The sequence below is a fragment of the Halichoerus grypus genome, chromosome 2 (assembly GCF_964656455.1).
Source record: "Halichoerus grypus chromosome 2, mHalGry1.hap1.1, whole genome shotgun sequence".
Classification (NCBI taxonomy): Eukaryota; Metazoa; Chordata; class Mammalia; order Carnivora; family Phocidae; genus Halichoerus; species Halichoerus grypus.
In genome coordinates this window covers 74948570-75236927 of record NC_135713.1, presented here as the reverse complement: position 1 = coordinate 75236927, position 288358 = coordinate 74948570, and the positions used below count along the sequence as shown (strand labels likewise).

Here is a 288358-nt window from a genome sequence, read left to right as displayed (position 1 = left end):
AGAGAATTATTATTTTTTATTATTATTAGACTTATAGGAAGAGAATTTGAGAATTCTATTCAAAATTTACCTTGACAAATTAATCTTTGACAAAAGAGGCAAGAATATGCAATGGAAAAAGACAGTCTCTTTAACAAATGATATTGGGAAAACTGGACAACAACACACAGAAGAATGAAACTGTACCGCTTTCTTACACCATACACAAAATAAACCCAAAATGGATTAGGGACCTAAATGTGAGACCTGAGATCATAAAAATTTTAGAAGAAAGAGCAGGCAGTAATTTCTCTGACATCAGCTGTAGTAACATTTTTCTAGACATGTCTCCTGAGGCAAGGGAAATAAAAGCAACAATAAACTATTGGGACTACATCAAAATAAAAAGCTTCTGCACAGCAAAGGAAAACAATAAAACAAAAGATAAACTACTGAATGGGAGAAGATATTTGCAAATGACATATCCAATAAAGGGTTAGTATGCAAAATATATAAAAAACTTATAAAACTCAATACTCAAAAAATAAATAACCCATTTTAAAAATGGGCAGAAGACATGAACTGACATTTCTGCAAAGAAGACATACAGTTGGCCAATGTGTACGTGAAAAGATGCTCAAATCACTGATCATCAGGGAAATGCAAATCAAAAGCCCAATGAGATATCACCTCACACCTGTCAGAATGGCTAAAATCAAAAACACGAGAGACAAGTGTTGGCGAGGATGTGGAGAAAGAAGAACCCTCTTGCCCTGTTGGTAGGAGTGCAAACTGGTGCAGCCACTCTGGAAAACAGTATGGAGGTTCCTCAAAACATTAAAAATAGAACTACTCTGTGACTTAGTAATTGCACTACTGGATATTTACCCAAAGAATATGAAAACACCAATTCAAAAGGATATATGCACCCCTATATTTATTGCTACATTATTTACAATAGCCAAATTATGGAAGCAGCCCATGTGTCCATTGATAGATGAATGGATAAACAAGATGTGGTATAGACACACACACACACACACACACACGTACATACATACATACATACAATGGGATATTAGTCAGCCATAAAAAAGAATGAAATCTTGCCATTTACAGTGATACGGATGGAGCTAGAAAGTATAATGCTAAGGGAAATAAGTCAGTGACAGAAAGATAAATGCCATATGATTTCACTCATATGTGGAATTTAAGAAACAAAATAAATGAACAAAGGAAAAACAGAGAAAACCCAAGAAATGGAGTCTTAACTATATAGAACAAACTGATGTTACCAGATGGGAGATGAGTGGGGAATGGGTGAAATGGTGATGGGGAATAAGAGTACACTTATTATGATGAGCACTGAGTAACGTATAGAATTGTTGAATCACTTTATTGTACACCTGAAAGTAATGTAACACTTTAGTTTGATTATATTGGAACTAAAATAAAAAACTTAATTAAAAAATTGACTTTGAGAGGTTTCCAGTATAAAATTGGTTTTCCCTCCTCCTTTCTTCCCTCCTTCCTCCTTCTCCTCTGTTTCCTTTCTTTGTTCTCTTTCTTCTCTTTCCTTCCCTCCCTCTTTCTTTTTTTATGTATTCAACCAGTCTGTATTCAACATATACAATGTGCCGAACGCTGTGTTAGATACAAGAGATATAACTGTGAGCAAGATAGCTTTGTATCTGTCTTCCCAAAGCTTAGAATCAAGTTGAAATACTTCAAACAAGCATTTACAATAAATTATGGTAAGTGATACAATGAAGAAAGAACACAGGTTTAGGGAAATGCCCAGCAGCAGCCCCTAACACAGTTGTGGGCAGGAGTACTGCTCAGGGAAGAGTTTCTAGATGAAGTGGCAATTCATCTGAGACCCAATCATTAAATATTAGACAGGTAGTATTTCCAACTCTATAAGAATGGAGGCAGTTATTTATCTACTTCAGTAGACTGTTGGATCCTCTTTGTATGTCTGTTACCCACCAAACTGCCTGGCATACAGATGGTGTTTAATAAATGTTTTATTAACTAATGCAGAGATATATCAATAAATTAATAGTATATTGGTGAAATACAATTTGATACCTGAATTTATAAATTAAACAATTTTTAAAAAGCATGGATTTCAAGAAATATTAATACTCCCATATCTCCACTGCTGATCTTAGATTCTCTATTTTCTTTTTTTATACCTTGTTATGTTTCTCCTCTTTTTATTCATTTTTAATGTTTTGGCCCTATTTGTCAACTCAAATCAGTATACATTTGATTTAACCTTCTGCCAATATAATTTATCAAAGCTCCAATACTTATTCAAAGTTTAATAACTTATTTTTGGTTATAATCTTATAAAACAATATGAATTTATAAATCTTCTAAGTAATATTTGCCCCTAACTTTTGTTCGTAAGGAAATTAGTCCAATAAAGGTCAGCAAAAAGATACAAAGAAACTGCCAAAACGTTTGGAGTATTAAATAATTACCTTGGGTATTGTTTTTAAAAACCTGAATATTAAGTTCTGCATGCATATGGAACATACACAAATTTATGCTGCTTTCAGTAGAGACCATTTAATTAAAGAAGAATGAATATAATTTAAAAGCTTATTCAAAATTCATTTGGTAATGTGAGGATATAATACACATGAAGTCACTAGACTCATAAATTCATAAATAAAGGAAGTAAATTAGAAAATAGCAGTGCTAATTTGATATAAAACACCAAGTCAATGGGGCATCTAAAAATGTCATTCAAAGTTGGAATATAGTTAAGAAAATGAGCTTTAAGATCTCATTAGGAACTGAGCCCCATAAAATCTCGTAAGTTTTTCAGTGCTTAGGGTGAGTATTGGAAATTTGTTTATATTAGTTCAAATTGGTCTTGAGTATCTCATTTTCTTATTATTACATTTTCTCAAGTATCTGAGAATTTAAATGCAGGAAAAGCAACAGTAAAGAATGCTAAAGGTGGAAGTGGGTCATAATTTCATAAATACTATCATATATTGTTTTTGAAAACCAAATAATTTTTGAGCACCTCAGAGGCAAAAATCTACATTTTATATCAAAATTTGAAGAAGAAGAAACTTAGTTTGCTCCAAAAATCAAGCCTGATTTTTCAAGAGAAACAAATTTATTTTTCAAAATACCAACTATAACACACACACACACACACACACACACACACACACCCTACACAGAAAATATGGGACATCATATTTTAGAAAATCAAAATATGTCCTAAATTATATTCTTTTTTAACTGATAAACATTTTTTAAAAGATTTTATTTGTATTTTGACAGAGAGACAGAGAAAATGAGAGAGGGAACCCAAGCAAGGGGAGTGGGAGAGGGAGAAGCAGGCTTTCCGCTGAGCAGGGAGCCCGATGCAGGGCTCGATCCCAAGACCCTGGGATCATGACCTGAGCCTAAGGCAGACGCTTAATGACTGAGCCACCCAGGCACCCCAAACTTATAAAATTTTATATATATTCTTTTAACAAATTGTTTGATCATAGTAGGACTTTTCAGGAAGGGATTCATCTTGGATTTATAAAGTTTACCAGTTCTAATTTTTGTGCTATTATAATTTAAATGGGATACTGAACTGTAATAGCTCAATTTAGAGAACATGAGTTAATACCTTACCTAGAAATAGTCTATTAAATACAAGGTAGAAATAGTCAAATAAATCCGTGTTCCTAATACTCTTATCTCATTTGTATCATTTGGTAAAATTCACAGAACCTGGTAATTTGAGTAAAAATGCAAAAGGGATGGAAAAATACATAAAGGCATATTACAATCTATATTTTTTTACCCAAAAAATGCACAACTTTAATAATCTTTTCCACATGTGGAAAAGAGTGTATAGTGTAGAGGAAACAAATCAGAAAAGAAGGTAAAGAAAACAGGCACTGGGAGGCTATATTGGGATAATATCCCATATTATTTGCTATCAAATATATTTTCAGAGCTTCTCTCTAAAGGGAGGCAGAAATGGGGTTCTATGCTCTAAGTGAATGGATATTTCCAATATGGTAATTTGGAGTCCTAACACAGCCATCATAGAACAAGCGATAGTTAAGTAATCCCATGGTTTAGAATCTACACTGATGGGAGAAGGAAGGGACAAGAGGAAGAAAGATTAGAAACTTGAATTGATCTGATGCCATGTGGTCCAATTACCCCTACATGGGAAGCACAAGGGAAATAGAGCTTTTGGGTTTTACTTGGATGGAGGAGTAGCAAACTAAGGCAATTTCAGTTTACAATTTTGCTCAATTTTTAAAAAAATTACAGTGTGTTATTTTGCTAATTTGTTATTTAAATGATGGTGTATTCATTTCATTTAATAATATTAAAAAGCTACTTTCTCTACATATATTATAACCTTAAACTTGAAGATTGAGGAAGTTTGAACTATCTCCATCAGAGCTGGCACAGCCATGGCCAAACACTGGTTAAACGTTAAAGACTGAATGAAAAATAGAAAGTGAAGTTTCATTTTCTAATCTCTTTCCAAACTCCAATTTCTACACAATAAGATATATCCCTAAGGCATGATAGGAAAAGCAGCAACTTAGTCTTTAGATGTAAAGAGAACACTTGCTATTTGGAGATTTCAGTGTATCTCCTTTCATAATAATTTAATGCACTTACAACAAATTGAAGTAATTAGATTTTAAGACTTTAATTTGTCAGCCATAGCAATTTATAATTCTTAGTAGCAAGGTTCTAGTCATTGATATATATCAAAAGTATCCTCTTGGTATCAGGGGAAGGGGCTGATGTTCTTGGTAAGAGTAATTTTGCCATAATGGAGAGATCAAATTACAAAGATAACCTTGAGTTAAAGGTGATTCAGCAAGGCAGTGGAATTGATGTCCCTATAAAAGGACATGGTAGACAGTTGCACTGGTTATACTTTTGTTGAACAATTGATTAGCTTTATAGTTTGGAAAAAGAGATAGTTATCAATTTTATTTTGGTGAACAAGATTTGGTCCTGAATTCACTACTTCACTTTGTAGTTGTAGACTTGACCCAAAGTTGAGTAAGTGTTTTATCTAATAAATATAAAATTTTGGGTGTATCTTGAATGTGGCGAATGAACTAATTTTCTCACAAATTGTTGAAGATAAAATTTCACTGTAATTTAGCTTTTGATAGTTTTGAGCGATCCCATTTTTCTGACACACAGTATATCCATCAGTGAAATATGGCCATTGTCTTATATTGAACTATGACAATACAATGTATCTTCCAACCTAGAACAAGTTTGAAAGTAAACAAGGTACTATTAATAATTATACTAGGATATCAGACATAAGCCCAAACCATGTTAGACCCATAATTAAGTCATCATAATTATGACAGACCTGTTTTCCATAGAAATATTTCATGGCGGGGTAGGGATAATCAAAATTTTGATGTGATTGTGAGTTTAGCTTTACTTTGTTTTCAAATGAAACTCAATTTATGAAACAAATAGCATCTTGAAAAATGTTCCTAGCTTTTAATTTATGAGCATATTTGTTTTCTGTGAATTTCAATTCTTCAAATTCATTCCAGTTTTTTATTTAAAAACCTTACACATTTAATTAACTGTATATTGAAATTTTAGGTGATACTAATATATACTTTATATTTAATATCCAAAAAAGAATAGAAAAATTGCCAACAAATAAATCATTTGGAATATCAGTTGGTGATTTTGAGGGCATTAAGATTGAGTAGATATTGAATGTTATCATTTAGCTATATTGATTAAATTGTGTAGAATTTTTTTTAGGGGGAGACTCATAGGTTTATAATAAACCAAGTTATAAATTCTGCTTTTATATAACAATTTATGTCAAATCACTCAAAAATTTTAATGGCTTTAAAACAAACAGTATCTTGCTGTCTAGTAAGTTTTTCTCCAGAAAGAATAATAAAGTTACTAGATTACAGAAATAGAACTACAACATTTAAGGCACCTGGGTGGCTCAGTCGTTAAGCGTCTGCCTTCGGCTCAGGTCATGATCCCAGGGCCCTGGGATCGAGCCCCGCATCGGGCTCCCTGCTCGGTGGGAAGCCTGCCTCTCCCTCTCCCACTCCCCCTGCTTGTGTTCCCTCTCTCGCTGTGTCTCTCTCTGTCAAATAAATAAATAAAATCTTTAAAAAAAAAAAAAAAAAGAACTACAACATTTAGACTAATTAGACAATGTTAGGGAGTTAACTTGACTTTGCAGACCTACCTAAACAAAGTTCTCTGTTGGAGGTTCTGTGTTATTATTCTCCTAAACAAGATGGAGTTTTGACTTACATTTCTATTCCTTATAGTGCCTTGTGCATACAAAACCCTTTTAAATATCTGTGGACTGGAAAGTGATTATTTTTTTAAGTCTTACCTCTTGAACCAAATTCCAAATTCTGAGAGAAATCACTTGACTAAAACTGAGAGGGAATTCTTCAGTAACTGCTGGCCATTTTATAGTTATTTTTCTCATTCCTCATTTTAGATTCAAGCTCTTCAATGTAATTATCCAATCAATTTTAATGCAGAGAGATTTCTAGATAGACATTCATAGGTGAAATCCAGAGCTCCAAAATCACACTTTATCAAAATGTACTGATTAAAAGTTCTCCCTTGTCTTTTTTTATCTCCAGAAGGAGATGCCAATCAACTGGAAAGATCAAAGAGTGGGAACAGGAATAATTTTTTTTAAGAAAGAGGAGATTCTGATAATCATGAAATATTGGATAGTTTATGATTTAACATTATATTTTAAAATCTAAAAGAATAATATATCTGAAACTCATATTACATTGTCTGTTTTTTTTTTGTTTTGTTTTGTTTTTAGGATTTCATTTATTTATTTGAGAGAGAGAGAGTGAGTGAGAGAGAGCACAAGCAGGGGAAGCGGCAGGCAGAGGGAGAGGGAGAAGCAGACACCCCCCACCCTGCTCAGCAGGGAGCCCGATGAGGGGCTCGATTGCAGGACCCTGGGATCATGACCTGAGTGGAAGGCAGACACTTAACTGACTGAGCCACCCAGGCACCCTACACTGTCTGGTAACTAACTGGAACTTAAATAAAAACTTTAAAAAAATAAATTTATAATGTGAAAAATTCTTAAAGAAGGCAAAAGTCAAATTCTCGAAAATAATACTTAAGATCTAATGAATATCAGAACCAAGAATGTTATATATAAAGAGAATGTACAGAAATGGCCTGGATCACAGTTGAAAATGCAATAGTTCACATTTATTAAATGTGTACCATGTGTATTATCGTTAAAGCTTATTTTGTTTTAATAGGAATGCTTCAGGATATTTTTGTCCCTATTTTACCCACGTAGAAGCAGAGGTTCAAAAAGTCAAAGGATTTGCCCAGTAACTCAACTATTAGGTGAGAGAGAAGAGGTTCTAGCCAAGACCATGCAGATTTCTGTCCAACTCAGCAGCTTTGGAGACCTAGGAACTAGTGTGGAAAAATAACTTCCTCCTCTATTGACTCTACTGCCCCATTTTAGAGATGAAGAAATTGAGGAACACAAAAGATGAGGCCAGGATTCTCATTTCTGTAGAACACCAAACTCTGTTTCCCACCATGTCATATTACATGATAAAAGCACTCATGTTTTGTTTTTTTTTTTATTAAAAATATTCAAAAGTAAATAATAATGTTTCAGTTTGGGCAGTGGAAAGAAAACACATATTTGGAAATTTGAAGGGTATAAATTATCCAATGAAGTTAGTGGTTTCTATAGATACTTGAAATTCTAATGGGAACAGTGACATATGCAACATTAGTTTAAAACTTAGTAAGGAATACAAAAGGTGAACATGCAATTTTGTACATCCCTCTGCCTATGGCTTTTTTTGTTGCTATATCAAAGGACCATCGTCAAGTGTTCTGACACAAATCACTGATTTGTGGTTCCTAACAGTTCTTTATATTAAAAAAAAAAAAAAAAGGTGGGGCATCTGGGTGGCTCAGTCAGTTAAGTGTCCGACTTTTGATTTCGGCTCAGGTCATGATCTCAGGGTTGTGAGATCAAGCCCCGCTGTGGGCTCTGCACTCATTGTGGACTCTGCTTGAGATTTTGTCTCCCCCTCTACCCCTCCCCCTGCTTGTGCGTGTGTGCGCTCTCTCTCTCTTTCTCTCTCTCCCAATAAATAAATAAATAAAATCTTAAAAAAAAGATTTAAAGTGAGCAAACTATTAAACTGAAGAAAATTGTAATGTTGAAAAAAATTTCAAAGGGGATGATGATGGTAAAATTTAACATCAGCTATTCTATGTGAAATCTAGAGATCAGACTTCAGGTCCTCAAAATTTCCAGGCCATATTTTTTTGGAGAAGACTATTTTAGCCTACAAGATATATAAGATATAAGAACAGGCCACAGTCTGCAGATTCCTGGTCTAGACTGTAGATAATTTGTTGAATTGGAGGAGACTGAGCAGAGTGGCATTCCTAACTAGTCCAGATATACCCATGTCTATAGTCTCCTTTGTCCTACTTGAATCTTTCCAACTTTGGATCATCAGTGTCCATGGGCCTTTTGGCCCTCAAAAGACACCAGCTCCAAGACGCCTGCTTCCTCAGGTGCTTTCTTCTTCCTCTTCATCTCCATGGACATTTCTTGTGCTGAGCTCTGTGGCTGTCAGCATGAAGCTTACTGCATACATTGGTTTTAAAAATTTTAGGAACCAGAAGAAATACACTTTAAATACTAAATATAAACACATAAAGACACACATGAAATAACTGAAACAGGCATTTCATGAATCAGATTTTACCCATATCATTTGCAATTACTGTTATCGTTTCTATTCTATTCATTTCTACGCCATTCCATTCTATTTTTAAAACTTGTTCCTGGAGACTCATCAGCGGGTCAATATCTACAATTTGTAAAACACTGATTTAATTAAAATGATTAACACCAAGTTGTGAATATTCTATAAACTAGCTTACCCCTACGGTCCCCTCCACACACACACACACACACACACACACACACACGCACGCACACACTCTGGGCTATTTGCAGTTGCTAAGAGGAGCCATTAGCCAAATGAATCATAAATTGTGGAAAGTGTGAAAGGTTTTTCTGAGCAGGGATTTCTAAGATTCTGTTGCTACTCAAGGAATTGTTTGTTGGGTCACTTCTTTCTCTTGTCAGTGACCCAGCACTCCCTCTCTACAAACAAATATGCATCCTATGGACTTATATTATAATGACACTTCTTTTCGGCAATGCAGCTATGATATGCAAAACTCTATCCTGATTTGTAGAGGAATCCAGCATAATATTTCTAAATTTGCATATGTTTAATATTCATTACTTAGGTTTTTGTGATTTTTTTCCCCCTATTTCTATACTCTTGTCCAATAGAATTATATACTTAGTTATAAACAAGGCAGTATATGGATTAATCAGTCTACCACCATTGTGTTATTATTTTGTTTTATTGAAAATACACATTTTTATCCTTCTACTGATTACTGAGCATGCCCATGAAACAAAACCAAATCAACATAAATCCAGCTTGAAAATGTTATGTCAGACCATACATTGTACCAAAACATTCTGTGACTCCATCAGACACCCCCTTTCCGGTATGTTCTATCTTTCCCTGATGGCAGGCATTAGGGAAATGTAACTTCTGACTCAACCTGGGAAATAACTTGAGGAAGCAGTTTATAGTCTGGTGAAAGTTTTAAATCACCTTAGAGAAAATGATTCTGACTTGGAACTAGGAAGTTCCTGTTCAAATCGCACCTTAGCGTTAAGAACTATGTGGCCATTAGCATATTTATGAAAATAGGTCCAGTTTCTTACTCTGTAAAGTCAAAATAATACTACTCATAAACAGTCCCTTGTGAGGCAGTGATTAGCTAATACATGTAAGTTTCTTTGTAAACTTGAAAGCATCCTAAAACAGAGTAAATCCTCTATACATGAAGAACTGTGAAGTCATTTTTGTCTCTTCTAATTTCACTTTGATGGGGAAGCCACATCTAAGCTCTCCTCCTCCCTCCGCAGTTCTGTGATATGACGTAGCCTCTGTGCACTTCTCCCTCAGGAGCGCATTTAGTTGCAGTGGGCAGCGTTCACACGTGTCTGTATTCTGAATGCCTCGCTTACTACTTTGGGTGGCTCAAATGCACAGGACTTTGACAGTTGGTGGAGACAGAAATTTCAGCAATAGTAATAACTCGAATATATAGGCAAAATTTTTAACATTATCATGACTTATTGCTAGAAGACGCCAAATAAATGCATTAGACACACATCAGCTCGTTTAATTACCATTTTAAAGCTTCACTAGTTCTTTTATCCTTTATGTTTAATAAGCTATTATAACTGTTTCATATTATCTTCAAATTAAACTTTTCTTCCATTAAAAAATGAAACCTTTAAAAATTATTGAAATATTTTAGTGCATAGTTGAAAACTGTTTCAAAGTGAAAAAGTCACAAATAATTCTCCTTTGCTTTTCTTTCATATATGTATGTCATAGTAATGGAAGAAACTGTACAACAAAACTTGTATTTTATAAGGCAAAAACTTGAGACCTGCCATGGGGAGGGGAAAATGAACTCCTGTACCTTCCTAGGAGATGTGGGTAAAGGATATGAGTTAATAACAGCTGTAATGTATAACACACACAGTGGTATCAGTCACTAGGTCCCTTGAATACAAAATACGATTTTATTGTTCTTTTTATTATTTTATTTTCTGATACTCAGATGACTGTGTTAAGTGAATTACGCTAACTCAATTTATGGCATATTATCATCAATGATTCATGCAATACCTCTCTTGTTTTCCTCATTTATTTATTTATTCCCTTTTTTTCCCCATGCTCCACTTCTATTCCCATTTATCCAATACTCGTTGTACTAATACCACTAATATGTTTAATGTGTATTTGACATGTGTATATTTTGGCAAATGTGTATCACTTTGTGTGTATGTATTTTTAATGTACTTAAGTGGTATTGTACTCTATATGATAATCTCTATCTATCATCTTTCTTCACTTTTATCTTTAAATACTATGCTTTAAGAACATTCATGTTTCTTTGTGTACTTCTAATCCATTACTTCAACACTCAGTATTTCATACACAATATCCTGTAGTGTTTTCTTTTCTATCCTTCTAGTAGAATGCCACAAACTCTCTATTACTATGAATATTTTTTAAAAGATTTTATTTATTTATTCATGAGAGACAGAGAGAGAGAGGCAGAGGGAGAAGCAGGATCCCAAGGAGCAGGGATCCTGATGCGGGACTTGATCCCAGGACTCTGGGATTATGACCTGAGCCGAAGGCAGACGCTTAACCGTCTGAGCCACCCAGGCGCCCTATTACTATGAATATTGCTGCAATGAACATCAATGTACACATCTCTCTGATGACTTCTGTGAGAATTTCTTAGAATTATACACCAAGCAGTGGAATTCCTGGACTCTATCTAACTCATACATTATTTATTTTATTAGGAAGTGACAGAATCTCTCTAGAATGAGTGTAACAATCTACATTCTCAGCAGCAGCAGAAGGAAACTCATATAGCTCTTACCTATGCCAGTGCTTTGTATTATCTAGCTTTTTAGTTTTTTGGCCATTTAATAGGTATCATATGATATCTCATTGCTTTACATACATAATTCTCTGGTCACTAATTTTAAACTCTTCCTTATGTTTCTTAGCTTTTTTTGATTTCCTCTTCTGTTTTTACTTATTCTTACTTGTTTTTATTTATTTGTTAATTTCAATTCCTTTGTCAATTTTTCAATGAGAGATGACTTGTTGGTTTGGGGGGGAATTCTAGTTTTTGTTTCTCTGTCACAGTAGACTTCAAATATCTTTTTCTATTCTATTTGATATGTACTCATTTTGTTCAGAATCCATTTTGAACACACATTCTTAATTTTATGTAATTGAAACAAATGCAGTTTTTTGCCTTAAGGTTTGTGTCTTTGAAATTTTAAGAAATCCTTCTTTTTCATGAAGACACTTTCCAACATTTCCTACTGCTTTTATAGTGTTACATTTAACACTTAGTATTTAATTCTTTTGGAATCCTCTTTCGATGTAGTAAGCTCTCTCTTCTGTTCCACTGGACTATTGTCTGTTTCAGTCTGAGACCATACCATATTTATTATTGCGGCTTTGTAATCCATCTAATTATCTGGTTGGTCAATTTTATGGATGTTAGGGGATCATAAGGTCATGTGGTCCAAATTTCCATCTGATGCCCAAATCTTTTACAACATCCTTGTTGTATCATCCTCAGCCTGTGTTTAAGCAACTCTGTGGATACTTCTCCAAGTAATCCATCCTGTTGTTGATTAGGTGCCTTTACACATGATCGTTGCACTTTGAAATGAAATCTATTCTACTGTAACTCCTACGCTTTCACCATAGCTAGTTCCTCTGGGACAAAACAAAAGATTTACTTTATCTAATATCTGACAATTTTTTAGCTATCATTGTGATCTTCAAGACTTTTTTTTTCCTCTAGGTTTACTATCCTCAACTACTTTATCTGTCCTCATATGCTTTGATATTTAGAAACATCTCAATTCTAACTATCCTCCTCAGTGCACAATCCATTTGATCTTTGATCCTTTTAAAACACTGTATATGTAACTGGAAAATAATTCAGATGTAGTCTGAGAAGCATACAGTATAGTGAACTTATTGTCTCTCTTCATGTGGACTCTTCCTGGGCGCTCCTTCCATGGCTAAATTAATATATCTCTTAAAAATTGTAGAACATCTTAAGGAACAAATAAAAAGAATAATCAAGTCTACTGACTACTACCACTGGTATGAATCTTAATCTCTTTAAATAGAGAAAAAAATAAAGCAGTATTTTTAGTGCAATTAAATTTATGATTTTCAAAATCTCCCTCCTACAAGCAAATTCTCAGAAACCTTTGACTTGCTATCTGTCAAGATATGCACCAAGACTGGTCATTTCTATGGTCACACTTCACAAAACTGCCATTAAGTACAGTACATCTGCTATTTTAGCTTATTTCACAGGAGATCTAGTTTCCTTGGACCACTCCAAGTTAAATTGGCCATAATAATGCCCTGACATGTCTCTTTCCTATCTTTAGGCAATATTTCCTCACACATCATTCGGCTCTCAGCATGGAAGTAGCTAGGAAAATATTAGAAGGATGATTTGCCCCCTCTAGGCAAGAAGGGAGAAAAACATAAGAACCAGTGACAAGTTCCATGTGAGGAGAACCCAAAATGTGACAAATCCTGTCAACTATATGACACAGTACTGCAGGCCTGTCAGCTCACTTTCAGTGTGCTATTAAAGGATTAGTTTCATCGCATCCTCATGCAAATTCCAGCTGTGTGTCCTGAAATCCAGGGAAAAGGCCCAGCGACATCATGGTGGGTGGTGTTCATTGAAGTTCATTGCAATGAATTCTCTTAGTTCTTTTTCCCATACATTCTTGCCTACGCTCTTTGAAAAATAAATACTTTTGCTGCTTTAAGCTTTAACATATTTCCCTAACCATTTCTAGCCTATTTTGACAGGCTGTCTTTAGGTTATGTTGGACAATCTAAGCAATTTGGCTGAATGCATTTAGAATCAGCTTAGAAATCTGTGGAGCTTTGTCTGATTATATACTAGCATAATTTATCTCATCCTTCAAAAATCTAAGTCGAAGGTTATTTCTTCAGTGACGTCTTCCTCTGCTAGAATTAATGCTTTGCCTTTTTATGCTTTCTTCAAAGACAATTCACAACATGGTTATAGTATTTATTCATTTATTGAGAAAATATCTGAGTGCCTATTACAAATCAAACTCTGTGTTGGGTGCTAAAGGTATATAGTTGAACAAAAGTTAACCCCTTGCTTTAAAGAAACTTACAACCCAGTTATGGAGATAGACATGTAAACATATGCTTGCATAGCAGGAAAATGTATGACCATACCAATTAATTTAACAAAAACTTTGTTTACAAATTATAATAATAATAAAATAAAAATAAAAGGTAAACATGATTTCAACACAGTGTGGTAACTATAAGTGTAAAGATATGTGCAAGAGACGGAGTTTTTATAGGGAAGTGATCAAATTGCCTTGGATTTGAGTCAGTTAAGTTTAGCTAAATGAGACATTTGACTTGGGTCTTAAAGAAAAAGGAATTCACTTGCAGTCCAGTTTGTTTGGTATGTATTGGCTTCCTCTACCAAAATGTTGTGCTCCTTGGACTAGAAAACATGAGTTCTTTATTTCTGAATTACCACTGCCTGGCAATGGAAATGGATATATAGCAAGTGGTCAAATATTGGATATAGGTGTGTGTGTTCTCGAGCCAGGGACTATGTCTATTCTAACCATAAATGCTGAATAGCTTACATTCAATAAAACATCCCTCCTAGTTAACTACATAAATAAATTAAAACAGCTGGAAAAAAAATCCACTAAACTATAAAAAGGAGAAAGTAAGGGAAATGCTGGGGGCACTTATTAATTAGGATCAAGACCTATAGTGAGGCCCTTTTCCTACTAGTCTGTCCCTGTCCTGCCTGATCATTGTTCCTCAGGAGGACCGTGAATTCATGCAAGCTTCCCATGAAGGCTTTGCTTTCCTGGGCAGCAAGAATTAAACATGCAAACTTGCTTTTTCCTTCATCACATCCCGTCCTTTTTTCCCCACAGAAGCTTTGCCTTATGTTCTGTAATAGCTAATCCATCTGAGAGACTAACACCATTAATTTATTACGCACACAACATATCTGGGTTTAAAGTAGGCATCTACCACATGTACTCAAAATAGTGGTCTCACTATTTTCAGATGTCATGGCAGTTCAGTGGGGACAAAATCGTGGAACAGAAAGACTTCTTGATGCAACTGAAATGTCTTTAAAGCTTAATGTGACATTTATTCATTCAAAGAAACATTATTTCTAGTGTTCAAGGAAAAAGGAGGGAGAAATATAGTGGCAAATGTGTTTCTAATCTGAAAACAACCAGTTTTGTCCTCTCTACTTCATCTTCAAATACGCTCCCACATAACCAGGCATTCTTGTAAGAGTTTGGTCTTTTTCATTATTAGTTTTCAAAAACAGTTACTTTCATACTAACTCACATATCACTCTAATAATTATTAACTTCAAAAATAATGGCCATATTCTAGATGCTATGCTAGTCATTTCAGTCATCTCCTTTACTAAATATGAAACTCCTAAGGTGTGTTTGTATTCTCCCTGTATTACAGATAAGTAAACTGAAGTTCATTAAGTTGATCACATCACACAAGAAGAAGAAGTCTGAAACTAAGCCTACCTATGTCTGAACTCTTGTCTTATTTTAATAAATCACTCTACCTCCCTAATATATATTTATAAGGATGTGGCATAAAGTAAAGAGATTCTGTACAATCATGAACTAGACATAGGAAAAGTGTAATTTTCATGCTATTTGGAGGGAGGAGAAAGAAAGCCAATAATTAAGGAGAACTTTAGACTCTTGCCAGTCTTACTGTGTGGGGAGGAAGTTTGTGAAGATAAAGGCACTGTTCATAAAGACAAGTTGTTGTAGCAATCAGGAGCAATTTTAGATACAGATTGCAGATGGACCTGGATAGAAGAGAGCAGTCCCTGGGATTGGAGAGGAGGTTAGGGAGATATAGGTACAGAAATAAGTTAGGAGGGGTCAGTTGGTAAGATATCCAACTAAAGCCTGGTTCTTTTGACCATATTAGGCATGTTAGATTAGCCAAGCTGTTTTACTTTTTGAGCAGTGATGGGTGACCAGTTGAGAGCAATGAATAAAACATATTACAGTGATGATTTGAGTTAGATCTTCTTCTCTGGAGACCAATATAACTCTTAGACCAAAACAAACAGGGGCCTTCCTATGGATTTGGATTATATTTCTGGAACTTTCTAAATCCGCCAGTGCTGGAACATGGTAGGAGAGGGGGAAGAGGTTGGAGGATAAAAGTAGGCAGCAGTGCTATTCTGTTATTTGGGCAGATACCCGGAGCCTGGGATCTGAAATATATGCGAACTCTGAATCTATTTCTTCCCTTTAAGGTGCTTTCCAACCCTCCACAACCATATCATGTCAGTAGGGTTCAACACATGCCTCAGGAGTTTCAAGATTTGTGCATATGAGGTCGTATACTTCCTTAACCAGGCTGGGGTTCCACGAGGGCCTCTGGAAAGTGGATCACTCTTCTCTAGTATATTTTTTTTTTACCAAATTACTTGAGATAAGAGATCAGGATGGTGCTAACACACTGACTTAGGGTGAGTCCCATTTACCTTACACCAAGGATAAAGATACTTTACATGACTGATTGAACAGAAGACAAATGTCTAAGTACCACTTCTCTGCCCATCATTCTAAATCTTCATCATTAAATCATTATATTTCCCATGGGCTATTAATTTTGTAATATATTTTAAAGTCAAATTGTTGGAAAATTCCTAGATTCTGGAAAAAAAAAAAAGATCTACATAGCTAAGAGTCTGTTGAGCACTAAAATGAAATGTGGGTGTGGTGCGTGCAGCTGCAGAACTGGTTCGTGCAGCTGCAGAACACAGAAGGTGGGAGCTGGGGACCATCTTTCTGGGCAGCAACTCTTCATAAACACATTGTAACCAGGCAGGAGTAGAACTTGGTGGAACCACAATAAGAAAAGCACTACTACAGCGTCTCAAAGGACTTTTTCCCTTAAAGAGATGGTTATAACTGAAATTTGAGCTGAGCAAAAACACTTTTGATGTTGCTCTGAAATATATTTCAACCCATGACTACTTGTTTTTATGTATGTATATATTATGTTATTTGTATAATTTATTATAAGTGTCTAGAATGTGTGCTAACAAGATTTAGAGTGCTTCGATTTTTTTTTTCTCCTGGGGGTGGGGGAGGTCGGGGGTGGGGAAGGCTTGAATAGAAGATCAAAGCAGAAAAAATAAATCTGCGAAGGCAAGGGTGATGTGGTGTGCAATAACCAGCATCAGAAATCTCAAAGGTGCTCCAACAAGGCTGCTTCCAGCCAAAGTGGTGATGTGCATCTTGGGAACTTTCCACGAGTTCTGTACTTTAAGCAGCTTATTCATGTGTCCCTAATATAAAGGTCACAGTGTGTTCTATAAGACTATCTCAAGGACATGGAGTCTGAATCATTAATACAGATCCACCCAAATCACAGACTCTTTCAGCCTGAAAAGTACATAGAGCCCATTTCTGCTAAGTAACATTGTTATATTTATTATTAGTCACTTCTGTTAATCTCTTACTATGCCTAAATTATAAACTTTATCATAGTATGTATGTATAGGGAAAAAGCATAGTATATTTGGCTTCATACTATCCAGTTTCAGGTATCCAGTGGGGGTCTTGGAATGCACCCCCTGTGGCTAATGGTGGGGGAAGCTACTGTACGTTAAAAGGATTACACACCATGGCCAAGAGGGATTTGTTCCATGGATTCAAGAATGGTTTGATATTGCAATTGTGGTGCAGCACATTAACAAAATGAAGGATAAAATCATATGATCATCTCAATATATGCAAAAAAGAATTTGACAAAATTCCACATGCATTTATGATAAAAAAACCATCAACAAAGTGAGTACAGAGGAAATATAACTCAGTATAATAAAGGCCACATATGCCAGCCACACAGCTGCCATCATACTCAGTGGGGAAAGGCTCAAAGTCTTTGAGGAACAAGATAAGGATGCCCACTCTCACCACTTTTATTCAACATAGTATTGAAAATCCCCACCAGAGAAATTAGGCAAGAAAAAGAAGTAAAAGGCATCTGAATTGGAAAGGAAGAAGTAAAACTGTTACTACTTGCAGATGACATGGTATTATATATAGAAAACCCTATAGACTTCATCAAAAACCTGTTAGAACTAATGAATGAATGCAAAGTTACAGGATACAAAATCAATACACAAAAATCTGTTGCATTTCTATATACTAATAATGAACTATCAGAAAGAGAAATAGAGTATTCTCATTTACAGTTGAATCAAAAAGAAAAAAAAAATACCTAGATAAATTTAGGTAAGGAAGTGAAAGACCTTGAATACTGCAAGACATTAATGAAAGAAATTGAAGAAGACACAAATAAATAGATAACAAATAAATAGATATTTCTTCTCATAAATTGGAAGAACTGATATTGTCAAAATATCCAAACTACCCAAAGCAACCTGCAGATTCAATGCAATTCCTATCAAAATTGCTATGGCGGTACATCTGTGTGGCTCAGTTGGTTAAGCGTCTGCCTTCTGTTCAGGTCATGTTCCCAGGGTCCTGGGACTGGGATAGAGTCCGCATTGGGCTCCTTGCTCAGCAGGGAGCCTGCTTCTCCCTCTGTCTGCCACTCCCCCTACTTGTGCATGCTCTCTCTCTCTCTCTGACAAATAAATAAAATCTTTTAAAAAATTGCTACGGCATTTTTCACATAAATAGAACAAACAATCCTAAAATTTGTATGGAACCACAAAACACCCTGCATAGCCAAAGCCATCTTGAGAAAGAAGAACAAAACTGGAGGCATCACACTACCTGATTTAAATCTATATAGCAAAACTCATATTTCATATTTTACATCATGCAGGTCTCACGTTTCTGACCAAACCCCAAAGGAGTGAATGTTAGTCACAGAGTTCGACATTAGGAAAATAATTGAATTTGCCTGGCTCTACAGTATAAAATGATTTGAGGGACAAAGAGGACTAATAGTCTGATAGGCCAAGTCAGAAAGAGGAGGAGTGTTTTGAGAATATTTGTTATTTCCCCCCCGCAGAAAGCCATACTTCTATAGATGGTTATGTGAAATACTTAGGCAAAAGATCTAAGCCAAACAAAGGACAATCTTCACAGTTTTCTCTTAATTTTCTGGGTATTTTAGGAAAATTCATTTCAACAGGGGTGGGAAAGAACAAGGAAAAATGGAGTGACTGGAATGGACTGAACGTACCATTTCTTCATTTTTATTTTGCAAGTAGTGCAACATTACTTCAGGATAAAGTCAAGTTGGGACTGTGTGGTTTTATGGAAAAATAGTTGTGGTTGTAAACTTACCAGGTTAAAATCAAAGAATCATTTAATATTTCAGAATATCACAAACTTGAGCCATTTTTACCAGCTTCTAAAATGTTTTGAGCATGTACTATGCTCCAAGCACTATTCTAAGCACCTTAGATGTGCTCTCTTAATCTGTTCAATGACCCAGTGATGGAGGGACAGTTATATCCCTCTTTTTTTTTTTTAAAGGGATGTTCTCTTTATTTTATTTTATTTTTTTTTAAATATTTTATTTATTAGACAGAGAGAGACACAACGAGAGAGGAAACGCAAGCAGGGGGAGTGGGAGAGGGAGAAGCAGGCTTCCCGCCGAGCAGGGAGCCCGATGCGGGGCTCGATCCCAGGACCCTCTTTTATGGAGAAGAACCTGAGGTCCAGAGTCTAAATAGTTTGCCCAATAGCATAGAGCTAGTGGTAGGCATAGGATTTGAACCCAGGATTTGAATCTCAGTCCAGGTGCCTTTCTCACTGGGTTTCTGACCGCTCAGCCTGGAACTTAACATTTTGCCTTTGCCACATCTAGAATGCCCGAGAAACACTTCCCTTCTCAAAAGTCTATAATTAATATTGCAAGAGTCTTAAAAATACCTCTAAAGTGAGGAATGAAGTCTGCTCCTCGCTTTTTATTTTACCAGTGGAGAAACAGGGTGCACGCACAGTCTCACGCTGAGGTAAGTGTCCCAGAAGGAGCAAGGGCTCAGGACCTAGGCCATGTTTCAGGATTCCCAGTGGTCTCTACACTAGATCAACTGATATTTCTTGACTGTTTACTGTTTTCTGGGCACCATACCCAGTTTATTTGCTTCATCTCATTGCATTTCCTCTCAAAATATTATGCATCTCCTCAAACTTTCTGCACTTTAATGCTTCATTGGAAATCTTCCCTTCATCAAAAAATAAGCGCCACATTTTTAGACCTATCTTTTTCAGAGCAGCCATCAGAGTGGGCGCAAACGTAGGTGGATCGAGTGAGAAGTCACTGGAAGGAAACAGACGAGGCAGGCAGCTTGACATAACACATCTTTTCTTTTCCCTTGCTCTGAGGAGCTGACAGTAATTTACCTGAGATTCAACTAGATCCTCCCTGTTTCAATCCAATTTCTTGCCTTTTCCCACTATACCCTCATTTTCCCCCAAATGATAAAATTTGTCCAGGGTAACTCTTCCATGCTTTAAACATGTCTCAAGATACCTTTAATAAAAGAGTCAGCATGGGGCCCTAATTGTCTCAATCTGTCTGTGCTGTTTCTATTCTTACAACATTATAAGTGTTCTACCTCCCTGTATAGAATAGAAACTCTCTAAAAAATTATGATAGCTTTATATGTTTTATAAATAGGTTATAAAATTGAAAAGCCTAGACAGACTCATAGGTATTCTTTGATAACAAAATATCTATTTGTACTATTGACTTTTCCTTGACTTGTCTGTACCTTGAGGAGTAATAGTCTGAAGGCTAGGGCTGAAATGCCTTTATTATTATTAACTGAAAAGCAGAATGAATGCCCTTTGACCTTAAAATATAAAGTAATAACAGCAACGTGAAGAAAACGTATTGTCATTGTTAGTGGAAAATTATATTGATGAAGGTATTAAAAGGTAATATACATTTTTTTTCACAAGATTTTATTAAAGATCAATCTTTTTGAAAACAATCCTAAAAGCACCCTTCGGACTTTCTTTGTTACTCTCTTTGTTACCTTTACATGGTTCTTTAAGCAAGTACCAATTTTATTTTAAAGTTTTAATCAATATTTCACACAGTGAAATTTTTTTCTTTGACACAATGAGTTATCAAAGCAGTTTTTCTTCCCGAGGCAGCTGCTTTGAGCTGTAACTGACAATAGATCTCGTAGATACTGTGTGTCAAGATTAGATCAGACGCCATCGGGATTCCTTTTCATGTTTGTGACTCTTAAATCAGCATAAGCAATACACAAATTCCTCCATTCTAAAGGTGAGTTTTCCTCAGTGGAATGACTATTGCTGATCGTATTTGATTTTCATTACTTCAAAAACAAAATAGAACTGTATAGCTGGAAATCATACCTGAATATATACTTACCTGACACTTTCGTTTTCTCCAAAAACTACAGTAAAATTTTCTCCTTAATATATTGTCTACAGTTTCAATGGCCTATGCAATTAAATCTTTCAAGTAAAATATTAGTCCTCTTTCAATACAAACTCCTTTCTTATATTGAAAAAATAGAAAAAGAAAATGAATTGCCATCTATTCCTGAATATATATCTGTTTGATTTTTATGTTTAATTATAGTTCAAGTTTCTGATTATATTTGTGCCAAGAGAAGGGTCATTCTCCATTAAGACTCTGAGAAAGGTTATGGTATACTGGATGAGTGCAGCCTGACATTAGACTTTTGTGGGCTTGAATCCTGCCTTTGCCCCTTACTAGCTGTGTGACCTTGGACAAGTTCCTTAAATTCTCTGAGTCTCATTTTCCTTACTTATAACTGTGCCTGACTCACTAGCCAGGAAGAAGGATTTAAATATAATCTACCTGAGAACTTAACCCTGTTCTTGATACATAATGGATGTTTCATACGTATTAGTATCATTATTATTTATGTAGTAAGTGAAAGGAAGAATTTATTTTCACTACATCCCCCCCAATTTTTATGCCTTTGAGTATTTTATTAGCCTTTTTTTTTTTGCAATGAAGTCTAAGAGGTAAAATAATGTCATTTCCTGAGAGTAGAAAGCAATTGGGGTGTAACTAATTTGACCTTCTAGGGGTAACATTTTACACATGGATTTTCTTAAGCAGTCAATATTCTTTTAATATTATATAGCTTCAGATTTTTATGATTTCAATGTTCTGTGACCAGCCAACCAAAAGTATTCTTAAAGAAAAATGCCAAAGCTGGTAGGTTCCAAGAAAAACGTACAGTTGGGCTATGAGGGAAATTTGCTTCCGATTCAGCTAATACAGCATTAGGCTCTGTTAGGGGAGGTAATGGCTGTCTTTATTATTGATGACCATCTGGATGCTTCCCTGCTTCAGAAGAATTGGATAAGTAGAAGATGAAGTCATTTTCTAAAGCTTGGCCCACTGCCTTGCACTCTCTTCTTCACTCTGACCATTCAGACAGTGGGCGTATAATAGCAAGAAAGGAAGTGTGATGCTGACATGAAAAATGGGGTTAATGAACCACAAAGATGAATAATACAAACAGAACCATTTTAGCAAAGTAGAGTTTGCATCTTTTGCTCCATAAACAATAAGCGTACACTCCAGAAATTAGCCAGCTTTTAAAATTTTAATTAATTTGAAATGTTAAGTGGATCGTAGATATCTACTTCCTTGTTGAAGGCTGCAGGGAAGTTAATCATCAACAGAACTTCTGGGAAAGGGAATTTTACTGCATCCAGGAAATCTCACAGATGGGAAAATTTCATATATGATGTTAGTACTTTTAAGCAGGGTCTAAAACATTCCTTTACATAATCCTGTAATTAAGGCATTCTATGCCATAATTTTCTGCACAACTATTCAGAAAATATTCAAGAGAACTACTGATATCCTAACTACATGAATGATAAAAATATATTTTTCAGAAGTATATGATATAATTATTTGGAGAATTAAGTGTTTATGGAGAAGGACTGAAAGGGTGTTTCAAGTAAGGCCTCCTTCTTCGCCTTGGCTAGACTTATTCCCAGAATTTCTGTTCTATAGGAATTGTTATATCCAAATCACACTTTTGTTTTCTGAATAAATGTATTTCTTTGAGGATGTACAAGTGTATTAGAATAAGCCTCTTTGCCGAGCAAAGGTCCTTAAAACAATGGCTTATTCCTCGTATGCATTACCTCCCCCAGGTGAAAACAGTCAGGTAGGTTATTCCAGATCAGCTCCTATCCCAGAGAAATTTCCCGTTTGATCCTAAAGAAATTATCTAAAAACAAGCTTCCAAGCCAGTGGTAATCAGGAATTAATTAAAACAAAAAGAAAATGTTTAGAAATGCCATTAAAAGCCTGAAAGTGGGCAAAACAAAACAAAAAAAAAAGGTGGACAAAAACAAAAAAACAGCTCCCTTACCGTTTTGCTCTCATTTCGATCTGGAGAGTATGTTGGTGTGTTTCTAGTTTATACAGCCTTAGGTGAGCGAGGTGATATCCTTTCATGGAGGCCACATGTTAGTTTATGCCACAGGGGCAGTGCCCACACGGGTGAACAATGCCCTCACTCTGTGATGCTAAAATGTGACTGCCATTCTCCATCTGCAAATCCTCGGTCTCCCCGTGGTACCTGTTCTCAGAGAAATGTTACTAAAGCTTGGAAGTAACCTCTTATAATAGAGCTGTCCCGGAGAAACTTTTTATCCACCTCACTGACAAGCATATCACATTCTCTTAGTCTAGGAATAACTATCTTTCAACCACAGTCCATCAGCTCCTAAAAATGAAAAAAAACAAACAACAAAAAACCTGCCTATGGATCTAGCTCACGTTATGACTCATGTTGGTAAAAGTGAAGAATGAGAATCTCTATCTTCAGTCCGAAAGGCTAGTTTATAAATATTTAGAATAAATTAGTAAGAGAGACCGTAAATGTATAAAATAATCGGATATTCTTTATTGAGAGAGTATTATAATTTTATCTTTAAAAGAAGGGAAACTTCCAGTAATAAGACAGTATCTGATAAAGAGAAATTCTCTCTGGATGGTTTTTAGGGTTTTCCATCCCAGAACACATGTACTGAAGCACACGAGCAACTTCTCTGTATACATGCAGCGATATTTCTGTTGGTGTCGGCTATGATGGATTGCTATAGTTTTGCAAAGTCATGCTTTGTGTCTTTATAAAATAAATCATATTTTAAAAAGCCAGTGACTCTTTTTTTTACATATGCTGACATTATGTGGAGACATGTTACATTAAAGGAATTTTGTATATTAAATTCTATTTAGTAATCATATTAGAAGATTCAAGGGTATAATATGTGTTTCTTGGTATCTTCCCTTTCTCAATATTTTTTAAGATTTTATTTATTCATTTGAAACACAGAGATACAGAGAGAGAGAGAGCATAAGCAGGGGGAGCTGCAGAGGGAGAGGGAGAAGCAGGCTCCCCGCCCAGCCAGGAGCCCGATGTGGGGCTCAATCCCAAGACCCCAGGACCACGACCCGAGCCAAAGACAGATGCCCAACCATCTGAGCCACCAAGGCACCCCCCTTTCTCAATATTTTGAAAATATGTGCACCCCTGGGTGTTTATGCTAATTCTCTGATGATAAAATATGTGAGGCTATAAAAAATGCTAATGTCTATGTAAACGGTGACTTTCAATCGGTTTGGAGATTTGGAATTTTAATTCCTCTATATGAAAACTGTGGTTGCAGTACATTGCTCCTTCTCTGGGTTCCTGCTTCACTGGACAGCTGTCCTAATAATAGTCTAATAGGGAACAGACTGCTTCATGTTTGTCCACTTTCAGGCTTTTAATGGCATTTATAAACATATGCTATTTTGCCATTCTGTTCTCTCTGAGGGCACCAGACTATGAGTTTCTTGTTCATCAGTTTATACCCTAGAGACTCACATGGTTCCAGGCACATGGTGGCTGCTCAAAGCCTAATTTTTTTTTTGAAGATTTTATTTATTTATTTGACAGAGAGATAGAAAGAGAGCACAAGTAGGCAGGGTGGCAGGCAGATGCGGAGGGAGAAGCAGGCTCCCCGGAGCAGGGAGCCTGACGCGGGGCTTGATCCCAGGACCCTGAGATCATGACCTGAGCTAAAGGCAAACGCCTAACCAACTGAGCCACCCAGGCGCCCCTCAAAGTCTAATTTTAAATGAATGAGAGAAAGAATGAGTTCCTCCCATCGGCTGATCCCTGAGAGGCTTATGTGTCCACCAGCGTGTGAAGAGGTCACTAAAGTGAATTTCTTACTGGCTTTGCAGGAGCTACATCTCCCCGGCCTCAATTCCTTGACTGACATCCAAGATGGAATCTTCCTGATCATCTGTCTCCTCTCATCTCAGCAGACACAATTTTGTACTCCCTTTAGCATGGCACATCATTTTTCAGCCTTCTGGGTTCCAAATACTCTGTGATTTCTGAAATCTACATTCTATGATTAACACTCATATAATCACAATCACCGTCTAATCAAAGAAAGTTATCTTCACTTGTTTCCTTTAACTGACAATGGGTCTACCCTTAAATCATCATTTTCCCTTCCAGATGGAGGACTGCAACATCCCACACCCCACCTTCCTCAGTGTTGGTACAAGGATTTGACATTCTCCTCATTTTCTACTTTCAGGTAAGAATTCCTGCATTCTCATGGAAATACCTTGCTTCTGTGGTTGTAGACATACTGGAAAAGATTATGTAAGCATATTAGTGGTGCAAATCTCAGCACAATTAAGTTTCTTTCTTTTCCTCTGTAATTTTCTTCATTGTTTGAATTTTTACTAACATGCACGTATTGTTTTACCCCCCAAAGCTGTTTTTTCCTCTTATTTTTACCAGCTTATTGAGATGGAATTACACATGACATTATATAAGTTTAAGGTGCACATGCTGAATCAATCAACCCTTACATTGCAAGATGATTATACCACAGTGTTAACTAACACCTTCATCATGCCATAAAGTTACCATTTCTTTGTGGTGGTGAGAACAGTTAAGATATACTCTTTTACTGACTTTCCAGGATATAATATAGTATTAGTAACTATAATCACTGTATTGTGCTTTAGGTCTTCAGACCTTATTCATCTTATAACTGGAACTTTGCACTCTTTGACCAATACTTCATTTCCCTAACCACCAGCCACTAGTAACCACCACTCTACTCTGTTTCCATGAGTTCAACTTTTTTAGATTCTACATAGAAGTGAAATCAGACAATATTTACTTATTTTTGTCTGACTTATGTCACTCAGCATAATGCCCTCAAGTTTCATCCATGTTGTCACAAATGGCAGGATTTCCTTCTTTCTCATGGCTGAATAATATTCCACTGTATATATACATACCACATCTTTTGTATCCATTTGTTTCTTGGTGGACACTTAAGTTGTTTCCATGTCTTGGCTGTTGTGAATAATGCTTCAGTGAACATGAGAATGCAGATATCACTTTGAGATCCTGTAGTCGTTTTTTTTTCAGATATATACCCAGAAGTGGGATTGCTGGATCATATGGTAGTTCTATTTTTAATTTCTTGAGGAACTTCCATTCTGTTTTCTATAGTGGCTGCATCAGTTTACATTCCCACCACCACCAGTGCACAAGTGTTGCCTTTTCTCTAAATCCTCACCAACGCTTACATCTTGTCTTTTTTTTATGGTAGCCATTTTACCAGGTGTGAGGTGATAATCCCATTGTGGTTTTGACTTGCATTTCCCTGATTAGTGATATGGAGCACCTTTTCATGTATCTGTTGACCATTTGTATCTTTCCTTTGGAATGAGGTCTGCTCTGTTCCTCTCTTCATTATTTAATTGGATGGTTTGGTCTCTCTCTCTCTTTTTCGGTTGAGTTATATGAGTTCTTTATACATGTTAGATATTAACCCCTTATCAGATATATGACTTGCAAACATTTTTTCCCATTCCTTAGGTTGCCTTTTAATTTTATTGATGGTTTCTTTTGCTGTGCAGAAAAATTTTAGTTTGATGTAGTCCCACATATTAATTTTTGCTTTTGTTGCTTGTGCTTTTAGTATCATATCCCCAAAAATTGCTGCCAAGACCAATATCAGGGAGCTTTTCCCCTATGTTTTCTTCCAGAAGTATTACGATTTCAGATTTTATGTTTAAGTCTTTAATCTCTTCTGAGTTAATTCTTGTGAGTGTTGTAAGATAGGGGTCCAGTTTCATTCTTTTTTATGTTGTTATCCAGTTTTCCCACCACCATTTATTGAAGAGACTGTTCTTTCCCTATTGAGTATATTTGGCTCCTGGTCAAATATTAGTTGGCCATATATGAGCAGGCTTACTTCTGGGCCCTCTGTTCCACTGGCCTGTGTGTCTATTTTTATGGCAGTATTATATTGTTTTGATCACTATAGTTCTGTAGTATAGTTGGAAGTCAGGAAGTATGATGCCTTCAGCTTAGTTGTTTTCTCTTGGGGTTGCTTTGCTGTGGCTTTGTCATGGCTGGATAATCCCCCTGCCCTTCAGGTGTGGACACTTCAGTGGAGGCCAGTGACAGGGTAGGGCTGGGGGCGTGGAGATGAACAGCTGGGGCTGGGTAGCTACAGGGTACTGTGGTGGTATAGGCCAGTGACAGAAGACAGGCAGGGCCTGATCTGAGCCCGCAAGCAGCTGAGAACTGCCTGTTCTCCTGTGGCTGCATGTAAGTGCACAGCTGGAGTGCACTTTGGCAAGTGGGGGGAAAACCACAGGGTTCTAGGTTGGCTTCTTGCATTCTTGCCGTCACAGGGTCTGAGCTAGCTTCCGGTGTGGTTCCTGGGCTCCAGTGGGAACAAATAAGAGGAAGTAAGGGACTGGTGTCAGCAAATGTGAATATCTGCGGAGCAAAAGCTGACGAAATCTTCAGGGCGTCTTCAGCAGCTCTTCTGGCCTTTGGTTCTTTTTTCAGTGACAAAAGTTTCTGGGTTTATCTATAGAACAGGTCACTGTGAACCTCACCCACTCCCACTACAGAGCTGCTATTGGTAGCCCCTCCTTTTCTTTCTTATTTTTAGATGTTTTTATAGGTCTTAGCTTAGCTGATCTGGGTGGAGTGAAACCAAGTGGGACCTTTGTATGATGTCCCAAAAGGCTGGAGAAGATGGTAGCTCACCTGTTCTTTCTTTCTTCACAAGGAGAACTCATTCTATCTAGGAAGTGCCCTCTTGGCACTGAGCAATGCCAGCTTGGAGAATAAGACGATGCTGCAAGATGAAGCTGTCTTTCTTCTCTTCTTGTGCAGCTATTCTCAGATTTTTGTTCCACTGCATTTCTGAAATTTCTTAAGTGGACTTCAGAGCTCTCCCAAAGCTGATTTTATTCATAGATAGCTGTTTAATTGTTGATCTTTCTTGGAAGATGGAGGCTAGGGTCTCCTACATCTGTCAGTTTGGTAACGTGACTCTCAAAAGAGCTATTTTTAAATAATGTCTAGCTTATGCTATTACACTATACAATCTTCTACATATTCACTACCTTGCCTTGCCACCAGCAACCACAATTCTTGAAGGCTCTAGAAGATTCTTGAAGACTCTCCATCTTCCTTGCTACTTCTTTTTCTAACATTATAGTAGGTAACTTCAGTAGCCACATGGCAGATCCAATCAGTATTCTAGCTTTACAAACCCTTAATCTCATCCTCAGTGATATTCATCTCCCTTCCACTCCAGTTGCACATTTTCTAAGGCCAAAGATCTTCTCACCTCAACTTCATCTCTGAAATTGTAAATTCAACTATTGCATGACTTTATACAGTTTTCTCTCTTTCTATCTTTCTTGCTCAGTAGTCATTGGTTAGACCTGATATTTGATACCAACAAAACATCCTGATCTTTTATCTTTCTCCTCTGTCTGACTAGCTCTTTCTACTGCACAAAATCTGGAGCCAGGTTATCTGAGTTAGGGTCCAAGATCTTCAGGTGGTCTTCTATCGTCATAATTATTAGTAGAATTATATTTCTATTGTTATATTCAACCTGTATTTTCCCAAAATTTTCAATTATTTTACCGTATTTTCTCCATCATAGTACCTGGGAAAGCTTAATCCTGCATCAGTCCCAACTAACCTATCTAAAGCTGTTAAAGGAATTGCACTAGATTAGTGGTAGATGATTGTAGTATAAAGTATCATCTCTACATTACCTAGGTCCCAGTAATGCCCAGAAACCTTACTCTACTTTCTCTGACATTGCTGTCAGCAATTGTTTCAAAACTCTTCTCTACAATATCTGAACATCAGTAGTATCTCCATGTTTTGACTTTATATGTGTTTAAGTGTTAGTGTTTATAAGTTCAAATATGTTTTGTATATGCTTATGCACCTATTTGTGTGTGGATTTCTATGTAGGTAGTGCAGTTTGTTATTGTCATCAAGCTTATAAACCTGGCAGTATCCACAGTTTTTCTTCTTTCATTCTGTCACACTAGGAGAGTTTATCCCACTGCTAAGATGAATCCCTCCATTTGAACACAGAATCTTATTACTTTCCTTCCCTTAGGAACCCTATGTTAACACAAAGTTCCTAAGGAATTCTATTTCTTTAGGCAATTAACAAGTATTGTATAAGAAAACATGCTCCTTGATCAAATTGGTTTGGGGAAATACCAAAAATCATAAAATCAAACAGATTTGACACAAAATTAGGAAAGGCTGTATTAAAGGCCATCATATATATATATAATGAATGTCCCAAAGGGCAGGTAACATAGCATTACCCAGACTTAGAATGTGAATCAAGGAACATTATCACAAGAATATTACCACCCCACCCTTGCTCTTTAGCTTTTCCATTTCTACTGCCAGGTGAGATGTCCTAATTTTCTAATGCAAAAGAACAAATGGTGTGCCAACTTTTCTGCTCTCTTGGCAATTTTCTCTCTCTCTGCACTTACAGTCAAATTCCACAAAAGAGGTGGGACTTTCACTGTTCCCAAACCTTCCATAATTCACTTTTATCTCCACTGTTCAGGTCCCCACAGGTGCTGGCATACCTTGTAGGAGCTTCTGATGTTTCTTTCCCAACTTTTTAAAATATTCCTTCCTCTAGAATGTTTTGCCTGCCTTTTGCTCCTCAATAACCTTTGGCAATTCTTCTTTCTGTTTTTACACTTGTATGAGAATGTTCCTTGAGTTTTTATTGCAAGTGATCCTCTCTCCTCCAATTAGATGCTTTCTATTTATTTGGATCTTTCATTATTTCCCAAGGCTTCATGTAACACCATATGTATTGATTTCCTAATTTGTATCTTTAACACAGATCCTTCTCCTGAGCTCTAGATCCTTATATATAGCTACCTACTAAATACTCCCACTTGAATGACTCTTAGACACCCTAGTGTTCAATAACTTCAAAATTTAAATCATTGTTTCTTGCTCCAAATCAGTTTTCTTCTAGTTTTTCTATGAAAAACTTACTACGGCTCAACACTGAGGGTATTGATTCCTCCACCTGCCTTCTCTCTTTACTCCGCTTAATCAGTTTCAAATTCCCATTGAATCTATCTCTAATTTATTTTTCAGATCCATTATGCCTCTCAATTCCTACTACCAATCCCCTAGTTCAAGCCACTGTCACTATCAGGTGGATTTCTAGATGCTCTAAACTTGGCTCATGCTCCCTGGGTTTGGCTCTCTTTGATTTATTCTTAACTTCACTATCCTGATTAAAATCCTTAAATGACTTCCCACTGTTATTGCAAAATAGTGGCCACAAGATCCTGGAAATTAATCTTCTATTCCTTATTATTAAAATGAATATGGTCTATTAGACACCAATAATTGTCTGAATAGAGAGAATTTCAGAGAGACTAGTTATTTTCACCATAAAGAACAAAGAAATCTAAGACGTACTTTTGTTCTTTTAAATGTTTTTAAATTAAATATGTGTTGTTTAGCCAAGATGCAGTACTAGAGCAAAGATGGTGCTAAAATAATATTCTTCTGTAAGATAATGGGAGTTAAATGAGTTCTGGTTGTTGTGGAGAATCATTTTATAAAGGAGAGGACTGCTTTCCTCTTTCCCTTGCACAAGTGAATAGTATTCATAGGTATTATTGTTTTTCTAAGGATACATAGTAGACAAATGGAAAAAATAGAATCTCTGAAGTGTCTGGCTTCCCATTTGCCTGTAATGACAGCCATGGTCACAGTCTGGACCAAATACAGAAAGATATATAGGATTTAACTGGCTGAAAACCTAACCAGTTTTTTATTGAGTAGATGGCAGCTTGAACCTTTGGTCATTATATATTAGCAATAATTCTATTGATTAACGTAATTTGTTTCAGCTGATCACAATTTTTAAAACTTTCAATGACTAAGTGGTAGTCATATAGAAATTAATACTTAATATTGCAGTATTTATCAGGATTACAATGTTTCTCTATGGATAGACTCATTAGTTTTAAGGGAAGGTTTTAAATCTCTGGATGAACTCTTAGTGGAGGCAAGACTCACTTCCAGCTTCCTTGGTTTCATTCATTAACTTGCAAAATTGTTATCCTTTTGTTCAGTGTATTTTTTTTTTTTCTCTCATCAGAAAGAGATCTGGAAGTAGAAAGGGAAACTATAAGTTCTAGGTCCACCTCACCTACTCTGTTATGGTTCCCTGATGACTTGCTCAAAACGGGCAGTCACACGTCCTGCTCTACCACCGTACCTTGTAGTTCTCTTGTTTTTGTTTTACTTTTCTTTAATCATGGGGCTGAAATTATTTACTGATCTTATTTCTTCATTAGAATATGATTGTAGCAAGGAGATATTTTCTTCACATTTGTATCTCCAGAATCTAGCACAGAAGATGACCAGAACAGACACCAAGTAATGCTTTTGAATTAAATAATTATGCAGAAGTGTTACCATCTCCGGGGCCCCTGGGTGGCTCAGTCGTTAAGCATCTGCCTTCAGCTCAGGTCATGATCTCAGGGTCCTGGGATCAAGCCCTGCATCGGGCTCCCCGCTCGGCGGGAAGCCTGCTTCTCCCTCTCCCACTGCCCCTGCTTGTGTTCCCTCTCTCGCTGTGTCTCTCTCTGTCAAATAAATAAAATCTTTAAAAAAAAAAAAAAAGTGTTACCATCTCCAATATTAAAATGTCACTTATTTGTTAATGTTTTCTTGGACTACTGCCATCTTCTTTTTGGAGGTTGAAACTTTATAGATTTACCAAGTTAGGTAAACTCGTGGTTATTTTTTTCTAGTGTTAAAAATAATCCATAGCGTTCATTCATCCAGATCCCCACATATACTCAACCTATGCTGTAGCCAGCTCTGTGCCAGGTACAAGGGATCTGGTGGTGAACATGACTCATAAAAGTCCTCCTCCCATGTAACTTACCTCTTGGGGGAGAATAAATAATAAACAAATAAATTTAAAAACATATAGTATCAGCTAATGATAAGGTCGGAAGAAAAATAAAGCCAGGCAATATAATAGAGAAAGAGTGCTGTTTTATATTAGGATGATCATGAAAAGAGTTCTTTGATGGAATAGAGAGGCTATTAATGAAGTTGTTCAGAAATAGGTGAATACATAAGGAAAACAGATATGTGAGCCAACTCTGAACAGATTGGGAGAAATGCCCTTGATACAACTTCTATTTTGTAGTTTCTTAGCACGTTATTGGACAAGCATGCAACAAATAACTCCTTACCACCAAAAAAAAAAAAAAAAAAATACAGGCACAAATGATGGATGTTACATTATTTTCTTTAATATAAAAATGTAGACTTTTACAAGAATAGCTCTATGGGCAAGTGTAATTATTTATACAGCCTTTCAATAGTCTCTGCTTTGCATCATTTAGCTACAGAAAAAATAATGCCCTCCCCGGCAAAACATTATTACATTTCAAGAATCCTCTCTGCTACCACCAATAGCAAAAACCCTGTATGATTTGCTATGGTCAGTTATAATTCTCATTAAAAAACATATCTCCGTTCTAAAATGGCAGGGTATGTTTGAATGTTTGACTCACCATAAAAGGTACATACTAATTCACAGGTAGTAACTCTAAGCTACTTTTTAGTTATTGTATTCAAACAGCATGATTGTCCTTGGAAGAAATAACAGAGAAACCAGAAAACCAAATAAGAAACTCTAACACACAGAGAAAAATAATAGACATTGTTTGATTTTTTTCCTTAATATAGGTTATAATTTGGCTTTAGAGAGCCTCATTAATAAGGTACTTTTGCAGACAAGTTAGAAAGGTGGTTTCCTGTAAATCATTGGAAAAATAAAAAATGAATTCTGTAACTATAGCTTCCATCCTGCATTATATCACCTATATGCCTAGAGAAGCAAGAACTGATTAGGGTTCCTCTAAACGGGTCATTAGTTAAGCAGAAGGTGTGTGTCTAGGAAAGTCATTTACTATTTTTTTCTGGTAGAATGTTTTCTTAATGCATGGGACAACCTAGGCAACACAATGAGAGTAATTTTGACTTTCATTTTATAAAAAGGGGGGAAAAAAAGACTTTAAGAGCTGTCATTTAAAAAAAAAATTAAGCCCACAGTTATTCAGAAGTAGTCCCTACCTTAATTATTAAATACAAAGAGAAATCCATTAGCTAACAAAGAGATGGGATAAATCCAAACTGATTACTTCACAAACACAATTTACCTTAAATCCTGAAAGAACAAAGGCAATTTTGTTAGATGAACTACCCTTTCTCTCAGGATTATTTTTTAATTGCTTCTGGTTTGACAGATAAATAGGGTCAAATAAAAAAAAAAAAACCTGATGGATTTGTATATTAGACCTTCTCAAAACCATTAAAACAATAATAAATATTTAAAATAGAAACTGAATCATCTTAGTTATGTTAAAGTTCATTGCAGCTTCTTGTGGGAATGTGTTTACTAGGTTCCCAGGACATACTTATTTAGTTTTTTTAAATTTTTACGTAAAAATACTTTTAGCATAGTTCCAGTCAACTCAGTTCAAGCCAGAGCCATAAGCCTATATTAAGTACTTACTCGTTATAAAGCACGGTGCTAGATGAAATGTGGGTTATGAAGATGCTAAGGCTTGACAGCTGGCCTCGGAGGGATCACAATGTAGTGTGGGAGAAAGAAGTTGAAAGCAATTAACCATAAAGTAAGACATAATGTATTAAGTGCTGAATATAGATACTGCGTGACAGGAGAGAAGAGCGAAAGGAAGAATTAATTCTGGCTCGGGAAGGAAAAAATATTCCTGAAAGTGGTTTTGTGCTAATGCTTTTTGAAAAATTCAGATTTTGGTGGGTGAAGGAAGCATGAAGACATAACGAAGTTAGCTCATGGGTATGGGGAAGGCTGAGCACAGACTATTCTGGAGGTTAGAACACTGGGAGGGAGCGAGGATACACAGGGGTGGAGGCTGCAGAGGGAGGGTGAAGTTAGTTCATGTAGGACTTCGGATGCAAGCCTAAGGAGTTTGGACTCTACCTTCTAAGCAATAGAAATCCATAAAGGTTTCTTGGCTAGGGAGTGCCACAATCCGATGTGTGTTTGAGAAGGTAAGTCTGGTGGCAAAGAAAGTAATAAATGGCAGAGACAAGAAATTCAATTTAAAGAGATCATATAACAAAGTAACGCCGTAGCAAGAGAAAGCGTAGAGGCGAACCACAGCTGTGGCATAGAAAATGTAAAGGAAAGGATAAATTGTGGGAAAGAATCAGTGGGATGTGATCTGGTGGGATGCAGGGGGTGAGGGGGAAGTGAGGGTCAGAAATGACTTTGGGTACTGGAAGGATAATGATGCATTGAAGCAAGCGGCAGACTGAGAAGGTCTGGGAAAAATCAAAGCAAAAATAGGTATTTTTAAAATATAGCAAGCACTTATAATTTTTCTGTAAGTTGGAATGTTCGTGATTTAAGAGATCATGCAGATCATCTAATCCAGTGATTCTTGATTATGGCTGAACCTTAGACTCAGACAGGGAGCAGCATTTTTAAAATTGTACCCCACTGCAAGAGATTTGGATTTAAGTGGTCTGACCAGCCATTCTTTTATTATCTTTTTAAATCCCCCCCCCCAAGTGATATGAATATAGAGCCAGGTTTAAAACCTCTAAAATAATCTGTATCCTTCAATTTAAAGATTATCCTGATATTCAAGGAGATTTCAATCCTTTCAGTTTTTTGGCAGGTTAGGCTCCTGGTTTTTCTCCCCTCTTACCTGGCTTCTTTTCCTCTTTATCTATTATTTTTATACATTTGTGCAAAGACACCTAACCCAGCAGGATTTTTCTCTCGTCTGGAGGGTAAGTTATCCTCCTCTTCCGTAATTTGATATATCTCCTTCAAAGGTACAGTTTCTAACATGCTTTTTTCCTCAAACACTAACAATACTAAACTTAAGTTTGGGGGTACACAAAAGCCAGAGACTGGCAATTTCTCTCTCTCTCAAATCACATCCTATGATGAACACACTGCTTTGTATGGGCCATGAAGGTGGAAATAATAGCAAGGAAAATATCCTGCCAATAATACTGTACTCTTCCCAGCTGCATTTTAACTTCTTGTGCTTTACTTTCTCGTTAATAAAACAAGGGTAGTTGTACCTATCTGTCATAGTTATTATAAAGATTAAAGAAGAAAAATGAATAAACAGCACTTACTATTATCATTGTTACTCTTTCTAATGGTCTAACGGTCACCTTTAATATCTAGTTAACGGATGGCTGTTTGTCACAAAAAGAATCAGGCACAGAATATGAATGTTGAGGAAGAAACAACAGTTGATGAGTGGAGTCACCGCAAGGATCATCATCATAACGCATCTCTTGCAGTATTAGCACCCCAATGGTGCTCCCTTTGGGGTGGCAGAGGCACAGGTGGTTCTGGGCAACTAGATGTCATAAAGCAATCCTGGAGCACTTGTCAGATGTCTTGATTAATTGCCGTTTTTGAAGCAGAAGTAAGAGCATCACAAAACCGTGAACAAACACCAGACTTCCAAATAAGCTCGCATCCAGCACAGCTCCATGCCAGCCAAGGTACTCAGCTGTGAACTGGCAGTACTTAACTTGCCTTCTAAAGTCATCGAAGAGCTTAGCGGACCAGCAAATGATAACAATAAACAGCTACCCATGCATGAAACAAGAAATCAGAATTTTCTACTTGTATGCATGCTTAAGCTAGGAGAGATGCCAGTCAGTGAGCTTAAGAAAAGGTGGGAGGGCGGTGTTGTTGAAGCAACTTCAAGATGGCATTTAGAATCTCCACCAAGACCTAGGGAAATATGCCCAGTGCTTTACATAGTGGAGAGAAGCTATGGCTCTTAGAGACTCTGGGGAATGAGCTTCCTGCAATAAGCAGGGCAATTAACCTAAAGCAGATTCTGGCTGCTAAGTGGGGTAGAAATGCCTTTGTTTGGTCAGGCAGAGACTTCCCTGGTGTGCTCCTACTGGGATATTTCACACAAATTTGAGTTGCGTCGTTCAATAGCTCCCCTTGGCAGAAAGGATTCTAAAGGCCTCCCTGATGTTCTGAGTGCAGAGCTAGGTTGAGAGAACCTAGAGGATTTGTAAGGAGTGGCTTTGGAAGAGAGGCACCTGTCTCACCTGGGGAGACTAGGGTGTGGCTCTTAGCTTCTCCAGACACCGCGTGTAGCTCATGGTGCAATTATTTACTGAACGCGAAAAATGAAATCATGTGCCTTAGCCCTTGATTCAAGAGAAGATAGTGTTTTGTTAGAAAAGTCAGCTGCAGAGACTCGGTCTGAACGCGGCTGTGCCTGCTGCTGAAAGGTTTCAGCTTGGCGAATCCCAGAGGTCGTTCCTGAATGCTAACTAAGGATTCCAAGCAGAGCAAATTCCTTCCTGATGAAGTCTTGCAGCTGACAACGTGGAACAATTTGAATCACAGACCTGTAAAATTTGATCAGGATGGAATTAAATGACTCTCCTGCAGTGATTTGGCAAGTCTGTTTTCACCAAGGCATTGCAGTGAGAGTGGGTAGCCAACGAAGGGCCATTTTCACCCGGCATCTCACTCGGTGTCTTGCTGCCAAAAGGGATTCTGAGGGTCAAACCATGGAGAATATGCTTGCTTGCCTTAGTCAAACTTAAAAATAAGGTCTGCCACTCGCACCTTCTCTCTACTGCTAGATATGGCTTCATCATTTACAAGTATCTACACGTTTTTAGGATCCATTTATGCTAAGACCACCTCTTAGGGGAGATGATACTTTTACATTTATTGCCGTTTGTGTGAAATATAATTTCTCCTTATTTCTCTTACACTTTATATCTCATGCAGTTTAAAGAGTACAAAGTACATGGAGACAAAATTGGAAGCTAGTATAAAAACATCAGCCCCAACCTTGAACTGCAATGACCCTAACATAGAAATTTTTTTTTAATGGCCTTGACAAAATATGCACTTCTGTTCTCATAGCTTACGAGACAAGCAATAATATCAGCTTGGCCTTCTGAGATAAGGCGGAGGTGAGGGGATGAAGCCAGACAGGGAACAGTTCCACAAGTTCCAGTCTAGTAGCTGTGAATTTTACCATAGAAAAGAAGTAATTTGTACGATGGTGATAAAAGAGTTTCTTTTGTGTTTGCAAGAATATGTTAGAAATCAATAGTAGAACATTTTACCACAAAAAGGTGGAACAGCTGAAAAGTTTTTTTCTAATGTTATGGCCTGTCCCTTAGGCAAAAGACATGATGAGGGAAGTTTCTGAGAATTATATACAGGGCACAGCTAATCAGAGTTTAGGGAATGTGTATGGTGGTAAGGTGAGGGATTAGGATGGCAGTTGTTTGCAAAGGAAAGGAAGATGGGGGGAAGAAAAAGGAGTATCCAAGAGGGATAGTATAACAAAAAATTACAGAGTTTCAGAGAAATTGGGTGAATAGAAGATGTAACAGGGCTGTAACATGAAAGTGATCCAAGAAAATTCAACATAAAAATTACCTGTCAGGGGCACCTGGGTGGTCCAGTCAGTTAAGCCCCCCTTCATGGTTTTCTGCTCAGGTCATGATCTCATGGGTCATGAGATCAAGCCCCACCTCAGGCTCCATGCTCAGCAGGGAGTCTGAAGATTCTCTCCTGCTGCCCCTCCCTTCACGCACGCATGCTGTCTCTCTCTCTCTCTCTGAAATAAATAAATAAATCTTTTAAAAAATTACCAGTCAGAATGGCTAAAATTAACAACACAGGAAACAACAGATATTGGCGAGGAGGTGGGGAAAAGGGAACACTCTTACACCGTTGGTGGGAATGCAAACTGGTGTAGCCACTATGGAAAATAGGGTGGAGGTTCCTCAAAAAGTTAAAAATAGAGCTACCCTACAACCCAGCAATTGCACTACTAGGTATTTACCCATAGCATACAAAATACAGATTCGAAGGGGCACATACACCCTGCTATTTATAGCAGCATTATCAAAAATAGCCAAATTATGGAAAGAGCCCAAATGTCCATCAACTGATGAATGGATAAAGAAGATGTGGTATAGATATAAAATACAATATTACTCAGCCACCAAAAGAATGAAATCTTGCCATTTGCAATGACATGGATGGAGCTAGTGTGCATTACGCTAAGCAAAATAAGTCAGTCAGAAAAAGACAAATACCATATGATTTCACTCATATGTGGAATTTAAGAAACAAAACAGATGAACATAGGGGAAGGGGAAAAAAAAAAGAGAGGGAAGCAAACCATAAGAGACTCTTAACCATAGAGAACAAACGAAGGGTTGCTGGAGGGGAGGGGGATGCGGGATGAGCTAAATGGGTGATGGGTATGAAGGAGGGCACTTGTGTTGAGCACTGAATGTTACATGTAAGTGATGAATCACTAAATTCTACACCTGAAATCAATATTACACTATATGTTAACTAACTAGGATTTAAATAAAAATTTTAAAAAAAGAAAAAAATACTGCTTTTTTTACAACAACTGTATTTTTTTGATTAATTTCAAAATTGGCAAAGTGCTTTTTAACAAAGGAAATATTATTGCAAAAGCCAGGAGTCAAATGCTTGGCTTCTCATAGCAATGAACAGGCTGTCACTTCAAGTAACTCCTCTGGTAGGATTACTTCCATATGTTCCCTGAGGCACAGAGTGACAGTGTGGGTGAAGGTAGATGCCAAAGGGTGATAATGCCCGAAGATTTGATAGAGTAGTCCCCCTGTATTTGTGGGGTTTACATTCCAAGCCCCTCAGTGGATGCCTGATAGTACTGAACCTTCTTTATACTGGGTTTCTTTTCTACATATACACACCTATGATAAAGTTTAATTTATAAATTAGGCACAGTAAGAGATTAACAGCAATTACTAGTAATAAAACAATTATAACAACATACTGTAATAAAAGTTATATGAATGTGTTCTCTCACACAAAATATTGTACTGTACTCACCCTTCTTCTTGTGATGATGTGAGACTATATGCGATGAGGTGAGGTGAGGTGAATGACGTAGTTCCTGTGACATAGTGTGAGGCAACTGTTGACCTTCTGATGATCTGCTTTCCCACTGTGGTTGACCCGGGGTCAGAGAAACTGCAGAAAGAGAAACCACAGATAAAGGGGGAGTGCTGTAGTTCCTTACAAATGCATCTGAGGATGGACACGCTCAATGGTTCAAACATTCTCTAAATGCAAAGATAATTCTTTTAAAGCTGAGCTTTGCTCCCCTAAAATACTGCAAAAATTCCCAGGGTGGAAGGAAATTCACTTTTTTTTTTTTTTAATTAGGCAACTATTCATTCAGAGATAAGCATGGGAATGAGGAAATTAGGTCAACTCATATGACATATTTTGTTTTTGCATTCTTACTTTTGTTACTTTTTTTTTTTTTTAAGATGTAGTAGCCTGGGTAATAAAGTACAGGTTTTTCCCTACCACAGCTCTAACCTATGGCTTAAATTATTTTTTGAAAAAATTCTGCTTGCAAAAAAAAAAAAATATTCTGCTTGCATATAATTTTATATATATAAATATAACATATATATATACACATATATAAACATACATATATATAAACATGTATACATATTTATACATATATGCATGTATATATAAATAAACCATGCATATATATACATCTTTATATATATATATGTATATATATGTTTATATATATATATGTACATGGTTGTAAATATAATACTCATATAGGAGAACTGAATGAGAAAGTGTTTTTTCTGAGTTACACAGTACCAGAATACAAAAAGGGAATTTTATCTCTGAATCTTATGTCAGCATTGATTTAAGAGAGAGAAGAATGCTTTTAATAATTTTGGAAGCAACTTTTTACATGTGGTTATACTTAACAAACCACAGTTTTTCTTTGCTGTAATTTATTTAAAAATAAATTGTGGAAAAATGTTCTGATAATGCAACTCTTCTTTTAGGCAAATTGGAAAACATTCCAATTGCTATTCATGTAAAATGATAGACCCGTTTTGTTTCTGATTTACTGGAACGAATATGACAAGTCACATGATGTGCCTTTAGCCTTAGACTATTCAGCTGGAAATGGAGATACTAATCTTGATGTAATTCAGAGAACTGTTAACATCTATTACTAACATCATATAGATTTAGAACATATTTACATGTATGCATTATAGTGGCAAAAATAAAAAGAAAATATTTTGTTTTTCTGATATTCTGTTGAATCCAGAAACAAAGAAATAATGATTTTTAGAAAGATTTTGGATTCTTCAGAAAACAATCAATGAATATTTTGAGAAATATCTACAGATTTTACCAACTCCTGGCAAATTGACTGTAGCCTCCATCACTACCTTCATTCATTGTAAAATTGCCAATCTCATGGGGCATGTCTCTTTTTGGTGTCTCTTATAACTGTTCACAGGCTCTTTCTTCAAACTTTTGTCCTTCAATTCCTGTGAAGTTATACTTAGTGTTTTCTCCCACTGACTCATGCCTTCTTCATTTCCTGTTTCAGCTCCTCTTTTCCCTTCTACTATGTAAATGAGGCCCTCTGCCAAGTTTCCATTCTCTTTCTATGTCTGCTTTCTCCCTCATACTTTTCATATACTCCTAGGGCTTCAAATACTACAACCAAGTTGAAAAAATTTTAACCCACTTCTTCAGCAGCAGACCTCTCTTATGGTTCTAGTTCCAAGGTCATCTCCCCATCCACAAACTCCATATATACATCCTATGTAATATTTTTGGCATCCAGAACTTTCTGATCATGCAAGGCTTGTGGAATATCCCTTTCTTGGTGTGTTTGCTTCTATAGTCTCCTCCTGAATACCAATCACCTCTCTAATTAAAACCTTTAGCTCCAGATCAATACATTCAATATACTCAACAGATTCCTTAAGAACTCCATGTTAATGTCAAAAAGCTATAGCAATTCAACTTATCATGCACAGAACTCTTGATTTACCACTCTCCCAATCTGATGTTTTTCTCATTTTCTTTGCTTCGATGAATTGGATTACTCTCCATCTTGATTCACAAACTAGAAACAGGGCACTTATCCTTGATTCACCCCCATATGCAATACAGTCAAATCCTCACTGTTGATTTATTCAAGGGCATAGTTGTCTTTCCCCATACTACACAGAGCACCTACTTCCTACACATAAGCGCTTTTCTTCTCTACTGTTTTCTTCACTACAGCTAGAATCAAGATTCATTTCCTTTTTCTTCATTTATCTGAAATTGTACCTGTTCTTAAAATCTCACCTTACAGTCCAGTTTTCCTTCAAACTCTTTCATGATTCCCCCTAGCCCTCAAATCTTATTTTAGTTGTTAAAGTAGCAATATGATGGCAAGTCATGGACTTTGATTATACCCATCTCAATACGTGAAATCTAAGGCTCAAGAGAGAAATGCCCAAAGTCATCTAATTAGTCGGTAACAGAGCAGGGCTTTGAAATCAGATTATGTGACTTAAAATTCATTCTTATCTGCAATACCACTTCCTTCAGTGTTGTCTTTTCTTTAACATATTAGTGTCACTACTGTGGCACTTATCTTGTATTTCCATTCTCTCATATTCCTACCTGCTGTAGAAACTCCTTGAGATTAGAACTGTTGCTTGATTCATTCACTTAACAAATGTTTTTGTCTATTTTATACCTGGCAAAACCTGAAGACATAGGCATACAGTGCTGACATGCCAGATTTAGCAAATAAATACCTGTTTCCAGCATAAAATATACTGTTTCAGCAGATTTTAATAATTATTAACAAACTATGAATATACTCTATTTTAATTTTAACACTATTAATAATCTTCACTAGGTATAAGACTTTATGAGTCTGGTTATTGAAAACATAACATAGCTGTTCACGATCTTTGGGTTTTAGAAGATACAAACATTTGCTTTCAAAGGAATATTCTTGTAATATCCTGCACCAGAGGTGCAGGCCAATTTTTATACACCCTTTAAATATTAGATAAAGTTCAAAATAGATGATGTGTTTAACAGTATAGAAATTCACAGATTGAGTTCAGAAGTGATTATGTAAATAAAGGTTTATATTTGTGAGATAATAGGCATAGCTTTCCTGAGATTAATAAAAGGTAGTGAAGTCAGTGACTCAAATGTTCAATAAAAAACACAACTGTTTCGCTTGGGGAAAATATGAAGGTGTGCTATTGCCTCCTAGATATTCTAAATGACCTAAGTTCCTCCTTCTGAACTCATTGCCCATGGACAACTGGGACAGAGCAGATGGTGTCCATCTAGGCACCAGGCTCAAGTAGGCGGTATATATTAGTCCCAAGTAGTTGGTATATCTGAAACTGTGAATCTGTCTAGGAAGCTCAGCATATCCTTGATGGCCAAACAATCCATGCCTCAAGAACAGATAACTGTGAGAAAAAAAAAAAGTCAGTATGTCCAAAGCAGTTGGTATGCTTATGTTGTCAGTCTGTCATGAGTGGTCAATCTGTCCAGAGTGAGCTACATGTCTGGGCCATATATATGCATCATTAATATGTCTAAATTGGTCAGTGCATTTGGGAGATATGTTTGCCTGGAGTCGTCAGTAGTTCTGGCTTGGCCAGGTGTTATTGGTGCCTTTATATTTCTTTTATACTTTATTTTGTTGTTTTGGGGAAGAGGTGGCTCAAAGAAGGCCATTTCCTGATTGAAAGTGAGTATCAAGATGGAGGTTAGGGTGAATGGACTCACTGGTGTCTGTGGGGAATCTGGCTCTAGCCACACAAGCAATGTCCCTCAGACGTGGACCGTCCTGCTAAGAAATTGCTCAACTCCCATGGCAAAAGGAATCTGTACCATTATAGCCAGTCTCAGACCCAGGACATCTAAAGGTTGGGATGGGAAGCCAGGGCCACCTCAGGGATCGGGACCCAGTCTGAGTTTCTGGTAACCTAGTTAGCAGGGTTCCCTCTTCATCATTATCTCCGATTTTTTGCTGACTCTCAACCTCCTATAATCCTTTGTCTCTCTGGGTGACATCTGGCTTTTGCAGCCCCAGCTACTGTCCTTTCCTTTGGCCTATTTTGTCATAATGCCTGTCTAAGTAAGCACAGCTAACTTGTGAGCTAGTGTAAGCTCAGAAATCAGATTTCCTGTCTTTGAGTTCCAGCTTCACTCATCATTAATGTAGCCTATGAGTCCTCGTCAGTAAAATGAGATGCTATTAACACTAAAGACAACTAATGGCTAAATAAAGTAGCTTATGTAAAGCGCTTGGCAATATACATAGTACACAGTAAGCTTTCCATAATGGAAGAATTTATGTTTTTCCTATTATCTTCAAAAAAACTTAGGCATGATTTAAAAGTTTTATTTGGGTATGGTTTTCACAGAAAAAAAGGAGGGGTTGTGTTAATTGCCTATCACTAGCTAAAAAAAAAAAAAAAAAAAAAAAAAACCGCCCCAAACCCCTACAGGTTTATAATGTATTATAGAAGATGAAAAGTGAGGTGTGCCCGGGTGGCTCAGTCAGTTAAGCATCTGCCTTTGGCTCAGGTCATGATCCCAGGGTCCTGGGATCGAGCCCCAAGTCTGGCTCCCTGCTCAGCGGGGAGTCTGCTTCTCCCTCTGCCTGCCGCTCCCCGGCTTGTGCTTTCTGTCTCTCTGACAAATAAATAAAATCTTAAAAAAAAAGATGGAAAGTGAGAATGATATTTATACTGAGTTTTAAGTGATCAACAAGAGTATGTCAAATTAAAGGGATGGGGTTTGACGTGTAGAAAGAGAATAAACAATATGAGGAAATGAGAGTCAATTTGGTTTTGTTTAGGAATAAACCTTAGAGATTGAGGTATGCATTTCTGAGGGAGATGGGAAGGTTACTTGGGGTTAGATAATGGAGGGCTTTGCAAAGGAGGTTAAGGAGTCTTGAATTTGTCAGAAGATTGCATGGCATTACAAACAAGGGGTGGATATAATTGGCTCTGTCTTTGAATCATGTTCTGTGGGCAAATGGAGTAGTAGCGGCAGGGGGACCAGCACAGGGGGACCAGCACCTAAAATACCACTAAAAGGTGCTTACCTTTTAGTGGTATTGTAGTATCTTAGACTATTACAGTGGCAAAGGAATTGGAGAGAAATCTCCATATTCAAGAGGTATTCAGCATTATAAATAATGACATTTGATTATTTGTAGGGACTGAAGAAAATAGATGACTACATTTTGGCCTTAGTAGCTGGGTGGATGATGATACCATTTGTTAACCTAGAAAACATTAGAAGAGGAAAATGGGTAGAAATGGGGGGAGGGAATGTTTAGCTTTAAGTATGTTAAACTCACCAATAAGCAGCTGTCTATCTGAATCTGGAGGCAGGCGACAAGTCTGGGCTAAATCTCAGCTGGAAGATGCTAGTATAAAGAGGCCACTGCAGCGGTGGGGGTAGAGGAGGTGCCTGCGGAGGGGAGAGTAATGGAGGGAGGAGAGCTGAGGACTGTAGCTTGCCTGCATTTAGTGCCTTTGCATCCTCCCTGTGGCTGATATTCAGCAAGTCTAAAATTGATTAAGATTTAGAAAAAAATGAATAACATCCTCTCATCTCAAGGGTCTTCTCCATGCAGAGGTAGACTTCTGCAAATTAATTTTTTAAAATTTTATTTAAATTCCAGTTATTTAACATACAGTGTAATATTAGTTTCAGGTGTACAATATAGTTTCAGGTGACTCAACAGTTCCATACAACACCTGGTGCTCATAACAAGTGCACTCCTTAATTTCCATCACCTATTTTACTCCTGCTCCCACCCACCTCCCCTCTAGAAACCATCAGTTTGTTCTCCATAGTTAGGAGTCTGTTTCTCAGTTTGCCTCTCTCTCTTTTTTTCCCCTTTGCTTGTTTATTTTGTTTCTTAAATCCCACATATGAGTGAAATCATATGTTATTTGTCTTTCTCTGACTGACTTACTTCACTTAACATAACCCATCTTTGTTGTTGCATCTATGTTTTTGCAACATAGCTCCATCTATGTTGTTGCAAATGACAAGATGCCATTCTTTTTTATGGCTGTATAATATTCCATTGTGTGTATATACCACAACTTCTGTATCCATTCATCAGTCAATGGACATTTGGGCTGGTTCCATAATTTGGCTATTGTAGACAATACTACTATGTCTGTCGGGGTGCATGTATCCCTTTGAATTAGTGTTTTTGTATTCTTTGGGTAGATACCTAGTAGTGCAATTGCTAGATCATAGGGTAGTTCTATTTTTAACTTTTTGAGGAACCTCCATACTGTTTTCCATGGTGGCTACACCAGTTTGCATTCCCACCCACAGTGCAAGAGGGTTCCCCTTTCTCCATAGCTTCACCAACTCCTTTTGTTTCTCATGTTGTTGGTTTAAGCCATTCTGAAAGGTGCAAGGTGATATCTCATTGTAGTTTGGATTTATATTCCCCTGATGATGAGTGATGTTGAGCCTCTTTTCATGGATCTGTTGGCTATCTGTATGTCTTCTTTGGAAAAATGTCTATTCATGTCTTCTGTTCAATTTTAATTGGATTATTCATTTTTGGGGCGTTGAGTTTTTATAAGTTCTTTATATATGTTGGATACTAACCCTTTATCCAATATGTCATTTGCAAATGTCCTCTCCCATTCTGCAGGTTACCTTTTAGTTTTATTGATTGTTCCCTTCACTAAACAAAAGCTTTTTATTTTGGTGAAGTCCCAATAGTTTATTTTTGCCTTAGGAGACATATCTAGAAAGGAGTTGCTACAGCCAATGTCAAAAAGGTTACTGGCCGTGTTCATGTATAGGATTATTATAGTTTCAGGTCTCACATTTAGGTCTGAAATCCATTTTGAATTTATTTTTGTGTATGTTTTAAGAAAGTGGTCTAGTTTCATCTTTTCCATGTTGCTGTCCAATTTTCCCAACACCATTTGTTGAAGAGACTGTCTTTTTCCCATTGAATATTCTTTCCTGCTTTGTCAAAGATTAGTTGACCTTATAGTTGTGGGTCCGTTTCTGGGGTTTCTATTCTGTTCTATTGATCTATGCATCCATTTTTGTGCCAGTACCATACTGTCTCGATCCCTACAGCTTTGTAATATAACTTGAAGTCTGGAATTGTGATGTCTCTAGCTTTGCTTTTCTTTTTCCAGGTTGCTTTGGCTATTCTAGGTCTTTTGTGGTTTCCATACAAATTTTAGGAGTGTTTGTTCTAGCTCTATGAAAAATGCTGGTGGTATTTTGATACGGATTGCATTAAATGAGTAGATTACTTTAGGTAGTATAGATATTTTCACCAATATTTGTTCCTCTAATGCATGGGCATAAAATGTCTTTCCATTTCTTTGTGTCATCCTCAATTTCTTTTTTCAGTATTTTATAGTTCAGAGTACAACTCTTTCACCTCTGTGGTTAGGTTTATTCATGGGTATCTTATTATTTCTGGTGCAATTATAAATGAAATTGATTCCTTAATTTCTCTTTCTGCTGCTTATTATTGGCATATAGAAATGCAACAGATTTCTGTACATTGATTTAGTATCCTGTAACTTTACTGAATTCATTTATCAGTTCTAGCAGTTTTTTGGTGGAGTCTTTAGGGTTTTCTATATAGAGTTATTATGTCATCTGCAAATAGTGAAAGTTTGAGTTCTTCTTTGCTGATTTGGATGTTTTCTATTTCCTTATGGTGTTTGATTGCTATGGCTAGGACTTCCAGTACTATGTTGAATAGCAGTGGTGAGAGCGGACATTGCTGTCTTCTTCCTGACCACAGAGGAAAAGCTCTGTTTTTCCCCATTGAAGATGATATTAGCTGTGAGTTTTCCAAATATGGCCTTTATTATATTGAGGTATGTTCCCTCTAAACCTACTTTGCTGACAGTTTTTATCATAAGTGGATGTTGTACTTTTTGAAATGATTTTTCTGCATCTATTGAAATGATCATATAGTTCTGTTCTTTTATTAATGTGGTGTATCACGTTGATTGATTTGCAAATATTGAACAACACTTGTAACCCAGGAATAAATCCCACTTGATTGTGGTGAATGATTCTTTTAATGTATTGCTGGATTCAGTTTGCTAGTATTTTATTGAGAATTTTTGCATCCATATTCATTAGGGATATTGGCCTATAGTTCTTTATTTAAGTGGTGTCATCTGGTTTTGGTATCAGGGTAATGCTGGCCTCATAGAATGAATATGACATTTTCCTTCCTTTTCTATTTTTTGGAATAATTTGAGAAGAATAGGTATTAACTCCTCTTTAAATGTTTAGTAGAATTCGCCTGCGAAGGCATCCCACCCTGGACTTTGTTGGGAGATTTTTGATTACTGATTCAATTTCTTTGTTGGTTATCAGTCTGTTCAAGTTTTCTATTTTCCCTTGTTTCAGTTTTGGTAGTTTATATGTTTGTAAGAATATATCCATTTCTTCCAGATTGTCCAATTTGTTGGCATATAGTTTTTCATAATATTCTTTTATCTATGTGCCCCATTGATTATCCCATCAGAATCACACCCTTCCCATGTGATTATATCCTTTCTGACCTGACTCAATGCAGCAGAAAGATCTCCTTCCAAAACTCATCTATCCCTAGAGAATCACTGAACAGTGTGCTCAGAGACACTCTGCCTCTGGAAGGCCGGTTCTCCTTACTGAATCACCTACTCAGGATCTCTCAGCTTCTTAGGTACACTGAAGTATAGCTGTGAAATGGTAGGTGACATTCTGCTGCTTATTGCGTTTCCACACAATGCTGCTCTTGATCACGTTGTCACTTCACATGAAGAGACTCAGATGGAGAATAAGTTGACTTTAGCTGTCTTCTCAGAAGTGAACAAAGCCACTCTCTGGGAGAGTCTGATCTTGAATTTTCTAACTTGACTGAGCAATATTTCACCTGGCTGCAAAGCTACCACATGCTACACACTTCCAGTTGCCTTTAGACTTGCTAAATGCATTTATAGGCTGAGAACGAGCAGTAGGAAAAAATGTGGTAGATGAAATAAAGTCTTTTTTCACACTGCCCCTTTTATTATTGTGTTATAAAAACCCAAGCTCAAAATAGATTGAGGTCGATTTATCTTTTAATGAAAATCGCCGGGAGGTTGGAAGTCAAATATTCTTATCTTTTTCTCTTGTCTCCAGAGCAGGACTCGTTTGCGGGGCTGACCTTGCAGTACTGTCCTAGAGGGAGCTACAATGGTCTTGTGGACTGACTTCCTTCAGAAGGGACTTTTAAAAGAGACAATGGAGCTAGCATGCCTCCTTTTAGGCTCCGTGGTCCGGGGTTGTGCATGTCAGCTCTTCTGGAGAGCCAAGGGCAGAAAAGTTCAGGAGCCATTGTGTCCAGCAGAAAGCAGCAAGTTCTTAGGACATAGGGAGCTGGCCTCAGCCGCTCTAGAGACCTTCTGCGGCAGTTAGAGGCTCCCCTGCGCACCTGAACTGCAGGTCGGAGGCTGGGGGGGTTCCATCCCACTGGGTGCCTTTCACACATTCCGGCTGCGGGGGCGCCTGGAGCAGAGCAGCTGTGGGGAGCTGCCCAGATGCCTCCCCATGTCCCACCGCCCGGAGGGTCTCCTGACTGTGGAGCCGGGCTTTCAGCAACCCGGGTAGCCTGAGAATGATTTTACCAACGGTTTTTTTTTTTTTTTTTTGGTCTTAGTTTTTCATCTTCCGTAAACCGGTGGGGAAATAATGTTGTGCTTCTTTTTGTTTTCACTTCCTTCTTGCATGAATTTCAAAGTTCACCACAGAGAAGAGGTTGCGTGTTGGTGTTGGGAGAAATGAAAGCAGAGGCAATAAGAAAAAGTAGGCAAAAGAATGGCATTTAAAGGAAGAGTGGTATCAGTCAGCATTTCAACAAATACCTGTTAAAAAAAATCACTCTGGGGAAATACGGTAATGAGAATTTAATGTCAAAATGATTGTAATTTTATGCCTAAATACGCTCAACGTGACAAAGAATTCTCTTAATCTTAATTAGGAATAGGTGGGGGCATTTTAATTTTTTTTTTCCTTAAACTGCATAGCTCCTGGAACTAATTGCCTTCCAAGAGCAATAGATAATAGAAAAACACAATTGTATTATGTTCTGGAGAACATAAATAGCATCCCACTGATTTCTCAACTCCCTGAACTGGAGCAGCATCTCAATCTAGCTGGTAGTAATTAAAATTCCATATATCTATCTATCTAAATGGAAGGTTTTACATTTTATGTAATTACTGTACAATCGCCTTACTATGAATGAATTCCATGTGCAAATGGCAAAGCAAGCTTCAAGAACAGATTTGGTTCAGCACCCTTAAACCTATTACTCCTGAATACAAGTCTCAACGAAATTGTATGCTGCTTAACATTTTAAGGAGTTTTGTAAATTGGTGAAACAAATATATCTTCTATATAGATATGCTTGTCTGAGATTTATCTAGTGTAATAAAATCTACTCCTACCCTACTCCTGCCTTCTTTTTTAATGAGTCACAGGACTACCTGGCATCCAGCCAAGGATGGCTAAACAAGTTTGATTAAATTTATTTTTATTTTTCACTTTTTAAAAATATTTATTTACTTATTTATTTGAGAGAGAGGGGGAGAGAGCACATACAGGGGTAGGGGTAGAGGGAGAGGGAATCTCCAGGGAACCTCCCTGAAACTAACCATTGTGTTAAGAAAGGAGGTTTCTGGGGGGGGGGGGGGGAGTTTTCATTTCTTTCTCTTACTTTAATTTTCCCTGAGATATACTCCAACCTAAGTTCTCTTGGGCCATGAAAATTATGTTCATAACTGGATCTGATATTAGTTGAAAACATATGAAGATCTTTTGCTAGTGAAACTTAAAATCCAGAATAACAAAATTCAAATTAGAAAAGAAACATAACCAAAACCATCAGTGTGGGCACAGGTTTTTATACATCTCTAAGTTGGTGTGAAATGCCCACTATTCCTCAATCTGAGAAGCATACTTATGTTCTTCCCTGTAGTAGAAGGCCTATTTATTTATTTATTTTTATTCTTTTTTAATTTTTTTAAAGATTTTATTTATTTGAGAGAGAGAGTGTGAGATAGAGAGAGAATGCACGAGAGACCAGCAGAGGGAGAGAGAGTAGCAGACTCCCTGCTGATCCCTGGGGCTCCATCCCAGGACCCTGAGATCATGACCTGAGCCGAAGACAGACACTTAACCAACTGAGCAACCCAGGTGCCCTAGGAGGCCTATTTTAAAAAGTTAGAAGACTCCTATGTCTTAGATACACTTAGAAGTACGTATCTGATATTATGAATGAAGAAAAATAGGTACTGCTGAGGTAAGCAAACTGTATTTTGTCTTATTTGCATAGGGAAGTTTTGTAACTGAGAAAGTTTCTACTCTTTGTTGTTTTGTTTGATAAAGTGTCCTATGATGAGCCAAATTTACTAGTGTACCATGAGGTTGTTGAAAATGTTTGAACTGAGAGGAGGCACTTTACAAGCCTATATTAACAGAGTGAACAAGTGAATGAATGATAATTTGGATTAATTTATCATTATGGTATGAGAAATTTAGGAAAGTGTGAAGGGTGAGCTCAACATTTTAAAATTTGCAGCTTTAGATGCTTTTTAAAAATTAATATCCAATGTTACACTGAATTCCTATAAATAAAGTTACGAATTTTAGTCACAAATAATGGGTTTGTTGAATTAGACATAGGATATTTCCCCACTTTAATCTCTTGTTCAGCAATCAAAATTATGGACCTGAATATCATGGTAACTCTAAATCTTCAAATATTTTAAAAATGTTTCTTCCCCTCAAAAACTATGTTTTGAACACCTGCTATGTGTCAGACCATTTTAAACGCTGAGAATAGAGAAGTGAATAATAGAAGCAAGACTTTCTGCCTTCCCAAAGCTAATATTCTACTAAAGGGAAGTAGACAGTTAGTAAATAGTAAGTAACGTAATAGGTATCACATAGTGATGAGTGTGGGGATAAAAAATAAAGCAGGAAAGGGAGATAGGAATACATTTAATACAACGTAGTTAAGAAAAGGCCCACTGAGAATGTGACTTTTGGGAAGAGAACAGAAGACGAAGAGGAAGTGAGCCATGAAGCTATCCAGGGGTAGAGGGAACACTAGGGAGAGGGTTCAGTAGCACAAAGGCTCTGAGGCAGAAACATAAATATGTCAGAAAAATAGCAAGGAAGCCACTATGGCCGGAGTGGTGTGAAGGAGGACAATAGTAGTATGTGAGGGGTTCAGTGTTGCAGATCATGTAGGGGCCGCTGTTAGGACCTGCTTTATGTCTGAATGAGATGGGAAGGGGTAGGAATTTCCACTACATGGATACATAAATTTTATTTTAGCACCAAAATTCATGTGAATGTTAATCCTTTGGAGCAGGAGTTCCAAACAGGGCTAATCCCCATGACTTCCACTTTCTCCCTGAGTCAGAAATGAGGATTTTATTGTTTCTTGTCACATTACTGCTCCTACTGTCAAACCTCTAGGAGTATGAACATTTGATACAGGGCACTGGGATTAAAGCAGCATAGATCAGGGCTAAACTGGACCTAGAAGGCCAAGATATATTCTTCATACTGATGATCATCCTGAAAAATCCCAAGACAGGCTCCTCAGTGAGGTGTCCTAATTGCAGGGGCAGAGAAGAGCAGAGAGTGGGAATCACTGCCCCTGAGTTCAGACTCTCTTCTCAGAGCCAGAGTTAGGGCTCAACACCTGGGTCTGAATGTTCAGGAAGGCCTGGAGACCAACAGAAGGGAGCCCTTGCTTGGCAGCGATAGTTCAGAACAGGAAGATCAGCACTTCCTGCCCACTGAGCCCTGGAGGTCTGGATTTGAGAACAAGGCATTGCCAGGAGCACCTGTGTCCTGGCACACCTCCAAAGTCAATGTGGACACATGGTTTTGTGCCTCAAAAGGAGTCCACAACACCTTCCCTTCAGATGAAAAGATAGACCTTCTGTGTCACTTGCAGATGGTTTCTAAGTTTTTTTTTTTGTTTTTTGTTTTTTTTACTCATAATTGCAAATAAAGGGCTTTAGATTTAAATACATGGTGAAGCATCTTCTGTCCTTTCAGATGCAAAGGACAGATGTTTGTGGCCTGAGGGTTTTGGCCAATGCTAGATTACTCAGTAGGAAGATAGCCAGCTTGATGGGGACACAGTTTTTGTTGTTGTTTTTTTTAGAATTTGATAATTGACTTAAAAAAAAAGTATAAATCCATCTTAGAGACTTATTTTACTTTCTTACAATTATTTTACTACATAGTAGTGTTTCTATTTTTGATTATATATGGAAGGACACTTTACATTTTTAGGGTTAAGTTCTCTAAAGAATGTACTTCTTGGCTGGCTAGAGCTAACTTATGTTTCTTTCTCAAGCTGGAAAGATGTTCTTTGTGGACAACCTGGTGATATTAATACATTATGTTCTCACCAAGATAGTTTGAGATCCCGCTGATGAAAATTTGGGACTATCGAAATTTGTGGAATAAGAACAAGCTAATGCAGCATGAAGGAAATAGTTAAGCAACTTCTCTTGAGAATACAAATGAGTCAGAAAGGATCTGGTCAACGCTAATTGATGGCTAATAATTAACTCATTTGGACATCACTAGTACACTTATCATTTATTAAATGTCAAACACTACATTGAGAAGATAACTTCAAACTCCAAGAATTTTCGTCATTAAGTACCATCTTTTTGTAGAATCAAATACCTCCTCACTTGTAAGACTCTTCATTATTTTAGGTGAAATTAAAACAAAACAAAACAGACATGTATCATATGACCTCTCTGATATGAGGAATTCTTAATCTCAGGAAACAAACTGAGGGTTGCTGGAGTGGGGGGTGGGGTGGGAGGGATGGGGTGACTGGGTGATGGACACTGGGGAGGGTATGTGTTCTGGTAAGCGCTGTGAATTGTGCAAGACTGTTGAATCTCAGATCTGTACCTCTGAAACAAATAATGCAATATATGTTAAGAAAGAAAAAAAGAAGAAGAAGAATGTAGCAGGAGGGGAAGAATGAAGGGGGGGAAATCGGAGGGGGAGAAGAACCATGAGAGACGATGGACTCTGAAAAACAAACTGAGGGTTCTAGAGGGGAGGGGGTTGGGAGGATGGGTTAGCCTGGTGATGGGTATTGAGGAGGGCACGTTCTGCATGGAGCACGGGGTGTTATGCACAAACAATGAATCATGGAACACTAAATCTAAAACTAATGATGTAATGTATGGGGATTAACATAACAATAAAAAAATTAAAAAAAAAAAAAAAAAAAACAAATCTTCCAATTAATCTATAAACATGACGAATTCTAAGCAGCACTCTGACTTTAGACGTGTTAGAATTTAAAATATGTGTGCCTTGGAATCAACTAAATATAGTAGTTAAATAATTCATCCAACTAAAGGTATCACAAACCTACTAGGTATTGGGTACTATGAGAGGCACTCTAGTCCTAACAGAACTGATACAATACAATCTCTGTCCCCAAGCTGTCAACAGTTTTGCAAAGTAGAGAGAATATTAAATAAGTAATAATAATAAAGTTTGGACAGTGCTTTGAAATGGGAAATATGAATTGATGTTTGAGCCTGGACCCAAATGATCAGTAGACGCTAGCCAGCTAATATGTAGTGGGTGTCTGAAAGGGTGTTCTAGCTAAAAGGGGTTGGCCAGAGGAAACAGGAAAAGGATGGTGCTTAAAAAAATTTTAGTATGGCTAGAACATACGGTTTGGTTCATAAAATTTAAGTCAAGAAATGCAATTCAAGAAACAAAAAGATACAAGTTCCTGAAGGGTTGATAAGCCAAGAGTAGTAGAAAACTGCACTGAGATCTATAATAGCTATCATTTAATACAGTCAGGGTCCTAGTCACCCTGAGTGCAACTTCTCTTTGAAATACCCTGTTTCCTCTGGAGTGAAATGGAATTAAATGTTTGCTGTAAGGAAAATGTTTACCTGGAGGATCAACCTGTAATTAACAGAACTTTTTGAGTTGAGACATACAGGTGTGCACACAGAGTACATCTTGACACATGCAGAGAAGCTTCAGCTTTGCATCTGGAAGGCTAGAGGCAGGATGTTGTCTGAAAATCATTCTTTCATCTGAATATTCCAACAGACAGAATTTTAAAATTTACATTCACACAACAGAATACTAAATAGTAGTGAAAATGAATCAGAGTGCTATATGCATCAACATCAGTACAGGCCATACATATACTAAGAGAAAAATCCAGTAGTAAGATGATACATAAAGTATGATTCTACTTTAATTAAATTTAAGCCATGCATAATAAACTGTATATTATTTAATGTTATAAACACGTGGTAAAATTATCTTGGAAAATCAAGGTTTCTGTATTCTATTTTGTCATGAACATACATTAATATATATGTTAAGATTTGTATAATTTATTTGTTATAAGACAATAGTTTTTTACAATATTTCTAATATCAAGTACCTTCAGTGTATAGTATATCATAAATCCTCACCATAAAATTATTTCCTATCAATTATTACATTTTAGCATATCTAAGTGTTAATCTCCTTGAAGATATTATTACTCTCTGCAGTTAACAGATAATTTGAAAATTAGAGATTTCAGAGCAAATAAATGAGAGAGCCAGGGTTAAGCCAGGCCTTTTTGTCTGTAGTCCTGAGCTCCTTCCTCTGTAGACATAACCTGATTGTTGACTGTGAAAATTCCCCCACAAACTATTAAAGTAGGATGTTCTTGAACCATGCAGTCCAAGTCAATAGTCATTAGCCTTATGTTGCTATTGAACACTTTAAAAGCTACAAATTCAATATTTGGGGAGGTGTCAATCTATGTGTCCCTGATTTTTTTCCCCAAACATGGCCCTGATTTTGATAAAACAAACTTCCTTGGTTGAGGATTTTACCTTCTTTGGAGCTGAGTTATTCAGATGATTAAGTTTTGGACCTAGTCCTCAGCTTTTTCTTTGTTCCCTCCTCAATGGAACAATATATCTGTGTGAACTCCCAGGGAGTCCCTTTCTCTATCTTTTCAATTGCTGTTAATTAGCAATAGCTATTTATTATATTTTTCTAGAGCATCAGTTATGGTGCTTACCAATAGTCACTCAATCCTATTGTCCTTAATATTGCTATTTCTGCTCTACCTGTTATATGACACCAGTACACTATCTGAATTCCCTGAATGATCCAGGATAGGGCTTAAGTCAGTCTAGGATACACACATAAGTTATACAAATTGGTGGTGCAAAATTCCATATCAATTACTTCTATTGAACCATTGTTTATCCTTCAGCTCAAATCTGTGGCCTCTAAGGAGGTTCCCTAGGACCAAGTGACAGAGGGAAAATTCATGTCTAAGTCTCAGATAAGTCAGCTTCAGTAGATTCTGAAAATGTACATCTGACTATACTTCTGCTCAATCCAAGTCCTACAGGACAGTGGTAAGCGGAAACCCTCCCAGTGAGTAGAGTTGGGAGTAGTATGCTTGGTCATTTATTCTGAATCAAAGTGACATATGATTTGAGTAGTTGAATAGGGACCTAGAGAGGCAAAGATTGGAACATAGGAAAAAAAGGAAGTCTGGAGTATTACATTCAGATGGATTTGGGATAAAATTTGTAGATTATTGTTTGTCTCATATTAATGGCTGACAGAGACAAAAAGCCTTTATTACTAGGTGGACAAGATGGGCCATCCTGCTGATGAGCATCAGTTCATTTCTCAGCCAGTGTAGTGTTTGTCCAATTGGCCCATGAACAAGTTGTCCATGGTTGCTGAGATGGAACTATGCATGGGCCCAACAGTGTGGATTCCTTCTCACTAAGATAGATTAGTTATTGCCCCTGCTAAATGTATAACCTATCAATGGCAGCAATCAGTGTGGGCCCTCAACATGGTTCTAACTCAAGCTGAACGATTTGGAGGTATGTTGAAATGATGAAAGGTGAAATTTTTGGACCCTTTCAAATTAGACCTTTTCAACCCTGGAGGAGACAGCAATTTATAATTACCAGAATCAACATAATTCTCGATATGGATTTGCTTTCCTACATTCAGTACTTTGCCAACCTTATATCATCTTGGGTCTTAAAAAATCCCTAATTCATTAGAATGGGATCATCAGTTTCCTTAGGCTAACAAGACAATTTTATGGCAAAGTAGGTGAGGCAGTGCATGAATTACCATTACCATGGAATCTACTTGTTTCATTCTACACCCTATCGCCACAAAGTGTTAACCTAATGTGATAATAGAATAACCCTCAACTGCTCAGTAAAATGACAGCTCAGAGCCAGGACACCACTCAGTTTTGGTATGCTATCTTTTAAGGTGTGTAATATCCATTAAACTAATGGCCAATATATGGTGCCGTGTCCCTAATATCTAGAATGCCAGTCCTGTAATCAAGTTATAAAAGTACCATTGGCTCTTTTTTTCATTACTTCTGTCAATTCATTTTAGAAATTTTTGTTTCTGGTATTCACAATTCAAATTCCATTAGATTATAAGTCTTGATTTCTAATGTGGGAATGTTTTGTTTTGTTTTGTTTTGTTTTGTTTTGTTTTGTTTTCCAGTGGACACAATAAAGATCCCACTAAACTTGAAGATAGCAATGAGCCAATAGGCAAAGAAAGGAGTTATCATACTGGCAGGAGTAATTGACACTGATCATGACAGATAGAGTTGGTGTTATATGATGGGGAAAGAGGGAACTGTATCTGGGACCCAGAAGATTCACTGGAAATCTCTTGTTGCTTCAGTGCGCAGACATAAATCTGAATGGAAAATTACAGCAATCCAGGTCCACCACGGAGAAGTCAACTAAGTGCTCAGATTCCTTGAAGATTTGGGTCACCTCTTAGACAAGAAACCCACACTAGCTGAAGTGAGGGAACTCTGAGAGAGGAGATGATGAATATCATTTATGACTAGGAATGATTTACAGGTGCTAGGACTATCGTTGCCAAACTAATCCTCTTCTGTAAAGCTTACAGCTATCTGACAATTTGGAGAGTTGGTTATGGATTGGAATTAATGGAGGGCACCAGCCTACGCAAGTGGTATGCTAGAAGGACTATATTAAATACCTTGTGCACTACTTCATTTCTTCACTGCCTCATGACTCATTCTAGTCATTGATTTAGCAAACAATATTGTGCGGACTGTGCCTAATATCAAGCATGCATTGCTTTTTGCATACTACTTGAGTATTTTTCTGGCACATGCTTTGGGTCATCTCTGGCAGCTAACTGAAAATTCACATGTGCAACCCACAAGTTCAAGGAGTTTATCACTCATGGAAAAACTCTCAGTGGAGGGTCAGTTCTGATGAGTAATTGCTTCTTCTTTACATTGCTTGGATCTGGAGACCTTATGGTAAATTTCCTCAGATACTCCAGGTGGGACTGAGCACTCAGTCTCCACAGAAACAGTCAATTTAAAAACATATCTTTAAATACAAAATAGAATTGACTAGGGGGCTAATGAACAACAAACAGTTATTTCTCACAGTTCTGGAAGGTGAGATGTCCAAGAATAAAGCACCAGCTGATTTGGTGTCTGCTGAGGACCTGCTTCCTGGTTCAAAGACAGCCGTCTTCTTGCCATGTCTTCATATGGTGTCGAAGGTCAGGGAGCATTCTGGGGCTCTTCCATAAGGACACTCATCCAACCATGATGGCTCCACCCTCATGACCTAATCACTTTCCAAAGTCCCCACCTCCAAATACCATCACACTGAGGATTAAGTTTCAACGTATGAATTTTGGAGGGACACAGACAGTTTATGGCACCCTGGTTCCTCACTTCTACTCCCTGGGAGCATTTGCCCAATACACTGTTTGCATTAAAACCCCTTTGAGCTGTGTTTTAAAAGGAACCTATACTATAAATATGACATGAATATGCATGTTTTTTTCTATGAATATATTCCTTAAATTTATTATTCCTGTGTATCTGTACATCTGCCAGTTTACAAAGCATCAGAGTAGGTAAGATCTGTAGAGGTGTAGAGATAGAAGAAGACTGAAGAGAGCCCTGCCACCGCCACCACCACCACCGCCAGCGCTGTGGGCGCTGCAACCACGGCACCTTACAGTGTTGTCTCCTTGCCTGTTGGAGAGCGACATGAGGCCATGAGCATGCTGCTGGCTGACCAGGGTCAGAGCTGGAAGGAAGAGGTGGTGACCAAGGAGACCTGGCTGTAGAGCTCACTCAAGTCCTCCTGTTTACCCGGGAAGCTTCCCAAGTTCCAGGATGGAGACCTGACCCTGTACCAGTCCATTGCCATCCTGCAATACTTGGGCCAGCCCCTTGTGCTCTATGGGAAGGACCAGTGGGAGGGCGCCCTGGTGGACATGCTGAATGACCCCGTGGAGGATCTCCACTGCAAATACCTCATCCTTACCTATCCAACCACAAAGCAGGCAAGGAGGGGTATATGAAGGCACGACCAGGGCACTTGAAGCCTTTTGAGATCCTGCTGTCCCAGAACCAGGGAGGGGCAGGTCTTTATCGTAGGCAACTAGATCTCCTTCTCGGACTACACCTTGTTGAACTTGCCGCTGATTCACCAGGTCCTGGCCCCCGGCTGCTTGGACTCCTTCCCCCTGCTCTCTGCCTATGTGGCATGCCTTGGCCCCGGGCCCAAGCTCAAGTCCTTCCTGGTCTTCCCCTAGCGTATGAAGCTTCCCATCAACTGCAACAGGAAGCAGTGAGAGTATTGTCATTCTGTGCAGGAGGTGGGGCCTGCATGCCTTCCTTTCTCCAGGACCAATAAAATTTCCAAGCACAGAAATAAAGAAGAAGGAGAAGAAGAAGACTGAAGAAAAATCCTCAGAAACACGTTTTAGATAAGGACATGAATCAGAAGCCAACAGAGGAAAGTGAGGGTGTGGTCATTGAATAAGAAGTAATATTAGAAAGCTCACATTCTATATCTTGGTAAGTTTGGGCAGGTAGATTTTCAAATTCTGGAACCATCCCGAAATCAAACTTTAAAGTCATGATAATTTGGAAGCATGTATCAAAGTGAGAGAAATAAGTTATTGTTAAAAGTCATTACTTGGAGGCAAGTACAAGACTTTTTTTTTTTTTTTTTTTTTTTTTTTTGGTGTATTCCATCAAGCAGGAAACAAAGTAAATATTAACACAGAAATATTTGGAAGTGGAGGGTCTTATACAATGGGTAATTTCAATAGGTCTGCAGTTACTTGGCCTTGGTAGGTGTTTGGTTTAGGGTGGACTTCAGTTATGTTTAAACTTGTAATTCAACAATGGTACTGTACTAGTCAGGAGTGGGGGTGGAAATTATCTAATTCCCATAAGCAGCAATTCCTGCTGCTCAATTCAGTATTTCAGTTTTTTAGGATAATGGTTTTTCAAACCCTACTGTTCAGATTACTAATATATATATATATATATATATATATATATATATAATGAGAATGGCAGCTGGTTTCTGTTCTTTAGTTTTTTGTTAGTGGACTATTGCTTGTCTTGATTTTACCGCCGGACTATAAACCATGCTCAAAGTAGCCTGTGTCTTTGCCTCGCCCCGTTATGCTCCCTGAACTCTCAGGGCACTCTAGAAATAGAATACTTGTTACCAACGGATATGATTACTTATTTTCTTGTATGTCTCTTCCAAGTAAACCTCATGTTTAGTAAAATACCTTGTAAGTAGTAGTACTTTATAAAAGTACTTTATAAAGTATTTTTGATTTTACATACCATCAGGATTTGGGAATACATACATATTAAATGAGTTTATAAACTCACATAAGAAAAACATACCATCAGTGTCTACAAAACTAAATAAAATTACCCCATAAATGAATACCTAGTATATTGATAAAAAGGACTAAGAACTATGAATATAGACAATTATTATAACAACCCACAAGATTACAACAATGACCATACAAAAACTGAGAATCCTTATTTTTCTTTTACTAAGTCTATGTTTTACCTTTGAAAAGCTCAGGAAATAAGCACATCAAGTAAAATAAAGCCTATATTTTTTAAAAACTTGACTTATTAGCAGAGGCTTCAGAAACATTTCTCTATATATGTACGTGGTAAATACCAAACAGTTGAGCTTGCATCTACCGTTATTGTTCTATATCTGAAAAACAAATGATCTGTTTGAACACACTGACCTTACGCCTAGTCATGGAGATCAACTCACATAGAATCCACAGCAGAACAACTCCAGTGTAGCGATCTTTCCTGGAAAACATCTGCTACCAGCTGAGTGTGTTTACATTTTGGCAGCCCTGGCAGATGTGCTCATAGATAGCCCATCTGTGTGGTGTTGGGAGGCTAGAGGTAAGGGAGCTGGTCTGGACAGACAGCGGGGAGAGAGCTTATTGTAATACACTGAGTTGTTCTAGAAAATGCAAATTAGCACCTCATAGCATTTTTTTTTCTTCCTGTGCTACTAATGCCTTATAGTGAACTAATTTGTTTGCATTGCCCAGAATAAGCAATAAAGTTATGTTTGGGACTGCTCTTCAACATGTAGCCATGGTCTGATTAGTACTTTAGGAAAAAAAGAATAATTAATATAAAAATTAATATTGAAAGTTTAAAGAATAAATAAATATATCAGTTTAAAATATTTTTCATATTTGAAAATATTATTAAGATAATATTTTGGTCTATGGGGAAAAAACACCGAATAAATGAAGTATCACCCTTTCTACCTGAAGCTCTTACATGTCCTCTTCTCTGCATTGCTTGTTATAGTCTGAAGTATTATTCAAAGTGTGTTGTGTGTAACATAATTTCACACTTACTAGAAGTTACATACAAAATTACTTATGTCTTTTTAAATAGCAATTTCTTTCTTTATTGTAAGATTTCTCAGATCTTTTAATATGTTGATGTATTTTCAGAATCTCCAAGGGAGAGAGATACAGAATTCTCATTCAATGAGCATATTTTTGTGGAACATATACTGGACTAATATTCTCTTGTGTTTACTTGAGAAAGTCTACTTTGGTGATTGAGTCAGAAATCAGCAATCTGGAAGGAAAAAAGTTTAAAAAGAGAGATTTATATTGGCATTCAATTATTTCACATAATTTGTTTATTGAGATTCCAGAAATTAAGCAACTAAGTGACTGAGATATATCTCTTAAGAATGGATCAAACAATAATTTTATTCTTATATCCAAGATTTTTTTTCTTTCATGGGCTCATGCACGATGAAACTAGTTTGTAAGGGAGATCATTAAGATGCCCCGTGAATTTGGAGATTAGGTTATTCCCATTCTCATAAAGAAAGGAAACTAGTAAAAGATGTTTTAAAAACATATAAAATGCATGAACTTTGCCATCTGCACAACTTCAACCTTAAGATATTTGAGTAGTTGCTAAAACAGATGAACAAAACACCCAAATTCAATCACATGTTTATATAGGAATCTCATAATTAAGAGTTTTAAATAACTGTAATGTAACAGATTTTGTGATACATAAAGTCAGATTCTAACATAAGAGTAATGAAACTTGCATAAAAAAAAATGTAGGAAGAGTTTGGAGCAAGAATCCGTAGTGTTTATGCAGCACAGCTAGGAGAGAGCCACCGACCTGGGAGGCACAGATCTTCTTGTCATTAGAAATGATTGCTCTATTTGGAGACAGGGATAGCTTATTGGATGGTCCCGAAGTCTAAGTTATATACCCCTCCTGTATACTTACCTATACTTTTGATCTGTGCTCATTAAATAATTTTTTTTGTTTCAGTTTTTTATTTAAATTCTAGTTAACATATAGTGTAATACTGGTTTTAGGACTAGAATTCAGTGATTCATCACTTGCATATGACATCCAGTGCTCAACACAAGTGCCCTCCTCAATGCCCATCACCCACCTAGCCCATCCCCCACCCACCTCCCTCCAGTAACCCTCAGTTTGATCTCTATGGTTCAGTTTCTTTTTTTTTTTTTTACTTTTATTATGTATGTCAATCACCATACATTACATCATTGGTTTTTGATGTAGTGTTCCATGATTCATTGTTTGCGTATAACACCCAGTGCTCCATTCAATACGTTCCCTCTTTAATACCCAATACCAGGCTCACCCATCCCCCCACCCCCCTCCCTCTGGAACCCTCCGTTTGTTTCTCAGAGTCCATAGTCTCTCATGGTTCGTCTCTCCCTCCAATTGAGATAGGAGCCCATCAAAATCCTTGAGGAGAACACAGGCAGCAACCTCTTTGACCTCAGCTGCGGCAACTTCTTCCTAGACATATCACCAAAGGCAAGGGGAGCAAGAGCAAAAATGAACTATTGGGACTTCATCAAGATAAAAAGCTTTTGCACAGCAAAAGAAACAGTCAACAAAACCAAAAGACAACCGACAGAAGGGGAGAAGATATTTGCAAATGACATATCAGATAAAGGGCTAGTATCCAAAATCTATAAAGAACTTATCAAACTTAACACCCAAAGAACAAAGAATCCAATCAAGAAATGGGCAGAAGATATGAACAGACATTTTTCCAAAGAAGACGTCCAAATGGCCAACAGGCACATGAAAAAGTGCTCAACATCGCTCGGCATCAGGGAAATCCAAATAAAAACCTCAGTGAGAAACCACCTCACACCAGTCAGAATGGCTAAAATTTACAAGTCAGGAAACGACAGATGTTGGCGGGAATGCGGAGAAAGGGGAACCCTCCTACACTGTTGGTGGGAATGCAAACTGGTGCAGCCACTCTGGAAAACAGTATGGAGGTTCCTCAAAAAGTTGAAAATAGAGCTACCCTACAACCCAGCAATTGCACTACTGGTTATTTACCCCAAAGATACAAATGTAAGGATCCAAAGGGCTACGTGCACCCTGATGTTTATAGCAGCAATGTCCACAATAGCCAAACTATGGAAAGAGCCATGATGTCCATCGACAGATGAATGGATAAAGAAGATGTGGTATATATATACAATGGAATATTATGCAGCTATCAAAAGGAATGAAATCTTGCCATTTGCAACGACGTGGATGGAACTGGAGGGTATTATGCTGAGCAAAATAAGTCAATCAGACAAACACATGTATCATATGATCTCACTGATATGAGGAATTCTTAATCACAGGAAACAAACTGAGGGTTGCTAGAGTGGTGGGGGGTGGGAGGGATGGGGTGGCTGGGTGATAGGAGGGTATCCATTGGGGAGGATATGTGCTATGGTGAGCGCTGTGAATTGTGTAAAACTATTGAATCACAGACCTGTACCTCTGAAACAAATAATACATTGTATGTTATGGTTCAGTTTCTTAAGATTTGTTTCCCTCTCTCTTTTTTTCCCTCTTCCCATAGGTTCATCTGTTTTGTTTCTTAAATTCCACATATGAGTGGAATCATGTGGTATTTGTCTTTCTCTGACTTGTTTCACTTAGCATTGTGCTCATTGAATAATAATTTGTTTGCAAACTTAGTTTTGCAGGGAACCTCTTGTCAGTTAAAAAGAGGCAGCATCAAAATGTGACGGTTGAGAAGGTAGACACAGAAGTCAGACTAGTTGGATTTAAATCCTGGTTCTTTCACTTCTGAGCTATGTCACCCTTAGCAAGTCACATAACCACTCCAGCTCATCTGTAAAACTGAGATACTGCCATATCCATTGCATAGGTTCATGCTGAGGTGTGATTTTATCCCAAGAATCAACAGGGATTACCCATTGTATATGGGTCCTTGAAAATAAAAGGTAATTATGTAAATCCAAATAACGTCTATAGTCATTAAACATTGTTAATGGTTCACTCTTGGTCTCTAGCAAATACTTTAAAATTGCAGAATGCTAGAAGTGACCTCATGAAAACAGACACAGTAGTTTCTGGAGAAAATAGTGCAGAGTCTGAAAACGTAGATTTGGCAGTTAGAGAAAGCCATGGAAGAAGATTTAAATATGCAGGTTTTCAGAATCATCTCCTGGAATGTGAACTGCAAACAGTAGTAAGTGGACCTAACAGCAGTTGAAATCACAAGGCAAGGGGAGCCACAAGAGCATGCAGCGTGCAAGGGGCCATGGACCTCTCCAGCCATGAAACTGGGTTGACCCGCGGACAGCAGTCAGTGGGAATATAAATTGGATACAAATGTAACCGGTGTAACACTCCATTCCCTCAACCACAAACAGAATGTACCACAGCAAAAATTGTTAAAGATTTCCTGATGTTCATGGGGCTGTGGATATTGTTCATGTTTCTGTGCATACGCTGTAAAAATAAATGGTTTGCCAAATTGCCATCGGCTGGGCAGAGGGGCAGGGAAGACAAAAGCACTAGCTAAAGCTTGTTAAAAACTGTCCTCTTATATTGACATACAAAGTGGAACCGAGGGCTTGGATGTAAGAGATAAGAGAGAACTTGAAAAAAAAAAAGGGAGATTTAATTTATTTTACAGTTTTACAAATGATAAAACAATAACACCCAATTGCTATACATAAACAATAGGAAACAGTGTTGAACAGAATGAACTTGACAGAATAAATCTCATCTTTCAATTCCACAAATGATATAAGAAATATTCAGTAGCAATTATCCTGTGCAGCAGTGCTATCTCTGTAAACTTTTTTCTTCCTGCTATATACATTTGAAACACTTGTGCTTTTGCCTACACAAAGAAACAGTATTTATTAAAAGGTGCTACTTAAATGGGAGACACAGGGCCAGGGAACCACTGAAAACTGCAATTCAAATACATTGCCAGCTTGAAAACTTTTTTTAATTTTAATTTTTTCTTCCTTTTTTTCTTTTTTTTTTCTTTTTTTAAGATTTGGCCATACTAGACCCTTATTGAAACTCTAAATATGAACAATAGAATTCAGTTATAAAGTAGATCCCTCTTAAAGCAGGTTAGTAACTGAAGTCTCAAAAGAACTTCTTTATTCTAAAGTGTCCTTCTCTCCAGAGTGCTTAACAATACAGCCTCTGAAGATGTTAGCATGACACAAATCTAGTGTGTGTATATTACAGACTGTGTGGATAACACAGACACACATATATAACATTGTATATATGCATCACACATGTCTATTTGTACTATATAGGTATATCTATAGCACATGTATAATAAAATATCTATTTCTAGGTGGGCTTTATTTAGATTTTTTTCATCAGATATGAACAATATCTTTCACTCAATTTTTTCATCAGATATGAACAATATCTTTCACTCAATTTTTAAAACATTGGTATATTGATAAGGTCTAATGGGGAAATTTTCAAACTTGTAGAGGTAACAACTAACTATACATAACTCTTCCTATACCTCTTCCACAATTATAGATACTCCCAACAATAAGCACATGAAAACAACTCTTATGAACCAAATACCACATTGTGTGCATTGTGACTAACTGGCTCAATTAGAAATAAATTACTTTGTTCACCCTTTTCCTGTGTAGAAGCTTAATAACTAGTTGGTATGTACACTACCCATAGCATTACTTAAATAAATTGCTTATGTAAGCATATATGCAGAAATTCCCATTAGCAATTGATATACATTTCATATGATATACAATACATAAAGACATTTGAATGCCCAGCACCTTCTTTCAGACAGAAAAACTTCCACAGTAATTTCATCAGTCCTGTGGGCTGAATCACTAGATTTGCCCAGAAAATCTGTTACTGATTCATTTTTTTTTATTCCAGCAATTTAATATTAAATATAGAACAGGCTGGGTAATAATGATGAAAATGTTTCCATGGCCTATTCATGTCAACAGCACAGTAACAACCACATTCTCTAAAAGACAGAATATTCCACAATCAGCTGCCTGAGCATTGCCAGGTACAGGGGTAAATCGTGAAAAAGAAACAAAAAATTAAAGCTGTGAACATATGACACGTCTCAAAAGAAAAAAATTCAGATGTTTCAAGTATGTATTTATAATTTGATTTTATCATGATCCCTTTTGGCCCCTTATTGGTTAAATGGAATTATTTTTCTTATTCTTGCTATTAGCCTTCAGTGATCTCCTTGCCTTATCCCTGTAAGAAGGCCACAGTAGCTTTATGAAGGTGGTGGGGTGGATGGAAAGGTATACAATAGGGAATAAAATGGTCTAGGACAGTTTGTTTTCTTTGAACACTAAATGCCTTTAATTGAATTCATTCTTGAGTACTGAAAGTTCCCTGAGATGAACAAAAGTAGTCTCAGTCGATACTGAAGCCCTTTTCATATGCTGAACATTTTCAGAACTGGGCCATTTATTTAGAGAACACAAAGTATAGGGTAACAAAGCAACATGAAGCTAAAAAGGCACTACTCAATGCATTTATGAGATAAACATTAATGCACTAAACAGTGAGTGACTGGGATGCTTTTGCTGTGGCCTTAAAATTGTTTAAACACATTTGATGATGCAGTAAAAATGGCAAGGTTCCTTGCTGCTGCTTTTTAAGACATAATTTGAATGAGTTCTGAGATGGATTTTACTTATCAGAATTTACTTGTAACTTCAAATTTTCTATTGAATTCAAATTAAAGGCTATTCAAACAACTTACCCACAAATAGTAAAAATTAAGGTTCTATAAATCACCTCCTTTGGATTTGTTAGGTAAATCAGACTTTTCAACTTTACATTCAAAATACGTGCCTAATTCTTTTAAGATTTCCAATAGATAAGAGGTTAATGATAAAAGTGCATCATGTTCTGTCCATTTTTAGCTCTGCATCTCCTTTATGCATTCTATTTTGTTTTCTTAGAGACACATGAATTCTAAAATATAGTATTCTGAAACCCAAGGTTCTCTTATATTTTTAAACATAATACCACATATTATTAATATATTAAGAACTGTCCTACTGTGAACATCCTTTTCTATGATAACTTATATATGTGTGTGTGTGTGTGTGTGTATATATATATATATATAATCTCCCCACTATTTATTCTTTTTTTTTTCAGACTGTCTTCCCTAAGAAACAAAACATACATATTCCCCACACTATTTCTTCTTTCCTCAGACTGTCTTCCCTAAGAAACAAGAAGTCAGCCAAGTGCTTCAGGCCAAGAGTAGAAGTGGGAACAGAGTACTTCTGCTTTCTAAACAATTTACCATTAGGATTACCTACCAGTGTAGTATAAGTTAACAGAAAACTGGCCTATTGGTCAATTCTATCCCATGTTACAACTTTTTGAATCACTTTCTTGATAATTTCATGTGCTTCTTTGAAAACACATTAAGGTGATAATGTGAATAAATTTAACCACAGAAAAAATATTGGTCAATTTAATTCACTTGACGTGCAAATACTGACCCACAGTTTCATTATTAAATCTCTTAAAATTAATCATCTATTATGGAGAAAACAATCTATTAATCATGTTATTTCTGCACTAAGAAAATTTAACAGTGACATAAAGAGAATGCCAATCTTTCCATTTGAAGTATAAGGGGAATATCAAAGAACTGGAAGTCTCATTTCAGCCCCATCAGTCTAACATTTATTCTAAAGGGCAAAATGCTTCCACAAAATTATTATGAAATGTAAAAGCTATGGAAGTCTTCCTTCAAATAAAAATAAAGTTTGAGTTTGCAAACTTTAATACCTCTAAAGACAACTTCCATATTAGTAGCATAATAATATATTAATATATTATTTTCATGAAAGGAGAATGGTTTGTTGTGTAGAAACATCAGCACAATCTTTGGTACCAAACGTACTTGTTTTTTCTGCTAATTTTACCATCTCAGATGACATAGAACATCTTTCCTTTAGAATGGCTCAAGATTACTGAGTGGTACAGTTTAGCTGGTACCTTCTCCACCCCTGGAAAAAATCTGGAGGTTTAGAGTTGTGCAAAATAAAACTCTTTGACAAAGTCGTCCTGTGATTGCTCTTTAAAAATATAAGAACTTTAAAAATGATTCCTTGAAGGTTATTTATCTCATTCATTTTTATCTCAGAAAGGATTTCTAAGCACCCAATACCCAAACCAAAAGAGATTCCAGAAGACAAAAACAAAAACAAAAACAAAAGTTCATGATCAGACTCAGAGTCCTGACTGAAGGCATTTACTTGAGTTGTTTCATCTTATGGATTTCACTGCTCAAACTCTTTCCATCTCGGTTTCTGCTGACAAGGATGGTTTAATCCCCAGGGCTGAGTTGTGTTCCTGGGTGACTCTTCTAATGTGCTTGGCATTGCCGTGGCAGCCCAACAGTGATGAACATATTTGCCTCATTAACTAATGACAGGTGCATTGTTGGATCTTGTAAACACTACTGATTATACATTCAAACTGTGTTCTTAGTGGAAGTGGCACTTACTAGGACCCTTGAAGTCAAAATATGTGTTTTTTAGAGCACTTTGCAGGTATTTCATCAGCTGGTAATGGATTTCTCATAAGTGTCCTTTATCACCTTGCCGATACTTGGTGGATGCTGAAACTCAGTCTTGTTTTGGATCCCATTTTCAAATCTTAGGAAGCATCTTCAGAAAAGAAGTGCATCTTCAGTTTGTTTGTGTGTTTTCAAATGTGCTTTATTGCTTTACACACTTTCCTGTTGTTAGTTTCAGAGCTCCTCTATTATGTAGCACATTCAACGTTTTGAATTCTAATGGCATTCTGTGAGGACTAGCGTTGGAAAAATACCTATATTTTAAGTCATCGTAGTAATGATATTTGACAGCTTTTCCATTCAAATCCTTAGGGAATGGCCAGAATCCATACAGGTGAATCTCATCACAGAATCTTGTGGCAAGTGTATACATGAGGAGACCTGTGCTGGGTCTTTTGATGGGAACTTTGTTTGTCAGCCAGTAACTGGAAAAGAAAAAAGCACACAGAAGAGAAGAATTTAGAGAAACATACAACATACCCTACAGCAAAGTATATACTATGTGGAATCAAAGTAAATTAAATTTGAAAAGTATTGTTATGAATAACATTCAAAAGATTGTTGAAGAAATAACATATTTCTCAAGCACTTAGAAAAATTAACATATTTATCTTATTTTTCCTTATCCTTTATTTCCTTGCTTATTTGTGAGGTCATACAAATAGTCAGGGGACCTAGAAAGTGTGTAAATATTACTGTGGACTATCGTATTCAAAATGAATTAGCAGCAAACATTTATAATCATATACAGAATAGAATCTTCTCAGAAAGTGTTAAATATGACTGTAAACGACACAGTAATTGGGCAAAGATTAGGTAATTCTCCTAGAAAAAGAGATTTTAAAACTTTGCCCATAGGTTTTTCAAAATCTCTGATATTTCAATTAAAAATCCAAACAAATGCTTTGCTTGCCTTATACTAACTGACTTAATTTCAATTGTCCAAACCCCATTTTACGAAAGCTAATTAAAAATATTGCCTCAACCCACAGAAAAACAGCATAAAACAAATAACATATAAACATAAACAATTCACCATTCAGTTTAACATTTTGTTACATAGGTAAAATAAATTAATGCTGATCAGTATTTTATACTATTCATTTCGAAGGCAATAAAATACTCCAAAATGTTCAGATCCATCATTATTGCTAAACTTTGTTCACCTGAAAAGCATGCAAACTCACAAGTTAATCATCACCCCTGGCGAGGAAGGGGGTTTCCAATACTTCATGGCATACTCATTATCTTATACAGAAACAGCTAAAAGAGGAAGGGCATAGATTTTCTTTAACTTTCAAAGTTGTCCAATTACAAATAGAATAAAGTTAATATATATATTTTTAAAATTTTTGTTTTTACTCATCTCTTATTTGGGGAAATATATACTCTGCCTGCCATTCAAATGTAAAGTGGAAGATTCTATTAGATTCTGGTCATTGCTGTATTTACATATTTGCCTTAGATTTTATACAATATTCTTTCCTTTGTCTTTTTTTTTAAGATTTTATTTATTTATTTGACAGAGAGAGACAGCGAGAGAGGGAACACAAGCAGGGGGAGTGGGAGAGGGTGAAGTAGGCTTCCTGCTGAGCATGGAGCCTGATGCAGGGCTCCATCCCAGAACCCTGGGATCATGATGTGAGCCGAAGGCAGATGCTTAACAACTGAGCCACCCAGGCACCCCTCCTTTGTCTTCTTTTTTAAATAATTTATGAAGCTTTCCAGGGGACACCAAATACACCTAGACTATTGAATGTTGACCAAGAAATACTGGACTTTGAAACATTCCTACATTCAAATAGGGAAAATACACTTATCCACTATCATTCCTCTTTCTTTCCCCCCTTCTTTTCTCCCCCCTCCTTTGAACAGGGATTGACTTTTCACATTTTTTAATTCTCTAGTTGGTTGAAGGTCTCGTGCTGAATGTTTTGAGCAATATGAAATGCACTGTAGCCCTTTTGTTATCAAAAGTGTTTTAAGGAAGCCTATTTTCAATAAAGAAGATTCATAAGGAATTTTCAGAGATTATTATTTAAGAAATTTTATCAACATAAAGATAGCTAATGAACAAAAACCATAGCACGTGCATTCTTAGCATCATGAAGAAACCATAGATATTGGTTTTGTGCAAGGAGCTTACAATACAGTTTGAAGGTTTTGAAGAGACTGTGATACAGCCGAAAGCTCTCTCAGCTTTGAGAAAGCAGATGTTCAAACACAAAATGATTATTATTGGAAAATTTTGTGAATGTGATCTGTATGTGGTTACAAATGTCAGTCGATGAAGTTGGTTAGTTAAAAAAAAAAACGCATGTTATTTATAAATTTTTAAAGCGGCTGAGGCAAGTTCAAACTCAAAAAATGATTATTTCTATCGGGGAACGTCAATGATTGGGAATAGTCTGGCAATATGGAGGTCGTGCTGAATTACCTTATTCCTGAAGTGAGAAAAGAAAATAACTGTCAGGAAATAATATAATGCTATATTATTTGTAGGGGACTCCAAGGTCACATTTATATGTGAATTCAAGAACACATTATAAATAAACACTTTCCATTTTCTGGAGAGATTTCCTGGATAGCCACTCAACGATGATCAATCGTAGAAAAAATACCAAAGCAACTTTTATATGTAATACAAATAAGTAGTTATAATATTAGAAAAAAATGCCAAAGGCAAAATTATTGGCCTAAATATTTTAAAATAGTGTCAGAGATATGCAGGCACTCAACATTTTTTGATCCAGGGCACCACATGCGATACCACAAGCAGAAAATGAGTGACGGCATCTTCTTACCCTCAAGACTCTGACATCTAAAAGCAGAGCAGGTAAATGAGCATAATGGAGACATCAGCACATCCAGAAGAAAACAAGAGAAAAATGTAATTCTTGGGACAATTCTCAAGTATATGATGTGATTTCAGTGAGGATTTTATAGAGGAAATAAATTTGTGACTTTTGGAATAGGGAAGATATACCTGGGATATTAATTAATTGATATTAAGAAAAATTGTGTTTTGAAAACTAAACTCAGATCGCAAATCATCCTACTTGAAAATAATGGGTAGAGAGGCTTTAGAAACTTGTTACTTTAATCTATGCAGTTCAAACACTGGTGCTAATAAATGTTGCTTTAGAAATCCTAAAGCTTTCTGATGTTTGGCTTGTAACAATTTGAATAATTTCAAAGAAAAAATGAACTACCCATTTTCAGGACATTTTTGGAGAAAAAGCACAAAATAAATGCCGTTTTATCAAACAGATCTTAATAAATGGTATCAACATGTAACTGATAAATTGAAACGAAACCTTAAAGCAGGTTGGGAACTGAGGCCACAGCTAGTAACATTCTGTGAAATTAAAAAGACACAGGAACTGATCCGAATATAGTCAGTAAGAATTTCCTATGTGCTTATTATAAATCTAATGTCGGGCTTGAAATTGTATAGGCCAACATAAATTACCAATATTCAGTATTTGCCCGGGAACACGTTCCATATGTGAAAAGGACAAAAATGGATATTCTTTTTAAATTCTATTAGCACAGTCAGTTAGATAGTATCTGCCAACTTTATAAGCCAAAATCCAGAGAACAATTTTAAAATCCATATCTGGAAGTATCTACTTATGTACAAGCTGACATTTAAAAACCACAAATTTCTTGTGAAGAGTTAATCAAAAATAGAATGTTAACTTAAGTTTTTAACCCTAATTAGGAAAACATAGAATTGAAAATAATACATATATAAAATAATGAACTACTTATATTCTAATTCAGTATAAGCTGTTCTAATTTTTATCTCAAATTCATTTCTGTTGTAGTTTAAAATTGGCAATGTTTTCAATTCAGCAAATAATCTAGTTTCCATATATGTATTTCTTTTTATAGAAATTGATTTTTTTAATCATAAAATCAATGCGGGCTCCCTGTAGAAAATTTGAAGAAAAAAGAAATGAATGAGGAAGAAAAATATTACTTATAATCCAACTACATAGAGATAATTACTGTTATAATGTGCAGCATCCTCTTGTTTCCCTAGCTGTTTTGGATCTTAATATATATTATATTATATATTATATGGATACATATTATATATATTAATATATAATATATAATAAAATATACATATTATGTAATGATTATATATATTATAATCATTCATACAGAGAGTGTTTTTCACCAGCTAGGCTAAGTTTTATTTCAGATACTATTAATTCCCTCCCTCCCTTTCTTTCTGCTTCAGTGTTGTAATACTCTGTCTTGTTGTGTGAAACAAACTCACCCTGGATTTTAAGTGTAAATTGAACATTTCTAACTTTTTATAGATGCAATAGCCTCCATAGGTCTCAATCCTTCCCAGCATGGAAGCTCTGTTCATGCCAAGCAAGTGTCTTACCTCCCTTTCCTCCAACATATCCATCCCATTTCTTATTTCAAACCAACTCAACACTTGCAATGTCTACCCACCAAATCAATGTCACTCCTTGGGAAAGCTACTTCACTTCCTTGGACCTCAGTTAGTAATATTTAACCTGTAAGGTTGTTATGATAATGCAAAAGAGATAGTAAGTATGAAGGTCATTGCACAAGCTTGACACGTGGTAAGTAATATTAATTGAATTTTAACCTATCCCACAACAACCCATTCCTCAGTCCCACTCACACATCCTACTTCTCTCCTGGTGCCTTGCATAACTGCATATTGCCTGGAGAATTGTGGTCATGTCATTTAACCTCAAAGGGCATGTTTCTTTAGTTGAGAAACAAAAACATTTAATTGTATGGCTTTCAGGTTTCCTCTATCTATAAGATTCTATGGCTGTTTCAAATCTTCTCTCTCCATGAAACTGCACACTGCTTGAAATTGTGTGAAACACTCTTGGTTCTTCTCTGCTACCCCCTCCTCATTCTGTTCTCTTCAACTTTTTTTCAGGTTTTAATACACTGAAAAGCAAAGAAAGTACTCAATATAGTAGTTTTGGTATTAAAGCCCACAATAGCTTAGATTTTATCTCATAATCAAATTAGGTAATAATCACCTGGTAAGCCAAAATATATTATTTCAAGCAACCAACATTTTCAAAATAAAAGAAAAAACTTATCTTCAACAGCATTCAGCATTTGATATACTTATGACAGTTCACACTCAACAATTTGGCAAAAAAGGAACATTAATTTGCATTTATATTTAACCAAAGAAGTATACAAATTTAGAAGTAGTATTTTTTCCTCTTAAGATACTATTCTTCTAAAAATCGAACATGAAAATTTCTAGAAGAATATAAAATATGATATAAAATATTCTAGAATATGGAATTCCACTGTGCCAGTTTTAATATATTATTTGCAAAGTTTCCATTTATGAACCCAGCAACTCTTTTCTCAGGAATGTGATATGAAGTACATAGCATAAGGTGCCTGTGCATACAATTTTCCTCTCTTATTTATCTTCCCACAACTGAGCTTTGTCCTTGTCCTGCAGGAAGATTCTGTTAAGGGTAAGTAATATGGCTTCTGGGTCTGAAATGTCTACAGAAATTTGAGATATTATAAAAGAATTAGCTTTCCATAATTCATCTTTGCAGAAGATGGGTTCATCTCCCCAATTCCATACTCCATGCCGCAAAACTAATTTTTAATGATACCTGAATATTATACACAAGTGTTTGGATATTCTGTCCTCCATATTTGTTAATATGTTGATTCATTCTTAGAGAAAGGACATGTGAATAAGCTGTATAATATAAAACTTAAAGCAGTCATCCCTGGGCATATTGAAATGGAATATCTCTGCTGTTTTGTTTTCAACTGTTCACACAATCCTTCCATTGTATTCCCAGTCCATGGTATGCTCCATCATATGAATCTACTTTTGAAAGTGCATAAAACTTAATTTTGTTTCAAAACTGTTTTGGTAACTAATGAAGTATTATATGTTGGCTAATTGAATTTAAATTTAAAAAATTAAGATGAATGAAAATATCCAAAGACAACAATAAAGTGTGGCTATATGGAAAAAAATTTTTTTAAATACATAAATTTGTTTTGGTAAAGTTTATAATAACTCTTATCAAGATTATGAAATAGCTTGTCTTTTTATAACGGTAGGTTGGTGATAATTTCTTTAAGAACAGAAAAAGAACTTCCAGTACTGTACTCACAGAGAATAATTCAGTCCACCATGAATTAATCCTTATAGTATCCCATTAAAGCAAAAAGCGATGCATCTTAGATCTCCCTCTCATGTGAAGAAACAAAGGGATAGAGAGGCATATTTCATGTTCTTTGGCAAGCTAGGAGTAAACCCAGGAGTAAAAACATAAGCAATGTCATACAAGGTAGCAATGATAATACTAATTTATTGAGTGTTTATAAAGGACCAGAGACCCTGTTAAGAGCTCTACCTATGTTGTTTTTCTCATTTAATCCTCATCACAAACCCTAGAAAGGATGCTAGTTCACAGATGGGGATACCGAGGCTTGGGCAGGTTAAATAAGCAGTTTAAGGTCATGGAGACTGTAGGTGACAGGGCCAGGTTTCAAGCCCACACCTAGATGGCTATGATGATTTCAATTTTAACTAAAAAGGAATGGGATTATTTAACTTCTCAAGAGAATTCAGCTTGGAATAGTAATTTCCTGGGTACATTTTCAACATAGGGTTCATATGGGAAAAAAAATAGTTCTGGATGGTCTTCTGGCGATTAACAGTCTGGTGTCAGTGGTGATGTGTTTTACACATGGAGCTTTTTGGGCTTTTTTATTTCTTTCAAAGGTTAATAAGAGCTGACCCACTTTTCCCATGAACACTCTCAAAAGTATTCCAAATCAGATGATTTTGTAGTTTCAGTATATAACTTAACCACATTGCAAATGTCAAAGGCAGTGACATTGTATCAAAGGGTAGGGATTCCCATGCAGAGATGAATAAGTTTCTTAAGGTATCTGTAAGTGTTATTAAAATGAAAACAGGGATTGTAACCTCAAGGGGTCAATTTGTCAATATGTTTTCTAGGTGTCCTTTGCGTGCAGAGCTCTATATGATTATATTGACCTTCAAAAGCCTGATTCATCAGAGGCATAGAGTTCTCATGGCATGGAGAAGGGAGTAGGAATACTAAGTTAGGGCCCCAAATCTCTATATTCTATCTGTGTTATGTCCACTACAGGAATCAGGCTCTGACCTTAACTCTGAATCTCAGCCTTCTTTTTATCTAGCCAGATACATAGCCTGGTTGAGCATAGATAGTATTACAAAACTCAAGATCTATGTTGGTTTTGCCAAGTGTCTTGTATTTTATTAGTGGAACATATAACTCTTGTTATTGTGGTATTAGTAATTCTATTTCGTATTCACGGTTTTAAAGTCTTTTCACATGCTCCTCATAAAATTCTGTTATAGATGCTGTGGTGTATATTATCATTTCTACTTCACAGTAGATCCAGTGAAAAGTTCAAGATTTGTCTGAGTTTTCTCAGCCAATGTGCTGTACGCTGTTTGGTAACTGTTTAACAGCAAACACTAACTAGGGGAGAAGGAATTGCTGATTTGTAGCCTTTGCAAATTTCTGTGCTGTAAATACTCCCATCAGGGCTGAGTTCAAGCTACGGACCTGACGTCAGTGAACAGTGAAGAGGGAAGAGATGGTACAATCCACTCTTGGCAACTTAGCTCCAGTACACGACCAGCTGTAGGACGCACAGAAAATATTCTCCATGACCTGTAGCCCCATAATGTTTGCACAAGAAAATTCAACATTAAAGAAACTTGCCTTAGAAAAATTTCCAAGTAATTGTTTATATACACCTCATTTGTAAAAAGAGAAGATGGGGGTATAATTTGCTTCTTATGATATAATAGAGAAGTTTAACATTATTATACAATGAAAACAGAAAGAGATGAATGAGTCTTCTATTTTTATCTCTCAAATAAGATATTTAAGCCCAGTGTTGGATACACAGCAGATACTTAATGAGTGCATATTTAATTTATTCTTGCTGGAGTTTTAGAGATTTTTAGTGTTAATAAAAGGGAACATATTCATGGTTTGGCATTCTCTGAGTGACAGTACTTAATAGGATAAGCACTGGAAAAGCTGGAGTTTTGACTTTGATTTACCTTAAACTAAATATATGATCTTGGGCAAACCACTTAAACTTATTCAGCTTTAGTTTACTCAACAATAAAATGAGATTTTTAATATGGTTCCTACTACATCTAAAACTCTGATTTTTAAAAGGTCACAAGTAATCTGAATTCAGATTGAGGAACATGAGAGTTCCTCCATTTGCAGCTGGAGTCTTATGTTTTGCTTGTAGTAATTAACTCCTCCTACTTTCATAACGTGTGATCTGACATCCCATGCAGCCTATCCCTTCAATAATGGCATAGAGCTGTTGGATAAAAGCATCTCTGCTAAAAAGTTAACATCATACCCAGTTTCCTATAATACTTGTATCTAGTGGTCAGAAAATTTTCTCTACTTACAAATTCGTAATAAATTGATTTTTGATTATTTAAGAATTATAAAATTGTCCATCATAATTTCAAAGATAAAACTAGTGGAAGAGAATAAAGTGAAAGAAAATGGAATCTTACTGAGATGTGAGAAAAATTAAAAACAGAGGGGATCCTTTAGACTTTATTTACCATGAAAGAAATCCGAATGGAATTTAAGTGGATCACTCCAAAAGTATATTACATGTTGGTTAGATTTTGGTGAAAGAGAATTAAAAAAATAATTATAGATGAATTCTATATTGTATCTATTAAAGATGGGGGTGCCTGGCTAGCTCAGTTGGTGGAGTGTGCAACTCTTGATCTCAGGGTTGTGAGTTTGAGCCCCACATTGGGTGTAGAGACTACTTAAAAATAAAATCTTAAAAAAAGGTATTAAAGATAATATCTTTGGGGACTTCTCAAAGATTATACTTAAAAACTTGAACTGGTGCATGGGGTATGGCAAAAAAAAAAAAAAAAAAAAAAAAAATGAAGTAGATGTAAAACCACAGGTTTTAATGACCTTCTTTTTTAACCCAATTGAACTCTGAAAGACAACTGCAATTTATGACCTGAACTGCCAGAATGAGGAAGTGGTGACGTCCAAAAGGTGAAATACTGGAAACAGAAGGGGGTGGTCTTTTGAAACATGATGATGGAATTAAATAAGCTTAATGCTAATGTGCCTTGTGTCTGATTCACCTTATGAGATCAGATTGCTTTCTGAAGGCCAAAAATTATGGAAACCTTGGCTTTTTCCTATTAAGATTAAAGGAAACAAACCATTTATCAGAAGATGTGGAGTCCTACAAGAAAATAAATAAATAATTAAAAGCAGGTGGGGATAGGTAATCCTAAAGCTTAGCAAAAATGGGTTAGATATTGAAAGATGAAAATGATAGCAGTATTTTATCCATGCAAATTTTTTTCTTTACATAAACATTATTCCAAGAAGGCACTTAGAGATTGTATTTCCACATTCCCAGACAACATAAGGACAACTCCCAGTAAAAGTCCCTTTTTACTATGATAAAATATAAACAACTCTTCTAATGGTCTGATGATCTTATTTTAGCTTGATGTGGACAATTTACAAATGGGTATGCCCCGTTTCCATCAATAAGTCAGATTACATTAACCTTCCAAATAGGAATTGTGCTAAAATCTATTTCAAGAGGAGTAAAGACCAACAAATATGATCTATAATCCATTCAATAATGTAAAATGCTTGCTAGCAAAGTATACAAACTACATATAAGCCAAAGATCAGACTTCTTCTCAAAGCCCAGTGTGAAGGAACAAAATCACGATAGCTATGAGCAAGTTCAAAGTAGTTCTTTAAAGCCTTCCCAGCAAGTATCAAAATGATAGCATTTGGGGAGGTTAGTCAAATTTAGATCATTATTTTCTATATTTATTCCTGCCATAAAGTGTGCAATACTGAAGGGACTGCCCATTTAGACAATCCTTGGCATAAACTTATCATTCAATAAATGGCTTTCTGCGAGCATATAAGTTGATAAAGGGGCATCTAGCTGAGGGAAAGGCCCCCATGAAGGAATATTGCTAGGGCAATGCCCCTAATGCAGGCTTTGGGATTTGAATTATATTCCAAAGCTACTTGTCACTAGAAATAATAGTGCTGTAATTCTGTCCCAAGATTAATTAGGGGAAATTTTATATTTTTATCCCTGAAACTTTGAAGGACTACGAGGTGTTACATAATATTTTCATTAAGTCAAACATTAATAAATACTTGAGTATTTTTCCCTCCAGATCTCAGTCTCTATTTGATGAAACTCCAATCTGATGCAGTCAGTGGTAATTTTCCTCCTTTTCCTCTCTTTCAGCCTCACTTAATGCCAATCCTTTCATTGTATTTTTAGGTAGAACCATTTAATTTATAAATCACATTTATAAAATAGTTGCTAAATGGAAACCCATTAGTAGAAATTTAAAAAAAAAAAGTTCTTATTTTCTGAGGAAATAAAACAGTGAAATACAGCTATAAAGACAACTACATTAGGTAATAAGGTATTATTTGCAATAGAAAAGTATAAAAGTGGAAACAGTACTACAAAATCAGGCTATCATGTAACAAACTGTACCTTGACTGAGATGTGCCCCATTATGATGTTTGTCATAATATTCAGTTAAAATGCAATGTTGAAAGAATGAAGTTGTACCCCTTCATCATACCATAAAAAAAAAAAAAAAAAAAAAAAAAAACTCAAAATGGATCATAGACTTCAACCTAAGAGTTAAAACTCTAAATCTCTTAGAAGGAAATACAGGAGTAAAGTACTGTGACCTTAGGTAAAGCTTTTACTAGATAGCAACAAAAGAAAAATTAAATTGGACTTAATCAAAATTAAAAATTTTTGTGCTCTGAAAGATTCCATCAAAAGAGTGAAAAAACTCACAGAAAGGAAGAGAATATCTGTGAATCACATATCTGATAAGGGACTTGCATCAAAAAACATAAAAAACTCCTAAAACTCAATAATAAAAATATAAAAAAACCCAATTTTAAAAATGAGAAAAGGCATAGATATTTTTCCAAAGAGGATATACGAATTACCAACATGCCCACGAAAAGATAGTCAACTAGAATGGTTATAATAAAGAAGACAATAAGTGTTGTTGAGGATATTATGGAATTGGATATTCATATATTGCTGGTACCTGTGCACGAAAGTAAAGTGGTATAGACCCATTGGAAAACACTCCAAAGTTCCTCAAAAGGTTAAACATGAAGTTATATTTGTAGCAATCACACTCATAGGTAGAAGAGTCTCTCCTCAACCAAATTTCGTTAGACTCCTCTGAGCTCTCTTCTCAACTAGGCATCTACTTTGGCCATCTGTGTCCATCCTTGTTGAGTCTAGTTTTTAGCAAGAATCCTTCCAAGTTTAAGTTTTAGTGAGAATTCCTCCACCCTTGATGTCTGTTTATCCGTGTTTCAGTTTCCTGATCTGTAAATTTGAGGCAAAACATCTTATCTTCTGGAATATTGGAGGAATTGAATGATCTGATACAAATAACAGTTCACTGTAAATTATGAATTTTATTTACAAGTTCAATGTAATATATCGTGCTGTTGGAATATTAGGAAGGTCAGTCACATTACCTATGTACATGGCTATAGAACATTCACTCAACTAGTGAATTTTGAGTTTAGTTTAGTTCTTGTTTTTTGTTTAAAGAACTCGATGGATTATTGCCTACATTATACCACTAGGGCCAAATCATCTAGCAAAACAAAACAAAGCAAACAAACAAAAAACCCAATAGTTACTTCTTTTAAACTTGATAAATTTTAAAAAGCAGGGAGAAATGATCATAAGGTTTCCATCTAGAATGTGAAATATGCAATTCAACTGAATGTAGCAATCATGAAATTCATGTAAGTTTGGAGGCACTGCCTAAGACAGATGATTTGTTTTCTTTTAGTTATACTGATATAATAGAAATTCAGGAATGAGAGTCCCAAAACTTTTTTCCTGACTCTTTGAATGAGAATATAAGTTGATAGAGATAATTAGCTCAGACTTCATAACAATAAACTTATCAAGAGGGTGAAACATAACTTTCTTTAAAATGGAAATGTAATTGAAATGGCTTTTTGTTTTTATTGTTGTTCAAGAGGAATATTTCCATAATAAAGAATCCAAAATCACTTATCTGATGATTGATTCTACTTGGGGAAAAAAAAAATTGAAGACAGGCAATCTGTGGGAGTTGGTTTACAAAGCATGTGTACAGTATTCTTGACCATCTGCTTCTCTTTGTGTTAGTACATTCATGTAATATTGTTTTGAATGCTGACTCAAATTTCATTTATAAATTTCCTTGATGCACAGAACATGATAGAATATGGAAAGCAAAGGATGAAATCTGGGGAATATACAGATTCAGAAAAGAAGTGTACAATACTGGAGAGGAAATTACATTTAAATTTTGGAATAAAAGTGATTAAAATATTAAGAAAGTTCACACTGAATCTCTAATGGTCTTGCTTAACTAATAAAACACCTCTCAAATGTCTCAGTTGCTATCTTAATATTCATACTTTCAAATAAAGAGGATAAATGAAATGCAACACCAAAAAGCTGCAAATCATTAAAATTCATGGGCACTCTGTAAGAGCAGTCTAGAGGGGCCTTCATTTTGTCCTGGCATGAAAATAAGCCTTTTCGTCTTTGGTTTATCAATTGTGTATAAAAGCAAACTCAGGAACTTTAGGGACTAAGCTATAAATCCAAAGAACATTAAATTATAGAATCTAAGAGAAAAAAAGGAGCCAACATAGGCCATCCTGTAGAGTTCTTTAATTAAGTAAGAAAATATAGCTAATGAGTTCCTTGAAATGGCTGCCTACATGAGAGACCAGATAAGATCCTTAACTAGCTTATTAAAACCAGAGATTATTCACTGAAGAAGGGGAAACAGGTGGATTTCTGGAGTGGTGTGGAAGTAGAAGAAGCATAATAAATATTATAACTATTCCGATTGGGTTTAAGTCATACTATTTATTTTGAAATTCCAAATATAATTAAAGAAGGGCATAAGATTTCTGTTTTTCAAAGGGGGGCAAGGTTTGAAAAAGCTTTGAGAATGGTCTGTGGTATGAATTCTACCTAAAAATATTTTATAATATTAACATTAAACTTTCCAAGTCGGTGATGTTGAAATGTAGTAATAAGCACAGAAATAAGAAGTACATTGATGGCTGTCTTTAATAGTTCACATTTTGGTTATCATATTCTGTCTGTAGCAGATGGAGTTTCCAAGTCTTTTTTTTTTTTTTTTTTTTTTTTTTTTTTTTTGCGTTTCCAAATTCTTAAGTGTTTAAGAATTCAGAGTTAGCTAATCCAGACCAACTACTAATTAGTTTGGTCTCATAGACTTTAATTTAAAGAAAGCCAAAAACACTATGACTGTTTTTCCCACGGCAAGAATTATCAGGTCAGAGATAGGCTCTGAATGTGCAGGACAGTGCTGAAATCTAGACATTAAGTGGTCTTTTAGGTCTGCCAATTGGTTAGGGTAAGGAAAATAATTCATATTGTTTATAAATGGAATATCGGTATATAAATAAAGATGCATCCTGTCGCTATAAAGATGGACCTGTCTTAGGTAGATATTTTATCATCTTTTTTTTTTTTAAACAAAAGGGGTTATTTAATTTATATCTTGTAGAGTGTTTTCCCTAAAACTGCATTGCCAGTAAGTTTCATTTTAAGTTGACTATATGAAGGTCAAATATATAATTGTAACCTGTGTAATTTATGTAAAATATAATTTGGCAGAATAAACAAATCCTTGCCTGAAGAGTAGTTTATTTCCTTCTGTCTTTACATTTAATCAGCACTTATACATTTCTCAAACTAGTTATCGGTAGAGTTTTCTGACCAGAGAGAAACACAGGTAACCTAATACTTTTGCTGTCCTTTCAAAAGTTGATGGAAATTGGGTTGATCTCGAAAGACCTAAAACTATTTTTTATATGTGGTCCTTTAGACAGACGAAAGGAATGGGAAGTGCACTGCAATGCTATGTGATGATCTTTCTGTTTTTATTGTCACACATTTTGGCCAGTTTCCCTGTTCCCTGTCTCTTGTCCATACTTAAGAGCTGACTGCATATTCCACTATGGGAAAACATTGCTCCTTTTCAAACAGAAAAACAGAAGTTCTACATAAATTTCAATTTCCAGTTGATTCATCAAAACAAAGCTGGTTCAGAAAGGGGAAAAATTACAAATTGCTTACATCTGTTCAACCTAAAACATTATTCATAATCTGCCAGGGATGATGTCTAGGCCATCTGGGGAATATGATAGGTGTTTGGGGGAAAAAATATCTGTCACGGTGCAACGGAGAAATGACATGTGGGAAAGTCTCAAGGTTACCTCATGGTTCAGTGATGACTTTCAGGTACCTTGCAATAGACAAGTTTTGAATTTCTATACATACAAACTACAAACATTAATCTACTCAACAATTTTACATAGTAAGCATGAGCATACTCCACAATTTTACATAGTGAGCATGAACATACTTGTTAAATAAAGTGATGAATTACTGGAATCAAGAGTTTCTGAGATAAACACGTGAAACAAATTATTCCAGGTTATGATTAGGAAATAAGATATTTCATTCCAATTAAAAAAGTGAATCTTGGGATACCTGGCTGTCTCAGTTGGAAAAGCATGTGACTCTTGATCTCAGGATCATGAGTTTGAGCCCCACATTGGGTATAGAGATCACTTAAAATAAATACACTTTAAAAAAGTGAATCTCTATGTATTATATACTAAGTATGGCCATATAATACATATAGTTATATGCTACATATATTTACATGTATAATTATATATGATACACTAATATGTAGAAATACACATGAAAATAATCATATACAATACATACGTAAATATATCTCTAGTTTGCTATGCAAATGTATGTATACATAAACGTTCCATAGTATGTTACAATTACCTAAATATCAGAATACATAGTTGACAATATTGCCTTAAAATAAAAAATAGTTTGAGATAGCAAGACTTTTATGACTGTAGAGTTAGTTGAATCAAATATTTCTCACATTGGGGCGCCTGGGTGGCTCAGTCGTTAAGCGTCTGCCTTTGGCTCAGGTCATGATCCCAGGGTCCTGGAATCGAGCCCCACATCGGGCTCCCTGCTCAGCGGGAAGCCTGCTTCTCCCTCTCCCACTCCCCCTGCTTGTGTTCCCTCTCTCGCTGTGTCTCTGTCAAATAAATAAAATATTAAAATATATATATATATATTTCTCACATTTCCTTTTGCTTTTAGAAGTCTGTTAGTTGAAAATGCAGATCTGTACGATCCCTAATAAAACTTGGCCTAAGATGAGGCAATTTTGTAATGAGACTTATTTTAGCCGGTTTTTCAGAAACTTTTAATATGAAATTACAAGAAAAGAAATTTGATCTAAAATTGTTGACTTGTTGACTAGGATAAGTCCAAGGAATAAATACGAAATAATTCTTTAAAATCTGGGTTATAGAACTGCCTCTTTTGCAAACATTTCATTGAAATATCTTGGGGGATCTATAGCAATTTTTATTCTTCTTGACAAAAAAGGACAACAATGCATAATTTAAATGTTTATTACTTGCAAATATCCCCTGCCTCTCTCCAATACAGACCAAGAGAAATACTGAACAAGTAGGCCTCCAGAAAAGGCTTAGCAATCAAAGAGGAAAAGAGGTACTGGGGTCATTTCCACCCATCTGCTTATTAAGCGGCGAGGATCCTGTTGAAAAAGTCACATTCAGTGTGACTGGAGCTGTGCATTTGTATTCATTCCACCTTGGAAACAGTTTGAATGTTTTTCTCTGGAGACTTATGTATTTCAGTGACAGCTGCATTGCTACAATATACTGAAGTGGCTCATCTTGACAGGTCATATCCTGGATTTCACATTCTGAATGGCAGCTGGGATGCCAGAGAGTTTTCTCCCAGCGGGTGGGCCCTGTATTTAATCAGGCCCTCCCTGGCTTCAGAGACAAGCTGCACGTGTGGCTACAAGCCCCTCCAAGAAGTCCAGGATGTACCTTTGTCACTCTGGTTGCTCCCTAAATAGCAGTGACATTCGCGGTGGCGATCTCTGTGACTCTAGGAGAACAGTGTGAAGTGTCTTTTAAGATCCCAGATTCCCCGTGTCCCATTGTTGTAGCACTTTTCCCTGAGGCCATGGGCAGCATCAGCTCCACGCACACGGTTATAAACACCGGGTAAGTGGTTCAAGTCTCAAACTGAATCTCGATCTACATCAATTATCTATTTATATACGGATCTATAAATTGAAGTAAAAATCAAACACCTTAACTTACAGTTCTGAGACATCTCACCAATCAGAGCAAAGCTCTGACTGTTACAAAGAAACATGAGTCCATTCACTGGAAAGTGAATTACCTGTCCTGTGTGAGCCCTTGCTTCCTTCCGGAGGGGAGTTTACACTTCGTGAGTTCATTACCAACTGGGGCTTGCATAAACCAATCACTGTGCAATCCTAATGAGCTGATGGGTGATAAATTAGTAAGCCCTGACGTGAGGAGTATTTCCCTCAGCTTTTCAGAGTCTCTTGTTTGTGCTAGCAAGCAGATTTCAGGTCATTCACCCAGCACACCCGAGAAAGCAATCCTCTGCTACTCCTGTGAGCTTGAAGCTCCACTTTTCACTCCCTGAGATCTCAGAAAGGAGGACCTCTTTGGAAACCTCTCTGAAAGCGGCTTATAATAAAATTTAAAAAAGATGTGTTAGATGGGAATATAGGTTGAGCTTAAGATTTCTAAGCACATCTTTGCAAAAAGATTTCTCCTAAGCCAAAAGCCTAGACTGTGCTGTAGATTTTCTTACTTGCAAGACTCCGGAGACTTATCTAAGGCCACGTTTCAGGATTAAATCTGCAGTTTCCCTGTCAAAAATCTAGATAGAAAGCTCTAGAATTCCAATACAGGAAGATCAGCAGTTTGCATGGGGTGTGGGAGATCCTTAGTCCACAGGTGTTGATTCAAGTCAAAAAAGGGAAAGGCTTTCAGTTAATAAGGCTCCCTAATTGAACAAAGGAGGAGTTCAGCTTTTTCAAAGACCCAGATTCCTATGAAATGCCTTAGCAAGTCTGAGACTGAGAAGAATTTTCATTTGCTAAAGTACCACATTCAGGAAAAGGAGAAAACCTTATCAAGTGGCCTACTCTGAAATGCCAAGGAATTCTGAGGCAGATAATATTTGAGCCCAAACACAGGACAGTGATCCTCCAATGGATGATGTGGGAATAGGGATTTGTAGGTACAGGACTATTCCCATGTCACAGATCTTTCTCCATGAAATGTGACCATCCTGTACATAGAAATATCAGTGGACGCATGCCACAGCCCTCCATGCTCCATCTTTGTGTGATAATTACCAAAAGGATGCCAGTGAGCAAAAGAACCAGGTGAGCCCCTGAGAGCTTTGTGACCAAGGACTCTTTCCCAGCACTGTCTTTCTCTCTTCAGAGCAATTATCTTTCGGCCTGATGCCTTCTCCTTTGTCTTTTTTCCTCTCATGTATTAGAAATTTAACCTTAATCCTTTTTCAAACATGACCATATGTATATCTCTTATATCCATTTTCCGTGACTCCTTCCAACCATTTCCCAAACTTTACTTACTCTTTTCATTTACTTGAAGTTTTTTCTTTGCCTTAATTCTGTTTTAGAGTAATAAAGGAAAGGTTGGAAAACAAAGGATACTGACAGTGATAGATCTTTAACAGGGAAAGGAAAGTCATAGTAAATAGAAAGTGGACATAATAAATTACTTGTGTCCTTAACCTTTAAGATGCTTGAACATATTCTTCAGAGTTACCACAATATTTCTATCTAGCAACATGTTCTCCTCCAAGTAAAACTGATTTTTCTAAAGTACAATTAAACAAAATAAAGAGATATAAAGTCATCTATTTATTATGTATGCTGTACTATTAAGATTGCAATAGTGACATTTTTGGAATCTTTGCCCATGAATGTGGAACAATAAAGATAAGGCCTTATCTTTATCTTTTTTAAAGATAAAGCCCCTTATCTTGTGCAGCCTAGTCAAGAGTTTAGCTCTTTATAAAAATTATTAAAATGTTGTATAAGAAGACTTTTCCAAGGGGCAAACAAGTGTAAGTCTGCAGAGTTTAACAAGATGTATCACTATGCAGTAGTTGTGGGCACTTTGGAGCCGCGTGGGGTTCAAGGCCCAGTGCTACCACTTACTGGGTGAGCTTGTACAAGGTATTTAACTGGGCTGTGTCTCACTTCATCATCAGTTAAATGGGGATAATATTTACCTTTATAGGGTTGTTATGGAGATAACATAAGCTAACATTTTTAGAGTGCTGCAAATAATGCCTGGCACCTAATCACTACACTATTTATTATTGAATAAAACAGTCAATAAGAGAGTCTTAGCTTATTATCATTTGCTCAGGGAGGTCTTCCCTATTCTTCACCCATTTTTCCTTTGTACTACTTACCCAATTCTAATACAAATAATTTGTCTAATTATCTAGTGTTTCCCCTGACACAGTGCAAACTCTATGTCAGTCAGGGTGGTATTTACCAACGTATCTCTACCAACTAACACTAGATCTGACACATAGAAATTAATCAACATATATTTATTGCAAAAATCCCCAATTAATTAATAAAATCTACAAAAACAACAGCCAATAAGAAACTAAATTTTTATAGCTCAATCCATTTCTAGGTTGAAAACTGTGCATATGCAGCAAGTATCTATATAAAACAAAGAGTTTATTTTTCTGAATTCAGGATACCATTTCAAACTCAGTAGACCTATTTTATGTCTTGTACTATCTCTGGACGATAATATATTGTAATAATGCTTGTGAGTTTAGGCAAGCAGTCAAGGACACTTTGTCCAGAATAACATGGCAAATCACTGTTGTGTTATTTAAACAAAGATATCCTTTTGAATGACTGCATTATATTTGTCCATGTGTGTGCATTTGTATATACATGCAAAAAGTATATGTGTGCAAATGCAACCAAAATTAATTTCAAAAAAGTAGACAAATGATTTCTTTTTTTTCAGACCAATGATTTCTACAGAGGATTAAGTGGATAGTCATATCTATTTATATAGTCATACTTGCATATGACTTCAAATCTACATATCTTTTATTATGTTTACTTAGGTTGTTACTTTATTATGTTACTTAGGTTAACTCTAAGTACAGTGTTTTTTTTTTTTTTTTTTTAAAGATTTTATTTATTTATTTGTGATACAGAGAGTGAGAGTGAGAGAGAGAGAGAGCGCATAAGCGGGGCAGGGGTAGTGTCAGAGGGAGAGGGAGAAGCAGGCTCCCTGCTGAGCAGGGAGCCCGATGGGACGCTGGCCTCGATCCCAGGACCCAGGGATCTTGACCTGAGTGGAAGGCAGACGCTAGCCGACTGAGTCACCCAGCCTCCACTAAGTACCGTGTTTTAATAACAAATTGCTAATACACAGTATGACCAATGCATTAGTTCTTAAAATTCAGATCCATAGTGTCTCAAAATAAATCCTACTGTGAATACATATAGGACTTGCTTTCAAGTTTCCACTGACCATAATACGAGTTGAAACTGAAGTTGCTGGGTTTTACCAGTGGATCGTTATTTACATTATACAATTATATTTATCTATATAAATTAACTCTCTCTTTTGTTCATTTAATGCTCCTGTCCTCCAGCAACGACTGGGTTTTGAGGGTCTACTATTCACCAAGTAAATTGCTGGGGAACAAGTACAGAACAGGACAGACACAGTTTACTATCCTGGAGAGGTGACAATCTCCATCCTATAACTGAACACTCAGTGAGCTGTTTATCAGCCAAGTGAAGGGATGTGTATTATGCCCTGGCAGTGCCAGATTAGGAAAGGTTCCAAAATGTGATGATAAAAATACAAGGGTTATGTCTTACGAAATAAAGTACTTCCCCATTTTGCAACTTCCTACCTGGATTTTTGAACAAGTTCTTACTTTCTGAACCTCAACTGTTCTCATCTTTAAAGAGATTTATAAAATTGACTTTTTATGAGGATTAAATGAGAAGGTAAATGTTCGGTCAATGGAGTTATCGGTATTGGTATTTCATTTCCCCCACGCAGAGGCACAGATCTCCAGTGTATCTGCTCATCTCCACCCTGCTGCATCACATTTACTTTTTCCTTTCATTCTCCACTGTTTCTGCTCTACCACTTAAGCTTCCATTGGAGTAGAAATCCAGTTCATAGCCAGATCAAGTGTTCCGAGATGAGTGAGTTCTGGTCATCTCTGAGGGGGCCCAAAACAAATCATTTTACTTTTTAAAATTCTTCTCATCTGACTCTTCATTTAACTCTTCTACAATTTTTTTTTTTTTTTCCTCTTGGAGTGGGGGATGCATGAGTGACAGAAATTGATACATGGTAGGAATCTATATATACAAGTGAAAAATATTTGAGTCTCTCAGAATTTGGAACCATAACTTTGTTTAAAATATTGATTCTGGCAAAGACTTAGAATTTATCTATGAGTTCTAAACAGAATCTGTCTTCATTTAAACACTATCTTTGTCTAAGCAGATACTGAGTATCAATAACAAAGACTTCATATTTGGATAAATTAAATGTGTTGCATTCATTTATACTTAAAGAAGACCTTTGATGTGAATCAGTCCATGCTTCAGGTTTTATCTTTTTTTTCTTAACTCTATGGCTACTAGTTTTTACTTTTGGGGCTCTGTTGGGGACCACAGGTTTTGCAGTTATTCCTAAAATGCGGTACTGTATATCTGGGACATATGCCTGAGGGAAGCCTTCCCAATTCTTAAAAAATATTGAGGATATTTCAGTACCACAGATGTTTCCTTATTGAAGATATTTCAGTATCACAGATGTTTCATTTTCAAATATGCTTTGGACCACAGCAACTGTAATAATAAGAAGAAAGATTTGCTATTCTCATCAATGAAGTGAAAGAAATTGTTCTTATTTTCAAAGTGCGACTCTCAGTTAATATAGGTTAGTGCACTAACATGCATTGCAGCATCCTAAAAATTCAATATACCCTTGGCTAATTCCCACATCTTTCTGTTTCCTTCTCTTCTTGCTTTTATCAGCCTGCTTTACATCATCATTAATTTACACACAGTTGAACTAATTAGCATCTAAAATATTCTTATAGTGTCCAGTTACCCAATACAACACTAATTTTAAGTAAGTACAGCTCCGATCTTGTCACTTCTTGCTCACAAGTTTTTGATTGTCCACTTTCAAAAGAAGAAAGCTCCTTCCTACATCATTCAAGACTTTCTAGACTCTTATACAGTCAACTCTTTAGATAATCCTCTCACTGTATTTACTCAGTTCTCTATTTTTCTACTCTAATGATTTTGTTCATCCTCTCCTCCATGGGTCAAACAAGTTTCACTTACCCTGCTACTCTACTACCTTCCGTTAGGGAAATCTAATCCACTACTCAGGACCCCAAATGCCTCCTTTTAATGAGGTATGTCATGATTTACCCTGATGAAAGTAATTCTTCCCTTTATAGCACATTGTTGTATTCATTTATCCTGTATTTAATTAGGTGTTGCTACTATGCCATGAATCTAAAGGTGAATAAGGTAAACTCTTTGCTCTCATGTCATCCAGATGTCTGCTCAGTTGTATTTCTCTTAGGTTTTATATACTCTTATTGGTTAACATATCATCTTGTAGGCAAAATTGAGAACCCATGGAGGGCAGAGATTAAACTAATTGATCTTTATGTCCCTGGGTCCTAGCAGAGAACTTTGCATGTAGAGGAAGACAATAAATCTTTGTCAAAATGAAGTGAATTCCTCGTCTGTCATAGAATTCTGATTCATGATAAATGACACAGGCTTTTTGGTGATTTATATTATTTCAACTATTGTAAGTCTGGTTTTATTGGGCTCCAAAAGGAATGCCTAGTATAATAAATTAAAATTTTACTCTAATATATGTCCATTGACAAATGTAGTATGGAATTGAGAGGAAGGGCACAGATTATGGAATCAAGTTCCTTGGCTTTGATTCTGGCTTCGCTTTTTACCAGTTGTGTAGACTTGAGCATATTACTTAACTAGTTACTTCCTTGGTTTCTTTATATGGAAAACGGAAGTAAGAATGGAAGTAGCCCACAGCACTGTTTACCTAGTGAAAATCACTTTTAACAATGATTCGCACATGGTGAATGTTACGTGAGTCTCAGCTAATATATAATGAAAAGATTGCAAAAAGGCATCTGTCTTTATATACGCCACGTTCCCTACCGGAGATACTTCCTCCTTATTCCTGGCATGAACTAAAACATCAATTTCTCCAGCAGGTCTTTTTCTTTCTTTCTTTTTTTTTTTTTAAAAGATTATTTATTTATTTATTTATTTGAGAGAGAGAGAATGAGAGAGAGCACATGAGAGGGGGGAGGGTCAGAGGGAGAAGCAGACTCCCTGCCGAGCAGGGAGCCCGATGCGGGACTCGATCCAGGGACTCCAGGATCATGACCTGAGCTGAAGGCAGTTGCTTAACCAACTGAGCCACCCAGGTGCCCAGGTCTTTTTCTTTTAATCAATTTCCCACTGTCACTTCTAGAAGTTACTACCCCCCCCCACACACACAGTGTTGCTTTCCCCCCGTCTGTGCACTTGTTACATCATACTGCAATTTTCTGGTACTGATATAAATATCCACGTGAAGGTGAGAATTGTGTCTGTTTAATCCAAATTTGCACCCTGGACCTAGCAAAGTACCTGGCACATAGCATATGTTCAATACAAATTGAATGAATAAATGAAATAATTATAGAAAACTGAAGTTTAGGAAATCATATGTGAGCACGTGAAACCATGTGAGCACTAATATAATAAAAGAGATGCCTATAAAACACAATCTAAATATATATACATATATATATAATGTATTTAAGTATATACTATTAAGGTCTATTTTTAATAGAATTAGAAACATTTAAAAAATGAAATAATAATAAAAGGAAAGAAAACATGAAATCCTATAGTGACAAAAGGAGCAATTGTTAGTTTGTGGGGCACAGAAAGAGAGTAGAACAGCTTAGCACTTAGCACTTCTTAAAACTTTACTTGGATATTAAATATAGTAACTTCATGTTTATCTATCTCACATTTTTAAAAAAATGTCCTTATTTGTGACAATGCCTATAATGGTTATCTAATGGGTACATAGTTGCTAGAAGAGATTATTGTGTGACTTATTTTAATTTGATGGTTTTGAATTTCTGAATGCTTAAAAAGTATTTTTTTCTGCCTTTTTTATTTTATTCTCATCTCAAGTTGTCACTCTTAATGAAATTGACTCATCCTTCTTGGATCAATTTTTCTTCAAAGCCATAAAACAAGAGAGAAATGGGAAGAAGTCTCCCCCTTTATATTCTTGTATTCATAGCTGTAGCACTTTTACATCCCAGACATGACACTAATTTTGTCTTTTCAATTCGTACATGAAGTTCTCAGTCCAAATTCTAAAGAGACCCATAGGTTCAGCTTTTTTTTGCAACCGGTCATTTCTTTAACTCAACAAAGTGACATTTCTCTTAGTTAGGTGGTATAATAAGAAATATATTTAGTCTTTGTCTCCAGTCCCTGGCACAGAGCTCCTAAAACCCTTGAAGTCTCCTGATAGGAGTGTTTTTTGTTATTCATAAAGCGTCCATTTCACCTACACCTGAGTTCGTACTAATATGGTGACTTTATGTGGGGGCACTGAGGCTGGTGGGTAAAAAGGCCAATTATTAGAGGGTGGGAACTTCCAGCCCCACCTCTGAAAGGTGGGGAGGGCTGAAGATTGGGTTATAGAAACTCTTGAACAAGGAAAGTCAGAGAGCTTCCTGGTTGGCATACACACCACGATGCCGGAAGCTCCTAGCCATGCCCTTTTTCTCACTCTCCCACCTCAGTCATATCTTGCCATATGTATCCCTTCCATTTGGCATTTCCTGAGTTATATCCCTTACGATAAACTGGTAATAGTAAGTAAAGTGCCTTCCTAAGTTGTGTGAGTTCTAGTAAATTATCAAACCTGAGGAAGAGGTTGTGGGAACCCCGCCTGAGAGCCAGTCTGTCAGAAATGCAGGTGGCTGGGCACCTGGGATTGTGTCTGAAGTGGAGGTAGGCCTATGGGACTGAGCCCTTTAACTTGTGGGATCTAATGCTAGATTAGATTGAGTCAAAATAGAATTGAACTGTTGAACAACCAGTTGATGTCCAGGAATTGGAGAATTGGTTGTTGGTATCAGAAACACTCCAGAGATTGCCATGTAGGGAATTAGTCAGTTGTTCCTGGAAATGGTAGGTATCCTGATAGCCAAGCATGGTGTGCTACTTTGAAAGATAATTGCTATTTTTTTCAAACATAACCAAATTAAGGTGGAAAATGCATAGGAAAATACATGGGCAAAAGCATTAATTTTCTTAAATCCCTTTTGTTTTCCATCCCAACAAACGCAGCCACCTGAAATTGGAACACGTACAGAGTTATAGAAAGTAAACACGGGATAATTTGCTTTCTGTAGTATCGATATTACTGGTAATTGAAATAAGTTTCATATACGTTTATACCAAATTTGTCATCAGGATTATACTTGTCAGGGCACCTGGGTGGCTCAGTCGTTCAGCGTCTGCCTTCAGCTCAGGTCATGATCGCAGGGTCCTGGGATCGAGCCCCACATCGGGCTCCCTGCTCAGCGGGAAGCCTGCTTCTCCCTCTCCCACTCCCCCTGCTTGTGTTCCCTCTCTCGCTGTCTCTCTCTGTCAAATAAATAAATAAAATCTTAAAAAAAATAAGAATTATATTTGTCACTTGAGGAAAGTTTAAAATGGAAAAAGTTGTTATGGCTAATATATCTGCCAATTAGTATTTAAGAAATAACATAGTAAAAGACAATAAAGATTTACCAACAACTGATATAGAGCTGATAAATCTGCCAGGTTTGGAATGGAGGTATTTCCCCTTTTGGGGATTCATTAGACATATTCATCCATTATTAATATTCACCAGAATGGAAAGATAAACATCAGTTGACTTCAAACCAAATTAAGAGAAAGCAGTAAAGAGGAAGATAAACCCAAACATCTGGGGTAGAGTTCTGATATTGGGGTAAGGCATAAAATGTAATTATTGGGTCTGCTATTGGTTTTTCTCGCCAAAGTTTTTATTTATTTCAATATATTTTATTAGGAGCAATCACTACTATTTTAAATAAACCAGGAGAAAGGTGGGGGTGGGGGATACCTAGAGAGAGGAATACCTGGAGAGAGAAATGAGCTTTTCTTAATTACCCACAGGGTAATTTATTGAACCTGTTTTTCAGTGATGCATTAATTAGTGCTAAGCCTTGTTTAGCATTTACAGTGTGCCAGCCACTGTTCTATATACTTTACATAAAATCCAGTGATCTTCTCAGCAGCTCTATGAGGTTAACTCTTAATAACCCCATTTTACAGGTTAGAAACCTGAAGCATCGTGAGAACAAAGAATTGGCCCAAAGTCACAGTGTTGTTAAGCTGTGGAGCTGGGAAACGATCTCCCTCCAGAGAATGTGCCCTAAAAATTATGTTGCACTGAATCTCAGTAATTCTATTAATTTGGTCATGCCATTTTTAGTTGGCATTACATTAATTTCAAATCTTAAAATTTAATTACTAAAAAGTAAAATGTGACTGAAGATCCAATACTCCATTTTATAACTTTCTTTTTATTCTGAGATTAGTTATTAGTTGTGTTACATTAGCTAATTAAAAAAAAACACAGAGAAGTAGAAACATTCTAAAATGTAATAAAGAAGGTTAACATGCTTTTCTCAGTTAAATATATGGTACTCCTTACTGAATGCTACCTGGGATTAAACAACTTCTAGTTTTCCATGGCAAATATTAAACCCCATGTTGACTTCCACTTGTCAAATCAAAGTTATCATTGCATATATTTGAGGGGGACATAATTTTCAGAAATAAAAACTAATTTAGTCAATCAACTTGAACTACTCATAATTAGAAGAAAAAAACTCTAGAAAAGTATTTTATCATCTCCAGATTCTATTTTTACCTAGATTTGGCAGAAATAATGCTGATACTTAGAAAAGAATAAAATCCATCAGAGAAAACTACTCTGTGCTAACATTTAAATGAAATGCTTTGGAGATTTACTTTCCAATTCCAGGTAAAAATACTCTTACGCCAGTTATTATCACTACTGACTTTACTCATAGGCCCTCTAAAGAAGTCTAGGGAATTTTCTCATTAGTGCCAAAACACACACACACACACACACACACACACACACACACACACACACACACCACACACATACACAAACCAGAAAGCTGAGGGAAATTTGAAACTATTCTGATTATTAGCTCTACTTTCCACTTGTAAAATCTGAGTCATCATAAGTGTCAGAGGTGCCTTGCAGAGTCAGTGTTGAATTGGTTTACAAAGAAAGAAAGAAAAAAAGACAAATGACAGATGATAGATAGATAGCAGGTAAATAGGTCGCTAGCAAGCTGGCTAGATAGATTCCTGCAGCTTTATTTTCCCTACCACAATTTCTTTTTAAATTGGCAAAGACACATTAAGTAATTAGCCAATATATATTTTAGTCTTTTTTTTTTTTTTTTAAGATTTTATTTATTTATTTGACAGAGAGAGAGAGACAGCAAGAGAGGGAAAACAAGCAGGGGGGGAGTGGGAGAGGGAGAAGCAGGCTTCCCGCTGAGCAGGGAGCCCAAGACTGGGCTCCATGATCCCAGGACGCTGGGATCATCCCCTTAGCGGAAGGCAGACGCTTAATGGCTGAGCCACCCAGGCGCCCCATATATCTTAGTTTTATGCATCCATTTCTACTCCTACATTCTGTCTTGAGGATAGTTTTAGAGTACTAGAACACAGGCTACTTTACTTTTCTCTTACGTTATTTTTCGTACACTCACCCCAAACTCAAAGTCCTAACCTTCTCCAAACCATTGAGTAAAAGATTTAATTTACTATATGTTATGGGCAAAAAACTGTAAATAATAAAGGACAGATTTCAACAACTGTTCCAAGTGATTCTCCCAGTGCCACACACACATACACACACACACACACACACACACACACACACACGTTCTTCCATTTTGCCAGTCTTTTCTCAGTCAATAAATAAAATAAGTAGGGGTCCCAGGTCCTGTGAGTAGCAGCAACCTTTCACTAGTATTTGAATGTTTATCCCCAAATCTTATCTTTCCTCGCTTTCCCTAAATTAAATGTTACATTCGCCTGTTTCCTTATTGCTTCTTTCAACTGGCAAAGAAAATTAATGGAAACAAATGGCACAGGTCCACCATCTGTAACATTTAATAATTCTGTGGCTCTGGGCAAGTCATCTTCTTGCAAGAGGGGTGAAATATTTCAGATGTCATGGTCGCAGTAGAACGACGTTCAACTAGGGGAAGGAATTTAAGAGATTTAAGATGAAACATCCACTATTTTATTTTGCCAAAACAGCTCTATAAAATCAGTTTTCTTGACAAAATCATTCTCTTCAATTATAAGATTAAAACTGCTAGAAAACAGAGTAATATGAACAATGTGTGATCTCAAGTATTGTAAAAGGTTCTAATTCTCTTTGCTGCTGAGATACTTTTTTTATGGAATGAGGAAGAAACAATATTTCAGTTTTTTAACTTAAAACATGTCTGAAATAGATCCCTGAGAGTTACAATAACATATCACAAGTGAAATGAGTATTTTCTCTAAAAATCTGAACTACTTCGCACACACATATTTTTTTTCTATTTAGGAATGAATCTTACCTATATTGATAATTAATTCAATTAGTTCAATAAAATACTGCATTAGAGTACTGGAATTAGATATTGGATGTGCATTAACTGGAATAGACACACATATATGCACATATATACAAACATGTATATATATGTATTTGTTATAATATTTTAATCATGTATTATCAAGTATTGAAACTTACTTGTTTTCAGTATAAAACTTTTACCAAAAATTATTTTTTCTTCCTATATATTTAGTTATTACTAAAGGAAACAACTTAAATATAATTTTACTTTCTCAGATAAGTTACTATCATTTTTCCTAATATCATTTGGTTTTTTGGTTAAATAGTTAGGAAATCAAAATTTTCCAGTTATGTAAGTAAGCATGTTTCTTCTAGAATAAAATGGAAAAATTAATTTTTCCTGAAAAAAATGTTTTAAGCATTTATAATAGAGAAATCAGAATATAAGAATTTTGCCATATCATAACTATTATTAATGAGATTAGGGGTTCTATATTTTAGAAAAAATGATGAACGTGTAGGTCAATAATAATAGATTTAAAGTAAATATTCATTTCTGACAGACATCATAAAATCCAAAATCTATTCAAAAGCATTTAGTCAGGCCAAACTCAATAGCAGGACAAAGAATTTGAGTAATTTTTCTGTAGTCAATAACATTTAGAGATTCTACTTTAGAGATCATTATATAAAATATCCATTATGTATGCTTATTTTGATTAGTATAGTAAATGAAAAATATGAATTATATAAAAGTTATTGATTTTGATTTTATATATGTCACTGATGTCATCGCATTTTCATTAGCCAATCTAAACTGTGACAACAGATATAATAAAAAGAAAATATTCTAATAAATGAGATAGACATTTCTGATAGGTTTGCCAGTGTGATAGAAAAGATCTTATTTAATAAGCCTGTATGTTAATGGCTTGAATTTCTCTGCAAGATACATAAGAATCTCCTTGAATCACACATTTAGACTGGTGGGCTGGAACTGGCTCTTATTGATTCACGAAGGCCATTGTTAAATCTTCTCGAATTTAATAAGGTGGTTGACATCTCATCAGTAGCTTGAAATTGGACACGGTGGCAGTATTTACATTACGGAAATCAGCAAATGCTATAATCCATGTTTGTTTGTTTTCCCAGAGAGCTGATTCTTAAACAGTTTTTATTAGCCACACTGCTTGAAAAGAATCTCTATCGGTGAAATACTGTGTAATTTTCTACAACTATTTCACAATCAATTTCTTAAACTAGTGAAAAGAGCAGAACATTTGGTGTTAAACGATGTATGCTTGAGGCCAAGTTGCCTGGAGTCTTAGGACGTCACTTAACCTGCCCAAATATGCTTTAATGTCATTATTTTTAATGAGATTTTTGATTAGAAGACATGCAAAGTCTTCTCCAGTTCTAAGACTGTCTGAATCAATTACCATATATGTTTATACCTCATTCTCTTCCCAAAAGGTAGAATAATGAATCTAATGGTTAAGAGCTGGAAAAAGCAGAACCGGGATAAGTGAGTGTCAGAATGGACAAGACCAAGGGTAATGCAGCTTCTGAGGAACTGGATAACAATGCCTCGACTAATGAATACAGAACTGAACCGTGGCTCATAGTGATCATGCAGATATAAAGGCTGCCAGATCTTCCTATTTTTAAAGAATCAACAAAAAAAATGAAATTTTTATTTGAAAGCTGATGGTAATTAAATGTTGGCAACAAATCTCATTTTTAAATATCTGTGTTGTTAAACACAGGTCAGTACACTGGAAATCAAAATTTATTTTGTTAGTCATCAAATTGTTAGTCATCAGTTTGTTACCCGTATTCTATAATCAGGAAGGGGAACAGAAATAACAATAGGGTGTTTCTACAAGAGAAGTGAAAGAAATTAGGGGTTTTAATAAAGACCAACGTTATATTACATATACTGCCAACAAATAAATAATATAAACAACATATTTTAAAAATCTGTTTTGGCCAGAAGTAACATCTAAGTTATACTTTTCTCATTCCAGTCCAACATTAGTAACCGAGGGAGTTAGGGAGCACCAGAGAAAAAGAATCTGTTAAATTAAACACTGAATTAAAAGTCAAAGTACTACAAGTCACTTGGTTATGTATCTAGAAGAAGGCAATTTGTTTAATTCAAACTTAAAATAAAGATTTAATATGAAGATTTGAGTCCAAAGACTCAAGTATAAATCATCAACATTGTAGTTACTTAGAATATATTCTCTGGCACTTTTCTCAGGTATATCCTTATGCATATTTGCTTTGCATAGGATAATAAATATGCACAATAGAAAAGATTATCACTAGGTAATCTCAGCAAATTGTGAAACAGCAACATTCTGATCCTAACACTGTTGTCCACACTAAACTTCCCAGAAAATTTATGTAAACTATCTTGACAAAGCTTTCTCTAAAAACAGATTATTATTTATTCCTCTAACCTTTCACCAACTTAAAATGTGCAAGAGTTGATACTTAGTTTTGATACAAATTTCACTTGTTCTCTGGCCAAATACATATTTTAAAGTTCTTTAATGTGTTTCAAATTTTATTAAAAATAAGACAATTCAAATTTAGAAGACATGAGCTTCACAAATAATATGGCACACCATCAATCAATTTTCTAGAAGAGATCTTGATTTTGCTCTGCAGATGTCAGCTGAAAGCCTGAGTGGGTAAATGAACTTAAATATAATGAAACGCTCAGAGCTCAGCTATAGGATTCATGTTATCTCTTTTTGAGTTGAAAAAAAATGGAATTCTGTTTTAGAATTACTTAAAAACTTGTGTCTGAAGTTGGGATATAAATCCTTAGCGAGATAGGCAGTTTATTTAGGTGTTTCCTCTTCTTGTTTATGAAAAATAATCTTTTTATCTCTGGCCAAGAAACATAAGCCAGAAACAGCTCAAGATCTGTGATAAGTTATATAAATAGGAATGCATTCACTTTCTGAAAATAACTTTGGCAAAGAGTACAAGGCTATATAAATTAATAGGTATTATTATATTGAAAATAATATATCAAAAAGGAATTATAAAATGGCACAAAAACTGTCATAATAATATGAAGCTACACTCTTCTATGGAGATATTGGTGGAAAGTGAGCTGCTCTTAGAATCAGTGATTCTGGCTCTGCCACTGAGTATCTCATTAGATGGGACTCTGGGCCTTAATATCTGCTTTGTAAAAGGAGAGGTTTAACTAGTTTATATCAAAGGATCACTAAAATCAATACAAATTAATTAGCTATGGATAATACATTTATATACTTTTTTTTCTTCCAAGCTTTTATTTAAATTCCAACTAGTTAACATACACTTTGACATTAGTTTCAGGTGTACAATTTAGTGATTCAACACTTGCATGAAACACCTGGTACTCATTGCAAGCACCCTCCCTTAATCCCCATTGCCTATTTAGCCTACCCCTTCTTCTCCCCCCGTCCCATCCATGGACTAATGAATGTGTGTGTATACACACACACACACACACATACACACAATGGAATACATTTATATATTTTTATGATAATTATATCATTTAAATATTTTCACTACACCTAAAATCTATTTTTAAATATTCCTGATCCTTTACTTTTATGTTATTATGGTTTTATTAGTGAGACACAGAAAAATTGATGCATGAAATGAGAATTTCCAATGATTTTCAAATGGGTTTAGGTTTTTCTAAGCAGTTATGAATTTCCTTACACCTTTTTCCAACATTTTCAAATATTTTCTACTTATTTTAGGGAGGATCGTAGTGCTATTTATAAAGAAATCCAAAGCAGAAGATACAACTGTTTGGTGAACATATATAAAGACATGGCAAATACAGAGTTTCCTTTAGGGTAAAAGGGGATTTTCAAAGAAACTACAAAACATGTTTCAACGTGTTACTGTAATGGAATAAAGCACAAGTTATGAAAATGTTCTGTCATATCATCAAATCAGCTTGGTTAGAAAGTCCCCAATCGAACCTAAGTGTTAAAAGGTCCAGAACATTGAGGAGGGATGTCAAATTCCCCAAGCAGTTCATTTCATCATGAGTCACAATGCTTGGGCAATGCAAAGTTATTTCCTAACACTCTAACTACTACAGAGGAAGCCTCAGGCTTCCATCAGCTCCTGACCAGTCAGGGCACTATCCTACTGAATAGTTTTATCTGTCTTTGGGTCTCTTTGAGGTGGATCAGCCTCATTTGCTCTTGTAACATTCTTGTGCTTGGTTAGTTAAGGATATAAGAAAACCAATCTCCAAAATTTTCCTATTACATAGATCCAAAAAATAAAACAAAATGAAGATAGATTTTCCAGTGTGTCACCTTTTTCTTTCATAATTGCTTCTTCTTATTCTATTCTCCAGTAAATCCCTGCCCTCCACCTAACCTATTTGCCATCACAATATGCCTCCTCATTGTCATATTCAGTGTCTCACACACAGTGAGAAATCCAAGGACTTAGTTCCTGTGCACACCAAGTTAAATGAGAAAAATGGAATAAGGGAAACGTCAAACCCACTGTATATCTTGGTGGAGAAAGAAGAGAGATTCATAAATCTATTTGAACATAATTTTGTTCTGTCACTTTGAATTATTTCTAAACAGGTTACTCATTTCAGTAGCTGTATAACTGTTTCCTTTTATCACCTTCCATCCTTTTCTAGAATAAATTTTAGCATGTAGAAGTACTGTTTGGATCCTGAAGCTTTTTGTAAACCGGGACTCTGATTAACATTTTTTTTTTAATCAAGCCATAGGTATAGGAGTCATTATATTTAGGTCTTTCAAAAAAAGGACTGTTTTGCAGTAGATAACTCTGATAAAACTTATAAATAGGCAATACTGTGAATTCTTGGTTTATACTCAGTTGACCTTTAATCCTGCTTGCAAACTCTTTTGCGTATCTCTACTCAGTGACCTCACTCACTTATTCCACCGCAGGTATTCCAAGCATTTGCCAAATTCCTTGGGCTAACAATTCCCAATAACCTTGTCCTTCCTTACATAAACCTCTGGACTTTATAAGTGGGGATTCCATCACTTAAGGAAGCCCCTGCTTTGTTGTCTTCTTCGCAGCCCCAGACCTAGCTCAGCCCCTGGCACAGGACGCACTCTGTAAATGTTGCTGAAGGAGGGAATGTGCAGAAACACATTTACTCAGTTTTGCACAATGTGGAATTATGTGATTTAAAGTATTTTGTTTCAATAAAAACATTTTTAATGAAAAATTCTGCATTTGATTTTTTATTCTGTCTAATAGGAGTGCCATGTGTATTACTACAATATTTGTATAAAACATATTCTGTGTTAATTATTTTCTGTAAAATAATCAGCTTACTAATTTTGAAACTGACAGCAATTTTGTTGTAGGCATCTGGTCTAGAGAAAAAAGAAACAGAGAAAATATTTGCCAGCTGAAGCAACTACAAAATGTGTTTAGCAGCAATGATTCTTCCTAGTAGTGACTTTTATTAATGGGAACCTGCTGATGGATTGACTACAACACATACAGATTCTACAAAGTATCAAGTCCTTTTATTTTTTTTTAAATGATGACCACTAAGAAGCAAAAACAAAGAAAAGAGTTTTAGGAAGAGGCCCACAACCTACCCCAACATTTAATTTTTGTTTTAAAATGATACTGTCTAACATTTATAAGACTTTACAATTTTCTCAAGCACTACTGAAAAATATATATTTTAATGTAAGATCAGCTTGTCACATTGTGAAAATTTTATATGTGGCTATAAAATAATTTCTGCAGAAAGCTTATAGAGTTCTATTGAGAGGAATAAGATCAATGGAATAAAATGCAAAATCATAACATTAGCTGCAGGTAAATAATTTTACTTTAAGTAAGATCCACTGGAGGAAAGGAAAAGAAAAAAAGGAGTTGCTATTAAAACAAATTATCAAAAATATTAATAGTGTAATATAGAATCCCTTGCATTTTAGATTATGTAAAGAATATCTAGGTATCACATCATCATTTTAGCTATTTAATTTTGTCCAAGTTTTTAACTGGCACAAATATCATTGGATATCTGAAACAAGGAAGCTCTAAATCTGAACTCAGTTATTTGGTACTACAGCTTAATTAATTTTGGCAAATTTCTCTGAAATGTTATAAAGGCCAAGGAAACTCAATCTATATAATTCATTCAATGAAATTGAATATAATCCAAGTATCGAAGAATTTCTAATTCCTTTATTATACTATCACTTTATGACTTTTTTTTTTTATGGAAGGACAAATGGATTCCTCCCCTGCTTTTACTATCCCTAGAGTGACATCAAAGGGCAGTATTTCCTTTAAGAGTGTGCTTCAAATGAGGGTCGAGAGAATGGGACATGCACCATGAACCATACTTTTATTATGACAACAGTTTGGTGTTGACAATGAAAATGTATACTGCCTGAAACAAAACCAATTTATTTTTGGTAAGAAATTAATGATACGATAGCAACTGCCAGCCCATTCTCTCTCTGTAACACATTCCCTTTGACAACCAACATGGTCATTGGATGATGGTTTGGAGGACAAAAGGGGAGGCAGGATAGAATCAAGTGACTATAACTGAGTTCTTCATACAAAGTATTTGACTGATATTCTGTCCAGAAAAACATAATCAGGAAATATAGCTAAGTAATCCCATTGCTGAGGTCATGAGGTCTGGTACAAACTCATGTGAAAACAAAAAAGCAGCAGCCCTTTACCCATTAACAAGGCAGTGACTTGTCACCTGCAATTTTTGGCGCTTACCTTAACTTCAATGCCCAACTTCATGATCCAGCTGGATAAAGATGCAGAGTAAGGAGCAATTAGAGGACAGAAATCAGCAGTACTTCTGCACCCACATCTTTTCCACTTCTTACTCCCCAAATTTCCCAAGTCTATTAATCGGGCCTTTATGATTACTTCCTTTCTTCCCAACATATTATTTGCCATTAGGTAAGAATTAGCTATCGGACTCTGAGAAACAAACTGAGGGTTGCTGGAGTGGTGCGGGTGGGAGGGATGGGGTGGCTGGGTGATAGACATTGGGGAGGGTATGTGCTATGGTGAGTGTTGTGAATTGTGTTAAGACTGTTGAATCACAGACCTGTACCTTTGAAACAAATAATACATTATATGTTAAAAAAAAAAAAAAAGAAGAAGAAGATAGCAGGAAGGGAAAAATGAAGGGGGGGAAATCAGAGGGGGAGACAAACCATAAGAGACTATGGACTCTGAGAAACAAACTGAGGGTTCTAGAGGGGAGGGGAGTGGGAAGATGGGTTAGCCTGGTGATGGGTATTAAAGAGGGCCTGTATTGAATGGAGCACTGGGTGTTATATGCAAACAATGAATCATGGAACACTACATCAAAAACCAATGATGTAATGTATGGTGATTAACATAACATAATAAAATAAAATTAAAAAAAATGAAACACAAAAAAAATAAAAACATAGAGAAGTGCCTAAAAAAAAAAAAAAAAAAATTAGCTATTGGTTATGTATACCTTACTCTTTCTCTAAGGTACTGTTACTTTATCCTCTCTCTTCTGAGTATTTGAAGTTAAGGTGGTTATTTCTTATTGAAACTAAAATCTGTCAAACTATATAGAAGTAAGGTCTTTTAAGGATGAGAATGCCTTCATGGCACATATAAAAATTCTACCATCTAAGCGGGACCCTAAGTTACTGACATGGAGTAACAATGGTGTATCAGAATGCTAAAGTTTTTGTTTTGCTGTTGTTCTTTTTTTTGACTTTTGTTTTTTTAATAAGTTTTTAATTTTAATTTCAGTATAGTTAATACACAGTACTATATTAGTTTCAGATGTACAATATACAGAAGGCTAAATTTCTTAAGATATGATAGAAATTACGTTTTCTTAAGAACTGAGAAAATACTTCAGGATTTTACTTTCATTTAGGTCCTTGGAGTGACAGCAGCAGCATCCCCCCATTTGGAGGAAATGACTATGACAATGAACACTGAAAAGAAGTGTAAGGATTTACAACTTATATAATGTGATTTGATTGGTTCTCAAAATAAAATATTGAATACTACTTCCCACATATGTCAACAAATATATTGTGTTTAAATATAGTCTTCAGAAAACCATATGGAACCACAAGCCCTATCCTGAAGGGAGAGCACATTGATTTATTAATGCATAAAAGGAACATCATTCAGCATATTAGTGGGGGACAGAGAATAGCCCTTGGCTTTTTGGGTGCACATTGGTGAGGGCAACCTGTCAGAATTATCAAACTGACGTGTGTAGTACTGTGGTCTCCCTTCCTACCACTGAATATTGGTTTTTACTAGGGTCCTATAATTTTGCTTTCTATCACCTCTCTGAATGTTTTCCTTGCCTTATTTCATCTATGGATTGTGAAAATGTAAATGTCTTACTTATGAGAAGTCAGTCCCAGGGGTATGGCTCCAACTGGAACCTGTAGAAAATAGAGTTTCTAGCTTGCTCCAACATGCTTTCCAATTCTTGGTTTTTATATAACCCATAACTAAAAGGAATTGTTAAAAGGACTTTAAAAATATTTTATAGTCAAAGCCCTTATTCTGGTACAATATGCTTACTCACTTACCCAGATTTTTAAATGATTTCGGGGTAAGGCCACTGAGAAGAGAGAAAAAGGAGAGATGACCTTCTCCTTGATCTCTTGCCAAAAGGGAGCATGGTATGCTGTCACACGGGCCTTTGAAATATGCAACAGACACTGTCAATAACTTGTTTCCTACATGAAAATTCTAGTACCCAAGTCCCAAGTCTTTTGCCTTATTCCCTTCTCATATATTACTGGTATCTTGGTACCAGCTGACATTTCAAATATCTAAGCCATAGATATTTCCATATAAGCCATATGGAAATTGTAGTCTGAGACTGTGATCATCTAATCAACCATATTAGGAGCTAGAGTTAGTTGATTGGCTATGATCAATCAGATGGAAACACCCAATCTAAACTATTCCCTTCAAGCTAAACCATATCTAAGTTATTCTATGGAAATAAGGAACTACAATTTTTTTTAAAGCTTTATGGAGTAGTAGATTCAATAATGTTCCTTGGCAAACTCAGTATCTAGTCATGCTCATTGTTTAAAATTTCATTATTATATATTTGCTTTCTTTTTAAATTCACAATTATTTTAGTGTATATAAAAAATCCATAATGTAATAAATTCCCAGTCACCTGAACTTAAATTAGAATAGCTTTATACAGATTAATTCAACACATAGTTTGCATATTGATCAGTGTTCCTCTTTTTCCTCCTGAAAGGTCAGAGAAACAAGGGAATTTCTAAGGTTATTTATATACTTTCTACCACTCATTACAGGATTGGGTCTTGAAAGTAGAAAGGCAATAAACAGCCAAAGCATGTAATGAATATAACCTATGAAATAAATCTTTGAATTTTTCCTGTAGCTTTTAAATATAGCAGTATAAACATTTGTTCTGAATACTAAATTTCAGTCTTGGAATTTAAAAAAATGATGAAAATCAATTTATTTCTCTGGCTAAAGTGTTTAAAATAGCCATTTTTCTTCTAGGAAACACTGTAATAAATTAATATTTTTAAAAATCATATACATATATTTATACAGTTTTGGAAGATAATGCTCAAGATAATAATCAAGAAATAACTCTAAGTTACCAAGTTACTATATTATGGAACTAAGGCAACTTTCTCAGGTGGCCAGGATGAATTTACAGATATCCATTCTGGATGTGCCCAAGTGTCTCACTTCATTATTACGGTTCATTTACTTTTTAATCAGAACTTAGTCTTACATTTTCATTCTAACAATACCTTAGGCAGGTACAATTTAGTAAGCAATTATTTACAATTATGTGGGTACTGGGCACAAGTTGGTTTTTGATATATACCAGCTGATTAATTAATAAATTTCTGGGAAGATAAGCTATCTCTATTGAGATTCAAGCCTTCCTTATTGGCATGGTTCTCCTCTTTTTCCACATTAGCTAAATGGTAAATATGATTTCCAGTGGTACCCAGACTGATTAAAAAAAAAAAAAAAAGTTTCCTCCATCCAGCTTGCTGCCCTGCGTCTTTGATTGCTCTAAAAAAGAACTAACCCTGAATCAGACTTCGAAGTCTTTCATCAGTACAACTTTGCCCTTTTTCATGACTCGATTCTCTATACTTTTGCACCTGTGTCCCAGCCCCCACCATAATGAATACAGGCCTTCCATCCTTTTTCTTAGTTATATAAAGAGATGGAAAAATCAGTCTTTGCCCTTACGAGATTTACAACATAGAGAACAAAATGAAAAGTAATAATTTTCTGATTACTGTTCTATTAGAGACATAAATCCTTTATAAGTAGAATAGAGAAAAGACACCCATGTCAATCTCTGAGAAAGGGACAAGAGTGAGGAATTGTGCCCAACTGGAACTTACCTTTAAACTGAGACTTGAAGAAATAATAGAAATGATCCAGAAGGAGAAAAGAACAAAATGCACACCAAGGAAAAAAAAAAATTAGGATATGTCACTGTCACTGATGGCCATGAAGCCTTCCCCACTGCTCAAAAGCTATTCTAGATACTTTGCAGAACTTTTTAGTCTCAATAAGAAAGAACCAAGAATTGGGAAGTACATTGGCCAAGGGTAGTCTATCAGCTGCGCTTTCAATAGCTTCCTTTTTGAGCCATATACCTGTGAATGATTTCGTAGATATAAGCCATTTATATGTTCACATTCCACAATGAAATATAAATGACAGGAGCTGCTAGGAAATAATCCTGTGACACAAAGGGAACTGGATTATGATTTCAGGAACACTCCAGCATCCCCAGCAAGGGAAGAAATACTCCATCGTGGAAATATCATGAGGTTTAAAATACCTATTATGCAGTAGTCTAGCTACCCAAAAATATTAAAGAAAGAGGCATGTTTTTTAAAAGAAATATTACAGCTGTGTTGCTCATTGGTCAAAATAGAAACAATTTGGAAATGTTTTTGGCATAAGACTAAATTTAAAATAAGTAAGCCATTTTCAGAAAGCATTTGGAGTGAATGTCACGATCTTCAAAGTTGTTTTTTTTTAAATTACTTTTCCTTGTGTGACTTTGACTTGGTCCAATATTCCAAAACAATCCATTTGAGTAACAGTGATGAACTCATATTTCCTACCAGTGGTCTATTTCAGTCTCTACTTTTACTGGAGACTCTACTGGGAGGCTGGTCTGATTCAAATTCTGCAAGCTCATCCCATTCACAAGAATTTAGCCTGCAGAGGATTACCCTAATTTTATATAGCCTTTTATCTTTACACTCTTTAAAAATGAAAGATTTTCACGTCTGACAGATGAGTGCAGTAACTAACATCCGAGAAATGGTATTTTTGTGTTAGTCTTAAAAGTGGAAAAAAAAGTTGATGCTCAAAGATGTGTGAAGATACAATCTATTTGTTAAGAACTATATTAAAAATCAAACATTGTTATATATACAATGGAATATTATGCAGACATGAAAAGGATGAGATTGTGCCATTTGCAACAACATGGATGGACCTAGAGAGTATTATGCTAAGTGAAATAAGTCTGACTGAGAAAGACAAATGTCATATGATTTCACTCACATGCAACATCTAAGAAAAACAAATGAATGAACAAACACAAAAAATAGAATCAGACCCATAAATAGAAAGAACAAACTAATGGCTGCCAGAGAGGAAGGGAGTGGGTGGATGGACAAAATGGGTGAAGGGGAGTGGGAGATGCAGGCATCCCATTGTGGAATTAGTAAGTCATGGGAACAAAAGGCACAGCATAGGGAATATAATATAGTCAATGATACTGTAATAGTGTTGTATGGTGACGGGTGGGAGCTCCATTTGTGGTGAGCATCACATAATGTATAGAGAAGTAGAATTGCTATGTTGTACATGGAAACTAATGTAACTGTGCATCAACTATATTCAAATAAAAAAAATTAAGGCAAAAAAATCATACATTTAACAAAGCAACTAATAAACTAATGTGCGCTTTTTTCCTTTTAATATAAAGATATACTTTGGGGTGCTTGGCCTGCTCAGTTGGTTAGCATCTGACTCTTGATTTCAGCTCAGGTCAAGATCTCAGGGTCCTGAGATCCAGTCCCCAGGTTGGGATCCACACTGTGAGCACAGAGCCTGCCTGTCTCCCTCTGTCTCCCTCTGCCTCTCCCCCTCTAGCCCTCCCTGCACTAGCACTCTCTGTCTCTAAATAAATAAATAAAAATAAATAAATAAAAAGAAAGATATACTTGGATAATGAAAAATTTAGAACAATGACAACCACACCATTAAGAGGTGAACTAGAGATGTCACTTGATTTGATTTCTGCAAGGCTTGTTACTCCTTCCTACATTTAAATCCACAAGTTAGAAATTATGACTTTGATTATTAAATTGTGAGTGAAGTACTCACAGCCTGCTAGTTTAGGGGCTGCATGCCAAAAGAAAACCTCATTGATCCAGCAAAACCCTGGGAAACTTAAGAGGGTATATTAAGTGATATTCCATTGTTAAATGTAATTTTATTTAATGACAAAAATGAAGAAATAAGTATACTGTTCATGAAATATGCAAATTAATAGAATATCATCTTATATTTTGAATAAGGGGAAATAATTCAAAAGTTTTTTTAGTCACTTACAGTAATAGTGGAAAAGAATACCTATCCTCCCAACACAAGATGAAATTACTAAGAACAAATTCAAGGTACCACAACAAATACCAACAAAATAAATATAAAGTGGGAAACTCTTGCTATATATTAAGCATGGCAAAACCAAACTAATCTTTGAAAATCCCAAGTGATGGCAAGTTGAACATGAATCAACATGAATTGTCTTTTTAAGCAAAGCCAGTGTATTACTGGTACTGTGCTTGACAGGCAAAACGTCTAGCAAAGCAACTTGCATGGAATACTATTAGTATATCATATGCTATATACTTATTTATAATAGTGTATTATACTGTACATTACATACTTTGTAAGTGTATATAAAATATTAATACTATATTTAATGTTGTATTATGTTCTGTGTATATATAGCTTATATGTATTACTTTTATTTTTCCTGTATACAACATATAAACACCACTCCAGAAATAATTTTACATAATTTGCATTTAGAGAAAGAGCTATGCTTTTTTTAAAAGTTTAATAATTTTAAAAATTTAAAGAAAGAATAAACTCAATAGGCTAAATGGCTCCCTAACAAACATATGTACCTTTATCTTCTGTATCTATCTATCTATCTATCTATCTATCTATCTATCTATCTATCTATGTATCTATCTATTGTGTGTATATGTGTGTGTCTGTTTGTGTGTGTGTGTGTGTATCTTTTACCAGCAAAAGGAAACATTTAGCTTAATTATGGTCTTGAAAAACATAAAGAATACTTAAATTCCAAAAGAAATGTCTTTGAAGCAGGAATATTTTATTAAGCTACCTCAATTATCATGATGATCAAAAGTTAAATGAAGCTTTTTATTTAGGTTAAGAGAAGGCACTTCTGAGAATGTCTGTAAAAATTAAGTACAAATATGCATCATGGTGCTTTGAATATTTACTTGAGTAAGACAATTAAAGCACAAAACCAGTGAAACTCAGCACTGAAAAGAATCTAAATGATTATTATGTTAATACCCACTTTTTAAAGGATACTAATTTGAGTCTGAAGGATGTAGTCTATCGATGGACAGAATTGAAGTTTTATTTTGACCCTCCTTGTATATCAAACTCCTAAATAATTCTTAAAAATTCTCTAAGCCAGTGTTCTCAGTTTGGATCAATGTAGAAACAAGTTTTAAAAAGATTAAGAACATTTTCTCAGAACCTGCAAAATACATCTGTGGACTCCAATTTGAGAAACACTGCTATAGATCATGGGGTATACCAACCATTTCAAATGAAATGTCTTAATTCCAGGCAAATTTAAAGCAGTCATATAGTCATTTTGTCTCACACTTGTACATTTCTTTTGTAGTTGTTAAATTATCCTTTAAATAAGAAACATTTGGGGGTGCCTGGGTGACTCAGTCATTAAGTGTCTGCCTTCTGCTCAGGTCATGATCCCAGGGTCCTGGGATCGAGCCCCGCATTGGGCTCCCTGCTCAGCAGGAAGCCTGCTTCTCCCTCTCCCACTCCCCCTGCTTGTGTTCCCTCTCTCACTGTCTCTCTCTGTCAAATAAATAAATAAAATCTTTAAAAAAAAATCATTTTGGTGAAGATGTTTACAGAACTGTTGGACAACTTTAGAATTACCAACACATAGAACATTATGTACTTTTATTAATCTCAATAATAACCAGTGAATCCTTAATCTATATGTTAATCTCGATTAATACAAAGTGTTTATCAATTTAATGAGAGTATAGTTCCTATTGTATGAATATTGATATTAAAACAAATAATTAGGGGTGATGACAAAATAGGATAGATACATTATTTTTATTATAGTAGAATTAAAATAATAATACTAATGGATCATATAAATTTATAAAATAATTAAGACTTGAATATTTAATTTTTGGCTTAAATATTTTAATGCTTCATAATAATCATTAGGGGGCAAAGGATTCAAATATAAATGTTTGAATATATTTTCCAGAATGATTGCAAACAAATCTAAAGTTTAAATCAATTATACTCTTGGGGTGCCTGGGTGGCTCAGTCGGTTAAGCGTCTGCCTTCGGCTCAGGTCATTATCCCAGCGTCCTGGGATCAAGCCCTGCAGCAGGCTCCGTGCTCAGGGGGAAGCCTGCTTCTCCCTCTCTCTCTGCCTGCCTGTATGCCTACTTGTGATCTCTCCCTCTCTCTCTGTCAAATAAATAAATAAAATCTTAAAAAAAATTAAATCAATTATGTTCTTAAACATAAATATCTTAATAGAGGTAAGAGAATTATAATTAAGATATAAGATAATAGAGATGAGAACTAAAAGAGCAAACTTCCTAAAGTACCAACATCCACAAAAAAAAAAAAAAAGAGGCAGAAGACTACATATGATTCTAATGAAGAATTAGCAATTTATATGTAACATGTTTATGCATATAAAACATCATTTTAAAATACACATATGTATCTATCTAATCTCTTTCCTTGGAGAATTCTTAAGAAATTATCTATTGCACTTGGTAGTGGAACTAAGGATCTACTTTTTGCATGCTGATTTTTTTTCACTATGTTAAAAAAATAAGAAACTAAAGTATAACCATCCCAGTCAATAAAACACTTGGCTATTATGAATCAAATCATAGTAATTATAAAAATAGGATTTTTTTTGGCTAAGACTAAATATTTTATAAAAATATATTTTGAGGGACGCCTGGGTGGCTCAGTTGGTTAAGCGTCTGCCTTCAGCTCAGGTCATGATCCCAGGGTCCTAGGATGGAGCCCAGGGTTGGGCTCCTTGCTCTGCGGGGTCCTGTCTCTCCCTCTCCCTCTGCCCCTGCTTGTGTTCCCTCTCTGTCTCTCTCTCTGTCAAATAAACGTATAAAATCTTAAAAAAAATAAGACAAACCTTTTAAAATATATATATATATATTATATATATATACATACATATATAATATATATATGTATGTATATATATTTTTTTAAGGGGTGCCTGGGTGGCTCAGTTGGTTAAGCATCCAATTCGTGGTTCTGGCTCAGGTCATGATCTCAGGGTTGTGAGACTGAGCCCCATATCAGGCTCTATGCTCAGCGTAGAGTCTGCTTGAGATTCTCTCTCTCCCTCTGCCTCTGCTCCCCACCACCCATGTGCATTCACCTTCTCTATCTAAAATAAATAAATGAATAAAACCTTAAAAAATATTTTGATATGTCTTATAATTTAAAATTGTATCTTAAACTATGCCATTAGGTTAAATGTTTGTTTCAGGATATTGTAGGTTGTTCGTTGATAATTTTATTATAAATGTAAAAGAACTGATTTTTTTTATATCTTGCAGTCACATTTTTAAAGTTTCAATAAGTCATTTTAAAGTTTCAAACTCCCCTCTTCATTCTTAAAGTCCTATGAAAATTGCTCCATTTTTCACAAGGAAAATTGCAAAATAATAATTAAAATATGTAATCATGTGTAGCTTGTGAAGAAATACCAATGAAAAGTTTGAATGGTCATTCATCCCAAGCCATATTAAATAAAATAGGAGGAAAAAATATAGCTAGATTCTAATTTTAAAACAATCTTACAAAATAATGACAGAGTAATCTAATAGGGACAAATAAAGATACATTTACAAATTTAAGAGACTATATGAATGTATTAAAGTGGTTTGGGGTTGCAAACTTTTCATTGGTATTTCTTCACAAGCTACACATGATTATATATTTTAATTAAAATATTAAAATATAAAATATGTTTCAGAGAGATGTAAAACAGATACTTAAAGAACAGATCTTCGGGGAGTTTGTTCTTGCTTTCATATCATGTGAATCTTTGTCTCATCAGCATTCATACTTCCTTATTTTCTTTCAGAGTTTCAGTAGCTTTGTAGAGTACAAACATGTTGAAATGCTACACTGCATGCATTAATGTGTTTGTTTCATTAATTCCATAAATGAAATTACTTTTTATATATACCACGTGTACAAATTTACAATGTATTTGAAAGGTGAAAGGCAACTCTAGAGCTACTTTTTATATCCTGGGTCACAGTTTTTAGAATTCAATCACTTGTCACTTGAGGGGGAGAATGTAGATGTGTAAGAAGTAAAGTAGCAAGGTAAGTTCCTCCTGGAGAATTCAAAATAAGTCTTGTTAAAAACACCTAGAGCACAGTAATCAAAAGAAAGTATACCATTAACTTCATCAGTGATCAGAGGTTTGTTTCGCCTTGTTACTCTTTGGAATAAAATGCTTAGGAATTAGTGAAGTAGTTTATAATGGTATGAAGGAAAGTGGATAAGATGAAACATAAATGGAGAGTATTGATGAACTAGTTATTAAAATGCTCTGTACTTTCTATATTTAGGAAAGTCTATAAAAAGTGTATATGAATTCACAGTTGTTGATCATGTACAACTCTATCTGGATTCTAATTAATTGAACAAGCTCCATTCCAACCATACCACTTATTTTGTGTTTTGATATTGATAATGAATGAAGAAATATAAAATACAATTTACGGAACAAAAGTACTAATTCCAACACTTATATGGAAAGGCAAAAGACCAGAATATTCAACACAATATTGATGGAGTAGAAGAAAGTCAGAGGACTGAAACTACCTGACTTCAAGACTTACTATGAAGCTAGCATAATCAAGATAGCATGATGTTGGTGAAGAACAGACAAATAGATCAACAGAACCAGTAAAGAGCCCATAAATAGATACACATAAATATAGTCAACTAATGTTTGATAAAGGAGCAAATGTAATACAATGGAGCAAAGATAGTCTTTTTCTTTCTTTCCTTTTTTTTTTTTTTAAGATTCTCCTGGTGCCATCTTGGGCTGGAGGTTGCTGGGAGAACCCAGACTGCGCATGTGCTGAAACCTTTCTCCTGTCCTCTGATGTGTGCCTTACAGGTGCCCCAGAGATAGTCTTTTCAACAGATGGTGCTAGAACAACTAGACAACCACATATAAAGAAAAGAAACTAGACAGAGATCTTATATCTGTCACAGAAATTAACTCAAAATAGATGATAGATCTAAATGTGAAATGCAAATCTATACAACTCTTTGAAGATAGGGCACCTGGGTGGTTCAGTCGGTTAAGTGTCTGCCTTTGGCTCAGGTCATGATCCCAGGGTCCTGGGACCAAGTCCCGGCTCAGCGGGGAACCTGCTTCTCCCTCTCCTCCCTGCTCGAGCTCTCTGTCACTATCTCTGTCTCTCTCAAATAAATAAATAAAATCTTCAAAAAAAAAAAAAAAAAAGATAACATAGAAGAACATCTAGATAACTTTGGGTTTGGCAATGACTTTTCAGATATATCACCAAAGGCACGACCCATGAAAGAAATAATTGATGAGCTGGACTTCAGTAAAAATAAAAGCTTAAGCTCTGCAAAAGACACTGTCGAGAAAATGAGAAGACAAGCCACAGACTGGGAGAAAATATTTGCAAAAGATGTATCTGATAAAGGAGTGTTATCCAAAATACACAAAAACCTCCTAAAGCTCAACAGCAAAAAAAACCAACATCCTTACTAAAAAAATGGGCCAAACACCTGAACACACACCTCACTGAAGAAGAGATAAAGATGGCAAATATGCATATTAAAAGATGCTCTACATCATATTTCATCAGAGGAGTGCAAACTAAAACAGCAATGAAATAACACTACATAGAAGGGCCAAAATCCAGAACACTGAAAGCACCAACTGGTGAAGATGTGGAGCAACAGGAATTCTCATTCCTTACTGCTGAGAATATAAAATGGTACAACCATTTTGGAAAGCAGTTTGGCAAGTTCTTACAAAATTAAACATAGTCCTATCATAGGATCCAGCAATTGTACTCCTTGGTATTTACCCAGATGAGTTGAAAACTATGTCCACCCCGAAACCTGCACACAGATGTGTATAACAGCTTTATTCATAATTGCTAAAATTTGGAAGCAACAAGTGAATGAATAAATAAACTGGTACATCCAGACAATGGAATATTATTCTGTACTAAAAAGAATGAGTATCAAGCCATGAAAAGACATGGAGGAACTTTAAGTGCTTAATGCTAAGTGCAAGAAGACAATCTAAAAAGGCTTCATACTGTATGATTCCTACTATATGATATTTGAGAAAAGGCAAAACAATAGAGACATTAAAAAAACAAACAAACTGAAGATAATAAAAAAAAGAAGATAGTCAGTGGACATTATCTATAATAACAGGAAACTACATAAAATCTAAATATATGAGACGAGCAAATGTATCTCTTATTATGACATATCAGCTCAGTGGAAAATTGCTCAGCAATAAATTTTTATTATGAAGACAAAAACAAGCAAACAAACAAACAGTTCTTGCCATGAGTTAGTGGGGAGGTATGGATGAATAGGCTGAACACAGAGGACTTCTAGGAAAGCAAAACTACTCTGTACGATTCTATAACGGTGGATACATGTTATTATATATCTGTCAAACCCACAGAATATACAAACTAAGAGTGAACTGTTGTATAAATTATGGACTTTGGGTAATAATGTTGTGTCAGTGTAGGTTCATCAGTTGTAACCAATGTACAGCTCTGGTACAAGATTTTGATAATGGGGCTCTGCGTTTGTGGGGGCAGAGAGTATATGGGAAGTCTCTGTCCCTCCCTCTCAATGTTGCTGTGAACCTAGAACTGCTCTAAAAATAGTCTATTAAAAATAGTAATAAATCAGAGTAATCTTAAATTTTATTAGTTTCCTATAATCAGGAGTAATTACTATAAAATATTTGTTTTTGAATCTAATAAGCTATCACTGAAGTGTGTAAGTATATGCGCACATGTGTGTCAAAGCGTGTCTGTGTATAAGATAAGACAGTAAGATAGAGTGTTATCTTTAAAATTCACCCTCAAATGATATTCAACATTAACATGTCAAAAAATAAGATGTGTTCCTAGCACAATGCTTTATAAAGTTACTCTGTTAAAAACAGATTTTTTTCTTCAGAGTCAGATTGTAATTACCAGGAATCTTCGTAATTAAAAAAAAAAATTACTTATCCTCCAAATGAATATATTTTATCTTACTTTCTTGAAGCTTCATGTCAAGCATCAAAAGAATGAATGTTGAATAACCATGATCTAATTATAAGAATGAGATTTAATTGTGTACAGAATAACACAATCCAAGAAACTGTCTTGAGTCTTAACCAAGGAAATGATAAATCCCGGAAGGAAAGTATCATATTAACAAAACACAATGAAAACACCTTAGCCCAGACCCAATTACGGTTTTTGAAGCAGACTATTATTAACTCTGCATTTGGAAACCTTTTATCTTTTAGAACTTCCAGCCATTCTACTTAATTGGTCCCTTGCACTTGCCCTTCCTTCCCATGGCCACTGATTCTGCCCTACATCTTTATCATCGTATGAGTAAATTAATCAAAAAGTCAAATTAGTCTTCACACCTTTAGCACCTCTTCTTGCCCATGCAAAGTCGGCTGTTAGAAGATTTACTCTCCTAAATTCACACATATAATTTTGCTTTATGCAAAATAAAATTGATTCTCTTCCTAACCAGATCATAAGTTATTTTTCTAACTTTGTATTCCAATGCTCCACAATGGACTCCATTATTTCACAAGTTTACCATGTACTTATTTCCTTCTCAGTTCACTCTAATAATGCAATAATATTTCCTTCTGTTTCATTTTCTCTATCGCCATCTCTCTCTGTCCCTGTCTCTGTCTCCTTTTCTTTTTATTCCTGGTGAATAGCTACGCTGTTCTTCAAGTCTAGTTGACTTGACTAGACTTTTAAGTCTTCTTTGCTAATATGAGGAACAAATTCTACACTCCTGACAACATACCACCTTACCATGCGTTTATGTCCTAGCTAGTTATATATGGGTCTGTTTCTACCGTAAAACCTATGCATTCCTTTAAAGCAGTGGTCAGCCTTCTTCATTTTTCTGCCTCCAATATCTGACAGTAGATATTCAATAAAATACATCATTGCTTATATTTGTATTACGTATTTTACAGATTTATACATATGCATGACTGAATTTGGCCTTTTGGTCACTTGCCGCTTTTAAATAAAAGTCTATTTCTTAGGTTTTACATCTTAGCTTGTATTAATAAAAGGGAAATGTTGACTTAATTCATAAAAATGACATCTGTGACTTGTGGTGGGGGGAGCATTAAGGCATGTCATCTCAGCCAGCTTTCTCTATTTCTGGTAGGCCTCTTAACTACAGATGGGACTTAATTGCTCCTTAAATACATCTAACATTTATGCTTCCACAATATTGCCCAGTAGCCATATAGCACTTCTGTTGGTAGTTTTCTTACCTCAAATTCATTAACTTTACAGTGAATCCTTATTACTTTTTAACACAGCAAAACATAAAAACAGATATAAATAAGTGCCAAGTTCAAATATTTGCTTTTTCAAGAAAGAGAGTGAGCTAAAATAATATGGTACATAAACAAAATTCAAGTTGATAGAGTAGACATTATAAAAAAAGTGGAAACACATATCCATCGGGAGATTTTACTGAGGCTCCCTCCTGTCTAGGGAAAATGTTTAGTTATGTGTTCCATTGTGCCAAGGACAGACTGGTCCTTTCCAGACACTTACCCTCTGACAGCATGAATAAGTCTCAATGATGGATAGGCAGTTCGCACTTTCAGTTTATTCTTAAGGATTAATGCATTAACCCACTCCACGTGCTTCTCTCCTCCTTTGACCATGAAAGCAGGGATCCAAAGGACACTGTCATTCAGCATGGAAAGTCTATGCACAAATTTTTCTCTGTCACTCTCATTCCGAAAGCCTCCAAATGCTCTTTGTACAACTGATGGATTCATGGTAATAAAATCTGATTTAGTTCCCACATCTGCAGCAAACTCCACCACAGGGGCTAGATTACACCTGAAGAGGAAAAAAATTAATGGACAAATGAAAAATAAATATGAAACATTCACTCCTAAAATGGTGTGCATAAAAAGAAGAGTGGGGAACAAGCATTTTCTTTTCACCAGGTTGGAAAAAAAAAAAAAAAGAATCTGCCAGGTAAAATTATATTTCAGTAAGGTACCCCATATTCAGGAATATTGTCTTCAATAATGTGATCTCCTAGTATAGGGCTTAAATTGTCATTTATATTAATTCAACCTGTTGTCTAAGAATACTCTTTGCTGTTTATCTTCATAAAACCACATGATATGAATTCCTAATAAGTGAATTTATGATGGTAAATTCACAAAAGTTCAGTTGCCATGCAGTCGGCAATCTAAACCACATGCTATTCTATAAGTAAAACATATTAGACTTGATGTTCCAATCTGCACTACTTGTCAAGCTTAAGGCATTTTAACAACTTTATAAACATAATCAAGTGAAGGTAGCTTTTCTGTATCCTGAGGTCAAATGAAAATACAATTCCTTATAGTATTTTCCACAAACGTGTTTGTAATTGCCCTCTACCACCCTAAATGGGAAAGAAAAGTTAGAAAAGTGGAATTATCACATTTAATATGCCTTTTTGGGATATTAAATAATTCAGAGAAGCCCTTACTACCAAATATCTTTCTGTTCTTTTTGAGCACGTCCTCAAAATGTCTATTTTCCCCTGCTAACATGCCACATACGTTTTGTGTTTCGGAGAGAAGGGACAGAATCTGATGTCCTGTTCTTCCCACTGAAGTTCCAGGGCCTCACAAAGTGCTTGCACCTGATTTTATTCTTGTACCTGATTTCAGTCTTATGCTGAAAGGGAGCTTTGAAAAGCACCATGAATTTTGTCTTCAACCAATTCGTGATGCTTCTTTGATTCTATCACACAGATCTTTGGATATTCAACTTAAAAGATAGCTTAAAAATATTTTTAATTTGCTAAAAAAAGGCAAGTTTTAATTAGTTAATAAGTGAAAAGTCAGATTTGAAACAAACAAGAGTTTGCTAATTTAGAAAAAATCATTTAAATCTATTCAATCTACCGCTTCATGAAAACACACACACATACACACACACGATTTCTTTTACTTTTCTTTCCTTATATCAGCCTTTAAAGAGAAGGGGAAATAAACTGATTTCTTCTTTCTGTATTTTTGCAGGTATGACTGCGTTATGAAAGTTTCTCACAATGTTCTTCCTTGTGCTCTTTGCCACTTTAATTAAATTCTCAAACAAGTTAGATTTAATTAAAGAGTGAAGTGTGTGCTCTGCTATTAAAAATACTGGCTTGTATATCTTTCCTTATCTCTCTTAATTAATACATCTTATTACTTTCTAGATCTCTGACAACATTTAGCTACCGCAACAAACATCTCACACAATTAAGCAAAGTCTATGTTATTTAGGACAAGCTCCTCAGAGAAAACAAAACAAAACAAAATAACACACCATATTATTTAGAAAGAAACAATTTTTTCAAGTTATATATATTTAATTATGCCCACTATATCATATGATACAGTATTTGGTCTAGCCATGATCTGTGTACTATATGAGATTAGATATTATTCATTCCCATCACAGTAAGAATATTATGAATGGGACTGCCTTGGAAAATAGCTACATGTGAACAGAAGCCAAAATGAACATCTTACTGTGGAATTCATGGAAGATTGAGGACATGGTAATTTTTCAAGTCCAAAACTGTGCTCCCTGCCAGCTTTAAAAATAATCTAAAATTCTAACCAAGTTAATTATAAGATGAATTTGGATACTGTGGGGAAAATGCATTCAGAACATCATTATTACAGACACTTCTCCTTCCTCAGGTAAAAATAGACAACACTTGCTAACGTTACAGTTAACATGATATATCTTTCCACTAAAACAATTCCTCAGCAATTCTTTTCAGAGGATTTCTACAATAGAAAAAAATATGATCTATACTTCATTTTCTTTATAATTGTAAAAATAATCAGAGCCAACCTAGTTAAACAGAACAAAAATAATATTCTACAGCATTATCTTTTCAGGGGAAAAAAAGCCACTTGATTACATTATGCTTTTCATTATTTTTTCTTATCACTTATTTAAAAACGCCTCTACTCCCATGTTGGTTAACACTTTTTAGGATTTTAGGATTGACTTTTAGATTGACTCAGCATATTCCTTAAGCATGACTGTCTGGCCATGTGTCTTTTAAGAACTAACAAGAGATTCATCAGTGAAATTGGGTGTTGAAAGACAGGTACTTTCCACTAGGAAGCAAAAGTAAACTAAGAGAATAAGAATATTTCTGAAGAATAGTATTGATCTAGGAGACAAATGAATCTATATGATGCAAAGAATGATAAATGATTGCAGAGCACCGTGAGATCAAAGAGTAATTGATTCATGTGAGCTTTATTGTAGAGTTTTTATGACCTAAGCATAGCCCAACCCAGCTTTGTGAGGATGGAAATAGAGGTACTGAAAATAGCATGACAGAGGGACACATCATAAAATATAATGTATGCTAGCTCTCGGAGTCCAGTATATTCATTTTCCTTGGAATGATTATGTCTAATTTTTCACTGGAAGGAAAGATTAACATTGTTGTGTCCATATGTGGTCAGTGAATTAACTACTCTGTAGTTGAGTCAGATATTTAGTCATATAATTAGCTGAATGCCACATAATCAGGGCAAGCATTAAGAAACCCAAAATAACCAACCAGCTGTGTCACACTCCAGCAATTCAGTAGACTTGTTGTGAACTTCATAGCGTTACTAGTAGCAATACTGCTGATTGAGCAAGATTATGAATAGATTTGCAATCAAACATTCTTCATCTTTCTTCATCTTTCTTTTTAAAAATCTTCTTAGGGATTATAATACTCAAAAGTATCCAGAATGTGCAGTAAGCATTTATGAATTAACATATTATTTTGCATGTTATTCTTAATCCCATAAAATTGATGAGTGGCCAATTTTTAAATTATGGATTTTTGTGAGTCAATACTATTGAGTACATAAGAATATTTAATATGCTCAACCTCTATTTCTTTAGCCAAATTAAATTTTTGTACTGTCCAACTATTTTTGACATATCAAAAACATGAAAACGTATATTCAGAAGTAGGTATGTAGGCCAAACCCCTGTTTACTCTAAGCTGTCCAATTTTAAATTTATTTGTGTTTATTTTCCATCATTCAAAACCTGCAGGAAGGTACTCCAGACCTCTGAAATTTCTTCCGTGATCACACACCAGATAGGATCACCTCTCAACATTCCTTTTATGCAGAATTGAAGGTACTTTCATTTCTTTCAAGGCTATATAAAATATTTTAAATTAATTTTAATTTAATTCATTTAATTTTTTAAGGAAAGAACTGCTTATTTCATGTATAAAACCTGAGGATCACAGAATTCCCTAGGAAGATGTCTCTCTTAGGTGTGTCAATATTCTCTGCATTTCCCTTAAGTATTAGCTCAATAGTCTAAGCAACTAGGAGGTCCGCCTTTCAACAGCTCAGCAGATACGCCTTGAGAGTTCACTGTGCAAATACTATATACTATACTCAGAACTTTTTCCAACTATTTTACTATTTGTGCTGTTTTACAATGATATAATTTGGCCAAAAAATAATCTTGACCATTATTGTCAGTAATATCATTAAGATAATGCTCTTTCATTTAGCCATGCATTTATTCATCCCGTGATGTGTGTTACACACTTATGCTAGCTACAGAACTAGTCATGTGAGATACTAAGGTAAGACAGTGCACTGTGATACAGGAGGTTGTTAATTACTTCTTTACACATATCACATAGACTAAATGAGAAGAAAAAACTAATGAATGGATTACAGACCAAACTCGGTTCTTTTTCACCATTTAATGTTTAAACAAGTTCCAAACACCTGAATAATACCCTTTTTCTCTTTTGGCTAATCCCATTGTATGTGTATTTCTCTGTATTAACATTGAAATCTCTCAACCCCAGCCATCATTACCAAGAGAACCACATTTGTCAACAGACCCTGAAATAGGAGATAGCCTCTTCTCTTTTCTCCCACAAGGGGAAGCTTATGGTTCCTATCTGCTCCCCTCCTGCTTTTGAGCTTGGAGAGTCAAGAGAACAAAATCTCTAATACCTGCTTTTTTCTTTTTTTTTTTTTCAGGTTTTGTGGTTAACCTCTCCAAATGGCTAGGGGAAGCTAAAACATGCACCCTATTAGTCTTTCTGACTTTCTCGAGTGAGGGTAGTAGGCCCTAAATAGACCTGAAACCAATATTTTTTGCAATACTTTGAGGTAAGTAGTCGTATCATCTCCACTTCGGAGATGAGAAACAAAGGTCAAAGTGGTTAAGAAACATGTCGAAGGACATAGTGCATTTAAAAGAAAAGCACAGCTGTTTTAGAATGACTTTAGGACAGGAATTTTAATTGACACTATTTATACATGTGATTTCTTTCAGAACCAGAGAAAATATCAATATGTTCATCCTTCAACCCAACCTTCCTATAGGAGAAAGAGTGCAGATTCCCAGGACTTAGGCATATTACACAAGTCCACTTGGCCATGATGTTCCCCAAATCCTGAGCAATTATTAAACCATGAGTTTTAAGTATCTAAACCATAAAAATAATACATCTCAGAGCTCTTGAAAGAGAGGATTTTCAAAATGCAGATAAAAGGATTAAATATCGATGTGACTTTTTGAAATATGAAGCATAGGATTAACAGTTAATTTATATGTGGCATACCATTATGTAGTAAACAAAGTGTAAGAAATAGAGATGAAATACCATGTTGAAGATCTGCATTGCAGTGTGGTGGATGGCCACAGAAATACACAAACAAATATACACATATCACATTTTATGCTTGCTGATCAGATAACAAATAATGAAATCCTCAACTTGACAGAAATAAAAACAAATGACACTTATGTCATGAAAATGACTAAGTGACAAAACAGACAAGAAAATTTTTTCACAGACCCAGATTTGTTTACATTACTGGTAAAGGTGGGAAGAACTGTGCCATATTATTTCTAGGGAAATCACAGAATAAAAAAAAAATTTCAAACTCATTCTAAAAGACAAAGATGAATACTGAGAATTATATTAGGCTATGTCATTCCCACACTTCTCCCAAAACCAAAATAGAGTTATTGGGCAAAGTTGCTACAACTGCACAGATATTATTTAATAACTTAAGTTTTTTTGGGGTGACGGGTGGGGAAGACATGCTAATGAATGGATATGTTGTGCTTAAATCAAATAAAATATTACATATGCATCTACTATGTATCCAATTTTAGTTTAAATTTTAAGAATAAAAGGTATTCAGTTTAGTTTCTGCCCTCAGCCATCGTTTAAACGGTAGCAATGTGGGCACTGGTGCTCACATCCCAATCTGTGTGACCTCAGGCAAGTTACTTAAACGCTCTGAGATCCAACTTTTTCCATAAATGAGGCTATTAACACTGATTGAAATGCTATTGAGAAAATTAAATGAAACACAATATCTGGATTTCCTCTCAGAATTCCTTGCTTAGAGTTGGTAATAAATATTAGCTAATGGTAATCATTTTTTATATGCTCTTTCCTTTTGCAACCTCTTGTGAGAGACAAAAGGAATGCATGCAGATAAATTAAAGAGCATGTTGGATAGAAAGAACTTATTGAGGAAGAGTGCGGGGTGGGGAGAAGATTTATTTATAGCACACTTAACAAACCATTTTGCCTGGAATTTAGCCATCCCCACCGCCCCCCCAAAAAAAACTAATTGGGATTTGAATGGTTGATTCAATGACTAAGAACATCTTGAATATTAGACAAAACAAGTTTAACTTCATAGGTAGTATGAAAAATATAGAAGCTCATAGACATGGTCATTTGTATTTAAGAAAGAGACTATGACACATGTATTCAGGAAAAACTAGAATAAAGTTCTACAATTAGAACTTTGACACAATTCTTATAAAAGGTAGTGAAGATCTTTTATTATGACAGTAAGAAGAATAATAGCTAAGTTTTATTGAGTACTCATTATGTGCCAGAAATTGTTCTATTTGCTTTGCATGTAATATCATATGCAGTTCTCAAAATAATCCCATGAGATGGGCACTATCATTATGTTTCTCCATTGATGAAGAAACTGAGCCGTGGTAAGCTGTATACATTTACAAAGCGTGTAAGATGTAAAGGCAGGTTTTAAGCTCTCGTGCATGATGTTGTGCATCAATTAATTCTGTGAATGAAAATGAAGAACTAGACAAACAAATTTTGTTAGATATCTTGGCCACAAGTTCAGTTGCATTTAAATGTGATACAGCTAAGTCTAGAATCTCATTGACTTCATTAATTCATATGTCTGGTCCGAAGGTCTGCTTGGCTAAAGGAAGTGAGGAAGTTACATCCTTCCTCACTCTCTTGTAAACACTCTTCACCAAAGGTGGGGGTTGGATGGGAGAAGATGACTGTCCCAGCACGCGGAGGTTACTCCTTGGCAGCAAGGATATATAAATACCTGTGCTCCTCTGAAAAACCACCAAAGCAAGTACATATGAAAAGGAATGTGAAGGGGGGCGGAGAAAAGGTTAATTCTGAGATTTCCTACCAACAGAGTATGGAAGAAAGGTGAGGTAATTCAAAGTAGGTGTACACAGACTAAGGAAGGAAAGGGAGAGAGGAAGGAAGAAATGAAGGAAAGAGAAAAGGAAGGAAGAAAAAAGGCAGCAGACAGACGGTACCATTTAAAAACATAGACTAAAATTCAAAATGAGACCCCATAGTAAAATTCGTGGTAAAATAAGAAAATTGTCCTAGGTGAGAATGAGAAGTAAAGTCTACATATTGAGTTTAATTTTGAAATAAATACACTGACCTGTTTAGGTGTTCATTTTCTTTTTCTTCTGGAACTTTATTTCTCATAAAAAGTGTTCTCATTATGAAAAACTACATATGAACAAGTGGTATTGCTGAAACGACAAATCTCCTCGATCTTTCTTAAAATAATGAGAGGATACTGAAATGATCGCAAAGTATTATAGAGAGTACTGGAAGGCTATCAGTAACTTTAACAAATTTGAATGCAATATTATCTCGGGCACCTGGGTCATTCAGAAATCATGACCTGCCTTCAGCTCAGGTCATCAGTTTATGATCTCAGAGTCCTGGGATGAGCCCCTTCTTGGGAATCCCTGCTAAGTAGGGAATCTGATGCTCTCTCTCTCTCTCAAGTAAATAAACAAAATCTCAAAAATAATACAAATATCTCCTCTTACATAAAGCACTGGTTTAAAAATAAGGCCTAAAAATGCAGACTTATTCCAAGACTTCAGCTCTGGACAATATTTTGACTCAATAGGCCTCTACCTAGACTGTCACAATTAACTCTAGCATATGAATAGACAAGAGTCTAGGAAATCAGGAAGGGTGGTGAGAGTCAGAGCTTTTCACTCTGATATTTTTAATCAATCTCAAACTTGACATTTATCATTCTTCTTCTCGGAGCCTACTTAGTTTTGAGTAGTATGAATACTTAAAATCATCACCTATTTTTCAAGAAAGGATAAAAAAATAGAAGGAGGGATAAAAGGAACAAAAGGAGAAGTAAAAGGGAAAAGTTAGACATTGGAAGGGCAATGACTCAAAAATGTATTTTTCTCAATTAAGAATAAACTCTCACAGCCTCTGGTTGTCAATGCATGGTTGTGTGCACTAAACAATACAGAAGGAGAGAGTTCTGATGGCTGTTCTCTGTCTAGGGCTTGACAATATATTTATAAAAGTTCATAAACTTCCTGAGCATTGTTAAAAACTTGTCATTATACTGCACGTATTTTAAAGGAATTTAAATATGATTTACTAATGTAAGCCTTTATCACAATTAAGAATTTGCATGTGATTGTTTTCTTTTTCACAAAAGTAAATATAGAATATAGAGTAGCATGACTAATATTTACTTAAATTACTGTAAATGTTGTTCCTTGAAATTGCATATAGAATGAATACTAAGCATCCTGTCTAAATGTTTCCTTTGTAATTAAAAAGTAATCATTTTTATTTCTCTGAAGAGGGTGTAAAGAGAAAAGGATGCCAGTTGTTGAGAAATTCCCTGTTCATTGTCTTGGGTTAAAAAGAAAAAATCATGACTGGGATATTTAAGACAAGGGGGTGGGAAACCAAGCAAGAATCCTTAGAGCATATTCTCAGGTACTCTTGTCATAATCAGGGGAACTGGACCACTCTCCATTGATCAGCGGCTGCTGAGTAGTCACTACTGTTTTGAGGGAAGAACTGATTCAGCATGAAATTTATGTTCTTAAAAATTATGTTGTGCATTAAAAAGAAGGAAACAGGATTCATGAAATATTATGGCTGATATTTTAATCACTCATGCCAGAAAACCAAGGCAGAAAAACTATAACTTTTTCTCTTTGCAATTCATAGTGTTAATAAACAATATACATTGTGCTCATTACAGTGGCTTGGGAAACACATCTGAGTTTTTGAATTTTTAGTGATTACACTATCAAACTTGTCACAGCAACATAGCTTTGACATTTAATTTTCTCATTTAAGAAAATAAAAAATAAAAATAGTTTCATTTGTCATTATAAATTATGAATATATTTTTTCTTTTCAGTTTTTTGAAAGTATAACCGAAGGTTGAAAAATGATTTCTAACTTAGTATATATGATTTATTCAACACTTGGCCCTGGAAAGACAGTTGGTATAATGCTCAGAGTACTTAGGCATTCTGGTACCAATCTCAGAAATGCTGTCAAATTATGGGTGAATAAAAATGAATGTTTTATTTTCCAATATAACAGTAGGCCAAGGCAACTTCACATTCATTAAATCATATTTATTCTAAGTGGAACTTTCTCATACTCTATTTTAGTAGAAAGTCACATTTTTCACTTGGCTGAAAGGCCTTGATCTCCATAATTCTTTTATCCTCCGTATCTGATTCAGAAAGTTCCTCTCAGAAAATCTCTCCTGAATATATTCTCTCTTTTCTATTCCTACTGCTATTTTCTCAACTTAGCTTAGGTACCACCATGTTTCTTTGAACTACTGTTGCAACAATTTGTTAATGAATTGTTTTTCAAACTATTAGCTAGACCCACTGGTGGATCATGAATTATATTTGGGGTCACAGATAAGCAATTTTTAAAGAATGTGAAAGAACAGAATGGATTATAATTGAAAACACAGTGTTTCTGGCACATAATTTTATGAAAATTTGTTTAAGTTTTGTGTGTGTGTGTGTGTGTGTGTGTGTGTGTGTGTGTGGTGTATGTAGTAACAGTAATGGAAGCAGTAGTAGGAGTATATCATGACATAAGTTGTATTTCTGACGATGCATCTTTATTAAACAGAATTGAAAAACATTGCTCTAACGAGTTCTTTAACACAAAGACTCCAAATTTATTATTCTGCTTCAAGGATGTTATCATCTTGTAAAAATGCACATTTGATCACATTGCTATCCTAACCAAAAAATCTTTAGTGATATCAGTCTAGGATTTTCATAACTTGTCTCTACCCTTACTTTTCAGAATTTTTTTTCTACAAGCCCACTGCCTATCTTAGATCTGAGTGGCTTCAGTCCACTCCATGTAGTCTATGTCTTTTCTATGTCCCTTTATTTATGATGAGGTCTCTGCCTGAAATGACCTCCCTCTCCAAGACACTTTAGCCTCTAACCCAGAAGTCATATTTGTTCTTAAAACTCAAAGGTTAATATCCACTGCAATGTTTGACATGATTTCTTTGGCAGAACTAATTGCTTCTACTGCACTGCTCTAAAATATTTACTAATATCTTCATTCTACCACATATGAAAAGCTATCACATTTAGTTGCTTGTATAGGATTGATATCTTTAATGAAATAGTAGAGCCACCATAATAATAATAATGAGAGTTACTCTGTGTATTTTGTGTATGTGAATTGAGAACCTGTGTACAGGTATTTGATCTCTCAGTCTTCTAAGAACACTGCTGATGCTCTAAACCAGGTCCTGAACACACACAGTGCTGAGTCAGAGGTTAACGCAACTCTGGAAAATGGGCAATTTTGCTTGCATATTTCCCCATTTATTGGGGACAGGCTCTTCTGGCCTTGTGATGATGCATACCAAAGAATCCAGACTGGGCCCTCAGGCTGTCAGTTTGTGAGTTCTGCACCAAATCTTCTGATACCTGTACAATTATTTCAATTTTTATTTTTAACATGTTAGTTGTGTTAAACATGTTAAAAATGTCTCAGTAGAAATATGACATAGTGTGTGTTTTGAGAGTTGAGCTAAGGAAAACAAAAGGTGCAGTACTAATAAATATGTGTTAAGCTGAAAACTGTGTTTTATTTATTTATTTATTTTAAAGATTTTATTTATTCATTTGAGACACAGAGATACGGAGAGAGAGAGAGCATGAGCAGGGGGAGAGGCAGGGGGAGAGGGAGAAGCAGGCTCCCTGCTGAGCCAGGAGCCCGATGTGGGGCTCAATCCCAGGACCCTGGGATCATGACCTGAGCAGAAGGCAGAGGCTTAACCATCTGAGCCAACCAGCCACCCCTGAAAACTGGGTTTTAACTGTAGCTGTTAAAATGTTTAACAGTCAGAAGCTGTGCTAATTAAAATAGACCAATATTGAAAAAAATCATCATTTTAAGTTGGAATTATTTAACCTAAAACAAGAAATGAGATCTGTTCCACTGATGTACCTATTTTAGGTGACTGGTGTTTCCTGTAAGCAGAGCCATTGTTATTCAAAACAAGTTAGGAAGACTGGAGAAGTTCTAAAGACATAATATTTTTTCATTCTGATTTTTTAAAACAGCTCTAAGTCAAAATTTACTCATAAGAAGAGTTAGTACATAGGGATAAGTGGAAACAAGAAACTACAGTGTTTAGCATTCTTCCAATTGTTAGGATTCCTCCCCCTTTATTTTATTAAAGTATAACAAGTTTCAGTTTGTGGTTTGTAAAAATGAAACTCCCAGTTCTCCCTTAACCAAATAGTGTTCTGCTTTTTAACAAACACCACGTAAAATATTGAGGCAAGCTTAAAAGTCTATTATGCATTAAATTTGTCCAAGACGTAGAAATATCCTCATCAGGTAACTAAAGAATAGATCAGAAATATCGTAAATATAAAAGGTACCAAATTAAGCATTCCAAATATTAATAGTTTTCTTAAGTTACATATAGAAGGTCATGCCTGGGGAATTTGAAAAATTGAAGTAAAGGGCAAAGCATGCACGTATACATGTTAAAAAACTAAGGATTATTATTAATGACCTTGATCATTGAAACTAAAAGCACATCCACACAATACTTTGATAGGAGGATGTGCACAAAGAATAAGGACAAGAATATCCATAAACATAACCACATTCTTGGAAAGGGAATTACTGTTACTCTTCCAAATAGAACTGTCTTAAAACTTAGTTTCATTCATTTTTATAATTAATTCCTTCCGTCTCACTGGCAGCAACGCTTTGTTCTTAGCTCTATGATTACAGTAACCGTACCATTCTCTTACTCCTCTCTGTGTCTATCTCCCCCATCAGACAGCAATCTCCAAACAGAATAGACCATGTAACTTGTCTTTATTTCCCTAATATCTACTGCAGTCCCTCAGGATTTCGCATCTAGTGGCTGCTTGATAATTGTTTGTTGAATGAACAAATACTTGCTGAAATTATGTGACAACAAATTAATGGAACTACTGTTTTTACTTTTAAACTTCAAATAACTGCTTTTATTTTTTAAATAATCATATTTAAGAGCCATACATTTATACCAAAGATGACACCAGTACTCAAAAAATAATTATGGGACTCTAATTTTGAACTTCTTTCCTGACCAAGTTATGAGTCGCGGTAAAAAAAATCATTCTCAGTTCTTTATAAGATCACCATACTTTTGACTCAAGACCATGTTGTTCAGTCTGATCATCTATATAATTCATTAAATATAATAAGAGCTATCAGTTACTACCTTTTGTCACATACCATTTCTATCTAAGTTATTCACATTTTAAAGAACATTCATATAATTGAGTTATCTGCAATTATGTTTTACAAATGAGGGGGAAAAACCTTCAGCTTACACTTCTTCAAGTTGGGATTTAAACCCAACCTTGAATCTCAAACACTGCAAATTCAACAGACAGTAGCCACACTTGTGGTGAGCATAGCGTAATGTATAAACCTGTTGAATCACTATGTTGAACACCTGAAATAATTTAACATATGTGTCAACTATACTTAAATAAATAAATAAATAATATAATAGGTAGGTCCAAAATAAAACTGAAGTAAATAAAACGGAACAACATGAATCCAAAATTTATTGCATAATACCAAAGTTTCAAATGATTTTGATTATCCAAAACACATATTCTCTCTCTTTCTCAAACACACACACACATATACACATACACTATGCTTGTCACTAATGAGAAAACACTCAAAACTACATGAAACCAGAGAGGGAGACAAACCATAAGAGACTCTTAATCTCAGGAAACAAACTGAAGGTTGGTGGAGTGGTGGGGGGGGTGGGAGGGATGGGGTGGCTGGGTGACAGACATTGGGGAGGGTATGTGCTATGGTGAGCGCTGTGAATTGTGTAAGACTGATGAATCACAGACCTGTACCCCTGAAACAAATAATAGATTATATGTTTAAAAAAAAAAGAGAGAGAAGATAGTAGGAAGGGAAAAATGAAGGGGGGGAAACCGGAGGGGGAGACGAACCATGAGAGACTATGGACTCTGAGAAACAAACTGAGGGTTCTAGAGGGGCGGGGGTGGGGGGATGGGTTAGCCTGGTGATGGGTATTAAAGAGGGTAGGTATTGAATGGAGCACTGGGTGTTATACGCAAACAATGAATCATGGAACCCTACATCAAAAACTAATGATGCAATGTATGGTGATTAACATAACATAATAAAATTAAAAAAAAGAAACTACAGATTATAAAACTCTATAAGTTGAAGTTTTATGTATTGTTTAAAAAAACAAATACATATATATGTGTATATATATATTTCATGCTCAAAATCACTCAGGTAGTATTACAGCTGGAACATGAGTCCAACTCTTAAAATTCCCAGTATATCACATTTCCCATCTATACTCCAGATTTTTAACATATTTTTTTTATTTTTTTAAAGTAAAAATTGGTTTTGTTCTCAATTTAAAAACAGCATTTGTGTTCGCTGCATGGGGAAATGCATACACGTGCGCGCACGCACACACTATCACTACCAAAAACAGAAGTTAAGCTAATTCAAACATAAAACACTTTTAAGTCTCTGTCTAAAAGATAATCACTGTTAACATTTTGTACCATACTGACTGCAAACATTCTAAAAAAAAATTTCCAGTAACGGCATAAGTCAATATACCGAAAAGATTGCATTCTGTGGTTCCAAGAATTTCGGTGGATGCCAGTTAAGTAGATATGGGAAGTGGAAGGTCTTATCTCTTAGAAAAATGTCAGGGTCCTTTCCCCAAAACTATACTAAATGATGTTGATGTAAAACAACTTCTCTCCCTTCTGATAATACTCGTATTTACTGGTTCTTCTTTATTCTCTATGTACCATGACTTCCCAAGGCCCTGACCTCATCACATTTACAAAAATCCATATGAATCATTAAAACTTCATTTTGTTTTTCCTTTGCTAAGAAGTGATACTTTTCTCCTGATTTTGAGGCTTAACATTTGCTCACATCAGGAGGAGAGGCAACACTCCTGGACCAAAGGAAACAAAAGCCAGATTACAGGATGCAATATTAAGGGGAAAATGTTATTTCTACAAATTGACTGATGAGAAGGAAATTTATTAAAAACATGGCAACCAGAAGGAAAAAAATTGAAACAACAGTGCAAGTTGACAGGATCTATTCCAAAGGTGTCTTTTGAATCATAAGAAAATAGAGTCATAGAGTTTCAGAGCCAGAAAGAAATTTATGAGACCATCTAGTTCAACAGCCTCATTTGGCATATTGGGAACGTGAAACCCAAAGTGATTTACATTACTTGTTCAAAGTTACACAGCTATATTTAGTGCCAATGTCAGCAGGAGGATCCAGGTTTCTGAACTCTCAAATGAGTATTATTTCAATTATACTTCATGGGAGAAAACGTAACTGCTTAGCAACAATGACCATTTAACTGCAAATATTTACATCTTCTGTGTACCTAGGTCACAGATATAATTTTCACACCATGAATATACTACAAAGACATTAATCCTAAAACATCGGAGGGAAGAAAGATTACATTTATTGAATAAATAATTTGTACTTGGGTTTATACTAGTCAATTTCATACATCTCATTTTATTTCTATACCCACAAAAAATAGAAGGTAAGGAGTATTTTCTTCATATTAAATGTGAAGAAACCATGGCTTGGAGAAGTAAATAAATCACTTAAGATTGAATATATATATTAAATGGAAAAGCTGGAACTTGAAATCAGATATACCTGACTTAAAGATTTATCTCGCTTCATTGAGGTGTTAATTCCCTTGAAACAAAAGGTCTCAGTCTCCTCCTCACTTATCTGACCTTAGAATATTTTGGCATACTTTTGGCACACAATAAGTAGATTTCTTTTTAAAGATGTTATTTATTTATTTGGGAGAGAGAGAGAGACAGAGTGGGGGGGCAAAGGAGAGGGAGAGATATCTCAAACAGACTCTATGCTGAGTGACAGAAGGCTCAATACCAGGACCCCAAGATCATGACTTGAGCCAAAATTAAGAGTCAGATGCTTAAGTGACCGAGCTACTTGGGTCCCCCAATAAGTAGATACTAAAAGAAAAGAATTTCCCATAATATGGTCCGTAAATCACAACTGGAGAAATTGCTCAACACTATAAAGTCAGTGTTTATTTTATTTTATATTTCTTGATTTTTTTAATTGTTTTTCCGATTTTATTAAGATATAGTTGACACATAATATTGTGTAGGTTGAAGGTATACAACATGATGATTTGATATACATGTATATATTGTGAAATAATTGCCAGAACAGGGATTATTAATATATCCTCACCTCACATAGTTACTACTATGTGTGTGTGGTTTTATGCGTTGTTTGATTTGTTTTTTTAGCCTACTTTGAAGAATGGCTGGTGCCTTGTGGAAATATCAGACATTATAATGGCATCCCTATTCTATTTTACATGCTAAGTCATCAAAATTTGAAATGTACCCTAATAAAGACAATCTCTCACTGGTCTTCATATTTCAGAGTAAACATACAACTAAAAACCTCTTAATCTAGTACAGCATAAACTATTATTTCTAATTGAAAAATATAAGTGTTTCCAATCTTTATTTAAAAATAAAATATTAAACTTTGAGAAGGAGAGGAAAAAGCTCTATTGTTGCGTCCTTCCCTAACCTACTGTGTATACTCAGGAAAGTCACTCCAACTCTCTATTCTATGAAAAAATAGAGGTTGTTAACCTAAGCCTAACTAACTCAGAGGAACCAATGGGAACCAGTTAGGTTTCTTCAAGATTCATTTTCTGCCAAAATGACATCCAAAAAATGTCACATTTAAAATGGAGCACATTCGTGTTTATTATCATTTGCCTTTTCCATCTATTATACAATTGATATCATTCCTTTATTTTCTTCATTTGCCTTCTACTCTATCCTTACACTGTCACCATCTTACTTTGCCCCTCATCATCTCCACCTTTAGACTGCTTTCAGTAGTACCATTTTTATCCCTCTCTAACTTACCTATCACCAGAAATCTTCCTGAAATTTACATTTGGTCATGTCATTCCTCTACAGAGTGGCTTTACACACTGCCTGCAAAATGAAGCCCAATCTCCTTAGCCAGACACCACGGACCCTGTGTTACCTGTCTCTCAGCCTCCTTCTCCAGCTTCACCTGCTTTCATTGACCCATGCAACCTTCTATTCCAGCATGCTGAAACTGCCTGCAGGCCTGGAAAAGCCACCGTCTTCCATGCTTAGGGCCCTTTGTGCATAATGGATCCAGTTTGGACTTGGTCTCACTCTCTTTTCCCTCCATTCTATATTTACCTTCTCAGTCAACTCAAGTGCTTCTTCTCCCAGGAAGTCATCCTTGACTCTCCAGCTTATGTCTCCTCTCTGTCTCATTACCAGTGCTTACTTCTCTGTATAACTCTAATAAAGCAATTTGCACGTTATTAGTCATTACTTTATCTCCTTCACTAGACCACAGTCATTTCAAACTTAGAGACTTGCTTTTCATTTTTGTATCTCCAATTCCTGATAAACAGGTGGATAAAAGACTGATCCACTGAATAAATTATAAGAAAGATCAAAGCTATGCTATTTATCACTTGAAACAATAGGTACTGAAAAGTTTGTATTTAATTTTGGAGTAGATATTTTGGGCCTATGTCTATTTACAGATGAGTTTGTTTAAAAAATAACAAATACTGTAAACCCAAAACTGAAGCCTTATTTAGAAAAAATCTGTGGAAGGACTGATCAACTGACCATTTGCTAATGCTCAACTGATGTCAGGAAATGATAATCTCCACAACATTTTATGTTATTATGAATCATAGCATCTAAGCTTAGTTTATCATCTTACTCTGTCCTATGAGATGGATTTCATCACATTTTGCCTCCTCTAGTATCTTCCTTATTGAGTGCTCTTCCTCTTCTTTATCTTTGATTTATTTATTATCATGGTCCTTTTATCTGTTAATGTGCTTATGCTTCTATGCCTCTAAGTATATTCCCCTTCTGTTTATAACAACAATAAAACACCAACAAGAACAAACAAACCAACAAACTCTAAGGGCCTTTCTTGGACTATAGGATGCTATGTAAATCCTTAACAGGGTATAATGATCCTTCATCATGTAATTCCAACATACCTTGACATTTCTCCTTCCACATTGTTTCTCATTATGAACCTAATAGTAGAATGGTCCCAAACTCTATCTATTCCAAGACCATGGAAATTATTTGTCTTTATGCTTACTGGTCTCTTTGCCTTAGATTCCTCTTTTCCACTTGTTGAATGACAAATCATCCAGATGTACCATGATTTACTTACGTTTTTTTTGTCATGCTTACAAAATGCCTTGATACGTAAGCAATTGTTCGTTTTTGGATAGATTTCTATAACTGGAAATAGTGACTAAAGGAATACACTATTTATAAGGTTTGGTAGACATTATCAATCTGATTTTGGGAATAGTTGTATCAATTTACATAATTAAAAGCATTTCACAGGAGTGCCAATATCGACACAACTTTGCACTTAATATTAAGAGTTTTAAAAATCCTTGCTAGATTGATAGATGAGAAATTGTATCTGTTCAAAATAATGTGTTTTAGAGAATGGGGTAAGCATTTTAAGACAACATTTTAAAATTTAAAATAGTTAATCACTGTCATTTCCATTTAAAAAAATTATCTCTTCTAGATAAAATCTTTTTATCCAAGGAATTATATGGTTGGGGAGAAAAAAGTTAGAGCCTCACTTCAGATCACAATCCATAATGAAGTCCATATTTGGTTTTAAATTAAATTTTAAAAATCATAAAAAATTATAAATATAATAAAATGGAATTTTGATTTTTACTTAGAACATAAATTTTATGATTAAAATCAATAGAAATCACAGAGGTAATTAGTTTTGTATAAGCTATAAAATTTCATAAATCCAAAATATGAATAAAATAGTAAGTAAAAATATGGTAGAAATTAAATGGAGCAAATATCGCATATGTAGTGGAACTATCCCTAAAATATTAAGTGGTTATTTTAATCAAAATGAATTTTTAAAAAGCTTTCTAATGCCTTGGACCTGGCTCACTACCAGAAACTTAACTGTTTGTAGTTAACATACTTGAGTTAAGGACAAACATATTTTCTGCCAGAGTGGAGAGGAAAGAATTAAGGCCATTTTCAGGAACACACAGAAAAGCAGAATTTTTTTTTTCTTTCCCAGAAAAGAGTTTATTTTGCTATAAGGAATTAGCATTCATAGAAGGTCAAGAGGATGATTTAAAGTTTGCCATAAATTACCCACTAGTAGAGAATCAAGAACTGATTGAGTTATAAAAATGCATTGTATCGGGGCGCCTGGGTGGCTCAGTCGTTAAGCGTCTGCCTTCAGCTCAGGTCATGATCCCGGGGTCCTGGGATCGAGCCCCGCATCGGGCTCCCTGCTCTGCGGGGAAGCCTGCTTCTCCCTCTCCCACTCCCCCTGCTTATGTTCCCTCTCTCGCTATGTCTCTCTCTGTCAAATAAATAAAATCTTTAAAAAAAAAAAATTGCATTGTATCAGTCAAGGAAAGTCAATTCCTCCATCTTTTTCTTTTTTGAAACATACCAACCCTTTTCTTAGGAAGGTAGATCATTATAAAGTAAAACATTTTTATCTTATTGCTTTAGTTTCCTGAAGAAATATATATCTTCACTACAATTATTCCTAATATTATACAGTCAGATTTGACAGACACTCATATCTGAGAAGAGTTCCTGTTTCTTTGCATTCCATATTTTCTTTATGTAATTCAGTGTCAACTGTGTACATATTTGATAAATTTAGAGAAAGTATATCTTCTTGTTTATATCAGACAATGAGAATTTGCATTTCTAGTCAATGGCCGTGGCTATTAGGAAATGCAGTGACAAATTTAATTTTCAACTACAACACTTAAACAAGATGTGCTTTAGTATCATTCATATTAAGCTTTACAGTTTATCCATCTCTCTACTATATTTCCCAACTGATACTTAGAATAACATTTTGAAATAATAGGCCTATATTATTATTATCACTGGACAGTGGAAATAATGATGTTTAGATATTTATCCAATATGATGCTTCTATTAATTACCAGGAACCCAGGTTTTTGACTCCCAATATCTAGGGCATTTCACTATACTACTCTTCATATTCTGTATTTTCTTTTTAATTGTAAGGGTTTAAATGATCTTTACTTATATATGACTCCTCTTACATATTAATTTTGAAATTCAGTGTACAATAACATATGAACACAAACCACATTTTTCTTGAGTCCTACATTCTTTCATTCCATAAATAAATAGCATATACCTCAACATATCAATTTTGGCACTAAATCCTGAAGATACAGGCTAAATAAATTAAACATATTGGGACTTCCAGCTTGCCTAGAGCTTAGTGTCCACATATACTGAGATGTCCAATACATCTCCAACCTTAATACACGTAAAAATCACCGGAGCACTGTGATCAAATGCCCATTCTGACTCAGCAGGTTTGGTACAAGTTCTGAGATTCTGTAGTTCTAACAGACTTCCAGGTGATGCCAACATTGGCAGATCAGAACTATAATTTGAGTAGCCAGATTTACTTATATAAATATATATACAAATATAGGTAGGTAGATAAGTTTAATTGATCCCTCATTGTTAGTTTTATATTTTTAGGAAAAAAAATATGAACCAATAGGAAATTAGGAGTGAGTTGGTCAAGCATGGCAGGAACTAAGTATGATGATTAACAAAGGAGAAACCAAGCAAATAGAAGACAGTGATCTAAGCTGGAGGGAAGACGGGGACAGTATAAAACAGAGAAAAAGGAGGTATCAAGAAAAGAATAAATGAACAAAATTAAATTTGAAATTCCAACTAGCCCGAACAGAAAAAGTGTTTTATAGCTCTTAGTTAACCATTTCTGAATCACTTAAGTCATACTCATGATTCTTAGCATCTCTGTTTAAGCATAGTGAGGAGCTGCATATCATGGTCAAAAAAATAACAGGTGCCGGTTGCAACTGTTAATTAACTCCTCCCTCAGAGGCTTCCACATACCGCCAAAGGTAGTACAGAGTGGGACCATATTTACTTCTCTCAGACTGGACATATTCTCTCTTCTATGAAAAACCAGTAGGGATGGGTTGCCTGATATTTCCCTCAATCACTAGACAACCCAGAAACAGGAAAGAATGCACATTTTCCCACACCAAGGCGAGAAAATTACAGAAGATGGAATGAGGGTTTGTTCTCCACCATCTCTCATTATCAATATTAAGAAATAGCTGCATTTTTTTTGTCATTAGAAAATCACTATTGCTAAGCTCAAAATTCTTGAGTATAGACAGCACAAATATTAGAACGTACTGTTTTATAAATTCACATGGGAGTAAATTATCTGAAAAAATTGAAAAAATAACTTCAGAAAAATTTAAAAGCACTTTAAATATCGTTTTCCAGGGGTGCCTGGGTGGCTCAGTCGTTAAGCGTCTGCCTTCGGCTCAGGTCATGGTCCCAGAGTTCTGGGATCGAGTCCCGCATCGGGCTCCCTGCTCTGCCTGAAGCCTGCTTCTCCCCCTCCTACTCCCCCTGTTTGTGTTCCCTCTCTCGCAGTCTCTGTCAAATAAATAAATAAAATCTTAAAAAAATAATAATAAATATTGTTTTCCAAAATCCAAAACAATTTTTACCGCTTAATGTAAGATATACACTGTTCTAATGATTTTACTACACAAATTTAAAAAAAAGGATTTAAAAGATACTTTTAAACAAGTAGTTTTCTAAACCTATTTTCCTTTGTCTATGATTATATATAAATGATATATATATATATATATATATATATGATATATACTGTCTTCTAAACTCTAAATTCTTGGAATTTTACAGCATACTTTTAGATACGTACATGTGGAATAAACAGAGCAGAGATTTTGTAATTATTCCTGACCCCACACAGACAGGCCTCCTGCAAGAAAGGATGTAAAGATCATCATTCTGTAATTGTGCTCCATTCATGACTGGCCCATGGTTGGCACTCATAAATGTTTGTAATGTAGTAAGTTACTAGTACTTTTGAGAAAAAATTTAATGTTTACCTTTTAACACATTTTCATTTTAAATGACAATAAGAATAATACAAAACAAAGGTGTTTCAATGGGTAGAATTGTAGTTAATGTGGCACTTGGATGGGAGAAGAATTTGAGAAAATCATTTGTGGAAGCCTCTAAATTTCCTGTTTCTATAAATACTGGTACAAAGGAATGTTTCACAATTTTAAAATCACATATATTTTTCCTTCTTTGATCTATGTACATCATTAAAATGATGTTAGAAGTGTAACAGTAGCCAACTGAATATTTGGAATGTGTTTTTATTAATTAATAAAATAAAGTTATTATTAGGCCTAAAATTGTACTTCCCTTTTCTTCAAAATGCCATAGATATAGATTTTATTTGAAGAGAAGACGAGCTTATCCCAGACAGGAAAAGAGAATATTGGAGATAAAATTATACATCGCACAGAACATTCTTTCTGTATAGATCCTGGCCTGTGCCAACTCTATGGATGCAGAGGCACATAAAAGGAAGTCATAGTTTCCTCTGGTTCCAACATAGCAGATTCAGAGAATTCAAAATGCCTATATCCGGAGAAGTAGGTCTAATGAATAATATTAAAATAATATTTCCTTTCCTGCCATTTTTGACAATGTGGATTGAGCTTGAGGGTATTATGCTGAGCGAAGTCAGAGAAACACAAATACTGTATGGTATCACTTACATGTGGAATCAACAGATCAACAACAGATGTGGAATCTGTTATTTAAGTACATTTTCCTGTTATTTAAGAATATATTTTACCAATAAATTCAGTATTTAGTCAGTCATTAGTGAATCAAAACTAGGCTTTAACTTCTTTTTCTTTTTTTTTTTTTTTTACTTTAAACATCGTATTGACCAGGGCTTTTAATTTGTGTACTATCCCACTGAAGCCAGCATTTAATTTAATCGATTAATTGATGATACAAACTGCCACCTAAAGGAGTATCTCTTTTAGGAGAGGAAATGCATGACAATGTGTGTGTGTGTGTTTGTATTTATGAATAGCTACCATTATATGTGTAAACATACAAATAGGCACTTTTCACAGGCTAATTTTAAAATACTTACGTGGGGCATTAAAAATAGCATTCTCCAAAATCATACTTCACAGCACAATAATGCCACGTATATATGCCATGCCCTCCTCCCCCAATAGAATAACTGCTTGGAACAATAGATACCTGTTGGCATATAATAATGCACCGGTACATAATGAAGCAAAAAAGATAACATTTTATTCCTATAAAGTCCTTTTGAAAAAACTAAAGATGAAGTTTAAAATTTAATTAATGTCAAATGAAGATTTTGTCTAAAAATAATGCTTTGGTTTATTAAGTTAGAGGTCAAGTTGAATGTAATACCTAGATGAACCTGATCCTTGAGGGGTCGCAAAACTAATTAGTGCCTTCTGCAAGCAGACCAGGCATAATTTAGCTCTCTCTTAACAAACTTACTAACAGGAGAAGTGGGAAACAAACAACCTGGGAACACAGGCTATACATGCAATCAAATAACAAAAACTATATTTAGATATGCAGATACACATGCAGTACATTTCTAGGAAGGTGAGAACCTTGAAAGATTCTGAAGATTGTTACTAAAATTTGTAACAACTTCAACCAGTTTGATATGGGTGGGAAACTATTTCAAGGAGTAAGGCTCTGATGGAGTTTTTAAGAAAAAGTCCTTCATGGTGTTCTAGGGTAAAAGAGACATGTGTACAATAATGAATGGCCAAACATACTTGGGGAAGGAAAACGTATTTAAGACATAGATGATGAGGCAGAATTCCATGAGGAAGAGAAGAGTTTTAGGAAGGACTGAAGTTTGGTATAATGATATGTCATTGAAACTATTGTGTCCATGAGACTCAAATGAATGAACTCCCCAAATAGCTATTATACAACCAAGATTATTTTCCTATAGAGATTATTTGTTTCTAATCATAAGTGGACTCTTGCTAAAGTTTTCCTCATAAAATCAGAAACCTTATCCTAAAATCAGAAATATTTCCCTAGTACATACTTTAATCTAGAATATTCCAACTTCTATTTTTGGAAGCTAGTAAAAAATAGGAGGAAAATAAAACAAAAGTAATTATTATGATAATTTTCATGTCTTCATCAGGATGATTATCCTCAATTTTATACTTCTTGGTAACTCCATAATACAGCTGTAAACTTAAAGGATTGGTCATTATTTTGTTCTTGTTAAATAAGCTTCAAAAATAATCATAGCTTAGTAAAGTATAAATAACCTCTTGAAGTTCTATTCCTAAAAACACTCCACCATTTGCAAATGCTCAAACACCAGTAAGTGACTTGCAACAGGTAGATAATAAAGTTCTGGAGATATAATGCACAACATAGTGACTATAGTGAATAATACTGTATTATAGATTTTAAAGTTGCTAAAATACTAGGTCTTAATTGTTCTTACTATAAGAAAGAAGTGGTAATTATGTGAATTGACAGAAGTGTTAAGACTACAGTCTTAATTTCAGAATCAGAAGTGGGGCTGAACCCGGTAAGTTATATAGATCCCAGGGTTAAAGCTTAAAGCGATGTAAGAACAAGGAGTCAGTCACATGTAGATCCTGTATTAACAAACTTGAAAATTCTCTTCTTTACACTGCAACAATTTCCACTTCTGCTGTAAAATCTTTACTTCATTTTTCCTGACCTCTGATTTTTAGCCTCTTCAGAAATTCTACAAGCCTTAGTTTTTCTTTCTTTTTTCTTCTTCTTCTTCTTTTTTTTTTTTTTTTTTTTTTGATAAGATCATCTTATCAGAGAGAGAGAGAGAGCACAAGCAGGGGGAGTGGCAGGCAGAGGGAGAAGCAGGCTCCCCTCTGAGCAGAGAGCCCAATGCATGACTCAATCCCAGGACCCTGGGATCATGACCTGAGCCAAAGGCAGATGCTTAACTGACTGAGCCACCCAGGCGCCCTAGCCTTAGTTTTCTTTCACAACCATCTTCACACAGATTTCAATGTTCGGAGCTCATTACCTCCATTTCCATTGTCATTCCCTAATTAAATATTTTTTACCTCCTCTTTGGACACAATTTTGTTTGCATATCTACATGTTGACAGAGTTCCCCCCAACTCAGTCCAATCAATATAATAGTTCAGGTTTTTAAAGGCTCAACTGATGTATAATCAATCTCTGATCCTGCACCCAGTTGAGAAAAGGTAAAATAATAAAGTGTTTGTAGTTATATTCACTGTTATGAAATGTATTCACCTGATAGCGTTCTATTATAATTTTCATGGCTATTATTGTTTTACGAAAAAAATATTGCCTGTTTATGATTAATACTTATTAATTACATTTATTTTTTAAGACTGTATTTCAAAAAAATTCTTTCAAGATCTATACTTTCACAGGCTGAATTCCAGCATAATCTCAAGACTCCAGGTAATCAACATAGCAAATCAGTATACTTTCCTAGCTATCTTTTTTTTTACAAAACTGCAAATAGTTTATAAATCTTTATCTCTCCAAACAATGGTGTCTTTTATCTCTTAAAATCCTTCTGGAGGCTCTGCCCCAGGCCCTCAGGGTCAGTACCTTACAGATCACCTTTAGGACTGAAAAGCTCCACTGGAAAAAAACAGGCGTTCTATGAGTTTTAAGTTTTACTCACATGTTAATGAGATATTTTGTTAGAACAAATACTACTTATTGTGTATATATCAAGCACTAAGGCAGGTTTATTTTTAATTCTCTGATTTTTCAAAGTAGGTATTTTTATCTTCTTTTAATAGTTGAGCAAACTGGGTTTTAGGCAGATTAATGGACTCACCTACAACCACAAAATTAAGAGTTTGTATTTTAACAGTGATCTGCCTGATTTAAAAACTCAATCCCAGCTTGCATTCCCACCAACAGTGTAGGAGGGTTCCCCTTTCTCCGCATCCCCGGAGGTTCCTCAAAAAGTCGAAAATAGAGCTACCATACGATCCAGCAATTGCACTACTGGGTATTTACCCCAAAGATATAAATGTAGGGATCCGAAGGGGTACATGCACCCCGATGTTTATAGCAGCAATGTCCACAATAGCCAAACAGTGGAAAGAGCCAAGATGTCCACTGACAGATGAATGGATAAAGAAGATGTGGTATATATACACAATGGAATATTATGCAGCTATCAAAAGGAATGAAGTCTTGCCATTTGCAACGACATGGATGGAACTGGAGGGTATTATGCTGAGCAAAATAAGTCAATCAGAGAAAGACATGTATCATATGATCTCACCGATATGAGGAATTCTTAATCTCAGGAAACAAACTGAGGGTTGCTGGAGTGGTGGGGGGGTGGGAGGGATGGGGTGGCTGGGTGATAGACATTGGGGACGGTATGTGCTATGGTGAGCGCTGTGAATTGTGTAAGACTGTTGAATCACAGATCTGTACCTCTGAAACAAATAATACATTATATGTTAAAAAAAATAAAAGAAGATAGCAGGAGGGGAAGAATGAAGGTGGGGAATCGGAGGGGGAGACGAACCATGAGAGACTATGGACTCTGAAAACAAACTGAGGGTTCTAGAGGGGAGGGGGGTGGGGGGATGGGTTAGCCTGGTGATGGGTATTAAGGAAGGCACGTATTGAATGGAGCACTGGGTGTTATACGCAAACAATGAATCATGGAACACTACATCAAAAACTAATGATATAATGTATGGTGATTAACATAACATAAAAAAAAAAAAAAGCTCAATCCCATTTTACTGTGGTGGCTCTTAACCAGTACTGTATATTTCAATTGCCTGGGGGAAACGTTTAAAACTGAAACTTACTTAAATTAAGTTTTAATCAGAGAAATACATATATACAATTAAGAAAAACCAAAATAATACTGTTAGACTGGTAGTGAAAGACAGCAATCCTCCACCTTTTCTCCACCCATCTCCGACTTCTTTCTCCAGAGACAACCACTTCTTTCTTAGCTTTTTAAATAATGTGTTGATACTGCTTTACTGACCTCTCTATATTAGATCTTGACTGTTTTTTCCCCATTACACACACCTCTCTCCTCTCCAATCCCCTCAATATTACACAATCATTTTTTGTTGTATTAGTATTCAGTTTTACATAATTATGACTGACTTTATATGACTAGTATTATTCGCAATAGAAGAATGCAGTGTAGTTCCTGAAAAACTTTGAATTTTCCTGTTTCATAATGGATTTATTTCCTTAATTTTTAAAAAATTTGCAGACCACCAATTCATCCTCAGACTCTGAAAAACTAAAAATCTCGCTATCTTTACACTGAACTATTTCATATTTCAACATACATACTTCATTCATTCAGCAAATTTTCCTGAAGAACTAAAAAAAGCCAAAAAAAAAGTGTCCAGATGCATGAATTGGAAATGAAAAACTAGTATCTATGATTTCATCACAATCCCATTTCTATTGCTGTTTCTTTCAGTTAATCTAAAGTTAACCAAACACATGACTCATCAAACATCTGCTGACCATCAATGAAAAACAGGTATGTTTAATTATGTGAGAAAACTCAAAAACTAAAATATACTAACATACATATAAATACCACATAAAAGAATAATGCAGAGAATTTGGTGCAAGATATCAAATGTAAATTTATGTATATACTTTTTAAAAACTTGCTTTATGAACTTGTTATATTCTTAGAATCTGCTAAATAATTGTCATTAAAAGGGTAAAATTACTTACATCTATTACATCATTACATAGAAATGTTCATAATCTTTATGAATAAATGAATATAATTTATTGTACATAAAAAGGATTGCAAATATAATCAATTAAGTGGATTAAATAAATTAATCCATTCACTAATATAAAAATTAACTATTAATTAACTAATAATTAACTATTAACTGTATTATTGAATGAATTAATTAATATTAAATTAATGGACATAAAGAAAAACTATTAATAAAAGTCATTTTCCTGTGTATTAAATCTAATAGAATTGTCATTTGGCAAAAACAAAACAAAACAAAACAAAAAAAAACCTGGTGTGAATCTTACTGCTATAATAAAATCACCTTTCCTTTCAATGATACTATAATTTTAATTTTATATCCCAGGGTAAATGTTAATTTGGACACCACACAGAAAAACATATCATAAATAAGTATTTGAGCTTTCGGTAATCCTTAATGTTAATATTAGCCTTACACATTTCTGTCAGTTTTCTACACCTCAGTAAAACATCTTGGAAAAAATTACAATCTTTAGGAACAGAAGAAAGCTCACCTTATTACAAAATTGTGACTGTCAATCTCCTTTCCACATTCACTATCTAGCAGAATGCCAGAATTTCCAACAACTGCACAGGTCTTAAATCTGCGATTTTTCATTGGTGAAACTTCAGGTAGGAGGCTGTGGAGATCCTGAGAAATATTTAGTGTCCGACGCCTGTCTAGCACATAGTGTATGACATCACCAGGCTTAAAACTGCTCTTGACCACTGAGACATCTCTTTCTGCATCTAGGAAACGAAGAATGTTCTTCCTATATGGAAATACAAGCAAAGTTTTCCATTAATGACAACATATCCAAGAACTGGTGATATCATGTACAAAGTAACATATGATAAAATGTAAATTGGTATACTATGAATCTTAAATTGTCCAATTAAGTAGATTCTATTGATATTGAATTTGTTCTTAAAAAAATCATTTGCTTATAGTTTCTCAATGGTTTGGTAAATAAATATAGTATATACATCTATTTATAGAGTGAAAAAAGATACAGAAAATTTAGTTTATTCTGGTGCAGCCACTGTGGAAAACGGTATGGAGGTTCCTCAAAAATGAAAAAAATAACTACTTTACTATCCAGCAATTGCACTACTAGGTATTTACCCAAAGGATACAAAAATACTTACTCAAAGGGGCACATACACCCCACTGTTTATAGACACTGTTACCAATAGCCAAATTATGGAAAGAGCCCAGATGTCCATCCACTGATAAATGGATAAAGAATAAAGAAGATGTGATAGATACACTCAGCCATCAAAAAGAATAAAATCTTGCCATTTGCAACAAGGTGGATGGAGCTAGAGTATATTATACTAAGCAAAATCAGTCAGAGAAAGACAAATACCATATGATTTCACTCGTATGTGGAATTTAAGAAACAAAACAGATGAAAATAGGGGAAGGGGGAAAAAAAAGAGGGAGGCAAACCCATAAGAGAATCTTAACTATATAGAACAAACTGAGGGTTGCTGGAGGGGAGGTGGGCAGGGAGATGGGCTAAATGGCTGATGGGTATTAAAAGAGGGCACTTGTGATGAGCACTGGGTGTTACATATAAGTGATGAATCACTAGATTCTACTCCTGAAACCAATATTACACTATATGTTAACTAAAGACAATTTAAATAAAAACTTGAAGAAAAAAATAAGAAAAATTTGTTTATTAAATAAAATGAAAATACCATGACTTGACTTTGCATAACTAGATATTCTGCTAGCTTTAATTAATTCTCTATAGTCATTTTGTTTTGTTCAGTGTTGTCTAGTTAAGGTAAATAGAAATAAAATGGTTTGGAATTATATCTTACTTAACTCTATGAAAAGGATTAAACTTCCCAATAAATTTATATACATTAATCCAAATCATGTGTATATTACAATTATTTGAAGAAGAATAAAACTATAGTATATGAAAGCCCTTTGAAGCTCAAGAATCCAGGAAGAAAAATGGGTATGTTAGAGGAAAAAATGGATAGATAGAACACCACACTATGCCCGGCAGAGACAGCTAATTGTTCCTTAGTGTTCTTCCTTCCAGTCTTCCTTTTAGTATTTGAATCTTCTAAGTTTTACTCAGGCACATGACTCCTCAGCTAGAAAATTTGCAAGTTTCCAAACTCAAGTGCAGCTGGTTTTGGTCATGTGAGTTTTCTTACGTGGGATATGAGTGGATAATGTGCATGGATATACAAGAGAGAAATAAACTTCCAACATGTTTGATCCATTGTATTTTAAGATAGCACTCTTTTTTGATGGAAGCTTAGCCTATCCCATACATAATAAAGAAACTGATAACAGATGTGAGATGCTGTATAAACAAATATGTAAATGCTAAGTTAGATGATGGAAAATGAAAATAAAGCTATAGCTGGCTGGAAAGCTAGCGACCTTGGCATGATATAGCAAAGCACCTAATAAAATGATGGTCTGCAATAATTTTGGAGTCAAATCCTATATCTAATAAACCTGTTGCTCTTGGAGAAATGGTTAAAAAGAGTTTCTATGCTGTTTTATGTTAGTTGCTCCTTCTAGCAAGGCAATAGAAGATGCAAAGTCAGGCATGAGATAGCCAAGTTGCAAGCTCAGAAGGAAAGGAATATCTCTGGCAATGGCCTGTATGTAAACTGTGTGAAAGTCTGGAAATTGGGACCTCCAAAATGTTTCTAATACCCCACTTAGCAAGAGATACAACTGTAGATCAGAGCCATCCCAGGAACAAGAGTCATCCTTCCTACGTAAGTTTATAGATTCAAATGAGTTAGGAGGGAAATTAAGGGAAAGAGGGTTAGGCTAGAATAGAGGAGACTCAGAGGCTGAAGAACTGTTCAGAAGAAACCTTTGGGTGCAGTTATTTATACCAGTAATTAAGTACAAGGAAATGGCCCAGGAGCCTAAGTTTGTGAGGGAAATATATGGCCAAAGAAACTATAAGCCTTCCTACAGAAATCTGACTTCACCTCATCCTCAAGCTACCAAACATATACCAGCTAGAAGCAATCTGAGAAAGCTCTCTCCAGACTGGAAATTGGATATTAGTTACTGAAGTGCTCTTATTGTGAGCTTGTATTTTCAGAGTGCTAAAAACAATACCATTATTATAACATTTAAGATATGACAGACATGTTTTCCTTTGGTGCTATTACTGTTTAAGCTCTACCGCATTCATAAATGCTATTACTGAGCACAATATGACCTATTCCCATTACTCCACCAAAAGGGCAATTCTCCCAATCACACTTACAAGCCAGAAGCATGACTAGCAAGAAGGGATGGAAAATAACTTAAATCTTTATTTTTGTTTAATTTTGGTTTGCTTTAAATAGGTCCCAGTTTAATGTGTAGTCTTATTAGAAAACCAGTTGACTGAAAACTTTGTTTGACCAGGTTTGATACACAAGGGATATGTTCATTAACTCTCTGGAAAAGAAAATATTTATTGAATTTTTTTCTTCAATCAGAATATCAGGTTCGTAAGTAGAATTTATAGATGAAAATCTGTATAAATGCCCTACAAATGAAACTTAAAAATTAATAGTAATGCTATCAGGCACCATAACAGTTCATATTAACAAAGTACAGATTACATATGAAGACAATTGCCAGAGAAATCAGCAACTTTTGGGTGTGTGAACTGCAGAAAACTGACAAGTCTCTTCTTATGTTAAGCACATATAATTCTTTGCAAAAGTTATCTAGCACCAAGAACAGCAATCCATAGAAACTTTTGTACATACTTATTAACTACCACTTGTTTGTTTGGGGAAAAAATGTAGTAATGCCTGACACCTGTATTTCAAAAAAAATCTCATTTCCTGTGGAAATGACAAGGCTGGCTCTAAAATAAAAGCTGCACGGATGTGGTCAAATCGCCAAACTAGCTGGTATTATAATTTTCCTTTGAACATAGTTTAAAGGTAGTGTTATAGATACTTGAAGATGTAACTCACAAGTAGTGAAATGTTTCCAAGTGTGATGTGAATAGACCAGATATCCAGATTTGAAAGAAGACTTTTTAACTTGGAAATCCAAAAGGGGAAAACACCTTTATTCACGAAACAAGCTAACACTCAAATGCTTGTCAACTGATAGCACAAGGGACTTTCCAATAACAGAACCTTTGCTGTGTTATAGAAATTTAACAACAAAATATTTAAACATAGGTCTTTTACATTCCTGAGTATAATAGAACATCTTTAATTTGTTCACTCTTAGCAAAAATTGATATAAAAAAGTGGACAATGAGTTCAGCGAAATTTCAGGGGTGCCTGTGTGGCTCAGTTGGTTAAGCATCTGCCTTGGGCTCAGGTCATGACACCAGGGTCCTGAGATTGAGCCCTGTGTAGGGTTCCCTACTTAGTGGGGAGCCTGCTTCTCCCTCTCCCTCTGCCCCTCCCTGGGCTTGTGCTCTCTTTCTCTCTCAAATAAATAAATAAAATCTTTAAAGAAAAAAAAAAAAGTTCAGCGAAATTTCAAAAGATACCACATTGCCTAACTCTTGAGATAAACGGCATAATTATTAAACTCAGATAATACTATGTGTTCTTCCAAAACTGTTTTATAGGCTCAACAATTGTTTATTCTGTTAGAGCAGTATTTGCGTTTTTAAACTGAAAGAAGGGTGAAAGGAAACCTTGAATGTCTCCAGTAAGTTCTTTTTCTTATATTGAACTAAACGTTTAGTTTCCATCTTAGGGCTTACATCTATGCATGGAAAATTATTTGAGCTAAGATTCCTGGTGTAGGATTCAAGAAAAACTGAAAATAATTACTCTGAGTGAGCAGTATTGTGGCTTCAATGCTTAATATTTTTTTTGGAAACAGTAAGGAAAGGTTAGGGTTTTTTTTTCCTCCCTAGCAAGCTGTAGGCATTTTTTATTTTATTTTTTATTTTTTTTAAGACTTTTAGTTATTGAAAGAGATAGAGAGAGAGCATGCGCACAAGTGTGGCAGGTGGGGAGAGAAGAGGGAGAGGGACAAGCAGACTTTTTCTGAGCACAGAGCCGGACTCGGGCCAGATCCTAGGGACCCTGGGATCATGACCTGAGCCCAAGGCAGACATTTAACCAACTGAGCCACCCAGGCACCACTAGGCATTTTTTAGATTATAGATGTAATGGACTATAAAAAGTTCTGTGGATTTGCTAAGTCTAGTTGTTATTCACACTGTAAATATATGAAAAAAAGAAAACTAGTGCTTAAATATAATTAAATGTCATTGGAAGCATGAAAAACTCTTACAGTGAACTGAACAATATTTTCAGTATCACCAAGAACATACATGCTTTTGCTCAGATAATTGACATAAATGAAGAGAGCAGATTAAACAAAATTATTTCAGAATGAGAGAGATAGAAAGGAAATTCAGTTTAACTTCTGGGTTCTAAAGAAACATGAATTGGGGAGCCTGGGTAGCTCAGTCGTTAAGCGTCTGCCTTCGGCTCAGGTCATGATCACAGGGTCCTGGGATCAAGCCCGCATTGGGCTCCCTGCTCCGCGGGAGGCCTGCTTCTCCCTCTCCCACTCCCCCTCGCTATGTCTCTCTCTGTCAAATAAATAAATAAAATCTTTAAAAAAATAAAAAAAAAGAAAGAAACATGAATCAACAAAAGCTAAGTTTAATATGCAGGCTGTCTCAATACTAGTTTTCCTGATAGGTGATCCAGTCATTACCAGATATTTAAAGCAGGGGTTGTGTTTTCTGTGTTTGACTGCAAAGAGCAACAACAAAAAAGATCCCTTATAGGTCTTTAACTGTCATTTTGTGGGCATAATTAACTTTTGAAACCCTATTAATAAGCAAAAACCTAAATTCAGCAACTGTCTTAATGTTAAAGATAACTGAAAGAATCTAAAAATATGTTTCACTTTCAGTGAGACTAAAAATCTTAGTCATAAAGATTATTTTTTGTTAGGCAATGCTGGTTTAAACTGAAAGGCTGGTTGAGACTGTTCAACGGACAGGAATAGATTTTATACAGAAACTTTTCAACTGAATTTTCAACTAGAACTTCCCTTTCAACATCACACATCACTTGAAATAGCAGCTGCAGAGTTCCAGAGAATTAATTTACTAAACATTGTTTTCACTTGTGAAATGTTAAATATAGCTAACCTATCACCAGGTGCCACTCTTTCTTCTCTGTAGGTTTCTTGTCAACAACAAGCATACGTGCTGTGGCAACTAAAATTTAATCTAAATGACACTGTTGACTCCATCAGCGAGTATTGTTAAGACAAATCTTACAGCTGGAATGCATCACAAGTTGAGAAGCAAATTAGGTTATGATACATGTATTAGGAATCAGTTTTTGCAAACTTTGGACTTCAGACAAAAATCACCAAATCAATTCAATTGTTACTAACGTGGTTTACTAAAAAGAAATTTAAAAAGGTTTAAGAAGTGCCGAGTGTTTCATTATGCCTACAAAAAAGCAGAGAGAACACACAATTTTTTGTCTCAAAGATTATTTTGGCAAGGCAAGATTCTTCAAAGCACTGAAAGAACATAACCTGTAGCTTGTTAGGGCTTCTGAGCTTAGGGTCCCAGCTGTTATAGAAAGATATTCTAGTAGCAAAGAAAAATCCTACGCAGCCAAATGAAAAGGCAAAATGGCCTCAAAATGCTTGAAGAAAAGCATTTTTTAGTTTAATTTACACCTCAGATGGCCATTTGATTATTTGACCCAGCATTTAGTAATACGGATGAATACTATATTTTATTATTTTGGAGCAAAAAAAACTCTCCATTGTGTGTACTGCATAAGGCTGCATTTTTAGTATTAAAATAGAGTCTTCCAAGAAATTTGTTTCATGATAAGACCTTTGGTTCTAGTTAGATAGGCCTAGCTTTGAAGCTTGACTCTGCCACTAACAAGTTGTATGACCTAAGATGTGCTCCTCTGGCTACTTACTGAACAGAGTAAGTAGAAGAATTGTATGTGGACCTTTCTCTAAAGTAAATCAATGCATGCAACAGCAAGTTCTTTTTGGTAGGTAAGCATATATAAATTTGCAGTTAAGTTTAGTTAACCTGCGAGTTTGATCTGTTTAAAAACCTTGACATCTGATGATATTAACTTGAAAATAGTCCTTCTAATTATGATGTGCCTTGATGAGTAGTTGAGCTCATATATCTCTATGCATCCACATCTGGTATTGTAATTCCTTAGGTTTCTATTCAGCATATGAAGAATGAGGGGAAAACAAAGAAAAGAAACAACCCAAAGATGGGGAAAAAAGGGTCAAGTCACAAGTGTTGGACATGACCAAATACTCTCTTGGTACAATGTTTATAGATTTACTCACAAACATCTGATACATTTTAAATATGTCATTTCTTTTTTTTTAAGATTTTATTTATTTATTTGACAGAGAGAGAGAAAGAGAGAGAGCACAAGCAGGGGGAGCAGGAGAGGGAGAAACAAGCTCTTTGCGGAGCAGGGAGCCTGATGTGGGGCTCATCAATCCCTGGACCCTGGGATCATGACCTGAACTGAAGACAGACGCTCAACTGACTGAACCACCAAGGAACCCCAAATATGTCATTTCCTAGCTTACAATAACAAAGAACAAACTACTACCAATAAAATCAAGTCCTTAACCAAGGTAATTATTTTAATTGTGAAGTTAGCTGTGGAATGGATAAACTCTTCTAAATCTTGATGAATTTCCAAAGCACCATGAAAGTGGAACCATCTCTCTCAAAAAACTCCCCAGAGGTACAGTTGTTTGATGAACATATATGAATTAACTCTTGCTGTGTTTATGAAAGTAGCAGAGTATATATAGGGTTGAAAAAATTAGTAATAAGAAAAAAATCATTTCTACAAATGTAGGGAAAAACAACTTATCATCAGTGACTGCTTCACATGTTAATACAAATAGATAAATAGTTTATTAGGAATGTTACAAGAGCATTATAAGTTTAATGAGATTTTTAAAATGAGAAAGATTTGTAAGCATGGTTTAATCATGTAAGATCAAAAATGATTAGTTGTAATATCTTAATCAAAACTTCAAAGTAGAATTTTAAAAACACTTGTAAAATATGCCCACACCCACTCACAGAAACCAAGTAATGTGGTTCTTCATAAATGTTACAGATGTGGGGAAGAAATAAAGAAAGATAATAATCCAAATTAGTTTATCATTAGTTTCCAGTATGAAAAACAAGAGCTAAGCTAACAATAGGACATTTTCATATTCTAAATTTTTTATTACAGGTGTCAAGCTGATTAATACTCACAAATCACTAATGCTATAGGCAATTATAATTTTTATGAACTGTATCATGTTGTACAATAATAGTTTTACAAATTATTGTTTCCTTGTAAGGAAGTGACAACTTTGTATGTATTATTCAATATTTGCTCAATTTTTTATTGTTTACTTCTTTATCTGTTAAGGAGAATCATACGAAAAGAGTACTAACATTTCATACGTAATATCATCTGTTATTTTTGAAAACGGATCACCTTCACAGATATGAATGCAATCTTCATTAATTTGTAAAATTGTAATACTGATTTGCTTGGCTCAATTTATATTTAATACCCTTAGCTTGAATATCTTAAAAATAGCAAAATGTACCTCTGTAGCCTCATTTTTGTATAGATACTAGGAAGTATATATTACTTAAACTATTGCTAATTACTTTTTGAATTTACTTATTAGACTTTACCTTATCTGATATAATATTTAGATATATTAATTAAACTATTACAATTTCTTATTTTACTTTACTTTCTTCCATTACTTTCTTTTACCTGATCTGCATAGCCTTACCTAATTGCCTCCCTTCTTGCTAAATCTTTCAGTTTGAAAGTTCCTTTTTTTTTTTTTTTAATTTTTATTTATTTTTTGACAGAGAGAGAGAGACAGCGAGAGAGGGAACACAAGCAGGGGGAGTGGGAGAGCGAGAAGCAGGCTTCCCTGCTGAGCAAGGAGCCCGATGCGGGGCTCGATCCCAGGACCCTGGGATCATGACCTGAGCCGAAGGCAGACGCTAAACGGCTGAGCCACCCAGGCGCCCCTGAAAGTTCCTTTTGAGACATCCTTATAGATCAAATATTTCCTTTATAAATCACCCATAATTCTCTCCTTCCAATATCTACCTCCAAGAAATATGAATCCTTATTCTGTTCTAAACTAAACTATGCCTGTATTTATGACCAGAGTTGTCAAATTTTTCATTTTCTTAAGAGTATATGGAAATCTGTACTTTTAAAGGAATCTCCTAATTTTAATATTGGTTTTAAGGGTTTTTATTTATCCAGTTGAAATAAATCTTGCTTGCTGACCATATTCTACCCAAAAGACACCAATTTATAGACTCTGTCATCAGACCCTACTCATCTCCTCATTCTTGTACTCTGCCTACAAATACACAAAATTTCCCATAACTAAAAGCAACCAAGTACACACTATTTGATATTGCCATGGTTTGATTCATTTCCCATTCCAGCCACTTCCAAAGCTTCAAAACAAACTATTCCTGCATTTCCCTGGCACCCATCTTTTTAAAAATTTTCCAATCTTTCAAGTGTATTTCAACATGGAGTGAGTGTCTTTGCCACAAAGCATTTTATGAACTGCTATGCATACTCTGAAGATGAGTGTTAGTAGACTCTTCCCGCAAGGTGCTCATAATCTACATGACATGTAGGTATGATCCAAGAAGTGAGTAGATAGAAACCCAGACAGACAGAGCAATGGCTTATCCTAGTAATGACTTACAAAATCTGTGCAGTAATGTCCATTCATTGAATAATTAGAATTTTGCCAATATGAAATTGCAATGATTTTATTATGTAAAGGATAGTTCTCTAAAACTTTCAAAGAGTTTGATTTACTGAAATGCTCTGATTTCAACACATCAACCAATATAGCAACGTAGTTGCAGGAAAACATGATGTGTTCGCTTCCTCCATGCTCAGGAAGGTCTGGCCCTAACCTTCTTATTAGTTGTAGAATTGTACCAGAAGAAAATAAGATATAATAGATATATGCAGGCCTTGAGTTTGATTTCGAGAGCTTGTTTCAGGCAAAATGCCAAAATCTTACAAAGAATAAACCAGTACTCTAGAAAATTCATTTTCTGACTTTTGTCAATTTAGGATATAATTACTGAGACTTTTATTACAGAAACTCACATAGAAATATCCATCTATAGAGTAAATAAAATTTATTTAGAATAGTCAGCAAAATAGGAGTTGGATAGGCTCTACTTTCATCCAGTGTGAAAAGATAGAAGAAATGTATGAAGACTTAATAAAGAAGTTAAAGATAATTCTCAAAATATATGTCCATCCTGAGTAATAGAATAAAAAAAAGTCTATTAAATGTTAGTATTCCGTTGAATATTTTATTCCATTAGAATAAAGACAGTATATTCAAAACTCACATATTCATCCTTAAATTTCTGACTGCATAATGATTTCAGTTTTATGGTTTCATATCCTTCATTGATCAACATTAAGTAGAGCTGGTTCACTCTTTTATTAAAGTATTCATACTTAAACTGTAAATCAAGCATTCAATATAAGTTTGCCAAGCCCAATGTATTCGAGAACATGATGTGAAATTTATTATGGCTTATTAAAGAAACTCACCTTATTTCCAGGACCAAAGAGGAATTGATTTTCCAACCTTCTACAGAGTGCTGGAAGATTGAAGAGCCAGCCTTTCGAATGATTTTATCAGAACTATTGACAAGGGATCGACTCAAACACAGTTCACCATCTCTGAAACCAAACAAAAATGCCAGCTCTGTGAAAGTAAGAAGGATTTTATCTAAGTAGCATAATACATAATTTGATTTGGATTACTGATTACAAATTGTCGATACAAATTTTTCTACATGGTAGACAAGGTATGAGATTGATGAAAGGTATTATAAGAAATAAGAGAATATGACTTTATCAGGACAATCTTTACCCTTATTCTCTTTGAAATAAAAACATTTTTCATATAAAGAAAAGGTCTTTGTGGTGTTTAAAGAAAAAAGAAACTTGTCTTCAAACTCGATCCTCCCTCCCTGTTGTGTTTAACAATAGAGACAGGAAGTTTGGCCACTTCTCCTGCATCTGTATAATTGTGACTCTCAAGATTGTAATTTTATTTTTTTTACAATGGAAAGAGATTTTGTTTTGGAGTAAGAAGACTTCGGAATATCAGGTGATCTGGGCATGCTGGTGATTCTTTCACTTGCTAACCTATATGTCCTTGGATAATATTCTCTTTCTAGGCCACAGTGGCCTTGCCTTATCTTGAAAATTGCAATAACATTATCTACCATGCAATGACTTTGTGAGAATTCAGTGGGAGTCTGTATGTGAAAGTAATTTATAAAGCACTATTGAAGTGCTAATTTCTAAAATTACGTTGAGTCCCAAATCATTGCAACAATGAGACACTCTCCTGATTGTTGGTGGTGGGGAGACAGATTGCAATGAGGAGAAAGAAAACTCATTCAGTAGCCATTTTTAATGGTATTTTCCATTACATCACACACACACAATCAACTGTGCTATCCCTTTCAATCAATACTGTCAGGCAAGTATATAGGTGGCGTGGTGGTGCTGGTCATAGTGCTGACAGTGACAGATACCTATGACAGCATTTGTATCACTAGGACAGTTATAGGAGAACCAGTTTATTGTTCAATAGACTATTTTCTTAGTACTTTATAGCCTAAAACCCATACTCAGAGAAACAAAATGTTATCTGTTTATGGTATAGCCCTTTCAGTATCTGCATTTATTTCTTTACATGTTAACTCTTACTTTTTTAAAATCTCAAAAATAGAGTTAAAAAGTAATATGACTATTTGCTCAGTCACAAAGTCTAAAACTGTGTTCATTATGTAGGCAATCCTCTCCTACTATCAATGGAAACATTGCCTGTGTAACAGCTGTTAGATGAATTCTGTAATTAGAGGTTTATAGTTTGGTATTTTGGTTTGCATTCTTTTTTAAACATGTACCAATTTGAAGCAACTCAAAGCATCATATGCAACTACTCCCTGTGAAATTTAGAACTCATAAAAATCAATATTTTAAACTATCCTACTGATGAAAATGATACATTTGCATGCCTATGCATGGCCAATAATAATCATTTTATAGAGGTAACTTAAGATGCTAGGAAACATAGGGTGCAATTTACTACTCAGTGGCCCAGAAGTCAATTTTTATATTACATGTTTAATGATAATAACTACATATGAATGAGAACACGGATATATACAGAACCTAACCTTCACACTTTTGGAGATATGCCTTCAAGAATATGGGTACAAACTCTCACCATTTCTAAGGGTAGGGATTTTTCTCCTATCTTCATCTTGTTAACTGGATTGTTAATATCATCTTTTTCTAACCACAGATTGCCATAATTATAACAATTATTTTACCACCAATTAACTTTCATAGGAGAAGTAAAAATATACATGGGCTGGCATTCTTAAATATCTGTGGAAGATTGTTTCGCTGACATGTAGCTAAAGGTACATTTTGCATTGCAAAATAATTGCTTTGATGTATTTAGTTATATGGAGGCTTTTCAGAACCTCCAAGACTTAAAAAAAAAAAAGTGCTTTAAAAGTTTAAATCAGTTTTATATTAATGAAATACTACCATATAACTCTGCCCTTTGAACTGTTTTCACTGAACTGATGATAAACCAAAATTCAGTTTCATTCCTGGAAAGAACTTTGAATGAAAATAGCTACAACTAGTCCCACTTCTTGAAGTAGATGGAATTCCTATGTAAGAAGGCTAGACTTAGTGCAATCTGAGTCCCTGGAGCAAATTTCTTTGTATAAAGTTAAATGAGTCCCAAGGGATGTTTCCATTTGTGACCTTGGTAGTATTCTGTCTTAGAAAGGCTTTTCCTTTAATGCAAAGCATGAAGGATGTTGCCACCCCCTACTAGTTTTTCATTCCAGATCAAACCCAATTACTATACAGCTGCACTGAAAACATTTCTTGCATAGGGCTATATACAGGAATATCCAACATATACTTCTAAAGAGAAAATCACAAAACACATCAGGGAAATAATGCAGCATAAAGCAATATATTTTATAAAGTAATCCTGCTTATGTTGAGCTAAGAAAACCTTACAATGATGGTAGTGACAGAATTTAATCATCAGTTATGTTACTAGTTTTTACAAATATTTTTCTCTTTGAAATATGAGTTGCCAGGCATCACTACAACTCATTCTATTAATTCTGCAGTACATAACAAATATAATTTTGTTTCTTGAGATTAGGTCCCAAAAGCCCCACATTCAACCCCACTGAAAACTCTTCATAACTTGGCTTTGGAATGAATGTGTTCCCCATGAACTAGGTTAAATTTCCTCCTTAATATAAAATTATAAAAGTCATTCAAAAGAAAACAACTTGCATCAAACTAAGCCTGAATAGCAACAGCAGGCAATTTGGTGTCTTCATTCCCTAAGTGTCAAACAACTAAAAATTAAGATGAGATGTACTACCTTAACCTACTGCTTATGGTTTTTAGTAGAATTTCAAATGAAACAGATCGTGGGTTTCCTGATTGATAAGTGGGTTCTACCCTAGAACCAACTGGAACTAACTTTGCTGACAATGGCAGTATTCTAACTATGAATGCTTATCTCCACTGTCAATATTATCATAAGTTTCAGAATTCATATGGACAATTATTTCGTGAGACAAAGTACACAGTCAAATTAAAAAGGAAATCTCTAGATGATAAGAAAATTAGTCTCATTTGTGGTCAACTAGGAGCACAGTATGTGGCAAGTTTTAAGGAATCGCAATCAAAACAAATACTTGTGTGATAAATATTTAAGTTTATGCCACACTTTCAAATACATTATCTTATTAAACAAGCACACCCACATATTTTTATCTGTAAGACCCTTAAGTTAACACAATTATACCCAAAGAGCACACAAAGTCAGTGAAATCATGGGTCAATTGTGAGGCAAGTGCCATTTTTCCAGTTATGAAAAAACATATACATACACACACACACACACAAACACACACACACATATATATATATATATATATATGTCAAGGATAAACCACTTTATAGCCTCATGCCTTTTGAGTTAAACTTTATTAACTAGTAATCATACCAGGCAATTAATAGGTTTGCATGAAAGGTTAAATTTCCAATAAGTACGTGACCTATTCTCAAATAATTCCTTATAAAAACCATGCTTTTAGTATTCCTCTGGAGATATGAGAACGTGGATGGTAGGCAGGAAAGTTGTGCTGGTGTTCTCTTCTGCGTGGAATGACTGCTCAATATTGTATATAAGAACAACGCTGCACTCACTCTAGATGGGACCTCCAGTTAAGAGGGGGAGGTGGAATAAAGAAACTGCCTGCATATTGCAAATGGTAGCAGGAAAACGAAATATGAGGAGGGATTTTGGCGGGGGGGGGTTCTAAGGTACAAGGATTGTGGAAGGCCCTTAACTGAACCTACTGCCCACTCTCAAGTCATGCAGTACCTCCCAAAGGTCTGAGATTGCCTGTTACCTCATTTTTCAATGATCTGGGCCAAATCTCCACTCTACTCATCTCAAAACTAGCCCCTCTAAATGGCTTGGGGGTAGAACTAGAGTCAATGAGATCATTAGGTCGTTGGATGAGTCAACTCCTCCACTAGAAGCACTATTTGGAAGTTGAAACGAAATCACGAACTAGTATCACAAGCTTTTCCACCGAACGTTCCACCTTGAGGGAAAACGGAAAGAGCGCTCAGGCGGACTGGCTGTGGCCGCATTTTCCGGGCAGCGCCAAGTGCGCCGAGGCAGGGCAGAGCGGGCGCCGGCCGAGGCGGCGGGGGAGCTGCAGGGCGCGAGAAGCGCGGCGCCCGCAGGCGGCTCTCAGCCCTTCCCCCGCACCACCGTAATTGCGGGTTTTAATTAAGGAGGAGGAGCCTAGTTGCCCACAGAGCCGTAGAAGTGATTTTTTTTTTTTTTTTTTAAGACGGGACCCGGTTCCCGAAATAAAGGCTCTAACCTGTCTCCTCACTCATTCTTCCACCCTCGCTGCCAGCTCTCTCGGAGGAGGGGAGGTAGCCGGTGCGTGCGTACCTCGCTTCCTGTTTGATTAACTCACGCGCCCGCCTCATGCTTTCTCAGAGGAGCAGGCGAGCAACCGCAGCTCAGCCCCAAGAGGGGGCGAGCGAAACCCAGCGGAGCTAGCCCAACCGCGGAGCCGGTGCCTGCGCCCGCCTGCTCCTCGTCGGTGCCCACCGGCCCGCGGCGTCCAGGAAAGGGCCACAGGAGGAAGGTTGCCCGGGAAATGTGGAGCGTCCCAGGTCGGTCATTTCCCTGCGAGGGACACGGGGTGTGCGCCCCCTTCCTGGCGGCGGCGGTTTAGGGAGGCCGGGAGAGGGCTCCTGGACGGCATGGGACGCCCCCTGTCCACCTCACTGGTCCGCCCACTCCTGCTCCTCAGCCAGCCGAGGGCCCGAACCCTCAGAGTTCTGGCGAGGCTTGGCGGCTTTGTCTGGGCTCACGCTTGTGTTCCGAGCCCACCAGCCCGTAAGGGAACAAAGAGCCTCGACCCCCACGCCCAGCCTCCGCCTCTCCCCCACGCGCCGCTTTATCACCTTCCCCGAGACCCCTTTGTCTGCCTGGGAAGCACAGGTCTGCCTTGCATGCCCCCGCCCCAGCCCAGAGTCCTGCTTTGCTGACAATTGAGCTAGGCTGCGTTTTCAACCCACCCACTCCCTGTGTAAGCGACCTCATATAGTTAGGATTTTTTTTTTCTTTTCCAGAATAGACCATTTGTAGATTTGTCGATGCATAACGACCATCCAGCTCATTCTTTATTTGCTTTTTCATTCCCTTCCAGTCCCTTTCGACTGTACTTCTGCTTAGTTTCCTATAAAACAGCAAATTCTCTGTTAAGTGTAAGCCTCCGTCTTGCTCACTTAAATACTCATTACTTAGGGAGGAGCAGGAATATTAAATCGAGTGCATGAAGTTTGTGTGTGTGTATTTGTGCACGCGTGCACGTTTTAGCAGTCTTTACATGCGCACATATGCGCGCGCGCGCACACACACACACACACACACACACACTGGCAAGGGCTCTATCTTCGTTTTAATAAATGCCAGGGAACATGAAAACCAGGCTGGCATCTGCCAGTGTGGAGTTTCCGATAGCGGACGCCTCCGGATGAGGGAGGATTTCCGAAACAGGACTTTGAACAGAGTTGACAACCAGGTTCACATCCTCAGAAAACACTTCCAAGCTATGTAAGCAACACAAAGTTGCAGCCACCTCCTGGGTAAACTTCAAAGCAACAGAGGCCAGGGGAAGGGAGGAAGGAAGTGCGATATTTAGAGAACTTACTGGGGTGGGGGAAGCTTCTGAACTCATTTAGACAAACTAAAGAAATAGCAGAAATATAGTCTGTGTGAAGCTACAGTACCCAGTTTCTAAAACTGTAACCATGACGCCCATGCGTTTTACCCACAGAAGAGCAAATAGGGAAGAATCCTTGGTTGTATTGGAGTTTCTAATTCAAATGATACACAGATCTATCCAACGCCAAAGAAGAGGAAAGAAACAGGAGACGCATTTCCTGCTTTCTGGGCTTTAACTTCAGCCTTTCAGGAAGCCACCTCTCTCTACTATCTCCTTAGAGTGATAGGGCAGAGAAAGAAGGAAGGACAACCACATGGGGAATGAAGACATCTCTCTTGAGTTCTGCCCAGGGCTTAAAAGGAAGGACAAGGGCGCACGTTCTTTGTTGACACTTCTGCAGTGACTTCTCCTTGGGCGTGTGAGCCCCGGCGCCAGCACAACTGTCACTACCACCACACAGGGCAAGTTGAACTCATCCTGGGAACACGCCGTGGAGAAGCACACACACCTCAACAACAGCCTTTGTTATTTAATTCATGAGACTAAACACACAAAAGCTCATCAGAACACACATACTATCCCAACCCTCACTCTACCGTCTATATTCCCATTTCATTTATGGCTTGACTTTTTTTGTTTGTTTGTTTGTTTTGTTTTGTTATATCCTGAAATGAAGCTTTGCATTTACCCGATGAGTTGCGTCTCCTGGTGCTCCTCAGTTCTTGCTATTTCTTTTGTCTTATAAAAGATCAGGAGCAGACTTATCGTGCAGATCGTCCACCTCTTCCTAATGGAGCGCATCTTGGGTGCCCGGGAAAGTCCTGGTTGCCCCAGCTCCCTCACCTTCTCTTGATATAAAGGCTCCGTTTTGGGGAGAGACAGTCGCGGGGGGAGATCTGTAAAATTCGAGGAGAGCGTGGAGCCGGGATCTCAGGAGCAGGTCGCAAGGGTCCGCTGCGGCCGAGCTCCCGCTGGTCCTTGAGCGCTGCCCAGCGCTCTCCCTTCCGGTTCGCGCCAGCCCTGCTCGGGTCGCTCCGCGCTGCCTCCCTGGGGCTCAGGTTTCTTCTCAGATGAGACACCTTGTGCACTGGAGGTGGCGGCCGCTTCTGCAGCTGGGTTCAGGGGCGTCACTGGCCCTTCCCTTTTCCTCGCAGGGAAATGATGAGCAAAACCAGCCAATCACCAGACAGAGGGGGCGGAGGCTGCGGCTGCCTCGCGTTGCTGTCGGCTGCTTGGAGAGTAACGTCGCCGGAGCTGCCTGCACAGCGCCGGGAGAGGAAGCTTACAAGCTCACAGTGGTGTACACACACACACACACACACACACTCGCACGCACGCACGCACCAGCACTCGCACAGCCCGGGGTGAACGCAGCGCTCCAGGAGGAAGTCAGGTCGCCCTCCCGGGAAGCCAAAGCATCAGCTCTCTGGATGAGCGCGGAGATAGTCTGTCCTTATCAGCGTGGAGAGGACACCTCAGCTGGGGACAGATTAGAGACGCATCTTGCTCGAGAGATGCTTCGTTTTCGTTTTCGTATAGAGCGGAGGTGGGGGGAGGGATGCAGAAGGGGTAGTTTCTTCCTAGCGCCTTTGCTAAACATACACACTCGGACATACACACGCGAATGCACATACACACGCCCTCCCAAGTAGAGTGAATCGGAGTAGGGAGGGGGAAGTAGGATGAGGACGTTTTGTATTCCGTGCACAGCTCAATCTGGAAAGTACAAATACACACATGAACCAATTAGCTGATCGCCCACTCAGGGTGGGTGGTGGATGACCACCCCGATTTAGGATCTAGCAGGAAACAAGTGATGACAGAGGTGTCAGGCGCTGTGGATATTTATGTGACTCTTTTTCATTGCCATTTGGAAACTCCTCACGCAGGAGTCAAGGAAACTCCAATCCTCCTTAAACTTCACTGCGGAGAAACAGAATTCTGAGAAAAAGCAGCCCCCAAGGACATCCTTTTTAAATGCAAGTACATCCAGACACAGGAGAAAGAAAGGAAAAAAAAAGGTAGGAAGATAAGAAGAAAGGAAAGAAGGAAGGGCAAGTTCTTCCTCAAAAGTCTCAGTGATGTGTATTTAACCTCCGTGTTCACGCTCTCCTCACCTCCTACTGTTTTTCTAACTCCTGTTGTATTGTGTGGCAGGGGAACTTTCAAGTCCTGGGTAACCCTCAGTCTGAGTACTTCCTTCACTTTTCTTTGGTCTTGCCCTCACCAAGAGAGAAGCTTGCTGCTCCGGTTGGGGTTGTACCCATGCCTTGGTTTGGCTGGTGGGAATGGGTCTGGAGGCACCCCTAGTGTGAGATCCTATCTGGAAGCCAGGAATTTCCCCCATCTATAAGCAAAGTTTCCAAGTTCTCCGCTTTTTCCCCTCTCCACCCCTTTCCCATAGGTCCAGCAGCCTCTCTCAATTGAATTACTTGTTCCTTCAGGTTGTGCAGAGGCTCCAGCTGCCATCCACTCTTGGCCCCTGGGGTTTATACTTCCCCAAGCCCGGAAATGATGAGGCCCACCACCAATCCTTGGACAGAGCTGAGCAAGAAGGGGAATTCTGAGTTACTACTCCCCTGACAGCTTAAGATAACAACTATAACAGCCAGCACCTTTGCTTAAAATCCTGAGGTCCCTGCCAATGTTTGCCATTCCTCGCCTAAGGTTTAAGAAGTTAAGAGCCTCTCAGTTGCTAAGCCTCATCTTCGCAGCAGAGTGAACTAGGGGGTTGGGTCTAAAATGCTCAAAGGAGCAAGTAATTATGAGCCTTTATTGACACTACAAGTGGCCCACTGGGAGCCTTTGGAGTTTATTGATGTCTAGGCAAATCCCGCTAGCGTCTCTATCACACTGACTTCTCAACTAGCAGAAACTGCAAGAATAAAACAGCTTCTTATTTAAGTTAAAAGGGAATAGGGGCCGGGAGAGGGTGGGCAATGCATGGTTAGGATTTTTTAGGTTAATTAATTAAATTCTTTAGGTTAACATTTGGTTTTTAAACAGTAAACAAAATATTTTGGATTCTAAATAAAACACTTGCTGATGGGGATGGAGTAATATGCATCACTTAATTAAATTCATACAACATATTTTGAGCAACTAATATGGTCCATGCAATATGTGAGGACAGAGGAACACAGAGATGAATAAAATATAGCATCTAACTAGGGAGGAAGTTCGCTCACTGTGGGAAGATGGAGGGCGGGGGGACAGATTGTAAAAGAATTAAGTTGCAATGTGGCGCCATGAACTAACACCAGCATTTTAAGTATGTGTCTCCTATCTGGGTACACTACAGGGTAGAAGCAGATGGAATGTTTAAGTTGTTGGGAGCAAGGAAAGTGATCTTCCTGGGAGAGGGCACACATCAACTGGGGTTTGCAAACCTGAGGGGCAAGCCCGGCAAAGGGAGGGTTCAACACTGCAGTCAGAGGAAAGATTATGTGCACTCCGGAGAGGAATAAAATGCTGGTGCTTTGGGAAACTTTGAAGTAGTTCAATATTGTTAGAACACAAAGTGGGAAAAGGGAATAGTAGGACATAAGTTTTTAGTGTGACCATAATATATTATAGTTTTACAATGTCAAACTGTCTTCTCTAATGGGGAAGTTGTAACAAGAAAATCTGCAAGAGGAAAGTGGGTTTAATTCATGTATTAAACTTCAAGTAAATTAGGGGGAACTGTTCATCTGGCCCAAACAGACCAAAACAAACCCACCAGCAGCAAAACAAAAACACACCAAGAACTAGTTATGGGGGTACATAAGAAATTTAAACATCGATAAGAGAAAAAAAATGAACTCTCCAGCTGTAAAATGCTGCTATTTCTGTATTCATTAAGCATAACATCTTTTATATTGAGGTGAACACTTCTGAATGACTGATAATGGTTCCGTGAGACTCAAGAGATTCCCCTTTCCCATAGTTGAACAATTTTGAGTTTAGAGTGCAATTTAGTGTCACTTGTTTAATATGATTAGATTCATGAAATATGCATCCATAACAATTTGTCAGGTTAAAAAAGTAAAATAAAAAAACATACAGGCCAACACTCAGGCCAAACGGAGGATAGTCTGATTCTTCTCAATATGCAACTAGGTACAAGAACCGTAACCTAAATATTGAGTAAGAAATCTTATTGACACAAGAGTCTTTTGGACTCAACTCCTTCCATTAGAATGCCCCTTTTGATGATCCTAAGAAATTAAAGTTGTTTCTAAATTTCCATTCCATCTTTGGACTACAAGCTCTTCAATAAAGAGAACACATTTGTCTTTATTCAGCACAATTCTGCAGTTACACAGAACCCGATGAATAAATAATGCAGGTAATGGCAGCTGGTTTTAAAATGTTACTTTATCCTTTAACTTCATGTAAATCATGCTTTAATTGCTGGATGCTCCCTCTTCTTTAGCTGGAAAGAAATGGGTACACACTTTGAGTATCATAGTATAATGGCCCATAACATTTTTTTAATCAGTTATTTTTTAGAACGGTTTAGGTTTACAACAATATTGAGCAGGAAGTATAAAGACTTCCCTTATACCCTCTCCTCTAAACACGCACAGACTCCCCCACTATCAACAGCCCACGCGAGAGCAGTACATTTGTTAAAATCAATGAAACTACATTGACATATCATTATCATCCACAGTTCATAGTTTACATTAGGGTTCATTCTTGGTTTTGTACATTCTATGGGCTTTGACAGATATATAATGACCTATGTCCACCCTTAGAGTATCATAGTTTCCCTGCCCTAAAAATCCTCTGTGTCCTGGCTATTCATGCCTGCCCCAGCCCCCAAGCCCCAGGCAATGGCTGATCTTTACTCTCTCCATAGCTTTGCCTTTTCCAGAAGTCATATAGTTGGAATTATACAGAATGTAGCTCTTTTATATTAGTTTCTTTTACTTAGCAATATGCTTTAAAGATTCCTCCATATTTTTTCATGGCTTGAAACCTCTTTTTTTTCTTAACATCAAGTAAAATTCCGTTGCCTGGATATATTATAGTTTATTTGAGTACCTGCTGAAGGACACCTTGGTTGCTTCCAAGTTTGGGCAATTATGAGTAAAGCTGCTATAAACATCCATGTGCAGTTTGGGTAAATACCAAGGAGCACAGTTGCTGGTAAGATAGATGGTAAGACTATTGTTAGCTTTATAAGACACTTTATAAAGAACTTGTTTTTTCTGCTGAATTGTCTTCCAAGTGGCTGTACTATTTTCCATCCCACCAGCAATGAATGAGAATTTGTGTTGCTCCACATCTTCATCAGCATTTGGTGTTTTCAGTGTTTTGGATTTGGGGCATTCTAATAGGTGTGTAGTGGTATCTCATTGTTGTTTTAATTTGTATTTTCCTGATGACATATGATGTGGAACATCTTTTCATATGCTTATTTGCCATCTGTATATCTTCTTTGGCGAGATGTCTGTTCAGATCTTTTGTCCTTTTTAAAACTGGGTTGTTGTTCTTACTGCTGAATTTAAGAGTTCTTTGTATATTTTGGATAACTGTCCTTTATCACATATTTCTTTTTGCAAATATTTTCTTACACTTCATGGCTTGTCTTCTCATTATCTTGACAGTGTCTTTCATAGAGCAGAAATTTTAAATTTTGATTAAGTCCAGTTTATCAATTATTTCCTACATTGATCATGCTTTTAATGTTGTATCTATAAAGTCATTGTCAAACTCAAGGTCATCTGAATTTTTTTCATATGTTATCTTCTGGGAGTTTTATAGTTTCCCATTTTGTAGTTAGGTCTATTATCTTTTGAGTTAATTTTTGTGAAGAGTGTAGGGTATAGGTCTAATTTTTTTTTTTTTTTTTGCATGTAAATGTCTAGTTGTTTCAGCACTGTTTGCTAAAAGACTATCTTTTCTGCATTTGTGTTTCCTTTGCTCCTTTGTCAAAGAGCAGTTGAATATACTTGTGCCTGTTTCTGAGCACTGTATCTGTTTCATTGATCTATTTGTCTGTTCTTTCACCGGTATCACATTTTCTTAATTATTGTAGCTTTATAGTAAGTTTTGAAGTCTCATAATGTCAATCCTCTGTTTTGTTGTCCTGCAATTGTGTTGGCTATTGTGAGTCTTTTGTTTCCCAATATAAACTTTTGAATCACTTTGTTAATATCCTCAAAATAACTTGCTGGGATTTTGATTGAATTGCATTAAATCTGGAGAGCAAGTTGGGAAGAATTGACATCTTGACAGTATTGAGTCTTCCTATGCATGAACATGGATTATCTCTTCATTTATTTAATTCTTCCTTGGTTCATTTCTTTTTTCATTCTTTGATTCAGAATTTGGCATATTTCTGCACATATCTAGTTAGATTTATACCTATTTCATTTTTTTGAATTCTTTTTTTTATTATGTTATGCTAATCACCATACATTACATCATTAGTTTTTGATGTAGTGTTCCATGATCCATTGTTTGTGTATAACACCCAGTGCTCCATTCAATACGTGCCCTCTTTAATACCCATCACCAGGCTAACCCCTCCCCGCACCCCCCTCCCCTCTAGAACCCTCAGTTTGTTTCTCAGAGTCCATAGACTCTCATGGTTTGTCTCCCCCTCCGATTTCCCCCCCCCTTCATTTTTCCCTTCCTGCTATCTTCTTCTTTTTTCTAACATATAATGTGTTATTTGTTTCAGAGGTACAGGTCTGTGATTCAACAGTCTTACACAATTCACAGAGCTCACCATAGCACATACCCTCCCCAGTGTCTATCACCCAGCCACCCCATCCCTCCCATCCCCCACCACTCCAGCAACCCTCAGTTTGTTTCCTAAGATTAAGAATTCCTCATATCAGTGAGATCATATGATACATGTCTTTCTCTGATTGACTTATTTCGCTCAGCATAGTACCCTCCAGTTCTATCCACGTCGTTGCAAATGGAAAGATTTCATTCCTTTTGATGGCTGTATAATATTCCATTGTATATATATACCACATCTTCTTTATCCATTCATCTGTCGATGGACATCTTGGCTCTTTCCACAGTTTGGCTATTGTGGACATTGCTGCTATAAACATTGGGGTGCACGTACCCCTTCGGATCCCTACATTTGTATCTTTGGGCTAAATACCCAGTAGTGCAATTGCTGGGTCATAGGGTAGCTCTATTTTCAACTTTTTGTGGAACCTCCATACTGTTTTCCAGAGTGTCTGCACCAGCTTGCATTCCCACCAACAGTGTAGTAACATAAATTTTTTTTTTTCATTTCAAATTCCAATTGTTCCTTGCTAGTAGTGCCTATGACATTTTAATAATGAGAATGTTGGCTCATTAGTCAATAATCTCCAGAGAAACAGAACCAATAGCATATGTGTCTAAACAGAAAGGAAGAGATTATTTTAAGGAATTGATCATGTGATTGTAGAGATTGACAATTCCCCAAACTATAGAGTAGGCTGAGGCTTAAGACCTGAGAAGAGGGAAGAATTGATGTCATAGCTTAAGTCTGAGGACATCTGGAGGCAGACATCCCCCCTGCTTGGGGAAACTCAATCTGTTTTTTCTTAAGGCCTTCAGTTTATTGAATGGGGACCATGCATACTATGGAGGATAATCTGCTTTACTCATACTGATTTAAATGTTGCTAAAATAACAGCAACAACAACAAAATACCTCCATGGTATTATCAAGATCTTTGACCAAATATCTGGGTACCATGGCCTAATCAAGTTGATGTATAAAATCATCACAGATGGGCTGGTTGAAGTTCTTGTTAATGACCTTAAAATATAGTGAGAATCATCCATGCAAAGTCCTTTACCTATGAATCAATGATCAAGAAATGCAAGAAGCATGCTAATGAGAAAATTAGGCTTTTCACCACTAGACAGCTCGATCTCTTATTTTTTTCTGGACAAAATACCTAGTTTAAAAAATTATTCTAAATTAATTTATTTTACCTATGTCAATATCCATAAAAACTTCACAAATGTTTTTCTGTATATATATTCATCGTCCTTTTGTTACTTATGTTTTGTTTTCATCCTTAATAACCAAATATAATAAGCTTACAACAGAAGGATGACCTTGACTTTAAATGCAAGATAAAATCATGAATCTAGTATAATTTCTGGAACAAGATAAATCCCATCATTACCATTCTCAGCTCTTCCCCTTTATGTAACCCATGGTACTTATATTATCCTTTGCATTTTGTACTTGATCTCTATTTAAACATGAATGTCCACAGAAGACACAATTCGTAAGTACTGTTATTCAAATATTCTTTAATTTGTAATAGTCATTTGAAATGTTCTGTGAGACATCTTTTAACTACTGCTAGTCAAATATACCCCAATTTGGAATGGGCACTTCATGTGCTCACAGTCTATACTTTTTTTTTTTTAATTTTATTTATTTGACAGAGAGAGATACAGCAAGTGAGGTAACACAAGCAGGAGGAGTAGGAGAGGGAGAAGCAGGCTTCCCACCAAGCAGGGAGCCCAAAGTGGGGCTCCATCCCAGGACCCTGGGATCATGACCTGAGCCAAGGCAGATGCTTAACTGACTGAGCCACCCAGGCACCCCTTCACATTTTAATTGTTTATAGACTCTTAACTCCTTTAGTTCTGTAATCCTAGCTCTTGCTATTTTATTTTGTATTGCACAGACCCCTGAAGTGTTAAAATAAACAGATACACTATCATATACATGTTTTGGAAAATCTTCGTTGATCTACATTATTACCTAGAAATATTTTTTCTGTGTACTCCTTTTGCTGTGTTTCTGTGCTCATTGGTGATGGGAGGAACAGAATGGTAGGAAGAGATTAGCTTTGGGCTAAATACTATACAAACAGCTTTCCTATTGAATAGTGATCACTTGATAATTTTCTTTGTTGCTATCTAGAGAGTTTGTTATTTAGGCTTGTAATTTCTTTAATCTTTGTGAACTTTCTAAATGTCTCTTTTTTATCTGAATTAGATACAATTTCTTCCTCATCTCTTACTATCTTTTTTTTCTTCTGCCCAGTGCAATCACCCACTTAATTTCCTCTTTAATGTAACCCACCTTCCTTTTATATTACTTTCAATTCATCATAATAAAAGCAAAAGAGAAAGAGTAGTGTAAATTGTTCAAGGTTAAAAAATTATTTTTATAGGTCTATCTTTTTCTAGATATATAGATGTATGTGTATATAGATGTATGTCTCCATAATTGCTTTTATAGTTATAATAGTATACAGTGAGTATCTCTGGAAAATATTGTTTAAATGTACATGATTATAACATGAAACAGTCCTAGGTAAATCAAATTTTGTGATGCAGACATTGTAAATGATTCAATAGTGTTTATTATTTTAAGATTCTAAAGAAAAATACTATTGAAGTCATTATTAACTGGTAAAGTGGTAAACATTATTAACTGGTAAAGCCCATAGAAGACTTTTGTTTTCTTGCAAAATGAATGAAAATTAAATACACATAAACACATACACACACAATGAATTGCTAATATTTTAAATTTATTTTCAAAAATATCATAAGACTTGTTAATACCAGACTCACCTACTCTAGTGGTAACAATTCAGTGGGATTAAATAGGAGCTGTTTTTGTTTATTCCAGAATTTTTTATTAACTTATTTTATCTACTTGGTCTCTACATGTATTTGAGCTTGTAATACTTCAAGTAAATAATTATATTAAAGGATATACATTTCATGATTTACCTGTTTAATGGATTGAAATTTTGATAATGTTGGCTTATGTAAAGTAAATAGTTGAGCAAATAACTAAATAAAGCCCTTGTGAACTAAAGTTTTGATTGCTGAGCCTAGCAATACCTGCCTATTCTGTCAGCAGGAGGAAGTTGCTCTGGGAGAATGAATCAATAGATACTTATTGGAGGGAGCCTGTGGGAATAAAGGAATAATAATGAGTCTAGTTCACATCTGACCTGTACTTCATAATATAAATAATTAATCTGTCTTCTGCATTGCCATAATCCTATTTCCAACATTCCACCAGAAAACTTTATGTAAATACCTATGGATAACGTAGGTATTGTAGCTAAACACATGTTCAGAAATACATAGCTTATGCAAATTGTGATAGCTTATATTGGTTATGATTGTGTTCCCAGGATTAGAAAAACAAAGAAATACATTTTAAAATTCAACTGGGAAAATCCAAAATGTCTGGGAAATTTTCACCTCTTCTAGGACCTGAATGTAAAACTATTTACCTTTGACCACATATGTTAGATGGAGATATGAAGAAGAAAGTAGATTGGATTTATTCACCTATAGTTTTTTTGACAGAGAAGTGAACTCTCAGGGGTGACTGGATTATTATAGCATTTCTTTTTTTTTTTTTTTTAAATAACATTTCTGATGTGTAGAATTCCTCTGGAGACTAAGCTGCATGAATATTTTGAGTGTGTGTCCTTGGTATTATAGACACCTGGCATATGTCTGTTGAGGTGAGCGGAGGTGTTTGGGCAGTTGATGATTCTTATCCATGGATGTCGAGATCCCTCTGAAGATGCAGTTACCCACAGGAAGCATCAAAACTAGCCTTATATCATTGGTTCTCTGTTGACAAATGATAGAACAAATGCGAAAACATACTTCAAACGATGAGTTGATTCAACTACCCACTTAATATCATGGTACAGCTATTCACAACCTATAGTCAAGGGGTTAAAGAGGGAGACTTTGGGAACCATGTATTACTATTATCTTCTTACTTTATAGATTAAAAAAAATGAGTTAACATGTTTTCAAGCCATTTGCGTATAGTATTGATTTGTAGAGGAGGAAAATTTTTCTCTTCTTCCCTTCTAGATTCTTTGCTTGGTCTAATAATTAAAGACATAAGACAGATTAACAGGAGAAAAACAAATTTAATTTTATACATACAGAAGCTCATAAAAAATATGAGACTCAAAGAAATGACCAAAGCAAGTAGCTTTTATACATTTTAGATAAAGAAAAAATAAATTTATGATGAATTGACAAGACAAAGAATTTTGAGCTTAGGATAGTAAATTAGTGAGGAAATAAGATTTGTCTATGCAGACTGCTAAGCCTTGGTGTCACTAACTCTGATGATAAGATTGCCTCCTAACCCCTGACACAGACAGGGTACCTTTCACATGGGAGATTCACTTCTTGCTTTCAGGGCAACAAAGGAGATTAGAGTGTCCTTCTTGTACCTGCTATTTCTTAAGTAACTTTAATTTAAATTAATCAATATGCCAAAGTAGTATATTTTGGGGTGGCGTATTTTGCTCCCTTTCATATTCATTTACTGATTAGTTAAAAAACATCCCTTGGGTACTTACTGTTTGCCAGATATACGTGGCACTGAAGATACAGCAGAGCACAGAACAGACAAATGTCTTCCTGAGCAGTTTAATTTCTACAAGTAGAAAGATATGATAAAAGGTAAGAAAGGGAAAAAAATGGGGGTAATTACATATTGTGATTAGTGCTGTGAAGGAGTAACAAGGCAATGTAACGGGGTAATAAAGGATCTGTTCTTTGAATAAGATGGTCCAGGAAGGGCTCTCTGAGGAAGTGACATTTGAAATGAGATTTGCAGAATAAGAGGGAGCTATGAACTGGGTAAGAGCATTATAGGCTGAGAGAATAGCAAGTACAAAGGCCAAGAAGCAGAGAATGGCTAGGCAGAAATGTCAGAAAATAAAGAATACAATGGAAGCCATTATATCGTGCATAATAAATTAAGCAAAATAGAAGATACTGTATAAGAAGGTATTTGCTGAAAGCAAATTTCTGAATTATTTATACCAAAGCCTGGAAAAGCAAAATTATTTAGGACATGTAGCATTACTTTTAGGTAATGCTCCTTGTCTATTTAAGGCTTGAGCTCATGAATTTAAACAGAGACTTGTCAGTGTGGTTATATGACTATTTCCAGCTGAGCTGAGTTGTACAGGCTTTAGACAACATAATCTATATATATTTGAGTTCAATGAAGGTTGGGTTTTGCCAGACAAGTGTGGCAGAGGGAGAGAAAATAAGAGTTGTAAGTACTTAAAAATAAATGAAAATAGTGATGAACTAAGATGATACTCCAAGATGGAAGAAAGGAAAGTGAAAACATAAGGGGCAGATGCATTAAGATAAAGTCTACAACCCAATGGGATGAAATTTCAATGCAATGAAGTAGATTTAAGGGGCCACCAGAGAAAGTAAGCTGAAGAGGTGATAGATGGTACTCAGAGAGAGATACTTACAAACTGGATTTCAGGGGAAAATAAGTTAAGGGTGGTGCAAGATACAAAATTTTTATGGGAATGGGAGACTAATGGGAGACAGAATTGAGGTGAAACCATATTTTACTAGAGATGAGAAAAACAAGAAAAGGAGAAAAACTAGGGTGTTGGATGAATGGTCTTTATGATTATTTGAAGTCACTAAAAATGATGGGAGTTAAATGTGGATTATATGAGTTGAGGTGGCCTTTAGTTATTGGGAGTGAATAGGTGGTCTGTAGATGACAGGAGGAGGCAGATGAAGGTAACATTGATGACATACATTGAGAGGTTGTTTATATATTGTAATGGGGAACCAAAAGGGACATCTTTCCTTTACTGGCAATGACCTACCTGACATATCAAAGAAAAATAGCTTTCACTTGTGAGTGCTTGCTAGAGAAGGAGTGATCTCGTCTCAAAAACTCAGAAGTGATCATTAGGTGATGAAAAGATTAAGTAGGTACTTTGTCTTAAATTGTTATAACCAAAAGGCAAAGAAATCGTTTTTTAATACCTCTAGATTTCGGATGCCTTCTTATTTAAGATTTTTTTCTAACTATATTAATGTGAATTTCAAATAACTTTAATCTTATTTTTATTTTTGTTTAAACAGTGTATTTTTCACTCTTACTTGACACATCTAAAATGGATTCAAATTAGAAATTCAAGTTTGCTGTTGAAGTATTTCATTTTGATTATTTCCTAATGCAGTATATGAATTTTATTAGTTAGCTGTATTAATAACAAATGGCCCTCCCCAAATCACAGTGATTTACAATAACACACATTTATTTTTTTTTCATGATAGATGTCAGTGGCTATGAGTCAACTTTTGTGGCTCTGCCACAGGCCTTCTCTTTTTTTTTTTTTTTTTTTTTTTTTTTTTAAAGATTTTATTTATTTATTTAAGACAGAGAGAATGAGAGAGAGAGAGAGAGAGCACATGAGAGGGGGGAGGGTCAGAGGGTGAAGCAGGCTCCCTGCCGAGCAGGGAGCCCGATGCGGGACTCGATCCAGGGACTCCAGGATCATGACCTGAGCCGAAGGCAGTCGCTTAACCAACTGAGCCACCCAGGCGCCCTGCCACAGGCCTTCTCATTCCAGATTCCAGCCTCAAAAAGTGGGTCTTATTTGGGACATCCAAAAAAGAGGACCTCTTGATGCCTTCCTAAGGTTTCTGTATGTTATGTTCCCTTACATGCCTTTGGCTAAAGCTTGTACTACGGGCAAGCCCCATCAATGACGCAGTACTGTATGTAGCATGTCCTTCAGGAGGTCTCTGCGTACTGCATGTCCATAAATTAGGCAGGGTAAAGCCCTTACTAGGAAGAAAAGAGCAAAAATTTAGCAGCAAAAATAAGATCTACCAGTGGAAGGTAACACTGATACCTTACACAAGATAAAAAGTTATAATAGATACATAGCTCATTAGGAGACTAATCCTCAGGAGATAAATCCACATTGGGCAGGTAGACATGTATCTGCCAAGGGTAGAAATCCAAATGCTGACAGTCTGCAGGGTCCAAAGGGATAGGAGATTTAAAGACAGAATAAATGTCAAGAATTTTTCTGTAAAAATCACAGAAAATAAAAACAGGTGAAGCAGTGGGCATAGTACTGTTAGAAAAGAAAGGTTAGCGAGTCCATATTCCTAAAACCCTCACAAACTACAAATTCTATGGTAAAATTTTCATGATCCAATGTTTGGCCACCAATTTACTGACTCAAATACATGATATTGTTCCATGTGTCAAAGGGCAGGCTCACATTATTTATAGCTAATAGCTTGTTTTATTCAACTCAGCCTAGGGATGGTTTTGCCAGTGGACTGAATGTATTTGAAGGCTGATTGCCAAAGCTCTCTTTCCATAGGACTGTGGTTAGGTAGGAGCTTCCAAACTTACATCTCAGGTTTCTTTTCTGTGCTATTTCTGGTTTAATCTTAACCTTTTCTGATTGGCACGTTTATTCTTTAGCATTCTTAATCCATAGTCAGTTACATTTAGGTATTCACAGCTATGTAGCTATCCCCTCTCCTTCATATAACATTGTGTCTGCTCTTTAATTTTAAAATTTCGCTCTCAGGAAGCAACCACTGCTACACTCCATTCTCAAATTTTAGAGGGTGTACCTCATTGTAATTCCAGAGAACAGACATGACATACACATGAATCTGAGTCTTAGAGAAAGTTTTCACTTAATTATATCACCTCAAAAAATTAATAATTTTACTTTTGAAAAACAGACATCAAAACTCTGGAATATCAAGCCAACAACCCAAAATACCTGTTAAGGGGAGAAATAACTAAACAAAGGAACAATTAGCTATGAGAATAGAGGTCTATGAGAATAGAGTTTAGTTACTCTCTCTCATTGTCTGTCATGGACTTTAGTGAGAGTTATTCTAATTTCAATTGATATAATTTACATTTTATTGATATAATTTACATTCAGTGAGATGTATTCCTAAGGGGGCAATTTGATGAGTTTGGTAAAATCCATAAGCAATAACTGGCAATTTGGTCAAACCTAGAACGTTCCATCAGTGCAGAAATGCTCTCTGTACTTCTCTCCAATCTCTCCCTACCATATGCAATGATTCTTTATCATGTATCTTACAATAGATTAGTTTATCTTGCTCTTAAGTTCCATAAGAATGGATTTATATAGTACCTAGTCCTTCATGACTTGGTTTTGAGAGTTTTCAATGTTTTGTTTATTGAAAATTCGCATATCATATACCCTTTTTCTTCTTTTAGTTTCAACTTATCTTTGCCTTTATACTTAAGGATAATTTATTGGCAGCATATAATTAAGCCTTGATTTTTTTAAGTCGAGTTTTACAATTTATTCATTTTAATTGGAGTTTTTAGTCTATTTAGTGTTTTTGAAGTCTGTTTAATTTTAACCAATTTTTAATACACTTTGGTTTAGGTATACTAATTTGATATTACTTTTATACTTGATCCATTTTTTGTTCTTCTTTTCTTTCTTTCCTCTCTTTCCCATCCTCTTTTGGATTATTCCAATTTTTTACCAATTTATTTTATTTAATATTTAGGCACATTTCTATTATTATAGAGTATGTTAGAATGTTCATTCTTTTGAAGGATAGTTGGCATACAATATCACACTAGTTTCAGGTGTATGACATAGTGATTTGACAATTCTATACATTACTCAGTGTCCCCCCTGAGCATGGGCACATTATTACAATATGATTGAATATATTCTCTATGCTGTACTTTTTATCTCCATGAAGGGGATTAAGAGTTAGAATGTTCATTCTTAAAACATATAGTTAATATTATGACATTTAATTTAAAATGTAAGAAAATTGCAAGTATATACTTCTATTTATTACCTCTGTGCTTTTGTCATATAGTTTCCCTTTGCATGTATCATAAACTGCACAATACAATGTTACTGTTTTTGCTTCAATTCATAGACTTTTAAAAACTTAAGATAGTACAAACTAAAAATAGTTGCTTATATTTATCCATATATTTACCATCTTCTTCGTTTTCTTTATTATTTTATGCAGATACGAATTTCTATGTGACTTCTTTTTTCTTCTCCTGAAATACATCCTTTAATATTCTTTGTAATTTGGGTCTGCTGGTAACATGTTCTTTCTTTTCACCTAACTTTTGGAAGGATGCTTTTGCTTGATATAGAACACCTGTGGGATAATATTTACTGTTCTTGTTCTAGGATTTTACAGATGTTGTTTCATTGTGTTTATTTCTCTCTCTCTCCCTCCCCCCCCTTTTTATGAGAAGGCAGCTGTGATTCTTCTATTAGTTCCTCCATAAGTATGTGCCTTTTAATCTGGCTTTCTTCAGCATTCTGCTTCTTATCTTTAATTTCCAGCAGTCTGACTACTATGTGTGTAGGAGTTGTTTAACAAGCTTTCTGGATCATATTTAATATTTAGGCACATTTCTATTATTTAATATTTAGGCACATTTTAGGATCATAGGTTGATGTTTTTCACAAAGTTTGGGAAAGTTTTGGCCATCATTCTTGACCTCTTTTTCTGACCCATTTTCTTCTTTCCTCTTCTATGAAACACCAATGACAATGACATGTATCATACCAATTGCTATTTTAACACTGGCCACTGAGCCTGTTTTTTATTTTCCTTCCAACTTTTTTTTTTTTTCTCTTTATTCTTTAGGTTTGGTCATTTCTATTGGACTGTGTTCAAATTCACTAACATTTTCTCATGCTATATCTAATCTCCCACTAAACTTGCTCATTACATTTTTCATTTCAGATGTTTGTATTTTTGTTTCCATTTGGTTCACTTTTATAGATTTTTCGTTTCAGTTCTGAGAGTCCCCATCTGCTCATTCATCATGTCCGGTTTTCCCTGTAACACCTTTGTCATATTTGTTATAGCTGTTTTAAAGTCTTTTTGCTAATTTCTGTGTCTGGCTTATATTGGGTTATGTTTCTGTGCACTCTTTTTGCTTGATTGTGGGTCACATGTTTTGCATGTCTCGTGTTTTTTTTTTTTTTTTTTTAATTATAGAGAGGCTATTGGGAATAGATAACACATTATAGGAAGTCTTGGATATGTTATAACTCTAAAGTCTCCCATCCTTACATGACCTCTGGTGTCTCTATTAGCTCTCATCCTGCAGCAGTTACTCTCTGTTAGGTCTTATTAAAACTCCCTGTAGGGGTGCCTGGGTGGCTCAGTAGATTATGTGTCAGACTCTTAATTTCAGCTCAGGTCATGATCTCATGGTCATGGAGTGTTGCTGAGTGTGGAGCCTGCTTAAGATTCTCTCTTCTTCCTCTGCTCCCCCAAAACAAACAAACAAACAAAGAAAAGACTCCCTGGGTACATGTACAGCCCTGCCTTCAAGCAGTAGTGCGTGGGAAGCCCCATGTGAAATTCTGGGGCTCCTGCTCTGCATATTTCTACCTCTTTTGTTACTTTTCTGAAAATTCCAGCCAATTTATGGGTCTAGAACACAAGTGTCTTCTCTGCAGTTCAGCAAACTGTATTCTGTTTGGCTTTTAACTTCCTGCATTTCAATCCAGAACATGGAATACATTCAGAAATTAATGTGAACATGAGACTCACTTCAAGCATTTCCCTTCTCTTAGAGATCACATATGTGCTAGTTCATTTCATTCAAGAAGCAGAAGCCAAGGCAGGATTAGACATGCAAAAGATATCCTGGAGGAAGGGATTATGAGGAATACCAGGGGGCAGCCAGAGGAGGCAGGGAGAATCATCAAATTTATGCAAGTCTTACCCCTTTGAAGGAAGAGGGAAGGGAGGAGGGCTGTGTAGGAAATGAAATCTCAGCCTTTAGTACTATTCTATGAGAGTTTTGGTCGAGCATATGGAGAATCCTTGAAACAAAATTGCCCATTAGAGGGCATGAGTATTTCTCCCCTAATTATTCATTAGTCAGAAGCAGCCCATAGGAAGTGTGGCCTTGGCAGGAATGGGGTGGTAAGTTCATAGTGTAGCACCTGGGGTCTTCTATCATTTATGCTTTCTGCAGCAGGGCATGTCAGCAGGGCATATCAGTGGCTACTTGCCACTACCCATCCCCACCTACTCTCTGCCCCAGATTCACTTGTCTACCCTAGTTTAAGAAGGAGTTCTTCTATGATTCTCATGGGTCTTTCTTTCTAAGGGGAATCTTAGAAAGCAGTAGTTAGTTAAACAAATACGGCCCCCACCACTGCGGATGTTCACAGGGCTATATCCTATATTCATTGTCTTTCTCTTCCTCTAACTCTCAGCTATCACTATTGAAGGTTGTGGTTGCTTACTTAGTGGTTTGACCCAAACCTTCATTCATAAGTGTTCTGACTCCTTTGTATTCATCATCTTTCTAGGACAAGGTTGTTTCATGTGTCTCTTCACAGTTACATTGGAGGAAAGGAGTAATAGGAAATGTCCAAGTAGGTCACATTGAATTCCACATTTATTCCTTCTGCCTCCAACATGTATATCATCACACCTGCAAAGATGTGATGTCACCCACTGGTGATATTTTTCCAGATCACCGCTGGTGAAATTATTAGGAGTTGGGCTACACCTTGCACTAGTGTCCCACCTTCCTTTCAAGATTGCATCCTCTTTGCCTGCTGGATAGCAAGTCAGCCGGTTCCAAATCTTGATCTTACCACCTGTTTTTTAGATTAATCCTAGTACTATTTGTATTATTTCACATTGTCTGAAAGATGGCCATTTCCGTAACTCTCTGGGAATACCCATAACAGCCACTCCAGTCTTTCCACTCATTATGACAATTGCACCCACTTTGCTTCTGATGGTTAGATGCTGCCTTTGGCCTCTATATTTTCTAGGTTCTATCATCCTCCTTACCTTCTGAGAACAAAGTTCTGTAACAGCATTTATTACCCTGAGCCCTACCAACAGAAGACTGGTACCATTCAGTGTCTCAAGAATGATGGTGTTTCTCTTACCAGTGCATTAAAATTGCTTTTGTAATTGGGGTGTATTCCAGGCTTTCCCTTAGAATGCAGTTAACTGGTAGGTTCGCTAGCCTTACATAGTATATCCAGTAGCTTGGCCACTTTTGTGAATTTTTTAAATTCCTCTTTTTCATGTCTGCCATAACAGTTTTGGCTTTTCTACTCATTATTGGCTATCATTTTCTCTAGGCTTCCAGGAATCATCTCGACGATGTATCAGCATTATTTTCTGAGATCTTTGTCAAGGTCTCAAATCCTTTATAATGGGACAGTTCCTTCTTATCAATTAAACAAATCCTATCCAATCTCATGTTCTGCCTTTCTTTGATATAGAACCCTCAGGATGTAGTCCCAATCATATTCTTCTAGCTCCTTCAAGTGTATATTGACTAGGTCCTACAGAACCCACTGGAAGTTTATTGGGAAGTGCCCACAAGTTCCCTTGGGGGTATAGTCCTTTATTTTCCTTAGCATGCCTCACAGTTTCCCAGCCTAGAGACTAAATGGGGAGCTACAGCCAGGTGCTGAAGAGTATTCATGATGTCCTATGAGGCAGTGATCATTGCATCATTTTCAAGCAATGGAGGCATGCTAGCCTTTACTCAGAAGGAACGGGCCTCTTCTTCAAGCCCAGAGGATTCAAGGGATGTTTATGAGTTCATTAACCCAGATGTCCCCAACTCAAGCCTCATGGTCTCACTCTTTTCAACCAAGAATCTATCACTGACACATCCTTTGTTGGAAAGACTGACAATTCAACCTTCTCTAGAAGGCTCTCTGCTACTATCATAATTAATTTCTGGGCCAAATTCTCAGTTTTTTTCCTTGCCTCCAACCGCAGGAGATAAGAGCCTCTTTATAAGCTGCCAAGGAGGCCCTCTGAATTTTACACTTCACCTTCAGTTGGTGATTAATCACCCACAGCCTTTTATTGGTCTTCTCTGATGCATCAAAGTCACTCAGTAAGAGACATCTGATGCAATTTCCTTCTAATACTTCCCTGAGCTACTCAAAAGACTGAGATACTGCACTTGTGAGCGCGTTCATTTGCACCAGCATACCAAACCAGTTCACTACAGGGGAGTTTTAACCAATGCACTGCTATAATTGAAGAGCTCCACCTACTGCCGGTTATGGAGTCCTCCTTGCCAGCTTGTTGGCAGAGCATTCAGCTTCAGGATCCCATATTAAAACCTATATACTTAGACTACTACTGATACTGGTTATCTTAAGTCAGGATTTATGGAAAACAGACTGAGATGGAGATTTGCATGTGAGAAGTGTTTCTACTGATACTGATTGTCTTAAGTCAGGATTTATGGAAAACAGACTGAAATGGAGATTTTCATGTGAGAAGTGTTTTGGTTTGTACCCTCAATATCAACATTTTGTATGAGTAAAGGCACTAGAATTGGATAAAGAGAGAAACAGAACTTCACAGCAGTTACAAGGATGAACTTATATGGTTTCATGGGAAGCAGTGGAGTTGGGATGGCCCTTTAGAGTGGCCTTGCCTTGAGACAAAGGAGCTATGACTTTACACTCCTGTGTTGACAATGGGTAGATTTCTACTTTGGGATGGAATATGACTTGAGTGTAGATGCTCTCTTTAGCTAAAGAGAATTTCTAGAGAGACTCAGCTGCTGGCATTCTCAAAATGTGTGAGAATGAGTGTCTCAGTCCTGAAGGGTCTAAGTAGCATGTTGTATTATAAGCTACAGAAAGTGATTGAGAATGACATTGTGTTGGTTGGTCACTCCTTGATTTTGCATTTGTAACGATTTTAGGGCTTTTTCCCTTCCTGTTTTTACTACAATTTCTGGGAGTATTAAGTAAGTTGGTTCAGGTTTTATTAGCTTTTTTTCTGTACTGTCATTAATATTCATACAGGTGGCACTATTTAAAGTTACACGTGTTAGAGTTTTGTTATTTAACATTTCTAGAAGAATGAGAATATATTTCTTTTAAGAAACTCAGGATTTTTAGCAAAAAGATAGCTTTTTCTGATGCTTACCAAGGCTAACTTCAGCAAGTCCAGTATCTCTCTAGGCTTTAGGAAAATGGGCTGTTTAATTAATTCTTGGAGGCTTAAAGGAAAATAAAAAGAAGTGAAGAAAAAAATAAATACCACCTAAAGTTTTAAGTGGATTTTGTTCATCTTGCAGTTTGAAGCAGCCCATTGTTAATTTTGGAAATCCTTTACAGTATTTAACTTTCAGATCACCTTTAATGCTACTGAGATTTACTGTCTAAATGAAACTGTCAAAATAAGAGTGGCAAGCACCTCTGCTCTATTTTCTCTTCGCAGTAGGATAATAAAGCTCAGGTCCATTGATCCAGGCACCACCGTATAGGAGCATCCCATGGCTCATAGCACAAAATCCCAAAGATACTATGTGCAGAATCATACTCTAATACAATAGGAAAAGCCCAATAGTAAGGTAATGCTTAACATTATGGTTTGAAGAAAGATTATTTTTTTGTGAGAGATTGCACATTCAAACATATTGAATGCTCAATGTGGCATTTATTTGGATGGGCAATGAAAGATTCATATAAATGTTCATGAATGATCACATGGTTGCACATAATGTTCAGCAACAGTTACCTAAATGTTTTCATATTGCCATGGGAAAATTCATATATAAAGCCTGAAAGCACACATTTGAATGTATGATTAATGAAAATAGATCTAATTGATATTACTCTACCATCATCTGCTCACGCTAATGTTTACGTAGGTCTTAGTATTGTCTCTGAATATAAAAATAAAATGTGGTATGAAAGCTGTAAAGATATTTGACAGGTTATTTGAAAGAAGGAAGATATAAAAATGCAAATGAATTAGGATCTATTTTATTATTTTTTCATAGATTGAAGAGAGACAGTTTTTGAGTGAGTGTTTCAGAAGCTTGTGATAATAGCGATGGCTTGATTAACTTTGAGTCCTCGGAAGATTGCTGTGTTTGACACAAAAAGCACAAGATTTTACTTCTTTATTTCCCACTTCACCCAGTATCACTGGATAAAGTTTTGAGGATGGTGGATAAGAATCAAGGGAGTATAGGAATTATATACATTCTAAATACTCGTGGAGAAGAAGAAAGATAGCTGGAGAGAATTCCTCACAAATTACTTTGACTCTTGCCTTGGGACCCATAGGAGAGGTTTAGAAAAAGCCAAAAAAAAAAAAAAAAATCAATCTGATTCCTGTAGGTTGGGAGTCAGAATAGGAACACCTTTACCAAAGTTTAATTATTGCTGTGTATAATATTGCTTTCTCTTTAGGAATGTTTACAGCAAAGGCTAAGGTTGAAAAATCTCTTACCCTTGTGTGATTAAAACTGCTTATTAATTATCACACTAATTGTAGAATTTTCACACCTGATTCTTTGAACTATCTAAAGTCATTAGTGCTCCTGAGTTTCCACAGCTCTCCTTATGTGCCGCTGATGTGTAAGGCCTTTGGGACAATGGTAAACATTCTAGAGATTTAATAATAGAATACAAAAAAAAAAAAAAAAATACTGTTTTCCTTTTACATAAACTTTTCAGTGTTTCCCCTTCAAATGCTTTTTCTATAACCTCCACCTGCTCCTCTTTATAACACCTCCTCTTCATCACATCCTATGAAGTGAATATGTCCTTGTTAGTTTATCAAACATTCATTTTAGGTTGCTTATCTTCTTGTCAGTATTTTAATAAGGACTCAGGGATTAATGTAAATGCTATTGTGATGGTTAATTTTATGTGTCAACTTGGAGGGTGTTTGCAGATGAGATTAACATTTAAATTATGAATTTTGGGTAAATCAGATTGCTCTCTATAAAGTAGGTGGGCCTCATGTAATCAGTTGAAGGCCTGAATAGAACAAAAAGATCAGAAGGAAGGAATTCTTTAGCAAACTCCCTTTGGACTTCATCTGCACCATTGGCTCTTCTCTGTCTTGAACCTGGTGTTTCACACTGCGGATTTTGGCCTCACCAATCTCCATAATAGTGTGAGCCAACTTTTTATAATAAATCTCTCTCTGTCTCTTTCCCTCTCCCTCTCTCTCTCCCTCCTTCTGTCTCTCTACATATTTAGCTTATTAGTTCTGTTTCTCTGGAGAACCCTAATACAGCTATCATATAGGATTTGGCTATTCAAATTAGATAAAAGTACTTTTCAGAAAGTTAACCATGATTACATTGTTAGCTTCTCTCCATGGTTATATCTAGGTCCTTAAATTCTCTCTGCTTGGATAGCAGAGCCTGCTTAATGGAGAAATTATATCACTAACTGCATTGCCAGGGCAGCTTTATGACTACACACCAGCTATCTTTCTCAAGAAAGTGACAATGAAAGCAGGTTTTTTAATATTTGAAATATCAAAGACAGCATTAGCAAATGGGAAAGGAAGAAAGACAGAATTTATAATGACTATAAATATTAATATCACCTGTTTTAGGGAAAAAAGAGACAATATTAGGTATAGAATAGCCTGATAATCAGGGCAAAAACTCCTAAAGTCACTATTAACACTTGACTTTTCTTTCAAATTTTCCTGGTAAATACCTTTCTAGCTGGTAGAATCAGTGAGAATATGCAATGAAATTTTAAAATTTAATTTTTTTTTTACATAGTTGTGGTCTTAATTCTCCAAACAAGCAGTGTGCACACTTACTGATAAGAGCATTTTTGGCTATCCAGTGTTGCTAAGGTATACTTCCAAAGTAGGACTCTGCCAGCAGAACACACTGGAAAATTATACAGTCCTTTAAGTTCTTGTGAATTTTAGAGAACAATAATCTATCTATTTTGTTTTTTTTTTTTTTCAGAAGTGTCCAGAAGTGTTCCTCAGAAAAAATGTGCATAGGTAGCGGGTTTCTTGATAAAAAGTTTCTTCATAAATCTATACAGAGGACTTATGCTTCCAGGTAAGGTCTTACTTCCCTCCATAAACAACTAGAAAATTCGACAAAACATTTGTTTTCAGATACTGGGTGGCAGACAGCACAAGACTGTGAGAGAAGAAAAACAAGAGAATTAACTGCTCTCAATCACTCTGGCTTTCTCCCTACAGGTGATTTTTGAAATCCTAGAGCAGAGAGGGCCAACACAGAAGACCTAGTTTGTAGTTTGGAGAAACCATGTTGGCTAGAATATTGGAAGCAGATTACCAGTGAGGAGAGTTACACAGAGAAATCTGCATAAGGATCCTTTGGAGTCTTAGGCTGAATACCAATCTGTGTGTGTAAGGTTAAACTCCATGAGAGCAGGCAAAGAAAAATTTCAGAGGAAAGAATAATTGCCAAGTAACTGTAAGCCAAACAATTGCTGTACCTCAAACAGGGCCATGGATCTTCTGAAACCCAGCAACCACAGTGAACAAACCTCATTAAATACATAGGGCGTTTAGTAGAGATGCAAGGCCATGCTTTAGTAATTGGGCTGAACTACTCCTCTAGAATAGATTACTGTAGACTGAGGTCAGCAAACTAAGAACCAAATCTGACCCCTCTGTCTGATTTTGTAAATAAAGTTTTATTGGAACACGGCTCTTCTCATTCATTTACATATTATCTATGGAGGTTTTTGTGTTACAACACCAGAGTTGATTAGTTGAGATAGAGACCATTCAGCCTGCAAAACGTAAAATAGATGCTGTCTGGCCTTTTTACAAAAACTTTTTTGATTCCTCCTTTAAACTCACCCTGAATGGTAGGATTTTCATGCAGCTCAACAGCCTGTTAAAGTCCAACATTAAAAGTCAGACAACAAAATTCAGTAATCAACAGTTGGAAGTTTCCAATGCCTGTCATCCAATCAAAACGTTTTTTTTTAGGTTTCAACTAAGATGGCACCATGGGGAGATCCAGAATGCTCTTCTATAGACACACAGGTGGATGAGAAAACACAAACATCAAAAACAGGTAGGAAAGACTGAAGACACATTCTTTGGTAAGGAACTACCAACCTTACTTAGTCTAGGGTCCATGAGACCTACAACACTACAGCAAACAAAGGAGCAGTTGCTAATGAGCACAGAGGCACTCCCAGCAGACATACTCCTCCCCTTCCACCAGCTCAGTGTGGAGGGAACAGGCAAAATGGCCCATCTCCCAGTCTTTCCCTGGAAGGGTTACATCTGCATTTTGAAAGCATTGCCTAAGTTGTCTTCTAAGTTAGCTTATATCAAGAAATACAGATACTATTTTTGTTCCTATTTTTATCATTAGATTTCAGAACTTTTGTGATTTTTATTCTCGCAGATATGTCCCCATAGCGATTTTAATGAAATTTAGGAGATGGAGATACCCTTAGAACTTGCCTCATAAGTGAGAGATTTACTATATGTATTTTTGACCTTTGTTTTATTGGAATCATCATTGCCCTAACTTTAAAATTGTGCTATATTCATCCCACTAAGAGTGGTTCTCAAGTTAATTAATAAGTTCATGCCCGTTCCGTTTAGATTTCCTCCCATCTTCCCATGGTAAGTTGGAAAGATAATCTATATGCTTTGGCTAAATATTATTATACAATTTGACTTTAACTTACTTTACATGTTTAATATACTTACATGATTAATTGTATTCAGTTTATATTTTAATAAAACGTTATTTTTTATGATTTTATCTATTTTTTTTTTATCATGATAAGTGTACTCTTTAATCTCCTTCCCTTATTTCCCTTATCCCCCAGCCCACATCCCTTCTGATAACCATAAGTTTGTTCTCTATAGTTAAGTCTCTTTCTTGAGTTGTCTCTCTCTCTCTCTCTCTTTTTTTCCTTTGCTCATTTGTTTGGTTTCTTAAGTTTCACATATGAGTGAGATCCTATGGTATTTGTCTTTCTCTGAATGATTTATTTTGCTTAGCATTATACTCTCTAGTTCCATCCATGTTGTTGCAAATAGCAAGATTTCATTGTTTTTTTATGGCCGAATAATATTCCATTGTGTATATATACCACATCTTCGTTACCCATTCATCTATCGATGGACACTTGGGCTGCTTCCATATTTTGACCATTGTATATAGTGCTGCAATAAACATAGGGGTGTATGTATCCCTATGTATTAGTGTTTTTGTATTCTTCGGGTAAATATCCAGTAGTGTGATTACTAGATTGTAGGGTAGTTCTATTTTTAACTTTTTGAGGAACCTCCATATCGTTTCCCACAGTGGCTGCACCAGTTTGCATTCTACCAACAGTACAAGAGGGTTCCTTTTGCTCCACATCACCCCCGAAACTTGTTATTTCTTGTATTTTTGATTTTAGCCATTCTGACAGGTGTGAGGTGATACCTTATTGTAGTTTTGATTTGCATTTCCCTGATGATATGTGATGTTGAGCATGTGTCTATTAGCCATCTGTATGTCTTCTTTGGAGAAATGTCTGTTTATGTCCAATTGAATTATTTGGTTTTTGGCTGTTGAGTTTTATAAGTTCTTTATATATTTTGGATACTAACCCTTTATTGGATATGTCATTTGCAAATAATCTTCCATTTTGTAGGTTGCCTTTTAGTTTTGTTGATTGTTTCCTTTTCTGTACAGAAACTTTCTATTTTGATGTAGTCTCCATAGTTTATTTTTAGTTTTATTTCCCTTGCCTCAGGAAACGTATCTAGAAAAATGTTGTTATGGCTGATGTCAGAGAGATTACTGCCTGTGCTCTCTTCAAGGATTTTTTATGGTTTCAGGCCTCACACTTAGGTCTTTAATCCATTTCGAGTTTATTTTTGTGTATGCTTTAAGAAAGTAGTCCAGTTTCATGCATCTGCATGTTGCTGTCCAGTTTTCCCAACACCATTTGTTGAAGAGACTGTCTCTTTCCCATTGGATATTCTTTCCTGCTTTGTCAAAAACTAATTGACCATATAATTGTGGGTTTATTTCTGTTTTCTTGTCTATTCCATTGATCTATGTGTTTATTTTTATGCCATATGATACTATTTTAATTACTACAGCTTTGTAATATAACTTGAAATCTGGAATTGTGATACCTCCAGTTTTGTTTTTCTTTTTCAAGACTGTTTTGGCTACACAAGGTCTTTTTTGGTTACATACGTTTTAGGATTATTTGTTCTAGTTCTGTGAAAAATGCTGTTGGTATTTTGATAGGGATTGTGTTAAATTTGTAGATTGCTTTGGGTAGTTAATATAACACTCCAATTTTCATTGGATTACATGAGACAGGTACTCTTACCTGAAAGTTTAAGCTACTTATATTTAAACTTTTGCCATTATTTTTTCTCAACACTAGGCTGTCTTTAAAAAGTTCATGATACCTAACTGGAATATGATATATTAAATGGCCCTAGACCCTGGTGTAAAAGACATTGTTTAATCAAGTTCTGGCATTTTGTTTGAGCTTTAACAATGCAAATTATAGCATTGTACTGCAGTTCTGAGATGTACTAAAAAATAAGAGGCATAAGGCTAATTGTACCAGGTGCTGCATTTCATTTTTAATGACAAAGTTTATTACTATACAAAATGAGTTTACTGTAAAAGAATGTTAAGAATTCCTATCTAGTGCATCACCAATTTCTTTAATTATCCCCGTTAATGTGCCTTCAGTAGCAATACACGGTGCTGACAAGCTACCCAGAATTAAATATTTAATTAATACTATGCATTTCTTATTAAAGGAAGTATTTAAATAAAGCACAAGGAACTTTATATCCAATAATCTTCAGTTATCTGAATGAAGATTAAAGTACATATTCTCTCTTCAGGAAGTTGATAGTAATTGCTGAGTTTCTTTAATAATAAAAATTGGATTCAACAAAATATAAACAACACAAATAATCATATGTTTAAGAGACTCAACATTTTAGTGTGTTAATTACTTTCAAAGATATATGCCTCAAAGCTTCCTTACATGCTGAGGAACATATTGAGGAATTATAAACATGTCCTGTAAAATACGTTGTCATATATTCTCCAGTAACTGGGTTTCAGGAAAGCCTGCCCAAGGCTTAAGAAAAAAATTAAAGAGCTTAAAGAGTTATCTGTCTATATCAAAAGCAGTAGTTCATTGGTTAAATGAATTATGGTAACCTAGTGAAATACAGAAATTAAAATGCATATAATAATGTGTAACCAGTAGAATAGTATTTTATAAGAATATTTGAAGTTAGTAAAATATTCATGATACATTAAATAAAATGCAGTTGTTATAGACTGATGTGTACTTTAGGATAAAAATAGTATAGATGAATGTAATATGTATGTATATGTATACAATGTGTAGAAAACGAGAGAATGAAAGAGAGAAAGAGAGAGAGAGACTGACTGATTCCTTAGCACCTTGAAAGAATTTTAACCAAGTGGTAACAAGCATCATCGGGATAGTGGGGTTCTGTGTTCTTATTTTTCTTTTTATGCTTTAAAAATATTTTTAAATTTTCTTTATGAATATATATGACTATTATAATAAGACAATGACAATTGCAAACATTTTTCATTAATGATCATAATGAAAATATATTATTAATAACCATACTAATAATTGCTTATTTCAACAGAAAAAAAAATCTTTGTATTTTTTCCTAAAATTAGGCAAAAATATTGACCAGTTAGTACTATATCTCCTAGATTTTATAATAAGATATTATTATATGTTATAATTATGATACCTCCTAATCTACCTGCTCCATTTTATACCCATTCTTCTATTTACCTCCAAGAAAGGAATCTTGTAATTCCTTTATATCTCATCCCATATGTTAATCTCATAAATGAGTAGGAAGTTTGTGGTGGATGCTAGGTATGCCCCCAGGAAACACTCATTCTGTTAGAAACCAGTAGTGTTGCATGATAATGACTGGCAGCTGAGTGATTGTCCCAGAAATGCTTTGTTTGAAGGGAGTTGAGCTCCTCAAGGCTCCAGATCCCTCCCCAGGAGTGGCTAGCATCCAACTATGGCTGATGTAGAGCAACAGAGGGCTAGCTGCTGTGCCTTGACTTAGGAATTCTCTGAAAGGCCATCCCCATCTTAGATCAACTGTGGGGTTGTCTGATGCTTGTGTACGCAGTTCTTCCTTCTTGTCTTCCCAATCCTGCTTCATGTACACCCTCATAGATATCGTCCTGAGAATATGGCTCAATGCACTTCCTGCATGCACATCACTGTCTCTGGGCTTATTTTGCAGGGAACATGTCAAACTGATTATACAAAAATTGCTTAATTGCTTCCAGTGAATATTTACTGGAATTACACAGGAAATGCTAAGGACCTATGTATGAAGGAGAGCCTATTTTCAGTTCAAATTCCACATGAGCGAAATCTCTTTCTCATGCCTTCAGAGTTAACATGGCAAAGGACCCTGAAGTAAGTAGGGCATTTCAGGATAGAGACAGCTGTAGCCTAGGCAGACAGACAGACACTATTTCTGTGGAAAACAAGTAAAACTGTCAGTCAGCATATTGCAGAACATCTCAGAGGGAAGCAAATTCTCTGTGGAAATAAACTGATGTAGATTCTACTTAAAGCGAACTGTGTGTTTTTTTTTTTTCCTTTCATTTCAAAGGCTAAGTATTTAGTACTAATGGCTCATAAAATCCTTGTCAGAAGGAAAAGGATTAGCAGAGTTGGGATAATTTAATTGAATTCAATTAAAGAAATACTTATTAAATTCACACTATATTTTTCTAGCACTGTTCTGATGCTGGGAAGAGAGCAGCAAAACACATAGAGTAAAAAAAAAGAGAAAAAAATCTACTTCATTACTGATGATAAGCATTAAGGAGAAAAATAAAACCAGGAAAAGGAACGCATAATGTTGGGTGGAGTTTGAGATTTAAATAGGATGAAGAAAGAAGGAGTAGGTGTTTGACTTAACACCTGAATGAGTTGATGGAGTAAGCCATCATGTTATCTATGGGAAGAAAATGAAAGATCAATTTTAGAAAAGATTATAATAGAGACTTTATGGGGAGTGACATGGGTTAATATTTTCTCACTTTCTTAATGAGGTGAAATGCAGAGCTCCTTACCTATTCCTCCCCCACTCCTCACTGTTCAAACCCCTCACTGTTTGAACTCCTCAGCTGGTCCTGTCTCACATCCCCACAGTTCTTGAAGCCTGCTAGCTAAATTTAAATATTATTCAATCTTAAAAAAGAAGGAAATCCTGCCAGTTTTGATAGTGTGGATGAACCTGGAGGACATTATGCTAAGTGAGATAAACCAGACACAAAAAGACAAATATTACATGATACCACTTATGTGGGAACAAAAAAAAATTGAACTTAGAGAGTAGAAAGTTAGTTGCCAGGGGCAAGGAGGTGAGAGAAATGAAGGGATGTTGGTCATAAGGTACAAACTTTTACTTATAAGATAGATAAATTCTAGAGATCTAATGTACAGTGAGGAAGGTATAGTTAATAATCTATTGTATACATGAAATTTGCTAAAAAGTTAGATCTTCAGAGTTCTCACCCCCCCACACACATATACTTTATTTCCAGGATTTCAGATTTCTTAATAAAGCTTTTTTCTTCATAGCACTCTGTTTTAAGAAATTCTAGACACAGTTCTATAATTTCCTGTGCTATTTCTGCAACATACTTGTCTATTAACATTCAAAATTCAGGTATCCTAATTGGATAAAACCAGATATGCACTACACCTTATATATGCCATCTTAATTCTGGTTGTTTCTGCCTGAGTTTCTTAAATCTCCACAATTTACTTTCCTTCCTAATGCATCCTTCACTATTTTATTCCCTCTTTCATCTATTTCTTTGGGTAATTTTTGCATCCTTAGTGAATGCCATCCTTGACACTTTCTTTCATGACTCAGGTTGGCTCGTGGCCCAGGAGACAGCAAGTTATACTGGGTTTTCTAATATACTTCAAAAGCCCTGAATTGCATTCTGACATCAAAGAGCCATAGAATGATAGAATGACAGCCCTAGATTGTACTTTGAGAAATCATCTAGTTTAATCCCTCTCCTTCTAAAAGGTTAATAATTGCAGTCTAGGTAGGGGCTATTGTATTCATTTTTTTTTTTTTTTCCTTTTCCTTTCACTCAAGCCAACATGGATGGCATTTCCCCCATCTCACAAGTTACCTTATTCCAATATTTAAATTCTCACAGAGAACTACTTCTTTTTTTCTTCTTTTAGGAAATACACATTTCCTTAGTATTTTTTCTTGCTCAAGCATTCTGAAAACATGAAAAACAATTTGTTAGTACCGCTGTCATATAATGGCATTAACTTTATAAGATGGTCAATATTGTATTGAGATGTCTCCACTGGTAGAGTAGGTATAAAGTTCATGGTCTGCAAACACAAATTGCCAAAGTAAAATTTTATTTTTCATAAGTATACTTAGGTATTGGGTCCCCATTTCTGCTTTTATTAGAAAATTAGTGCCAATTTAAGGTAAAAGCAGTTCTGTCTCTCTTTGTCTCTGCCCCTTCTTTTCTCTATTCCAGCGGTTAGGTAATCAGTCAATACGGTATTTTCCCTTCTCTTCCATTGTTTTCCCCCCTCTCTTCTGGGTTTGGAAGGTGGGTGAGGTGGGCAGGGACTTACATGACAACAAGTTGAATCTCCTTTTGTTTGCTCTGTAGTTTACCAGGTGAGTGCTGTTACCTTTATTCCACAGAGAAGCCTCTTTAGACCTACTTTTCTACTCGCAGCCTCTCATCCTGGGGATACAGAATACTTGGAGATATTCTCTCATGCTATTTCAGATTCAAAAGAAAATGGTGATGGTGTGCACAGAATGAGGGTTTCTTTTATTCCTTGTTTTTGCTTTATTTGCAAAATAAATTTATTTGTGTCCTCGTGTTTCTCATAGTATAGAAGACACTACTTTTCTTGACCCCAGAATCTGTATAAAGTATATGGATTTATCTCCTGACACCTACTTCCTCAAGAGCCCTGAAGGATAGGGGAAGATGCAGATGTGAACATCTTGTATGAACATCCACTTTGATCCTCAGTCTTTTGCTACATATCATGCTATTTTCTCTTTTGGGGGTTGGAAAAATGACCTTTTATCCTTCAGGCTATAATTTATAGTAAAAAACTTCATGTGCTAAGTCATTCAGATCTGACAGGGATGTGCGTGCTGGCTAAGGTTCTGTTCTTGAGCCTTCACGTGGTTCTGCAGTCTCGTCCTGAGAGCTCTAAGCCATCCTGAATATCTGCTGTAGGACTTCTCCCACAGTCTTGCTCTTCCCTCAAAGTACTGTCTCTTTCCATTTGCCCAAAGTCACCAAACTTACAACCTGAAATGATTCTTTCAGAATTAGTATTTCTTCTCCACTCAGGCATTTTGTTCTGTTATCTATTCAGACTTTCAGATAGAGATTCTACATCACCAAGACTCAAGATCATTTATCTTTATGTATAGGATTTTTGTTTTGTTTTGTTTTGTGGTGAAGTTATGCTTTGCATAATAACCCTTTTGAAACCTAGATGAGTTCCTTTACATGTCATAGTGTCTATCTCATAATGAATTATAGTAGCACAAACTCAGGGGTACAGAAATCTCATAGTCTTTATTTCTATATAACAGAAATAATAGTTCCGTGACTATGAAACCTCTATTTTCCCCAGAAAGAAGAAACTTAATGTAGTAATTTCCAAACAAACACTACCATTTTGGATTTTTTTTTTTTTTTTTTGAGAGAGAAAGTATGGGGGTGAAGGGCAGAGGGAGAGGGAGAGAGAGAATCTTAAGCAGGCCGCATGCCTAGCACAGAGCCAAATGTAGGGTTTGATCTCATGACCCTGAGCTGAAATCAAGAGTTAGACACTTAACCAACTGAGCCACCCAGGTGCTCCTTATTTTGGAAATGAAAACCAATCTTGGAAACTTAAATTTAAAAAACAAAACAAAACTTTCTCTTTGTTTTATTGTATGAAAAACTAACTTTTTGTTGTGTCTCTTTATTTACCAGCTTTGAATACATTTATTTACGACAAATGATATGGACTTCATGTATACTGTATTAAGTATATGCTATGTGATATGTACTATATCGCTCTATCTCAGTCTCTCTCAGTCTCTCCACCCTGAGTATGTGTGAATGGCTGTGTAGGATACGAGTTAGAATTCTGAAGCTACAATTGCTCTGGTTCAGTCCAGAGTGGTGTTAGTGTCCACGCAATGCAGTCTTGTAGTCCAAAGTAATTTCTGAAAACTTACGTTCTTAATTCATATTTCTCAAATACGCAGAAGGAAAAACAATGCTCAGTGTATATATGCACCACTGCTCTCACTCCAAAGCTGCTCTTGTTCCTTCTTCTTTACTCTTCTTTACCTCTCAAAAGAAAGAAACTCTAGCAGCCCCATTCCAAGCCTTCAGGGCTCACACAGAGGCCATCAGGTTCTGTAGTCTGTGTGCTTAGTATAACATCATATTGTTGTTGTACACATTCCAGCCTGTATTTATAACATACTGAAGCCCATACTAGTGTTTTTTAATGAAGAAAGTCCAACCAATGAAGTGCATTTTCTCTTCTCACATAGTGAGATTAAGACTACTCTAGTTTTTAAAGTCAAACTTTAATTTTGAAATAAAAGAGAATGTTATTTGTAAACAGATTCCTGAATAATGACCATGGCTCATCATTCATTTTGGATTTTTTTATTCCAAAAAAATTCTGAATTGTTTATATTACTTTCCTATATGTGAGGTCTTATGGTGGTATACCATCTCACTAATGACTTTGATCAAATTGTGAATGTTAGTGAAAGGTTGGCATACCACTTTTATCCAGCAGATAAATAACTGAAAGAGAAAGATGATATAATAATTTTGGCATAGCAAATACAAAATAATTTAACTTAGCACATTTTAGTTGTTAATGCTCTTCAATTAGATTGGTGTCAGCAGCTTGCCTCTGTTGCAGCAAGACCCTGGGAGATTTTTTCTGATTGTTATCAATGGGTTTTCTTGTGAACATTGCCCCAAAAAGTGAGTTTGTGTGTGTATGTGTGTGTGTGTGTTTCTCCTCCATTGGTATTGATAGCCACTGGTGTTTTCCTTATTTATTAGCCCATCATTTATAGAACTGTTCTTAATCCTTCAGTATTACTTCAAATATATTTGCTAGACTGGGCATTTTGCCTATTTATTTTCATTTTTATTACTTGTCCAGCATCCAGCATCCCAAAATGTATTGAGAGAGTATCCTTATAAATCATTAATTATTCTTATACTTTAATGTTAATTTTTATTAAAAATGTAGCTGGGGCAAAAAAAAATTATTGCTGGGTGCCTCTTGATGCTCCAGGTCTACCTTAAAAATAGTTTCAATTATCTTTTACATTTTTAACTTTTTTAAAAAGTTCCCTATCTAAAACAAATTTTGCTGCATCCCACGCATTTTGACTCCTCTCATTCTCATCTAGCAACTCTGCTAGGTCTGCCTGACGGTGTCATCAGACTCTTGTCTCTCAGATGTCTGAGCCAATGACATTCTCATACTATACTATTTGTGATCCATTTGGGCAAGGAGGTAGAAGAATGTACCCTGAGAGAGATTTTCCCTGCCATCACTACGTGAAAGCAGCCCTGTCTGTTCCCATCATGGCCACCTACCCCTGCCAAGATAGTGCTCCTTTTCTTGCCTGCTGATTCCTTTGCACAGGATTCCAAAGTGACCAAGTAGGAACCATAGCTTATGGGAATCTTGCGTAACTATGCAGAAAATATTCTCCCTTTAGAAGTAACACCTTCTGTATTCCTAAAGGCCAAAGGGTCAGGGACAGGAAGCACAAAGAGAATCACTGGGAGTGATGCTAAGCAGGGTGTGGAGGCAGGATTTGGCCTCCATGACTCATCCCCTAGTGTTATACCTGTGCCTATGTTACTAGGCAAAAAAGAGTTAAAGTTACAGATGGAATTAAGGTTGCTAATCTTAAAATATAGAGATTATCCTAGATAATCCTGATGGGTTTTATATGGTCACAAGGTCCTTAAAAGCAAAAGAGGAAGGTAGAATAGTCACTCAAAAAGGTGTGGTGGTGGAAGAGGTGAGCGATATATTTGAAGCATGAGAGACTCAACCCACTGTAGCTGGTTTTGAAGATGGAGGAAGGGGACTACCAGCTAAGGAATGAAGGTGGCATCCAAACCCTGGAAATGACTCAGCTCACAGCCAGCAAGGCAAAGAACTTCAGTCCTACAAATGCAAGGGACTGAGATGTGCCAACAATCTAAATAAGCAAGGAAATATATTATTCCCTAGGTCTTCCAGAAAGGAATACAGCCCTATTGACACTTTGATATTAGCCTGGTGCGAATTTTATCAAACATCTGACCTACAAAACTCTAAGATGATAAATTTGTGGGTTTTAAGTCTCCCTTGGCATATTTAAAAAGAAAAATTACCGTTGTTATACTTTTTAAAAATAAGATATGGAAGCAGTCTCTATAAAGACAGAAGCTAAATACAGAGCATCCTTCAATGAGTATTTAAACAAAGTGCCCTTCAATATGTATTTAAACATGCAAAACCTTAAGCTAAATACGAAAAATTATATTTTACAAATATAATTCTAACACAGCCAACAAGGAAAATAAACTCAAATGAAAACAAAACCCCAAAACTAAAAATTTTGTGTTCAAATGTTATTTTCATGTCATGATTTTTATAAAGGAAAACATTACATAACTGTTAAAAAGGCCATGCAAATTAATATATATATATATATATATATATATATATATATATATATATATAGCTTTAGGAAGAACTAACAGCTAATTGGTCTGAAAAATATGTAGAGTGTTCATTTTTTGGTTTGAGTTGATATGTATCTGAAAGCTAATATACTTAGGAATTAATGGTCACTTTGTGTTGATGGTACTTTATTTTTTTTTTTAATTTCTTTATTGTTTGAATGTTTTACAGTCATTACTATTTTATAATAAAATGAAAAGTCAGTGTTCTGTATATCTACACACAAAAAGTGACAGAGTCATGCATACTACTTAGGATGGACTCTGTAGGGTCGTATATTGCCTTGTTGAGTCACTTTGGTGAATCTTGCTATGACAAGCATATCTGATGAGTTTTAGAGGCACAAAATTCTTAATTCATAAGAGACAGATAAATTTGACAGGACTGGTTGGTAAATCTACACTGAAAATTTAATCACAGGGTAAGTGTGGAAATAGAGCAAATCAAAATAATGGTGTAATCTTAATGGCTAGTGCCACTGAGCCATGATGGTTTGATGGTTCCACCGTCACCGAAAGGATAGACCTATTTTCTGACAGACAGGGTACTCAGGACACCAATAGACCATAGAGACAAACTGTCACATAGCGCTCTTAGATTCAAAACACATTTCTCATTCTTTCTTCATACAGAGTACAACAAAGTTATTAAATTTCAGTTATTAGTTACTCTTCCCAAGTGTATAATGTACCCAATTATTACCAACTTTATTTACTTTCAATTTACAAATTGTTTCTTAGAATGGGTGACATCTATGGGTAGATAATATGTTTTTCTTTAATAAGCTAAACTCTCTTACTGATATTCTTTATTTTAGTGGATGCCCATTGTTGCAAACTTTATATAAACTAAACATCAATATTTAATTTATTTACATTTAATTAATTTATTATGGTCCTTACATAGAGTCTTGACTTAATAAAATTCTTTAGTTCATGGCTTGTTATTATCATAAATACATAAAATGCTACATTTTTATTGTGTTTAATTATTTTTCCTCTTCTTCCCTCTTCCCCAATAATATTCTCTTCCATATCACACAGGAGGAATCTTGCAAATATATTTAAAATATATCTTTGGATAAGAATATACTTGAAAAATATATTAGTTTGCTTTGCAATTTTATTTACATCAGTCAAAGTATGCTAAATAGTTTTCTCATTTTTTATACTCAGTGTTATGTTTTTAAGCATAATACTAGGACATAATACATTTTATTATTAATTCCCTTTATGATGACAGCTCAGTTTACTCCAACTTTTGCCACCACAGACAAACAAAGAACATAGTCAGGTACCCATTGGGGATTGTATATTAAAGCTAAGCCTTGAAACGCATACTTAATTTCATAAAAAGAAAATCCAGAAATCGCTCTAGAGCAGTGGTACTGATTTATGGTCTTACTGGCAGTAAATGTTTCCATTTTTCTATATTCCACTAGCACTTGTTATTATTCAATAATTTCACACATGTACTTATCATTTGATAATTTCTTCATATACTTGTTAGCTTATGTTGTCTTTGGTTAATGAGAAATCCTTTTTTATATAATAATACTTTTTTACTTCTATGGTTAATACTTTTGGGGAATTTTTAAGAAATGATAAATATGAAGATAAGTCATAACAAGTTTTGAGCAACAGACAGATCAGTACATATTTAGTCATCATTTGACCTGAATCTCACTACCACACACAATCTTACACTACGATAATTTTGCAGGGTCACCCTTTGGATATGGAATGAATATCTGTTTGGTTTGTTTAAATATAAGTCTGTATGGTTTTCCTCCATGTATTTCAAAAAATACAGCATATTCAAAGGAAATAAAAATATGTCCAAAACTTATTTTATTTTGGGTAGGTGTCTAGATCATGATACATTTGCCTAGGACAAAGGTAGTAAACAAGATGGGATTTTAGAATAACAGGTGAAAACTGGTAAACCAGAACAGATGGTCATGCTACCTTGAATAACATTAAAATTCTTTCCGACTGCATATGCGATTGCTTTTCTGTGATGTGTGTTTGTTTCCAAGCGCTGTCTGTGAAGTGTGGAGGGTCAGTGGAAGAAGTTAGCTAAGGGCACTCCAGTTAGATCCTGTCTGTCTGAGGACCGGCGTATGCTGGGCTCAACAATGTCTGCAGCAGTATTGCTCGATAAGCATCTCATGACTCAAAAGGATGTGAACTTATAGATTATTCATTACCGAGAAGGGATATCCAGGCTTCTCTTACTTATCTAAGCTTTTTGTGGCATTATTTCTCAGGTTATTATCAGTATAGATGATATAAATCAGTAGATAATTCTTCTTGGCCTTTCCTAACCAACACAGCAGTTTTTGAATTCCAGTGACAGAGATAAATAGGGAGGTGGAAAAGTGGTAGGCTGCAGAGCTGTTGTGAATTGTGAATGTAGCTACTTTGCCCTGCCCAGTTTGGATTTACTATTTTGTACCATTTAGGGCAAAATGCTTGCTGATAAAAAAAAAAAAAATCTGAGAAAGTCATTAGATAAAGATAGTTCAGGGATTATGGGGGCATCGATGCAACTGACTGAACAGCAAACTTTCTTAGGCAAAACATATACAAATAAATCATAAGAATAGTTTTTTTTTCAATTTCTGTCATTTGTCAATGAGCTATAACTTATAAAACATCCATATATCAATTCTAGGTAATCTTTTTCTGGTTTTTGTTTTTACCAATAAATAAATACATACATACATACATAATACATGCGCAAATATGTATTCATTTGCAGAATTATTGACTTATAATTCAGCAGACTCTTTTAAGTCACTGAATTACTTTTAATGAATAGCACCATTATTTGACTAAATGGTCACCAGGGGTCTGCAAGACTCAATATAAATTCTCTAAAGAATAGTTCACATTAATGTCACTGTTAAATCCACTCTCTCTCTCTCTCTCCTTCTTCCTTGTCCTCCCTGCCTCTCCCTCTCCTCCTCTGCCCCGCCCCCAGCCTGGCTGAGTAGAGGAACAAATCACATAAAAGCATTTAACACACCCCAGAAATTATATGATGTTAAAGGAATCAACATTATTTCAAAATCACTGTTAGAACTTTAATAAATCAAACAGTATTCTTCCAATAAAAACATATAGCTTCAAACTTTGTTGATAGTTTAGTACAGTTGGGCCCTGGAGAATAAGTTCTACAATTACACAGTGAGGTTAGAAGTACTTAAATGATAAAGATAAAAAGTGCTTAAATGTTTTCTGCATTCAAATAATTTCTAGCTTACTTTCAGCTTTATTTATAATTAATAAGCCATTTTAAAACCTTTTGGATGAAAGCAGTATGGCTAATCACATAAGCAAGAAGGTACTTAATATTTTTATGAAATTGCAATCAATTTTACTATTCTGTTTACATTTAAAAGATCTTTATAGTCATTCTCCAAGTTTCTAAACAAAGTGTGCTAACTTGACAATTAAGTTTGGTTAGTCTAAATTGTCAACTAATTAGAACTTTAGGATGTGTTTGGTACAAAATGGTGTTTTAAATTATTAGGATAATTAATCAAATTAATCCTATAACTTTCTAAATCTTCAGTTCATGCTATACTACAAAGAAACAGCCTTAATGATATATGGTGTATACTCTTGCAAAATGTCAAATGGAAGGAATGTTCAAAGTTTTATTCTTATTGCACTAATATTGAATATAATTTTATATTTTAATATCAGTTTAAATACAATTATTATAAATTTTAATGGTGGCTGGATCATTGCATGTAGTTTTTTTGATTTTTATATGTTAATTCAAAATTTAGATGAATATTAATGTTTTCCTTTTATTATCCAAATTTATCCTTCAATTTCTTTTACAATGTAATTGCATGTTTACTAAAAATTTTATTTCATAGGATGACTTCCACTCCAAAGTTTCACCTTATACCTTATTAAGAAAAAAAAACATTTTACATTGATTTATTTTTCTATAGTACCCTTTTCAAAGAAACTAGATTAGTATTATATTCCTTAATTTACAAGCTTCCTGTGCTTCACTCCCAAATACCACTACCAAGAGTGCTCTGCCAAGAAATCACTTCAGCATAACGATTCTACAAAGGTAGAAAACAATTGCACCAATGCCCTGTGTATAGTGTGTATCATTCAGTGCATTCCTTTTATAGATCAAGGCATTGGCATTAAAAAAATGTTTGTGATTATATGAAGAACCCACAAAAAATTAGTATTCAAACTAAGAGTCTTAATACGGTTGCCAGTATTTTTCATGTAGGCATACTTTGGTAGATAAGGGAGATAATATTTAAAAGAACACTGTGAGCTTACTATGGTTAGTTTATTAATCCAGCATCCCATTCAAATATATTATTGAATGTGGAATGTACTCCGGAAACCCTAGGCCCAACATTGGTTGTGTCTTCTCTGCTTCTTATGTGATTATTCTCTACTTTAATGAATTTGTAACTTACCTGTCTATAGTGAAAAAATAAATATTAAGGCTGTTGAAAATGACAATTTAAAAACATCCACCAGGGGCGCCTGGGTGGCTCAGTCATTAAGTGTCTGCCTTCGGCTCAGGTCATGATCCCAGGGTCCTGGGATCCAGCCTGGCATCAGGCTCCCTGCTCAGTGGGAAGCCTGCTTCTCCCTCTCCCACTCCCTCTGCTTGTATTCCCTCTCTCACTGTGTCTCTCTCTGTCAAATACATAAATAAAATTTTTAAAAAACAAAAAAATCCACCATACCCATCCTACCATTGGTTGATCTAAAACTAAAAGTAAATATTAAGTTGTTGAAATAAAAGAAAAATAACAGTATAAAATAACTTATCCAATACACATGCCATAGATAAAAATCTTTGATATGAAAATAATCATTTTCAGTGTCTGTATGCTTAGGCCATTGACATTTAATTGTTCATGACTGACTCACTCATAGGACAACATAATACATGTGCATTGTTTATTACAATCTCTTGTGGAAGTACTTTTTATTTGAGTAGACATTCACTCCACCAAACTTGCAAAGGAAATGTTGGTCCTCATAGGATTTTTTTCCAAAGAATTAAGAAAAATAATTAATGTATGTAGAGATTAGTGTAGATAAAAAGGCAAACCTTAGTACTCTTCTGTGCCTAAGGAGACAGAATTTTCACTGAACAAGAGGTAAAAATCTTTAATTTATAATAAAAATATGATTAATCTATTGGATAACTGAAAATAGGAGGATTATTTTGGCTTAGCAGATATTAACTCAAAGAGACCATTTAACAACTGAGCATAAATACAGATGTAATTCATGATAGCTAGGACTGGCTGACCTTTGTGGACACATTAAAAATCCTAAGTTTCAAAGCCACAAGACAGATTCTAGAAGAGTCAAGTCATTGTCATTCCCTTCTCCATCTAAAAAGTTCAGTGTCCAGCAAAAGAACAAAATGAAAATATATATAATCATAGTCAGGTATCATCTAGGAAATGTTATTTAACATACCTTTTAAATGCTATAAAAATACATTGCTTTCAAATGTCATTTTTTATTATGAGAGAGAGAGACAGCAATATTCAATTTCCTTTATAATTATAGGGCATAATTGGAACTATAACCAAGATGTTAAAAACGGGCTTTGACTTTTTAAGTAAAAAATAAGTGATATTAAAATAAACTATTCATATTTTGACCATTACTCTTTTATCCTACACTTAAAACCCATATCTACAAATAAGAGTTATAAAGTTAAAGAAAAGAGTGACTGAAGAAAACAGAAAATGGAAGAAGGTAGTATTGCTGATATTTTGGCATTTGGTAGCATCTTTACTCTCTGTAGGAGTTCTCTAGATGCCTTTTCCTTTTCTCCAGAAGTATTTCACATAGCACTTAAGTATTGCAAACTTACAATGAGCAAGACTAACAGCAACTGCTGCAAAACTTGCCTTCTTCAAATTCAAGTCCAAAATTTGGTGTGGTCAGTATTACCTCCAGAACAGGCAGATCGTCTCACGTTTTACAAAGAACCAAACAGGTGGATTAAACCGTCACAATGACAAGATGCTCTTGTTAAAATTTTTTATTTTGAAATAATTATAGACACAACAATTTGCAACAATGTCACAGAGAGCTTCACACCATTCACCCAGCTTCCCCCAAAATAACATCTATTAAATGATAAGCTGAGGTATATTAAAATTTTCAAGAGTTTATTTGAGCAAACCTGAATTTGAATGGGGCAGTGCCAAACTGAACATTGTTAGGAGCTCTTTCACTGGGGCTAGGGGAAAGGTTTTTGAAGAGGAGATGGGGAAGCAGAGTAAGGAAATTATTTGATTGGTTACTGCTTAAACAATTACCTTATTTTGGAAAGACTAGTGGGCTGTTTGTGATTGGTTGTTCTCAAATTTTGTTTTCCTTGGACCAAGTGCATTGACTCTACCTTAGGTTTTGGATTTCTTATATAGGCTACGAGGCATCAGAACCACCTCAGGCTCATGACCTCCTTGATTAATTAATTTAAGACATCGCACAGAACTGTAGAACATTATCAACATCAGAAAATTAAACAATGTCACACTACTATTAACTAGGCAGCAGATCTTAATGGAATTATAGCACTTTTCACATGCATACCTATGTGTATGGCTGTGTGTATGTGTTTCTTTGAAATGCTTTCACAGATACAGATTTATCACCACAATCAAGACACAGAATGGTTCCATTCAGATAGGAGCTCCGGATTTGCTGACACCCAGGTCTTGATGATCTCCTTCTTCTAAAAGCTTTAGTTATGTCCATTATCCATTTTGAATTTTTTTTAAGAATTGAGGTTTAAATTTTGCCATGTAGGTAACCATTTATTTCATCATGTATTTCCCCTATTGAATTATCTTGACAGATACTTGCCGAAAATTATTTTATTTTATTTTGTTTTATTTTATTTTATTTTATAAGATTTTTAAGATTTTATTTATTTATTTGAAGGGGAAGGGAGAAAGAGAAAGAGAGAGAGAGTAGGGGGAGGAGCAGAAGAAGAACAAGCAGATTCCGTGCTGAGCTTGGAGCCCAACCCAGGGCTGGATCCCAGGACTCTGAAATCACAACCTGAGCCAAATCAAGGGTTGGGTGCTCAACCAACTGAGCCACCCAGGTGCCCTGAAAATTAGTTTATTTTAATTTAAATATGTGGGTCTATTTTTGGGCTCTTCCATTCGGTTAATCTATATGCCTATCATTAGGCTAACAGCACACTGTCTTGATTATTATAGCTTTACCCTGAAATCAATCAAGGAGTTTGAATTATATAAATATTTTATACCTTTTCAATTTTTCTGGTTATACTGTGTCTTTTGCATTTACATATAAATTTTAGACTCAACTTACCAGTTTTTATAGAGTGCCTGCCAGGATTTTGATTGGAGTTATATAAAATCTTTCGAAAAATTTGGAGAGGACTAACATCTTAAGTTGTACAGTTCATGAGCATATTATGTCTCTCCATTAATTTACTTATTTAGAACTGTGTGTGTACAATCAACTTTTACTAACTAGTACTTCAGTGATTCATTGGTTTTACTTCTGTTATCTCTAAATTTTTGACAATATTGTTGCCTTTATTCAGATCTAAGATGGAAAATATTTATTTTACCAGTAAGTATGATGTTATATCTAGATTTTTCTGTGATGCCCTTGATCATAATAAGGGAATTCCTTATTATTTCTAATATGGCGAGATTTTAACTTTTTTTAATGAATTGGTATTGAATTTTTTTCAAATTATTTTTCAGCATCTATTAAGGTATAGTTTTGATCAAAATTTGAAATCATTTCTTTATAATTTTCTTTTATGATGTTTATATAGTGAATTGCACTAATTTATTTTCAAATGTCATACCAACCTTGTATTTTTAGGATAAATGTCACTTGGTTCTGGTTTTTATATTGATTATACTTTACTAGATTCAACTAGTTCGAATTTTGTTAATGGTTTTTCCATTCAAGTTCTTGAAGGATACTGACACGTAGTTGTTTTTCCTTGTAATGTATTTAACTGGTTATGATATTGGGGTAATGCTGGCCTCATAAAACTAGTTAGCAAGCTGTATGCATGCATACTTAATCTAAGCTTGTGCAAGTAAGCTTGCACAGCTTACTACTTGTGCTTATCTCTTGGGTAGCCTAAAGTCATAGAGCTAACCCTTGGTGAAACTTAAAAGAAATATGCTATCAAGTGATTAATACACTCCTGTGTGAGGGACTGATATAGATCAGGGACAATTTATACCTTTTTATCATTTAACTGTTTGGTATTTTTTTTGAAACCACATTCTTATTTCTTTTGCCATAATTGAAATTCAACACGGGCATATATAGGCATAGAATAATAAACAGAAAAACTATTTATTTAGGTGAAAAGCCCGAGGAAGGTCAGTTAGTAAACAATATACATTTGGGATTTTTGCTAACTGATTAGTATTTTGCACCTAGTTTATTTCATGTATTCCTTCTTCCTGTTGTTGAGTCTTATCATGCACCCAGGTTTTAGTTATGTGACTGGAAGAGTATAAAAAAGCTCTTTGGGATAGGCTATGGATCCCCTTAAACTAAGGGGTTTCACATTTATCTGATGGTTTAAACTCTGAAGATGAAGTTGTCTTTCTTGTGTGACTGAGAAAAAGGGTACTGTGCCTGGAAGTCTAGGACTTCTCTAATGTTTGCCTGTGAGTTGTTTCTCATGTTTACCATGTCTGTTATTTATTTTTAATTGAAGTATATTTGACATACAAAGTTATATTCGTTTCAGGTGCACAACACAGTAATTTAACAACTCTCTATATAATACAGTGTACACCATGATAAGTCTAGTTACCAAATATCACCATATGACATTATTAAAATATTATTGACTATGTTCCCTATGCTGTACTTTTCATTCCCTTGACTTATTTATTTTATAACTAGAAGTTTATAACTCTTAATCCCATTCACTTATTTGGCTTACCCCCCACCCCTTAGCATGTCTTTTACCTTTATTAAAACATTACATGAGTGTACTCTGTGCAGCCTCATGAGTCTTTTCAATTATCCAATGATGTGTAATTACTGAGGAAGTATTCCTTCCTCTTCTAGTATCTGAAATAATTTGTGTAGGATTAATATTATTTCCTGTAATTTACCAAGAAAGCCATCTGAGACTGAAGATTTCTCTGCAGGAAGGTTTTTATACTATGTATTATTATTTTTTAAGAAATAGACATGGCTCTCTTCTTGTTTTCTATTTCTTCTTGTGTCTGTTTTGGTAATTTGTGCTTTTCAAGAAGTTTTTAAATTTTGTGAAAATAATATTTCTTTAAAATTTTAATGTTTGTAGAATCTATAGTGATGTCTCCTCATTCATTCATTCATTCATTATATTGTTAATTTATCTTCTTGATTAATCTAGTTAGAAATATATCAACTTTATAGCTATTTTTAAAAAAATCAACACTGGTCTCTGAAGTTTCTCTTCTTTTTTATATTCTCTCTCTCTTTCTCTCTCTTTTCTTTACTTTTCTTTTTCCTTCCTTCCTTCCTTCCTTCCTTCCTTCCTTCCTTCCTTCCTTCCTTCCTTCCTTTCCTGATGAGTTCTTTTAATTTCTTTCCGGCTCTTCTTTATTTGACTTTTTGAGGTGGATGGGTAGATCACTTAATTGCATTTATGTGTAGATTCCTCAAGTTTCTCACATACATAACAACCCCATCTCCAGTTCTCTACCCTGCAGTTTCCAGCTGCTTCATCCTCTTCAAACTCTATTATCTCTTTCCTCAACTCAGCAATACTCACAAGCTTTGCTTGGTTTTATCCTTTTTGCACCATGGTCTAGAACGGTTTTCAAGCAGAAAGCTGGAGTGGTAAAGAGCTTCCTTCTTCTTCTGCTCCTTTTTCTCTTCCCTCTCGTCCTCCTCCACCCCCTCCCCTCCTCCTCCTCTTTCTTCTTCTTCTTAAGAGCTTCCTTCTATTATTTCCTCCCTCTGATGTACAATGTCTGAAAATATTGTTTTATATCTTTTGTCTGCTTGTTGTTGCTTGCATGGGGAAATTAGCCACAATGAATCTGTCTGTAGCTGAAGATCACTCTAAATAATATTTGAGAAATCATGGAGATTGAGTGTTGCCAAAAGAAAAGACAGGACAAATGCCTATACTTTATATGTAGATTTTAGGTATATACCAGAAACTATATGTTTCCTAGCTTTATTTTAAATCACATGCAAACACTTTAGTTTGGCATATTACCAGATAGTTAATACAGAAAAAGAAGATGGTTATTTGGATTATTTCACTAAGAATAAACCAGACAAAATAATTCATTTAATTTTGTACTGGGGTTACTAGATTTGTTAGATAGATAGATAGATAGATAGATAGATAGATAGATAGATATAGATATCTTGATAAATAATATCATGCTTTGTTTGAGGCCTTGATGGAACTACACAGGATACATGGCATATTTATACTAGATTTACATCTTAAAGTAAGAATTGAAAACCACCAGAGGGGGAAGCTGATGATTTTTAAATGTTTTAAAACATCAGAACTCTTCTATGTTGCTTAGGCAAGCTAGTGGTCATGGTGGATTTGGGATAATTTTGAGAGGTTTAGATTTTCTGTTTCGAGTGCAGGGACAATTCCCTTTTATATTAACAGTTTTCCTTCCATTGGAATCTTCCTTTTTGGGAGCAAGTTAAAAACGCTATAAGAAATTGAACATAATTGTATCCTTTTGTACATAAAATATCACTTTTATTTTTTATTTTTATTTTTTAAGATTTTATTTATTTATTTGAGAGAGAGAGGATGAGAGGAGAGAGAGAGCACATGAGAGGGGGGAGGGTCAGAGGGAGAAGCAGACTCCCTGCTGAGCAGGGATCCTGATGCGGGACTCGATCCTGGGACTCCAGGATCATGACCTGAGCCGAAGGCAGTGGCTTAACCAACTGAGCCACGCAGGTGCCCCTCACTTTTATTTATATATAAAATATTCATCACTCTAAGTGCTTCAGTGGTAATAGAATATAAGAAAGAGAGTGTTTTAAATTGAAGAATTACTCATACTGGCCATTTTCCAAACAGGTTCTGCGTTAAATAACTCTTGAACATTTTGAGCTATTCATATTATCAAACTTCTTTGAGTCCTCTGAAAAAAATGGCACTTAGAAGCATGTGTTCTGCCCAAGTACTTCTGGTGGCAAATGTGAATGACAAAAACACAGTGGATGAATGACCCTAAATGAAGAGCAGTGAGATATATTTTAGGAATTATTTATGAAAGTATTCAATCTTAGGACATTGTGAAATCATCAAAATGAACAAGTTTTTTAGCATATGTTTATAATATATGTATTTATACCTATATTTGTACTTATGTAATATTTATGATTTATATATACACACATGCAGCATATATAACCTTACTAAAAATAGGTAATAAACAGTTACTTCAAAAAGAATGTGTACTTGTGAGGCTTAAATAACAGAAGTTGCTATTTTGAGCAACTACTATATGCAGGTACTGTGTGTGGTAGGCACTTCATGGACATTATCACTAATTGTCACAATAACTCTTCGAACTAGATGATACTGACCACTTTCAGAGAAACAACTCACTTAGCTTGGATACCTTACTCATGACAAAGCCAAGATTTGAATTTTGATCTCCTGGACTCTAGCTTGGATGTCTACAACATTTTCCCTCCACATGCCACAGGTGTAACATAGGCTTGCATGAGTTTTGATTTTTTTTTTTTTTTCCTAAATTCTCCACATTTTCACAGTATGCTTCACAGAACCCTGGTGGCTGTCATTGAGTTCAAAGGATTTTCAATTCATATTTCATTTGAATAAAGGAAACCGTAACATAAACGCAGCTTCTCTCAAAAGTTTTGTGCCACTTTTTAACTCTAGCATGGTTACATTCCCCAGATTTTTATCAGAGCTCTTGATTTTCTCTTTAAATGTGGCCAACTCAGTCATACAACACTCAGTTCATGCTCAGATTACTCTATTGTATGAATTTCTGTTCCCTCTTATTAAAATCATTGCAATTTTCTTTTGTCTGCTAAAGAAGCCTTATAATAATATTTTGAAAATTAATGAACTCTGAAGGTTATCGTCATGTCCTTAATATTTTCTCTCCTTTCTCATTTTAAAATTATCATAGTAATATTGAATTTCAAGAACTACAAGTTAGGCTCCTGAGGAATTATATTGCTGTGGATCATTATTTCAAGTTTCACCAACATTTTCCTGTCTTAAAAACACTAGATTCACTTCGAAAATAAGATTTTTTAATAAAAATATTGACTTCGGGACTCTGATCTCTAGTCATTGTCTTTGAGTTTTCTGGATTTAAATCAAACATATTTAGGTATCATTATCAACCTATTATCCAATATTATGGTAATGAAAACACAGACTTTAAACCATCTAAAAACTGCTATCTATATTTTATATTTCAGTGGATAAATGACTTTTGTGGTTATGCATTGAAATCCTTTTTTCTGGAACTATATTTCACTAAGAGTTCCTGAGGTTACTAATATGACCATTGGTGGATTAAAAAAGAGAGGTAATTTTTATTTTCCTGCAATCATCAACCATGGTTGTGACGTTATAGCATTATTCCACATTATTCCACCTGATAATAACAAAACTTTTCTGTGTTTGAACTGGATAAGATGATATTCATATTCCTTTCTAAGCCATTTTGGTATAGTGCATAATTTTATAAATCGCTGCTTTTATTACCAATAAGTTAGTTACAACCTGCACAATATGAGGGTGAGGTCTCTTATAAACCCATCTCTGATTCTTTATTGAAAATAAGTTTGTTTTGTTGATATTATTTCAAACTGGTTTACAGGAATAAAGGAGCTGTTTCTTATACCTTCATACTTAGGCTCTACACTTGCTTCAGGTTTCATAAAGTTCTTATTTAAATATATGCTGGTATGGGGTGCCTGGTTGGCTGAGTTGGTTAAGAGACTGACTCTTGGTTTCAGATCAGGTCATGCTCTCATGGGTCATGGGATTGAGCCCCACATCGCATCCGTGCTCTCTGTGGGGAATCTGCTTGGAGATTCTCTCCCTCTGCCCCTTCCCCTGCGTGCGCTCTCTCTCAAAGTAAATAAATAAATCTTTAAAATAAAGAAATAAATATATGCTGGTAAAAAGAACATTTTTAAATCAATTTGCAAATAGGGAAATTCTGAATAAATGTTACAGTTGTATCATGTCACGGAACCTATGTTGGCTTTGTAGACTTTTCTTATTCTGACACAATTTACAAAGAAGGAACAAATTAGATGTGGGTACTTTCTCTAAACAATAGCAACAAAACAATCCCAATAGCAATAAGCTTTGTTGGGATGCCTGGGTGGCTTTGTCGCTTAAGCGTCTGCCTTCGGCTCAGGTCATGATCCCAGGGTCCTAGGATCGGAGTCCCATATCAATCTCCTTGCTCAGCGGGGAGCCTGCTTCTCCCTCTGCCTGCCATTCCCCCTGCTTGCGCTTGCTCTTGCTCTCTCTCTGACAAATAAATAATAAAAAATCTTAAAAAAACCAAAAATAAAAAAAAAAATAAGCTTTGTTAAAAACTTTTTTAAAAATTTCTAAATGCCAGGAATTATGCTCAGCCCTTTATATACACAAAACTCATTTAATTCTCACAAGTCTATCTCTATACCTGTAATTATTTTGCATTCAGAAGAGAATATTGGAGATTATAGAAGTTACGTTATTTGCCAAAGTTTACACAGGCAAAAGAGAGAGCTAAGAATCAATCTTGAAGATATTTAACCCCAAAGTCCATGGTCTTACCCACTGGGTTATAATACAATGAACACAACTAAGTATCAGAAAATGCCTGGTGGCTACCTCATGGTTATTTGATGTCCTGTAATTGAAATAAAATAAATTAGCTAAATGTTTAAGAGTATTTCCCTAACCATTTTTTACTTTAATACCTTTATATATTGAAATGTGATTACCACTGTAGTGTTAACTAGCACCTCCATCAACATCACATTGTTATCATTATTCTCCCTACCCATTCTTTTAAGTATAAATATTTAATTGTATTTTTGCTTAGCTTGCAATTAGTGTGCATTGAGTCTCATTTATGCAAGTGATTTGAAAAATAATTAAAATTAACATTTTTCTCATATACATAGTTTTTTTTTTTTTTTTAAAGATTTTATTTATTTATTTGAGAGAGAGAGAATGAGAGACAGAGAGCATGAGAGGGAGGAGGGTCAGAGGGAGAAGCAGACTCCCTGCCGAGCAGGGAGCCCGATGTGGGACTCGATCCGGGGACTCCAGGATCATGACCTGAGCCGAAGGCAGTCGCTTAACCAACTGAGCCACCCAGGCGCCCCTCATATACATAGTTTTTAACACACATTAATTACTTTTAAAAAACTTCCAAAAACAAAAAACAAAAACAAAAACAAAAAAACTTCCAATGATAGTGATTGATAATTTATTTGATACAGTTCAAAAGTCATGAAAATATTCCATGTCAAACTTGGATATATAATATCTGTTTGAAACCTTCCAAACATTAGATATCAGGGAAGTGTTAATATTGCCCTTAAAATTGTTAAGTATTTATAATATGCATAATTGTTTACTGAGCTCTCTGATATTTTTCTCTCATAATAAGTTAATTAGTATATTGTTTCTGTTGCAACAACTGCAACCAACTCTGGTTAATTTAAACGGAAAAAAAATAATTCTTTGAAGGATCACTGGGTTGTCCACATAATCAAAGGGAGAATGAGGAAGCTGAATAAGCAGGCAGCAGAAACAATTGGTTTGGAAATTTGGAAGTTGGCACAAGTGGGTAATATCTTTTTTTTTTTTTTTTAAGATTTTATTTATTTGAGAGAGAGAGAGAGCACATGAGAGGGGGGAGAGTCAGAGGGAGAAGCAGACTCCCTGCTGAGCAGGGAGCCCAATGCGGGACTCCAGGATCATGACCTGAGCCGAAGGCAGTCGCTTAACCAACTGAGCCACCCAGGCGCCCAAGTGGGTAATATCTTTATGGTACTGTCAGAGGGTTAAGTTATTATCAAATATTTTAAGACCTTGTTCAAAATATAATTTCCAAGAAGAGAGTGTGTGATTGGTGCATTTGGATCATGTACTCATTAGTTGGCCATGAAGAGATATGTTGTATTTTGGTTGTTAGTGCCAACAAGACTGTATGTGCAGGGTTAGGATAATTCCCCAAAGGAAATCCAAGTTGTTGTTATCATGGATATTAGGTAGAGAAATCAATAAATAGATATCCATTAGACTAGAATCACCAATAATTTCTTCTCATCACTAATTATCTAAGTAAATAACTCCTATATTTAAAATATGATTTCATCTAGTTCTAAAACCTTCTTTTTTCCTGCAAGAATATGTTTTGGTTCTTAAATTTCCAATGGTAATTGTTAAGGGCCATTTAGATTTAACTACATATAATCCAAGATTCATAACTCTAGCATGGTTACAGTATTTTCTCTTTTTACTTGATTCCTTTTCTCTGTAATGAGGTCTTCTTTTTGAATTATTTAAATTTTAACTATAGTACTTTTTCAAATATTTTCCTAAGATTGGGTATATGGGTAACACAGTCTAAATTTTTTAGCTCAGATAAACAGTAGTTTGGCTGAGTATAGGATTGAGTTTCAATCTTATCTTCTTAGTATTTGACCTAGTATTGCTTTATCTTATAGCCTCCAATGTTGCAGATGAGAAATATTATTTCAAGCTGTTTCTTCTTCCTTTATAAATTACTTTTTCTTTCTGCTGGATATCTTGTGAAATTTTCTTCACACAACTTGACTTATCTTCATGTTTTGTACCAATCCTTTAAGTGGACTCCAAAATTATATAGATTATACATGATCAAGTAGTCAAAAATTGAGACACCTTCTAGAATAAAAAGAGAATTATTGTTACTTTCCCAGATAACAACTATAGTAGTGCTGCAAAATGGAGAGGGTACTAAAACATTGCTGAACTGTAAATAACAAATTTGGATAAAAGTTATTATATCTCCCAATTCCAATGTATTACTCCCTTTTACAGCTCTATTCAACTAACTGAACCTCAGCTTTCCCTCAAAAATAAATAAATGCTATATTTAAATATCTGAAGTGCACTAAAGAATTGGATGGATGTCTTCTTGCTTTTTTGTTGGCATATGGTAAGATTGTTTTCTCCCGTGTTTGAGCATGCAACAAAAAGAACATTGAACCAAACACATAGTATATAAACCAGTCTCATATTCTCTTTGTCATACAGTCCTAATGTTTATTTTCACACAATTATTTCAGCAAAGTAAACTGAACATCTAATAGGGTACCAGAATTTATGCTACACTTGTGTTTGCTGTTCTCTAGGACTATGAAAGCCATTGAAGAAAATACATAACATATTGTGCTCAGTAAGGACCATTCCAATTCAGCATTGCCATCCACTTCTGTGTTCTCCTAGATGTCATTAGGTATATAAAATTAACAACTACATTTCCCAGAGTCCTTTGTGTCCAGGGTTCTGATTGTTTATATAGGTTCTACCAATGGGATTTATTCTTTTAGAGTTGGAAGTTGAAAGAAATGTGAGACCAAAAATATCCCCGTGTCAGCTGGCCCACAGGTTGGATATAGGAGTTGGACACTGGCCAGTTTCCATGTTCCGGAGTTGAGTCACCAGTTCCATGAGTGTCTGGGAGTTGTGGCTGCAGTCATAATAGCACTAGCAGATTCTTCCTGCTGGTTTACTACCGCATTGATATTAAAACTAAATGCCCCTTACTTCTCCTCCAGCAGGTCCAGTGATATTGTTATGACTCAATTATTGTTACTAAATGATTTCTTATTGAAACACCTAAGGTAGTTTCTGTTTTTTGAGCTGAATCTTGAAAGATATATATTGTATATATCACAGAAATAATGTGTGTGTGTGTGTGTGTGTGTGTGTGTGTAGAGAGAGAGAGTCAGCAAACGTGGAATTATATCCTTGATTTACTGCATACTTTCCATTTGAGCTTGCTGAGCCTCAGTTTCCTCAAATTGCAATGTTTATAGCATGTTTATTACACTATATTATTGGAAGGATAAAACAGCAGAATATGTGTAAAAGACCTGTGCCAAATAACAGCAGTAAATAAGTTGTGACAGACAGAAGGGGAGCAGTCATTGTTGTGATACAAGAATTGAAATTATGGAATCCTTTGATCAGTATTTTTATTTCCATAAAAACTATTTTTTGTTAGATATTTTATTCAGTGTCCTGGCGCTCCATAAATGGATGCACTGAAAAACAATAAAAAAAGTAAAACAGATGTATGATTTTCATGAGTACCAAGATATCATTATGACAGGTAATAAACTAAGCACAGTAAGCAAGAAAATGTACTTAGGTAAGTAAATACAATTATATATATGTGTGAACAAATAAATGGCTTGTGTTGTTAGAAAGTAAGCCATATTCAACTTAGATGTAATAATTGAAATGAATATGCATTGAATTCATGGAAATTAAGCTAGTTTTAGGAAAATGCTTTCATTTTAGTAAGACAGAAGCTAATCAAGACAGGTACTATTCTGAGTAAATGAAAGTAAATTAGTTTAAATAGTAAATTTTTTTGGTTAAATATACTGTTTAATTTGAAAAATCTCAAGATTTTGTCTTAACTTTAACAAATTTAACCGTTTTTATCCAATATTTCCTTTTATGTGTATCATTTACATTTTCCTTCATTTTCTTTGAAGAGTTTGAAAGAAAATCTGCATGAATTAAATTTCTTTGAATTGATTTTACTACAAATACACTTTACAAAAAGATTTACTTATTCTTTTAAACATTTGTATTTTTTGAAAGACTAAGTGAAAATAAGGTAACTTAAAAATACATTTGATGCCACTGAGAGAACATATGAATATATTTTCCTAAATTACACTAAATGATTATTTTATGGTGATTTGAACAATGTAATTTTTAAAAACATTAGGGTCTTTTATAATCCACCATATTTATAACTAGAAAAGCATAGGATGAAGGAAAATGTATAGTTTCAATCGATAGCTAATGTTAAGTGAACTTATTCCCCCAATAAATACTTCTAAGTATTGAGATTTTAACAAGTTATGAAATTGTACACACTTAGCATTTGACTTATAATTTAGTTCACAGTCTAAGATTTATAAAGTTTGAAGATTTTTAGTTCTTTTAATTCTATTTATATGCCTGTTTTTTTCATTCATGGTTCCACACTGATAATATAATGTCATGAATCTCAAAACCTTTGAGGTTAATCTCAACTGTCCACATTTTTTGTATATTTTCAACAGTTAAAATTTAGTAATCAAAATTCTAGATTTTATCTCTTGATGGGTGTTTATACTTAAAATATCATTTAACATTATTATGCTTTGAAAGATGAATGAAGAATCACAGTAAAAAAATAAACACCTAAATTTTTAACTAATATTATACTATGGAAATTCAGATGGTAGGGAATGTGGACATTATCTGTAATGAAAAAAAAAAAAGACAGTAGATCTTGGGGCTCAGTTTGTGGGTATGTATAATACAAACGTGTGTGTGTGTGTGTGTGTATGGTGTATGAACAAACTGTTTCAATTTGACAAATAACTTTAAAAATAGTTATTTGGTCTCTGTTAACTCAGCAACTGATTAAAGTTTCAGTTATCTTATTTTGGTAAACCAGCAGTCACTCTGTGTCACAGTGATGATAGTGTAATGTTTACCCATGAAAGCTTGGCATGTTCACTTTGAGGAGTCTACAACAAGAGGAACTACATCACTACATCCTCACATCATTTAGTCACTTATAACTATTCATCTTTTACATTATGCAGATCTTCAGCTTACATTGGTTAATGTAAAAAACATAAAATAAAAAAAAATTCAAGAAATTGTTGGAAATAGCCCATCTGAAAAGGGGTTTAGAACAACTTGCAAAATTTCTTAACACAGCAGATGTTAGACAATGTAGGCTCTCTTGGATGGTTTGGGTACGGATATCTGTTTTGTCAACTCTTCGTTTCTTAAAGATTTTATCATTCACCTTCTGTGATTATATTTATACTGCCTTTCTTCATCATTTTCATATAATTTCCCTGAGAGAAGGAGAAGTGACATATGCTATTTTTCCTAGATGATCCTTGTACAAAGTTAAATAGAAATTGCTTTAGATGGGGCACCTGAGTGGCTCAGTTGGTTAAGGGTCTGCCTTTGGCTCAAGTCATGATCCCAGGGTCCTGGGATCGAGCCAAGCATCAGGCTCCCTGCTCAGCAGGAAGTCTGCTTCTCCCTCTCCCTCTGCTGCTTCCCCCGCTTGTGCTCTCTCTCTCTGTCAAATAAATAAATGAAGATCTTAAAAAAAAAAAAAAAAAAGAAATTGCTTTAGAGTAAGAAAAAAGATTTATCAAAATTTATCTTATGAGGTAGTTAAGGTAGCTTCCCCAAACTACTGGCTTCAGAATTGTGACCTACATACATTTCTAGAGAGGTTGGCACCACATGGGTTTTGGTGAACATGTTTTCATCTTGAGGTTTGTGGGAAGATGAAGAACAAGTCAAGAATAAAAAGGGAATAAGATGCTTTCTAGTGGGAAACCGTCGATGTGAAGAAACACACAGGCCACTGATTATCAAAGGAACAACTTACTCTGAGATGATCAAACTTATTAACAGATAGGGCTTCATAAAAATCATAAAAATTCAGAACCTCTTTTAACTCACATTTTCCAGAATTTTTTTTTTTTTCTGAGCAAAACAAAAAAGAGTAAGGTTTATCTGACATATTTTATTCCTATCCTTGGTCAAGAAGGAAAAAAAGAGGAAGGGAAGGGTAAAGAGAGAGAAAATAAACAGAAGAAGGAATAAGAAAATCTCTATATGAGTAAATGCATTATGAGAAAACGGTATAGATACCATAAGTTTTTGATATATGAAAATATTAGTTTCTTTTGTTCTAGCACATTCTTTTCAAAGAAGAAATTTGTATGAAAATAAGGAATATATTTCAAGATATTTATAGCTGGTTTTGTTACACTTTGTAGTATATACAGTTCTCTTATTTTATGAGAAATCCTTTTTAATAAAATGTCACAATTAGTAACATTATGTAACTCAGGAGATATTGAGTCTTCTCTGAATATTCTTAGTGTTATTCTATTAAATGAAAATCTAATTCAGTATTATAAAATACATGTGTTGCAGTATGGAGCACAAATGCCTGTTAATTGAGTTAATATCTGCTTTTATTCACTTTGTTTTCTTTCTTTGCTAAGAATCATTACTTTGGTCATAGCTTTGCTTGAGGTTTTTTTATTTTTTGGCAGTTTAATATGTGAAGTCATATTAATTATGCACAGTTACAGCTGGGCATGTAAAGATGGTTTCACATTACTATCAATGGCATTGGAGACATAAGTACATAAATACAGATAGTTTGGTTCCTACCCTTGTAAAGGTGCATATATTTTCAAGAAATTACGTATCTATTGCTTGATTGCTCTTTTATTTAAATTATGATATTTACTTAATGAAAAATAATTCAAACTTATTAAAAAGAACATATAAAATGGAGATAAATATAAGAATAAACAAATAATTTAAAAACAGAAGGCTATGATCAACTTTAAGTAAACATTTGCTTATGACAAGAGTGATTGTTATTTGGCTATCATTTTGAAGGCTTTGCAAATTTCATGAGCTAGCTAATGGAAAAAAGCTCCTTTTTCGCTCAAATGTTTCAAATAGAAAAAATATATAGAATGTCAACAGAAAATAGACACAAAAACAAATTCATTGCCTTCATTGGCTCAGTAGCATCATATTACTTTAGGAAGGATAGCAAATGAGACAATTAATTAAAGAATGCTCTTAATCATTATTTGTCCTCAAGAAGTTAATAACAGGAGTATGGAAAACACTTAAAGGGATGTATAAGTCAGCTTCCAATTAAAACAAAACAAAACAAAACAAAACCACAAACCACTATAGGTATTTTAATCAGAGAGTATTTAATATAGCAAATTGATTATATAGGTGATGGAGAAGATAAGTCACACACACAAAAATATTGAAACAATCCAGAGATGAGCAATAGCAAGAAATCAATACTACGCTTAGGCTGGAGGGACACAGGGGGACTATGTTATCCCAAGTACCCAGATGGCTGGGCAAAAAGGAGGTGAGAAATATAGTGTAGGAGGTTATCTGGTAAGGAAACTTGGGTCACACAAGGAGGTTTGTTATAGCAGTCACTGGAAACGATGGGTGAGAAGAAGCCATTGATACAAATAACAGTGGTTGGGGGGGGGGATATCAGTCTGGTTTCCTTTTCTCTGATCTCTTATCAAGTTTCCCAATGGCTGAATGTAGTCATAAACCATAAACCACTTGGCAAGGGCATCTGGTAAATAGAGTCTGAAGAATAAAGGTCGAAGATGAAACTAAGGGAAGAAAGCAAATTACTATTAGGTATTAACACCATGCTACATACATATATCTTTTGAATGCATTTCTTGTCAAACTATATTTTAATGGGACAATTTAAATTTGATTGTCATAGTCTAAAAGCATACTGAGATATCAGAAAATAGAGTAGACATATTTTTTCCTATTTCTTCCAAAAAGCATAACTAAATACCCTGGGCATTACATCTAAAACAAACCTAAAGAGTATCTAAAAAAATGGGGAGAAGAGGCAGACTGAATGGGGATCTTAAGACCCAGAAATGACATGATGGTGAGTTCTCTGGATTTTATTTTTGCCTTGTATATCTCATACTTGAAGCTGAAGAAGGTGGAAACACCAAAAAACCAACAAGTAGTGCAAAAAAAATATCCTAAACAAAGTTGCTTTCTTGAGTAGGACTGGAAAGGGGGCAGCCTAGCAAGACAGAAAACTTTTAGACAAGAACAGTTCTTTTTTAGCCAAACACCATAGAATACACTGTGACTCCATCTCCACCCATCCAGCAAAGACTAAGAGGGGGGCCTAGATTTCCACCCTTGAGAGGCTGTGATGATGTATCCCAACATCTCCTTTGGGGTAATGCAGAGGTCAAAAAGAAGTCTGAAACTTTTATCCCAACTGCCTGGTTAACAAGGCCCCTCTCCCACATAGTGTCAGTAGAGACCATGTAAGGAAACCTATTGGGTCCCCACATGGCATCAATGAATCACCCCAAACTGTCAGATAGACCCAGCTTAAGCAAAGGTTTACATAAGATCCAGATTCTCACATCATAAGAAAATGTCCGGAGAGATATTATATCCAGATTCTTGTAAGAGGAAAGTCCATAAAAAGTTATTTTTCATAATAAGAACCTGGCACATCTCAAACTGTATGGGGAAAAAAAGACAATCAATAGACACCAACACTGAGATGATGCACTATTTATCTGACAGATTTAAAAAAGCTATGATTTTTAAAATTTTCAATGAGCAATTTTGAAAGTGCCTGAAACAAATGGAAAAAAAGAAAAAAAAGGAAAATAAAGCCTCATCAAAGAAATAAATAATCTCAGCAAAGAAATAGAAGACATAAAGAGTAACCAACTGGGGATGGCTGGATGGCTCAGTCAGTTATGCATCTGCCTTCAGCTCAGGTCATGATCCCAGGGTCCTCGCATTGAGCCCCACATTGGGCTCCCTGCTCAGCGGGGAGTCAAACAGCCCCTCCCCTGCTCATGCTCTCTCTCTCTCACTCATTCTCTCTCAACTATATAAATAAAATCTTAAAAAATCTTAAAAAATTGGGGCGCCTGGGTGGCTCAGTCGTTAAGTGTCTGCCTTCAGCTCAGGTCATGATCCCAGGGTCCTGGGATCGAGCCCCGCATCGGGCTCCCTGCTTGGTGGGAAGCCTGCTTCTCCCTCTCCCACTCCCCCTGCTTGTGTTCTCTCTCTCGCTGTCTCTCTCTGTCAAAATAGATAAATCTTAAAAAAAAAAAAAAAAATTAAAAAAAAAATCTTAAAAAATCTTAAAAAAAAGAAAAAAAGTAACCAACTGGAAATTTTAGAACTGTAAACAAAAAATTTTAAAAACTAAGCGGCACCTGGGTGGCTCAGTCGGTTAAGCAGCCACCTCTGGATTTCGGCTCAGGTCGTGATCCCCAAATCAGGCTCCATGCTTATGGGGAATCTGCTTGGCGATTTTCTCTCTCCCTCTCTCTGACCCTCCACCTACCCACGCATGCTCTCTCTCTCTGTCTGTCTCTCTCTGATATAAATAATTCTTTAAAAATAAATAAAATTAAAAAATTAAAATATCAGTGAATAGGCTTAACAGAAGAATATAGGAGACAGATGAAAGAATCATTGAATTGGAAGATAAAACAATAGAAATTATACTATCTGAAAACAGAGAAAAATTAAACTGGAAGGAAAATGAACAAAGTTACAGAAACTTATTGGACTGTAACAGAAGATCTAATAATTGTATAATCAGAGTCCTGGTAGGGGAAGAGAAAGAGGGCAGGGCTATAAATATACTTGAAGAAAAAAAATTACAGAAACTTCCCAAATTTGGCAAGAGACATAAATCTATAGTTAAAATTCAGGAAATCTTTGGATAAAATCAAAGGAATCCATGCTCAGACACATCATAATTAAAATTCTGGAAACTAAACAGAAAGAAAAAATACTGAAAGTAGAGAAAAAAAGACAGCCAATATATAGGGAAAAACAGTAAGAATGAAAGCAGATTTCTCATTAGAAATCTTGAAGACCAAAAGAAAGTCGCAAATATTTTTCAAGTGCTGCAAGAAAAGAACTGCCAAGCCAGAATCTTTACCCAACAAAAATGTCCTTCAGGAATAAAGGGAAAATCAAGACACTCCAAAAATTAGGAAAACTAAAATAATTTGTGAGGTGCATACCTGTACTAATATAAGGGCTATAGGAAATTCTCTAAACAAAGGAAACCCTGAAAGAAGAAAACTGGGACCCTCATGAAGGAAGAAGTAACATGGTAAGCAAAAATATAGGTAAACAATAGATTTCTCTGATAGTCTGACTTCTCCAAATTACATTGGAAGGTTGAAGTAAGAGTTATAACTGTGTCATGGTTCTAAATGTATGTATGACCATTGGAGAAATACAGATTAAAAACAGAGATATCACTACACACCCATCAAAATAGCTAAAATTAAAAAACAAAACAAAGCATAACAAAAAAACCCACCAAATGTTGGCAAGGACTCAGAAAACCTGGGTACAGTGCCAGTGGAAATGGTAATGTAAATTGGTATAACCATTTTGGAAAACAGTTTTGCATTTTCTTTAAACAAACAAACATACAAAAAAACGAAACCTCCAATTTTCAAGACCTAGGAATTGTAGTTCTGGACATTTATTGAAGAGAAATCAATCACACATTAAAAAAAAACTATAGAGGATTGTTCATAGCAGCTTTATTTTCAATAGCCAAAACAGGAAACAATGCAGATGTCTTTTGATGGGTTAAACTGTTGTGCATTTGTAGCACTGAACACTATTCACCAATTCCAAAGACCCTGGACAGTGATTTCTTCAGAACAGCCTTGTCACTATGGTTAATGATACACAAAATAACCTGGATGAATCTCCAAAGATTTACTCTGAGTGACAAAATATAAGCACCCAAAATTACATACCCTATATTCCATTTATATAGCGTTATATAACATTATTGATACAACAAAATTATAGAAAAAGGGGCAGATTAGTGGTTGCCAAGGGTTGAGAAGTGGGTGAAGGTGAGAGGGAAGTGAATGTAGCTAGAAATAGGTAACTTGAGGGATCCTTCAGTGATGTAAATATTCTATATGTGGAGAGTATCAATGTTAATATTCTGATTGTGATATTTTACAATAGTTTTGGAAGATGAGAATTTTGGGGAAACTGGGTCAACCGTATATGGGATCTGTTAGTATTTAAGACTACAAGTGACTCAACAATTATCTCTAAATAACAAATTTAATTTGAAAATATTTTGAATAAAGGGAAAGAAATGATTATTTCTGAATCATGAGTTATAAACAGGTAATTTAAATTAATCATACATATTTTTTTAGTTTTTTAAATTTTATTATGTTAGTCACCATACAATACATCATTAGTTTTTGATGTAGTGATCCACGATTCATTGTTTTTGTATAACATCCAGGGCTCCATGCAGTATGTGCCCTCCTTAATACCCATCACTGGTCTGACCCATCCCCCCACTCCCCTCCCTTCTAAAACCCTCAATTTGTTTCCCGGAGTCCATAGTCTCTCATGGTTCCTCTCCCACTCTGATTTCCCCCTTTCATTTTCCCCTTCCTTCTCCTAATGTCCTCCATGCTATTCCTTATGTTCCACAAATAAGTGAAAACATATGATAATTGACATTCTCTGCTTGACTTATTTCACTTAGCATAATCTCCTCCAGTCCCATCCATGTTGATATAAAAGTTAGGTATTCATCTTTTCTGATGGCTGAGTAATATTCCAATGTATATATGGACCACATCTTCTTAATCCATTCATCTTTTGAAGGGCATCTCGGTTCTTTCCAGTTTAACTATTGCAGACATTGCTGCTATGAACATTGGGGTGCATATGGCCCTTCTTTTCACTACATCTATGTCTTTGGGCTAAATACCCAGTAGTGCAATACTGGGTCATAAGGTAGCTCTATTTTTAATTTTTTGAGGCACCTCCACACTGTTTTCCAAAGTGGTTGTACCAACTTGCATTCCCACCAACAGTGTAAGAGGGTTCCCCTTTCTCCACAACCTCTCCAACTTTTGTTGTTTCTTGCCTTGTCAATTTTTGCCATTCTAACTGGTGTAAGGTGGTATCTCAATGTGATTTTGATTTGAATTTCCCTGATGGCTAATGATGATGAACATTTTTTCGTGTGTCTGTTAGCCATTTGTATGTCTTTTTTGGAGAAGTGTCTGTTCATGTCTTCTGCCCATTTTTGACTTGATTATTTGTTTTTTGGCTGTTGAGTTTGAGAAGTTCTTTATAGATCTTGGATACTAGCCCTTTAACTGTAGTGTCGTTTTCAAATATCTTCTCCCATTCTGTGGGTTGCCTCTTTGTTTTGTTGACTATTTCCTTTGCTGTGCAGAAGCTTTTTATCTTGATGAAGTCCCAAAAGTTCATTTTCCCTTTTGTTTCACTTGCTTTTGGAGATGTATCTTGAAAGAAATTGCTGTGGCCGATGTCAAAGAGGTTACTGCCTATGTTCTCTAGGATTTTGATGGATTCCTGTCTCACATTGAGGTCTTTCATCCATTTTGAGTTTATCTCTGTGTTAATCATACATGTATTAATGTTACTTTTACTATTGAAACCAGGAATTCTTTCCAAATTGCAGTCTCAGAAAAATAATTTTCATGAGACATGAACATAATTCTTATATTTCCCTTTTTTTGGTCCTCCCCCCATATATTAGAACATAGAATCAGTGATAAGAATATTAACAGAATCATAATTAGGCTTGGCTAAACCACATGAAGCATAGGTTAAACATTAATCAGTAGAAGAGATCATTTTTTGAAAAAAACTATTACTTTGCAATAGGGTATATAAATTTGTTAAATGTCAAAATCACTGTAATGGCTTTGGAATATACAACCTGACTAAAATGAACTACATTTCCCAGAGTCTATTTCTTGTATGTTGCACACAGGGACATCTTGGCTAGATTTGGAGGACAGAGGGAACAGTAGCTATTTCATTTTATTTTATTTTATGGAATGCCCATCTATCTGCTCACACCTGTGTGCACACATCTTGTGTATTTGCTGATTCACTTTGTTGACACGAAGTGGCAGCGGGCCTGCAATTACTCTATCTTACCTAGATCCTCTTTCAGTTTCTCTAACTACTGGGCCAGGTATCTGCTTAGTTTTATGGTAAAGGACCCTGGACAGTGATTTCTTCAGAAGAGCCTTGTCACTATGGTTAAAGGCAAAGTAAGGGGCACAGATTTTAGTCCATCCTTACTGAGTGCCAGCTACCGCCTGCGGGTTCCAGCCTACTCAGTAATCTTTCTTTCCTTATTGCCTCTCCTGTGTATTTCAAACTTCATTATCTGATGCTGAGACAACAGCTTAACAAAGACTTCTTAACCAACCTCCGCAACTATATAAACTATTTCTCTGTAAAAAACGCCTATGATATCTCTTGCTGGTCTCTAGGTGAACCCTGACATGATAAAGCAATTTTAAATAATCATTACCTTTCTATCAATTTTCTTTAGAGAGATGCAAGTATATGTTTGATATGTCATCTATTATTGAGACATATGGCATATGAATAATGCTTTATCCCAAGATAATTTAAATATATTAAGAGCCTACAAAATAAGCACTTAAGGAGTTGGAAATATCTATAGTACAAATGTAATTTGGAAATCATTTGTAATTTCCTTATTCATATATGTAATGACTTTGTTTTAACATATAAGCTAAACTTAATGAAAAGAATAATTTAGTACTATAATAAGATGTTGATTGTGGTTTAAATATACAAGCCATTCCATAAAAATATACCAATTCTATATTTATGAAATACATTGAGAGTTAAACTCAAAAATATTAATTTTGGAAAGCTTACAGGCAGGACTTCAAAGGAAGACTTACCTGCTTTGTAGGAATTTTGAAATTCCAAAATAGACATTGACTATCCCTAACTTCCTTTTACCCTGCTCTGAGCCACCATCTAAAATTTTGGATTGTAGGTCATCTGAGCATCACAACAATGCATAGTTTGAATATGGAAAAAATAAAAGTGGAATTGTGCTAGAGTTGCATATTTGGTGCATCAGATAATTCTTCTTTCTAAAACCAAAATTGTAACCCTGTCACCTTCACACAATGTGGAAGGCTGTGACTTTTTGTATCCTCACATGAAGTTTGGACTGAATTTCAAATGATCAATGACACATCATAGATAGTCAAATATCAACTTTACTTGAAGTTGCATAGCTGTGAGCAAATGAACTTGTGCTATAGACTCTGCTTCATTTTATGATGAGAAGAAGGTTCACATTTTGATTATAATTTTCCAGTAATATTTGATTGAACAAAGGAACAGCCAGTGTTTTATTTTAAGCTTCCTGGAAGGATAGACCCATGACTTATTCATATCTCACCAAACTATTCAGAACATGGGCCACAATACATGGGACCATCTAAAGTGCATTTTTTCTTTTCTTCTTGTATAATACATTTTTTCTTTTCTTCTAAAATGTCATAACTTCCTGTTTCTCCACTCTCAAAACATCCATTTTTAAATTTTTAAATCAAATTTATCCTAAGAAGATGTATCCTCTTTTAAGACACTAACACCTTTGGTAGCAGGGCCATACATCTGTCATCTTTGAATCTTTAGTAACCAGCAAGGTGGTTGACACTATAGATTTGAAAGTAGTTGTGCAATGATAGAATATGAATGAACAAATAAATGAGATTCGTCACTTCTCTGATTTGCTAGAAATTACCTTCTCCTCTGAAATCACTGTTAACTCCTTTGTGTTATATATTTTTTGTGAACCACCTTAACTCTTTTAGGAGCTCTCATTCACCTACTGATGAGGCTGTAGGCATCAAATAAAATGGATATACATTTACATTTAGCGGTTCAAGGATTCTCTCCAAGATCAACATCCTAAATCCTTTCGTGAATCTCTTTTTTTTTTTTTCTGATTGTTCATTATTCTGTTCTCTTATCCTCAGGTCTGCCACTCTCCCAGCCTAGATTCCTAGTTGTTGTTCCTGGTTACTTCACTGGGAATACTCAATAAGCAAGACTGACTAAGCTTATTATCAGTGAACTGTAGTCTGGAAGAATATACTAGAAAAGTGTGGCCTAATTACACACAGCTAGTAGTAAATTGGACTGTATCAATACAAAAGAACTAGAAATAATTTAAGTAGTGCAGTAGCACAAATAATTTTTAGACAGACAAGCAATTATTACATTGATCAAAAAGGCACAAACTTTATATAAAAAAGAACTGAGAGATTGGACTTTGGTAAATTTTATTGCTGGTAACGCTTTAAAAAAGCTGAGAAAATATTTAATTTGCATAAGTTACCTGGGATTGTTTAGTTGCAGATACTGATTCAGTAGGTCTGAGGTGGGCAGTCTGCATTTCTCAAAGCCTTCTAGGTGATGCTGATGCTAATCTTCTGACTACACTTATAGTATCAAGATCCTAATACACTGATTTTCTTTTAATATAGTCAAATAACAGCACGAAAATCTTTTATTTTAATCTATCCCTAATTTACTTTTAAACTTATATATGTAGAATATATATCCATGTATGCCTATCTAATACATATATTAGCTATAACTAATATATCTATTATCTAACAATAAAACTATATATTTAATATGAAATTATAGATATATTATATTATATATTATTCTAATATGTTATATTATTATTTATATTTTATTTATGTATTTATTTTATTAATAATATCTACTTATTAAATATTATTTAATATTAATTAATGATATTATATATTATATTATTCTAATACCATTTCTACAAAATAATTACAGATCATTTTTTAAAGATTTATTTATTTATTTGAGGGGTGAGGGGCAGAGGGATAGAGAAAATCTCCAGCAGACTCGCCACTCTCCACAGAGCCCATCGTGGGGCTCAATCTCATGACCCTAAGATCATGGCCTGAACCAAAATCAAAAGTTGGATGCTTAATGGACTGAGCCACCCAGGTGCCCCTATAGATCATTTTAATGTTAATAGAAATCATACAAACAACCCTACATTCAATATTACATTCAATTTTAGATTTATGTTTGTTTATTCAGTCTTCATTTATATCATATTTAGTTTTTTTAGAATGCCGTTTTCATGTTTTTAGGATATATTTTCAAATAGAGTATGCTGGAGTATAAAATTACAAGTAAGATATTCTTCCATCAGTTTCCTTGTAAAATGTCTTGTATAAAACCACAGGAGGGGGGCGCCTGGGTGGCTCAGTTGGTTAAGCGACTGCCTTCGGCTCAGGTCATGATCCTGGAGTCCCTGGATCGAGTCCCGCATCGGGATCCCTGCTCGGCAGGGAGCCTGCTTCTCCCTCTGACCCTCCCCCCTCTCATGTGCTCTCTCTCTCTCTCTCATTCTCTCTGTCTCAAATAAATAAAAAAAAAAAAAAAAAAAAAACCACAGGAGAAATGTATTAGAAATGTATTTATAATAATCAGCTGAGTGTAGCAGTGATGTAACCATATGAAAATGTTAATAGCTAGAGTTCCTTAGACTATCTTCTCTTCAGTTATTCATTCATTCTGGTGATTTTTCTTTCTATTGTGGTGTCCCTAGAAAATCAGTAAGTACTAAGTAATTCCTCGCTCAGCAAGAAACCAGAGCTCCACCTAGGGGTAGAGTCCCAGGCTGAGATCTAGAAAGGGAGTGTTGCAGCACGTAACAACTTTTATGCAATTGACAGATAGAAATTGGTCAGGGAATGTAAACTTATATATGAAAAATCATGTTTTGCCCTTTTACTTTCTATTCCTCTACTTTGAAAACAAAATAGATGATCACTACTGCAATACATAATTTAAAACAGCTACTCTGTGGTCCCCTTGTGATGAGTACCAGGTGTTGTATGTAAGTGTTGAATCACTAAATTGTACACCTGAAATTAATAATACACTGTATGTTGACTTACTATAATTTAAATAAAAACTTTAAAAAAATTCTCTGTGTAAACTTTTCAGGAAGTAAACTGTTTTTCAAAATAAATAATACACCAGATATGGATAGTTAAGTTGCAATTTCACATTATTAACAATGATAAATTTATAAAATTCTAGGGTCATCCAGTTTACTAACCTCTTAAAATCCTACTGAAGATTATGTATCATGAAATTTAAATTTTGGAGCCAGGAGCTATTTGCTTAACTTACAGTGATACTACTTACAATTCCTATCTTCACTAAGATTGTCTTGAGGAAACAAGTTTTGTAAACTCTCTTTATATTTGTAGAATTGATCTAGAATGCTGTATATTTCTCAGTAGAATTAAATAATCTTAATCTCTTATGTTCAATTAATAACTTAAGTTTTTCTAAATAATAGTACCTACTTTGTTTTACACATACAGTTTATCTGCAAAGCATAATCAGAACCACATTTTCTCCAAATCATGAAAATTATCTAAGGTGCTTGGCAACACTCAGCACCCTGTGGAGTACTTACTACCTTTTGTTTGATGTTGCTGATGAGACCTAAAAAATAATCCCTTAAAATACCTACTATTGAAATGTAGCAAAACTGAAAAAAAAAAAAATCAGAGAGTAAAGTGTCTTTGATTCTGTTAGTTGTAAGGAGTAACAACAACAAAATAACTGGCCTAGAAATCCCAAGAGTAGGCTTCTTATTTCTGCTTTTAACTACACAGAAAATTTCAATGAATGATTCACATACTGACGTGTTGTATCTTTCTCGTGGAAGTCCTATTCCTCATTAGTATATTACGTAACTCTGAAGTATCTGGAGTCAGAAAACCTGTTCAATCTTTCTTACTTCATATTTTACAAACTCATTTCACAAAGGAATTTACAATTTGTTGCACCTATTAATGTTCTTAAAAAAGAGTGTATTTTGTGAACAATTTTTAAACACTGCAGTAACACAGAAGCACATGAGAGCCATTACATAATGAAGAAATGAATCATTGCAAAGGAATAGGAAATAAAGTAGACTCGGGAGAGCTGCTTTAAACAATGTCACATAGCTCTAGATTCCCAGGAAATAAGAGCAAAGTACAGAACAGATTATAAAAAAATTATTAAGAATAGAGGGAGAAGAGGTTTATCATTCAATGCTTTTATTTCACCACTAATCCTCATGGTAGAGATACAAGCATTTCTAGATTCTACCTTAAAGGTCTGAAACGACACAACTAATTATAAGCTATTGTGTCTTTGACACAGAAAAGAAAATCTGAGAAAAAAATGCAAAAACCCTCTAACTTTTTTAGACAGATCCAGAATTAGGTAATTTAATATTGCTTAAAATTTTTAACCTTAGGTATGAGGCATGAATGATAATACAGTTCAAATGTCTATTTGTAATGTTCTAGTTATATGACCATAAATGTAGTTTTTGATACTTTTCAAAAATAAAAATATTTGACCATATGTTACCACTGAGAAATAATACTTTTAAGCCATTCTTCATTGTGAATATCTTGTGCTGTATTTCCAAAAAATGTAGAAATTTAGAATGGTACAATATCACTGAAGTTCTAAATCTTTACAGGTGCAATTTTCAGTACATAACAGCACATTTTCCTAATGTACAACTGCATGTATTTTTGAAAATATAGACTCATATTTGACTTAGCTCAAATAGAATCATTTCTTTTTATAGTTTTTATAAAAATATTTTATAGCATAGAGTTCTTTTCAAGTAAATGATATCTATCATCTTATGCTAGTCAAGCATATTCTTTTAAGAGACTATGGAACAGCTGGAAAATTTTGTAAAAAATCAAACCATTTGAAAATATTTTAACGAGAATGATTATTTGTGTGGTCTTCTGAAGAATGTTAAAGAACATTTCTCCTTTCATCCTCCTGAATCTTTGTCATGTAACTTACCAGATCTCCCTTGCCCACTCCACCCTCTTCCCATGCTTGACCTTCTTTTATTTTTTTTCTTTTTCAAGTTTTTATTTAAATTCCAGTTAGTTAACATACAGTGTAATATTAATTTCAGGTGTAGAATTTAAGAATTCATCACTTACATACAACACCTAGTGCTTATCACAAGTGCCCTCCTTAATACCCAACACCCATTTAACCTTGTTTTAGACTTTGATCTGATAAAGGAGTTGCCAAGAGGAAAACCACCTTCATCCACCGTCATGTTGGTCAGAAATCTTAGTAGAGTTCTCCAACATATGTCCAAAAATATATTAAAAAACCTAGGAGACTCAAGGGGCTGTCACAACTTTACCACCTTTCCACTCTTGTCACAAACACAAATATTTATGTACAATGTGTGTGTACAAGTTTCTTTGTTTAACCTAATTACCATTTCCATTCAGATTTTTATGGGCTCTGAGGAAAGGATGATGAGGGGAAGGGGAGGGAAATGGGAGTGTCTCACAGTAGTGACCTTAAAATGGCTCAGCTTCAATTCTTGCTTCTCTCAGTACTTTGTTTATATCCTGAACAGTCAGCTGACCACCCAAAATAGCTGTTTTCCTGAGACAAAGACCAGGGGAGCTCTGTGAATCACAATAGTTGATGACAAAACAGCACACAGTTTTACCTGCTAATTTGTCTTTTTTATTTATTTATTTTTTTGTTTCAGCTTCAACTGCCAGTTTCATTTTCAGTTATTTTGTCTTTCAGGTCCTTGTTTTCTCTTTCTCAAATATACCCCAAATCTGAAGACTTTAATGGTGTTTCTTTTCTCTTCAGTTATATTTTTCTTCCCATGTATATATTTTGCTTACTTAGGTAAAATGATAAAGCGATAATATGATTTAAGTGCATTAATAAAATGAATGTTTTGAATAGGCCATAATGTGAAAAGCATCTTAGGGTTCAGTACTAAGCTATGCTTTACGTGAGCAATTAAAGATATCTGTGTTAATAGTGACAACTTATATTAAATGTATAAGCTTTCTGTCCCTACACCTACATTTACTAAAAATTAATGTTAAATCCTAGAAAGTAAAGCATTTTCTTATTAATTGAAATATCCTTATTTTAGAATCTGAGTAAATAGAATTCTTTATATATGGTCAAGTATAAGAGAGTCATCCCTTTTTATTAGGAAACTTAATAGAACAATGAAAAGAAAATGAGAGCTGGACCTGGAAACCATTGGTTTGAGTTTTAGTTCTACCACTTACCAGCTATGTGATTTCACTGAAGAGATCTACTCTCCATGAACATGGATTTTGTTCAAGTATAAAAAGGAATAATATGCCAATAATGCTTTCCCTACCTACATTCATAAAGTGCATTTAATGGATGTATATGCACTAAGTAAACTTTGAAATGGCATGCCATTGTTCTTTATCAGAATTATAAAACTTATGGGAATGTAGTTAGGATTGAAATAGAAGTTGATAGAAGGAGATAATTTTGAAATATCAGAGCAGAAAGAGAATGGAGTAGAATTGAAACTGATCTCTCATATGGGAAAGTTTAGTTTGGCACTGGTTAAGGAACTTAGAACTAGGTCTTCAATCATGGCCAAGCTGTTTGTCAGACTTAGCACTAGGTCTTCAATCATGGCCAACCTTTTAATCACACCTAGATAACAATGTCCTGTGTGGTAGAATAATAAGGGATTTATGTATCTGTCTTTCTGATGGTCTGGTTTTTTACGGGCCATTGATTATTTATTTTACAATGTTTTCAGCCTTGTAAAACTTGCTTCAATAAATTTCCAGGTTTGTTTCATAAATTTATCTGAAGACAGTAACAGTGCTGACCAATTAGTCAAATATGATAGAATATGAACACAGTATTAATTGTCACCACATCCAATCTCTTCTTAAATGTTTGCATATTTGCTTTGCCAAAGGGCAAGCTAGAGGAAGCTTGCTTTGATCTCAGGATTACTATCTTAAGCCTTAGAAAAACACTAAAACATCATCAGTATATTTGTTCAGAAAAGGTAAATCATAAATCAATGTCCTGGTGCACTTTTTTGTTTGCCTCAGATTTTTCAAGGTCTCTTTGACCTAGAAGCAGAATATGTCTGAAGTTTCCATCCTACTCACCTCTCCTGGTCAGTTAGCACACAAGACTGATAATAAAGAACTATAACATTGCTGACCAAATTAGTAGACATGGCCACCTCATTTTTCAAATTACTGATTGGTTATGACAACCACTTTTTAAACCTTCTATATTACGTACTTCTCATGATTTCTTCAAAATGTGTGATCTCTTTTGGCATATATTTATTAAATAGGGAGATTTAAATTTAGGCTTATAAGCCTATGCAGTGGTCCTTTTGTTAGGAAAATCTACAGAGAAAATTATATATATGGTCATAACTATGACCTGCTTATGGCCTGAGAGTGAAATTACATCTGTGTAATTTTTCATTAACATAAAAATGCCCAGTTATTGCAAAATCAATTCTTAGATTTTAAAAACTTAATGTAGATATTTTTTAAGCATCATCAAACTGTAATTGTGGTGCAAAAATGTATTTTTGTATAGAGCTAGAACTGTATAAAAGGCATTGGAACTTGCTTTTTTGGTAATGATTTAAATTTCATTGGCCATCTGTGGAATGGAACAAAATTCTTTAGTTTGAAAGAGTTTGATTTATGCCATTCAATTCACAATAGCTCTATGCTTTATGTCAATTTTGCCATCTGTGTTTTCTGTTTATAATCAATCAAAACTCATTGGTTTGGTCATCTACTCCTGTTCATATAAGTAAAACTAAAGGAGGGAAAATATAGTAATTAAAAAATTACAAAAAGAAACACCATGAAATCTATAAACCCATGCACAAACAATAATATTGCCTTACATATTGACAGATTTGGAGATGTCATCAAAAATGTATTACTTATTACTGATCTGAGAATGACTGAGTCTAAAACCCAGGCAAATTCAATTTTATTTATACTACCCAGTGGAATTCCAACAAAATGACCTTTCTCTCAAATGTACAAAGGAGAAGAATTCCATGTTGCCAAATATTCTATAATTCTAAACTTTTACAAATATAATAAGTTGCTATGTCATAATAGTTGGACAATACTTAACATAGCCTAAGCTCTAAAATCTGAGTACAGCAGAGAAACCATGCTCTTGATTCCAGTGTAGTGTGCCCTATAGATGTTATAATCACTACAGAAGAGTAGGCTCAAATTCCCACAAACGTTTCAATCAAAATACCAGAAACATCACGGATGTTATTTAAAGCTGAGCATCCAGGGATGCCTGGGTGGCTCAGTCGGTTAAGCGTCTGCCTTCGGCTCAGGTCATGGTCCCAGGGTCATGGGATCGAGCCCCACATCAGTGTGATCCCCTTTATGTTCATAGTTCTATCCCCTGCTTTTGGGTGAAAAAGGAGGAAAGGAAATGAGTGGTGGGGGAAAATAGGAAAGACCAAGGGAAAACAAGAAATAATTTAAATAATAATGATTTCTGGCATATTTTTCTCACTTTCTCTAGACACAGTTGCCATTATAACATCTTGTGGTTGGAAACAACCTTGACATGCATCTGATCCCAGTACATCAAAGTCTTTACATATCATGTATTTTTATTCTATTTTATTTTTTTGAGAGAGAGCGCAAACATGAGCAGGGGCAGGGGGAGAGGTTGAAGGAGAGGGAGAGAGAGAATCTTAAACAGGCTCCACGCTCAGCACAGAGCCCATCTTGGAGCCAGACACAGGGCTCCACATAGGGCTCTATCTTAGCACCCTGAGATCATGACCTGAGCCAAAAACAAGAATCCAATGTTTAACCACTGAGCCACCCAGGAGCTGCTGCATATTATGTATTTTTATAAAAGCTGTCAGATGTGGTTGGAAGGAAAGCACACTGGAAGCAGAGTAATAATATCTCACGTGCAGTATCTGAGGCCGTGCAACCATCACCTAATCTTTCTGAGTTTTACTTACCACATTGGTAAAACAATAAGAGAAAAGTATAAATACATGTAGTTACCCAGACTGTTTTGAAGGAGCCAGTGAAAATATTTTGAAATCCCAAAGGGCTATCCAAATATGAAATACAATGATTATTTTCCTTCACCTGTAGCAGAACTAAGAATTAAAACATCAGGATGCCAACTATAAATTTAGTTACCTAAAGCAAGAAGCTTTATTGCTTTTTTTAGATTCAGAAGAGACCTAGAGAAAGAAAGGACACTATCAAAAGGAAATGATGAAAATAATAAACATTGCTTAAGTAGACATTCACAAAGAGAAAACAGGTTAAGTAATAGTAAGATATTCCACCCAATTACTGCAGCTATGTGGGGGCTGGGGAATAGCTCATTCAGGATGAAAGAAAGATAAAAATATATTATGAAAAACAGTGAACTTGGAGGTTGAAGTTAGGAAATGTTCTAACTGCTGGAAATAAAGAATCAATACGGTGCCTAACATTGAACATTAAAATGAAAACAGAAGTTTTCAGAAATACAAATAATGTCCTTGGAAAAAATAATGTCATGATGTATCAGTACACATTTATACAGTAATGTTCTCTTTCTTTGTGGAAAATAAGCCCCCAAACTGGATGTTCTTAGAGTGACAAAGGGTTTTGCTGCAGACCTGAACAGACATTTTGAGACTTGACTGGAGCAGACTAGAGAGAACGCAGCCTTGGCATGGTTAAGCATGGTTGTGTGAAGGCTGTTGATGAAAAGAATAGATAAAATTAAGCATAATATTTATTCAAATCAAATATTTTATTACTAAAGTACGGACAGTAAAAGCACAAGTTGGGATTTATACAAAGCAATATTTAGAGGGCAACTAAGATTAGCAATAAGCTATGCCAAACACTGGCATTTACACAATTTTTTTTCTTTTTCTTAATCAAGATATCATTGATATATAACATTGTGTACATTTAAGGTGTAAAATGTATTGATTTATATATTACAATATGATGATTATCACTAGAACATTCACCAATACCTCTGTCATGTCACATAATTATCATTTCTTTTTTTGTGGTGAAAACGTATTTTTCTGCTGCACTTACACTCTTAAATTTCCATAACTACATTATTTTTTTCAAGTTTTTATCATTATTTCAAGAATTTCTGTTTTACAGGTGTATTTTCTGATTATTAATCCTGACTGGCAACTGGGTACCTCTGAAAATTGTTTTTGCTGGTGTCACTTACTATGACTCAGTTCAGGTGATCTGAACTGTTCTTAAAGATTTTTATCTTCGTTCAATGTTGCCTTCAACTTCTTACTAACTCAGTAACCTTGGTTATATAATTGACTCTCTTTTTATGTCATTCTCCTTTTCTGTATAATAGGAGAAATGGTTGTATATACTATAAATTTGTTATAATAATTATATATATGTTATACAACATATGGCACCTACAAATCATTTTATTTTTATTAAAATTAGAGATTAGTAGAAATATTAATAAAATGGAATAAAAAGGTATTAAAAGTAGGTTATGCTCTGGCAAGATACCAATTAATTCTTGTTATTTTTTAATGATAATTTTTCACATTTCCTTTTTTTTTAAGATGTTAGTTATTTACTTGAGAGAGAGAGTGAGCGAGAGAGAGTACAAGCTGGGGGAATGGCAAAGGCAGAGGGAGGAGCAGACTCGCCCTTGAGAAAGGAACTGGACATGGGACTTGATCCCAGGACCCCAGGATCATGACCTGAGCTGAAGGCGGAAGCTTAACCGACTGAGCCACCCAAGCACCCTTTCAAATTTCCTATATAGACATTTTGCTTTTGCAATCACATAAAAATTTAAAAATATATTTGTTATTAAAATTCAAATTCACAACTGTTTTTATAAACAGCCCTTTTTTGCAAATATTTTGATGTAATGATATGAGAATCATTTCTTGTAAACATAAATCTATGTTGTTTATGTTTTTTTGCAATCTTTCAGACATTTTTAGGCATTAATAATCATCTTATTTTTGTATGTTTGGATTTTTCTTGGATATCTTTTTGGGTAAGGGAGATGTATAGTTTCTGGGAGGTGATAGATCCTTTATCAATTTTGTTAACTTTTCAGTATCAAAACAAATTTATGTAATAAATTCAGTTTAAATTGCAGCTTTAGGTAATGTTTGAAATTGTTTTGAACAGTGGTGGTAAGGAGGAACATTATGATTGAATATTGGTAAAGTGATTGAACAAAATCAGGGAATAAATAAATCATATGTAGAGCCAAGTATCAGGCTACATTTTCTCTTCAGACTTGAAAGTGCTCATCACTCAGATATTTAGAACTCTATCATATAAGAAACAGAAGCGGTTTTTATTTTTAGTTTGAAATGTAATGCCGTTAAAGAAATGATCAGTAATTTAAAGGAAGTATGGCCATTTGGGGTAGTGAATATGGAAATATTTTGTTTTTAAGCAAACATCAAGGGAAAGTGAGCTGCCTATCTTTCAAAGCAGTGGTGAATTATCTGCTTATTTAAAACTACATTATAATTGTTTTCCTTTTTCTTCTTTATTTTTTTTCTTTTGGAATGCATAGAAAGACTATTCAAATTAACCTCTGTGTCCTTACTTTAGCTATAACATTTAATAACCCTTCTAGAGGACTTAGTTCCAAATAGCCTTCACTAAAATTATTCCAGACTGCATATTTAGCTGTTGTAAAACTAGGAAACTTTCTTTGATTATACTAAAATTTAAGACAAGTTCCAGGGGCATGAGGAATATTTTTATGGTAAGCCTATTTTATACCTGTTATATTAGAAGGAATCCAACATCTTGCTACCCAAAATAAATAGTCATTAATTAAAGGAGAATTATTTTGTCAAAGTTTATAAAATGAATATTAGGAATTTTTAAGGGAAAAATGTTCAGAGGGCATGTCATTCTAACACAAGTCTGAAGCCATCCCTGCCAAATATTTTCAATACTTAAAATAAGATTTTCTTTGTTTCTAATATCTTAAAACTTGGAAAATATATGTCTTAGAATTGCAAAACGAGTTATGGTTACACTGACATGATTAATCTAGTGATATTAAAGTGTCACTTCAACATCTTATAGCATGAAAGTCTGAACCTTGTTGCATATATTATGTAGAAAAGAATCTAAGGTGTACAAGCATTTGTTAGCAGGAAACATTGCAAAGACAGCCCTGCCACCTTCTGTTCTTAATGTTTCCTATCTGGTTTCAAAGTCAAATCAGTAGATTTAAATCACTAATTTAAATATATCATAGTATTAATCCCTTAACTAAACACCAATAGCTTTATTTCTAGAATACTATTAACCTTAACTTCCCTATGTTCATTAATTCAGATGTGCAGAATAATTTATTTCATTGGCCCATTTTTATTTTTTCAAGAAGTTCATATAGAGGCTATATAGGATACTCTTTAGAGTTTGCATGTGTGTATTTATGATGTTATTGAGTCCTAGATAACCTACAAAATTAAAAGCTTTGCTTTTATAGTATATGCAAGCTATGCTGGGAAATGGAATTCTTGCCACATAAAATGAAATTTCAGGAAGTTTTATTAGCAGAGAGTATTGTGAGTCTGGATGCAATGACATAAGGAGAATGAAAGATGAAAATTTTAGACCCTAAATATACCAAAGAAAAATTTGATGATGCAGAGCGAACACTTTTTAAAGTGCCGTAAGACCTATTTTTAACTTACTAAATTAAATGTTTTATATCTAAAGACAACATTTCAGATCAATTCTCACGGGCACATTATTGAGGAAAAAATACAACAACCTGAGGATGTACCAGATTGCTCCCACAAAGTAAAACAAGATCAAAACCCACTCCTGCAAGGACATTCATATTCTTGTAAATTTTTGATGCTGTGAAAAATATTTTAAAAAATCATTAAAATTGATGTTGACAGATGTATTATTAACTCTGGTACCATTCTTATATTATTGCCAATACCATGCAACAGAAATTTAGATGCAGGACAGAAATTAGCGTGAAATTTCATGACAATTTATTTTAGGACAAAAGCAGTAAAGTCCTTTAACCATTGGTGAGCCGTGTCAAATGTAATATCTACATTTTTCTTATAGGAACTTTTCCATTTTTCATTATTTTTTTCTTATTTAATGTTGGAAATGACACCACTTGAAGTATTGCTTTGTCATAGAGGCCAAATATTGCATCTATGACTATCTGGCAAACCCCTCTTCTAAATATGCAATAAACATGGGCATATACTGACATTATTTGGGTTTTTCATAATGTCCACACCATAATTATAATGACTCCTACTCCTTTTCACTCTAGATGCATCAGCCTCTTATCTCTTCCTCGATTACTACAGTTAACTCCTACCTGAGGGATTTTTCTTTAATTCTTCCCTATGCCTTTCTATCTCTTTATGTTTAAAACACACATAGTTTAATTTGTCCCTTTAAACCTTCAAATGGATAAGGGAGATAGTATGCCATCAGGGATGTAATTCCAATTTAAAAAGGGAGAAAGATAGTTGTTTTAGATGCATTCTTGTTTTGGAGTATAAGGGCAGTATTACAAGCTTGGCCTCCCCATAATAGTCTCAAAGTGTAAAAATGGAAATGTTGACTAGAGAGGGTTGTTGTCATGATGTTGATACTATGATTTTTCCGAATGGGTCAGCTTTCTCTATTTCTCGCTGTATCAAACTTCTTTCACTAATCTGGCCAGATGCTCCTAGAGCACAAAATCTCTACCATTACTCATGCTCTGCTGCAATTTTCTGACTGGTTGAAGTTGAACATTTTTAAGGATTTGTTCAGTTATTAAAAAAAAAAAAAAAATCTATGATTAAAATGTTAAAATACTTTGATAGATTGCCTGAGTTAGATAAGGACAAAAAATGAGTTCTCATGGAAGTGCCCATGTCTGTGTAATGGACTGATCATCAGTGTATTTCTTCTACTTGTGCCTGGACATTTGAGCCAGTATTTTGTGCCCTCTGAAGGGACTGATTTCTTTACAAAAGATATATTTAAATCTTATGGAAGTCTTCAAAGAAGATCTGGCATTTCTTTTTTAAGATTTTATTGATTTATTTGACAGAGAGAGACAGCGAGAAAGGGAACACAAGCAGAGGGAGTAGGAGAGGGAGAAGCAGGCCCTCCGTTGAGCAAGGAGCCCGATGCGGGGCTTGATGCCCAGGCCCTGTGATCATGACCTGAGCTGAAGGCAGACGCTTAATGACTGAGCCACCCAGGCGCCCCAGATCTGACATTTCTCAACTAAATACTTGAGATCGGTTTGCTGGTAACTTGATAGTTGATGACAATGCCATATAGGTTTTGACACCTGGAGTAACATATTCCTTCTCTGATAGGAATATGATGTTTCTCACCCTGGCACTGTCATTTCCACTGAAATATCTCAGTGTTGTGCTGCTTTGATATATAAATATCAGCACCATGTATCTGATGCTGAATATTTTAAAATCAGATTTCTATAGTCTTTTTCTGTGTTCTACGCTACATAATGGGATGTTTTTATTTTTAGTCAATTTATACGTGTCTAAAGTCTGACACTTGAAATATCCAAAGCAGCCACATTAATGGAGAATTTTTGTACAAACACAAATACATTAATACAGCAGGAAAGCAGGGTTTAAGTCAGTTTGTTGCATGGAAGACATCATTTTCCTGAAAACAAATGGTGTGTTCAGCTGCCATCATAGTGACAGTACAAACAGCTAAAGGACAGAATTATTGCTAAGATTTCCACTTTACTTATTAATGATTGAAAGGAAATTCACTGTGATACCATCAAGAAATGGAGGGGTTTGAATTTTTATCTTCCTAAAAGAAACAGTTACAAAAAAGCAGAAATGAGCATTCATGTTATCAGTTGTATTTATTTTAATAAGTAGAAAGATAAATTGTGACAATTTAAAAATAATTTGTATTTCATTTTATTCATAAGTTTTTCAGCTTAGGAAAAAAGTCCCTTTCTGGAGATACAAAGTCAAATATTTGCACTTTTTATTTCTCAGCTACACAACGGAAGAAAGGCTAAAAAAATCATTTTCCTGTTCATATGCTATTTTGTTCTCTATCCAACTGGAAGGGAAATGTCTTGGCAGGAGGTAAGATGTCAAAAAATGTGCTAGATTTAAAGAAAATGCATAGAATAGTAGTTTTCTCTGGCTTCTGTGAATACAGTGTTCAAAGTATAGAAGTTAGCAGGTTTATTTATTATCCTTCCTTATTTTTAGCCCATAGGGCTTGAAACAAAATTATTCCCAAGTTTGTTTCTTGCTATTTCTATTTTAAAATGGAATATTTCTAAATTTCTTCAGGGTATTTTGTCTCAGTTTTTCATTCTATTCAACCACAATCCTTGAACCTGGAGTATTTAGAAAAATGTGAGTGTGTACATGCTCATAATAACATGCATGCATGTAGGCACACTGAATAAGCTGAGTGAAGGAAGAGTTGTTCAACCCACTTTTTGGGCCATAGTTTGGAGGTTATTATACCAGAGCCTTGCAGAGGTTAAGCTACACTTCAGGTAATACAGAGTAACTTTATATTTATTTGAAATCCAGGAGATGAACCTGGAACAAGTCAATTTTTGCCTGCCTCCAACATATAATAACAACAACAAATGTATGATTTGTGTTTTATATGTATGTGTGTGTGTATATATATATATGAATAGTTACATATATTGTTATACGCATGTAGTTGTGGATAGCATTTTTCCACATATCACTCTGCTGAGTATAAATTTGCTTTCTTATAATTAAGGACAACAAGCTTTTTGAGAGGCATCCTAAGGTGTAATGTTTGTTAATCAGTTCCTTTCTAAGGGAGTTATAGATTAATTGGACCTAGCTTTCTAGGTAAAAGAAATAAATCTCGAGTTTTAAACAACAATGACAGATGCATGAAATAATCTATTTTGACATATAGTTCTCCTGAGAATCTTTCAAAATCAAAGTTCTTTGTATAGAGGTTAGTTAACTTACTTGTGTACAATGTCATCCCAGAAGACATTATCCAATTTGTTTTTCTTCCATAGTTTTCCTTCCTCCAGTTTCATCATCTGTGTGGAAGCTTTTCAAATCTGACAGCAAAGCAGATTATTTTCCAGTTAAGATGGTGTGATACAGATGCATTGAGATCAACACCTCAGGAATCAGTAGCTTAGGATAGCTGTCCAGGGAACTAGGGAAGAAAATGAATTCTGTGATCAAGCATGTATGAGAAAATTTGGAGGGGATGGTTAAATAGTTATTTTTATTTCCTATAGAAATATTCATTGTAATTTCCATGATAAATAATTTTTGAATTTTTAATGTGTCTCATACAGCATCTTCTCCCCCACCCCAGAATGCCTATAGACATATTGAAAATATTTACCAGGGTTCTCGATAGTTCTATGGCTATTAGTAATACAGACTCTTCCCTATTGTTTTCTGTTGAGGAAACATTTATGTAATCACAGAATTCAGTTATTTTCACCAGCCACAAACCTTTTAAGTGCTTAGATAAACTTCTCTTATATTTCCTCTATTACCTACCAAGGCATTAAGCTCAATGATGAAATGCATTTAATCCATCCATGACTCAAGAACATTTCTAGTCTGTTTTTTTTTGTTGTTGTTGTTGTTAGCTGCAGTGCTGTTAGTGGGCTAAGTACATGTATTAAGGCGATTTCAGTAAATATAAATTTTCAACATATATAGCATCTGGTATTTAGACATAAACAGATGGCTCAAGTACAGATGTTTTCAGATATTGGCTACTATTCCATTGTAGATCATAAATCATGGTTACACTAAAGGCTCTTAAGCTAAAGAAGATGGATGTAAAGTTTTCTTACCAATCAGGAAGGGCTTTAATGGCAGGAAAAAAAACAAAAACAAAAACTAAATCTCCATTTATTTAACTAGCTATTTTTCCCATACCATTTTGATTACAATCAAAAGGTGTATAAAAGACAAATTAGCAAATCAAATATATCCCTATATAAGAGGTACACGTAAAAGATGTTGTGAATACCCGTAATAAACATAACTAATACTTATTCTAACCTTTCTATGTGCCAGTCACTTTCCTAAGTTATAGATACAGATACATAGATCTATATTCCAGACCTCACTGTGCTATGAAGAGACGGACTATGTAATGTGACTTCCAAAAAAAAAAAAAAAAAGCTTATATGTCATAGTTTGCATGTTTAATTACATGTCTATCTACTGCCCTTGTAGAGACCAGACCAAAAGATGGATGGATGGATGGACGGCAGAGATGTTCTGATGGTAGACAAACATTTGGCATAGGCATGTTTTAAAGTTCTTTTAAGACCTTCAGTTTTACAAGGGAATCACACATGATTTATATGTGACCTTAGTTTTCAATTTTTGGAGTATCCTTATGATCTTTTTTTTTTTTTTAAAGATTTTATTTATTTATTTGAGAGAGAGAATGAGATAGAGAGAACATGAGAAGGGGAGGGTCAGAGGGAGAAGCAGACTCTCTGCTGAGCAGGGAGCCCAATGCGGGACTCGATCCCGGGACTCCAGGATCATGACCTGAGCCGGAGGCAGTCGCTTAACCAACTGAGCCACCCAGGCGCCCCTGGAGTATCCTTATGATCTTAATGTTGTTTCCTATCTCACATTTCTAACCATTATAACCTCAAATATCTTAATGACAGTTTAAGGATCTGGTAACACCAGATCTTTCAAAAGTTTTATGAATCCGAAGTCAAAGAGAAAACTCTAGGACTTTTCAGCAATCATGGCAGCAAGCTAAGCGCTCGCACCTCCTTAGCTATTACCTTACTTTCGTATGAGCATTGGCACTTCTATGAACTTATTATACCCACCACACTAGAAAAGTTTTTGTTGCAATGCATATTCTGGTCAGTAGGTTTGATTTAAAGACCAGCTGCCTAAACTCTCAGTAAGTTTATGCCTGTGTTAACAATTTCACAAATTTTGGAAGTACATAGTTGGTGAAACTACGAATTTGTGGGGGACTGGGAAGAAGGGTCTCAAGCATAGTTGACAGAAGTGGTAAACTAGCAGCCACTAGTTCAAAACAAGGTCACAGGCTGGGGTGTCTGGGTTAAGTCAGTTAAGTGTCTGACTCTTGGATTTGGCTCAGGTCCTGATCTCATGGCTCATGAGACTGAACCCTGTGTTGGGCTCCCCACTCAGCAGAAGTCTGCTTGGACAGTCTCTCCCTCTGCCCCTTCCCCTGCTTGCTCTCTCTCTCAAGTAAATAAATAAATACATCTTAAAGGGGAAAAAAAAAGGTCACTGGCAAGTTTCCTTGGATGTCATAATAACTTAAAAAGCATTAATTTGGAAGTTTTGAATAAAAATCTAGATTTCTGGTTTGTTGTAAAAAACATCTGGACACATGGGTATGTTTTCCCATGGTTGGAGATAAGTAATCTTTGCCCCCTTTAATATGACATTTATTCTCCTGTCACCCGTTTTCCCCACCTGCTAATGCAATACCTGACCCAGGTCAGTCATTTAGGTGACCTGCCTATCTCTGTGCGTGTTTAAGGATAGTGACTGTGTTCCCATTATTGCCTTAGGTGCAACTCCACCCTCAGGCCTACCCCCTGAGTCTTGGCCCAACATATGTGGCATTCTCATTATAAACTCACTTCCCCTTCCTTTCCTTATAAACTATTGTCTCAGTCTATAAATGATAATCTCACCAAAACCCGTATGCTACTTCAGATGATAAAGTGTACACCAGTAATAGTCATAATACTTTTTAACATATTACCATTGAACTACTTGCTCCTCTTCTCTCACTGTTCATACCATTGACAACTTCCACTGAAGAGGCACTGGCAGAATATAGAGTATTGTCCTAATAGGTTATTCGCATTTATTTTGTTTTAGTTCATAGAAATTCTTATGTTTTCATTAGCAAGAAATCTCAACATGAAAATGTGGTTTCACTGATGCAGATATTAAAATGCATAAATGGAAAATTGGCATCTAGCTGAATAGAATGGCTCCAACATTAAGCATATCATGCTGCCCAATATGACATGTTTGTACTAGAAAAGGAGTTGATGAATTCATCAACACAGTAGGCTAGAAGGCCATTGTGTTAATTGGTCTCATAAGGGAAAATCAATGCCTTGTTATCTCCCACCATATCCTTGGAGCCAAGATCTTCATGTTGATGGAATAACAAATAACTTCACATGCATTGCCACACACCACACACAGAGCAGCATTCTCGTTCCTTATTACCTCAGACGGACACACAATCTGTCCTGCATTGTGGATCTTGAAAGCCATCTTTCTGAGAAGCAAAAAAAACAAAAAACAAAAAAACAAAACCAACATTTCAAGGAAAAATGGGGAGGCTATGAACTTAATCCACAGAGTCCAGACATTCGGTGTTAGAACTTGATGGCATGATTTTCTTACATCCTCTCTTCCCTCATATAGATCAATGACTTTAAGCAGCTCTTTCATAAGCACTTTCATGCTTATTTTATTACCTAGATAAAAATCCCTGGTGGGCAAAGAAGCAACAGTACAAAGTAAACTGTGAGTAACTCATTTTTCCTAAGTTATGTTGAGAGACCCCATATAGGTAGGTATGTGAGTCTGGCTGGCCCTCATAAATATTTTAAGGAGGTGACTTTTACTGAGCTATCAATTGATTGATATATTCATACCAATTTGCTATATCTTTGGGGGAAAATGCATAGCTGGCCTTCAACAAAGAAGTATATGGCCAATCATATATGTATATATATATATATATATATATATATATATATAATATTTGTTTTCCCCAGAGTAATAGCATTATGCAAAGAGGGCATCTGGTTCTAGAATCAGAAGAGTTAGTCTCACTGTTTACTTGCCATAGATCTTGGGTTGTTTCAATTTTAATTGAGGACAAGTTAATGGCGTTTTACAGAGCTATAATAATCAAATAAGGATATACAAATAAATGTCTGCATAAATCTCTAAATAATAATAGATGATAATAATTAGTATTTAGCTAATACCTTACTGTATGAGTCCCTAAATTTTTTATAGCACTTGATCCCTATACTTACCCAAGATTCCTGCTATGCTCAAACTGAATCAAACTGGTTCCCTACAGAGCATTTTGCATCGATCTGTCTACCATGAAAGAAATGCATAGGTCAACTTTTATTGTGCTAAGAAAAGCCCCGGCCTATAAAGTAAATGAGTTGGTGCTAAGAAAATGCTAGCCTCCTGTTTTATCCTAAGTGAGATAAAAAATGAATATAAGAATAAGAACAAATAAGAATAAAAAATAATGATGAGGTGAGAGGGCCTGCACTCTGCCAGCAATTGTAAAAATGTATTATCCATAATCCTCAAAAACACTGTCATGTGAGATTTATCTTTGGCCAAAGACATATCAAAAGTAATTGCTGGTGCAGAGCACAGGATCAAATTTGTCACTCTCCAATGCTTGTCTAAGGACTTTCTGCTATACAACTATCTCTCTAGTTTTGGAGACACAATAACTGAAGAGAGAATACTGAAAAGGATGTCATAATCAAGTGGCAGTTAGCAGAAGGCATTTAAGAATGTTCTCATACACATCACCAAGTGATCGTCTGCTTGGACAATCCAAAGGGCTGGGATAACACACTTTTTACCAATAAGTAAACCATGGAAGTATTTGAAGCAACTGAATAATTCTAGAAAGAAACACACCACCATCTTTTGTAGTAAAATGATTTACACTAGCTTTCCCAAATGCATTAATAAAGTTTTATTTCTTACTTTTGTCAAGTCTAAAGCAATTCAGATGCCCTTCTTTTTCTTGTAGCTTGTATGCCGTTAGCAGGGAAAACTAGAACTAGAAGATGCATGCGACTTTTTAGTTGACACAAGTCACTTCCTCTCATAGTCTATCGACCAGCTCTAGTTAAATGAACCAACCTGATTGCCAGAGAGACTAGGACATTTTGATCTTCATATGGGTATTTTTGTGTCTTATATACTTTATACCATGCTTTGGTTTCTGTTCAGGTTTTTATTTCATGAGGAAATGTCTTTATACCAAATTATGTAAATAACTGTTCATTATTTTAAAGCTGAAAGCTATTTATTGTCACCATAGATGCTAAAATTTGTGAAGTTTATGTATTCTCCTTACAAATGGGAAACCTTCGACCTTAGATCTTACTCACAGGCTTTGTTTTTGCCTAAGTTATCAAACCGTCTGCAATACAATGCAAATCAATATGATGCATTGAAGCAGCCACATAACATGATGTTTCCTGGAATTCAGAATGATAATGGCATTATCTCCTTATTGTCAATATGACTACATTATAGAAAGCATTCAGTTCTTCCACATCATTGTTTCTCATAAGATACCTTAGTTGTGAAATGTGAGACCTGAATGACCCAAGCTTTTATTGATTAAAATTTGTTATCAAGATAGAATTCAGACTATAACAAATAACTTCAGCTATATTACATATATATGATATAACTTTGCCTAAGAAAGTACAGAAAAAGTATTTGATCTAAGCAATTTTGGGTAACAGTGTTGCTTTGATATTTTAAGGAAAATGACTAAAAGAACCGTACATCACACTGTGCTCTAGTTGATAAGTGTGTTTTCTATAAGAGGTAGGCTAACATTTGGAAACCAATGTGTGTGTATAATAGGGTAGGGCAAATAAGTAAAATGTAGATAATGGGAGCCAGGTTTCTTACTGTCAGAGAAAGAAGCTAGAACAAGAGAAAAAGGGAGAGAGAGGGAGAAAGAAGAGGAGTAAAACTAGAAGAAACCCTGTGGGGCTAGATGACAGAGTTACCAGTGTGAACTCTTGGGTTTTTTGTTTGTTTGTTTGTTTTTGTTTTTTAAATTTTTTAAAAAGATTTTATTTATTTATTTGACAGAGGGAGAGAGAGAGAAGGAGCAGGGCTAGGGGCAAGAGGGACAGGGAGAATCAGACTCCCCACCAAGCAGGGAACCCAACGTGTGGCTTGATCCCGGAACTCCGGGATCATGACCTGAGCGGATGGCAGATGCTTAACCTGACTGAGTCACCCAGGCGCCCCATGAGCTTTTGTTTTATAAATATATGATATGCATACAGGTAGAGCAGAAATACAATAGATTTGTGTATATATACAGATTAGTATAGCCCAGCCCATGTCGGAATTGGGTCAGGGAAACCAAAAGAGGCTCATTCTAAAGACCTTCGAAAAGATCTTCAAATCAGGTCACATTGTGAAGAAATGGGGGTTAGGACTTCAACATATGAATTTGGGGGGAACACAATTCAACTCATGACACCTATTCATGTGCATTCCACCATCAAAGATTTTCCCTCATCCTCAGCTTGTGTGTGTGTGTGTGTGTGTGTGTGTGTGTGTTATTTAGGCTATTTCGGGAGAGGATAAGTGAGCACAAAGTCAAGCTGTGACAGAGAAATGTATGGTTCTCACATAGTCTCCTCCTTAACAGTTGCTGTTAAGAAACTATCAGCCTGAAAAGTTAGTTAAAAAAAATCTCTGAAAACTTACAAAATGCATTAAACTGGAAGGCAACAGAAGTCTTTCTATGGGAGCATAATTCTGTTTGATTAGATCTTACCAAAGACAAACTTAGCAACAAAAATCTACCACTTTCCATTCTGGCAGTGACTCAGCATACTGTCATTTATAATAAAGGCAAATTGCCTACTAATTCCATATATTATACATGGTCATACAAATCCAAAGGCAAAGTTTGTCTTCCTGTTTCCTTATAATAAAAATTCATTTCCATCTGCGCCCCAACAAGGCAGAATTTCCACTGTTTTTTTATGCTAAGTTTTGACAGCACTTATACTAGGGATCAATGGATAATATAACACAGTGCCATATGATCATCATATATCTAACAGATAGAAATATCAATTTCAGTGCAATAGAAAGGAAGAACATTTGAAAACATGCCAAAAAGGAAATACACATATGCAAAAACATATTGGATACTACTGTATTTAAAATATTCTGCACATCTGTTATTAATTTTCCTCTGCTGTGCAAAAAATAATTACATTAGCTACTGAAAAATCAGGAAAAAAATAGAGTCAGAATCCTGGGAGATGTTGTAATATTCCATAAATATTCAGGCCAGCTGGGCCAGTTTCACAGGCTTTGAGAAAGGCAAAACTTTATAATGTCTACAATGGGTTTGGTGCTGTTTGCCTGAGAAGTGACCTATTAGTGGGGAGACTTAAATAAAAGTGCAAACAACAGAGGATATAATCCATTTATAATCCTAAAGCCAGGGCTTCTTCTAATATTTCCAAGGTACTTGGCAAAGAATCAACAAACTAATAGCTCCCTGCTCCCAAACTATCTGAGCTATTATAGAGGACAGATCTCAGGATCATGGAAATGTCCTAGTGTAGTTCCTAAGAGATAAATGTTTAATATTAAGAAAAATAAGCTATATTCTGGTGGGAAATAAAACCCCAATAAGATGCGGCACCTGGGTGGCTCAGTCGTTAAATGTCTGCCTTCGGCTTAGGTCATGATCCCAGGGTCCTGGGATTGAGCTCCGCATCCGGCTCCCTGCTTGGCGGGGAGCCTGCTTCTCCCTCTCCCACTCCCTCTGCTTGTGTTCCCTCTCTCGCTGTGTCTCTCTCTGTCAAATAAATAAATAAAAATCTTAAAAAAAAAAAACAATAAGGAATCTTAATTTCTGAATTTTTTTTCAATTTTGGAGTGCAACTATGCTGATAGAAATAACTGATGGAAAAGCACTGTATGTTGTATGTTGCTTTTCTTGATAGACTCTCTAACTCCCAGAATTCCAAGTCGGATTTTTATGCTTTCAAGACACTTATAATATTAACGATAATATCTTTAAACCCTAAAATCACTTAAATGTGTAACCTGATCCTTTGTGCACACAGAATGACACGTTGAATGTGTTTTGCAGTATGCAGTTTTGCAGGTGCAAGTTCATTGGGAATTTCTGCTAGCAGAACAAAAATCACAAAATCATGGTTCTACAAATATCCTCAAATTTAAAATTGCTCAATTTAGACTTTTCTCTTTTTCTTTAAAGCAGCTTGTTGCGCCTGGGAAGATTATACACCTCATGGATGCCATTTGTAAAGAAGCTTCATAATCATATCTGTCTTCCTTCCTTTTTCCCTTGACCACATTCAATCAGGCTCTTCTAAGCTCTTTTGCAACTAGGCCCCAATTTTCAGACTTCTGTGTTCACCTCTGTATTTTCCAATTTTAGCAAAAATCCTGCTAAATCAGTTTAATCAGAATCGTCCACCCTGGAAAGCTGGCCATTTTTGATATCTAATCAGATTCCTCATCCTCCACCATCCCCCAGAGGGTATCTGATCACCATGGCCTGCCCTAGCAAGAATCCTGTTGGGTCTGTTTAGCTGGAATCCCTCCCTTATCCCTGATGTTTCCTCTTAATTAATTTTCTATACAACTGTACACCCCACCCCCAGTCCTTTGCTATAAATCCCCACTTTTCCTTGTTGTATTCAGTATTGAACCCCATCTCTCTCGACCACTGCAAAGCCACATTACATTGGTCCTCACACTTACCCTGACAGTTCCCCTGAATAAAGTCTACCTTATCATCTTTAACAAGTGTCATAAATAATTTTTTTTAATACTTCCTCCTTTCCTTCCTTTCATCTAGCTTTTTTCAATCTTTACTTCTTCCTGATCTTGTTCTTTTTTTCTTCCATCTTTCCTTTTTTTTTAATAATAATAAAAAATGTTTATTAAAGGTTAATTTGCCATGCACTATGTGTTGCTATGTGAGACATGCTTGTTTTGGGGATGAAACATCTCTAAATTGATGTAAAAATGTAGCAGATCACAGAACTACCATGGAGAAAGAACTCACATGAGGGAGATGGACTGTACTCATATTATAGGGCCAGAATTTGTTTAACAGTATCTAAAATATATTAATTCAAAAACAGGAGTATGTCTAAATTCACAAATTGATCCCCAGGTTATTCATTCAGTATGACAATACATGTAAAATTCATGGGTTTTTTTTTTGTGTACAATTTAGTCTAATTGCAAGCTTAAATGCTTCTCTAGAAAATTAAAATAAATAACATTCATCAAAATTTATAAATGCTCTCCTGTGAAGTTATAATAACTTCGAAACTTAAAGAAGGAAGAGATTTCAGGAGTCATCTATCTAGTCATAACTTCAGTAGTCAAACAAGGAAATCAATCATTTTATGCATTCATAAAGCAATTACTATTTGATGTGCAAGATATAAGGTACAGGGTGTGGTATAAATATGAAACCATGTGATTATGCAGAGGTGATATATCACAATGTATTAGGTAGGGACAATAAAACAAAAACAGTAAAGGTCATTTCCAGCATAAGACAGTATATGATGGTTATTAAATAGTAATAGGAACAATTCAAAGGAAAAGGAGGTCTCTATGTGACAAGCTGTCAGGGGAAAAAAAAAAAGAATTGCTAAGATTTTATTCATACTCTAAGTTAAAATATATTCTAAGCAAATGAAGAATATACTTTTTTTAAAGGAATATTCTTACATTCTGCTGTAAACTATAAAATACCAAGTTACCTGACCCTCCATCACCACCATCATACATTAGCATGTGCATAATAGTATATGTGAAATAACAGTATATATATTAGTCTCTACCCCCACTCCTTCCGGACACAGAGCTCCACAAACCCTTGTAAATTCCTGAGTGATAAGAGCACTAGGAGCATCTTCTATTCTATGAGGTGAATAGGTGGGTTTGGTATATGAAGTAGGGATATCTTCCCCTATTATTCAGTTCCCCCCACCAAAGCCAAACAAACTAAAACAAAGATATTTTGCCCTCATTTGTCCATCATCTCTATCATCTTATATCAATAAGTTGCTTTCTCAAAAAAAAAATAAGTTGCTTTCTCAAAGCAATCTAGAGTGTTGAGGATTTGTCACACTTCTCTGTGAGAAATGTGTACTATATTCATACAGAGTTTACTATTACACCTTAAGTTGGTTCAAGGTAGGCTACATGATAAGAAAATGAACCTTAGTAGTATTAAACATATGCTGAATTATTTTTTAGAATATATATGTATACATTTTTATTTCATTAATTTGAGAAGAATCCTCCACTTGGGATGCTTTTTTTTCTTTAAATATTCTTTTATTCTAAGCAGCACTGTAAGATACTCTTTTTTTATGATGACTTTAAGAACAGAATATGTCACTAGAAAAAAATGTACTTTCATATAGCAGACCAGTATTTTTTTAATATGGACTGTATATTTATAGTTTCCTGTCACCAACAAAAATCTATATTGGACAAGTACCAAGTATTTAATAAATACTTGATGAGTAAAACTAAATATCCCTTAAGTAAGACTCATCAAATAAATTTTTAAAAGCTGCTTTTTTCCAGTGACTGCTTATTTATCTGTTGAATAATGAAGTAAAACCATTTCACAAAATATATTAATAGATGAATAGTGGGGGTTGCAATTAAAGTTCATTATCTGCTAAATGGCACTGTCATATTTCTTTGGCTCCATGTTTTGATTTCCTTCAGTTCTGTAACCAGAGATCCACACTTTCATCTTCAATCTCTCAATCACTCCCATTTATCTCCCCACATTTCACCTTGAAGCCAAATTTAATAACTAAGCTTTAAAACCTGAAAGCTGGGGCAAGGCCTTATCTTTAGCAACATGAATAATGTCACAATTCTCAAAAAAGAAAATGCCCTCAACTTCTAGAGCAAGATTAAATTATATATTTACTCTAGGTTCTGGGCAGAGAAAAAGTCAATGGGCTATTTCAAATCATCTTTATTAGCCATGCTATAAAGATGTCATCCAGGACCATGTATTATTGATGCCTTTATTGTTTTCTTTTCATACTGTGATCAATAACAGTAGTATAAAATTTCCCACCAGTTACTTGGTCATCTTATAGCCCTATGGGATAACATAGAAGACTCAAGAAGGTTTGCAATTGAAACATTATTCACAAGAATGCATCCTTTAGATGTTGAGCTAATATAGTACTGTTCTTGATTTACTAATGAGATAAAGTCAGTGAAAGAGTAATACCAAATATGCACTCAGAGTATATTTCCATAGCTTTCCTTTTCCCTTGGCTCATCATTTTATTACTGAATTGGATGGCAAAAACTAAATAGCCTTTGAGCCTGCATCAGCATTTCTATAGCTACTCAAAATATATGTTGTCCTGCTATTATTTTATTTTAGATCATAACCTTTTTTAGTTTCTGAAATAAATTTGAGATTATCTCAGTGCTGATCATTCAAAGCAGATGAGTCTTCCCAGAAGAAGAGAGTGCCCCAGAGACATGAGGGTCAAATCACAGAGCACACCTTTAAGCAAGAGTTCCCGGGCCTGTCATAATTTATTACTTTGAAAAGTATTGTGTCTTAAGACTCTTTTGGTTACCTATTAGAGAAACATAGTGAAGGTGTTTTAAACCAGAACCACGGGAGTTATTAGATTAGCAGACAGCTATCTTCTAGAATACAAGGGCAGAGATGAGTCTTTCCTCCAGATAGACTGAATGTAGGTGAAAAGAAATCAGAAATATTAGATGTATTTTCTCTCTTCTTTTTGGCATTTTTCTTTTTTATTTTTTTTATTATGTTCAATTAGCTAACATAAGATACATCATTAGTTTTTGATGTAGTGTTCAACAATTCATTAGTTGCGTATAGCACCCAGTGCTCATCACCACACATGCCATCCTTAATACCCCTCACCCTGTTACCCCATCCCCTAACCCCCCTCCCTTCTGTAACCCTCAGTCTGTTTCCCCGAATCCAGAGTCTTTCATGGTTTGTCTCCCTCTCTGATTTCTTCCCATTCAGTTTTCCCTCCCTTCCCCTGTGGTCCTCTGCATTATCCCTTATGTTCCACATATGAGTGAAACCATATGATAATTGTCTTTCTCTGATTGACTTATTTCACTTAGCATAATCCACTCCAGCTCCATCCACATCGATGCAAATTGTAGGTAGTCATCCTTTCTGAAGGCTGAGTCATATTCCATTGTATATATGAACCACATCTTCTTTATCCATTCATATGTTGAAGGGCATCTCGCCTCCTTCCACAGTTTGGCTATTGTGGACATTGTTGCTATGAACATTGGGGTGCGGGTGCCCCTTCTTTTCACTATGTATCTTTGGGGTAAATACCTAGTGGTGCAATTGCTGGGTTGTAGGGTAGCTCTATTTTTAACGTCTTGAGGAACCTTCATATTGTTTTCCATAGTGGTTGTACCAGCTTGCATTCCCACCAACAGCGTAAGAGGGTTCCCCTTTCTCCACATCCTTGCCAACACTTGTATTTTTCTTTCTATGCATTATGGTTGCACACTGGCTTCTTCTGTTTCTTGGTGATCTTAACAAAATTTTGCCACTACAGCACTCCTGAGTTTATATACCTTATAAGTATATATATCTATATGTATAAATGAAATATATAAATATACCTTAGTTCCAAACATGCTTAGAGACCAACTGGGTGTTACCTGTGTTTAAATATTGCAATGTAAGTGCTCTCTATTATGAATATACCTGCCTTTTCAAAATCATCAGGTTTGGGGTGCCTGGGTGACTCAGTCAGTTAAGTGTCTGACTTCAGCTCAGATCATGATCTTGGGGTCCTAGGATGGAGCCCTGCATTAGACTCCCTGTTAGGGGGGAGTCTGCTTGTCCCTCTCCCTCTGCTCCTCCCCCTGCTCCTGCTCTTTCTCCCTCTCTCTCAAATAAATAAATAAAATCTTTTAAAAAATCATTATATTTAACTTATCTGAAAGTAACTTATTTAGAATGTTTGCTTTTATGATATTCAGGAATTTGGTATTTTGATTTGTGTGACTTTTGAATAGTAAAACAATTGTAAAGAAAATGAGACAGAAATATTTGAGAGCGCCGAATCCTAACCACTAGACCACCAGGGAGCGTCAGAGACAGAAATATTTGAATTATTTCTATTTTGATGGGCAATGTCCTCGAAAAATGTGTGTATTTAATATACCTACATTTATTTGTGTATTCATTTCTATTTTTGCATATATCTTGCATATTCTGAGTTTATATACTCAGAAAAATACGAAAAAAAAGTGTATAAAATGCATGATATTGGCCATGTAAATGAATTTCCAACTATGAACAACTGGCTTAAAAAAAATAGGTGAAGGTATATGGAGTTTATTTTGGTGAGAATATGAGATTCATTAATCTCTCCAGAAACAGTATTAAAATATCCATTGTTAACATGATGTTTATTTGTTATATTGACTACTATGTAACTAAAATGAATACAAGTCTATGCATTTGATCAAAGATATAGTCATTTCCCCCAACACTTGCACAATTCATATAATTTTAAAATGGTGTGTAATAAGTATTTTGGAGTCTCAAGGAAAATGTATGAACAAATAGAGAATATCAATAAAGAGAAAGCAAACCAAACAAAATTTCTGGGCCTTAAAAGTTTGATTAACTGAAATGAATTACTCATTACTAGAGGATTTCAATAGCCAATTTGAGTAGACAGAAGAACCAGTGACTTGATGATGATGAATTGCAATTATCTAATCTTAGGAACAGGAAGTAAAAATAAAAATAATGAACTAGGACTTGTGAGGTACCATCAGTGAACCAACAGTAGCATAATCAGAACCCCAGAAGGAGAGGAGAGAGAGTGGGGTAGAAAGAATACTTGAAGAAATGACTTAAAACATCCTATGTTTGATCAAAGACATGTATCTCTTCTTTCAGGAGACTAAATGAAAACCAAGAAGGAGTTAATACAAAGAAATCCATACCGAGGCACATTAAAATCAAAGGACAGTCAAGGACAAAAGGGGAATCTTGAAAGCACTGTGAGAACAGTGACTCATCATATACAGGGAATCCTTAATAAGATTAACAGCAGATTTCTCATCAGAACCCATGGAGACTACGAGGGAGTGGGATGGCATTTTTAAAGTGTTGAAAGAAAAGCAGGAAAGAAGAACCGGTCAAGAATTATGTATGTGGCCAGTTACCCTTCAAATATGAAGAAGAGAATGAGATATCCCCAGATTAAAACAAACAAATAAAAACAGCTAAAGGAATTCTTTGCAAGTAGACCTGCCCTACAAGAAATGCTAAAATGAGTCCTTCAGGCTGACAGGAGAGGGTACTAGACAACTTGAAGCCATATGAAGAAATAAAGAACTTTGGTAAAGGTAACTACATAATAAGTATAAAGTCTGATATTATTGAATTGGTTTGTAATTGTTCTTTTTATTTTCTACATCATTTCAAAGATAAATACATAAACTAATAGTTATAAATCTATGATAATGTGAAAGTAATGTATAGAAATATAATTTGTGACAGCAACAGTGTAAGGAGGTATGTGTAAAAGGACATGGATAAACATTAAATACATATTTCTAAGTGAAATAAGACAATCTGAAAAGGCTTCTGTATGGCTCCAACTATGTAACACCCTGGAAAAGGCAAAACTATTGAGGAAGTAAAAGGATCGGTGGTTGCTAGGCATTAGGGAGAAAAGAGGGATGAATAAGTGGAGCACAGAACATTTTTATGCAGTGGAACTATTCTGCCTAGTACTATAATGTTGGATACATGTCATTATACATTTATCAAAACCCAGAGATTATACAATACCAAAATAAACTCTAATATAAACTATGGATTTTGGGTGATGGTTATGTGCCAGTGTAGACTGATAAATAGTTACAAGAGTACAGTTCTGATGGAGGATTTTGATAGTGGGAGAGCCTGTGTATATGTGGGCAACAGAGATTAGGGAAAATCTCTACACCCTCTGCTCAATTTTGCTGTGAACTTAAACTTAAGACCAAAATGCAAAGTCTATTTAAAAAGATGCTACATAAAGCCAAAACAATGTTTGAAAAAGTTGGACTAAAACTACAGAGACAATTATTATATTTTTTTAACTTTTATTTTATTTAATGAGTGTTTTGTTGCTTTTTTTTTTTTTTTTTTGGTAGCAAGAAGTGAGAGATTTCATGGAGGCCAAGGTAGAAGAGAAGAAACTATGGAGAGCAAATAGAAATCTCTCATGGAAAGAGATGATGTCTTATACTCACCCCAGGGCAACAAAATGGAAGCGTTATAATGCAGCTTCCCTGGTTTCAACTCTGAAAGCCAAACATAGATACCCTATGGTGAGAGAAATGAAACAATCTTGTCTCACACTGCTGTGAGCCTTCTTTCTGCAAAACCAACATCAGGTTGTAATTAGAAGTACACTAGGTTGGATGACTTTGAAAATAAGCCCCTTCTTCCATGGCAAGACAAAAGGCGCTGTTTCCACTGAGTCTATCTTGGGAACAGCCTATTCTCAATAAGTACCACAGTAACATGAGCCCTATCCTTGTATCCAAGAAATCAAATCATTTCTAAGCAGATGCTAACAAGACAGCAGTAATTTTTTTTTTTTTTTGTCCAGTGTCATGTCAGGGTGGTGGGGTTTGAAGGTATTTGGTGTTTACCTAGTGATTTTTTTTCTAGATACAAGTGCTTCCTGGGTCATTATAACAGCAGTATGCTTAAGAAGATGTAAAATTACATAGGAAAAAGCTGACAGTTATCTTTCTCTTAGATTTACACAGCTGGTTCTTAGAGCAAGCAGTGGACCTCTTGCATCAATTTGAAAGTTGATTTCAATCAACATTGATTGCCCAGTCTGGACCATTAAGTGCATAAGCTGATTTCAGAAAAATGAAATGTGATGGATGTGGAAATCAGTGTGGGGAAGCTAAAGAACAACAGGAAGAAATCAAGGGTCCTGAAGTAAACAAACCCATTTACAACTGTTTGCTAATTAGCTTTTTTTTTTTTCCTTTAAGTTCAGCAGTTTTGTTGATTGTTCTTTTCTTCTTTACAGAATCTGAATCTAGAGAATCTGAAATGCAATGCATCCTAAGAACTATGTAATAGTAAAGAAATTCATAGCATTCCTAGTTACATTCCCCAAGTTAATGCAAGTTCTGTATACACGGGGAAGTAGGAAGAGGGAGTACAGGGAAACCCAAGTGTCTCAAACCCACAGAAATGGATACAGGAGGAGAGGAGGGACACTGAGACATTGGGGGGCTAATGAGATTTTATTCACCTTAGTATAATGCTTTCATTTTCCTCATAATCTGGAATCTGAATATCCTTTTTAAAACCAGTCGAATGTCTTTCCTACTTACACACTTACTGTTTTCTTCAAACAATGGGGTACAACTGTTTAGAGATCCCTGAGCCCATCACCCTTTTATTAACAACCAATAACAGCAAAAATAGAAATGGAAAGCATTAGGAGTTTAGAATTAAGATCTTAAGTGAGTTTACAATGAGATTAACTGTACATGTTATGCTGGTTATCCTACATATTTTGCCCTATTCCCAAAAAAAGCTTAAAATAGCAACAGAAAAAGAGAGTGAAGGTCCATGAATTAGGTAAAGCTGGGAAAGACAGAGAGAAATATATTTACAAAGGGAGATAGTTCACATGGCAATCTTCATATCTCCAATGGAACAGAAAACTAGTATTTTAACATATACAAGAAGTAGAAGCACAATCCTTTTTCTTCTTTTTCTTCCATCAAAGAGCTTGAAAACTAGTGGTTTATAAGAAGTCATTTTCAGTAATTTTATTTCCGTGTTACAGGCTGTTATATCCTTCTGGATATTTCCCTCACTTCATTAGAAGAGACAGGGATTCTTTATTTCCATGCTAATATGCTATTCTTATTATCCTGTTTATACTCCTCAGATCCATAAATGTCCTCAGCCTTTCATTCCTGATTTCAGTAATATGGAGCCTATGTATTTAACTAAAGCCGTAACTTTAATCTTTATGTTGCACAATTATAACACAGTTTTGGTTTAATGAATTATAAAATCTTGAATAGCATAAGGTATAGGCAGGCATATTTTTGCAAAATGTATTTGTGAATATTCTCTGAACATTCAAAATGTGGATTCAAAAATTGCAGTGGGTTTGCAGCTCTACTGAAATGAACTCAGATATATACAGAAAAAGAAAATTTTCTTTTCTCAAGAGCTGAGCTGATCTCTTTTATAAGCCATCACAGAGCTCTATTAGTAGAGAAATATGTCTTTACCACTTTAAATAATCTTTTGATTGAAATATTCTTCTTTCATTATGAATGATTCTTTTGGCTAACTGGCTATGTAGTTAATCCTTCAGAGTTCGTCACTTCCATTTCTCCAAAATGGCAGAGAGGTATATGAAGTGAATCACAGGACTAGTGATTGGTCCTGACTGTCTCCTGGGAACTTAAGTAGAGGGAAAGCCCATCAAAACATGTACACCTGGCCTCTCCACATTGCCATGGCCTCCTTAAAACTTAGTGGCTGGATACAAAGTTTAAATATTCTAAGAGGGAAAGGGCAAGGTAACAGTGGCTTCGCCTTTTTGAAGCCAGCTTTGAAATTCATATATCATAATTTATATGACATTGATTAATTAGGAATAAGTCATAAGGTCAGGCCATATTTAAAAGAAGGGGAATTAGAATCTACCTTTTGATGGAGAGAAGTGCCATGAGTTTGTGGGCATATGTTTAAATTACCATAATCTGCCATCCATTTCTATTCTTCCCACATGTCAGTATACTAACCCCTCTCCCAAGACTCCAAGAAAGTCTTATTTATTATGGAATCACATTCAGCTTAAAGTTCAACATTTTATTATCTAAATTATGTCCAGACATAGAGTCTTTGCAGGTACAGCCCCTCCAGAACAATTCCCCTGTGGAAGACCTGGGAACAGAGACAAAGGACCTGTTCTCTGCAGTACCACCGCCCCCTGCCACCCACACACACAAGTGATGCAAGATGGTGAGCCTGGCCTAGGAGAGCTATTACAGAGCACCCCATTCAAAGCAGGGAACACACAAAGATTACACACATAAAGCAAATACAAAATCCAGCCAAGACCATGCTGCCAGCCTTTTTTTTTTTTTTTTTTTTTTTCCCATGCTGCCAGCTTTTTGATTAGGGCTCAACCCTCTGGCCTAGGAATGATTCTGGACGACTCTTGGATGCACCTTCAAGGTTCTTGATTCTACTGTCTGAACTCTCATGTCTATTCCGTGAGAAATGATTGGTATGTGCAGCTGAACGGTCTTCTCGGCATGCGCCATGCCAATACTAGTTCGAAGGTCAATATGCTTTATTTCGTTTTGCCTCTGTCTTAGTTCAAGCTGGCAATGCTGCATTAATATGTTGTCTTAAAATTCTTGCAGGTTTTCTGTGAGTACTAATGGCATTTGTTTCACTAGACAAAAGCCACACTAACGCATCTCACCAAGATAAGTCCATCCCTATTGTTAAAAAGTAAACCGAGGTGCACTAAAATGTTTAGAGTTTATTTGATCAAACATGGATTTGAATCGGGCAGTGCCCGACGGAAAGTGGTTAGGAGTGCTCCACTGACAAGAGCTAGGGGCAAAATTACTAAAGAGAACATACAGAATAAAACAAAGCTATTATTTGATTATTATAGTTTAAGCAGTTGCCTTATTTGAGAGACTCTCATTAGCTGTGATGGGTTGTTCTTTCACTTTCTTGGATTTGAATGTATTGACTCTGACTTACGTTTGCTTATATAGGCTACCAAGACATTAGAACCACCTGTCTAATGGTCTCCTTGTTTAATTACCTTATTACTATCTTTGGCTTCCTGTAAGGTTTTGAGGAGAGGTTCTATTATGTAATAAAGAGCATCAGTGTGGCATGACATTAAGATGTGAAGAGAGACTCTTGTCTGTTGTAAGTACCACAACAGGTATATTCATGATCTTAACAAAGGGATTTATAGTCATGCCCTGAGTAGCTTCTGGAGACAATATTTCCCTGATAATGCACTGAATTTGATCTCAGCTCAAAAAACATTTTTAATTTTTTAGAATCATTTGCTAACTGCAGAGTGTGTGGATGACAAATGGCTTTATTGTCAAACCAAACCCTGAAAGTTCTGTTGCCTTTATGCTAAAAAAATGTTTTCTTTATGCTGTCTTCGTTTATGTTTTAATATGAGCAACTAGAAGCCAGATGGCAACTTTAACGCTTTGTCTGGAATATTCTTAATTAGATCATCAAGTTCATTTTTTTAAAATTTTTCATGTTAACAAAGGTGACAATATCATTAAACTTTCCACCTTCCGATAACATTCTTCTCACGTTCCTTTCATCTCCCACCAGCATTCTTCTGAAGTGCCACCAAGCTTCTGCTCATAGTCTCTGTGACTCTCAGTGTCCTTCTAACTTCTCCACCACCTGGGCCTAAGCCACTCTCTCCTGTTCTGAGGGTTTTACTATCATAGCACCACTCCTGGTACCTAAGTTCATGCCAGGTATGTATTTCTGTGAAACACCCTAGTGCAATATTTAGTGTTTGGAGGAATTTTTTATTTTTAAATCGCAGATCTTCGATTTGAGCAGAACTTTGGGGGTACAGCTTATTTTTGCTTCACTCAGTGTTAGGTTGGAATTACTGGATGCTAGAAGCTGGATGCAGGAATGATCTGCGGGTTGATTTGTCATATATCTCCTGGTCGATGTTGGCTGTAAATTGTTAACTAAGCTTGTACTACTGGGTAATATGACATGTGGCCTCTCTGTGCGGCTTGGGCACCTCACAACATGATTGTTGGGTTGCCAAGATGAATATCCCAAAAGAAAGAATCAGGCCTTTCCTAACCTAGCATCAAAAGTCGAGTAGTTTCTCCTCTGTTATTTCTACTTACTAGCAGAGGTTCACATAAGCTGGCCTATATTTAAGTGGAAGAAAAATATGTTCCATTATTTGATGGACAAATATCAAGGAATTTGCAGGCATATTTTAAAACCAGACTCTTATTCATGACTATAATATAATTCTCTCTTTTATACTTCCAGTCCTGGTTCTTGCTGTACTAAGTAGCATATAGCATTTAGAAAATACTTCTTCCCATTAAATCTTACTTTTGAGACTCTTCAAATATCTCTTTTTATGTAATTAAATTTCAAATTTGACCATTCTGTCTTTTTATATTTCTGCCATAACAATTAAAATAACTGCAGCACACATCCTCAAGAAGATAAGCAGATGATGCTCAGGGAAATATACGTTAATATATTTCATTGTATTGTTCCTATTACAATTGAAGCATAACTCTCAAAAATAGGAAAGAGAGAGAAAAAGCGGGGATAGATAAATGAATGCCAGAATCTGTGTATGGATTTTTCCTGAACTCTATCATTTCCACATAGGTGGAGAGTTGGGATACTAGTTTAAATCCCAGAAACTGATTTTAAGACCCTCTTTTAAGATACTATAAAAGTGACAGTGTGAAGCAGGTAAAGGGATGGAAATGTAGATTTTTGAAGCCCAAGAGAAAGTTCAAAAATAGTCCAACACACATAGTAGAGGTGTCAATGTAATTTTATGGGGGAAGGAAAGTTTTTTTCAACAAATGTTACTGGAACAACTGAATAGCCCATATTGTAAAAATGGACTTCGATCTCCTTTTTCAAGTCACACACACACACACACACACACAATGATGGCAGATAAAATATAGGTCTAAATGTAAAAGCTAAAATCATAAGGTCTCTTAAAAAATATGTGATTATATTTGTGAACTTGTGTTCAGGATTTCTTAAATAAGACAGTAAAAGTATTAACCATGAAGAAAAATAATTAGATTTTATTAACATTAAAAACAACTGGATATTCATGATGACTATAACTAACAATATAGTTTTGTATATTTGGAAGTTGCTAAGAGTATAGATCTTAAAAGTCACCAAAGGGGGGAAAAATTGTAACTTCATGATGTGATGGAGGTTAACTAAATTTATGACAGTAAGTATTTCACAACATACATCAAATCATTATATTGTACACCTTAAACATATACAATGTTATATGTCAGTTATATCAGTAAAACTGGAAAAACCTGAAAAAATAATTTAAAAATTAAAACTGGTTATAAAAGAACTGTGTTAATAAGATGCAAACTTAGGCCATATTTATAATCCATATATGTAACAACGAACTTGTATTCAGAATGTATATTGTCGATCACAGGTTAGGTTTCCTACCCCAGCACTGGTTCCTGTGGATTTCTGCTCCTGGTTCTCTGCTCTAGTAAGTGATAATTCTCAGTATCCACCAATCTTTCCCCAATTTTGAGTGCAGTGGTTTGGCCTGTGACCTCATTTCTCTGATGGATCTAAGAATTGTTGATTTTCTAGTTTCCTCAGCTTTTTACTTTTTAAGATGGAATGACAGCTTCTAAGCTCTTTGATGCCAAAAGCTCTTATTTATTAGGTAAAATTTTTACTACTGCTTCTAAAAACAAAAACCAAACCAAAACAAAACAAAAACCTCTTGTCCTTTCTGCCCTTCCTGCACAGTGAAAAATTATTTTTTTTCCAATTTCCAAGAGGATTTTTGTTTTAATTTGTGAAGATTGGTTTATTTCTCTTGACTAAAACCACTAAGTTACTTAATGTCATCAATAACCAAAGTGTATGTTTATAACAATTAAAAAAATAAAAGCATATATCACCACAAAATAATTAGTTCTGTGATATAAAGTATCAAAGTGTAACTTTAATAAAATTATTGGTAACCTCAGTTTATATTCTGGCAGATGGTAATATTGGTCATAAAATCATGCATCTCTTTTGAAGGCCCATCACTATTTTCCCATCAAATAATCTCCTTGGAGAATTCTAAACAGTCTGCAAAGTATTCAATCTGGCCTCTCTGTGTCATTCCAACCCTTTGCACTCCCTGCTTGGCCCAGTGTACCCTTATTCCTCAATAAAGGTTGGATTTTTTTTCCCCTTCTTAGTAGCCATCCTGACAAATCTTTTCTGAGGCTATCGCCAGCACAGACCCTGGCAAAATTCTACTACCCTCAAGTAGGTTATAGCTTGCTCATCGCTCAAAGCACACTTTTTCCAATAAAATATCTTGGACCTATCAAAAGATACAGTTGCTTCTGTGCCAACATACCCTTACATTCTTAAATCTTTATACATGTTGTAATGTGTTACTAAATATTAAAATAAGTCTCACTTGTACAGTACTGTAGGTTTTATATAGTGCTTTCAAATGCATTTTCTAAATTTCTCACAGTAAATCTATAGTTTCTTTTGGAATTTCCACTTCAATAGATAAGCCGAGGATCTGAAATGTGAAGTAACTTATTTTGGGTCACAGAACTCCTAAAATCTAGATATTTTATTTCAATATTCTGATGGTCTGACTTCTGCCGATCTTTACTTCCCCTGTCAATTAATGTTACATGAAAACTTACTTTCCATTCAGTCTGGTAAATGGATGTTTCTATGGAACATAAGAGAGAATCCATGAGAGACTTTGGCATTTTAAATATTTCCTACCACCTCTGACTGGAGCTTATTCCATCACTGGCAAATATACAACTGAATAAATTAATTGTTCCATAAATCCCTTGTTAAATCACTTGGCAAAGAACATTTATCAATTTAATTCCTATATTTAGTTGATAGGAACCAGTTACTAATTCAGAAATGATTTCAGAGTCGGAGCTATAGGACATGTATGTTATGGTAGAAGGGAGTAAATTTAGACAGGACTGGGGGCTAGTACTATCAATGGCACATCAAAGTGAAGTTTTGCAAAAGTCACACCTGGAACACATCAAGTTCTGGTTGGGAGGAGAAAAATGACTGAAAAGCATGGGGAAAAAATGTTGAGGATAATATATACTGCCTAGGATTGCCTAGGATTGGTGAGTGCACATATACACACACAAAGATATCTTAATTATATATTTATATTTTTATATGTGATTAATATATAATGTATATTTTATATAAATTTGCATATAATTATATACCATATATGTATTATATATTTTTATAAGCACTAAAGGGACAGTATTTACTCTGTGGTAGAATTTTTAGCAAGTATTTTGAAATTGAATAAATGGTGAAAAATTGGAAATGGAAAAAACTCTGAAAAGTTTATTTATCCTTATCATTTTCCAGAAAGGGACATGACTATGCCAAATACAGCTAAATAATTTTTGTCCAGGTCAGAAGCAGAATAAAAGTCAAGAATTATTTTACTGCCATCTGCTATTTATGCTAGCTTCGTTGAGGTATTCACTTATGAATGCTTCATGCTTTCCATATTTCTCTGCTTTGCACTTGTCTCAACCTCAAATGAATGGTCCTCATTGGTGTCTATTTATTCTTCAGTATGTAGCTCAAGTATACCTGCAAAAGGCTTTCTGAACCCTGTTCCCTCTGTCTGAATATGAGAGTCCTTCCAACAACTAGGTTAGACAATGTGTGTATATTATTATCTATCTATCGTCTGTCTATCTATCTATCATCTATCTATCATCATTCTATCATCTATCTATCATCTATCTATCTATCATCTACCTGTGTTTAGCTCACATCTATATCTATATTCACCTTTTTACTTTTCTATCCTTCTGAGCTTAGTTCAATCCTGTGAGAAACGGAACAGTATTCTAATCATTTTTGTATCCTTAGTGCCTTCTTCAGTGCTTAAGGCATAGTGTGTACCTAATATTTGTTGAAGAAACAATCATTAAGAATAGCTGTTAGAACTCTCATTTATATACTCTATTTTTTCTCCTATTTCTTTTATAATGACAAAGAAAATTCCTCTTATGTAAATTATGGGATTTAAAATGGACTATGTCATTTTCTCATTACCTATTGTATTTTAAATATCATAATAGATACCACTATTTCTCATATTGGGTTCAATAATCTTTCTCTTGACCATCTGTTATTGAATGTATTTTATAGCTACATTTCACTGTTTCTTTTTCAGTTATTGTAGTGCTTCCATTTTCATTCCCAGTAAGGTCTCCAAAAAGGGGCAGATATATTTAGACAGACATATTATACTTTTCAATTGTCATACTCCATTCCCTTATTCCAATAGCCAAATAGCCTCCAACTCTGTATTTTGACAATTTCAATTCCACAGAATATCCCTGGCTTCATCAATTATTTCTTTAGAAGCTTTTGTGAATTCAGAGCACATCAGGAGGATTAGACATTTTAGGTTATTTCAGCTATTTTACATTGAACAAAAAACATGTTCATCAAATTAAATGGACATTGTCAGAGGCATAATGGAGCAATAGGAGGCTATGCAGAAAAAAAAATAAGTCTAACTAAAATCTCATAAGGAAAGAAATATTTTATAAAAGTTTGTCCTGCTCATTTACAAGTAGGAAAGAAGATGCAGATGTTTTATCCCAGTGTATGACAGCTATTTTAACTTTCGAATATCTCAACTACTTTATACAACTGATTTCATGAGGCTACTCTACATTTATTTTTGGTATTTGAATAATATTCAACAATTTTTTATTGCCTACTTGAATATTAAGAAGAACTTGTGGTATAGAAATAACATTCTCCCATTCTTATTATAATGTATTCTATCTGATTAGATCATTGTATATTTCAGATTAGATTTATGTTGTTTCATCTTTTCAGAGACATGATTTCAGTTTCTATTCATCTCTCTCTGTATGAATTGTTTAAGAAAATATGTTCCTGGGGCGCCTGGGTGGCTCAGTTGTTAAGCGTCTGCCTTCGGCTCAGGTCCTGATCCCAGGGTCCTGGGATCGAGTCCCGTGTCGGGCTTCCTGCTCGGCGGGAAGCCTGCTTCTCCCTCTCCCACTTCCCCTGCTTGTGTTCCCTCTCTCGCTGCGTCTCTGTCAAATAAATAAATAAAATATTTAAAAAAAAAAAAAAGAAAGAAAATATGTTCCTAAGCATATAGAATTGCATACATTTATTAGACCTACTGATATAAAATACGTAGTGTACATGAATGTCTTTTTTGTCTTTTGCATAGCAGATCTTCTCCTGGGATTAGATGATGTTATTAAGATCTCTATTTATTCCTCATTCAAAAGACCAAGTTGAAATAATTGAAGCAAAAATTGCTAGGCATTAATCAGAACTGAATGAGGATATAAGAATTATAGGATCAGAATCACTAGGAGTGTGTCTTGATTCAGAATTTTAACAAATGCCACAGGGGAAATTTTTGTGTAGAAATTTGAAATTTTGAGGGCCACGAATGTAAAGGGTGTGTCAAGGAAGCAACATGATGACAAATAGAAGCCATAACACAAATGAGGGAAATTCTTGAAGTTAAAAGGGGAGTCAATATAGATACATAACTAAATCAGAAAAAAAATAGGAAAGGAACCTATTATAAATGGAAAATTATGATTTATTCAGTGACTTTTTAACATCTTCTATAGTGTAAGCCAACTTGGCATGACAGTAGCTTTAGGTAGCAAATAGCCTTACTCCAACATGACATATTTAAATAATTTTCTTCACAATACTGTTGAGGACCTTGGCCAGAGGACAGAAGGAAGAAGAGATATATGAAGGAAATGTGAAAGTAATAAAAATAAAAGGTAATCTGAGGTGTGTAAGGGAGATATCTGATAGCAGGGGAGAGAAATCCAAGCATTACTGAATGAGAAAAAGATATCTATTTCTATTCCTATTCCTATTTCTATTTCTGTCTATCTTTGTCATCTATATCATTTGGTGGAAAGCAAACATTGAGGGAGTGAGAGAAGGTAGTTGAGAGGAGTGATTTAAATGCTCCTTATGGTGGGTGCCTGGGTGGCTCAGTCAGTTAAGTATCTGCCTTCAGCTTAGGTCATGATCCCAGAGTCCCGGGATCGAGTCCCGCATCGGGCTCCCTGCTTGGCAGGGAGTCTGCCTCTCTTGTGCTCTTTCTCTCTCTCTCAAATAAATAAATAAAATTAAGGAAAAAAATGCTCTTTATGGGGTTGATAACGTATTATTTAATCAGTGGGAATAGTAACTAAGTTGTGAAGATTGCTTTTAGTATCATGTCTCTTAAAAATAGTTTTTTCAAAAATAAATAAATTTTAAATAATAAAATAATAAGGGTTTTATTCTACTGTATTAAACTCTAATGCAAAGCCTGTTTGGTTCAACCTGTGTTTATTAGGTTTTTATTAGATCTGAATTTTCTAACCAATTGGGCAATAGGGAAAGTAGGTAAAACCATGAGATAGTTCCCTAGCAAATGTCTGGATGCAACTCTAGTCCATACAGGACATATCTTACTCTAGTCTATATAGGATATTGAACATTGCCTTCTTTTAACATCATTTTAAGGTACATTTTGTTCTTTCTTTTCCTTTTTTTTTTTTTTTAAGATGTTATTTATTTATTTGTTAGAGAGAGAGCACAAGCAGGGGGAGCAGCAGGCAGAGGGAGAAGCAGGCTCCCCGCTGAGCAGGGAGCCTGATTCAGGACTTGATCTCAGGATCCTGGGATCATGACCTGGGCCTAAGGCAGATGCTTAAACAACTGAAACACCCAGGCATCCCTCTTTTCCTTTATATTTTTAAGTGAGAATGTACTCCTACTACATTGTTCTACTGTTACCTGTGTTTGGTGCCATGTTGATATGGCAAGACTTGACTCTAACATGTTGGCAAAAAAGAGAAAAACAAACCCTTTTATAGGGCAGCTAACTCTTCAATAGTGGCCAATGATTAATCAAGAGCAGGAGACTCAAAACAAATCAGATATCACTATTCATATAGCACTCTAAGCCTTTTTCTAGGTGTTAATGGAATAACATCATGTCTGGGTAATGTGGCATTAATAAATTGATGAAAACTAAAGTCATTTAATGTCCTTAAAGATGAACATATTAGTATAACAAAGCACCTTGTACACATACAATGTAACGTATTCCTGCCTTCTCAAGCTTTTATTATAAATGTGCCTAAAGATACAAAAAAAACTGAGAAAGTGTTTAATTTTATTAATTGTGTATTCCTATGTTTTTAATGCATAACATTACCTATAATTTCTTTTCATCATCTGGGTATGCTCAAGGAAGTGAGGAATAATACAAGGTAATAACTTTCATCAGAACTGCCTGAATTCATTAGAATTTAAACACCAAATATGCTGATTTATTTTAAGTTTGGAAAATTATTCAGAGATAAAATTCCATATCAAATATCATTTATATTTAGGTTATCTTACTTAAAACTACAAAATATTGCATCTGACATTTCCTATGTTGACAACTTTTTAAAAAATAATCATACCAGATATCTGACAAATGTAAATTTAAGATTCAACATTATTCTGTATCTAGAATGAGAAAACATGCATAACATCTTCACTTTTAATCTTGGGAAAAAAAGGTAACTAGGTGGTTATGAACTAGCATCTCCCATTAAATTAATGGCTTTACCTAATTCTTATGTCTTCTGAATGCAGCTCATTAAACTTTATGCTCTTTTATATTCATTACAGGAATTCTGTGTTATTTTTCCTTAGAATCCTCCTATAAATCATTTTATAGGTGAGGAAGCTTGACCTACTTTCCCAAAGATAAAAATCTCTTCAAATCACTAGTCTAATATAATCTTGAAAATATTATCTGCTAATATTTGCTATTAGCAGATATTAGCTAATATTTGCTAGAGCCTAGAGGATTCACACGGACATAAGGCAATGTTGGGTTGCCATTACAAAACAATATAGACTGGGCAGCTTAAACAACAGAGATTTCTTTTCTCTCAGCTCTGAAGGCTGGGAGTCTGAGATCAAGGATGAGCATGGTTCCTGGGCACCTGGGTGGCTCAGTTGGTTAAGGGATGAGCATGGTTCCGTTCTGGTGAGAGCTCTCTTCCGGGCTTGCAGATAGCCACCTTTTTGCTGTGTGCTCACATGTCCTTTCCTTCATGTGTGTGTTTGGAGAGACACAGAAAGCACTCTTTGGTGTCCCTTCTTATAAAGATACTAATTGTATCAGATCAGAGCTCCATGAGGAGCTCTCTTCACATAGGGTGAGGAGTGCTTAGCGCTTCAACATATGAATTTTGGGGGGACAATTCAGTCTATAATGAGTAACCATCCTCATATGCATCATACAATGACTGGTATCACTAAGAAATCATCCCGGGTGCCCCTTTCTAGTTGTTGAATAATTGGTGACCCCATCTGATTAGTTCAACAAGTAGCTACTGTTCCAGGTCCTGCTCAGGGGCCAGGTATAAAGTCATGAACAAAGGAGAATTAACTGTTATCTTGTATTTGGTATGATACGTGCTTAAAAAGGAAAAATTCTGATGTAAAAAGATCGTGAGATGATGGGAGGCTTCTCTGAAATCATTTTAGGTGAGACTTAGGATGACTTGAAGGATGCTTACGATGCCCTGCCGGACATTCAGTCAAGCAGCTGTGCCATGGAGTTTCTGAGCCAGGGTCTGCTGCCGCTCAGCATGCAGGACCACAACCAGAAGCCAAGGTGAAGTGCCGTCCACAGGGGCCCTGTCACCTGCACAACAACCTGGAGCTTCTGGAATTTGTTTGTTTACCTGGTGTCTGCCGTGCTCCTGGAGATCCCCTACCTGGCTGCCTTGAATTAGGTGTGTGTGGGGGGGGGACATAAACTTTCAATCTCTAGCAGCTATTTGAAACTCCATCTAACCTAGTTAGGAAGGAAATACTGGATACTTGGATATGCTCTAAATTTCCTGAGTTTGGAGAATTGAATTCATAATCTTTGAGTAAATGATAAACACCAAACTTTCAGCTGTTTAGGCTAGATAGATAATTGTGGGGGGGGGGGGAACTGTAAAAGTGCTAGAGCCTTACAGTGCTTGCCCATGAGCCTGAAATAAAGCAATTATTAAAAAAAAAAAAAACATATATATACAAAATACTGATAATGTTTGATGTCTTATTTGCTTTTCTTTAACCAGGTATCAGAACAAATTCCAAAGCAGCTATCATGAAGAACTTCATTGCTCCCGGTAATCAAATATTACGAACAGTGGAGGGTGTTGACAGTATATATTTATAATTTACCTATAATTCTGGCAAGAACTAACAATTGTGAATAGAATTCACAATTCTATTTCATGAAAAAGTTTCGTGAAACCTTTATTAACATCATTTATTTGTTAAAATGAATTGATTAAAATAATTGGTTTGCTATCTGACTTTTAAAGAATAGTGGGCAATTATAAAATGGCTGCATGCAGTAAATGGTCAAGACCTCCTTCAACCTCTTTCTATCACCTATTTGATAGTGAAGAATTGACATCTGCCCTTTTATAGCCTGGGCTCTCTTATTTTATGCAGTAAGTTTCAGACACCTCAAATCTGCCATTCGGAGAATTAAAACCTTGGGATAATGATTGAGGTTGCTATTTGGAGATAAATAATTAAAGCAAGTTAACAAAGGATCTTTTTAAGATGCTGTGGTTCTTATTTCCAGAGGGCCTTAGACTGTGAGTTCCAATAATAACCTCTTATTTAACATATCTTCATTTATTTTACCTATTTCCAAGATTTGCTCCCCAGAGGATAAATTAAAATTATATGATTTAAAACAGTCTGGAATAACGGGACAGTTCTCTTTCGGTAACTTTCCATTAATTTGAAGAAGGGATTCATAGTGGATTTATAATCTACTCTTGAAGTGTGGATCCTGAAGCTCACTCAACATTGAAAATAATAGTTCAAATATGTTACAGGCACCAAAAAAACAAGAAATGAAGTTTTGTCTAAACTCAGTAAATGAACAAACAAATAGGAGAGTTTCAAAATATGAGTAATTCAAGAGCTATCAGTTCTACGATAATGCTTTGTTTTAAAAATGGAAATTGTTCCAATGCACTTGATATATTGGAAACAATTTAAGCAAATTTTATGTTTGTTTATGTGTGATTTGAGAACATGAGATGGACCCAGAAAACTGCAACAAGCTGTCCAACAGCACAGTAATCCACAAAAACACACATCTACCAGCTACTTCCGTTCACCAGGTGTTACTACCCTCACCCACCCACAGCTGGTGTTAACAACTTTCAGTCCACTTTTGGATGACTACTTCCACCACTTCATGATAACTCAGGAGCTTCATCCTTTTTGCGTCCCTCTTTCACAACTAAACCTCAGGTCTTTTTCAAGGTGAAGTGACATATATATTGTAGCATTTATGTAGTACTTAATAGTTTAATATATATGAAACTGTGCCACCACTTTTAAGTCCTATTCCACCTGCCCTGGAACCCCAGTTTATTTTGTTGCTCAATTTTCATAACCGGTAATTTTTAGGCATACATATGTAGAGTTATAGGAAAACAGACTAGTATATTTAATGAATTAATCCAATGTGCACTATTTTGCTAGAAAAGAATAAACAAGGAGAAATAGAGTTTCTGCCTATCTCAGGGTCTCTTAAGAACAAAAGATTAATTAGCATTATTAAAAATAGCTCTAATATGTATTAAGTCCTTGAGCTATACACTTTTCTGTAAATGGGGTATGCTTTAGTAAAAAATTAATTTATTGAAGTCTGTTTTAAAAAATGTATAATAGGCCCAATTATCTGATATTTATGAATTCCTTTTTACTTTTTTTTTCTGAGTTAAATTTAAAATAAATTAAATTTGGGGCACCTGGGTGGCTTAGTCAGTTAAGAGTCCAACTCTTGATTTCCATTCAGGTCATGATCTCAGGGTTGTGAGAACGAGCCCCACATGGGGCTCTGCAGTGAGCATGGAGTCTGCTTAAGATTCTCTCTCTCCCTCTCCCTCAGCCCCTCCCCTCCCTACTCGTGTGCATACTCTCTCTCCCATCCTCTCAGTAAAATAAGATAAAATGTAAAATAAATTAGATACATATTAATAAAAATAGGATCTTTAAAAATAGTTTATTTACATAAAATTTTTTATCCCTTAACAACTAAGTAAATGTTTCTATGAAAATGCATATTTAAGTCCATTAGTTTCACAAATGTCATTGCATCTTTTGGGTTGGCGTGATATTTGTGTTTAATATTTTTGTTTCAGATGTCAGCAACTACATAATCAACCATTAAATTAGTGGCTTGGGACAACAATAATTTGTTATTTCTCATGATTCTCAGGATTAGTTGGATGATTCTTCTGCTGTTTTACCTACATACATCAGAGGGTCAGATTAGCTGAAAAGTTTCTGATGGCCTCATGCACCTGTCTAGCAGTGTCACTGATTATTAGATGGTGGATTGGTTCTCCTCTATGTGGTCTGTCATTATGCAGTAGGCCAGCCAGTTTCCTTACACAACACTCTCAGGGTAGCATTCCAAGAGATCAAATAGAGAAGCTACAAGTTATCTTAAGGCCTAAGCCCAGAAAATATGACTTCACTTTTGACATTCAATTATTGAAGCAAGTCAACATATCAGATAAAGGGCTAGTATCCAAAATCTATAAAGAACTTCTTAAACTCAACACCCAAAGAACAAATGATCCAATCAAGAAATGGGCAGAAGACATGAACAGACATTTTTCCAAAGAAGACATCCAAATGGCCAACAGACACATGAAAAAGTGCTCAACATCACTCAGCATCAGGGAAATCCAAATCAAAACCTCAATGAGATATCACCTCACACCAGTGAGAATGGCTAAAATTAACAAGTCAGGAAATGACAGATGTTGGCCGGGATGTGGAGAAAAGGGAACCCTCCTACACTGTTGGTGGGAATGCAAGCTGGTGCAGACACTCTGGAAAACAGTATGGAGGTTCTTCAAAAAGTTAAAAATAGAGCTACCATACGATCCAGCAATTGCACTACTGGGTATTTGCCCCAAAAATACAAATGTAGGGATCCGAAGGGGTACGTGCACCCCGATGTTTATAGCAGCAATGTCCACAATAGCCAAACTGTGGAAAGAACCAAGATGTCCATTGACAGATGAATGGATAAAGAAGATGCTGTGTATATATATATACAATGGAATATTATGCAGCCATCAAAAAGAGTGAATCTTGCCATTTTCAATGACGTGGATGGAACTGGAGGGTATTATACTGAGCGAAATAAGTCAATCAGAGAAAGACATGTATCATATGACCTCACTGATATGAGGAATTCTTGATCTCAGGAAACAAACTGAGGGTTGCTAAAGTGGTGGGGGGTGGGAGGGATGGGGTGGCAGGGTGATAGACATTGGGGAGGGTATGTGCTATGGTGAGCTCTGTGAATTGTGCAAGACTGTTGAATCACAGATCTGTACCTCTGAAACAAATAATACATTATATGTTAAAAAAAAAAAAAAAGAAGATAGCTGGAGGGGAAGAATGAAGGGGAAATTGGAGGGGGAGAGGAACCATGAGAGACTATGGACTCTGAAAAGCAAACTGAGGGTTCTAGAGGGGAGGGAGGTGGGAGGATGGGTTAGCCGGGTGATGGGTATTAAAGAGGGCACGTTCTGCATGGAGCACTGGGTGTTATACGCAAACAATGAATCATGGAACACTACACCAAAAACTAATGATGTAATGTATGGTGATTAACATAACATAAAAAAAAAAAAAGAAAAGGCCATTTCAGATTGAAGGGGAAGTTAGGTAAATTCCTCTTCATGACAGAAATGTGGCAAAGTCACATAGTAAAGTATCATGAGAGGAACTTTTTCAAACATCTTTGAAAATATTCTACCACAAAATGTATTTTGAAATGTGTGACTGAAGAAAATTGTATGAACCTTTAAAAACAGAAACAGAAGGTAAAGATTGCTATAGTTAAAAGGAGTTATAAATTGATTGGTTAGTATAAACAAAACAAAAATATAAGTAGCTGATCCAAACTGGAATTTGTACAGACCATGATGTGAAGGAACAAATTACCCAGTGATAAAATCAATTCAAGTGGAACATCATGGCATTAGGGGAGGCATGCTGGGAAAATGATGCATATCTAGCAGTAAAAAATGTCTTCTGTTGAGTTATATGGCAAGGGAATAAAAAGTTCCTTCAGAAAAGTACGGCGGTTCCCACTAAAAAGATTTTGTGAAAATCAACCACCATGATAGGAATAATCCTTGGAAGTTCCCATATACTGAGATTATCTAAATAAGTGAAAATGATGTAAACAAGTGCAGGAGAGAGTTTTGGTAGAGAGAAGTCCCTCAGCTGTGATAGTTTGAAATGAATTTCACAGAATTTCAACTGTCTTAAAGAATATGTGAATGTATTGGTTTGTGACCCAAAGTCTATCAGTGGTACAAATTTCAGGCAGTTTCAGTCAGAACGTCTGTGTCTTTTTTTTCTCCGACTATTTCAGTTTTCTCTCTTTTACATATTAATCTTATCATGAGACACTCTTCCCTTATGGTCACAAACGGATGCTCGTAGGAATCAGAGCTATATGCTTCTTGAACACACTTGATGAGCATCTTAGTCAACTTGGGCTGCTATAATAAAATACCATGGACGGGGTGGCTTAACAGACATTTATTTATCACAATTCTGAAGTCTGGGAAGTCCCAGACCAAGCTGCTGGCAGATTTGATTCTTGTGAGGGCCCTTTTCTGGATTGCAGATGGTGGCCATGTAACTGTGTTCACATGACCTCTTTGTGTGTGCATGTCAAGAGAGTTCAGTTCTCCTGGCCTCATCTACACCTCATTACTTCCCAAAGTCTCTGCCTCTAAATGCCATCACTTTGAGGGCTATACTGACAACATCAGTAAACTTTACAAATATCATGAAGCTCAGATACAGGCTTTAAAAATGCCCATAAGGGCGCCTGGGTGGCTCAGTTGGTTAAGCGACTGCCTTCGGCTCAGGTCGTGGTCCTGGAGTCCTGGGATCGAGTACCGCATTGGGCTCCCTGCTCAGCAGGGAGTCTGCTTCTCCCTCTCCCGCTCCCCCCTCTCGTGCTCTCTCTCACTCTCTCAAATAAATAAATAAAATCTTTAAAAAATAAAAATAAAAAAAATAAAAATGCCCATAAGGTTTCTACTTCACTGTACAATTCTATTTACTGTAATACTTACAAATACACATGTATACCGAAATAACTACTGTAATATTTTCTTTTTTTTGTTTTTCTTCCTTCCTTGAGACAATCTACTTGAACATAAAACAAAGGGAGAAATTGGTCTCAATGGCAATTTTATCTTCAGCATTAATGCATATATCATTTTTAAAACTTATTATAATTCTTCATAACTCATATTGAGCTTAACTTCTTTCACATCTCTCTTATTTCCTTATTTAAGTTGAATTATAAGGCACTTAGTGACTTTGGTCTTTACCTAGTCATTGTTGCAGATCCTTGGTATGCTTACTGTAGTCCAGTGGTACAGTCTCCGTTGTGTTAAATGAAATATAGGCTAAATATTTGATAACTGATCTATTCACAGGTAACCAAGTTCTTGGGAACTGATTTAGGATTAACCAATCTCAGAAAATATATAACAATGTAAAGTTGACGCTTGAACAACATGAGTATGAACCGTGCAGGTCCACTTATATGGGGATTTTTTTTTTAGACTACAATACTGTAAATGTGTTTCTCTTCCTTATTTTCTTAAAAATAGTTTTCTAGCTTACTTTATTGTAAGAATACAGTATATAATACATATACCAAATATGTGTTAAATTCACTGTTAATATTATCAGTAAAGCTTCCAGTCAACAGTAGCCTATTATTAGTTGTTTCTGAGGGATTAAAGGTTATACCTAGATTTTTTACTGCATGGTGGGCTGGTGCCCCTGACACCTAGGTTGTTCAGGTGTCAACTGCAAAAGAAAAAAATTGATTTTTTTTTGCATTTTAATGAAAGATAGGTTTAAAAAATATGAGTAAAAGACATATTCTCTTTTCTAATAATCAGTCCATTCTCTCTGCATAGTATAGTCTCCATAAGTTTTGCTTGTTTTAAGGACATTTGTTATATCTTTTCTGTAAAGCTGGAACTATTTTTGCTTTTCTTAACAATTTTTTGGATCTTTGAGAACACCTTGGCATTTCTTATCCAGCTAATATAAGAGCAACCAATCCCATTCTCCAGATCCAGGAATGAGTCCTTGACATGGGCTTAGACAATAAATTCAAAAATTTTTAACCCTTATAAAAATATTTACAGAGTACCTGTAATATGACAAGCAGTGTTTTATGATGCTGGGAATGCAGTGATATAATAAGACAAAGAGGGCGCTTGATCTCACTAAGATTACATTGTGTTATAATACATGTGTACTTTTCTCTTGTTCTGCTACCTCCAATCCTAGCCATAGAGTTCAAGAATGGGCATTTAGTTGAAGCTAGGCAAGTGAGATGAAGCCCTGGGATTTCTGATGCAAATATGGGAAAATGAAATGACCTCAGCCATTCAACTCAGTGTTTATATGGCAGAAAAACAACAAAAGCAAAAACAAACAAAACAAAAACTGTGTTCTTGCTGCCTGAAGGGTGCCAATTAGAGAATCCTCCACTGGATCCAGCTATTCCTGAAGCCTGTGACTCAGATTTTCTGTGACCTGAGACATTGTTTCCTTTTTTTAAAACCAAAAAATAGTTTGAATTAAATTCCTCTTATGTGCAGCTCACAGTGTGGTGAGCATAAAGTCAGAGCAAAGGGATTTAGTGGGGTAATTTTAATGTAGAATGACAGCAAGCTACAACAACCGAATGTTCTCAGTTAAAGTCCCATTTGCTGCAAAGGGGCTGTATACAGCCTCTCTTCTGCACAGTGCTGGAAGCACTCACTCCGCCTCCTTTATCCTGCTTTCCCAGCCCAAACCCTTTCAATTTCTCAGTGACTTAATCTTTAGTTAGATATATGAATGATATCACAGTAAGTTTCAAGTCATTTAAAGTCTTATATTCTAATAATCTTGTAACTTATGCTTTAGTCCACATTACACTTACTTCTCATAAAATCAAATTTACACATTTGTTTCCAGAGTTTTTAGGCCCTTCTGAGGGATGCCATTTCTTATAGCTCTTATACAAACTTAGCCGCTTCTTTGACTTGATTCAGAGACCCTTGTTTAAAATAAATGTTTATAAGAAATGAACAGAAATTCGCATGTGGAGATACCAAGAAACATAAAGAGGATAATTCCTGATGAAGAGTATCCATAGGATATCTGAAAAGTTGAGATAACTAGTAAAAGAGAAATCTTAAGAGATGTTTGTGGGTAGTTTTGTTTTTGTTCTTCTTCTTTTTTTTTTAATGGCTATGGGAGTGGGAAAAAAATCCTTCTCCATTCCATGTACATTTTTAAGAACAGTACTCTACTGAGGACTTTTTTTTCTTTTTCTTTTTCTTTTTTTAAGACTTTATTTATTTATTTGACAGCGAGAGACACAGAGAGAGAGGGAACACAAGCAGGGGGAGCAGGAGAGGGAGAAGCAGGCTTCCTGCCGAGCAGGGAGCCACATGCGGGGCTTGATGCCAGGACCCTGGGATCATGACCTGAGCCGAAGGCAGACGCTTAACGACTGAGTCACCCAGGTGCCCTGGGACTTTCTTTTCTTTATTGAGCCATTTCCTAGTGGAAATGATAAGGTAGATATTTCTGAATTCAATTACTAGGTTAGGTGAATTTATATATAAATATAAATTTTATATACATATATAATTATTTCCCTTTGCTTTTATAAGTGGTTGTATTCACTGGTCTCAGGGAGGAAAAGTATTTTATGGATTGAAGAATGAAAGCAACTTTATTATGCAGTGTAGAATTTAATTATATTGAAAATAAAGATAATTTAAGTTTGATTCTCATTATTGACTTCAATTAAAATGTGAAAATTGAAATGCTATATATCATTACTAGATAAAAAATGAACTAAAATTGTAAAAATTCTTTTTTATGAGTTAATGTATAATTTTCCAAAAAACAGTGCACTTTAGTTGTCTAGTTTTTCTATAATAATATGGCTAGTAAAGATTGATGTGCCAGGTAGTCTTTCTCTTGAATGTACAAAATTGAGTATTGGGAGCTGCATATCTTGCTCTTGCATTAAATATATCATATATATTGTTAATTAATATGTTAATATTAATATATGCATTATATGTCAGTATCAAAATATGCCTATCAGCAAATATGTTTTAGAAAATTCCAAATTATACAGTTTTAAAGGTCTACTGGGCATTTTTTAAATAAAGATTTTGTTTATTTATTTGTCTAAGAGAGAGAGAGATAACAAAAGCAGGGGGAGGATCAGGCAAAAGGAGAAGCAGGCTCCCCTCTGAGCAAGGAGCTGGATGTGGGGCTTGATCCCAGGACCCTGGGATCATGACCTGAGCTGAAGGCAGGTGCTTATCCAACTGAGCCACCCAGGTGTCCCTCTACTGGGCATTTTTAAAAAAGAGATTCATATGGGCAGATTTTCGTTTTTTTAAATTTTATTATGTTATGTTAATCACCATACATTACATCATTAGTTTTTGGTGTAGTGTTCCATGATTCATTGTTTGCGTATAACACCCAGTGCTCCATGCAGTACGTACCCTCTTTAATACCCATCACCAGGCTAACCCATCCCCCCACCCCACTCCCCTCTAGAACCCTCAGTTTGTTTCTCAGAGTCCATAGTCTCTCATGGTTCGTCTCCCCCTCCAATTTCCCCCCCTTCACTTTACCCTTCCTACTATCTTCTTCTTTTTTTTTTTTTTTTTAACATATAATGTACTATTTGTTTCAGAGGTACAGATTTTCATTTTGATTTTGTTTTAGACATACTCAAAAGCAAGCATATTAACACTTTCACAAATCATTCCTATAGTTAGGAAAGATTTCAGCACTTCTTGGTAATCACCCTTCAGAAATAGGTCCAATCAAAGAAATTCTCATGACATTTGTAAACAGTGAAAACTCTTCTATCTTTTGTTAGATTTTGTCTTGAGTAATTTCCTCCTAATTTTGTCTAACTTAAATCACTAGAACATCTTCAGCACTTGATGAATTGCAGGAATAAGTGTCTCTGCTTAGAAGTAAGTTTATATTTATAATATGATTTAAAAATAGGTTTATTCTTGCTAAATTTAATTCATTTCTATCCTTTCCATTCTTCTATCTTGTTTTCACATCTGTTTTCTTCTTCTGTTTCTGTTTTTCTTCATATTTGGTTTGAAAATTCAAGTTTCTGCTTGAAATTGAAGGAATGAATACACATATTTACAATAACTCCCTTTCAATATCAATACAAATAACAATAAAGGGACACATTAAAGAGATAAATCCAGAAGGGGAAAAAAAGGAGGAGTTTTTAGCAGTAAATATTGGAATATAGATTGCAGAAGAATTACTGGTGACTAACTAGGGGGGAGTAAAACAGAGGGTCACTTTCCAAGAGACAACACAAAACTTTGAGGGCAGCCTTGTCATATCAAGAGAATGAAATTACAGGAAAGTATGTGTTAAATGCTCAAGCCCCCGTTCCATTACGGCTAAAGAATCCTGGCAGTTTGACAGATTATCTATGCAGGAAATGTGTGAGTTTTTCCATGGAGGCTCTAACCACAAAAGAAAGAGCACCAACATTAGAAGACCGCCCATGAATTAGCCTGCTCAAATAAGCAAATGGTTCTCTGCACAACCTCTTATGCCCCCCTCCACTGTGCACAGAGAATCCAAGACAACACTTGACTACTATAATCTTATGAGCACAACTCCAGGATCACCAAATATTTGAGGAGAACATCTAACACTGACAACCAAAGAGAGACCAAAGCAAACAGTAAAAAGGTAAAACTGGGAGGGGTCATAGGCTATACAGGGAGAAGGAAAAAAAAAAAATGAGAATTAGCTGTTTTCTCAGGAAGATAGGAAAAGATATTGCATCCATTAAACAAGAACTAGCTATTATGTGGGGGAAGGACAATCTGAAAACATGAAATATATTTTGTAAATTAATATGAAAAAGTAACTTGAAAGGTTGGAGAAAAGCTCTTAGAAAACAGAAAAGAAAGAAAAGGAACACAATAGAGGAAAGGGTAGCAAAAGATAATTAGTCATGAAGTCCAATACCTTAGTAGTGGGAATTCTGGAAAGAACGGATAAAATGGAGGGAAAGAATTAATCAAAGAAAAAAATCAAGAAAATTTTCCAGATTTGAAGGACATACATTTCTAGATTGGAAAGATCCATTCAGTCCATCATAATGTGTGAAAATAGATCCATATCAAATCATGACACTGACATTCCTGAACACAGAAGGATATCCTAAAATTTTCAGCAAGAGTGAGAAAAATCATCATATATACATTACTTTGAACTGGTCAACCACATATCTGGAACATAAAGGACTTGTGTTCTGTGTTGATTGCGTTCTCTTAAGAAATGTTTGCATTCCCCAAGATTACACATATTTTTTTACTTGTTTCCTTCTAGGAGTTTTATTATTTTAGGAGGTACATTTAAGCTAACGTCTGTTTGAAGTTGATGTTTTCACATAGTATGAGAGAAGGATAGAGATTTTATTCAGATGCTGTGTTTTATTTTCTGTCAGATAACTAGTCCATTTTCTTTAAGGAATTGGTCTACTTTACTTACATTTTTTACTTTATATTCCTTTGTTATTGTGACCAGAAAGATTGTTCCATATCCTCACCAGAAACTGGTATGGCCAATTTCTTTACTTTTAGCCTTTCAATTAGGAGTATAGTAGTATCTCATTAAGGTTTTAATTTGTTATGCCCTAATAATGAATATGTATAGCATCTTCTCATATGATTATTTACTATCTGTTCATCTTGTTTGGTGAGAAGTCTATTTAAATCTTTCACCCATTTTTAAATGGGTTGATTGTTTTATTATTGTTGAGCTTTAAATGCTACTTTTTATATTTTTGCTACATGCCCTTTATCAGATACATGTTTTTAAATACTTTCTCCCGTTCTGGAGCCTGTCTTTTCACTCTATTAACAGTGTCTATCAGAGTACAAGTTTTAAATTTTAATAAAGTCCAATTCATTATTTTTTCTCTCATGGATCATACTTTTAATGTTGCATTTATAAATGCATTGCCAAATCTAAGATCACCTAGATAGGCCAAAAAAAATTTTTTTTTCCATAGACCAAAAACAGAAAGCTATTCACATGAAAGCATGGATCATTTCTTTCAGAGGTTAGAGCTAGGAACCTTGCAGAACAATTAATTCCCTGGCAATAGAACTGGACCTGAATAAAAAAAACTGGTGATGGATTTCTTTTCAGAATCATTATGGACCAGTAATTGCTACATATCTTCTATTATCTACTTTTTTAGTGGAAATGCATATTTTGTTGTTCTTGTCTTTGGATCAGCACTATATTTTATAGGATTTTTAGAAGGTGTTTGTCTCTTAAATTTACTGGCCTTTAGGGCAAGATAATCTCTATCTGAGGAGCTTCATTTGTATACCTAGACCTGATTTAGATGATGGGATCACTGGCTTCAAGCTTGAGCTGAGGCCATAATGGGATGGTACTTTGCGGCTATTGGAAAGAAAGTGAATCATTAGGGGTTGTATCTCAGTCTACAATAAACTGTTGGTTTGTTGACCGCTAAGGAGACATGCTTCCTGCTCTTCACATAATGGTGTCTGTCCCTCTGAATATGGACTGGCCCTGTGACTTGTTTAAGCTTCATTTACCAGTTTCTGAACTAAGTCATAAGAAAGAGGGTCTAGCAGCTTCTGCTTTTGCTTGCAGTTGGAAACCAGTCAACATGTAATAAGTATAAACACCATGGGAACACTGTGCTGTGAAAAGCTCATTTACACACACTTATAGGCCTTATGCAAAAGAATTGAAGCCCAGACCAAGTCCTGAGTGAGGTCTCACCCATCACCCAGAACCAGCTTGCCAACTGTATAAGTGAACTCATTTTGGGAGTGGATCTTCTAACTCCATTTGAGCCATCCCTGTTAGTGCCAAGTGGAGCAAAGACAAGATATTTCCACGGAACCCTGACAAATTTGCATAATCATGAACAAACAAATAAAATGTTTTTTTAAGCCATTGAGCATTGGGATAGTTTGTTACACAGCACAAGATTACCAAAACACTATTTTTAATTCTTTTCTGTTCTATGTCCATTTATCTGTTTGGTGGCTGATAGAAAAAATTTCAGACTACATATTTCTCACTAAAACATCACATAAATCAGATATCCTATCACTCATTTATGACTAACAGATTATCTAACTCTGACATAGACATACACACATGTAGATAAAGAAAAATATATATAGAGAGACAACAAATTCCTGATATTTAAAAAATAAAATTTGTTGGGGCACCTGGGTGGCTCAGTCGTTAAGTGTCTGCCTTCGGCTCAGGTCATAATCCCAGGGCCCTGGGATCAAGCCCCTCATCAGGCTCTCTGCTTGGCGGAGAGAGCCTGCTTCTCCCTCTCCCACTCCCCCTGCTTGTGTTCCCTCTCTCACGGTCTCTCTCTCTGTCAAATAAATAAAATCTTAAAAATAAAAAATAAAAAATAAAAAAATAAAAAATAAAAAATAAAATTTGTTAAACAGTAGCAAATTCATAGTGATATGGTTAGAATGCTAGGCTGTGATTTTTTAAGAAATAAGAAATGACATTATGAAGAATATACAAGTGACAAACATAATCAGTTTTGCTACTTAACAGTCAACACTTGTATTTATGCATAGTGGTTTGTTGGGAATAATTTGTCACCAGTATTTTCATAAACAAAGCATCACATTACAGATTCATAGAGTTGACAGGGGTCTTTGAGAGTCCTCATACATTTCTACGCTTTTTTGAAGAACTATATATAACCTTCCCACCCTCTGCCAACCCAAGCAATTAAAATCTTTCAATAATCCCACTATGTAGAAGCTTACTGAATATTAATTTACAATGATCTTGTAAATTATTAATGGGGATTTTGGCATATATTTATCATATGTAATAAAATTATTTGACTATTTATGAATTTGGCAATATTCTTTTTCATGGCAAGACTTACTAAAATGAGGAATTTCATTCTGTGGTAACTTTTCTCTTCATTTGCTCAATTCCAATCTTAAATTTCTTAGATTATTAATTATTAGATTCTTTAAGCCTATTTAGAATCATCCACTTAAATGGCATACATATGGTGAATATTAGTTGAGCATTTGTAGAACACACTGACAAAAAATCAACTCCTATGTATCCACTAATTGAGTGCATGGTTGTCTCACTTAAACTGAAGCTCTAGATATCTCAAAAGCAAGTATTTTTGGATCTTCTCTATGGTAATGTAGAAATTTCTATTAATGTCACCCAACAAATCTCTGCTTCTGTTTCCAAATGTGCTCTTTTGTGTTTTTCTTTACACACTGGAAAGTACGCATTGCATAAATATACAAACTGGCAAACTTTTAAAAAGAAAAAAGGAGCTATGTAGCCACCACTGAGATTAAGAACAAGAATATGGGCTACTTGAATCACATGTTGTATCCCCTTCTAAACATTATTATACCCCAAGAAATGGCTATCCTAATATCTAACTCTGTTATGGACTATGAAATGTACCAAAGTAGATCAGCAATTAAGTATTCTTTTTTGTTTTGTTTCTTAGACTCAGCATTATGCTTGTGAGATTCATTAATATCGTTTTATGTATTCGAATTTATTCCTTTCCACTGTTGCATAGCAGTCCATTTTGTGAGTACACCAAAGGTGTTTTTCTTTCTATTGTTGATAGATATTGGATAATGTATACTTTTGTACCTATTAATAGTGCTGCTATTAGTAATATTTATAGATATTTTAATAATATTTTTATAATTTAATATATAATATATATTATATTATATAATTATATATAATTATATAATATAATATATGTTTATAATATATTATAAAATATAGATATTTTTTATAATAAGTGCTTTTTTTTCTTGAACATATACCAAGGAATGAAATTGCTGATTGTACAACATGGTATCTCTGTATAGTATTGTTTTTTTATTGTAGGTTTTGGTATTTGATAGTGTAAGTACTCCAACTTTGTCATCCTTCCTCAAGACCGCCTAGACAGTTTTTTGTCTTTCATGTTTCCATATACACTTTAACTTGTCAATTTCTGTGAAAACGTATGTTGAAATCTAGATTAGAATTGCATTGGATCTGAAGATCAATGTGGAGACAGTTAATATCACCATAATACTAAATTTTTCAACTTATAAACTTGGTATATTCCTCCATTTATTTAGTTCTTCCCTATTTATTCTCAATAATATTTTGTAGTTTTTAAATAAAAATATTGTACACATTTTTGCTAAACTTATTCAGAGGAATACAGTGTTTTCTGATTATTGTTGCATATGGAGTTTTATTTCAATTTTATTTTTCTTGTAGATATATGGAAATAAATTAATGATTGATTCATGAACCTGCTAAATTAATTCTTAATTTTTATTATTGTATACTTTTGTATTTACCACATTCAAAATCTCTTCAGAAAGAACTTTTTCCTTCTTTCTAATCATAATGCCTTTATTCTTTTGTTTCCCTTATTTTCCCTCCTAGCCAGGAGATCTCTCACTAGGATCTCCGGTTTAATGCAAAATAGAAAGATTTTTGTCTTGTTTTCAGTCTCAGTGTTCGTCATTTTACCATTAAATATAAAGTAGCTTTAGGCTTTCTGTTGTCAAATTAAGGAAATTTCCTTATATTACTTGTTTGTAAAATTTTTACCGTAAACCTATTTAAAATTTTAAATGCTACTTTTAATTTATCAATTTGATTATATATATTTTTCTTCATTAATCTGTTGAGTTATATTGTTTGAGGTTTTTATGTTTAATGAACTTGTGATTTTTAGGATAAGTCCAATTTAGTCTTGATGTAATATAATTTTTTATTTATCACTGGGATTGATTTGATCATATTTCCATATGGTATTTGTATTTATGTTGCTGAGTGTCTTCTTTGTCATATCTTCATCTTATTTAAATATCAAGATTATGCTGGATTCATAAAGTTATTTGGGAAATAATCACTCTATTTAAATTCCTGCAAGAGTTTTTAGTGACCTTGATATGTTTAAACATTTGAAAGAATCATGGGTAAAACCATCAGGGCCTAAAATGTTTTTCTGAAGGAATATTTTAATAAATGGATTTGATTTTTAGAGATTAAAGTAATTCTCCTAGATCAGATTATTATATTCCAGTTTTCCTGGATTTGCTTTTTGTCCACATTGTCAAAATTATTGAAGTAAGTAGTCCTTAATTAAAGTTCTTTTTTAAAAAATACATTTGTTAGAGTGTCTATAGTGATGTACTTTATTTTGGTCCTGATATTGATAATTTGTGTTTTCTCCTTTTGGTTTATAGAGGTTTTGCCAGATGTTTGTCCGTTTTATTTTTCTAAGTGCTTATTTTTCTTTTCCCTGTCCCCTTAGATTCTAAATCATACATTGTATTAGTTTGCTAGGACTACCATAACAAAATGCCACAGACTGGGTGGCTTACACAACAAAAATTTATTTTCTCTCTGGATGCTAATAATCTGAGATCAAGGCCAGTTTGGTTTCTCCTGATGCCTCTATTCCTTGGCTTGCAGATGGTTGCCTTTTGCTCTGTCCTCACACATCCTTTTCTCTGGACACACACATCCCTGCTGTCCCTTCCCTGCTGTATGTTCTAATCTCCTCTTTTACACCTCTCTCATCTTTGTTTTTGTTTGTTTGTTTTACAACTATAGATGCTTTTACTCTAAACTGCAACACTTTTGCCAATTCAGCTTTCTCATTATGTGGGTATTTCAATATATTTGATTTCAGTTAATTCTATGTCAAAAGCCATGCACACATTGGGGCGCCTGGGTGGCTCAGATGGTTAAGCATCTGCCTTCGGCTCGGGTCATGATCCCAGGGTCCTGGGATCGAGCCCCACATCGGGCTCCTGGCTAAGCAGGGAGCCTGCTTCTCCCTCTGCCTCTGCCTCTCCCCCTGCTCATGCTCTCTCTCTATCTCTGTGTCTCAAATGAATAAAAAAAAAAAAAAAAAAAAATCTTAAAAAAAAAAGCCATGCACACATTTTTTTTCTACAGTGTCTCTCTCTTTTCCCCTCCCCACTTTCTGTATGTAGTTATAGGTACTTTGGGTATGCAGACTGTCAGTTTTATTTGTAGAGTCTCTTTGAAAAGCTTAAAGAATTGACGAAGTGGTAAAATAATTTTTTCAAAGGTTTTAACAGTAAGGTTAAAGCATTCACTTAACTTGGCTATTGCCCTGAGGCTTCCTCTTTATGGTAGTACATTTCATCTTTGTCCGGAAGCTGTCTTCATGACAAGTTTAATTGGTGAGAAGCATTTTCATTTTTTAATGCTGAAATATCAAGAGTGAATAAACTTTCTATTTTATATTAATTACATTTGCAAACAGAGTTCATTTTTTCTTGTAATACTCCACACAATCAGATAATGAAAGTCAACTCCCACACAATAGTTTGCCTTAAAATGTATTTGTCCATTGGCACAAGTTTATTGAATGTATTTTTAATCCTTTCAAGTTGTTGCAGGTAATATTTTCACCAAATGTTTCACCACTATGAAATATATGCATCATAAAAGAGTCACCAAATATGAGTAACCATTTTTCAGTCTCTTATAACAGTTTCCTTGTTACCTCCCACTCAGTTACAAAGCTAATATTTTTTGGTTATTGCAGTAACTCATTTGTAGGTGCCAGATCCTGTTTTAAGAATTTGTTGTTGCGGGGTGCCTGGGTGGCTCAGTCAGTTAAGCATCTGCCTTTGGCTCAGGCCGTGATCACAGTGTCCTAGGAACGAGCACTGCATTGGGCTCCCTGCTTAGCGGGGAATCTGCTTCTCCCTTTGCCCCTTACCCTGCTCTTGTGCTCTCTCTCGCGCTCTCTCTCTCTCAAATAAATAAATTCTTTTTTAAAAAGAATTTGTTGCTGCAAAAATTGTCTGGGAAATAAACAACTTCAAATATCGCAATGACAAACAAGTATTTTTATTTCACTCACTGTGGGATCTGCAGAAGACTAGTAGGTGTTTTTCACCTAGATCCCAGTCTTGATTGACTGAAGTAGGTAAGTAGGTCATGTAAGTATGCTTTGGCTTGACATTAATTGGACTTGGCTTAGTGTTGACTTGAGTTTAGAATAGCTCCCCAAGAATTCTTATAACTCAATAAAAAATATAAACAATCTGAATACAAAATGAGCAAAAATATGAACAGACACATAACCAAAGATGATATACAAATGGTTAATAGGCACATGAAAAGATGCTCACTCTCATTAGTCATCAGGTAAGACAAATTGAAACCACAATGAGATATTACTAACACTACAGTGGCTAACATTTAAAAAGTCTGACCATGTGACTGTGGAATGCTCATATAATGCTGGTGAACATATAAAAATGGACAACTCCTTTAGCAAACAGTTTGGAAGTTTCGTATAGTTAAAGATGCACTTAACTCTTTAAACTAGCAGTTCTATGATGTGTGTTCTAGCCCTTGCTTACACTGGCCTCACAAGAGTTTTCTGTGCACATCTCTTCTCAGCTTTGCCTTCAGGGTGTAATGTTTGTAGTATGAAATCAGTCACAATGGAAATATTTGCACATGGCAATCAGCAAATATTACAAATCAAAGTTTTCTCCTCCCACGGCCCTCCAGAAAGCTGGTTGTTAAACATTAACATCATGCCTCTACAGCAATTCCACTCCTAGGCATTTGACTGAGAAATTAAAACATATCTACAAAGACTGTACACAAATATTTATAGCTACATTACTAATAATATCCAACTAGCAAAGAACGTAAATGTCCATCAAGAGGTAAATGGATGAACAAAATGTGGCATAGTATTCTGCCATAATAAATGGCATAGTGTAGTGGCTTAGTACTTAGCAGTAATAAATAATGGCTGCAAGTACATGCAATGACATGGATGAAGTCTTATATCATTACCCAAAATAGAAAATCCAGACACGAAGACCACATACTCTATGTGTCTACTTATATGGCATTCTAGAAAAATACAAATTATAGGAATAGAAATCAGAGTAATGGGTTGCTAAGGTCGAGGGTTGTGGGGAAAAAAATGACTGCAAGGTGTCCTCAAAACTTTTTCAGGTGAATTAAATGTTCTCTATCTTGATTTTAGTGGGGCTTATAAGCCTCTGTATATTTGTTAAAACTCATCAAACTCTACTCTTCAAATGATGAATTTTGTTACAAGATTATATTCATATTAAAAAAATATTTTAAAAATTTAGCACACTCTAATCCTGAAAATCTAAATAATGAATTTGCATCCCATAACTTAAACATTTCTAATTTCTACACCAGTGAAATAAAATGGTAAACAGATGAAATTATCTAGGTAATTTACAATAAGGAGTTGAAGAAATAAAAATCAACTCTTTAGTTATAAATTCAAATGCTATCTGAAAATATAATCATTTCTGAATATGCTTACTTATATATGGAAAAGATTTTCAGTCTGGGTGTCCTTCCTATGGATATGTGTGATACACAAATGGCCTCTCGATTTGATTTTTGCCAAAATAGGACTCTGTAATATAAGGAAAAACTTTGACTCTTAAAATGTATTTTTAAGAAGACCTGCATATTAATAGGGAATTAGTTTTAGAAAGAACTTTTATTTTTTCTTCACATGAAACTAGATTCAATGTCATAAAATCTAGAAAGTTTCGGTCAGTATTCGTAGAGTAAATCATGTACCTAATATCAGCTCTTAATTTTATTTTTTTTAAGATTTTCTTTCTTTCTTTCTTTCTTTCTTTCTTTCTTTTCTTTCTTTCTTTCTTTCTTTCTTTCTTTCTTTCTTTCTTTCTTTCTTTCTTTCTTTCTTTCTTTCTTTCTTTCTTTCTTTCTTTCTTCTTTCAGAGAGAGAGCACTAGCATGAGCAGGAGGAAGGGGCAGATGGAGAGGGAGAGGCAGAGAATCTCAAACAGACTCCCCACTGAGCATAGAGCCCCATGCCACACGGGGCTCAATCTCATGACTCTGAGGTCATAACCTGAGCTGAAACCAAGAGTTGGAAGCTTAACCAACTGAGCTACC

General features: G+C 35.4%; 1 protein-coding gene, 1 long non-coding RNA gene and 1 pseudogene across 5 annotated transcripts; 2 read left to right on the top strand and 1 right to left on the bottom strand.

The window, feature by feature from the left end:
- Positions 1 to 58279: 58279 nt before the first annotated feature.
- On the top strand, positions 58280 to 58900 carry LOC118541931 (glutathione S-transferase P pseudogene; annotated as a pseudogene).
- Positions 58901 to 64562: 5662 nt separating this feature from the next.
- Positions 64563 to 162295, bottom strand: ST8SIA4 (ST8 alpha-N-acetyl-neuraminide alpha-2,8-sialyltransferase 4). 2 transcript variants are annotated; one of them, XR_013445662.1, is made up of 6 exons: positions 161844 to 162295; positions 155379 to 155510; positions 145259 to 145516; positions 117779 to 118072; positions 65360 to 68978; positions 64563 to 65328 (listed from the first exon to the last, which is right to left on the bottom strand). XR_013445662.1 is itself a non-coding variant. In XM_036101813.2 (5 exons), exons 1-5 carry the CDS (start codon positions 161954 to 161956, stop codon positions 68696 to 68698), a joined length of 1080 nt encoding a protein of 359 aa, XP_035957706.1. In that variant the 5' UTR covers positions 161957 to 162295; the 3' UTR covers positions 64563 to 68695. The 2 variants fall into 2 exon arrangements, 1 of the variants encoding a protein (XP_035957706.1); XM_036101813.2 differs by having other exon boundaries at positions 64563 to 68978.
- Positions 159354 to 269737, top strand: LOC118553296 (uncharacterized). 3 transcript variants are annotated; one of them, XR_013445663.1, is made up of 8 exons: positions 159354 to 160097; positions 162310 to 163176; positions 184715 to 184813; positions 185722 to 185809; positions 239350 to 239442; positions 254156 to 254607; positions 268667 to 268917; positions 269254 to 269737. It is a non-coding gene; the product is annotated as an uncharacterized LOC118553296 (long non-coding RNA). The 3 variants fall into 3 exon arrangements; XR_013445664.1 differs by lacking the exon at positions 162310 to 163176; XR_013445665.1 differs by lacking the exons at positions 159354 to 160097; positions 162310 to 163176 and adding an exon at positions 183738 to 183894.
- The last annotated feature ends 18621 nt before the right edge of the window (positions 269738 to 288358 follow it).

Coding starts and splice junctions, on each gene's coding strand:
- ST8SIA4 (XM_036101813.2), bottom strand. CDS start 161,956: ATGCGCTCCATTAGGAAGAGGTGGACGATCTGCACGATAAGTCTGCTC. Junction 155,511..161,843: donor CAGGAGACGCAACTCATCGG/GTAAATGCAAAG, acceptor GTTTGGTTTCAG/AGATGGTGAACTGTGTTTGA. Junction 68,979..117,778: donor CTTATTCATGCTGTCAGAGG/GTAAGTGTCTGG, acceptor TTTCTTTTCCAG/TTACTGGCTGACAAACAAAG.